Here is a 288,358-nt window from a genome sequence, read left to right as displayed (position 1 = left end):
ATCCTAGCCTTGGCCAAGTTGGCCAACAGATGATCTTTGATGAAGCAACCATCATTTGGGAAAGGCCATTTCAGGTTACATGCTTTCCCTTTGGAACTCCTTTTCCCCATAAAATTTCCCAGGGTCTAGAGAGCTTTGAAGAAATAGATCTTAAAAGGCATGAAGTTGGGGCTTCCCCAAGTCTTCACAAAGGAGTGCTGATGTAGATATCTCCAAGGAGCTAGAAAATTGCATTCACCAGAATCCTGCTTTGGGCCAGGAAGGAGAAATATTCCCTTAATAGGAAGGGGAGCATCGTCATGACTGGGAAAAGGAAAATGGAGGGGCAAGGGAGATAGGAAAAGGGTCAAAGCTTGAGAGAGAAGCGGAGATTGAGAAAGAAGAGACTTTTTTTCATGTGCTTGGACACTAGGGCAAATGAAGAAAAATTTTAATCTATTTTGCTGATGATATAAAGTGTAGACTTGTGGAGTAGCCCTTCTAGAAGAGGTAATCGAGATCCACATTATTTTCTAGTCCTTTAGAGTTATATTTGTAGTGGTGGGGGGAGGGGGAATGGGTGGCGGTGAATTGTACTTACTGAGCTGTTTCATGTCACCTGGCAGAAGCAGGTCTAAGGTGACACATTTAAATTTAAGTCATGTAACGATTTTCCAAGAAGACTGCTCTGAATTGAGTGGGCCTTCACCAAAGCTCAGCTATTTTATATGCTGATTTACTCCTATCAACTTTTACCTCTCTCATTTTATTATTTATTTATTTAGCTGCAAAAAACTTTATTGTTTCATTTGGTCCAATGCATGGGAGAGGGCCCCAAGGTGCTTACAAGAATAGCTCGTGGTTTGGGGAGAGGCTCGCACAGAAGCCAGACCCCAGGAATGCAGAGGGCCCCTCAAAGGCTCCTAGTGTGCTTGCTCATGACCATTTCCTTTTCTTGAGTGAAAATAGTTTTATTATGAAAAAGCTCAGTGCGGCAGGGAGGGGACCCAAGTGGATTGCCTGAGGGTGAGCCTTTCCAAGAGATACTCGCCCAGCCCAGCCTGCGGACGTGAGTCAGGTATTGCCCATCTTCCTGATGAGTTTCACCTGCTCATCTGGGACGTGGTTCTCCAGGAAGCCACAGAGATGAGGGTCTGCACGGGTAGAAACCAGGGCTGGCAGCTCCAAAAGGGCCGGTTCAGGCTCCTCTCCATGACCGGACAGGCTTCCATGGCGTCCTGAGTTTTGTCCACTCATCTGCGGAGGCTTTACGTCCTGGAGAGAATGCAACCACCGTGCTGGTTTTGCATGTTTAAGAGACGCTCGGCCCTCAAGCTTCTTCCAGCCCACTCACGGAGGAAGTGGCCCACCCCCTCCAGAGCCACATTGTTGAGGTCGCAATAGCAGCCCTGAGAGAGGTAGGTGTACGAGGCCCACAGATACAGGTTGGCCAGGTGGTTGATGGCAGCCTCCACCTCAGTGGAATAATTCTGACGAATTTGGGAGCTCGTTCAGCAATAAGGAGATAAGGTCAAACAAACAAACAAACAAACACACAAAACGGCGTTGGCTGGTCTCAGAGGAGGCTGAGGGAGCAAGAGACAGATCCAGGTGGTGGCTGAGGGCACTGCCTACCTCTCTGATTTTAATGCCAACCCCAAGATTATAACTGTCACTCAGGAAATTTAGCATCTTTCTTTTGCTATCCTGATATTGATGTAAGCCCTAACCACTGCTCCAAACTATCACCCCCATTTTTACCCATTCCCCTAGTACAGTGGTCGGCAAACTCATTAGTCAACAGAGCCGAATATCAACAGTACAATGATTGAAATTTCTTTTGAGAGCCAAATTTTTTAAACTATATAGGTCGGTACATTATTATTAACTTAATTAGGGTACTCCTAAGGCTTAGGAAGAGCCACACTCCAGGGGCCAAAGAGCCGCAGTTTGCTGACCACGGCCCTAGTATGAACTTTGCTATCCTATCTCCCCTACACAAACTCCCACAGTATTGCCAGCCCTCCCTGATAGCTAGTATTTAGCTCAGTAGTTTTAGTTTGGCTCAGGCAGCCAGCATATGTCTATGCAGCAGAGATAGCATACCAATCACACAACTAAGGGAAGACAAATTCATGAAAACACTTCTAGTTGCCCTATATAATTTTGACAAATTATAAATCGGAGAAATCTAGAAGTCAGATTGGAACTTCAGTATCATCTTCTTAAGCTATTACATCAATATTCTCCCACCACTCAATAGGAGACAGGTACATCTTATTTGAAGGTTAGTATCCAGTATTAGTTTTAAGTAAAAAATTCAATGTAGTGAAAAAAATTACTTCTAAAATTTCTTCAATTATCCATAAAGTTTCACCTACTACAATTCTTCAACAATTTTCGAAGTCCTCCACCCCTACCAAAAACAATTTTTCCTCTACGATTAGAATGGACCACCAATATTTTAATTGAGCACCAGAGAAAATCATTACCTTATATTTATAGGCCATGAATTTATTTAAAAAAATAAACTCTGTCTTAAACTCTTGACATCGAATCCACATGGCCAGATGCTTGCACTAGAAGATACACACGGCAACTTCAAGAGACATAGGAACACCAGAATCATAGCTTCCAATTCACATTTACCCTGAGGTATAAGCCCATTGAGTGGAAATACGAACAGAAATACCTATGCAGTGTAGTATCTATGACATATCTACTCTAGACCAAAGCGAGGGTGTTTAGAGCATTCACTAATTTATTCTAGAAATACACACCCTATGATTACTCTGTACCAAATATCACATTGGGAACTGCAGCAGGTACAAAGAGGAACAAGACATATTCTCGATTCTCTTGGAGCTCGTTGTCTGCTGAGGAAAAGACAGACACTTGAGCCAATAGTGATAATTCAATCCACCAACAGAAGTGTAGACATGCGTTTGTGGGAACACAGTGGGAGGCCTTATTAACCTTACCTGGAATGGGTTATGGTGGTAATCACAGAATCCCCAGAGAAGAGGTTCACTGCTGATGAATTTACAATTCTCAGTACAAAAAGGAGTCGGGGAGCTCCCACTCTAAAGGGAAGGATGTTTTGGTTTCTCCAAAAGCAAAGCCCCAATCTTCCTAGTACTGTTTGTTTATTCTTTATTCATTCATTCACTTAATTTTTCAAGCTCTCTGCTGTAGAGATGAGTATGATCTCTGGAGTCCCTCAGCCTGAATAGCCTGTGTAACTTTGGTAATTACCCAAGCTCTCTAAATCTCAGTTAACTCCTCTTTAAAATGTGATAGTACTTACATGTGGGGATTTAAAAAAATTAATTGAGATGAAACAGAATAAATTGTTAATAAATATACCTGTTATCAGTCACTGTGCTATTTTTAAAGAAGACTAGGAGCTTTTGTGGGGAAAGAAAGGGGATTGTAAGCAGAGGGAAAAGCTCATGCAGACAGTCAGAATGAAGAAAGCACACCATGTGTTAATGAAACAAGGCAGTTCAGTTTGGTGATTGTGTAGAGTGTGTAGTCGAGGGGAGTGGCAAGTGATGAGGCTGGAAAGATAAGTTAAGTCCAGATTGTGAAAGACTTTATAAACCATATGAACAAATGAGTTTGAACTTTATCTTGCTGGCACGGAGGAGACAGTGAAGGTGTTTAAACAGGAAGGCTACATTATGGCATTTTTATTTTTTAGGAGGAAAATTCTGGCAGCAGAGTATATGAGCGATTGGTGAGAAGAGAATTGGAGGCAGGGACATCAGGGAAATGTTTGCAATGATTCTGGCAAGGGAAATCTAAGGTAGTGAGAATGAGTGGGACATAAAGTGGATGAATTAGATTTGAGGAATATTTCTAAGGCGGCATAATGATTGATCAAATGTGGGGAACAAGAGAGAAGGAAGAGTCTAGAATAATTCTAGCTAGAATTAGAAAGACAAGAAGGCAGTGGCACAATAGATTTTGTTAGTCAGATAAGTAGTGTATGTATGCAAGACATGCTAGTGGAAGTGCTGAACAGGCAGTTGAAAGTTGGGTCTGGAGTTCATTGCAAAGCTCTGAGCTAAAGATATAAATTTGGGAGTCATCAGAGAATAGTGAACAGTGAACAGTGAAAGTTCTGGGAATGATTCCAGAAGAGCAGTTCAACATGCTATCTTCTTAGTCTATTGCATTAGTTTCCCTGGTATTCACTCTTCTGAAATAAAGTGAAGAGCAATCCATGTCACATGGTCTCCAAAAATAGGTCCTCAAGCTATCCTAGAGCTATTCAACTTTCACCACATTTTTATTCTAAGTGCAGCCATGGTTAAGTTACCCCACTTTATAATGGAGAGGAAGTATCCTGTGGCATTGAATTAATCAAAAGAAACATGTTTCTTGGACTTTGGGGCCTTTATTAACTCTAGATGATGGGCAGAAATCATGGCCTCTTATTACACATAATTCGCCTCCACTTTGCTCAGCCACAGAATGTTGGCGAACTAACTTGCTCATTTTTAATAAGGCAAGAATAAATTCATCTTCAGAAAGTAACTGCATACACATTGACCAAGGAGCCCATGTTTTTATTACAGAAATCAAGGTTCAAGGGCCCTTTTACCCTATTACCATTTGTCTTCCTCTCAAGTCTTTGCTGGGACAAAGAATTCTTCTTGACAGATAAGTCTAAACTTTTCATTGTTTCCCAGATCCATAATAACTTTGTATCATTCTTCTAGGACAAGAAATTTTTATTGTAGAAGATGTCTCTACAAGGGCTTGCAATGATCCTAATTCCACCTTAAACATCATCCGTAGGCCAGTTATTTGAAGCAAATGAATGACTAATCACTAACATTTTTTAAAAAAATAGTCTGTACCCACCATTTACTTTGGTTGAATTTATGCACAGGGGTATTATTAGAGAACCCTTATGCTTCATCACTCCCAAGCTGAATGTTGGGCAAAAAAAAAAAAAAAAAAAAAAAAATGGTACAGACTACCAAAGATGCCCACAAGCTGACTAATGAATGGACATGATTAATCAAAATGGCTTGGTGGTTTCTTCATTGCTCAACATCTCATGTCTTATTAACAACAGAAATCAGTTATACTAAATCACCAACAAAAGAACATTAAAATGAACATTTGAAACCCCAGGTTCCCATCCAAGCTCCTACCTTGAGCAAATCAATCAAGTTTTTGAGGAGGGTCAGTGTCTCTAATATGTAAAATACTAAAAATAGTACTACTCTTACAGTTTTTTAAAGCATTAACAGGATATTATATGTGAAAACATTCAGCATGGTGCCAAGTAAATAAAGACACCCCAAATATCAATATTGGATCTGGACAGGAGTTTGAAATCTAAATAAGATCATTGTCTGCTTATACTAGGGGTTGAGTCTTGACTCTAATGAGTTAGTGAGATGAAGCTATTAGGGGTCATAGATCTTGGGTCACATTAGTTGGAGAGTGTAGATAACTCATCTGTATAGTAAGCATCAGTGAACACATTCCTATCCGGGTGACTAGAAAATTCAAGACATTTAAGTAGTTGTTGCTCTTCTGATTGTGATGTTTCAGATACTTCACAAGAGAACATATCTTAACCACAACAGAAAAAAGTTGTAATCAGCTGGCCATACAACTGCTGAAGTGGGAAAAAAATTGGTTTTGCTACATTTGCAGGACTTGAACAGAAAAAGGAGAGTATCCCCCAGATTTAGTAAAGTGTTGTGTAGAAAACTTGCTGACTCTAAAACTCTAAACTAGAGTTGCCTTAATATTGGAACATAGTATGCATGACCAATATCTTGCATAATTTGCAAACCCATTTCTATCCTCTGGGGAATTTGACTATGTATGGTTTCCTCTCCCGTGTAAAATTTTGTAAAGGGGAATTCCAAAGAAGTTCCACCAAATGCAAAAGACTGAAGAGAGCAAACTTAGCAAATAAACCAGCTTGTAAAAGGTCAAAGGATATTTACGGGAGCTTGCCAAAATAAGCAGCATAGGTTCAAAGAAAAAAAACACACCTTCTAATGAATTAATATTTTAGAGCTTGATCTCCTAGCCTAGTATTTGTCACTCTCCTTATATATTATAATGAAATAAGTACATATTTAGCAGATACTCACCAATGGGAAATTGATTTCTGGAGCCCACCTGCCATTCACCTCACAGCTTGCTGCTGATACAAAGAAAGATTAATGTACCTGGTCACACAGAGCCAGTGGAGGAGGTTTGAGGTTGCATCTTATTCATGACCAAATCCTCTCCAGCCAACCATGCGACTTCCTGGAACCATCTGTGAGAAGCTGTGGACTTTGTCATCCTGGGCCATTTATCCAGGCATGATGTTTAATTAGTGCACACAAAGTTGATGTGAAAGGCTTGGCAGCTCATCCCCTCACCCCTGTTGGGTTCATTGCCTCATTAGAAAAGCCCTGGAAGGCTGACCAGCCAGACAAAACTAACAAGCGCATTTTTCTAACCATCCACAATAGCAGTCGCTAACATTTCCATAAAGATTTAAGGTTTACAGAATGCTTTTATGTATGCAATGCTCTCTGTTGCCATGCAGTAGACAGAGCACCAGACTTGAATTGGAAAGTCTCAAGTCTAAAATCCCAATTCTGTCATTATGTGACATTGGAAAAGAAATATTTGGTCCTCATTATGTCGCTGTTTTCTCCTCTGTGAAATGCCTGCCTGGGAGATGTTTAGATAACTGAGATAGTACATGTGAAAATAACTACACCTTTGCAGGTGTTCAAGCAATGATTACTGTTGTGACCCAATCTACTGACCTCCAACTTCTCCATCCATTTGGTTTAAAGAGTAAAGTGATCTGCTATGCATTTGAAGGTATGGTAGCCCTGGACAGACCCTCTGAATAGATTGGATAGCCAGTGACTGGAGAGGCTAACCGAGAAGACCATCACAGGAGATTCAGGTGGGAAGAGTACAGTGGGACATGGTGTCAGATAGGTTTACAGTGGAAGAGAGTGCCCAATAAGATTTCCTTGGCAATCCAGACCTTCTAGCTTAGCATGATTCTTGTTGGTTGCTGAACCAACAAGGGTATGCTGTATCCATGTCCAAAGCAAACACTTTGGACAAAACATGGAAGACTGTTAAAGTTTGACTCTAGAATAAAGATCTCGCCTCTTACATCTTTTCTTTTCCCAAACTCCCCAACTGAGTCCTGAGTCCTCTCAAGGAAAGGGGGGATGGAGTGCAGAGGGGAGCTGTATTTTAAGGAAAGCAGTGATTACCTCTCCTATCTTTCACAGTCAAATAAATATTTACTAAGTAAGGACACACAGCATACATTAAAATTAATGCTCCGCACAGCTTTGGAAATGTCTGTCATATCTGTCAATGTTTCAATAGCTCCACGGCTGTGAATGGCCCTGCTGTCTCACAGTGAGAGCTGCCATTTTCCTGACGGTGCTCAGCAGGAGATGGGGCTGATTACACACTCGGAGTCAGAGGAGGGGCCCAGGAAAGCCCAAGGGAGGGAGAAAGAGCTCATAAAGTTTCTGTTCGGTGAGGGCTGAGGCCTTTCTGCAGTATTTTGGGAGAGCAATTTAATGGTGATTTCAAATAAAGAAATGGAGCTGCACCTAATAGGGACATCCGTGTTTATAGACTATTAACAAAAGGACGCCGGAGAAAACTGACAATCATCTTTCCTTGGTTAAATAGCCTCTGCAGAGCTACGTCTTCTGTATGTCAAGTTGTCACTAGCCCAAGGGTTTAAGAAGGGACAGTTTGCACTTAAAAGATATTGATGCACATGTTTTCCCAAGTGTCATTCACCCAACGCCTGTGCAGTGTGGAAATATTTGGACTTGAGTAATTTTATTTTAGTGCTTTCCCCTCCTTCTAGGAAACAGTGTCAACTCCTGACACTAATCTGGCTGCTGAAATGATGGCTTCCAGTTTCATTAATGGTATATTTATGATCCCTTTAAAATGCCAGTGATCTGCTCTTCTTGGAAAATATACACAACCATAAGAAAGTCACCTTTTGCAGATTACTCTTTCCATTGGCACCTCAGGTCCTACCATGGCTACAGTCACCAGAAGATGAAAGGAAACTTGACCAGCTATTTTTGGATGGTGAGAGAAACAGACCTGGAGAGCTTTAGAGATGGAGAAAGTACGAGGTGAACTGGGAACTAGCAAACAGAGAGGTATGTGTTACTCAGTTGACTACATTTTCCCCAAGCATTCAGAAATGAATTAGTGACATTCCTGAATGTGATGGAATGTCTTGCTCCATTCCAGCTGTGTTTTCTCTGTGACTCATACATTAGGGTCCCATCTCTTCAGCTCTAACCCATGAGTGGTCCGATTGAACATCAGTGCTGGGCTTCCTGGTTTTTTCCTTAGAAACACACACTTTTTTGTGAACAAGAAATGACTTCCTGATAAATATGCTTATCGGTGGCCGTGCTTCCCCATAAAAGGTATGGGATTGGAAAATCATCACAGGAGCTCTACCTCTAATGCTTACGGAAGTTACCTGGTGTTTGAGACATGTTTGTTATCTCAGTATAAATTGCAAAGATTCTTGCATGTACAATTCCAACATTCAGGATCAACCTGGGTTTTAGTTTGGGTTTCCCAGAAGCAAAACCTGAGATGAGGACTCTTGCAGGAGAGATTTATTGAGGAAGTGTTCTCAGGAGACATCGGCAAGGGTGGGGAGGTCATGACAGCAAAGGGGAAGAAGCCAAGGGTGTCAGCTCAGGTGAAGTTCCAGCCTCAGTCTGAACCTGTGGGAGCTCTGCAGGATAAACACTGCGGCAGAGGGCGTCCCACTCTGAGGCACGGGAGCTGGAATTTCTTACTCCTGAACCGGTAAACAACGAGCTCCAGAATGCCCCTGAGGAATGTAAACTACCAAGCACTTTTTGCTCTTGGACTGTCTGGCCAAAGAATGCCCAACGGCCCAAGGGTAGTTCTCTCAAGAAGGTTGACAGTCTGAGCTGTTAAGAGCAAAATGTCCAGGGGCCAGGGGATGGTATTTGAGAGGATCTGTGTAGAACACCAGCCAGAGCAAGAGACAGACATATGAAGAGGTTACAAAATAGAATGGGTTTGGTGCTTAGAAGGATAAAAGTGCTATGAAATCACAATGAATAAATGCATAATAGCCAGAAGTAGATGTCATGCAGAACTTCAGAAAGGACATGATCTTAAACATCAGACACTTTTGCGCATGAACTTGAGATCATTGCGACAGGATGAAGTTCTGCACACTCAGCCGAGCTCTCTGCTCACACCCTGAATTGTTGTTGTTGTTGTTGTTTTCTGAGACATTCATTGAATATTCACCCAGAAAACATTTACTGAGAACCTGATGTGTATCTGGGAACAACAATGGGCACAGGGGAGACAAAGAAAAAACACAGCTCCAACCCCAAGAGGAGCTTACATTCTGAACTCATCATTTCCCATCGTGAAATTCAGATTTGCCTGAAAAATAAAGGTTTATAAATTCTTGATACCTGTTTATATCCAAGAAAAATATGAGCTCAATGGAAGTGTTTCAAATAATTAAGAACTCAGAAGTCCCCAGGGGGCAAAAGAAGCAACAACAAGCAAATTTTCTGTTCTCATCTTTGTGGAAAATGTGAGTGCAGTTAGCCATAGACTTAAACTCGGCTCTTAGAATGAATGACTATTCGCCCCAGTGAAATGTCTAAAATGTCTTAATATGTGGCCAAAAAACTCAGAATCAAATGAAACTTAAGCTCCTTGTGATAGTCACTACCACAGGCAGCTAAGCAAAACCACAAATAAGAAAGTCAGAATAAAAGATGGTGACACCCAGGGCCCAGTTGTGAGCATGACTGTCAGCAGAAAGTGAAGAAGGAGAACAAATAGGGTGGAGGAAAAGTAAGTCCTAAGAGATTCTTGCCTCACTCTGTCAGCCCCAATCCACCAGCTGTGATGGCCTCCCCTGGCCAGTCTAACACTTGCCCAAACTTCCCCAGAAATATCCTAAACACTTCTGTGAATCCTAGTAGGTCTTGTTTCTACAGCATTCATTGAGCTCTTAGCAAATCATCTGGTTTTATTTCTTAACTGTCTCTTCTATTCCCAACAAATATGTAAACTCCTTGGAAGTTAAAAAAAATTTATTCCTGTCAAGCTCTCCAAGGTGAGTGCAAGGTCCATAGAAGAAGTCAATCTCATGCTTGCCAATGGAGGGACAGGCAAAGAGTCCTCAAGCTCCAAGTGCACCCTCAAATGCTAAAGGAAGGACAAGGCAAAATATGGGTTCAGGAAGAGATTAGATCTTGGCAACAATGCAGATGAGTCATCAGGTTTAGCAAGAGTGGCATGGAAATGAAACAGGACAGGCTGAGATCAGGATCTTGCTCCAGTTAAAAAGTTGACAACCCTAATCAGAGGGTTGACAAAAAGCAAAGGCCAGGAATCAATTTGAGGAATAAGTCAAGATCAGTGCTGGCAGGGGCTGAAAGACAAGAAGTTAGAGAAATAAAATTTGAAAGTTAGGTCTGTACCATATTGTACTGACAGTTCTCTGCTGAGATTAGCCTTGAAAAATAATTTTTGACATATAAAAGCTGTATATAATTAATATATACAACTTGGTGAGTTTGTAGATAAGTTTGTTTTGGTAAAACCATCACCACAATCTATGCCATAAACCAGTTCTTCACCTCCAAGTTTCCTTCTGCCCTTTTATTATTATTACTATTATTATCATCATACTCATCATTATTTTGTCATAAGAACACTTAACATAAGATCAATCTTGTTATCAAAATTTTACATGTACAATACGGTATTGTTAATGCCATGCTGTACAATAGATCTCTAGGACTAACTCATCTTATATAACCAACCCATGTACCCTTTAACTAACACCTCTTTGTTTTCCCCAACCTTCCCCCAAGCTCCTGGCAATCATATTCCATTCTCTGCTTCTATAAGTTTGACTACCTTAGATTTATCATATAAGTGGTATTAAGAAGTATTTATTCTTCTGTGTCTGCCTTATTTTACTTAGCATAATATCCTACAGTTTCATCCATGTTATTGCAAATGGCAGGATTTCCTTCTTCTTTAAGACTGAATAATATTCCATTTTGTGTGTGAGTGTCATTTCCTTTATTCATCCATTGAGGGACATTTTAAGTTGCTTCCATGTCTTGGGCATTGTAGTAATACTATCATGAACATGGAAGTGAATATGTCTCTTTGGGATCCTGATTTCATTTCCTTTGGATATATACTCAGAAGTAAGATTGCTGGATCATATGATAGCTCTATTTTTAGTTCTTTTGAGGAACCTCCATACTATTTTCTATAGTGGCTGCACCAGTTTACAGCTACAACAGCAGTGTACAAGGACTCACTTTTCTCCACATGCTTGCCAATATTTGTTACATTTTGTTTTTTATGTGGTTTTTTTTTTTATAAAAGGCATCCTAATAGGTGTGAAGTACGTGCTCAGCCTCTTTTGATGACAAAGTCTCCACTCAATAATCACTGTTGAATTGGGTTGATAATCAACTCAAAGGATGAGGAATTACATGTCTTCGTAGCTTATATGGAATTCCATTTTTGAGAATAAAAATTTTCAAGAACTCTCTGTTCTTCAACTTAATCTGCTGAAAAGATAACAGAAACTATGAAATGGCTATGCCCAAGGAAAAGAACATATGCTCCAAGTTTGTGAACAATTTAAGACACTTCTTTTTGTCTTGTAATGAGTACCTTTGACATTTTTACAGGCATAACAATAAAAATTTAGTAGAAATTAGCTGGAGGAGGTGGGGGAAGCACTTAAAGCAGTAGAAAAATTGAATACCCAAGTCAGCACTATCTATAGGACTTTCTGTGATGATGCAAATCTCTGTCTTCACTATCCAATCCATATGGTGGTCACCAGACACACATAGTTATCAAGCACTTGAAGTGTGGCTAATGCAACTGAAGAGAAATTGAATGTTTTATTTTCTTTAATTCTAATTAGTTTAACTTAAAATAGGCACATGTAACAGCTTTCACACTGGACAGTGCGAAATTAAATCATCATCTTAGAAGAATGAAGAGAAAGAAATAATGAGGTTGAAGGGGGAAAATGGCTAAGATTGAGAAAGTGGTGAGAATGGGGAACGAAGTTGGTCAATAGAAGGAAAGAGTGAACAAGGCCATCTGGGAGATCTGTTTTTATTTAGGAGAAGATGTGTTGCTAGGAGATATATCAGCCTAAGACCAGAGTTAAAATAGCTTAGCTAGGAGAGGTTAGACTGGCAAGAGGCCTTGTCAGGAAATATCAACCAGTTTTGACAATCTGGAAGAATGTTGAGCTAAGAACTCCTTCCATGTTCAACTTCCAGCTCCTAAATAAAGCCATGTGCAGTGTCTGTTTCAGTTTTAGATTAGGCCGAGAAATATCCCTATAAGTCGCTTTATGTGATGCTACTTCCCAAGGAATGGTAGTCATCATTCTTTGAAAGACAATTCTGACTGGTTGAGTCTTGAACCCCAGAAAAGAACACTACAGGAAATGCCACTCACCCTTGAGCGCACTTTATTGATTTACAGAATATGTAGATGTTTGTAGCACTTTGTCCATCATCCCAGAGAAAAGCAGATGACTTCACTTTTCATTGGTGAAATGGGAAGTTCTTCACACAGATGCATATACCGAACAAACCAATCCAATTTGTTCCCGTTTAGCCAGACATTTTCTGAACACTGGGAGACACCACTGAAGTCCCTCGAAATTTCAAGTGTGGGACGTTCCGGCAGAAGAACAAGAAGAAACATGCTTCTTCTGTAAACACAGGAAGTTACTACCAGGCCAAGTCATTTGTTTGTTTTGCACCTTGCCCTTGAACAGGCTATGCCCATCTGACTATCAGGTTTATGTGTTATACCAAAAAGGCTACTCAGTGGAGGAAAAATGACTGTATCTGCATAGAGCTAAACTGTCTAGGAAGCCTTTCTAACCTCTATCTCCTTGATCACCAGAAGAGACAACTGAGACCCACAAGTAGTTTGCACAACTGGCAAGTGGGAGAGAAAGCGTAGCCCAGATTTCCTTCACCAAATCGTGTATGAAAGCACCTAACCCTGGGCCTAACTTGTGGTCCTGGGAATTTCTTTCTTCCTTCCTCAAGACTGCACAGATGACAAAATACTCTTTGGGCCAAAAGAGGTTTTTCACATTACAATACTTAAAAAAGAGGCATCAACGCATTAAGATACTGTTGGGTCCACTGTATGTGAAACACAGATCTGGCAAATCTTGACCAGAATGAGAGGATGGATCTAGGCAAAACACACACACACACACACACACACACTCACACACACACACACACACACACACACCTATTTTTTAAGTAAAAGAAAGAGGAAAGGTGCAATGAATCAGAAATTTAAGGTGGGCATTGTAGGTCTGAATTAACACACACACACACACACACACACACACACACACACCTATTTTTTAAGTAAAAGAAAGAGGAAAGGTGCAATGAATCAGAAATTTAAGGTGGGCATTGTAGGTCTGAATTAGTGACTGATTGATAAAAAGAGCTACCCTATACTTACCATGATCCAAACAATGAGCTAGGCAATGGTTGGTTTGCTAGCATTTCTGCATCCTGAGATGGTTAGTCTGAGCCAGTCATGCTGATTTCATCTTTGTGACCAGTCATTACTTTGGAAACAAGCTGCTCACCCAGTGGTGTTCAGGTAAAATTTTCCTCACTCCTAAGCAAGAAAAAATGGAAAGTGTGGCCTCTATTTTCCCTCTGAAAGTAGTGAACTCTGACGATGAAAATGTTAAAAGATGGAAAGAACATCACTGAGTCATTGAATCTCACAACCATGGAATCTTTGAACTTGTGATGTGAAATAACCAATTTTCTTATTGTCAGAATGTCTGTTACTTGTAGCCAGAATAGCCCCAATTAATATATTTTATTGACCTAATTTAAGGCTTGGAAGCGTTAAGCAACCAAGTTACACAGGTAGTAAGTAGCAAAGTGGGATTTGACACAGATTCATTTGACTTCAGTGCCCAAGATCTGCAGCACAGAATGTACTAAACCCATTTTGTTAAATTTCCAAAAATTTCTGGCCGCTCATAATCTCTTTACCGAAAATCTCTTTACCGTACATTAGAAAAGTGCCAGACCCTTTTGGTAATGGTTACCAAAATTTTTTTAAAAATTACTTGACCAATTATCTTTTTAGATTTGTCAGCCCTAATACATATGCATTACTCTTTTTCATTCAAGTACAGATGCACACCCTCAAGGAACTCAACATCAAATACAGTAGTTCTCTATCCTTTTTGTGTTTGTGATACACTTTTAAATACTAGCGAGTGTGCTTTTGAAGGGATTAAGTTTCCCCCATCAACCATAAAGCACTGTCTCACTGTTGGGTTAGAACTGTAAACTGGCTTGACATAAACTTCTGATACTTATTCATTCCTGAACTGCTGCTGACAATTCTTACCTTTCCTTACAGCAAATAACACCCTGCTTTTACCACATTGTACAACTTGCTCACCTCATCGTACCTCTGACGGAAGTCACTGTAATAAATGTGTGTACTCCGTTGTTGCAAAAATAAACCTTACCCTTGAATCAAATGTTGGTAGTACACTAGGGAAAGGTCCATGATATATCTGTCAACCTTGACACAACAGTCAAGAAACACTGATCGGTTAAAGAGACAGATTTGCAAACAACTAATTACAATATAGTCTAAGGGAATTCTAGAGAGGAAGATTAACACAGAGGATGAAACAATTCTTCTTAAAGGGTTACCAGAGGAGGCTTCACAGTGGTGGGGATTTTTGACCTTGAAAAATGGGTAGAGTTATGACTATCTGAGAAGGCAAATTGTGGGGGGAGAGGGTGCCAGCCAGGAGGAGGGAATAACGTGGATAAAGTCGTGGAAGAGAGGACTGACCAGTGAAGCATGGCATTGCTTGAACTAGGAGAGAGTCTCAGTCAGTCCATGCCCAACAATGAGGAGAAGAGAGCTTTATAAGGATATCTATGAACTTTAAGACAGAAATAATAATTATTATTATCCCCAAACATATAAAACACCCCACACTTTCAAAGAAATAGTAAACTACAATATACTTAAATATATTATCTAAGTTGGCATTTACAACAACTATTATTACTATTTACACTATACTGATGAGGAAACCAAATTTCAGAAAGGTTGATGATAATCACAGGAAATATTTAGCTTAAACTTTAAATAAAATGCTCTTTCCATCAGAGATCCAGCATCTCCCCTTGGGCATCTCATAAACTAAATGTCACAGCGAAATGAATGTGCATATTTACATTGATGCCAATGAACATAGGACAATTACTGAGTAAATCAAGGAATTGGGGATGATCCCACATTTTTTTTTTTTTTTTTTTTTTTTACTTTCTGGCTTATTTTCTCACAAACTGGACTCTTCTAACTTAAAAACAAAAATTAGATACATTGTGAGTGCATTTAAAAAATAAATGATGTATAGAAGCTTTTTATTTTGATGTATCCCATTTGTTTATTTTCTCCTTAGTTTTCACAGTCCTAGGACAGTGATGGCGAACCTTTTGAGCTCGGCGTGTCAGCATTTTGAAAAACCCTAACTTAACTCTGGTGCCGTGTCACATATAGAAATTTATTGATATTTGTAACCGTAGTAAAACAAAGACTTATATTTTTGATATTTATTTTATATATTTAAATGCCATTTAACAAAGAAAAATCAACCAAAAAATGAGTTCGCGTGTCACCTCTGACACGCGTGTCATAGGTTCGCCATCACTGTCCTAGGAGCTGTATCGGTAAAGATATTGCTACGACATATGTCTGATATTTTGCTGCCTATGGATTCTTCTAAGATTTTTATGGTTTCCCGTCTTACATTTAAGTCCTTTATCCATTTTGAGTTTATTTTGTGTATGGTGTAAGTTGGTGGTCTAGTTTCATTTTTTTGCATCTACTTGTCCAATTTTCCCAACACCATTTATTGAAGAGACTATCTTGACTCCATTGTATGCTCTTGTCTCCTTTGTCAAATATTAACTGAGCATAATGGCTTGGGTCGATTTCTGTGTTCTCTGTTCTGCTCCATTGGTCTGTTCTTGTGCCAGTAAGAGGCAGTTTTGAGAACAGTGGCTTTGTAATATAGCTTGATATCTGGTATTGTGATTCCTCCAACTTTGTTCTTTTTTCTCAGGATTGCTGCAGCTATTTGAGGTCTTTTTTTATTCCATATGAATTTTTGGAGAGTTTGTTCTAGGTCTCTGAAATATGCCATTGGTATTTTAATGGGGATTGCATTGAATCTATAGATTGCTTTGGGTAGTATGGACATTTTGATGATGTTGATTCTACCAATCCATGGTCACGGTATATTCTCCCATTTGTTTATGTCTTCCTCTATCTCTTTTTTCAATGTCCTGTAGTTTACCAAGTACAGGTCTTTTACCTCCTTTGTTAAGTTTATTCCTAGGTATCTTAATTTTTTTGTTGCAATGGTAAATGAGATTGGGGTTTTTTTAGTTTCTCTTTCTGTGAGTTCATTATTGGTGTATAAAAAAGCCATACATTTCTGGGTGTTAATTTTGTATCCTGCTAGATTGCCAAATTCATTTATTAAATCTAGTAGCTTTTTGATGGAGTCTTTAGGGTTTCCTATGTACAATATCATGTCATCTGAAACCATCAACAAAACAAGAGAGCCTACTGCATGGGAGAACATATTTGCCAATGTTATATCCAATAAGGCTTTAATCTTCAAAATTTATAGGAAACCCATTCAACTTAACAAAAGGAAGATAAACAACCCAATCAAAAAATGAGCAAAGGACCTAAATAGACACTTTTTGAAAGAGGACATACAGAAGGCTGAGAGACATATGAAAACGTGCTCAAAGTCACTAGTCATCCAAGATATTCAAATCAAAACAACAATGAGATACCATCTCCCACCTGTCAGAATGGCTATCATCTACAAATCAACAAACAAGTGCTAGCGAGGATGTGGAGAAAAAGGAACCCTTGTGTACTGCTGGTGGAATGCAGACTGGTGCAGCTACTGTGGAAAACAGTATGGAGTTTCCTCAAAAAGTTAAAAATGGAATTCCCATTTGACCGAGTAATCCCACTTCTAGGACTATGTCCCAAGATACCAGAAACACCCATCAGAAAGGATATATGCACCCCTATGTTCATAGCAGCACAATTTACCATAGCTAAGGTTTGGAAATAGCCTAAGGGCCCATCAGCAGATGAATGTATTAAAAAACTGTGGTACATCTACACAATGGAATACTACACTGCTGTAAAAAGAAGAAACTTTTACCATTTACAACAGCATGAATGGACCTGGAGATCATTATGCTAAGCAAAATAAGCCAGTCGGAGAAAGATAAATATCACTCATTTGTGGAATATAATGAACAACATAAACTGATGAAGAAAAATAGATCCAGAGACATAGAAGCATCAAACAGACCATTCAATCTCAGAGGGAAGGTGGGGGCAGGGGGCAGGGCGGTCAGAGATCAACCAAAGAACCAAAGGACTTGTATGCATGCATATAAGCATAACCCATGGACACAGACAGTAGAGGGGTGAGGGCATGTGCTGGGGGGTGGGAACTACCGGGAAGAGGTCAATTGGGGGAAAAGGAGACATGCAATACTTTAAACAATAAAGAATTTAAATTTAAAAATATAGTAAGTTATGTAAAACAGAATAAAAATTAAAAGTAAATGATAATATTTCTATACATTTAAAAATTGTTCTTTATATTTAAGAGTATTGCCTTCTTGACTATATAGTGATTTATACTCAAATTTGGAGGCAAATGAAAACCTTACTTTAATTTAATCACCTGTTAATATTTTGATGAATTTTCCTATGCATATAGGAATGTATGTATTTTTTGTATGTATGTTTATATGTATGTACCTCATGGGCCACCAATTCTTTCCCCGATTACTCACCCACAGAGGTGGAAGAGAGATGAGCAAACTATCTGATTTATCTAAATCACTTCATGCTGAAGAAGCCATGTCTCAGTATTGGAGCAAATAAAGTATAGCAAGGAGACCTTGACACAGTGCAACTGAAGATATGTGAACATTGAAGAGCATAGCTAAGTTACTGGTCCTTCTCAAACCTAGGAATCCCAATCAGATATATTAAAGTGAATGGTAAAGAGGTCACTTTGACACATGGTCTAATAGGAAGTCATAGCTTTGTGGTCCCAGTAAGGATGGACTCAAAGACCCAAAGGCATAACTACCACTTGTTGGTCTCTATGATGATAATCTGAATGTCACATCTACATTGCCAAAAGCATATGGTCCTAATGAGTTAAGATACAGTGTGAACATTGAAATCTGGGACCTGAATAAAGGTCTGAATAAAGGTGGGTGTCAATACTAAGATGGTGGTCAGTAGGGAATTCAGAAGCCAGGAGGACATTCTCAAGATCAGAAAAAATTCTAAGGATGGGACCTCCCAAGATTTTTTACTGAAAAGCACATGATCACCACTTAAAATAAAGAAGTTAATTCATGAATCATCTCATCTGCTCCAATTGGAGATACCACACCCTCCATCCCACCTGGATGGAAATAACGGCTACCTCTCTGTGCCACCATGAAGCTTCACCTAACTTTTGCAGTTACTGAAGCTTCCAGCCTCAGGATCTGGCTCCCGCTCATAATGAATAGAGGGTTCAATTCCTATACTTCACAGCTAAAGTTCCCTGGCACCAGAGGTGGCAAAATAAAACTATTTTCATAGAACTTGTCTGTGCTGAGAATGTTCTTTACCTTTTGTAGATGTCAGCTCCGAAAACTCTGAGGTTCTTCATTCCTGCATGGTATTTTCAATTATTTAAGGAATATGCAGAAATGAATTAATCACTTATATGCCAAGCATTGTGTGAAGTTCTGGGAGGAACTAATTAAAAGAAAGTTTACTCTTCCTGCTCTCAACAAGATTGCAGCCTGTTAAAATAAACATAAATAACACAAAGATATAACTAAATACTGCATGAAGAGAATGACACTCCGATGTACTAGAGGAGGATAAGACCTTGTGGGCTATAGGCAGAGCTGTCAGTGGAAAACATCTTAAGTCTGAACCTAAGTTCAAGTCCTGGAAGCACTACTTTCTAGTTGAATGACCTTGAACAACCCCTTTGAGCCTTTGAACTAGATGACTTTGTCCTCTTCCTGCCATAAAACTCTATAACTCTCCATGACTCATCTTGAGGTACAATGAATGTGGAATACACTTTGTATAAGTAGAGAGGAACAAAAAGGCATTCAAGATATGAACAATGTTAATCAGGAGAACAATGAATTGTGTATGGCCAGGAAAACCCTAAGGTGATGACAGCAATGCCTTTTAGATTGAGAACAAAAATAGACCATTTTCAAGGCCAGGGCTCCCAAATGCTCTCTTCTCCCAACGCGGAGCCCTGTCTTAATACTATTGGATCCAGCTATCATAACCCTTACCCAGCCACATCTAGACAGTCATCCAGATGGCCAAAAAAATTAGAGTTCAGAAGGGCTCTGGTCTGAGAACTTCAACTTTGCCAAGAATCATTTTGTAGTTTATAATAGAAACCCATTCAAAGTAGCTTAAGTGGAAGGGTTTATTGAAATAATATAGGAGGATCCTATTAGAACCAATTGTAGATTATAACAATCAGGCCTCACATTATTTGGAAGGTCATCATCTTGCTCTCTAAACCAGATGGTTTCGTATTCTATTATGCATCTACATTTTTCTCCTCTTTTTGCATCCCAGCTTGGTCATTTTTGCCCATCCATAACTTGGTCATTGATGAGTTCTGTCTCTAATTCTTCATGAGTATAGTCTCTCAATGTCCAACATAGATAGGTTACAACTTTTGTGACTCATTTCAATTTCTAGGGAGAGCATTTGATTGACCACTGGTCAACTAATAGACTTATACATTTTCTAAAATTCCTCACATTATCACAGGCAAATAGAACTTGTCATACCTAATTCTGGCTCTTTAGGACTTTTAGTGGAATAGATTAAGCTAGAAGAGAATTTTGCAATGGCAAGCAAATCAACTAATGTCTTTGCTACCAACTTCTAGTATAGAAAAGAATTATATGGGTTTTTTTTAAAAAATAGTATGAACTAACCTAATAATCTATCATCCATAACATAAGTTTAGAATAAAAAAAAGATTCAAGTTCCAAATTGCAACAAACTTTTGGAACAAAATCTATTTTTAAGTTGGGGGCTATCTCCATACAAGGTTTACCAACTAAACATGACATATGAAATAAAGGCATTAGTCAGACTTTGCTTTAACTTGATTCCACAAGGACATTCCTTCCTACCACAAAATCTCTAACACTCTTGAGCACCAACCTGTGCCTTCATGTAGAGAACAAAGGCCAATAGCTTAGAAAAGAATTTGCTTTTGGAACAGTAGATGAGTGGCTGAGGAAAGGGTAAGCTGGCCAACCTTCATCCATGGCATTAGGGAGAGCTTCAAAAGAAGGAAACGAACCTCTGTTGAATGTCAGTTAGTCATATGCCAGAAACTGTAACAAGGGCTAAACATGCATTGTCTTATTTAATTCTCATAAATCCTAGGAGGAGGCTATTGTTAACCTCACTATCCAGACAAGGGAACTGAGACTCAGGGAGGACAACTAACGTGCACAAAGTTATAAAAGTTGTGATAGAACCAATACTCAAAACAGGGTCCATCTTACTCCATCACTCTAATCACTCACTCGAATCAGCATGGTGGTTATGGACATGGGCTCTGATACCAGATTACTGGATTCTTACCTAGCTCCATCCCATGACAGAGGCAAGTGGACCTGTGCCTCAGGAAAATGAGAGTTATTTAGAACCCATTCCCAAAAGCTGTTAGAAGGATTAAGTGAGTTTAAATGTGGGAAGTTCTTAGAAAAATTCCTGACACATCCCAAGCTCCTCACCATTCACTTTGGTATATCCAATTGGGATTCCTGGGCTTGAGAAGTACCAGCAACTTAAATATGTTCTTGAGGTCCAGATATCTTCAGTTGAACTGAACCAAGGTCTCCTTGCATACCCTGTTTGCTCCAATAATGAGATTTAGAGCAATCCTATTTTGTGGCTCATTCAGCATGCACAGTTTTACATAACTCAGATGATCTGCTTGTCTTTTATTCAGCCTCTGTTGATGAGCAAGCTGAGGAAGAAATAGGTGGCCAATGAGGTACATATATTAATATATATATACATATATTCATATATATATACATATATTCATATATACATATATTCATATATATATATATATATATATATATATATATATATATATGGAGAGAGAGAGAGAGGCAAAAATGCATCAAATCTATTGTTATTCCCCCCACATTGCTTTGAGGCTATAATGATATACTCCCTGAGGAGATTATTAATGCTATGGGGCGGGGGGGGGGGGGACATCATTTACCTAGATCTGATTACAAGCACACAACAGTATTTGCAAACTAGAAAATGTATTTAAATGTTGAAGAAATGTAAGGGACTCCAAGAGAACATACTTACCCAAGGAAACAAGATGAAAGCCTGTCAGCACAGACATCTTAGAATGAGGGTGGACCAAATACTGAAGAAGAAGGAATAAAATATGCTATCAGAGTAATCTTCAGTACTGGCCCTAGAGGGATAAACTAAGTAACCTAATAGGTGTTTTCCATCTTTGGGTTCTATGACTAGAATATCAATGAAGGTTTTTAGCTCAGAATTGGGATGCCACAGCCAACTTAGGAGGCCGGGGGAAAGGAGCTTTTATATTACCGACCCGCACTGTGTCTGGCTTAAACTAGTGCTGACTGATTTCTATTTTCCTAAGTGCTCACGCACCATAACAACGTTTCTCCACACTATGTGCAATCATCGTGCACACATGCATGCAATTATGGCTCGAGATACATGAGCATTTGTGTATAGATAGATTTTGAAAGGTAATGTTCATCCCTGATGCATTGGTTCTGTGATTTGCATTCAATACGTGGAGAATGAGAGCATATTTCTTTTAGAAGGGAAAGAAAAAAAGACAGTAGCTGATGTAGTTTGGAATTTATGGGTCAAATATTAATTCTCTGAATATTTCAGTAAATGAGTATTAGACGTGTAACTTGCAGTGTTTATCAAAAATGATAGTGTGTGCTGGGGGAAGGAGCCGGCGGGGAGAGAAAGCTATAACTTCCTTCAGACTTCATTATCAACATCACTTGGCCTACCTATTAAAATTATTATGATTATCTCTTTAAAGGTAAAAATATGCTCAGGCTGATCACATTAATTCCCTTATGGTGGTGATGAGTTTGAATTACAATGTAAAGAAATTGAAACTAAATAACCATGAGCACTCTTGCGAAGGTTATTAAGAACAGAAGATTTCTTCAGATGATCTAGAAATTATGCCAGTAAAGCAATAGTTAAATAATGTATGGATCAAGTTCCATGGCCTTAAATTCAATTAAAGTATATTTTTTGTTATATTACTTTTAATGATATTACATGAGTAGATGAATATAATGTTAAATACACAGATCTGGTTATTAAAATGAAGAGATTATTACATGGGGCACTTTTATCTTTTGCAAACAGGTATTTGTCGAAATGGAATCTGACCCACATAAACAAATTTATCTTTATGGACATGAATCTGACATGGCAGAAACCCTTTCAAATTTCTATGCCACATGTTCTTTCCATTACTAGCCACTTTCAAAGAAATGTTCTAAGTGCATGTAAAAGTTATCTCCATCGAATAAGGCACTAAATTCTCTATGAATCTCAAAATGTAGTAAATTATCTTAATATACTAACTCAGCTATTCCATTTAAAGACACTCATTGTAAAATACATGGGTGCGTGGAAAAATACCTGAACAACTATGTCAACAGTCAATTCCCTCAGAATGGAATCCTTCAGCTGCAGATGATTATTTCATATCCAGCCTCTTCACTTTTCTTCCCCCATTGTAGTCTAGTGACATTAAAAATAACTTCCTTGCTTAGTGTCCCACCTTGGCTATCCTCCCCACAAAGTGCCTGGGTTTATGGGGGGCGGGGAGGGGGGCTAGTCCAAGGGTGCTTATTGCATGGAGACTATCATTGTACCCTTATCACCAGATGGCATCCTCTTCTGTAGGCACCGGCCAGATACTGTGTTTGAAGTCTGTGCAAGCCTCATTCATTCGTCCATTCTTTTTTTCAACTAATAGTTACTCACTGTGCCAGATACTGCTCTGAGTGTTTCATGTGGCTGAAGACAGAATACCAGTCAAGTGAGGAGGAGAGAAGAAATCCTACATTCTTGAAGCAAGGCTCTGATTATACAGTACCTCCTTTGTTAACAATAATTGCTTGTTACCTTACTACACTATCCTTTAATTAGAAATGCCAATACAGGAAAACGTTAACTAGGTCTCGCACCTATTATCAAACGTGAGAGATGTCAAAATTGCAAGCAGTTGTAGAAATGCACACTCATAATAATAATGATAATAGTAATATAATAATAACAGTAACATCTACCACTTTAATATCAGTGTTGAGCATACGCTTGATACGGTGATGAATACTTTGCATCTAACCACCAGACTATCAGTTCTCAGAGCAGGAACCACATATGTCTTATTCATGGCGACATCTCCAGTGCCATGCAAATTGTAAATACTCAAAATCTGCTTTTGTCAAAGGAGGAAATGGATGAACAAGTGAATCTATTATCACATTAAATGCCTAAGAGATCGGTATTATTACCTATCTTTACAGATGAGTAAACTTAGGGGCAGAGAGATGAAGTGTTCATGGCAAAACTAGGATTGAACTTCAGTTCTGATCAACTCCAAGGTCTGTGGTTATAACTACTCTGCAGCAATGTCTCCTGGTATTGTGGGTCCCTCGTCTCACTTCCCCGGTGAATTAAACATATTCCTGAATTAAAATAAGCATATGATTCTCTTTCAGTTGATAGTTTTGATCACCTACTGTTCCCTATTTTTCATGCCATTCCCCTGGCATGACTTTATTTGGAAATTCAGACTTTATTTGGAAAATCTATAATTAACTCTCAACATACATGTATCTTAAAGCAAGTCTTCTCGCTCTGACCCCCAAAATTCAGTGTTTGCAGCACTAAAGGAAGAGACCCTCTCTGGGATGCACATATGGCTTCAGTAACCCCACCGCTCTTCTCAGAGGTGAAACTAACTCCCCCTCAGTAAGCTAAACCTGGGCTCAGGTCCTCATTCCATACCGCACTAGCTGCCCGACATCAATAGTTTAACTATTTTGAGCCTCAATTATTCCAATGTAAAATGGGAACCATTGGAAGAAATAATGATTTAATTTCTGCAAAGTTCCTAAAATAGTTATGCATATAAGAGACTCAATACATACTAGGTTCGTCTGGCCAGCATGGCTCAGTGATTGAGCATCGACCTGTGAACCAGAAGGTCACTGGTTCGTTTCCCAGTCAGGACACACGCCCGGGTTGCAGGCCTGATCCCCAGTAGGGGGTGTGCAGGAGGCAGCTACTCAATAGTTCTCTCTCATCATTGATGTTTCTATCTCTCTCTCCCTCTCCCTTCCTCTCTGAAATCAATAAAAATATTTAAAATAATAATAATAAATACCAGATTCCCTTCAGAAAGTATGTTAGGAAGATGCAAACTGGATCAGCCAGAAGCAGACAGAAAACACAGGTGTGTGGTGGTTATGCCATTACTGGAGAACAAAACCAAGGAGGCAGACAGGAGGGCGAACCTGGAAGTCTGGATTGGCACCTGCTGCTGGCCCAGGTTTACGGAAGAGTCAGAGCCATGCCCTTCCCCAGGAAAGGTGCTCAGAGGGATGGTCCCTCGAGGGGAAGCATGGAAAGGGAGAATTGCCTCCTGACACTAGGCCTGAGTTTTACTTGTTTGGAGAGTTCCATATTATCTCAAGTAGGGAAGTTTCTGGAGCAGATGCTGGTACATGGTCTAAAATCTGGGATTAGTTGATCTCTGAGGTTCAATCCAGCAGTTGCATATTATGATTCTAACTTCTGACCAATCTGCTAAAGTAATTGTAGTAATCTCAGATGGGCCTGTAAGTGCACCAAGCCAGAACACCACAGTGTTGAGGGGAAGGGGGAGAGGGGGGACTTCACATCACTCAGAGTGGAAAACCTCTGTATGCCGGTGAAATTAATTTAAATGGAACTAGGAAGCATAGTCAAGCCGACTTCAGAGAGGGGACTGCTCTCTGCCTCTCCCCAGCACCCCAAGAAGAATTCAGTCTGTGCTCATTGAGTCTTCCTAAACATATATGAGCGCAGCCTCTGATAGAATGTTCTAAAAGCATAGAGGAAAAATAACCTATCACATTTCAAATTGAAAAGAGAAGGCCCTGCTCTCTAGTTTGCCAAAAACGTCAACAATATACTAAATACCTGATCTGTGCCTTTTACTGGGGAGAGGTACAATAACAAATGTGAAAAGATTTCTACTTCCAAATATCATGTAATTAAGTGGAGAAGACATCAGAATAAGCTGATCACTAAATAGAGGCACAAATAACGTGCTGTGGAAAAACAAAGATTCAAACTAACAAACTAAAAGAACGCTCTATGGAGAAAGTGTGTTTTAAATCGATATTTGAAGAATACGCAGAATTTATAATAAAGGGGAGAAAACACAGAAAAAAACCAACCTCCTATAGACAAGCAATTTTCTCCAAAATGTAATATAAATGATGAATAGACATGAAAAAATATTAATCTTACTAATACTCACAAAATGAAAATAATATAATGCAAAATTATTTATTTTTCATCTATCAGAGTGGCAAACATTTTGTGAATGATAATATTTAATATTGACACAAATTGGGATTTTTATATAGTTTTTATGAAAGCTCACAGAATATACACCAAGGCCTTAAAAATGTTAATAGAATGTTATTCAGTAAATCCAAATCTAATGTTCTAGTCAAAGGAGAAAAAAAATCAGAGAGACTCATAAAGACATATATAAAGGCATTATTTATAAAAATTACGTATTAGAAATTAAATGTTCAACAATATCTATATAATAAAACATGAGGCATCATTCATGTATTTTAGAAGAATATTTAATGTCATTAGAAATTTTCATTATACAGTAAGTAAAAAAGGGTTCTAAATCATATATTTATATGTACATATAATATGTATATTAAGTAAAGACTAGAAAATATATAGAAAATATAATACTATTTCTGGATTATGGGATTATGTCATTTTATTTTATAGTTAGTAACCTCTAATTTTTAATTTTTTGAGTCAGGAAAATAATATTGTTTCTTTTTTGTTCAACTTTATTCATAATGTTGTTTCCAAACAATGTTTTAATGAATTGGATTTAAATAAGTGACAAATGGAAAACTGAAAATGACATTTTAGTCCAAAGGACATTATGAGTAAAGAAAAAAAGACAAATGTGAAAGGTATTTTGGAAAAGGTAGAGTAGACCAATAAGAAGGAAGTAGCAGGAAATGCTGCTGGGAAATTATTTGAAACTAGAGGCCCGGTGCACAAAATTCATGCACACAGGGAGGTTCCTCAGCCCGGCCTGCACCCCCTGTGGGGAGTGGGCCTAAACTGGCTGTCAGACATCCTTAGCGCTGCTGTGGAGACGGGAGAGGCTCCCGCCACCACTGCTGTGCTCACCAGCCGTGAGCCCAGCTTCCGGCTGAGCTGTGCTCCCCCTGTGGGAGCGCACTGACCAGCAGGGGGCAGCTCCTGCTTTGAGCGTCTGTCCCCTGGTGGTCAGTGCGCGTCATAGCGACCGGTCGTTGCACCATTCGGTCAATTTGGATATTAGCCTTTTATTATATAAGATAGGATTATTAAAGACATTGAATGTTGTGCTCATGAATTAGTCCTATAAGTAGTGGACATCCTTAATAAGGTGATTATGTGATCACATCGGTTAGTAGGAAAACTATTTAAATGACAATTGGGGGGGCAGATGGAGGATGGATCAAAGGGAGAAAATGAGAAGCAGAGACATTGTCGTCAACACACTACAACCTAGCAGTTTTAGTGTATTGACAACTTTTTAGACCATGCCACACAGTAAAAAATGTTTTATACTGTGACCCAACACACACACACACCTATACACACACACACACACACACACACATATAAACACACACACACCTACATATGACTGAAACGAAGGTTTCATGAAAAAGTCATATCCTTACCTTACGAAATCGACTCTTACACTTTCTACTCTATTGTGTCCTATTCCTTTCCACACTATAACATCAAATTTTATTTTTTTAAATGCTGGTTTCATGAAAAAGTCATATCCTTACCTTATGAAATCGCCTCTTATACTTTCTATTCTATTGTGTCCTATTCCTTTCCACACTATAACATCAAATTTTATTTTTTTAAGTGCTGGTCACAACCCACAAAAATGATTCCATGACTCATAATATGACAACACTATTCTGGGTGAAATCCAAGCCTTCCTCTACTCGCCCCAGCTCCACTCCTGAGAAGCAGGCTGAGCTCCAATAATGGGTTAAGATCAAGAGCCCAGAGCTGGGCCATGACACCAGGAGCTGGAGCTTTGTGGAGAAGGAGCAAAGGGGGAAACGGCTTTTGATTCCATGTAGAGAAATATCTGGGTGTGTGTGTGGGGGGATCTTGCTTCCTTGACCTCTCTTTCTTCTTGGAATGCTTCTCCATCCTGCAAATCACCTCCCATATAGCCAGTGAAATAAGTAGGCTTGGGCCTTGTTCTCACCCTCTGCCAACCCACTCCACCCACAGAAAGCCAACAAAAAACAAGGGTTAGCCCCACAGAAAGGAGCCTGAAGGAGATGAGCATCTACCCAGACATAAGCAATCCTTTCAGCAGGCATGTCATCCAACCTAATTCCTAATATAGGCATTTGGAACAAAAGCCCAAGCCAACAGAAAAATATAGTGAATTGGCAGGCTGCTCTTGATATAACTTTCCTTTGGACACACATTTGTAGACAGAGCCTGTGGATGGAAGCTGTGCTTCCATCAATCCTGACAGCAAAGGATTCAGTAGTCCTAGTAAGAGGTGACCCAGGGGATGGAAGTGGGAGATAGTTTAATAGACATGTCTGTGCTGGAATCAGCTGGATTTGAAACCTCATTGGATTAGGCAGGGAGAAATGATAGAAAGAGAAGAGGAGAGGGCAGTGGTAATAGCTCTAAGATTTTTAATTTGGGAGATTGGGATTGAAACTGAGTGTATTCTGACATTATTAACAAGGATAGAAATATGGAAAGAGGAAGAACAGGTTTTATGGAGGAGAAATTAATGAGCTATAATTTAGTAGAGACCCATATCAGAGAAAATTCAAAGCAAAGGAACAAAGGTATTATATTCTTCTCCAAGTGGTCCTATTTCTCATGGAAGAAGGCAGAATGAGAAGGGCAGTTGAGCCTGAGCCGGTTTGGCTCAGTGGATAGAGCATTGGCCTATGGACTGAAGGGTCTGGGTTCAATTCTAAACAAGGGCACGTACCTTGGTTGCAGGCTCCTCCCCGGCCCAGGCCATGGGGTGCATGCAGGAAGCAACCAATCGATGTGTTTCTCTCATATGGAAATTTATCTCTGTCTTTCCCTCTCTCTTCCTCTCTCTCTAAAATAAATCTGTTATAAAAATTTCTGGATTTAAGTATACTTCTAAGGTATACTTCACATGGCAAATGCCAACTGCAACACGTATACATATGACCATGTTTTCTTGTGGATCTTGTCATTTATCTTCTCAGAACAAACCTCCCAACAACCAGGAGATATAGGGCTCATTGCTTCCAGTTTATAGATGAAAAGCCTGTATACAAAGATTTTAGGAGGCTTGGCTAAAATCATATTTAGCTCTGGCACTTCTCACCACTGCCTGTTCTACCCTGCAGCCCCTCTTATTAAACAGGAAGTCTATAAATTTGATCATAAGAAGAGAGAGGAAAGTGCCAGGTGAAGAGGCCCAAGTGGAAGAGTCATCTCTAAAAGGAATGTGGAATATTCCAGAAGCCATGAGTAAAAGACATGCCTACTCAGCTTGGAAGATAGAATAAAATGATTGAACATAAAGCCCAGGCCATTAGAAAACATTTCCATAATGTGATTCTAGTTATATTATGAAATACAGCCCCAATGAAATCAATCTTATGGCTTTACAACCACCCAGAAAAATCATTTCAGGGAAGGATAGTAAGGGAATTAAAATGTTTTCTGCTTTCACCATTCTGTTATATTTTCTTAAGCAAAAAAACGGGGGTTTCAACCATTTTTAAGTGTGTTAATTGTCATAAATCATATACAGTTTAGCAATTCCAGTAAGGTTAGTATATATGAATTGTGTTTTTATTAAGAATTCTTTCAATCCTTTTGACATAGAACCATTAAGTCAGATTTTCTCTGGTGGACCAGTGCAGTGGGAAAGAACTGTGGATTCAGGGAGGCCAAGATTTCAATCTGGTTCTACCACCTTCCAGTTTGGTGACTACAATTGGACAAGTTGTAGCAAAATTTATCTAAGCCTCAGTTTAATCATCTGGCAAATAAAAATAACAATACCCACCTTATATAATGGATGTAAGGATTAAAGGAGATGAAAATGCAGGTAAAGCTCTGAGTTCAATGCCTGACAGAGCAGAAACTCAATGAAAAGCAGCTATAATGATGAAAAAGAAGGAAGAACAAAAAATAAAGACTATATGCCAGTGTTGGAAAGATGAGGTCACTTTTTTAGATCACTAGGGAAAAGTTCTTTCTGGAGGTTTCAACCTTTAATAAAACACAACACACACACACACACACACACACACACACACACACACACACACTTGCAAAATATATGTTTGGTTCTAACACTCGTTTTTTGAATAACCCTGGGAAAGACACCTTGTGTTCTTTGGCTCAGATTTTGCAAAACACCTCTGACCTTTCCAGATACATAATGAATCTATGCTTTTCAAAGATCGGTCATGGTTAGAAGTTCTCTTCATCAGAAGTCAGTCTGGCTCTTGTCTTCAGATAAACACATAATTGTACTCAATAGTCATGCATGCAAAGCCCAATCATTTCAGGCAGGTAAGAGGCAAGAACCATTATGGTCTAGGTTTTCAGTTAAAAAAAATGTGGCCATCATTCTAGGAAACTCAGCAAGGTATTTAGCAATTTACACTGTTGGAAAATACTTCCTTAAAAATAAACAGACTATCTGTGTTTCAAAGATATTTCCTATGTTCTGGTCTTAGCAGAGTTGAAGTACAATTGGTTGCCACCCTCTGAATAATACCTCTTGAAATATTGAAGGATTTTGGCAGCTTCCTCTCATTCTTCTCTCCTCTAGATCAAATCATCCTAGTGCCTTTCACCCCTGCAGAGCACGCTGGAATACCCTTATTCTATAAAATTGGTTAGCACCCCCTGGACCTTAATAAAATATGTTAATGGGTTGACTTTTGCCATAGATCTTATTTCCCAAACTTCTAAACATGCCTGGAGCTTTCCTGTCCAAGTTCAAATATAGTCTTACACATCACAAGCGTTGAGAAGCAGGAAGTCCATCACTGGATCTGGCACCACAGTCCTGAGTGGAAAATACCATTTGTTTCCTTGATGATTTATCCTTGGTAACGGGACAAAGTGTGGAGCAAAGGGTTAATGCTGCTGTGGAAGAGCCTCTACTACACCCTACCAGTTCTCAGAGGCCAGGGAAGGGTGATAGTGACTGGAAACAGATTAAATTCCTGGTGCCTTTCAACAGGAAGTTGGAGAAAAGGTCTAAAGGTCTAATGGCCTCGTAATTAAGGGCCCCTTCTACTCCACAAGTTTGTAATCAGGAATTGTCTTTCAGGAAGAAAAGCAAAGGGCAGCAAATGGGAAAGGCACTTCGCATTGAGAGTTGGCTAGCATAGAGGATGGAAGGCAGAAGACCTTTCCAGCATGTTAGGAGCCAAAAGAGTACCTTTTAGTGTTTGTTTTGATTATATTTGCCTGTAACCCAGCAACTGGGCCCAGATGCCAGGAGCCCAACGAGAACACTGCTGATGACTGGTGCATGGAAAGAAAAAGAATTCCTTTTCTTTTCTTACTTTTATGGTTCTTCTCAAGGTGAGTGAAAAGGGCTAGTCAGGACCTTTTGGAAACTGTTTAGAACCCTTACTCATTTTTCGAACAACAGTCAGGATGATTTATAACACCACGTGTTCTCATTGGTGGTTTCCTCTTTTTTATTTTTGAAGACAAGACACAAGTGGGAAATGTGAATCTTGAGCCAGAGTTAAGCTGATCTTCTAAAGCAATTGCGTGAATTTTCCAGTCACTGTCCCCCCCACCTTGAGGCTTTCCTTCCTGAATCACTGAGTTCTCCTTACAAGGGCAATCATTCATATGCTCAGTGTCACTCTCAACTTTTGAATTTCAAGAACTCCATGTTGCTCTACATGTTAAGTTGCCTTTGTGTAACACATTCTCCTTCTCTGCAGTGTATGAAATTCATTAGATGTACTATAAAATAACACCAAGATGATGTCAGAGAGAACTATATTATGTCAATAGATATATAGAAGAAAAGAGATTACAAAATTGTCATCCTTAATAATCTTTGCAACCAGGTCAAGTCTTCTTTCTTCAAGCTACATCCCACTTCTTTTAGTGTTTATTTTCTCTTGTTACTAACTCTAAGGAAATAGGGAAGAGAAAAAGAGAGGGAGATGGTGGTGGTGGTGGTGGGGGGGTGGTTTTATTCTAGTTTAACCCTCACTACTCAGGCATTTGAAGATAATTGTTAATACTGACCTTAACCGCTTCTTTTCTGGGTGAATTAATACAAGGTATTGATTCTCTCTCCCCCTGCTGTGCAATGGATTTTCTTAGGTATGTTAGAAAATAATTTTGAATTAAACTATTTTGTTAGGTCCTAGTTAATTCAAAGACTCCTAGACTTTCCCACAATGTATTGATTTATATGGGAAAACTGTAAGTAAATTTCATTTGACTGACAAATTGGGAGAATGGGGTTTTCTTATTAATCATACCTTCTGTATATATTAACATTCAAAAAGTTTGAAATACCTCTAACAATAAAACTGTGTGCTACACAGTTTAACCACACAGACGACTCAGATGGCATTTTAGAATCTTGCATTGCTTCAATACCAGTGTTCAGGAGTCCATTATGCAACTTCACATTGGTAGCTTGAAATTAGCCATGATAGGAATATTTATACAACAGACAGCAGTAAATTCTACAAGGAGACCCAGTTGTTAAACATTTACCAGCACACCACTGGCTTCTAGGTTATTATTACAAATACAATTTTCAATTACCTATTAAATTCTAATTCTGGAATAAATAGAGAAAAATTAAATAACCAAAGTCTGCAAGTTTCACACATACCTAAAGTTGCAAAAATGCAATCCGATTTTAATTATCTTTGGTACTCATTTTCTAAATATTTAGAACAAAAATATTAAGTTAAAAGTGAGCGAAACATTAATACATGCTGAAATGACAGAATGTTTTAAATCTCATTTTAAAAAGTGACAGGAGCTTTACTATGTAAAGAATTGTAAAAAATCAATAAGTGAAAGAGATGTACCTCAATAGAAATTTTGGCAAAGAGAAACAAGTAGCTACTATTTTTTTTAAAAAAAAATACATATTTTATAAAGAAATAAAAATAATAAGAATCTGTTTTACCTACAAGATTGGCAAAACTTAATTTCTTAAGAAAAACATCCAATGTTGTTGCAAGTATGGAGAAACAAGTATTCCTATACTGCTAAGGAGAATGCAAAATTGGTATTACTGACCTTTCCTCTTTTTCTCTTGATTTTTGAAAAGTATAATATGGGTGGACACAAATGTTTAAGAAGAAGGGTCTGTTCATGAGTGGAAGGGAAATTCTGACTTTTTTGGTTCCTAAATCTAAATCCTACTGGGGAATACAGTGTACCTGGGGAAATTTGGAAAGCTTAGAGAAAAAAGGCAGGTAGAAAAGAATGGGGGGGGGGGGGGACAGTATGTTGCCCTAAAGTGCTTTTAGATGTGTATATAAACTTATAACATCAATTTAATGCAAACATTCTAATAGATATTTCACCAATGAAAGAACTGTGAGTTGACAGACAACTTTTGGAGGTTAATGATAATAAAAAGCATGTTTTTTGTCTGAATAAACAAGTTATAACACATCTTTTATACTTTCATAGTCAACTAACATCATGTAGTGGTTGAGTGAAAGGGAGATTAGAGATCTTGTAAGTTAACCTCCCCTGATTTACTGCTGGTTTATTACATCACTCATAATACTTAATGTGTTGAGTGCCTGATTTGTGCCAGAAATATGGCAGGTTCTAGGAATATAGCAGGGAACACGTGGAAATCCTTGATCTCAAATGAACTCAGATTCCAGTTGGGAGAGAAGGATAATATACAAATAAAGAAATGTGTGATGTGTTAGATGGTACTAAGATGAACAGTGTGTGTATGTGTGCCTTTGCATGTGTATGTGTGTATTTGTGAGGTAGGTGCTATAAAGTGGTGAGGGAAAGCAACACAATAAGGTGACATCAGAGTAGAGATTGTGGTGAAGAGAGCAGAGCGTGACCGTGAGGATATCCAATTGCAGAGAATTCCAGGGACAGGGAACAGCAAATGCAAAGAATCAAGTAAGAGAAAGGAGGCCAGTGTGGCTGAAGTGGCCTGACCAAGAAGAAGGAGAGAAGTAAGACAAAGGAAAGTAGGAAGACAAAAATTACAGACCAAAGTGTAGTGGAGACAAAGTCCTATCAGGTCTGAGATAATCCAATATACTTTAGATTTTAGTCTGTTTGAGTTTGGAATACCATAACAATCAGTCACTTGATCTGGTTGCTTTTAAAAGGCCACTAATTTTGAAAAAAAAAAAAATTTACAAACATTAAAGGGTCAAGGGTAGAGGCAAGGAGGTCAAGCAGGAGGCTATTGACATCATCCAGACAAGAGATGATGGTGCCTTGGCCCAAATTAGCAATAGAGGGGATACGGAGTGGCTACTGCAGGATATATTTGGAAGTGGAGAGTAGGATTTGATGCTGGATTGAATATTGAATTTGAGACAGTGATGAGTTAAAAAAAACTTCGAGGTTTTTGGAAAAATTGAGCTGTCATTTGCTGTCAGAGAAGACTGGGGAAAGTGGAAATTAAGGATTCAGTTCTGGATGTGGTAAGTTTGGTACCTATTAGTCATCCAAGCAGAGATGTTGAGTTTGCACTTGGACATAGGGTTCTGGAGTGCAGGGGACAGGTTCAGGCTAAAGATGCAAATTTTGGAGTATAGTTATGGTATTTAAAACACCTAGTTTAGAGTGGTTTAGATAGCCAAGGGAGGGAGTCTGGGGACTGAGTCGATCTCTCCAACAAATAGAGGTAGAAAAATAAAGAGGGTCCAAGAAAGGAGACTGAGGGTATATGGTTTGTGAGATTGGAGGAGAATCAAGAGAACAGTCTCAGAGGTCAACTGAAGAGCATGTTCAAGGAGAAAGCAGTCTACTGAGGCAAAGATCAAGTCTGATGAGGACTGAGATTTCACTAGGGGTCATAAATTAGGTTTTCTGGTTCTAACTTCCATGTTTTTCCCTTAACATAATCTTCCCTCTACTCCATTGTTACCTTGCCTGAGCTACCGATAGAACTCCTCTTCTCATTCTGGGGAGCTGCTAATGTACATTCAATTTCACAGAAATTTCAATAGAAATTGAAAGGAGGACAGCTTAGTTTGTGTTTTCCTAAAAGTAGACCCGGAGACAACCGTGGGCAAACTACAGCCCGCGGGCCGGATCCGGCCCATTTGAAATGAATAAAACTATTGAAAAAAAAGACCATACCCTTTTATGTAATGATGTTTACTTTGAATTTATATTAGTTCACACAAACACTCCATCCATGCTTTTGTTCCGGCCCTCTGGTCCAGTTTAAGAACCCATTGTGGCCCTCGAGTCAAAAAGTTTGCCCACCCTTGCTGAGATAAGGAATTGAGAGAGGCCACTAGAAGATGTATTAATGATCATGTTACCGTGATGGGCAACTGGCCCAGTTTCACGGGTACCCTGTGAGGAAGCATGCAGAAAATATGTTTCAGCATTGTCAGGAGGGTCAAGCTGGGGTAGTTATTCACAGACTCATTGGCTGAGAATTGCCCGTTGGGGGCATTAAATACTTAGCATTTTCCAGGTTGCCTAGACAGATAAACAGAGAAGGATGGGTGCTTAAGGTGGGAAGCTATCTGCATGTTCAAGAAATGTCCCTCCCAGATGACAGGTGAGTCCAGAGGTGGACTTAGTGAATATGGACATCTGTTACTGAAGACAATGCAAACTGACTGTGGTAGCATTGGTTCACACCACCGGGTAGCAGATTGTTTGGACTTCATTTCCTCTTTCGTGAACTAAACCTTTTAGGCAAATGATCAAGTGGTATTTTTTAAGGACTTGCTAGATTGGAGAAAATATATATATTGGGTGAAAGATTATTTTTCAACAACATTTGTCATGTCTTTTAAGTAATAAAGTATGGCTTGATTAATATAAGAAGGTATCCCACTCTGCCCACATTTTTAAATCTAGAAATATCTGGAAAAATCTTTAAGTTCTGCTGTGTAGAGAAAACAGAAAGAAAATTATTGAAATATTATTATGAAGAGCATACTTTGCTTCCTTTTATTTTAAAATTTATTATTTAGATGTACATAGTACCGAAAAGGATTGCACCTGGCTAAAATGAATACTAATACCTTTTTATGTGTTTTAGTGGAGCACATGTCTATGTGAATATCTCATTAAAATGAAATTATTCATAAGTGCAGCCAGTGAACTACTGCCATTATGTCAAGCAGTTATACTTCTCTCCCAATAACCAATGGGTCTTTATTAAGTAGATGATAGATATATGTCTTAATAAGGTTTCTTAACTTTCTATAGGGAAATTGTGCACACAGATATGCCTTTAATTGGCAACACAGACCATCTGAACTCCAGGTTCTCATTAGAGAGCTCAGCTATTCCAAACAAATAAAAAACATGGTTGCAAGCAGTGACATTAATAGGGGATTGCCTGAAGCACAGGCAGTATATCCTTTCCTCGAGGCTCTCTGGGTTGTCCTGGATGAGGTCAGTGAGGGGTGGGCACACTTTTTGACTCGAGGGCCACAATGGGTTCTTAAACTGGACCGGAGGGCCGGAACAAAAGCATGGATGGAGTGTTTGTGTGAACTAATATAAATTCAAAGTAAACATCATTACATAAAAGGGTACGGTCTTTTTTTTTGTTTGTTTTATTCATTTCAAACGGGCCGTATCCGGCCCGCGGGCCGTAGTTTGCCCACAGCTGGGTCAGACCGTGAGAAACATGCTCACAAAGATGGAATTACTTTGGCCTTACTAGAGCTACTCTCAAACAATCAAGATTTTATGTTATCACACTGGCCGACTGAGGGGCTGCAGATGAATCCACAGAAGTAATGGCTCTCTTGAGTGTTTAAAAAATAAAAATGAAAAACCAAATCTTGCGTTGCCTTTATCTTCTGAACGTTATGTCACAAGTAATGTGTCTTACCTGTCTTGACCTACCTCACACATACTAGTACTTGTAGGTATCTATGCCGTGCATTTCTGGATGCTAACCTGAGCACACACAATAACCTGTTCCTCACAATATAGTTGATCAGAAACTAATTTAACTCGGTGAAGTCATCCCTAATTGGACAATGATAACGAAGGAAAATTGATTAATGAACCCATTGCAAATTGGAAGAGGTGATTTGCAACACAATTCAAAACTCCCTCTTTTGCCTGAATCCTTCAAAGAGATCACAAAAATACTAGGTTCTGAGGATTGAGGATTTTGTGAAGCCAGGAGAGATAGCTAATAAAATGGAAAACAGTATCAAGACTGAAAAAGAATTTGACAGTCTGATATGATAGATCAAATTTTTTCTTTTAAAGAAAAAGATTGTATTTGCCCCACCAATGTGGCTCAATTATTCAGCGTTGACCCATGAACCAGGAAGTCACGGTTCTATTCCTATCAAGGGACATGCTCAGCTTGCAGGCTTGATCCCCAGTAGAGGGTGTGCAGGAAGGCAGCTGATCATGATTCTCTCTCATCATTGATGTTTCTATCTCTCTCTCTCTCCCTCTCCCTTCCTCTCTGCAAACAATAAAAATATATTTTTTAAAAAGAACCATGATTGCAAATATTAATTGAAGTTGATATTAAAAATAAAAGTCGATTAAAATTCCTCTGTACTACCATAGCATTACATTGTTTTGGTTCAAAACCCTGTCTTTTAAGAACAGTATCAGGTACACCTCTGGGGATAGAAAATTGAGATTCTGGAACTCTAGATAGTTAAGGTGGAACAACAACCAAAAACTCAGTCAGACGTGGAGTGTTTTTTATTTGGAAGGGTTAGGGATGAATTTGTTTTTAGACCTTTGGGGGGTTCTCCGGTAGAAGAAAGCAGACATTCCACAATCTTCCAAACATCTCAACAGAAAAGGCAAGATTATTAACTGATTGAAGGTAGAAACCATGTCCGAGCATTTTTATATTGCTGCCAAGTCCAGTTATACTCGAGGTATTATCTGATGCTCATGGATAACTGATGTTATAAGAAGACAGATTCCAGCACTAAAAAGAGAAAAACTGTAAAAGAAGTGAAGTAATAGCCTTTCAATATATTGAGTTTCTTATCATTGGAAATATACCAGCTGTGAAGAGAGTAGGATATATTAATATGGTGACAGAAGGAGACTTGACTTTGGGTGGTGAACATGTAAGGCAATTTACAGATGATGAATTGTAGAATTGTACACTTGAATCCTATATAATTTTATTCATCAGTGTCACTCCCAATAAATTTTTAAAGAGTAGGGCTTAGTGATTTAGATTGAGAACATGGTCTCTGGGATGAGGCTGGCCTGGGTTTAAATTTCAGCTGTATGAATAAGCTGTGTGACTTCACAGAAATTACTTAACCTCTCTGGATCTCAGTTACTGTCTGTAAATTATGTGTGATGGTAACTAGCTTAGTGTTTTGTTGTGGAAGAGATTCTTGAATTGGGTGGGAAGTTGAATAACGATCTCTTGGTCTTGCTCAATTCAAAGACTCTCTGAGACTGAGTTCTCAGCACTGTTCTTTTCTATATCCTTAGCAGTATATAAATGTTTCTATAATTGCATTTATCTCACAACATTGAAAGCATTAAGTTAAAGCAACCCTCAGGCTCAACAGAAAAGACTGGTTTTTGTTCATCTTTACACCTCCAAGTGCCTAGCACATTGGCTGACATAATAAATAATACTATATTCACTACTTAATAAATTAATAATCAAATAATTAAATATTTAATCTCAAAATGTAAACCATATCTATCACCTTTCTCATTTTAAATTAATTTTCAATTACAGTTTACATTCAATATTATTCTGTATTAGTTTCAGGTGTTCAGCATAGTGGTTAGATAATCATATATTTTACATAGTGTTCCCCCTGATATTTCCAGTACCCAGCTGGCATCACACATAGTTATTACAATATTATTGACTATATTCTCTGTGCTGCATATCTACCATCTATCAATGAAAATTTCAAGTATAAATCCTTGATCAAATTTGCTTGATCAAACCATACTTCCTCTAAGCTCACATAATAAAAGCAAATGATAAAGATTATAATTTACTTATCTCTCACCTCAATCATATAAGAAACCAACATTTATTAAGCACCTACTATGGGCCAGGAACTTTTCAAATAAAATCTCACTAGAGGCCCGATGCACGAAATTCATGCAAGGGCCTTGGCCCAGCCCCTGCCCACCTCCGCTGTGGCTGGGGGGCCTCTGCATTGGCCCCCTCCTGCTGCGGCTTTGTCTGGAAGGAAGGATCTCTGGTCTAATTAGCATATTATGCTTTTATTATTATAGATTTGATCTATTAATATACCTATGAAGTAAGAACTAGTTTACCTAATTTGTAGATAAAGAAACTGAGAAGTTAAAAATATTCAAGTCACACAGTCAGGTGTAATATATATTATTAAGTGATACTTTCAGGATTTGAGCCTCAGTCTGTTTAATCCAAATACTAAGCTGTCTCTTTTTAAATATTTTAATTGCAAAAGCAACATCATATATATTTGTTTTGAAAAAAATTGAAGAGTTACAAACACACAGACTAAAATATTAAAGCCCCTTATGGCTATGTCCTCCTATCTATAAATCATCTATGAAAACATCTTTTTAGATACTATCTTTTTGCATTTACATACTTATATAACATATAACATTTATAATGTAAATATGTAATGTAATAAAAAGATAACATTTAAAAAATAAATGACTTTTTAAGTTTAATTATATATCTTGAAGATCTTGCCATGCAATGCAAATACATCTATCTTAATTGTAATGAAGTCATAAAAATTTTTAATAGCGTAAATTTATATGCTGTAATTTATCAAATAATTCCACTGTTAGACATTCATGTAGCTTCGGATTTTTTCCTATTAGAAACAATACTAGAATAAACATCTTTGTGCACATATCCAAATATATCTACTAGTATAGGATGGATTCTCAGAAGTATAATTTTTGGGTTAGAAAGCTCTGAATATTTTGTTTTGGTAGATATCACTTCATCATCCACCAAACCACTGTACAGATTAACATTTCTACAAATTCAGTACTTGTATGTCTATATCAACAGTGAATCATGTCAATTTTTAAAAATTATTTGACAATCTGGTGAGTAAAATTATTTTATCATTATTATAAATTTCACTTCCATGATTATTAGAGGTATGATGTCTTTTTAATATATTTTGCCAATTTTGTGTGCATTCTGTGAATTGCTTGATGGTATGTATCCATTTAAAAAATGTGGATTTTCATATTGAATCATTGGAACTCTCTGCAAATAATATTTAGCCCTCTGTTATATATGTTGCAGATATCTTCTCTAGCTCTTTCATTTGTCTTTTAACTTTCTTTACCTATAGAATTTATTATGTATATCAGCTGGTCAATCTATGTCATTTTAGAAAATCTTTTCACACCTAAGCTAGTAAAAAAAATTCTTTTCACACCCGTGACTCCCAGTATGTTAGAGTTTTGTTTTTCCATGTATATAATTTTAACCCACCCAGAATTGATTTTGTACATGGTGTGAGAAAGGAATATGTCCCAAGTGGAGACATTTTTCAAAAATTAAGTCTAAAATCAATTATTTCTAACAGATTTAAAATCTATATTCGTTATACACTAATCCTCACTTGTACATGAACTGTTTTTGGAGTTTGTATTCTTTACTATGATCCACTCTGTATTCTATTTGTATTCTATTTTTGTGCCAATACCACACTTTTAGTCACTGTATCTGGATAATAAATGCTATGATATATATATCTAATATGCAAAATGTCCCGTCGGGAATTTGACCAAGAGACCGGGAGTTCAATTGCTCGCTATGACGTGTGCTGACCACCAGGGGGCAGCACGAAATGAAAGAAGGCCCCGGCTGGCAGCCGAAAGGCCTCAATCGACCTTGATAGCCAGCCAGGCCTAGAGACCCTACCCATGCACGAATTTCGTGCACTGGGCCTCTAGTCTATGATAAGGAGTTAGGCTTCATACTAGTCTTATTTCTGTAAATCATAATTTCCCCTTACAAACTTTAGAATCAGTTATCAGTGTAAAAAAGAAAAGAGAATTTATATTTTATCCTACTGAGGCTTTTCCTAGAAGAACATGATTTGTCTCTCCATTTTTTTATGTCTGATAGATTATTTCAATGAAATTTCTAAATATCAGCCTATAGGTTTTGCACATTTCATTATTTATTCTTAAGGATTTTTAAAAAATGTCACTGAGTGATTGGGTCTTCTATCCCCATCGTATTTTCTGATTGGTATAGTGACTTACACTGTGGGTCATCTGCCACATAACCCTGTGACCACTTCTCCCTTGCTAACAGAATCCTATTATTTAGGGGGCAGCCATGTGCCCATTTCCAGAAGATGAATCATGATAGGTTCCAGCCATTCATGGCAATCCAGATGATTTTGTCTTTTGTTACATGCTCACTTTCCCTGGCTCTCTTGACACCAATGTGTGATAAGGGAAATTGTGATCATTTCTACTCCTTGATACAAGTAAAACCCCTTTGCTCCTGCCCCCATGCTCTCGCCCAGCTTTCAGGATGGGTGAGCAGGCCTGGCGCCCGGATGTGCTAGCTATAGTGGCTACGAGTCCACAGATATGGAGACAAAAGGGTAGCAAACTGAGATAATAGGGCAGAAAGGTGGAAAGTGCCTAGGTCCTTAAAGACATTTTTGAGCCACTGAACATACCAGTGAACTGCCTTCCTCCAGGTTCCCTTCTCAGTGAGCAAGGTTTAAACCTTGATTAATTCGGCATTCTCTAGCTGAAGCCGAATGCTTCCAAACCTATTGAGGTGTTACTGGCATATGAGTATAAAATATTGATTTTTGTGTGTTTCCCTTGTCTTCAGTTCCCTTATTGAACTCTGAGCTCTATTAATTTTTAAGAGGATTGTTAGAGAGTTTCTAATTTGCATTGGCAAATAATGACAGTTTGGTCTGAATTTTTCTAATATTAACTCTTACTATTTCTTGAATTATCTCGAAGACTGAGACCTCAGTGAAATATTGAATTGTATCAGTGGGTTTCAGGTATTTCCTTTTTAATTCCTGACCTTACTTGGAAGGTTCTTATATTTCAGTAGTAAGACTTTGCTATGATTTTCTGGTAATTAAAAAAACATATTCTACTAGTGAATTACTAAAAGTTGAATTTTTTTTTGTTTTAGCCAGAAATGAATATTAAATTACATCGACAATTATTTGTTTAGCAACTGTCGAGATGATCACACGGTAACCCTACTGTGTTTTGTTAAGGCAATGAGCTACAGGAGTAGATTACCTGGTTTTGAGCATCATTGCTTTTCTGTGATAATCTTATTAATTCATGGTGAATCATTTCTTTCATACACTGTTGGATTTTTATACAAAATATCTTATATAGGAGTTTCACATATATATTTATAACAAATATTGATGTAAAGGTTTGTTTATGTATTTGGTTTTCTTTGTTGAATTATGGAATGCCTAGACACAAAGAATGAATATAAAATATTTAAATTACATAAGACTTTTACTTTTATGTCTGAAACTTCCTGTACTCTTTAAATATTTCCATGAATACCTTATTACTTTATAATAAGTTTAACGATAAATACATACATATATTTTATAAAAGGAATTGCCCATTTCTATAAGGTATACTAGAATTTACCTGGTACTTCTGGTGGGGAGGCTAGGGACTTAGCTGTGCTTTCTCTTTTCATAAGTAATTGATTTATCTTCTTCCTCTTGAGTCAATTTTTATTAATATATAGATTTTTGGAAAAGTATCCTTTGCACCTAAGAATTTTTATTTTATTGATATAATATTCTCATAACTTTTTAGTCCCCTGTGTCTTATGTCTCTTTCCTTGCCTTCATGTTACATACAGGAGTCGGAAAAAGTTTTATAGTTGTTCATATGGAAAATAATACAATAATTAATAAATAATGCAAGAATAAACTGTTTCATGTACTCACAACTGTAAGCCTACTTTTGTTCACCCCTGATTTGTGTTTTCTTTTTTAAAATCAGACTTATCTGATTTTTATATTGATAGTTAAATTAATAACACTTATTTGTTAATTTCATAGAATTGTTTTGAACACTTAATAGTTTCTACTTTAAAAAACTTTGAGCTACAGTCAAATAAGACTGCAATAACAACAATCACTATTGCTTTTCTTTTTCTATGTTATATACTTTAGCATTCAGTTCTGATATCCATGGAATTAATTTGATTGCCAAATTGATACTATAATTCCATGTTCATGACATTTTAAAACAGTCCCTACCAATTTCAAATTCAGTGCTCTTGTCATAAGTCAAATGAGAACACCGGCTAATCGCCTCTTTCAGTAATAGGAATAATTCCATGTGAGTGCTGCATGATACAGAGAACCCAAAAGGACCAGAACAATCAACTTTGCATCTGATCCCTTATATGCAGAAGAGTGCTATGTGTCTCTATTTATAGATACAAATGTGAAAGAAAAGCAGAATTGTCATTTTCCAGGTGAAAAGCCTTATATTTCCTTTGTCTTTTTTCCTTTCTTTCTTCTGATCCTGAACCTATAAAAACCATTCTAGATTGAAAAACAAGAAGAAAAAGATGGAGGAAAACCCTAAACATTCCCAAGAAATAGAAAATGTTGATATATGGAGCACATAATTAGCTCCTCTGCTAATCCTCTGAGGTTAGAAAAAAAGATGAACTGAAAGTTATCAAAATAATTCAGAGAAAGCATAAAACTATTTAGTGGCTGACTAAGCTGTTCATTACTGTTGGTCATGTAAATAAAGTACAGGATCTCATTTCTGGGAAACATTAGGCAGGAAGGGGAAGAGGAAGAGAAGGAAGGAGAGAAAGAAAAGAAGATAACTGAGTTTTTGGGTCAATACCAGCTCAAGGAAATCTCTCTTCTGGGACAAGCAAATTGGATGCAGTAGAAATTGCCACACAGAGGGACTGAGTAGGTTCTGGATCTTCAATAACTTGGTATGGAATCCCAGGCAAATCACTTTTCCTTGAGACCATTTTCTCATCTGGACTACATCAGTGGTTTTCCAATTGTGCTTCTGCAGAACACTGCTGCTCCCGGAGCTAGATTAATGAAAAATGGTGGTCTCTCTATAATTCACAGAAAAATAGAGTGAAGCAAAATGTTCCTCCTTTGCTATAGTTTAGTTGTTTATATTTCTTATAACAATTCCTGCACTGGATGGATTTTTCTGAGCATATACGACAGTTTCTTCGCGTTGAGATATCAATAAACAACATTTTCTTGATTTTAAGGTCTTCTCTTCCACTTTTAAAAAACCTTTGGCCCTACTGCCACATTTCAGGTAACAGTTCTAGCCCATGACAAAGGGAACTAACAAGCAGCAAATAAGTAGTAATAGGAGAAATCATGCTTAGATTTGTTTTATTTTTAATAAGTGTTGATGATTTTAAACATTAGTTTAAATAGTACTCGATTGTGTTTTATCTTGGGTACGTATTTTGGTTTTGATTTCCTGACCTAGAAATCTGTCTTGACTCCAAATTTAGAGCTTGTCCTTCCATCTATGCCGACTCTCATGTTTTCTCTCTGCATTTTAAAAAAAATATATATTTTATTGATTTTTTAGAGAGGAAGGGAGAGGGACAGAGAGTTAGAAACATCAATCAGCTGCCTCCTGCACACCCCCTACTGGGGATGTGCCCGCAACCAACATAACATCCCCTCGACCGAAATGAAACCTGGGACTCTTCAGTCTGCAGGCTGAGGCTCTATCCACTGAGCCAAACCGGTTAGGGCTATCTGCATTTTTTAAATCCTCATAACAGCCCAGCCAGCGTGGCTCATGGCTGAGTGTCTACCTATGAACCAGGAGGTCACCGTTCTATTCCTGGTCAGGGCACATGCCCGGGGTTGCAGGATCCATACCCAATGTGGGGCATGCAGGAGGCAGCCAGTCAAGGATTCTCTCATCATTGATGCTTCTATCTCTCTCTCCCTCTCTGAAATCAATAAAAAAATATATAGTTTAAAATCTTCATAACAATCCTATCAGTATTTAATTATCCTTCTTTCATAGACGTGGAAACTGATGCATGATGCCCGTCGTTGTCACTAACAAGATCAGGAGCTGCAAACTAGTAAGTAGATGTTGATTGCTAGATTTGGTTTTGTCTTTATTCTAAACAGTAAATCAATACTCAACACCTGCTGCTTGAAATGGACAGATTTTCAGGATAAACATTAGAAAAATACTAAAGAATAAACTTGTTGTTCATTCCAGGCACTTAAAAAAACATGTAATCAATGAGTAACTTTTGTGAAACACCTGGTTCTTAGCAACTTGGTGGGAAATCAAACCCCAACCTAGAGACAGGAGGGCGTATGTGTAGATTCCACCTTATGGTGAAAGGGCAACCAACATGAAATCTACAAGAGCTCAGTCAGGGGTGATTAGTGGATGCAAAGCCAAGTCCGCTTGGTGCTCACAGTTATTACTCAAAATCCACTGGTTGTGCTGAAATCTTAGCTGAACTCTGAAGCTTCTTTGGGAAATCAAATGAATATATACAAGGATTAAGGTGTATGTGTCTGAAAATAATGATGAATACGTTTGTTTTATAAACTGGGCAAACATTCGGTTTGGTCAGTCAGGCTTTACAATAGGAGAAATTTTGTGTTGGCAAAATTTATTTGTAAAATTTAAAACTTTCTAATTGCAAAAGAGATATATTCATTGTAGAAACGTTTTAAAATCTGAGAACAGTGAAATCTGAGAACATCGCCTAGGAAAAATTAGATCACCTGGAAAAAACTATTAACACTTGATTATGCTTTTCTAATCATTTTTCAATGTCTAAACACAGACACACATATTTACAAATATGAGAATGCTATGTATGCTGTTTTAAAAACTTTTCCATTATCAAGAATCATGCAAGTATTTTCATATGATTTAATATTTTCTATAGAATCTAATAGCTATATAGCTTTTTTATTACATAGATGAACATAAGTTCTTCACTTGTTGTTGTGTGTTAATGTTACAATGAACCTCCTCAAATATTAATTTTTTATAAGTCATGAATATTTCTTTAAGACAATTTCTAAAAGTTAAATTCCTGGGTTAAAGACTTTTAATACATCTAAAATAACTGATGTATTTTCATAGTCCCACCAACTAGATGGTCTATTTTTCCATATCTTCAACGACTGGAATTATATCTTCTTAACAACTAGGAAATATAAACGTATATATGTAATATATGTATATACACACATACAATTTATATTTCTGCCAGCTTTTCCATGTAAAAGAGTATTATAGCTTTCATATTGGCCGTTAGTAATTTTTTTCTTTTTTAAAATCACCTTTTTATTTTTTAAATCCTCACTAGATGATATGTTTTTTTTATTGATTTTAAAGAGAGAGGGAGAGAGGAAGAGAGAAAAAGAGAGAAAGAGAAAGAGAAAAACATCAGTGTGAGAAACATAAATTGGTTGCCTCCCGTAAGCATCCTGACTGGGATCAAACCTGAAACCAGGGTCTGTGTCCCGAACAGGAATCGAACCCCAAACCATTTGGTGTTCGGGATGATGCTCCAATCAACTGAGTCACACAGCCAGAGCAGTCATTTTCTTTTGCTAATATCTGGTAATATTTTTGAGGTCATAGTGGAATTCTAGATTTGAAAATATAAGTGCAATTTAGGAGACCTGTATTTTGGCCTTCATTATAGCATTAGTGCTAGAAGATCTTAGATTAAATCATTCACTCTCTTTGGTCTTAAATTTCCTGTTATATATAAAAGGTACTCAGAATGCCCACTCAAATCTTCCTATGATTCCTGTGAAAAGCAAATTAATTATCTTTGTGTAAAACAGTGACTGTACCACTATTTTATTAGCAGTATTAATAAGCTCTTTGACACACATTTATAATTATCAGACACATAAAAGTAGGTTCTGTCATTTAACTTTAAAAGTCTTTAAGTAATTAAACAGATAATTGACAATTCAGTTCAAATAAAGCAGTAGACTCCATCGTGTATATATGCATGTATATAATATACATATATATGGTATATACGATATAGTTATATAACAAATTATACATAAGTTCCACATTTTCTAAATTTTTTATAGTAAGTCAACTTACTAGTGACACGGGGTATTTCCTTTCAAGGAAATTTTTGTGTGTGCGCATTATAAAATACTATCAGTGTTTATAATTCTGCATCTAGATCTTTTACCTAGCATGAGGCCATTTTTCTATTTAATTACAAAATCTTCATGAGAAATTTTCAACTGCCTAATGTGTCATCATGGGGATATATTATTATTTACTTAACCATTCCTCTTATCTTAATCACATTATTTTCGATTACTTACTTTATCTGTATCATTTTTTGTATAATTCTACATTTCTGTTTCCTTAGAGTTGATTCTAAGAGGAGCAGTGAAGGGAACAAAAAGTGAGAGCATTTCAAGACTTTAAATATGTATTAAGAAATTGTGCTAAAATGGACTGTACTAATCTTTAACTTCTATTAAGAATATATAATGAGAGGGCTTCATCTGAGGGTACACAGAGCCATCACTGGGCCATATATTTTTTTCTAATTATAAAAGTGATTCATGTTTGTACACGGAACAATCACTTAAAAACACTTTTCCCTCAAGCCCCCAACCACCACCTCTCTCATTCCTTACTACTAACAATTTGAGAAGTATACTCTCAAACTGTTTTTTAATTAAAAAAAGGTTTGCATTTCAATTTGAACAATAATATATTTATTTCGATGCATATTGAAAATGGATAGGTAAATAGCCCATCAGACCTGTGCTTTTATGGGTGTTATTGCTTCTGATGAAGCTAAAAAATTTTAAGTTGATTTAAAAATAATACATATTAAGTAAATAAAAGTGCAAGTAGTATGAAAATATGTCTTAAAAGTCTTGAATGTGATATGAGAATAACTTTAGGAAACTGCCACGGAGGGATAGCTTCTAGAGCTGCCTGCCCCCTACCAGCTCTGTGTTCTTGACCAGGTCACATCCCCTGGTTGGGCTTCAATTTGAGTGCAAGTCATAGGCATCTGGAAATACCAATCTTTCTGTGATAAGGGATGTCTCAACAAATGGGCAGTATTTCAGTTGAGTTTTTTTCTTCTGAATTTTGGTTAATCTATCAAAGTTTATTTAAGCTTACTCTCTTTCCTAAAAATAAAAAAGTATCTCCTCTAGGAAGAATTTCATGTTCAATTATGAGTTAAGGGAAGACATTGGCTTTAAAATGAAATCCCAAAATTTTATCTTAAAATATTACGTCTCAATAACTCTATAGGAGAAACAGAAAATTTCAAATTAAGCAGTCTCTTTATTGGCCAAATCCTGTATTGCTTTCGAGTAAGTAAAAAATCTGAAGTTCTATAGCCAAGTGATGAGATTTTTAAAGTTAGTGGTTCATCTTTGTGTTCCTAGTATTCAGTTATGAGTATGTCCCACTGTCGATGCTAGACAAATAGTCAATGGATGAATGATATGCCACATGAATGAATGTTCCATATTATAGTAACTAGTCTAATAACAACTGTAAATTCACCTCCCACCGATGGGAGGTTAAAAGAAATTTTTTTAGAACATTGCTATTGAAACATCTTTGGTACCCAAAGGTACATATACAAAGATTCATACAGTGTAAGTTTAGTATGTTATTGCAACTTCTCTTCTTTTGAGAATTGTTCAGAATTAGGAATCACCCACTTTTGTCTTCTTTAAGTCACTTCTCCCTAAGATGGACACTAGTCCACTAGTTACATGTTTGAAATGGGTTTATAAGAATATACTGATTTTTTGGGGGGATCAGAAGGTGTGCAAATGACTTCACTTTCTTGGTATTTGCAGGGTCCATAATTATGTAATTTGGAGTTTTCAGAAAGAAAAAAACCAAATTCAAAGTCTGAGTAATTTCCAACAAGAGTGAAAAATCTCAAAAATTCAAAATTTGAAAAACATAATAATAGCTTTGGCCGGTGTGGCTCAGTTGGTTAAGCATCATCCTGCGCACCAAGGGTCCTGGGTTCAATTCCCAGTTAGGGCGCATGCCCAGGTTTCGGGTTGCGTCCCTGGTCGGGGTTTGTGTGGAAGGTAACCAACCTATCGATGTTTCCTTCTCTCTCTCTCAAATCAATAAAAACATATTTTAAAAAAACAAAATAACAAACACACCCCAATTGTAAAGACTGTATTAAACTGCAAAAAACCAACAGGAGTTTTATATAGGCAGGAAAATACCAAGTTCAAAAGGTGTGTCACAGTATGGTCCAATGCTTAAGAAGCAAATAATGAAGACTTCTGAAAAAGACAAATTCTCTACTCACCTACTCTTTATTTTCCTAAAATCATCAGCTTGAACAGTTTTCCAGCTGGGATTTAGAAAGTGGGATTATAAACTGGATTTTTTTTGAGGGGGGGGGGGTGTATAATTTTCAGGAAGCAAAGCGTTTCCTTTTTTATATGATAGACTGTAAGAATTGAATCAATAACATCGGGACACCTAAACACTCTTGTTTCAGTTTAAATTCTTTTCAATATAGCCTCAGGATCTACTCTTTCTTCTTCCCATGATTCCTTCCTGCAGGTGATAGAAGCCGCCTTTCTCTCCATAAACACTTCTCTTTAAGAGATTTGGGTGTCTTCCTTTCCTAAACCTCTAAAAATCAAAATGATTTATAGACTGTCTCTATCCTGCTAGAGTTGGGCAAGTAAGTGGATCATATTTGCATGGGTCACTCTGATTATAGGACTTCACTGTTTCTTGAACTAAAATTTCAAGATTTATTATTCTATTAATGCTCATAAAGTCACTCTTTTGATGAGCCATAATTTCCCTTTATGAGGAGTCTGTATGCCACTCACCCATGATAAGGGAGAAGTAAGTCCAGACTTCCAACATATTCATATTTCCTGGGTCATTAATAGAGTCTTGAAATCCCATATGACTCCAGGGGTTAATGGCCTAGGGTACAGTAACCAAGGTAAATGTCACCCCGTCAACTTGTCCCCATGCGACTTCCCTCACCTTGTTGGCTGTGTACAAAAATCTAAGCTTTTCCATTTTAATTTAAACATTTAGAAATTAACCCTCCTGGTAGAGAAGATAACCCACCCAGGAGGCTTGCGTTATCTCTGTGAATATTCTTAGGGAATGAAATAGCAGGAGGTGTGAACTTTCTTCTGTTTATCTTAATGGTCCGCTAATGGCAAAGCATAATTACAGTTACTTAAGTGCCAAGTTTATCAAGATCTTCACTAACATCTCCAGCCACCGCGCTTCCCGGACTGACCTGACCCAGCTTTTATTTACCCAATCGCTTTACCATCATTTGAAAGAAAACTGCCCTCAATAAAAACAAGCAAGCAGACAAAAGCCCACTCCGCAGCCCGGTTTAATTTCTTTCAATTATTTCACTTGGGCAGTTAAGACACTTGTGACCCCAAAAAAAGTCGAAAAAAAAATATATATGGGACCGGTAACTGAAATTTTAGCCTTCCCACCTTCAAAAAGCAGGGCTATGCGGGAGTTTTGTAGTAGTTTGCTTCATGGCTTTGGGAAATCAATTTGCTTCTAAACCAGAAGGTGGTCTTCCCAAGACCATCCTATATTTGGGATGGAAACTTAGGCATTGTACCTCCCCCCCCCCCCCCCCCCCAGTGCACCCACATGAGCAGCCCGAGAGCCACCTATCTCCCCATCGGTCTCCGGATCTCCTCGCTGCCTTTGTCCCTTCTAGACGTGGAGGCTTGGAGAGGAGGTTTGGTTTCCAAGGATTGGAGCGTTTGAAGGGCGGGGCCATCTCCAAGTCCATCTCCCCTTTTTTGTCCTCTCCTCCTGGGACGGGAGGGAGGAGCCAGGTCCCCCCGCGGCCGGGCCGGGTCGGGAGCTCTCTATTTCGGTCGCTCGAGGTGAGTGTGAAAGGGCGGCAGCCCGTTTCATTGCAGCGCAGGTTAATTTCTGGAGTTCACCGCGGTCAGTGCGCCCGCCGCTTCCCGGGGCTTTGCCAAGAGGGTTTATGAGGTCGGAGGCGTGTTGGGGCGCGCTCACGCTTTCGCGAAAGGCTCCTCCCCAGGGTTCATTCCCCGACTGCGGGAAGTCCTCCGGTGCCCCGGGAGCCTCGGGTTTCCTCTGACCTCGTCGCTTCTTCCTCCCTCCCCTACGCTTGGTTCCCTGCCCCCCCCCCCCGCCCCTGGGGAAGGGCGGCCCCCATCTTAGGATTTCCGACCCAAGCCAACCCAGAAGGTACCTCCACGTCGATGAAGATTTTTATCACCACCTCCCAAACCCAGCAGTCCTAGGAGCTTTCAGCCTGAAATACGATTGTTATTTTTTCCCGTGCCGGGCTTTGACAGAAAAAGTCAGCTTTTTATTAAAGACAAAGAAGTAAATTATCAGCCGGGGCCACTGAAAGGGACGGCGGAGACCTGGCGCGTTTCTTCTCGCGGCCACGAGGAATTTATGGGGGAGCGGCGGCCGGCGCTCAGACACCCCTGGGGTCCCGTGGGGGAGGAGCTCGGGACCGAAGGGCTTCCCCAAGTCCCTGCAGGCACCTGGAGGGAGAGCCCTCCCAGGTCTGCACAAAGCCAGGGTCCTTTCAGCCCTGAACAGCCTCGCCGTCCTCCACTCTCTTTTCTCTTCTCTTTCTTTCGACTCCCGTCTCCCTCTCGCCTCGGCGCTTTCTCCTCCCGGTTCCCCTCACCTACTTTTCCCCTGGCCTCTCCTCCCCCTTCCCCCTCCTTTCTTCGCCACCGCACGCGTAGAGTGTCATTTATTTATTTATTTATCACCCCCGCCATCAACACCCTTTTAGGGCTTCCAAGCTTTTCAATGCGAGTGGGAGGAGAAAAGGGCAGGAAGTGTTGACTCGGAGGGGGGTGAAATCGTGCCTCTGGGTGAGAGATTCTGCCCCAGAATAAACGATGGGGGAATGTCTAGGAAAAGGAGGATTCAGATCTGTTTATGAAACCCCGCTTTCCGACAGCGAGCAACTCCGCGCGCGTCTCCTCCTCCTCCCCCCTTATTGTATGGGTTTATGGATACATCTTCCTGGACTGTTGTTTGGAAGGGGGAGGAGTGAGTATTTAAAGAGGGCAATCTCGCCCTGGATCCTCACCACCGCGCCTTCTCCACCGGATGCGCGCTCCCCAATGCGAAGGAATCCAGCAACATCCCCCAATTCAGCCGCGGACAAAAGAAACTTTAATTAAGGTCTCTGCCCCGCGCGCTGCGTGTTTTCTCTCTGTCCCCCAGGCTGTTGATGTCCAACTCGAGGATGCGAGAAATAGAAATGGCACAACCAGCCCATGCCCTTGAACTTCAATTGCTCCTGACTTGCTGTATTGATTTTTATACTGTAGGCACCCTCCCCACCCCACCCCGTGCGCGCTCCCCTCCCCGCCCCCCCCCCCCCATTAAATTGAAGCCGTAGGAGATGCCCCACCTGGTTGGGGGTGGGGACCCACTCCTTTGCAAAAGGGATAGGTCAGAATGATTTGGGGGAAATTACACCACATAAAAAAATCAAGGTGTGAAAGCTTCCTTTTTGGCTCTCTTGTCTTCAACACCACGACACCTTATCATTAGGAGCGCTGATTGTTGCTTTCCGAGCCTTAGATGATCGGCCAGAAAGTGCAAACAACGCGGGGCTGGAGGGTGTAAAGTTATTTAAGTAGGCTTTTTTTTTTTTTTTTTTTTTTTTTCCTTTTGGTGCGCCGTCAAAACATTTCACAAGTTAGGAAAGAAAGTGGTGGTTCCGAGGTTTGGAATGATAGGTTCTCTCCCTTCCCCACCCCCCTTTCCATATCAAAAGAGAAATAAAATGCACAATGAGCCTTTATTTCGGGGGAGAAGTCTTCAAAATACGTGCCAGTAATGGACAATTTGAGCTTTTCACTGGAGATACACCGCAAGCTGGAAAGGGATTAAAAAGCCCCACGTGGTTGATCTGGATTTAGACTTGCAACCTCTAGTTCCCCATGTCTGTTCTGTGCAAAGACTGGCCTCTAGATGGATGCGTGTGAGGGACTCTCTGGGCCCTGGGCTCGGCCTCTGGGGCAGGGCTGATGGTGGGAACCTTGGGAGCCACGGGACAGGGTCCTCACGGGGGGCGTCCTCTGCTGCCCGGGCGGCCGGGCGCCTTCGGGACGCGAGCGCGCACGTCTCAGCCCGGCCGCCGCGCTCCTCGCACCGCCTTCTCCGCAGGTCTTTATTCATCTCATCTCCCTCTTCCCCTTCTCCTCCTCCTCTGCCTCCTTCTCCTCCTCTTCCTCCTCCTCCTCTACCACCACCACCACCTTCTCCGCCGCCGCCGCCACCTCCTCCTCTTGCATCTCACTGGCCTGGCTCTGTGTGGCTCCAAGTGACAAAGACAATGTCCCAGCCTTAACTTTGCAACCACCTTGCCTCCTTCTGGGGTTCAGCAGAGGGGAGGGGGACAGCAGCCGCAGCCTCAGCATCTCCTCCAGCTTCTCCTTCTGCTCTTCTCCAGCTCTTGGATAAAATTCTTCCCTTTTATGCCCCCTGCCCATTTCCTCGTTTCTTTCTTTCTTCTTCTTTTCTTCTCTCCTGCACGGTGTTGTTATTAGAAAGGCTTCGCGCACCCCCTGGTGCCTCGGCGTTTTGTGTGGCAGGAGAAGATTGTCTTCCTTCTCTCTTTCTGTCTTGCTTTCTCTCTCCCTCTGGTTGCTCATTATTCAGAGAGAGACACAGAGGGAGGGAGAGAGAGGGAGCGCGCGCGAGAGGGAGGAGAGGAGAGAGAAGAGGAGAGGGGAGAGAGAGGGAGAGGGAGAGGGAGGGAGGGAGGGAGGGAGAGGGAGAGAGAGACGGATATCTCAGGTCATCTGCAGCTGCAGAGTCTGAGGAGCCGAGGAAGGCAGGGAAGATGGCGATCCTCCATTGCTGAGACCCGGCAGAAGCACATGAGACTCCCAAACAACTTCCACAACAATAACCCGAGCAGGAAGAGGAGAAAGAGAAAGAGGATAAGGAGGCGGTGGGGCCGGAGAACCCGAAACACCTCCCGGCGCCGGGACGCTTCTTCTGTAAGTTATTGCAATTAACCGACACCTCGGGGTGGTCCGAGTGCTCCCGGGAGGAGAGCGCGGGGTGGTGGACGCACAAACGCGCTCATTCATTCGGCCGAGGAGGGTTGGTGGAGCGCGAGGAGAGGAAGTCCCCTGCATGGACTGGCAGTTGGGAGAGAAGAAGCGAGAGAGAAGAGGAGGAGGGGGAGGAGGGAGAGTGAGAGGGGGAGGAGGAAGAGGAGGAGGAGAAGCGAGGGAGGAAGAGGAGGAGGAAGAGGTGGAGAAGGTGGTGGTGGTGGTGGCAGTGGCAGCGAGGTGGCTGTGCTTTTCCTGCTGGCTGCTCTTCTGCTGGGGGCAGCGGAGCGCTGTGGCTTAATTAATTTCGTGTAGTTCTATGGAGAGAAGAGAAAATGAAAGATGAGTGAGAAGAGAGCTGGAGGCTTAGGACCGATGCTCCGAGCGTGGGGACAGGAGTAGGGACAGAGAGGGGGGTGGAGAGCGGGAGGCGACCTCAGCCAAGAGCCAGAGGGAGCTAGCAAGGGGCAGAGGAGGGAGCGCTCCGAGCCGCCCCGACCTGAGCCGGTTGACCTCTTTCTTTCTCTGTCCCTCTCCTTCCTTGCCCCCTCTCTGTCTGCCTGTCCCCAGCCCGATGGCAAACCCGTGCGGATTGGCACCCCCCCTCTTCCTCAGGTATTTGGCTCGCTCTCTCTGTCTCCGAAGTTGGGATGCGGGGTCGGGATGTGTCCGGGGGGGTGGCTGCTGCTGCTGGTGCTGTTGGTGAGGACAGAGGCCAGGAGCGGGGGGCACCGGCCGGGTGGGGGGCGCAGGTCCAGGAGCAGCTGAGGAGCTATCTCCAGGCTGGGGGTTCAGAAGCGTCTGGTGGAAGAGGACAACGGTTTCAGGAGAGGAGAAGCCATTACATACGCTTGGCTCTCCTGGGGAAGGGAGAAAAGAAAGCAGGGGCCTGGGGGTCTTCTCACTCCTGGTGCAGTTCCCAGGGGTCTGCCCTCCTTCCAGGCATGAGGGGAAGCCACAGCCGCCCCCCCATTGGAGCAGCCCCTCTCTTTCCCTTTCTTTATCTCCCTTGTCCTCCATTTGCAAGCTGTCTGCTTTGGTTCCAGTCCAGACTCCAAAACACAAAGCTCCTTCTCACGTTCATTCTCCAGCTTTTCACCATTCCTGAAGGAACCCTCATTTTCTTTTCATTGTAGCTTCTAACCTACAGGGAGGGAGGGAGGCTGCCTGGAGTTCCTTTCATATTCCTCCCCTACCAAAAAAAAAAAAAAAGTTTCATTTTTAAGCACGCGCCTGGGATGGGAAAAGACCAACCAGTTGGGGCTTTCTCCCAGGGTTGGGGGGCGGGGGGAGCCGTGTCTGAGTGTCTGTGTTGGCTGTTTGGTTTGCTTTGGTTTTGTTTCTGGAGGTGGCTTGCAGGTTTTGGAGGAAGTGACTAGTTTGGTTGAGAGCTGGGAACTGAGTCAGGTAAGCCCTGTCATGTTGTAACTCCACCAGAAAATGGAGGAGAGCGAGTTTCCAGGAGACAAAGCTGAGATGAGAAGTGTTTATAGAATTATGGACGTTTCCATTTTGAAGCTCTGTTGGTGATGGCTGGAGGAGGAGGCTTGCCTGCCTACTCCTTCTCCCTTTCCTGGGGGAAGTCTCGTGGTGGTTCCTCACCGTCTATTCATTATACAAGGAAATGAGGGGCTTTTAAGGGCTGCTCAGATTTTTCTCCCACCAAAGGAGTGCTTTCACAAGTTATTGAGATGTTTGTTTCCATTTTAAAGTAAACTTTTGGATTTTTTTTTTTTCACCTTTTGAGTGGACCTGAAGGGTTTTGACCTCCTTCAGGAAAGGCAAGGCAAAATCTTAAACATTTTCCACTGAGGTCCTCACACAACTTTCAGCTGCTGCAGGTCTCCTGAAAGTCGCCAGGAAATGGTGACTTTCCTCATTGTGAAGACGGTGGTGCCCTCCGCTGAGATTCTGGAGTTCTGGGCTTGGCTATCATCATGTTTTGATGCATTGCAAGACTTTATTGTCTGGTTTGGGTTGATCTCTGGGGAAAAACAAAACAAAACAAAATGAAAACCAACAACAAATCCTACAAGATCTCAGAGGAAGTCTTACTGACACCAGTTTCTCCAGGGTCTACATTTCTCTTCAGGTTGTTCCATGTGTGTATTAGGCCTTCTTTTAGTTCCTTTGTTTTCTCCCTTCCCTTCCATCCTGCTGGTTTTTTTCTGTGTTCTCAAGTACTGTGAGTCTCCACAAATATCAAATGTCTTCTTAACAGTGTCACTATGGAAACAATTTTTTTTTTAAAGATTATGTCAGTTGAGAAAACCTATGTCTAGGTCTCTTCACCTTTTTGGTGGGGAGGCATTTATTAGTCTTCTAGGAAGACATTTTGTGAGGATGATGTGAAGAAAGGATCCCCCTCAGTCCACACACATTGATTGGAGTTCTTCACAGATTAGTTCTAGAGAATGTATGTAATTGATCCAAGTAAAGACCTAAATCCTGAAATGCTTGAGGATTTTATAAAAGCCAACCATGAAGATGTTGCTTTTCCATTAGGTAAGGTAGCCATCTTGAGGATGAGGGAAGATGTTGGAAGAATTTTAGATGGACTATTGAAGATAGGTGAGGAGGGCTCCACGGTGGAATGAAGACTTGGAGGAGATTCAGAACCAATTAATGTATTGTAAGGAAGCTGATTAGACCTTGTTTCAACTAAGGAGGAATACAGAAAGGTACCAGCTTCTACACAAACAAGGAGCACATTGGTGAGCGACTTATACCAGCTTTTTTCTTGCTTTGCTTTCTCATTATGTGTCGGATTTGTGTGTGTGTGTGTGTGTGTGTGTGTGTGAAGTTCCCTGTGTCTACAGTATTTTTGTGCATATTGAAGTGGTTTTAGATTCCAGATGCAATTATATTCTGTTGAGTAGCTGGTAGCAGTGTCATTCAGTGAATGCACAGTGCTGTATATGACAACATAACATTTTTCAAACCAAACTGTTGTGTCATTAATTGAGGGTTATTGTTCTTCTAAGGGGTGTGAAAGCAGAGGGGGAAACACATGGTTCTTTAGCTGATAATTGTCCCTGGTCAATGAAGTAAATCCCTGATTTTTGCAGATGAAGATGTATGGTTTTCAATTAATGTGTATGCTCATTTAAAAATATTTCTCTTTAGACCTCTGCTTCTTTATTCCAAACCTAGGCCTCTCCAAGAGCACTTTAAAAATCTTACATGGAATCATACCTTTTATTACTCATTTTTGAATGTTATCTTTTGATGCCCATTGCTTTTGCTCTTAAGTGGAATGTCATCAGTGTTTTATTTAAATTTCGTAGTGCATGTTAAGATCTGCATGCTCAAACTCAGAAGTTCAAATGCAATGGAATAAGGAGTTATTTGGGAAAGTAATTACCAGATAATTTTGCATCTAATTTACCAGATATGTTTATGTAAACATAAATACATTAAACATTGATCTTGAAGCAAACTTCCATAATATCTTTTTTTTGTTGAGGACAACTGCTTAATTATTTATTTCAATGGGAGGAAAAATTTGACAAACTGGTTGCCAGTCCAGCAGTTTGACTTACCACATTTTTTTACTTTGCAACCAAATGTTTTCGTGTCTTTATAGACAGTCTTATAGAGATGAACTTTCTGGAAGGAAAGAATTAAGTGTCTAAGAGGCATTTTGGATTTTGAGAAAATGTTTACCTAACAGACCCATCCTATCTCTGATTCCCTTCATCAGTATGGGAAGTACCATATTATTAAACACATGGTTTCTTGTGTTTGTCTAGACCAGTGGTTCTCAACCTGTGGGTCGCGACTCTTTGGGGGTCGAACGACCCTTTCACAGGGGTCGCTTAAGACCATCGGAAAACACATATATAATTACATATTGTTTTTGTGATTAATCACTGTACTTTAATTATGTTCAATTTGTAACAATGAAAATACATCCTGCATATCAGATATTTACATTACGATTCATAACAGTAGCAAAATGACAGTTATGAAGTAGCAACGAAAATAATTTTATGGTTGGGGGTCACCACAACATGAGGAACTGTATTAAAGGGTCGCGGCATTAGGAAGGTTGAGAACCACTGGTCTAGAATATACACTTGAACTGGGACAAGTATCTTGGATAAACCATAGTGTGAGAATTAAAAAGAGTGTCAAGTTGAACATTCTCATTTGATGTCAAAGCTCAGAGGTCCTTTTTTTTGAGACATCTAGTTGATGAAGCTCATTATGCAAATTTTTGCCAGAACTAATATATCATCAAGAAAAATCATTCTGAAGAAATACATGTGAGCTATGATACACACTGTCATTAAAAAAAGATTCTTGTTGGAACTTTGTAGTCCATAATATCGCTCATATTGGATTTATGTCCATCTGATTCATTGATCACATTCCCTGAGGTTTTGTTTTTTTCCCCCCACTCTTTGGAGTTAGAGACAACTTTTAGATGCAAGATAAATAAAATTTTTATATATAAATATATAAAATCTTTTTTTTCTTTTTTTTAAAATTGTTTTATTGCTTAAAGTATTACAAAGAGTATTATATATGTCTCATTTTTTTTCTCCCCTTGACCTTCCCCTAGCCTCCCATACCCCCCAGTGTCTTGTGTCCATTGGTTATGCTTTATGCATGCATACAAGTCCTTCAGTTGATCTCTTACCCACCAACCCAACCCTCCCCGGCCTATATAAAATCTTGCTAAGGAGTCTTCCAGAAGACAGGAGGGGAAAAGAATCCAACTTTACTAATGGACTTGAGTACTTATGGTCCTGAAAGAAAAGAATGGTAAAGTTGCCTTGGGAAAGAGTTCTGTTCTCTGTGTGATGAAGTTTAATAGAGTCTAGTCTATCTTGAATTCTTTCCTGGTGTTGAGTGGGGTTTCTTTTGTTTTTGTTTTTGGTTAAGGTAACCTTACTTATCTTCTTTGTGATGTGTGCTTTTATCAGACTTATAGTTCACTGCCTTATGGGATAGAGCATTGACAAAGCTGTATTGAATGTTTCAAGTTGATGACTGGAGAACAGAGGTGCTATTTCACAATGCCACACTCCCAAATTAGGAAATATGTAAATAATGAACTCAGATTGCAAAGGATCTGACAGGAGTGTATAAGTGGATGATTGGTACATGGGAACTAAGGAAATTCAAAAGAAGTGGGGGAAAATATTTCCAGGATCTATCACTAAAAATCTAGTGAACTGAAGGGTGGGAGACCACTGTGTGTGTGTGTGTGTGTGTGTGTGTGTGTGTGTGTGTGTGTGTGTGAAAGCAAGTATCTTTGGTGAAGTTCACATACTTATGAAGTTGGTGGCCTTGAGAGAAACATTAGCTGGTGACCTATTAATTGATTATGAGAAAACGGAGAGGAGGAGAGAGAGTGCTAGAACAAAATTCCTCTTCTTGTGTGATATGCCAAGACATCTGGCAGATGTTATGTTGGGCCCTAAGGAATGGACAGTTTAATTTTAGCCCTAGCAAGGAAATGGGAAGTTCTAAGCTCTTTTAATAGCACAAGTCACAATTCTTAGTTTGGGGAAGGTTGCTTAAAAAAAAATAAGAAAGGAAAAGAAAAGAGGAGTTTATTATAATATGAAAGAACTCTAGGGAGCACCCAGATGAAGCTGAGGTTTTGGGGTGATGGACAAAAATATTATTTCCCAAGTAGAAATTAACATTAAAAACTGACAAAGAGATACCATAAGTGATGAGTATTAAGTATTTAATCTTCACCAGTCAGAACTTCTAATTGAGAAGCTAGTTATTTTGTGCCTTAGAGAGATCATCAACTTCAAGTCTTCCCTTCCCCCTCTGCATTTTACTGAAGAGGAAATTGGCACCAAGACTTGAAGTGACTTGCCCAAGGTCAGAAAGTTCAGCTGTAACAAAGCCAGGCCTACAACTCAGGTCGGCTGACTCCCAACCCAGTACCCTTTCTGGTGCCCCAGTGCACGTGATTATAGCGGTTTGTGAAACACCATCTCAAGACACTAATCATACATTAGTGGGGCAGTTGATTTAGTGTTAGTTGAATTTAACATGTTGGGGAACCCTGGCCTGAACATGGTTTGTTTCACTCCAGAGGCCAATTTTATTCGTGTGACTTTCAGTCAAGTTTTAGCTATTGAATTTGTAGCTGTGCTTTTCACTGTCCTCTTCTCCTCTCCAGTTCTGTCACCCAGGGTTTGGGAGTCCTTTTCAAATGCCCTTCTTTGGAAGTTTGTCTGGGTCAATTGCAGCTTACAAAAGTGCCCACAATTGGACTCTGAGAATCTATTTTGCAACATGGTACAGACTTAAATTGGCTTATTTCAGAGATGCCATTTTGTAATACTGATAAAAATCCAAGAGAGTGAAATCCAGTCTAAAACAATTACTGGTGATTTTCCAGTGTCCTGTACTCATCCAGAAATGTGCCCTCCACGCACCTTCTAGGAGCCCAATTCTCTCTTGCAGACCAATGGCTAGCTACTTCCCATGGTAGCTACTTCCCATTCCCCACTCTACACGAAGACACCCTTAAAATGACTTTTGAATGACACGAGCAGTATTTAACCATGAGAGAGAGAGAGAGAGAGAGAGAGAGAGAGAGAGAGAGAGAGAGAGAGAGAGAGGTCAGTACTTTAGGAAGGGTGAAATGGGTTTCCATTTCTGATTCCTCTTGGACAAGTGAAGGCAACTTTGTAAAGATGAGTGATGTTTGGAAGTTTCCACATTTTCTAAGCTTCTTCCAAACCAAAGCATAAATACTCAATCCAGGAGGCAGTCTGGAGAAGGTAGTACTGGATGGGGACTTCTGGCAGGAACACAGTTAACGCTATAAACAGTTGAACCTCAGTGTGGCACTCCTCCAAATGAGTTGACTGTCGAAAATAAAATGTTCCAGAAGAACTGGGAGAACAGGAAAGAAGTTAAAACAGCATGGTTTGCATGCCAGTACTGAAGGGGGAAGAAAGGGGGGTGGGGTTATTAGAGAGAAGATAATCCTACATTGAACTGTCTCCTGGATTTATAAGACCCACGAGAAGAAGTTTCCAAAGGGAAAATGGATTTTTATGACTTTAGATTGTGTTTGCTGTTGACTAGGAAGCTCTTCTGAATCTTTTGTCCCCTTGAACTTTGTATCTTGAGAACTGCACACACTGATATGATAAATAGGAAGTCAATTGGAAGCATTTTGGATTTACATTTTTTGCTTGGAAATACTATCATCAAATTTATCTACTTAAAGGCTCTTGTCCTCAGCAGTTGAAGCTATAGATTTTTAGTCTTTGGATGTATGGTTCCAGCACAGAGTTGGTGTTTTCAGGGTTTGGAAAGACAAGCAGCGTGGGTATGGTACAAGAAGGCACCAGTATGGTCACCTGCAGTTGCATTGTCTTTTAATTCTGATGAGCAGATTACTTGGTGTCTTCAAAGCATTCCTACCTAATTCCTAGCTGGAGACCTTTTTTTCTGGAGTTATTCTTGGATGGAAGGTTTCTCTTTGTGCCAGGTCATGGTTATTTCGGTGTTGATTTTCTTGCTTTCATGGGTTTGCTTGTGCAGCTCATTGCATGTTGCTTCTGGATATTAATAAAATACTTCTGCTGTGCCCGTCCACACCTTAACCCCACACTTAGTTCAAAGAGCAGAGCCTCCTCTTGGGGGTAAAGGGAAGGTTGGTGGGTACTTGTTTGTTCAAGAATAAATTCTTGAGATGAAGATTGCTTAACTCAGAAAGTTATTTGGTAGGTTTCTGAGTAGACTTTTTAACAAAGACCATGCAAGGAAAAATTCTATTAGGAATCAATGGATCCTGATTTAAATGTTTTAAGATCACTTAGTTGGAAATGAAGCATTTAACCAAGATGAGTAAGCAAGGACTTACCGTTGACTTCAGATTGGTTTGAGCACAAAAGAGGCTGGAGGCCCAGGCGAGACAACTGTGTCAGAAGTAATTAAGCCCAGGATTTGTGGAGAGGCTTAGCTGCCACAGAGCCCAGCTGGGGGAGGCCAACCTCACTCCCTAAGCCCTCGTCTGGCCAGTTGAACCAGAACATGAGCTACGGCCTTCAGATTTTGGAATTCTTCTCTTCCCTGTTCAGATTTAAGAGAGTAAAGTCATTATTCTTCAGTTTTGCTCATGTCAGCTGAGTGCTTCTCTCTTGAGCTGGGAAATGCCAGGGGTCGGGGGAGCTGATTCCCTCTAAGGGAACATTTTCCCTTTAACACTACAAATGTGCCTATAACATTGTACTTATTACTCAGAAAATAATTGTGCAGTGGCACAATGCGGGATACTTGAAAGATGTTTGCTGCACAAAGGTTCCAATACTCACCTGCAGACTAAGAAATGGGCTTATAAACCATCTCATTTCTATTGTTAATGAAAAGCTTTGGAAGGCACCTGTGAATTAGAGCTCCAGCTGCTATCATGGTAGGGGAAGTTAGGCCTTGAAAGGATACACGGATTAGCCCGTCAGAAAAGCAAACAGTAGCATCAGCACAAGTAGAAAATAGACAGGGTTGTTAAGCTAACAGAAAAAAGTAGGCTGAAGCATTGCCATAATTACGTGGTGGAAATTTGCTGGGAAGGAGAGACTGCTTGGATGGGAGAAGGAAAAGAAGAAGAGAGGCAGGGGGGAATGATTGACAAGTGAAAATAGAAGAGGCCTGTCCACTGGGAAGAGCCTCCAGGAAGAATAAAAGGCATTGCTTTTAAGAAAACAATAAAGCCAGTGGAAAAAGACCTTGTAATTTGGTACCTATTGCATGTGAAATATGAAGACCAGTGCTCAGACCCACATTCTTAGGTCTGTTCTTATTGTGAAAAATAGAATTGGGCTTGGAAGACAGTTTATGTGACTTTGGGGTTACAAATACAGCTTTTCTGATAAAGGACAGATGGAAACTTGAAGGAGAACTGGGTAAGTAGGCCTAGGTGGAGATTTTCCTGGAAAATGAATGAAGTAGAGACCAGAGCACAGCAGTAAGTAGCTGCATTATTAATGGGCAGAAAATGTGATAGTCCTCTCTAAAGTTATCCATAGAGCTTCTCAACCTACGCTCTGGGTGTTACAAGAAATGAAGAACCAAGACATGCTTATTTCAGAGGGGAAAGGAATAGACCTATTGTCCAGTTTGGGATTAAGCCATTTTCTTCAGCCACGCATCACAGGCTGGTCTGTCAATCCAATCCTGGCATTTTAAAATCCAAAGTAAGGCCACTGTGGTCTAGAATGTTTAGCTGTTCCAATCCCTAATTACATCATCCCTCTGTGTTGTGACCAGTTGGTCAGCAAGCGAGCATCAGTCACTCAGCCCAGATTGGACCTGATCTAGGGGTCCTTCGTGTGGGGTAAAAAAATTTGAACACTGAATTATAGACTAAAGATGGCCCAGAATAGATACCAGGTGTATATTAGGCAAAGATTTCAATTACAAGTAGTTATCAGAAAGAAACTTTTCTTCAATGGTTTCTATCTTAAATGATCTTCTCAGAGACTATTAATTATTATTTAATCATGATAATTGGGGAAGGGATTGGTATGGGAGAGACCATTTTCATTTGAATGTCAGAGTTCATCTGAAAGAACTTCTCTCTTCTGCTGTCAGTTGTTGAATATTGTTTCCTCTAATTTTGGGTAAGATTACTGTCTGTAAGGAGAATAAATATGATTGCTTCCTCAAAAAATGCTGCCAACTCCTATATAGAGTGGAAAGACCCCATGGGCCTTCAACATAATGCTATTTCTCCTCCTGGAGTGACTAATAGTTCATATGAATACTAGGTGATGCTTATTTAGCATTTAATATGAACCAGAGACTGTTCATATGGTAGAGAAAAACTGAGGCTTGGGAGGTAATTTACCCAAGGTCATGGAGCTATGAAATAGGGGAGCCACAAGGTGTGGGGGTGGGGGAATTACCTCTTGGCTCTTGGCTGGTGGGAACTGGCCTTGGTTATTACTTAGTATGCTAATAGCTTATGTTCCTGATGGTTTATCTCTTCCAGTTGCTTATGCCAGGAATATATCCTAGTGTTCTGGAAGGAAATCTGAGCATAATGGAAAATTAATTGTGATATATTAGTTAATATGAGAGGTATAACTTACTGTAATAGCTTGACAAAGTGTGTTTAACTGAAGAGTACCTCTTTGTGTTCTTCTGAGTTACAGAGATTGGGGGTGGGGGGAGCAAGAGACCATGTAGAAAGAAATTTAGAGAATAACTATTTTTAAATTGTACTCTGTCAAGCTTAGTGGTGCAAAGTAGTTATACATGTGGATATTTAAAAAGAGCCCCTGTCTTGTGGCAGGAAGATATACTGTATAACTTTTTTTTAAAATAGAGAAGTGTCTGATTTTTTTCCCCCTTAGGGCCCCTTTTGAAGGTCTCCGTGCCGTGTTGGCTCTGGTGACTATAGACACGAGAAGGGTTTTCAGAAGCCACATAGACATATTTGAAAATTGGTTCCATTAATTTTGGGAAAACAGTGCAGTTACTCTTCAAAGGCTGGGTGCTAGAGTCCCCCACGCCCTTCAGTGATCACCATGTGCTCTATTTAGATCATGGAGACATGATGAATGTTTTGGTTCTATTTGCTTCTCCCTGAAACATCACAGCACAGTGAGGAAGCTGCTGTTCATGGATGACCACAGATGCCCTTAATAGAGTAACAAGATGTACTAAGGGAGATGGAACAGGTCCAGATATCCCGGTGATATTCAGGACAGTAGCTTCTCTGTAAGACAGGGAATTGGGCATTAATTGCTGACTAGACTCTTTCACCTCGAAGCAACTAATAGTAGTTTTATAAAATCTTAATTTTGTTATGGAACTGTTCAGACAGCCTCATACCCAGGACCTTGTAGGAGGATAAGCATGTGTCCTGTATGTAAAGTGTACAAGACGAGGTCACGGTCACCCATTTTTACCCGCCATTCATATCTACTCAACTTACCAAACCATTGCTTTCTTAAGATATGAGGAAAATGCTCAGAAAAAATAACTCCATAGTTGAAGAGAGTAAAATGTAACCTATATGAAGCATGTGGTTGTCCAGATGGGATTTCTAATTTAAGAGCAATAGGGACTCCCCTCAGTCTTAGGTAGCATCAACTGAGGCCCCGGTCAGTGGTGCCTAGCCCTCTGAGCCACTCCCTCACACTAGCCTTTCTCCAAGACCAGCCCCCAGCCTGTGTCTTCAGCCTTCCTCTTCTCTGAGGAGAAATCTACCCAGACTACCCTCAGGGGCTTTGCAAAAAGTGAAGGTAAATGGGGTCTTGTATCCATGTGCCTGCAGTGACACCCAGTTGGGAATAGGACATTGACTTTGAAAATACACTCATGAGAGGTGGGGTAGGAGAGGAAGCCTCAGAGCATGTCCTGGAGGTAAATGTTTAAAGTTTCTGTACTTAGATCCAGGGGAGGAAGCCTCCATTCTACTCAAAAGAAAAGGAAATCACATTTCAAAGACAGATTCCATTGTCATGTGAAAAAGCACATTGTGTAGCTCACATAAAATAGCAGAGTCTTTAATAAAGCAGAATTGTATCCAGAACTTGTGTGGAAGTTCTCATCACTCATTCTTCTCTTGCGGGGTGGAGAAGTGAAGTGATATTGAAGAACCAATATCAGCTGTCCCTGAAATCCATCCCTAACCCCTTGGTGGACTCAAGAATCCGAGTACCTCACCCATTCTTTCTCTGACTTGTGGCTGTAGTGTAGCTTGTTAATATGAATGAACATCACCTATAGATCCTGAAATTAGCAAGTGTTAAATGCTATGTATTTATTAGGGGGAAAACGATAATCTAGTCAGTGGGTTTAATTAGGTTATGATTGCCCCGTTGCTGCTTCATGATAATTATATTCATAACCCTGTTTCTAGACGTCAGCTACAATTACCAAAATTGACCCCAGCACAGGTAAGTGTTAGCAGTGTTTTTTTGAAGTAGCTTCTGAATGGTGGTGAATTTCCAATGTCCCCACTGTCCCCTTTCCCTTCTCCACACCTCCATCATCTTTTCCCCGCTTTAGTGGAAAGGACTGTGGCAATATTACTTTGTCTATGACCATACACATTGCATAGCCTGTTGTCTAAAGAAAAAAAGTTCAGGGAGTCGAATGACTGGAAAGCATCATAAACCAGCAAATAGGAATCTTCAACCATAAAAATCCAAAATTGGCTAGATTGTGTTTTTCAGCACATGAAACCTGCTCCGTAGACTTAATGTGATTCATTTGAATAAATCTTTTACTTTATAAGGCGTAATCTTGAAAGGGAAAAGAGAGTCATCTGTGTTTAAGATACTGCCTTACCACATGATCGCTAAGGTCTAAGGAATAAAGAGCAAGAGCTTGCCACTTTATATTACCCTCTTCCCCCCAAATTCATGACATTTGCTGCCAGGGTATTCTCGCAGAAAAAGAACATGTCATTGCTGAGGAGGCTGTTTGCTGTTTATTTCCCAAATGAAGACAATGATTTCTAGGAAATACAAACAACAACCTATGTCAGAAGTGGGCATGTTGGTGTGACACAGTGAATCACTGGGCCAGATTGTCTCTTGGCAGCCTTCCCTTTCTGACACGCAAGTTATATGGGGAAATAATGCATGTAAAATTTGCATGCCAGGGCTAAACTTCAATGCAATTGAACTGTCTGAAGAACAACTAGGAACTTGGCTACCGTATATGTGAGTGTATATGTGTATAAATAGATAGATAGATATAGATATGTGTATAAATTTGTAAAAATATGTGTATACATATATTTTTCATCCGTGGTTGGAAATCTGTAAGCTGAGGGTTGACTTCAGTGATATGCTCATTTCTGACTGAAGGCAGTTGCTTCCCTCCCCTTTTCAGGGGTCACCTGTATATATATTCTCTCTGGGAGAGGCAATTTATTTGTTTTGTTGAAACATCGGGAGTGCAGAGTTCTCCATATTTCTGGGTGAACATGCAGCTTTTAGTGCAGAGGTCTTCATTAAGGAAGTAATGTGTGGTGGGTGGAGCACACTCTTGGGCCCTGTATAAGCACAGGGTGAAATTGAGCTCTGTCCCTTCCTAGCTGTAGGACCTTGAATAAGTCACTTGACTTCTCTGCTCCCATGATTTCCTACCCAATGAAATGGGGATAATAAGAATCTGTAGAATTGACATAGACTTAAAAACTACTAAGTATATTAGGTCCCGGTTCATAATTGGTACTTGAAAAATGATCATTTCTTCCTTCCTTACTGATGGAGAAGCTGAGGTCAAGATGTTCTCCCAGGGCTTTGCCAGATGTGAATTGTTTCATCCTTGGTCTTAAACTCAGTGTTTTGAATCCTGCCTGATTAATTTTGTACCGTGTCTGCCTGTCTGCCTTAACTACCTGCCCATTCTCAGGTAGACTTTTCCAGATTGCACTCCATAGCTGGTGTGTGTGTGTGTGTGTGTGTGTGTGTTCAGTAGGGATTTGTGAGCAACCTCAGGGTTGATGCCATGTCCTCTTAGACAAGAACATGTACATGGTAACAAAGACTCTCCCAACCTTGCAGAATGATTCCCTTAAGTCTTGTGGAGGAACACATTTTTAATCACTGTGAACTTCTCTGAGCTTTTTGGAAGAAAGATGTTATTATTGTTCCTGTTGTCTGGCATCATTCTGGCAAAATGGCTTGTCTAAGAAAATTTACTTACTGCAGTGAAAATACTGGCTACTCTGTCTTCTAAAAGGGTTGGGGGCCTCTTTGGCTTCCCTCATATAGTTAGGGCTGAGCCTGTTCAGGGGGTGTCCTGTGGTCTTGCTGAGAATTGCTCTGGTCTTCTCTGTGCAAATGTTTATTTTCATAGTCCATGTCCACTTGGTCTTACCAACGTACTGCAATATCAGATGCTTGAGATCTCAGGGTAAGGAGGCTAATTTTAGAATGCCTTCAGGGTAGATGATATTTCAAAATGTGAAGTGGTGTTGATAGGTCTTAACAGGACTTCTCTAACCTGGTTTGCTCCAAGTCAGAAGCACATCGGTGGCCTCCCTGGTGGTAGTGTGTGGTGGTGGTTGGTGGTGCAGTTAGTGGTAGAGAAAGGACGCGCACATGATTCTTTGATAAAACAGTAGAGTGATTTATTTTTCACCTGTGAAAAAAGATTACCCAAGAAGAATTATGTATTTATTTATTTTGAAAATTCCCAGAGACAAAGTTGTTGTTTTTAATTATAAAACTTTACAGTCACCACTTTAAAACGGTGCCCAGAGATATTTGAGGGAGAGAGAGAGAGAGAGAGAGACATGCATTTACTTACTGGGGTTCAGATCTCTAGAATGATTTCAAATGAGAGATTTTTTTGGCCTCAAAGGGTGGACCCTCAACTCAAGGAGTGGAGGAGTAACTTTGGGTGTGGTAGGGGTTACAATAAACTAGAATGCCCTCAGTAGAATAAGAAGTATGGGGAGATACAATAGGATCTGAAACTAGGACTTCCTAGGATGTCTGAAAAGCTCTGGGAGTGGAAAGATTTTTTTCCCCGTTTCCCTGGAACTGAGGGATATATTTGGGAGTGCCACCTTCACAAGTGTTCAGTTCTTTACAAATTGCGGGGGTCCTTCCTTCCTCGTGACTACAAAGTAGTAGAAAGGTGATTGGCTTAATTTGGGTCAGGCTCCTGATTTGCTCCTAGCCTCCAGTTCATCCTTAAAATGGAATTCTCTCTAGTGAAGGCCAAGGGGCATTCATGTATATAAAGCACCCAGCACCCTGCCAGGGACCCAATAAAGGGCCGCCTCTGCAGTTCATTTGCAGTAATCAATTAGTGGCCATCCAGTGCCTCTGGTGCAGATGGCTTGCTCCTTGCCATTCATCTGCCGCCTGGCTTTGCACGCCTAGTTAGCAGTTGTGGGGTGAGGATAGAGTTGGAAAGAACGTGTTTTATAGGATTGCTATATTTAAGAAACATGTGTCCATCTATTTATCAAAACATTTATTGAGCGCCTTTTGCCTACCTAGCTGGCCTGCAATGTGCCTAGGTGGTCGAACCCAGGAGATGTTCCATCTCTGTCAGTTGTGTTAGGCTCTTTGTTTTGGTAATTGGGCGATTACGATGGAGATGGTGTCCCTAGCCACATTTAAATAGCTTGGAGCCTGATGGTGAGCTGTGGCTTGAGGCGGTGGGAAATGGATCCCTCTTTAGATGCATGCATGTCTGTGTCTTTGTTTGTATATATTTACAATATAATTTGCTAAGCATGTAGTCAGTGCTGCTGGGGGACGTAATCTGGCAGATCACTCATTTAAATATTTACTCCGAAATATCTTGTTCTCCGTTGGTGTGAAGTAGTAGAGTTCCCAGTTATTTTTAGGTCATTTTCATCTTAGCAACCCTGTTGGAGATGAACCAGACACACTGCTGTAAACTGTCCCCACATTTTCATAGAATTTAATAAAGTAAAGTTTAATAGTTTGGTCCCAAGAGGCAACCCAGCCATCTGGTTAGCAGACGGTTAGGTCGAGTATTGCTCGGCTGCTGAGAGGGCTACAGACCAGCCCCGGCGCACTGGTAATATGTCCAGTTGCTGAGTGCATTAAGCGTTGAAATGGTGCTCTCAGGTCTGCCAAGCCAGCAGTTCTGTTACCACCGCTGTGACGCAGGAGATAATTCAGCTGGGCAAGCGGCAGCATGGGGGTGGATCTCCAGTACAGGATGTGTAATGTCAACATGAAGGATTGGAGCTGGCAGGAGGAAGGGAAGCACTCATTTCATGCCAGTGCAGGAAGCCTAGAGCGATCTTCCCGCCCCCCCTTGCATCTTGTCCTCTTCTGGAGCTTCCATGTTATGTGTTAAATGATTGCCTGGTGCATGGTCCATGGCAAAACGTCAGCTGATTATCTGCCTCTTTTGGAACCTGTCTGCATAAACAGAATGAACCACACTCTGCACACAAGGAGGGCGGGCAAAGGCAAGAGTTAGCTGCACAGCCTGGGAGGAGGAGGAAGGGCTTCGTGAGGCAGGAGCGTCTTTGTGCTGGAGATGGAATCCCATTGTACACCCCTTTGTGCTCAGATTGGAGACCGGTCATCCGTTCAAAGGCTGCAATCATCTCGGAACACTGTGCTGCAGCTGTAGTCAGGAGAAGGCTGCAGAATGGTTCCAGTGATTCTGCAGAAGCTTAGCAATTACATAATTGCTATGTAACTGGAGAGAGCCATCAGGATTGTCTAGTTCTGGAAAGAAAGCTTCTCCAATTTAAGGGGTAGATTGTTTTCTCTTGTGAAACCTGAAAACTGATGAGCAAGTACATCAAGCCACCAGGCTGGAACTGGGTCCTCTCATTGGCATGAGAGGGAGGAAATTCACAAGTACCCTTGGCCGGACATTGAGTGGACTTCACAGCTATGTTACAGGGAGAGCAAGTCACTGACTCTTGGAAAAGTGGATTCTGGTGTCCATTGAATATGATATTTGACTTGTTGGTAATATCTCAGACTGTGTTCTGTATGCATTCAAGGCATGGAGTATTCCAGAGTTTTCCCAGGAAGGGACCCACGGAGTCACACTTGATCACCAAGAGCTCTCTGGATTCCTGCTGCCTGTTCAGGAGGATTTTCACAGCTTCTCTTGAGTGAGCACTCTCAGATGCGGATCAGCAGAAACACTGCAAGGCCCGGCAAGCATCAGATGTTCCTAAAAGCTGAATTCCTCTCAGCGTCAAGCCACGGATCAGACTGGCCAGTGCGAAGACCTCACGGCGCAGGAATGAATTCCTTCTTTCAGCTGCCTTACCACTTGCTCTCCAGAGTTGAGAAAAAGTTGAGGTGGAGTTGGTTAAACGTAGGCACGAGGGTTGCATTGAGGCAGTGAGAAGTCCAGGCTCCGCTTCATCACATACGAACAGTCATCTAAAATTAGCCTCATCTCCTAACCCAAGTGCGCCTCTATGTTTGTTTATGTTAAGTAGCTTTACATTGCAGCAATCCTGTCTTTCTGGGGCTGGTCTAGAGGAGCTGCTAAGAGTAGAAAGAGTGGTTGTCGGGATACATTTTTATTAATGGCACAAGTTGGGCCTTTCATAAATATGACATTCATCTGTATTCCTCTATTTAAATGTGTTTGTAGTCAGAACTTCAGTAAAAGGGAAAATTTTGTCTCCTTTGTGAACTGAAAATGAAGGGCCAGCCAGAAATATAAGGACTTTGACTTCCAGACGGAGTGGGTCCACAGATTCCTAGACCTTTTACCTTTAGGCCCCGCTTTACTTTGTATCTCTTGGGTTTAAGGTGGAAATTGACAGACGCAAATGGTTTCTTTAAGAAGCTCGATTCCTACAAAACAATGGTGGTGGGTTTTCAAGGAGCCAGCCTGTCTCAGCACCGCGCTTTTATTTCGTAACAGTCTGGAGGGGTATAGGATCACCCATGGTGACCCCTGCCTGCGTCATTCCAGGCAGGCCTTGGCACGCTCCTGCAGATGAGTAAGGACAAGGGCAACTGGCAGGAGGACCCACTGAGTTCATCTTGCTTTGTATCTTAGGAACTGGCCTGACCTTGTTCCACCATCAGTGTTTGGGCACTCAGAGCAACGCAGGACCTGCTCTCCAGGGGCCTGGCGATTGTGTGGGGAGCAGCGCGCTCTCATCCTCGAGGGAACACTTGACTGGCATAGAGACCACCTAGAAAGGAACCCTTTGCTCTCGGTGTGGGGAGGCCCATGAAGACCTTGGCAGTGAGAGCCATGGTATGTAGCCCGAGAGTTGCTGTGTGACTTGGAGTGAATAACTTAATCTCTGATCCTCACTTTCCTTATTTGGAAAAAAAACCACAAAAAAGTCTACTCTGTAAGCTTCTTGTGGGGAATAAATGAGAGTGTGAATGTACATCCCTGGTGCAGAACCTGATATATAGTGGGCACATAAAAATACTAATTCCCTTACCTCCCATCCTTAGGAACACTTACTATAGACAGGACATTATTGAACAGTGACGATCTGATTATAAGTCAGAATACAGTGGAGCCCAAATAAAATCCCTGTGAGGGGCTCCTTGAAGCTTGTAGTGGTGGGATTGACAAATACTTAGCTTCTTGTCCTTAGAGGCTGGGCAGGATCCTATTTATTGTATGGTGACTTTTAAAAGCCAGTGTGCTCCTCTATGAAACATGACTCCAACTCTTGTGAAGGGGAAGAAAAGTACCTTAACCTCTGTTTGTACTATCTTGAACATTCTGTAATAGATTATTTATTAAATTCCTTAGATGACGTTCTGGGTTTTTGTTTTGTTTTGACTATGGTTATACAACCAACTTCTTTAAAAGAAAAGCCTGACAGTTCCCAAGAAGAGCATGGATGGGAGTATTTGGGTGCCCAGAATCCCAAAGACTGCACAATTCGAACGACTCTTACCAGCCTCTTTCATTTGACCCCTGGTGCAGTGTGCCATATGTTGGTGCTCCATGAAGCCTTGTTGACTATTTTCAGGGAAAAAGATCTTAGTTAAAATTTAGCCACATCAACTTGGAAAGCCAACCCACTGGTTTGTCTCATAATTAATTACTGAGTGGGACTGGACTAGAAGCTTACAGAAAGCCCGGCCCTGGGTTTCCCTCGTTCGCCTGTATTGTCAGTGCCTTGCACAGTGCCCGGGCAGCTGTACATAGTCGGTGTGTTCAGTCCGTAACCAGACCCAGCACTTTTTGAAAGGTCATATTGCTCTTAAATATCTTCCTTTAATACACCTGGATTTCTGAAACTGAACATTATCTTTTAGTGTCTTCTAAACAATAATTGCTACTCCAACTATCACTAGACATTCAGCAGTCAGCTCCCATAAGTGGAGATTTGGCACTGACATTTTAATTTAAAAATGAGAGTTAATGTAAGTTCTTCATCAAGGGAAACTGCCCAACTCTAAGTTCCATTTGAAATATATTTTGCAAGTAAGAATGACGGATATGTAATGCGGGTTAAAGAAGCCAAGGTGAGTGTGATTGTTGGTAGTTTACTAGCATGGCCCTGAATGAATGACTCTTCAGGGCATTGTAAAGTTAGATTTTGTAGAACTTGAGTGTGAAACTTTGGAGAGGAAAAATTCAAACTGAGGAATACTCAGCAATTCAAGGCCGATGGGTCTGGAGGAAACTCATTTGTAGTTTTATGTGAAAAAGGGAAGACAGGTCTTTTTTTCCAAGACTTTATTTGACCTATTAAGTCTAAAAGGACTGTGGCATGTATTTCATGGGGTAAATTGGTGGCATGGAAACAAGGAATATGGGGGGGTGGGGAGAGAAAGAAAAGATGAGAATATAGTGTTTCCTATCAATTTAACAGAATTGAAAGAATGAAGCAATGGAACCAGGCTCATTCTTTGAAGATGCTCAGGCAGATTCAGAAAACATGCTCTTCACCTTTGGCTTTAGTTCTTGAACGAATGTTTCAATGGAATGATTTAGACCATTGAAAGTCTAGTATGTGCAGAAGCCTTCTAGGTATGAGATGACCTTGCAGCGTTAAAAAAAACCCATGGGACCTGCTAGTTTCAACCTCACTGAAGGACATATTCTGAAGAGCCAGCTCAATAAGCAAGCTTTTGAAGGGTGTGCGCTGCAGAGCAGTTTCCTGTTATTTGGTTAATGGTTGACCTAGTTCTATTGCCATATGCTTCCTGGAACGCATTCTAATATAAAGTATGTGTTAAAGCAAGACTAGGATAATAGCAGGAAAGTCAAAGCCTTTCTGAAGCCGAGACCATATTAATGCAGGCCCCGTGAAGACGGAATAGTACATGGATGGAAAATGAAAAGACTTTTCTCTTCATGGTCCTGTTTACTAATTCTGATTTTAATCCTCACATTTCATCCCAGTCCAGTCTACAGAGTTGCATTTCCCCCACAGTACCTTGCACATAAGGCCAGCATCGTTAGTTCATTTCTTGTGCATGCCAGGCCAAGTTTGAAGTTGAACTATCCTGAGTAAAATTATTACTGCAAGGAATGATTAGATTAGATTTGACTAATGGCAGGTGATTTTGTTTGTATTATTAATTTTGTATCGCCAACAAGGGATTAGTCAATCTTGGTCTGAGGTTGGATGGAGTCCAGAGTGGAAGACTGAGGCTCCTTAATTGTCATTTTACCTGGAACCAGCAGCCTTGGCTTGCTCATTTAGATGGATAGGGGAGCCCACACAATCATGGGAGCTGCTGAGCAAACTTTGCATCAGACACACAGTGTTTGTTTTAACAGCTTCAGAATGTGAAGAATCTGTGGGTCTAGTCTGCTAATTGCTGGGTATTTGGGTGTAGTGGAGGAAGCTGTTCTGTTCTCTCCATTGCTTATAATGAAAATGTTGAAGCAACCACACATATCGGGGGTGGGTGGGATGGGCTGGACAGTCCTTTAAAAAACTTTTTTTTTTTTAATTCACCATAATTGTGGCATGGGGCAGTGATTCCTAAACCGGGCTGATCTTCAGAATCATTCTGAGAACTTGGAACCAAAAAGGAGGTTATTAAAAATAGATACTTAGGTTCTACCACAGGAGAGGGATTCAGTAGGTCTAGGGTGGGACCCTAGAAGCCAAATTTAGGAACCACAGTTCTTGAGAATTCAGTATCATTAGGCAAGAGAGGAAGAAGCAGCCACTGTGCTCTGATGTCTCACATGCAGGAAGTAGGAACGGGAAAAGAGATGCTGTCAGAACTAGATATTTGTAACTGCTAATAATTTGAGCTATGGAGCAGGCTTTCGTTTTTTCTTCCCAAGGAATTCAGTACCTCCAGGGCACCTTAAGGGTACTGTATACCAAATGATTTAGGTTTGGGAAATGTCATCTTAGTGGCAGGCTACTTACTATACTCTACCATCATCCCCCACTGCCCTGCCGCGCCCCCTTCCAGCACAGAGACAATGTTAGCACAATATCTGTCATTCGTCAATTAAATTGGATGCATATTAATACCTTTGGCAGAAACAAAGGGATGTTATATTATGTTGATTTCTTTTTACAAAGGACTTGCTACTGATCCATCCAATTAGCTTCCGGGTGTGTTTTGTTTTGTTTTGTTTTCCTATGAACAATAAAGAGATGTACTTGTTGACCGAGGACTTTCTCCAAATGGCTGCCTGCCTGACCTGGTTTGAAGCTGTTGTCTCTGATATTGGGGCCACAGCTAAGCTGACCCATTTGTGAATCAGAATGACCTTGACCACAGAATCACCCTGATCCGGGTTCTACTCGTGTTCCTGATAAATAGTTGATCTTCAGGGTGCAGTTAATGGATGAATGAATGGCTGAGCCAGCTAAGTAAACATTCCCGCAAGAGGTAGAAGTAACTGGGAAAGAAGATGCTGCTTCAGAGCATGTGTGCGGTCAGTATAACCTTCTTAAGGCTGCTTTCTGCACTCATCACAACAACAAGGGAAATGACCCTGTTTCAAAATTGGACAGATCGGACAAAGACTTTGGCTTCCTAAGAAAAAGCAGGGATGTTATTTCTTCTCTTTGTGGATTGTCTATCCCCAAAACAACTATCATCACTAGCACCCCAAAAATATCCTGCATGCATTAAAGAGAGTGGCTGCAGAACAGACATTGCTAAGGGTATTTGATGATCTTTCTCTAGGCTTCCTTCGAACTTTAAGTCTCAGGGAATGAGAAGAATGTCGTTTTAGAAGTAGAAGAGAGGAAAACAATTGACTAGAAAAAAGAAAGTTGAGGAAATTTCTCTTCTTGACAGTAATTTGTGAGTAACAAAATAGTGGTCATGGCCTGAGAACTCATGGCTATGTCCTTGGCATGCTCAGAAGCTCCAGGAATGGAAGATAGTCTCTTCAAGTTATTTTGAGGAGTTGGACACTACCTACTAGGCTTCTAATGCTTACCCAAGTTAAGAGGTTGAAGTGCCTCCAAGGCTTTAAGTAGCAGCTGAACATGTGATCTTGTTAACCCCGAGATGTTGCTGAGAAGTGACTCAGATCACTGTGGCAAACGATCCTGTCCTGCCCCGGCTGCCCTTTAGGCATAGAGTACAGAGCTCATGTACCATCAGAACTTTAGAACACAGACAACTTGAACTGGCCATCCTGCACATGGGACTGATGTTGAGGACTGCTTGGTGTGTGGGACCCATCTGCTTTCATAAGCGTTTCCAGTTCCTACCTCCACCCCTTACCCCTACTCGTGCATAAACCACTTGAAGAGAAGGGGAGGATACCAGAGAGAGTCATGAGTTCTCATGATGACTTGCTCTTGGGCTGTTTTCTCATCTGGATAGACGGAGGCTTTTGTTTTCCCCAGGAAAAGGTAAAGTATGCTCAAGGTAGCTTAAAAGATGTGTGATGCCTGTTTTAAACAAAGTAACAGACTCGAATAGTTTCTGATGTACTAAATCATAACCAAGAGGTAACTCATCCCCAAGAAGCTGGTGTGCGGCCTTAGCATGAGAGGAGGGAGCTGCATGATGAGTCGTTGAACATTACTGACTTAGCACAAGAGGAAAATGGGGGTGGGGTGGTAAGAAGGGGGTTGCGATTGTTACCTCCCCAGACCACTCTTTAAGCTTTCTTGACTCCAGTATGTTTATGTAAATCCGAAATGACTTGAAAGCTGGAAATGTCTTTCTGTCCAGCTGAGTGAATGTGCCTGCCTATTTTGAAAGTTGATAATGACTCAAGGGTATCCAGCTCTCAGAATTCAAGCCACTGCATGTTGGCAATAAGGCTGGATCCTGGTTTTATAAATAAAATGCCGGAGTGCTTGCCTTGAGGATCCACACGTAGTCTGTGAGCACATTCTAAATCTTGATGCGTCCGTACACTGCGGTGTCAACTACAAAGAACTCAAGGAGATGGGGTCCAGAAGGGAGGGAATATCGAGTCGCTAGCGATATTCAAAGAAATGAAATCCCAGGCTGGAACGGACCTGTGAAATCATCCTGCCCAACCCCTGCATTTTGCAGCTCTGGAGAGGCTAACGTGGTATGTCCAAAGTCCACACTGTGAGAAGTTACGGAGGCCTGGAATGGAATGTCAGTTCCTGCCTTGGCCATCTCTGCCTATTCCGCTACAACAGTGTTGGCAAATAGGCTTTATTTCTTGTGCCAATTTTGATTGATTGGTGGAGACTGCCTGGAGCTCGGCTTTGAGGATTCTCTGCCCTGTCTAGGCTTGTTGGAAAGGAGCGTGGAGATCAGGCAGAGACTGCTGCAGAGGGCGGGAGGGGGTGGATGATAGGCGGTGGCCCTTCCCCTTAGTTGCCGTCCCTTACAATTATGTGTTTTAAAATCACAGCCTTCCTCCCCACCAGACACTTTCTCAACTGGTGTCCATGAAGACTTCCTATTTCCAAATGTTTTAAACCAAAGAAGAGGATATTTAGTCAGGAGGAAACTCTCAGAACAATTATCCAAGTGACTTACCCAAGGTAAACTAGGTTGTCAAGCAGCCCTTTGAACCAATGATAGGGTTTTCACCATGAGTTTTATCAACTGGCCTGAAGAGCTCTCTGCGTTGTTTGTATAGTCTAACCTTGACACTGGTGAGGGGTCACTCAGCTCCCTGTTTTACCGTCGTCACCTTTTTACTTGTTCTACATGTTGTCCAAAGTTTGCCTTTCAATGCCTATATGATTTGTGGGACCTCATAGACCATCTATCTACTAAATCCATTCCCTTTGTACCTGGTTCAGAAAGGTCCTAACCTTGCCCAGGCTCACCCAGGGTGCTCGCCCGGCACCCTGATCATCACTGCTTCAAGATATTTCATTAAAGGTTTCCTACCTGTTACAACACATGTGACTTTGAAACTACAAGAAACCTGGGAGGTTATTTATTTAATCTCACTTTATGGCCAGAGAAATGGAATCCAAGAACATTTAAAGGACTTGCCCAACTTAACTATATTGTTAAGTAGCACAGAAACCCTCTAGATCTTGAGGAACAAAGCCAAACACACAGTGAACCTTTTTCCCCCTGTGCCTTCTATTTATTTATTTTTTATTTTCATGAGAAAAATGAACAGGGGGCATGATTGCCTTGTAACCTGTTAGGATCGATAGATCCCGTACAGTTTGATGAAACTGATTAGAGAGGACTTTTGGAGTATTCTTTAGTAGTTGCTGTAGTACATTTAGAAGGAAAAACTTTGATTATAAACTTTCCTGTAATATGATCCTCCCAAGGTTTTAAGTATAATTCTGGAACCCTTTCTGGTTCCAAAGAGAAGCTGTTGTGAGGTCTCATGGCGGGTGTAAAGGAGCCTGGCAGTCTGAACAGGACTGTGGATTTGTGATGGTCTAGCTGCTAGACTGTAGCACAGTGCGAGGCACGTGAGAGTTGTCATGTAAATGAGACTTTATCACAGGATATGGGCCGACTACCACTAGAGCTCTGCCATGGTTATCCTACAGATAAACAAAGCATGTATGATCATCCTTTGCCCTATAGGGTCAGTGTTTGGCAGGTAGAGGGAGAGCAACCTGTTAACATCTAATTTGAGATGAATGCCATCGATACCAACATAGAAAAAGGCTCATGTCACTTCCCACATAGGTGCATTCATTTGCCCCTCTTGGCTGGTCTTGAAAACAGAATCGAAGCTCTCCTGTTTTTTAGCATCTGTCAGCAGCAGACAGCTCTGAAGCTGTGCCATTGCCATCTGTTCCCATGGGCCACTCCACATCCATTCCTGTCTCCACCATATTAGCCGATGAGGAGGGAAAGTTGTCTGGATCTCTAAGAGATCTTGGTGCTCAAGAGTGTTGACTCAGGGACCTCTTAGGGCGGAGGCGAGGCGGCTCACCTTGGAGCTGTTGCCCTCTGCCAGACCATTTCCTTTTGAAGTGCCCTCACTTACAGAATGGAATCAATTTCCCTTGTTCTTGGAAACTCAATCTAACCTTGAGCCTTTGTTTTGGAATGTAATGGTGTAATTTCTGCATCAAACTGGGAACAAACCACCCTCAATGCCTTTTTCTCCCAGTCGTTTCAGCAAAATGATCCTCTTTCACTTTAACAAAAAGATTCTCTTTCTCGCTTAAAATATTCCGGATATGCCTTAACTTGCCTTGGGGTCATAGCACATGTCTTCCAGGACTGATGAGTCTTGTCAGTTGCCCCAGGGTGACAACTTTAATAAGCAAATTGCACACACCTGGTTTTGCAAAATATTGGCCTAATGGGGCACCTAGGTGGAAGTTAGTACTTCCACTCCCTGTGAACACACCCTTCCTCCCCACCCCTTTTTAAAGGGAGGCCTCAGAAATTGCTGCCTCTCCATTTATCTTGTAAAACTTTCCTGTCTCTTTCCTCCCCTGTTGTGATCCTTAATGAGCTCAGGTGGTTGCTGTTGCTGCTGTTGCCTTTTGGATTTGAAAGTCATGCCAGCGATGGGCCGTGGTATTTGTAGGTGGGGGAGTGTGGTTAAAAGGGAACAGGGCCTGCGAACTCTCTTTGTCTGACTGTGCGTCCCCTGCCCTTCTCTTTGATTTGCTTTTGCCATTGGTATGTCACAGCCCTTCCCTGCCTAGACTTTCCTTCGTAAGTTGAAAAAAGACTGCCCGTTCCCCAATTTTTGAATGCTGAACACCACCCTTACTTATCTTTCACTTTTGTTCTTTCCTTTGATCATTCATTCAAACATTTATTGAGCATTTGACTACTTGGTAGGCTTTGTGCTAACTGTTGGAGATTTCAGAAATGAGAGACTCAGGCCCTGCCTTATATTTTAATTTTTAAATTATTTCTTTTCTTTTATTTATTTGTTTACTTTTTTAATCTTTCCCAAGGATACTTTTTCCATTGACTTTCAGAGAGAGTGGGAAAGGGAGGAGGTCAGGGGGAGGGAGAGAGAAAAAGAGAGAAGGGGAGGGAAAGAGAAACATTGATGTGAGAGAGTCACATTGATTGGTTGCCTACCACAAGCTCACTGACTGGGGCCTGGGATGGGACCTGGCAACCTAGGTACCTCCCTTGACTGGGAATCTAACCTGTGACCCTTTGGTGTAGGGGCCAATGCTCTAATTATTGAGCCACACTGGCCTTCTAGAAGCTCATAATCTATTGTTCACTTCTCCAGTAGTTAGCAGGTATAACACATTGTCACACTTCAAAGGATGCATTGTAATGCATGTTCTTTAGCTTCTGTACGCTCTAATTACTGAAGACCAACGCCCCCAAATAAAGCTATTTGGATGTCTTCCTTGTCATCCATTCTTTCAGACATTTTGGGCTACCCAAGTGATGAGGATGCAGGATCACTCCCTTAGAAGCTGTAAGTAGCACTGATATATATGTATCTCCAAACCAACTCACGGTGATGATTGATTGTATCTTTGAGTGCTCTGTGTTCTAGACTAGATCCCACACTCACCTGCCATCCTTCCAAAATGCCTACAGGATTCTTAGATTAGGTCTTTTTCTGCACTAGTTGACCTTTGAGCCATTGGATATCATTCTGCTGCAAGCTTACAGAATCTGGTGATCCATTTAGCTCCTTAGGCAATAACAACTATATTCTGTGAGGCTTTTCTGACTTTGACTAGGCTATGGATGCCCTTACTCTTCAAATCTGTTGCCAGCCTATGTTCCACCATCATTTGCATATATGTTCTTCAGAAATTCCAGTTAGGGACTCAGCAACACCTAAAGTTCCTCTTCTTCTTGACTCGTCTCTTGGTTTGGATGTTTCCCAAACATCTTTAAGGAAATCCTTTCCCCCATTTCTAGAGTCCACTTTCAGGCATATATAAAGAACACTGTGTGGTACATTATGCAGTTAGGCTAAATATCATTTGTGACGAGAAATATTCGAGACTTGTCTCCACTCAACAGTATGGTTGAATCTCTCAGGTTAGCCAAATACATCTAGGTCAGAGATATATGCTTTGCTATGGAATTCCAGGTCATTCCCTATCTATGTCCTCTACTCCAGAGCTCATGTCACTTGCATCATGCTGCGACATGAAACAATATTGCATCATCGGCCGTGCATAATGGAGTGTTATCCAATTATCATGAGATTACTGAATATTTTTGCTTGGAAGCTTGCCAGCAATCGTGAACAAAGAGATGCTGCCCCAAGCCACTTTCTCACCTTTATTCATGGAGACTATAAATGGCATTCTTCATATCTGATGGTTTCCTCTGTACCTTCTGGTTGAGTAAAGAATAAGGCAAGCCTTTTTTTTTTTTTTTTTTTTTTTTTTTTTTTTACGAAGAATATGGCTAGTACAGGAAATCAAGGTTTTGAGCTAATTTGATGAGAATTAGTAAAAAGTCAAAGGTAGAACAGAGACTATAGTGGCTGGAAAAGGAGATGATCAATTTCTAGGAAATGGGAGCCGGTTTGATATTTTTACAGTAATGAAGACAAGGTCTTCCTGGAACAAAGGTACTGAAGAAATAACAAAAAGAGGTAAAAAAAAAAACAACGACACATCATTTCCTTAGCACACAGATGAAGCCTATCTCTTTGTTACTGGAAGTTCTGACATTTCTTGAATGTCCAACTTTTTTGATTTTTAAAATCTAACATGTAATTCTAAAATAGTCTTTATTTTCATCTCTGTTTTCATTCTTCCTGAGTTATCTGTGTCCTCCAAAAGTTTAAAAACAAGAGGTTTTTTTTCTCATCTCTGTTGGCGGAGACGCACAATGGGCCGCCCTCCCCCTTCTCGGGGAAAGAATGGAAACATCGTAAGCAGCCAGCTCAGCTCCGTAAGGATCGCCATTCCTGGCTTCTGCTTTTGAAGTTAAGATGGTCACGAGAGAGAAAAATATTTTCGGTTCCAAGCCTAAGAAAAGGACATTCCTTTTAGTCCTGGCACTCCTGTTTTCCTGGTTCTGATTTCTCTCCGAATCATCTTCAGTCCCATTAATAACTCACATCTGAAAATGAAATCACTTTTATAAGTTCTTTTCCTCTCCACACCCTCGATGATACAGAAAGTGATATTCTCTGAGATTTATCTTAAGTAGCTTAGGATATATTTTCCTGGCATATTATGCTCTGGATGAGTTCCCATTGTTGATCAAGCACATTCAAGAGAATTTTCCAGGGCCCTGAGAGACCCATCCATGCATTCTGTTCTGTTCAACAAGGAAAAAAAATTAGCTTTTTACCTTGCTTCAGAGAAGAAAATCTCAGAAGGATTGAGGTTTGTAGGTTAAATTCCACATTAGACAAATTCCCTAATGACAAAGAAGTTACATGATTAACAATCTTTCTTCAAAACATTTCTCTTTGGAAAGAGGAAGGGATTACATTTGAGGCGGTTGATTAAGACATGAAGATGAGGTGTGAAATTGGTGGTGGCCCAAGGTCATTGGTAGAATGGATGGACCATTTGAAAATTATTAGCAGCTGGTTTAATGGAGTTGTATAGCTACAGCTGTGTGAGAAAAATCCAAGCACAAGGTATTTGGAATGTCCCATTCGAGGTCCTTTCCTATTCTAGAATAATCCTGGCACCCATTTAATACATGTGCAACGTAGACAAAAGATTAGGTAGCTCTATACATGAGCATGTAATACAGGCTTCATTTGCTTTAGGGTTTTTTTGACCATCTTTTTAATTATTTTATTTTTTTTATCTTTAAATTCTTCATTAGTTAAGGAATTACAAATGTGTCCTCATTCCTCCCCATTAACCCCCACATCATCCCCCCCCCCCCAACTCATGCTCTCATCCCCCTGTTGTCCATGTCCATTGGTTTGGCTTATATGCATGCATACAAGTCCTTTGGTTGATCTCTTCCCCTTACCCCCGCCCTCCCCTACTTTCCCTCTGGGGATTAATAGTCTGATTGCTGTTTCTCTGTCTTTGGATCTGTCTCTGTTCATCAGTCTATGTTGTTCTCTATAGTCCACAAATGAGTGAGATCATGTGGTATTTTTCCTTCATTGACTGGCTTATTTCACTTAGCATAATGCTCTCCAGTTCCATCCAAGCTGTTGCGAAAGGCAAGAGTTCCTTCTTTTTTACTGCAGCGTAGTATTCCATTGTGTAGATGTACTACAGTTTTTTAATCCACTCATCTGCTGATGGGCACTTAGGCTGTTTCCAAATCTTAGCTATGGTGAATTGTGCTGCTATGAACATAGGGGTGCATATGTCCTTTCTGATTTGTGTTTCTGGCTTCTTGGGATATATTCCTAGAAGTGGGATCACTGGGTCAAATGGGAGTTCCATTTTTAGTTTTTTGAGGAAGCTCCATACTGTTCTCCACAGTGGCTGCACCAGTCTGCATTCCCACCAGCAGTGCAGAAGGGTTCCGTTTTCTTCACATCCTCTCTAACACTTGTTGTTTGTTGATTTGTTGTTGATAGCCATTCTGACAGGTGTGAGGTGATACCGCATAGTCATTTTGATTTGCATCTCTCGTACAATTAGTGACTTTGAGCATGTTTTCATATGTCTCTTGGCTTTCTGTATGTCCTCTTTCGAAAAGTGTCTATCTAGGTCCATTGTCCATTTGTTGATTGGATTGTTTATCTTCCTATTATTAAGTTTCATGAGTTCCTTGTAAATGTTGGAGATTAAACCCTTATCAGTGATATCATTGGCAAATATGTTCTCCCATGCAGTGGGTCTTCTTGTTGTTTTGTTGATGGTTTCCTTTGCTGTGCAAAAGCTTTTTATTCTAATGTAGTCCCATTTGTTTATTTTCTCTTTAGTTTCCATTGCCTAGGAGCATTATCAGAGAAGAAATTCCTTCGACATATGTTTGCTATTTCAATGCCTATGGATGTCTCTAGTATTTTTATGGTTTCCCGTCTTATGTTTAAGTCTTTTATCCATTTTGAGTTTATTTTTGTGTATGGTGTGAGTCGGTGGTCTAGTTTCGTCTTTTTGCATGTATCTGTCCAATTTTCCCAACACCATTTATTGAAGAGACTGTCTTGACTCCATTGTATATTCTTGCCTCCTTTGTCAAATATTAATTGGGCATAGTGCTATGGGTCAGTTTCTGGGTTCCCTATTCTATTCCATTGATCTATATGTCTGTTCTTGTTCCAATACCAAGCTGTTTTAAAAACAGTGGCTTTGTAATACAGTTTGATATCTGGTATTGAGAATCCACCTACTTTGTTCTTCTTTCTCAGGATTGCTGCAGCTATTCAAGGTCTTTTTTTATTCCATATGAATTTTTGGAACATTCGTTCTAGATTTGTGAAATATGCAGTTGGTAATTTAATGGGGATTGCATTGAATCTGTAGATTGCTTTGGGTAGTATGGACATTTTGATGATGTTGATTCTACCAATCCATGAACACGGTATGTTCTTCCATCTGTTTATGTCTTCCTCTATCTCTTTTTTCAGTGTCCTGTAGTTTTTCGCATATAAGTCTTTTACCTCCTTAGTTAAGTTTATTCCTAGGTATCTTCATTTTTTTGGTGTGATGGTAAATGGGATTGCTTTTTTAGTCTCCCTTTCTGTAAGTTCACTATTGGTGTAATAAAATGCCTTAGATTTCTTGGCATTAATTTTGTATCCTGCTACATTGCCAAATTCATTTATTAACTCTAATAATTTTTTGATGGAGTCTTTAGGGTTTTCTATGTACAGTATCATGTCATCTGCAAATAAGGACAGGTTTACTTCTTTTCCAATTTGGATGCCTTTTATTTCTTCTTCTTGTCTGATCGCAATGGCTAGTACTTCCAGTACTATGTTGAACAGGAGTGGTGAGAGGGGGCATCCCTGTCTTGTTCCTATTCTCAGGGGAAATGGTTTTAGTTTTTGCCCATTGATTATGATGTTGGCTGTGAGTTTGTCATATATGGCTTTTATTATATTGAGATATGATCCTTCTATTCCTACCTTGCGGAGAGTTTTTATCAAGAAAGGGTGTTGAATTTTGTCAAAAGCTTTTTCTGCATCAATTGATATGACTATGTGGTTTTTATCTCTCAATTTGTTTATGTGATGAATCACGTTTATTGATTTGCGGATATTGTACCATCCTTGCATTCCTGGGATGAATCCTACTTGGTCATGGTGTATGATCTTTCTGATGTATTGCTGGATCCGATTTGCTAGAATTTTGTTCAGTATTTTGGCGTCTATGTTCATGAGGGATATTGGCCTATAATTCTCTTTCATTGTTTTGTCTCTATCTGGTTTTGGTATTAGGGTGATGCTGGCTTCATAGAATGAACTGGGACATGTTCCTTCTTCTTGAATTTTTTTGGAATAGTCTGAGAAGGATAGGTTTTAGTTCTTCCTTGAGTGTTTGGTAAAACTCCCCTGTGAAGCCATCTGGCCCCGGGCTTTTGTTTGCTGGGAGCTTTTTTGATGACTGCTTCAATTTCTTCCAATATTATTGGCCTGTTGAGATTTTTAGAATCCTCTGGATTGAGTTTTGGAAGATTGTATTTTTCTAGGAATATGTCCATTTCCTCCTGGTTGTCTAGTTTATTAGAGTAGAGTTGTTCATAGTATTTTTTAACAATTCTTTGAATTTCTGAGGGATCTGTTGTTATTTCACCTCTTTCATTTCTGATTTTGTTTATTTGGGTCCTCTCTCTTTGCTTCTTGGGGAGCCTGGCTAGAGGCTCGTCAATCTTGTTTATCCTTTCAAAGAACCAGCTCTTGCTTTCATTGATCTTTTGTATTGTTTTTTTTGGTCTCTATGTCATTTATTTCTGCTCTGATCTTTTATTATCTCCTTTCTTCTGCTCACTCTGGGCTTTTTTTGTTGTTCTCTTTCTAATTCTTTGAGTTGTAGAGTTAAATGATTTACTACCATTTTTTCTTGTTTTTTGAGGTAGGCCTGTAGTGCTATAAACTTCCCTCTCAGGACTGCTTTCATTGTGTCCCATAGATTTTGGGTTGTTGTACTGTTACTGTCATTAGTTTCCAGGGTGTTTTTAATTTCTACTTTGATCTCACTGGTAACCTAATAATTATTTAGTAACATGCTATTCAGCTTCCAAGTGTTTTGAGTTTTTTGGATTGTTTTTATTGTGGTTAATTTCTAATATTATGCCCTTGTGATCTGAGAAGATGCTTGGTATGATTTCAGTCCTCTCGTATTTGGGGAGACTTTGCTTGTGACCCAATATGTGGTCTATTTTTGAAGATGTCCTATGTGCACTTGAGAAGAACGTATATTCCGTGGCTTTGGGGTGAAATGTTCTGAAGATGTCAATTAAGTCCATCTGATCTAGTGAGTCATTTAGGATTGCTGTTTCTTTGCTGATTTTTTTGTCTAGAGGATTTATCCAGTGATGTCAGTGATGTGTTTAAGTCCCCTACTATGATTGTGTTGTTGTTGATCTCTCCCTTGTTATTTTCCAGGAGGTTTTTTATGTATTCGGGTGCTCCTGCTTTGGGTGCATGTATGTTTATAAGGGTTATATCCTCTTGTTGTATTGATCCCTTTAATATTATGAAGTGGCCTTTCTTATCTCTTGTTATGGCCTTCACTTTGAGGTCTGTTTTGTCAGATATAAGTATTGCTACCCCAGCTTTTTTTTCATTTCCATTTGCCTGAAAGATATTTTTCCATCCCTTCACTTTCAGTCTGTGTGAGTCCCTTTTTCTGAGGTGGGTCTCTTGTAGACAGCATGTATATGGGTCATGCCTTTTTATCCATTCAGCCAGTCGATGTCTTTTGATTGGAGCGTTTAGTCCATTTACATTTGAAGTTATTATTGAAAGGTATGTGCTTGGATTCATTTCTATTTTTGTGCCTGTGCTTTTTCTTACCTTTATATTTCTTCTTTTTACAGCATTCCTTTTAGCATTTCTTGTAGTGCTGGCTTGGTGTAGTGATAAACTCCCTTAGCCTTTTTTTGTCTGTAAAGCTCCTGATTTCCCCTTCAATTTTGATTGATAGTCTTGCTGGATATAGTATTCTTGGATTCAGTCTTTTGCTTTGCAACACTTTGTATACCTCCTTCCATTCCCTTCTAGATTGATGTGTTTCTGTTGAGAAATCATTTGATAATCTGATGGGGGATCCTCTGTAGGTAACTCTCTGTCTCTCTCTTGCAGCCTTTAAGATTCTCTCTTTGTCTTGTACATTTGCCATCATTATTATGACGTGTCTTGGTGTAGGTCTTTTGGGGTTCATCTTGCTTGGGACTCTCTGTACTTGTGTAACTTTTTTCTTCCCCATATCTGGGAAGTTTTCTGTCATTATTTCTTCAAATAGATTTTCTAATCCTTGCTGCTCTTCTTGTCCTTCTTGCAGCCCTATTATGTGTATGTTACTTCGTTTCATGTTGTCCCAAAGCTCCCTTAGGCTCTCCTCCTGCTTTTTAATTTTTTCCTCCAGTTACTGTTCAGGTTGAGCTTGTTTCTCTGCCTTATCTTCTAATTCACTAATTCGGTCCTCTGCTTCTTCTAGTCTGCTGTTGAAACTTTCCATGGTGTTTTTGATTGTAGCTATATCACTTTTCATTTCTTCCTGATTCTTGCATAGGTTGTTGATTTTCTCATCCATCTGGTGAATGAATTGTACAACCATTATTCTCAGTTCTTTTTCTGTCATGTTGCATGCTTAAACTTCATTAATTTCCTTTCTTGGTGACTCCTCATTGTCTTTCCTCTGGGTGTTGTGCCGTCTCTTCACTCTGATTATCTCCCGATGGTTCAAACGTAGAGTTGCGTGGGCCTGGGCCGTGTGCAGTGGGAGCCTCACACCACCCTAGTGTCACTGAAGAGCTCTGACACTAAGGTGTGTTGTTGTTGTGGGTTGGTAGGAACCAGGTTTGCTCAGAGTCAGTGTTGCCAGTGCTCAATGTGGCCTTGTGCACGCCCTTAGAATCAGGGACCCTGCCTGCACCGTGCTGAAACAGAGATCCCCCTGTAGCGTGTTGAAAATCAGCGCCCCCTAGCGTGCACCAGGAGTCAGAGTTCCCCAAGAATCCAGTATCAGAGTCTCTGTTGCTTCGCTCGACCTTGCATTGAGAATCAGGGTCCCTGTGTGCCCTTGCACCAAGAATTGGAGTCACTGGCTCTTAGTATGAATGCACAGGGAGTCAGGGACCTCAGGCGCAGGTGATAAGGAACACAGTCAAGTCACTGGTGCTTGGTGCTGCCTCCTGTCCAGAGAATCATGGTCCCTGGGCCCCGCGCTACACGGGACCAGTTCCCAGTGTTCGCGCATTTGCTCCCAGCCCAGGACTCCTGAAGCTGGCACTATGTGGGACCAGTTCCAAGGTGCTCGTGTGCTTCCGGGCTAAAGTTCCTGTGGCAGCACTGAGGCCTGGGCAAAGGGTGGGTCTATCAGTTACTATGGCACTGCCCGTGCGCCTGTAGGGAGGGGGATGGGCTCTGTTACTCACGGATCTGCTGCGGGGATTTCTGAACTTTTGGTGTCCGCAGGTCTGTAGCTGTGGTCACAGGTCTTTGTCCCCAGTGGCTGCAGGGTCCTGGTATGCGTCTGAGATCAGACTGGGTGGTGCTGAGGCCAGGATCCTAGTCTTAAGCAGCTGTTTCCCAAGATGGCGTGGTCGCCGTGCCTGTGCTGGCCGCCCAGGAGTGTCCGTGCAGGGAGCGGGGCTCCGCCGCCTAAGACTGCCCGGTTTAGCAGCCCCTTAGAAGACCTGCAGAATCTAACTGTCCCTAGCTCATACACACACACCACACGCGTCCACACACTCCTCTATCACTTCCTTGCGCTCTCACACTCTCTCCGCCCCTACCTTCCTGCTGGTTGCCATTTTTTCCAACCTATTTTATTATTTTTTAAAATTCTGGAATCATTAAGCTCCTCATACAACCTGCATGTCCCCATGTCCCACCCAATAACAACACAACTTCAGAGTCTTACAGTGTTTGAGAATTTTAATGGCTTATCTAAGGAATTCTCTTGCCCTTCACTTAAATTTTTTAATTAAAATTGCTAATCATATCAAATAATTTATGGGGCTTAATTTGCCAAATTTTGAGCTAGTGGAGAAAAAGACAACTGGAAGAGATGCTGTATTTTCTAAAACACCTTTTTCTCAAAACAGTAAGCTGGTTTCTGGTTTTGTACAACCTAATAGAGCAGCGGTTCTCAACCTGTGGGTCGCAACCCCTTTGGGGGTCGAACGACCCTTTCATAGGGGTCGCCTAAGACCATTGGAAAACACATATATAATTACATATTGTCTTTGTGATTCATCACTATGCTTTAATTATGTTCAATTTGTCAATGAAATTGGGGGTCACCACAACATGAGGAACTGTATTAAAGGGTCGTGCATTAGGAAGGTTGAGAACCACTGTAATAGAGGAATGATTTGCTTAGATCCTTGCATTCATATCTGGAGACAGACACATATATGCAAGTGTGTATGCATATAAAAATATTTGGTCTACAAAGAAATATACCCTTTTCTTCCATCTGTCATGTATGCTTTGCTAACCCAGAGACCTGACATGGGAGAGAAATGCAGAGAGCATTTCACTGGTTAATGAATTCCACAGCCCTGAGTCACCCTGGCCCCGGGCTCCTTGCCTTTGCCCCATTCTATTCCTGCTCTCAAGGTCAGAGGTCTGGATCTCCAGATCTGACTTTGGAACTGGAAAAGAAGGTAGTAGATGTCACAGCTCATATAAAATGAGAGTGCCCTTCTATATTTCAGAGCAAATTCCCCAAATATACCACTGACACACAGAAGTGTGGAAGTCAGGTTTCAATAACTCATCCCTGCCTTACATTGATGTGCAAAGCTCTTCATACATTAGACCAAGTACTCTCAGTGAACATTAGGTAAATTTGTTCTCCACAACAACTTCATGAAGCAGATTTGCCTTCTGCAACTCACAGAGGTCAAGTGACTTCCCCAAAGTCACAGTTGGTTGAAAGCCAGGACAAAGTCCCAAAACTTGTCTTCTGACCAGCCCTTTCCAGTACTCCATGATGACTCACCCATGGATGACAAATGCTTTGTAGCCTTTTAAAGGAAGTTGGGGATATTCAGGAGACATCCTCCAACCTTGTGAGGATGTATCATCATGGAAGGAAAACACCATGCTCTTCATAGACTAGGCCTCCTCAGAGCTGGTGGTCACGCTGACTTGCTATGTAGCATTTATTTTAGTGATGATTAAGGACATGGTAAAGAGAAACTAATGTGTTCAGAGCAACAGGCTCTGATGGAGAAGGGAAGGGGGAGATGCAAATGGTACTCAAGAGAAGGCAGGCACTGTATTTTCCAGGGCCAGATTATCTCCTATGTTATTTAATTTTCACTATGTTATTGTACAGTGGGTGCAATTTTATTGTTATTCCTATTTAGCATATGAAAAAAAACAGGCTCAGACAGGCTAAGTAATTTGCATGTGGGCACATTAGTGTTAGGTGTCAATGAGGTGATGTGAATATAGGTCAGCTGTGTTCATTTCATTGTGCAATACTGCCTGCAAACTTCTCTGAGGTTGTGGAGAAACATGATACTGGTGTTTCTGGAGGACTGGGGAAGTCCATGGAAATCATGGCTAAGAATTATTGGTGACCGATTATGTACCCAAATAATTTTTATGTAACATTTCATTTAATCCTTATTATAATTCTGTGAACTAGTATCACCTTTTTTTTTTTTTTTTTAATCTTCACCCGAGGATATTTTTCCATTGAATTTTAGAGAAAGGAAAAGACAGAGAGAAATATCGATGTGAGAGAAACACATCAATTGGTTGCCTCCTACAATGAGCCCTGACCAGGACCCGCGCTGGGGAATCGAGCCCAGGACCCTTCCATCTCCAGGTCGACACTCCAGCCACTGAGCCAAACTGGCTAGGGCCCACCTTTTCTTTTTAAACCACTTTTTGCAGGTGAGCAAATGGAGGCACAGAGAGGCCATACATTTTACCAAGCTCAGACAATTAATTAGTAACTGGATTCAAACTCAAGCAAGTGGGCTCTGAGCCCATGTTCTTAGCTACCATGCTGGGTGCTGCTAGGCAGGCCAACTGCCAAGTTCAAAAAAGCCCTTGTTGGTCAAAGGTGTTTTTCAGCTGGATCAGCTCTGGGTTTGGTGTGTTATGAAAACAACCAGCTTGACCCTGTAGGTAGAGTGTGCTTTGAGGAAGGTCTTCGTATCTCTATTATTACAGAGATAAGATATCAAGATATTACTTAAGGATCCATAAAAATTAGTGTGACAGACTCTGGTTTTTGAATGGGAGGGATCCCTAAGTGGTTAGTCTTTATCTTAAGGGAAAGGAAAGATAGTGCAGGGCTATAAGCCAGGGAACAGATGTGATTTAGCATTTTATCTCTCACTCCAGATGTTTAGCTGCAGCTGCAGTAGGTGACTACCTCAAGGTGAGTTCCCAATGAAAAACTCTATTGAGTAAGGACTTTGTTCAAAGGGAGACTTGAAGGTTGTCTATCTCTACGTGGTCCAGGATGGTAGCCCTGAGCCATGGGTGGCGATTGGGCATTTGAAATATGCCTGGTCAGAATGGAGATGTTGCTCTAAGACCCAAATATACTGAATTTTGAGACTTAGTAGGAAAAAGAATGTAAACTATCTCATTGGTATGTGTATGTATTGATTACATGTTGAAATAATATTTTGGATATCGTAGGCTAAAATGGACTATTATTGAAATTAATTACACCTGATTCTGGCTGGTAGAAAATTTAAAATTACATCTGTAGCTCACATTATATTTCTTCCTGACAGGGCTGCCTCAAGTTAATTTCCTTGCTATCTAGTTCAACAGAAAATATATAAGAATGCCGTTATCATAGGTTGATGAACTATCTCTGAAGAACCAACTGGTTCAAGTATTTCAACCTAAGGACTGTTGCTTCTTAAAGTTCTTGGGTGATATTCTACACCTTCATTGGCGTTGGTCATATAAAAATGTAGTTCAAAGTATAATTGTTTTAAATCTATCCCTGAATAACTCTTCTTGATATGTTTTTTAAAAAGAGCCCAGACCACATCTCATTAGTTACACTTACTTGATGTGGTGACCTGGTCATTAGGTGGAGTTCACAGAAAGAATTGGCCTCTGTTGTTGCTCCCTTCTCAATATGGTTTAGGTTTGACCACCTCCTCTTTACCCCCAGTGCATCTTCCCGGCCTAGTCCTACTTTATCTCATTTCTGGACCATCTTGGCAGCTGCTTTATTAATTTTTTAAAGATTTTATATATATATGTATGTATATATTTAATTTCTTTTTATAGACAGAGGGAGAGAAACAGACTTGTGAGACATTGATTGGATTAGCTGCCTCCAGCACGCCCCCTACTGGGGATCAGGCCTGAAACTCAGGCATGTGCCCTGACTAGGAATCAAACCGGCAACCTTTGGGTGCACAGGATGACACTCAACCAACTGAGCCACACCAGCCAGCAGCTGCTTTAGCAGCTTTTGTCTCACACTACTCCCCCTTCCCAGCCCCCATAAATTCCTCTCTGTGGTCCCAAAATAATGTGTTTAAAAAAATCTTTATTGTTGAAAGTATTACGTATGTCCCCTTTTTTCCCCACATCGACCCCCTCCAGCCCGTCCCTGCTCCCCCGCCCCCAGACCTTCACCTTGAAAGGACCTAGCTGTCATCTATCTCATTCGTAAGAGTTCCCAATGAAGCCAGGGAGGGAAGAATCTGACATTTGAGACTCCGTAGATATTATCTTATTTAATCCCTGGGAGGCGGATATTTTTAGTCCCATTATACAGGTGAGAAAGCAGTTTTGCATCTTGCCTGAGGTCAGGTAGTAGGCGATAAAGCTCCATTCTAACCCCCCTTAGGATGATGAGGTCCTATTATCTTTCTTTGCTAAAACCTCTGCTAGTTCTACTGACCCAGGCTGGCCTGCCTAGCTTTCAAGAACATTTATTATCAGACCCAGGGACCCACCTCATCCTTTGCCCTCCCAGCTGTCCTAATTATACTGGTATTTGCAAACTGTTCCATAACAATCCACACTTCATTACAGAGTATTTAGACTTCTTCATTCTCTAATTTTTTATGTTAGTCTTGTCCCAACTGTACTTTAACTTCCAAACCTCCCTTTTGTCTCCTTGCGTTACTTGCTTTACTCTTATATCCAGACCCATATCAGCTTCCTAGTAGGCACCCAAATGTTCAATAAATGGATGCTGTTGGCACATGGTAGCTGATCAATAGGTATGTGTTTTGGGCTCAATTGAAAATGATTTTTCTTTTAAATGAAGGCAGAGAGCGCCAGGTCAATGACTCCCTCTTTACCAGTCTAAATGTGAGATGAAGTGGACCTTGGCAATGACGAGACACTTCCAAGCCAGACTTGACCTCATCTAGTCTCAGATTTCCAACCTTATCTCAGTTGTGGGGTGAGGTGGTCATGACTGGCGTCCCATATATCTCCGGGGGGGCGGGGGGAGGTCATGGATTATGTGGCTTCTCATATTTCCTGGAGAGACATTTAAGATGTTTTTACGTGTTTGGGGGTATAAGGTAAAGCGGACAGTCCCTTGAGATCCGAGCTTTGTCCTCCGTAGGGCTTCATGGAACAGAAGTGATCATTGGATCGAATGGTCACTCCGTGGGCTCCATTGATTAACGTTTGTGTTCAAATGTGATCCTGCTAAACTTCCCTTTCTCCAATGGTGTGGGGCGGCGCACCTGCTGTGAAGAGGGCTAGCAAAACACTGACAATTGCTCTGGTTGCTAATAGGCAGCACGTGTTGTGTGGTCATTCTCGGCTGTGCCTCTCTTGTTCACGTGGCCGAAGTGTTGTGTGGATACGTTAAGGATTTAAACACCATAGTTATCACACACACACACACACACACACACGCACACTCGCACATTCCCTTAAATCCGGGCTGACTTGGGCTTGGGGATTTTTTTAAATAGGGAGACTGTTTTGTTTGTTTACATATTTCTCTTAAAAGCACTTCAACTTTAAAAATCATTTCCAGCTTGTAAAACCAACATACTAATAAAAAATATACAAACATGATAGAAGTTGGAATTCAGAGAAAGTGAAAGTCCCTTTTCACTGCGAAGGGTTTAGGGCAGGGGTCCTCAAGCTTTTTAAACGGGGCCAGTTCACTGTCCCTCAGACCGTTGGAGGGCCGGACTATAGTTTAAAAAAAACTATGAACAAATTCCTATGCACACTGCACATATCTTATTTTGAAGTAAAAAAACAAAACGGGAACAAATACAATATTTGTATTTGCATGTGGCCCACGGGCTGTAGTTTGAGGACCCCTGGTTTAGGGAATGTACCTTGTAATTGTCTCCCAGTACCTAAAGTCTATACTAACTTATTCCTATCATCATTATTTAGGCTACAACAGACTATGCCTTCTGTTTTACAGCTTATTTTTTTCACTATCTGTAACTGCTAAGGAATTCTCCTAAGACTTCCTTAAGGAGAAGCACAGGTTTTGAAATGAGGGCTGGATGTCTGGGCTTCTTAGCTTTGGTGACCAGAGCTTTGCCTGTGCTGTGCTGAACCCTGGCCATCGGTGACCTCATTCTGTTTTAGTATCTTTAAAGACTTACTTTTTTGAGTAATTCCATTTGGAGACCAGTTAGTTCTTTTCAATCTTGACATTTCTCATCTCCCAAATAGAACGCAATATTGCTCTTTGAGTGAAAGCAGTATTTTGTAAGGACAATCTTCTTTGCCTGAGATTTCATCGATAGAGGCAGGAGCACAAGGATATGAGAAAAGGGGGATGAAGGTAGAAACATATCAGTAAATTCAGAAATCCCAAATCAGCTAGGAAATCTGAACACAAGGACAGTGTTGAGATTAGGGAAGGAGCGGACTTGTGTGTGAGGAGAACAGTGGGCAAGAGGCCAGTGGAGGGGTCCTGCTGACCTACCTTAGAACAGCCTCCAGCCACAAGCCAGGCCCGGAATTCGTAGCCATATGGGATTGGAGCTAAAGCTTTTCGCTAATTCTGATCCTCAGCTCCTTCACCAACATCCCCCATTCTCCCCACTTCCCCCCAAACTCATACAGCCCATTAGTTTAGCCTGATTCCTTATTTCCTGGGTACAAAGACACACCTTTTTTTTTTTTTTTTTTTTAAGGGATACATGTTACAATCAGTTTACATTTAATGTGCGTGGGTTTTCTTCCCTTGAAAGTCTGTGTTAAGGTATGTCTTAGAGAGGAAGATATTTCCAAGTGGCCGAGGAAGACTGTATAGGTTCCCGGACACTGGCCGGTGCTGGGAATGAACCTCACAGTCCTTGCTTTCAAGGACCTCTCAGGTCAGGGTGGCAAGATGGACAGTTAGGCAGACGGTGTGACAAGTGCTTGGGAGATTCAGGAACACGGAGAAGGGGCCTCAGCACAGCCCTGGGCCGCCAGGCAGGGCCTTCCAGAGGAAGTGGTTCTCCACTGGGGATGATTCCCCACCCCCCACCTTCACTCCCCGGCGTCTTCAGTGAGATCAGTGGAAACACTTTGGTTCCGCTGGGGGCAGTGGGAGTGGGTACAGGCCGGGATGCTGGTAAATGTCCTCCGGCGTCCAGGACAGCTTCCCCCACAACAAACAGTGATCCGGACCCAAGCGTTGGTGATGCTTACAGTTGAGAAACCCTGGTCTAAATTGAGACTGACGGATGGATGCAAATGGGGGGTGATGGGGGAGTGGGTATTCAGGGAGAGTGTGGGCTGTGGTGGAGAAGGGTGTGGAAGAAAGTTAGCCAGTAAAACTAGCCTTTCATTGGTCCTCAGAAGGTCGTTCCTGACCACGGTGAACTGATTTCAGCTGAATGGTCGCTGCAAAGGTCAGGTGTAGAGGATTGAGGAGGGAGCGCGGAAGCAGTTTGTCTGCGAAAGGGAGGATTAATGGTAATAATGGCAATTATAATTGTCTTTCCGTATGCCAGAAACTCTGCCAAACGCTTTATGATCACTATCCAGACTATTCCACACAACATACCTATGAAATGGGACTCTTTAGCATGGAGGAGGAAATAGAGGTTTGGGGAATTTAGTTTGTCAGGGATTCATACAGCTCTTAAATCACGGAGTTGGGATTCAACCCTAGATGGCTTTACCTGTACCTCCACTTTCAGTTTTCCCAGTTCTCTAGGGAAGGAGACAGGCCCAAGGGACAGGGGGCGGGGGCTGTGAGTGGGTATGCTTTTGTGGGGGGGTTGGGGGGGCAGGGAGGAAGGTTCCTCCTGGATGGGTGAGCGTTTAAGGTGGGAAGGACTTAGCTGGTATCAGACAGAGCTGAAAATGCAGATCAGCTGGGCTCCCCGGTGGAGGCGGGAGAGGATTGGATCAAGAGCCCAAGCTGAGGAATCAGCTGTGGGGAGTGGGAGTGGGAGCGGGAGCGTGCCTTCCATGTGGCAAACAAAAGAGGGGGAAAGGACGGGTACGCAGGAGATGAGGAAGGAAAGGCAGGAGAAGATGGGAACCTCTTTCTCTTCTCAACCTGACACAAGAGTGGAAGACAGGTAAACGTCAGCCGACTGGGCAGAAATGAAACGGTGAATCGGCAGGAGCACCTGTCTGAGGGGAGGAAAGAGAAGTCAGGAGGAAAAGCGGATTTAGATCGAACATTGATTTTTTTTTAGATGATTTCTAGGCGTTCATCTATTACAATTAGGTTTGCAAATATGACCTGGAGTTGTACATAGTCATTTTTAAGTTATACTTTATTTTCCTGTACATTGGTGAACATTTTCTACCTCTTTATCCTTAATTTTCTACCTTTTAGCCTTAATTTTCTATATTTGTATTTTCTCCTTATCCCCCCCCCCCCATTCCTTACTAGGCTAGATAATGGTTTTTGTTTAATTTTATGTGGTATTATATTTTTAAAGAAAATATGTGGTCACTTGGTTAATTTTATTGCTTTTTGATTTTTTGACTTCTGATTTTCTACTTTATTTTAATTAAATCCTTCCACTTTTCTTTTCCTTTTTCTTAAGATGTTTAATTCATTTAATAGTGTTCTTTCTTGATTTTAAGAATTATTACTATTATTTCTTGATTTATAATTCTTATAAAGTTATGAAATTTTCTCTAAGTAAAGTTTTTAAAGCTTTTAGCAAATTTCACATTTTATGTACATAACATTTTGAAAGTCACATTCTGCTGTCGAAGTTTTATTTCATTGCCCAATAAATTGTTTAGGAGAAAATTCTTAAAAATTTTCCAAGTGCTTGGAATGTTTTGTTCCCCCCCCCCCCCCAAGTTTTGTTGACTAGTAAGTAGAAATGATGGACTATTTTTTCTATTTGTAATTTATTATCTCTTACTTTTGGCTTTATAGACTCTTGTAAACCTCCGTGGGCATTTGAAAACCTTTGTAAATGTCCCACCGTTGCTTGAAATGAAAATGTGTTTTCTATTTCCAGGAAATGGAATTTGAAATGTGTCTCTTAAGTCAATTCTATTAATTCTATCCTTAGTTGTCTTCTTCTATTGAATCTATTAAGTACTTCTGTCTGTTCCTTCTTGTATCTGTTGCCATTTTTTTTTTCTTTACCTATTTGGTGTTGTGGGGGTGAGGGCATAATAGCATGATAAATCTTCATTGTGGATTACACATTTTTACATTATTAAGCATTTATCTTTGAACTTTTAAAATGATAATTTATTTTCCTTTACATCTGTGGATATTTTCTGCTTATTTTTTTTTAAAGTTAAGGATAAACTTACAAGCATTTTTATCTTGAATTTTTAACCATGAATAATATTAATCATAATTCCTACTTATTTTTTTACATATCTTTGATCATATTATTACTTTTAAACTTTGTGTCATTGGTATGAGTCTTTTGTAGACAAATGCAATTAGAGTTTGTTTTTAATCTACTCTGGGGATATTTTCCACAGTAGCAGTTGTCTAATTCACATTTATTGATAAAATAGATATACTTGTTTCTAATTAATTTTTTGCACTCATGTGCAGCTTTCTGTGCAATTTACCTTTGTCCTCTGTCTTTTACTATATGGTCTTTGTTTTCTTTGATTAAAAAATTAAAAGCTATATAGTCCGTTTTTATTTTCATTACTAATTAAATTTTAAACTTTAATTTATGCGCTCTAATACCTCTATGAAGGGATTTAAATTTTTTTTCTTTACTTCAGAAAGAAATAACGTCAAGTATTTATGTCCTGCTATGAAAGTTGAGACCATTCTCCCGCTTGGATTTATCCTACCTTCCCCTCCCCCCACCTCTTTATTTCTGTTGTTATGCTTGAGGGTTTTTCCCAATTTTATATAATGTATTGTTATTATCACATGAGATACTTTACTGTTCTTGTATTTATTACATTTAAGGAATTATAATTTTGTTCTGCAATTATAAATTATTTGATCTTAGTTCTAAGTGTAAGTGGATTCGGCGCTCACATCCTCTGCTTGCCTCTAAATTTCCTGTTCTTGAGATCTTGATTGATTCTGAATCTTCTCTTGGTTGGATGGTATTACATCACCGAGTAGATTTGGAAGGAGAGTTAATAAGTGCTGCATTCCCTGACTAATGGAAAACGAGTTATTATTACTTTTATGCGTGGCTGTGAATTTAGCTGGGAACTGAATACTCGGATCTCTTGCTCTGTCTCAAGACTTCCCTGCTTTCTGTCACTGACTGTTACTGTGAAAAGGTCAGAGGCTGCGTGACCTTTTTCCCTTTTCCCTTGTCATCGATTAATTTTTAAATATCTTGATTTTATAGAATTCCATGTTTATCATTAATATGTCTCGATTCTGATGATCCTCTAACTTTCTCCTGGAATATCTGATATTCCTGTATTTCAACAAAGTTATTTTCTGTCACACAGATTTGAGCATATTTTGTTTGGCTCTGTTTTGTTTCGCTGTCTGCTTCTGGAATACCTTTTATCTGTATGTTGGATCTCTACTTTCAAACCTTCTCATCTGTCATCTTCTCTACTTGCTTTCATCTACTTGTCCTTCTCCTTTGCATTTTGTCAGTTTTTTGAAGACTGTTTTCCACATCATCAACTTTGTTTCTGGTTTGTGGATTTTACCTCTTATTACGTTAATATATTTATTGGTTCTGCAATATCATTTTTGTCCTTGGTTTCTTTCTTCAACTGCCAGCTCCCCTTTCATCTCATTCTGATGTCTTATCATCTCATCTTTGATCTATTCTTTTCTAGTACCTCTGTTAATTGTTGTGTATACTTTTCTTCTGTGCCCTGTTCTTTCAAAATAGATAATTCACTGGCCTTTTTTGTGCCCTGTTTCTTTCTGTCACCCCCTTTCCCTCCCTTAGTTCATTTTTTCCCCTAACTTATTTATCTTTGATTGGGACATAATTATCAGAACTTTCTCTTGGCCCCTAAACAATGAGGATGATATCTCTTTAAATGTTCTCCTAAAGATCTGCTTAATTTTGCTTTCAGAACCTGATTTGGGGTCTTGATGGTTTGTCTTTCTTCTGTAACCCCTTCAAGCAGTCTACAAAGTCATGGTTAAATTCCCGGGCAGGATACAGTTGAGAAACATTGTCTTAAAGCAGTGGTTCTCAACCTTCCAAATGCCGTGACCCTTTAATACAGTTCCTCATGTTGTGGTGACCCCCCCACCATAAAATTATTTTCGTTGCTACTTCATAACTGTAATTTTGCTACTGTTATGAACCGTAATGTAAATATCTGATATGCAGGATGTATTTTCATTGTTACAAATTGAACATAATTAAAGCATAGTGATTAATCACAAAAACCATATGTAATTATATATATGTTTTCCGATGGTCGTAGGCGACCCCTGTGAAAGGGTCGTTCGACCTCCAAAGGGGTCGCGACCCACAGGTTGAGAACCGCTGTCTTAAAGGAAGGGAATTCCTTGGACCTTCAAAATGTAGGTACAGTATTCTTTCTACATGGAGGAAAAACATGGTCAAACATGCAGATCTCAGCACCTTCTTAAACCATTCTCTTCACTATGATAAAGATTTATTTTATAAGAGAGACCCTTATGGAGAGTATTTCTGATACATTTTGCTTTTTTATATTCAAATAGATATAGATATCTACTGGAAATAGAGATAACTAAAGGATACACACACACACACACACACACACACACGCATACACACATATATTCATAAATGTGGTAAAATACTCCATCTGTGGTTGATTTCAGAACACAGTATATTCGAGGTGAAATCCGGTATCGACAATATTCTGGAATTACTGGTCTGAGCCACTCACTAGCTGTGCCACGAGAAGACTGGCTTCCTTTCCAGGCATTTGAGGGACTGACTGCTCTTCTCCTTTCCGTTGTAAATGAACTGACCCTGTATTTCCAGAGCCCCCTCAGGCTCATTCAGCCCGCCCCGTCAGTGACTCTGTTGGCAGTGCACATTTTCCATAAGAAACAAGGCGATGTTCCTCATGGGGTAGATTTGGCAGACATAAAGCTCCTACATAACCTTGCTCTGATTCCGTGAGGTTGGATTCTGAAGAAAGATAATTCAGTGTTATAGCTCTTGTTCTTCTGTGTATACCTTTGTCAGCAACTTTCAGTCTTCCAAATGTCTTTCCAAAGTATGAGCACACTGCTTGCATGCCTAAGGAGATCTCTGAACAGTCAAGTGGCAGACGATGAGTTTTGCAGGTTTTCAGGGACTGTCGTGAGTGGAGAATTCAGAGCAGAAGAGACACGGGGGCTTATTCTGGAATCTGCCTCCCCAGGGAAGAAAGACTAGTCTCAGTGAGAATATATGGGCATGAGCTTTAAGTGGGAATAGCTACTAATGAACTGAATAACATTTATAGAGTGTCTTTACTGCTACTTTCCATTCTCAAACTGTAGAATTCAAAAGTTGTTTCCCCTCCCCCCCCTTTTTTTTCTGGCTTCATAGAGTTTGTGTTCCAGGAGCCTGGGGCAGGTTATATTTCCTGAGACCTCAGTTTCATGATCTGAAAAACGAATAGATTGGATCAGGTTGGATCACGTGTTCTTTAGTATCTCCTTTCTAATGGACATTGCGAGCCTATAGATAATTAGCTTTTAGAATGAATTCTCTTATTTGATTTAAGGAAAGCACAGTCACATTTGTTTCAGTACTTTTCAAGGAGGCAAAGGAGAGAAACTCCAGTCCTGCCTAATTTCGTTATACTTCCCTCCATGCAAAAGTGTAAAGAATGTGGAGGTGTAAGGGAGAATTGTTCCTCAGCCTTCCCAGAATCCTTGCAGACAAGAATTAAATGGTTTCTGTGCAGGGAAAGCAACCAAATAGTTTCCAGTGTGGCTGCAGATGATATTTCCAAGTGGCACTTCAGTTCAGGGGAGCTTAGCAAAGTTATAAATACGAGAGTGGGATGAGGCAACCAGAGCACCTTCCCCATGGATGATGACCAGGAAAAGGAAGATGGCCACTTACTCAAATATCAAGGACAAGTGGGGACTTAGAATTAGAATTCCTAGTGCCCAATGGTTAGCGCATTTATCATTGTGACGTGGCTTCATGAGCTTCAGTAGGTGCAGTGTGGGCACTGTCACATCGCCCTCAGTTTTGTTTGGTTTTTCTGGTCACAGAGGCTCTCTGGAATTACTTAGCTTCCTGAATGTTTAGTTCGTGTTGGTACCCTGGGTTAATTTTCTCCTGGAAAGCAGGCATATAGACACTCATTCATACCAAGATCTCATCAGGGCCAGACCTGTGCTGGCCCCTGGGGATATAAGAAGCAAAAGTGATTTTGAGTAGCCTGGGGCCCCATCAATGGGCGAGAAGGTAATTCTATACGTTGAACTGGAAAAATTATGCATCGTGTTTTTTACAGAAATTGTAGTTGAAAGCCACATGCCAAGTGTAGAATTTGACCATTTGTAATGACATCAACCCCTTACCCACAAAGCCCACACGATCATTAACAGTGCAAGGGCCTTATCGCTCAAAAAATCTTCTTGGAAAGTTTTCAGTAAAAGACCCAAATCGGAAGAATAAAACTAAAAGCTTGTGATACCATATGACATGAAGGCCACTAAGATAATTTAGAAACATAGAATCCTAAAATCTTTAAATTAGGAAAGAACGTGCTGATCGTCTAGTCCAGAAATGCCCCAGCCAGGACCCCATGAAAGGCTTGTAAGGGCAGGTAGGTTAAATGCAGAGACTGCTTGTGACAGGGTTTCCAGCACTGTGGTGACATTTTGGACCAGATCACTCTTTGTTGTTGGGGCTGACCTGTACATTGTAGAATAGTTAGTAGAATCCCTGGCCTCCACCCAGTAGATGCCAGTAGCACCCTCCATCAATTGTGAGAACCAAAAATGTCTCCAGATACTGCCAGATACTCCCTGGTGTGGGGTGGGGAGATGGAGAGGCAACAAAATTGCCACTGGTTGGGATGACTGCTCAATGATAACATAAGGTTAGTAGAAGAATTTAACTCATCATAAATCTTTTTATGTTCTATTGGACTCCTATAATTCAGAAGCTTTGATTCATTCATTCATTCATTCATTCATTCATTCAACATTTGCTGAGTACCCATTGGTGTGAAGTGTCCCCAGTGCTGAAGATACCAATGTACATAGACAGGCATGGACCTGCTCTCAGAGTGCTGATGTTCTAGGGGAGGGAAACAAAACAAATAGGTATCATGTCAACTGTGAAAAAAGTAAAACAGCATAAGGTGATAAAAAGTGAGTTCAGTCAGGGTTGTGGACAGGGGGCTGGATTCCATGGGGTGGGGAGGGTGGGCTAATGTTAGATGGAGTTGTCAGGAAAAACCCCTTGGATAAAACCTTTCAGCCCAAACCAGAATGATGAGGAGTTAGCCATGTAAAACTGGGCATTTGTCTCTGAATAATCATAATAAGGGAATGAATTAGGGGCAGGGCCGGGGGTGGGGGGGGGGCGGGGAATCTTTTGAAAATCTGAGAAGGAAATCTTCTAAAACACACCTTTTGTACCGAAAGGTGGAACATCATAATCTGATCTCTTCATTTAACAAAATGATCCAAGGAAAGGCTTCACCAGACTTGGCTGCAGGTGAAGATGGCAGGCAGTGTCATCACGCCTGCTGGGAACAAATTCTTTTACTTGCTAGGTAGGCATTGCTGTATCCTTGTCACTTATTTTTAGAGCAGGCCGATAGTGAATAAGCTGAAAAACCTAAGTTTGTGGGGCAAAGGTGAGATTTATCAAGGCTTCATGGAATGTGGGCTTGACCCACGCTCCTGAGCACTGCTGTGTTTTCACACGGTGATAAATTCTACTGTTGTGTTGACAGACACACGTCTTAACCTTCTGTTTAGAAGGTTTTGGGGTGCAGTGATTTTTAGGAGTGAACTTAACTCATGGAAAAGTAGAATGGGAATTGTGAAGGGGGAGAAATCTCTTAGCTACCTTAAAAAAAAAATCCAAATTCTTGGGTATCTGCTGTTCCTGTCCATAAACACATACTGTGTTTGTTTGTTTGTTCATATTGTAAAGTTTTATTAGTGGACCTGAAAGGGCCCAGTGGTTAGTTTAATTAGGCGGGAGGATAGCCTAATGGCTTCTGCTAAAGGTGGAGGCCAAGGGGAGCGGGGAAGAAAATGACCTTCTTTTTGGGGAGGAAGAATTATGAATGTGGTCATGACCTACACCATCCCAGCCATCCCAGTCTGCTTAGGGCTTTATCAGATCAGGAGCCATGGTTTGGAGAGGGACAGACAGACCCAGGTGCCAGGCTCGTGTAATGGTTTTATCAGATATAAAAATTTAGATCGTAAAGGTCATTGCCTTGCTTGGATCAGGGCCCTGTGTGCCACTGATACAGGCAGAATTGGGAGGGACAGTTCTCCTCTCAAGGAAGTGACTTGTCTGAATTTTCTGAGCAAACGAAGAGCCTAGAAGGTGGTGAGCAAGTCTCAGAGGAATGAGATTGGGACAGCTGTGGGCTTTTCCCCAAGTAAAAGAAGTTGTAACAAAACTTCCTTATACTGTCCACATGCCAACCATACATCATTTGGGGGGTCTCCCCCCCCCCGAATGCTAATTGAGATAAGGTATATTGTTTAAATGGTTTCTGGATTCATTCACTGAAAACGTAGAACTCAAACCTTTTGTGCCAGAAAACAGCTATGGCCAAGCCTTGAGGTCAGTCAAGCGTTCAGACCCACAGAAGAGGGACCCTGTGCACCGCTTGGTCCTCTATGGTGTGGAAAATGCCTTGCACCGCAGCTTCTGCTTAGTCTGCGTCTTAATCAGTTCTGTAATGAAGACCCAGCAGCATATCTGCAACTTCCCTTTAATTTTACAATTTTTATAATGAGAGTTCTTGTAGTGTGAAAAGTGTCTGTAGAAACCCAGCCAGCATTCGGAAGAGTCTGTAAAGGAACACCGTGATTTTCTGTCTCTGCCGTTTGGGTGAGGGTTGGCTCAGGAGGAGAGAAATCAGTGTTCTCTGGCCCTAAATGCTAGGGCAAGAATGGGCTCAACGTTTCCAGGGAACTTCCTGATGGGACCAGGCCATTTCAGAGAATTCAGTCAACACCAAGAATGGTTTTCCGTCAATTGAAAGAGTGAGATGAGCTGGGATCTCTTTTGTCATGGTTGTCTTTTGAGAATTGTAGTGTAAGGATTCGTTTTGTTTCTCGAGGAGAATATTGTCAGGACACGTCTCAGAATTAAGAGTTATCTGGTGCACTGAAGGTCTCCCTTTACAGACAATGAAGTCTGAAGCTACTGAGATACCACCCTGCTTCCTCCCTTTCTTTTCCAGTCCCTTCTCTCCTCTTTTATCTCCTCGTTCAAATCACACGCTTCCTTTTCTAAGGACAGGGGAGCTGGCAGGCTGCCTATTGGCTTGTTGGCCTCCATTAGCCTTGTATCATTGCAAAGGAATGCATGAATTCTCCAGAAGGTATGTACTATCTCCTTCTGTATTAGACACTCACTTTCATAACAGGTCACTCAGCCCGAATCACTGCTTATTTACATACCTGGCATTTTTGTAGTCACTTGGATTACATCCCTAGGTGCTCATCTCATTTTAATGATGATCTCAAAGGTATCTGTTAGGAAATATTACCCCAGCATGCTCTGTAATACTTGAAAACTGTATGCAGGAGAACAAAGCTAAAATAGATAACCTGAAGACTAGCTTTCTTGGCCAGAAGGTGACTGGGTTATTAATGCACAAATTGCCTGCTTCAGACTTTGCATTTAATGGACAAGGTTCCACAGATGGACCAGGCCGACCACGTAGCACAGAGGCCACCTGCATTGGCAGGATTCAAGGTCTCATGGTATTTCTCTGCTACTATGTAAATTCAGTCTCATATTGGGGGTTACATATGTGGTTGCAAATTAATTCTTTCTCTTCTGAAAATTTGGTTTTGAAGAGCAGCTGTGTCTCCCTTCTGAATTCCTTAATTATTTATCCTCCCTGATATGTTAAACCTTTCATTAGTGTGGTGATTGCCAAGAGTACACAGAACTGCTTAGATCATGTAGCAAACAGTATCAACATTTGATAGGACATTTGAAGACACCACATGGTGAGCTATGATCTATAGTCGTACCAAATGCTGTGAGATCGATGGAGGTAGCTTGTTTTGGATGTTCTTTGTTGGTTTATTTTGCCAACAGATCTCCTATTAATTTGGAGTGCACATGCTCATGTCTGAGTTCAAATTAAATTTTAAAAATTACATATATATGTATTATATGAAAGAGAGAGACATATTATATTTGCACTTTAAAATATTAGGACTCCCACTTTGACCATGATGATAAGTGATATAGAACAGCAGTCTCCAACCTTTCGGACCTTATGGACCGCCAAGTGGTCACCACTGATATAGAACACCCCTTGTTGCTAAGAGTAGCAACCCAACATTCACAAGTGGATTAATTAGTGATTCACCCCTCCCACATTTTCACCCTAAGCATGAAAATTCCTCCCAAACCATGGTCCTGGGGCTTGCAAATAGAAACATTAACCCTCCCCCCCCAACAACCCACAGCTCTTTGACCTCCTCGTTTCAACAGTTTCTGATATGCAAAAACATTTGTAGGAAGATCTTTAAGCTCCTGATTTTTGTTTTTCTAGCTGAGCTACTCCAAAATGTATGTATTCCACTACCAGTCCTTGGGTAATTGTGTTTTCTCCTGGTAGGACAGGAAAGTAAGAAAGGCACAAGCAACAGGTGCTCAGACTAAAGCCTTTTATTAGAATTGTGATTCAGGAGAACTGGGGAGCTCGCTGTCTTAAGCGAAACTAGGTTTCTGGAGTGGACAAAGGAAAAGCACCTGATGGTGTTTCTGGTTCTGTTTCTCAAAGGCTCTGAAGGTTATAATTAGTTGCTGCTGAGTCCCTGTGGCGGGGGTGCTTCGCAGCTTTATTTCTGGTCTGCAGTCCTACAGTCAGAGGACTGGTCAGATCCAGGCAAGGCCTGCGTGTTTAATCTGGGCCCCTCCTGGAGACAGTTGGGATTTTGACTTGAAGACCAGGTTTCTGCTCCTGGGACATGCAGACTTAAAGAGCAGTGCCCAACCTGGGCAAGCGTGGATGGCGAGAACGCTGTGAACCCTCAAGGCACCTCCCCCATCTCCAGTTACTCCTGTGCAGTGAGTTGGAAGGACTCCCCATGGAGCTGTGGATTGTCTCCTTTCACCTTCCCAGGAAGACAACGGAGGCCTGATGGATCCCAGGAGTTCTGCGCACAGATAGTGTCTGGGCAGACGGTACATATTCACATTGGTGTTCTTAAGGTGGAGAAAGAGCGGCCTGTTCCCCAAACTTCCCTTTCCCCATTCTCATGCGTGTATTCCAAACCTTTAACAAAACCTTTGGGTTTGCTTTAAGTGTGACTTTAAGAGTTTTTCAAATATGGAAAATTGGGTTTGGGGTTTCCCATCAAAACCCCACATTTTGAATTCGCGAAACTGTCAATGTAAATTGAACGAATCAACAGCTGATAGATAATAAGAACTGGAGAGTAATGAGTAGTCAGATGGTCTAGGGCAGCCGTGGGCAAACTACGGCTCGCGGGCCGAATCCGGCCCGTTTGAAATGAATAAAACTAAAAAAAAAAAAAAAAAAGACCGTACCCTTTTATGTAATGATGTTTACTTTGAATTTATATTAATTCAGACAAACACTCCACCCATGCTTTTGTTCCGGCCCTCCGGTCCAGTTTAAGAACCCATTGTGGCCCTCGAGTCAAAAAGTTTGCCCACCCCTGGTCTAGGGCCATGGTCGGCAAACTGCGGCTCGGGAGCCACATGCGGCTCTTTGGCCCCTTGAGTGTGGCTCTTCCTAAGCCTTAGGAGTACCCTAATTAAGTTAATAACAATGTACCTACCTATATAGTTGATAAGTTTAAAAAATTTGGCTCTCAAAAGAAATTTCAATCGTACTGTTGATATTTGTACTGTTGATATTTGGCTCTTTTGACTGATGAGTTTGCTGACCACTGGTCTAGGGCAGCGGTTCTCAACCTGTGGGTCGCGACCCCTCTGGCGGTCGAACGACCCTTTCACAGGGGTCACCTAAGACCAGCCTGCATATCAGATATTTACATTACGATTCATAACAGTAGCAACATTACAGTTATGAAGTAGCAACGAAAATAATTTTATGGTTGGGTCATAACATGAGGAACTATATTTAAAGGCCAGAAGGTTGAGAACCACTGGTCTAGGGCTTCCATGTTAGGGGGACCTAGCACATGAGTGTGAGGTTATTGGAGAATGAATCCATAGTCACCTAGCCAGTGTCATCATGGGTGGTGTTCAGAGTCTAGTCACCCGATAGAACTACTGTATGGGGAATAGGAGACAGAGAGTGGGAAGGGTGCTTGTTTGATTTGTAGATTCATCTCATGATCTTTTGAAATAACATTTCTTTTTAGTTAATTTAGAAGCTGCTTCTGCCTTTGATTTTGCTGATTTGGTCAGTGAGGGGGGAAAAACCATTGCTAATATCATTATGACAGTATTTTTAAATGAAGTAAGTAGATGTGAGATCAAGGCTTTTGATTTTAAACCCCAATTTTGTAGCAGATCAGTCTAGTTTAGCCTTTTAGGGTTGCTGGAGCAGTCAATTTCATAAAACTTATTTCTCATCTTTTCCCTCCTTGTTGTTGGTTTCTCAGAGGATTACCATCTGCTGCAAAAACACCCTCTCTGGTTGATGGATGGGTCGTCCTTGGGTCCAGTTTTCATTGTCTCTCCCTTCCCCTCATCCCTTTTCCTCCTCCTCTGCCTTCTTGCACATGGGTACCTCCTCAGTCTCACAACCACATCAAGTTTCTGTTTTCTTTGATTGTTTGGGCCATGCTGGCAATTTCTGTTTTCTTCTGTCGGCGTCTTCAGGAGAAATGTGTACACAAAGACAAAATGGCTTTCAAAGGAGGCGACATCCTCATTTCTGTACTTGGTGCAGACGTCAAATTGAAGGCCACTCAGCTGTACCCGACGCTGGTTCTCTCAGCAGCCTGGAGATTAACCTCTTCCAAGGCTCTGAGCTATTTTTGAGGTAGAGGCTGCAACAACATTAAAGCTAGAACCCATTAGGAAATCACTTTCATCATCTCTTCTTTTTTCCAAATCAGTGGCTTTTTTTTTTTTTTTTCTGATCTCATAACCCTTTAATCTCCTTTGTAGCTGAACAAGGAGACTGTTGGTTTGTGTTTGCATCCGGTGAAGTTAGAATCCTTAGCAGCTTCGGAAGAGCCCGAGGTGTTTGTGGACTACACAGAGAGAGGAATTTCATCTCTGGGTGGACGACTGAACGCTGAAGGTGCCCTGCTTTCCTTGTGCAGAACCATCGTTTGTGTTGATGTTGCGCAAACCGGGCTCCCAACTTTCCCAAAAGACACAGCAGAAAGGCTTTTGTTGCATTATTTCTAAAGGCTTGAAGTTTCGAAGGGAAGAGATTTTGTTTTCCTCCCGGCTACACAATGGAGCTTTCAGAGAACCTCTTTTAAAAGGAATAGCTACAGCCTTTGTGTGGAAGGGTGTGTCTGTTGGCAGGGTCTGCTGATGCAGACAGACTGGCTGGTGATTAACAAAGGTCATTAGACTTTGGAATCTGGCAAGCAGCGTCGGATGGTATGTCTTCTGCGTGTGTGGAAGGACGACTCCCAAGAAGCCAAGGCATTCTGGAGGTTCCCCCACCCCGCCCCCCAATCCTGCTGGAGCGTAGGGTCTGGTCCAGGGTCGTCCTGTAGTAGCCAGTGCTCTGCTGGGACCAAGGGACCAGCCTATCAATCATGGGATAATAGAACCTTCGGAAATCTTGGTGCATGCCATGTGAGGAGGAGAGAGGTGCAGCTTTTTTGGGAAAGGAATGAAAACAGTTTGTTCTTTGTTGGGAGGAGAAGAGGCTAGGAGGAGGCTGCTCTTGGAGGCTCATTGCCGAGTGTCAGCCCAGCCGAATCCCAGAGAATCCATGTTGTGCCCGGAGCTAAAATGGCTGCGCTGAAGCTCAGGACGAGGGCAGCTCAGCCAGTCTTAGGGCTCCAGTGACGCAGGGCTCCTATCTCTTGGAAGTGTGATAAACACATTCGGCAGAGCTGTGGCTCGTTTGGCTGAGATGAAAGGACTAAGCTTGGGGGATGGGGAGTGCACACTGGATGATCTGCTTTCTTTTTTTTTTCTTTCTTCCCTATGAAGTGTTCTAAATGCAGGAGTCGTCTGCACCATGGAAAAATTTGTTTTCAGGTCTAATGGACTGTGCGAGAGAAGTGGGGTGGGGCCCGGGTGGCTGCTGTAATTCGATCCAGAGCTGATAGCAACCCTCTTCCACACAATTTGGGTTGGTGCTTAGACCTAAAAGCTTGTGTATCTGGAATATTGAGACTTAGTTAGCTGAAAAGGCTCTGGCTCGATGTTTATTGAAAAAGGATAGATTGCCCGGGGAGAGAAGAGGAGGTGCATATCTGCACCTCACTCTGCAGGCCCCTGTCTGCCCAGAGCTGGACTTGCCAGAAGTTATTTTAGTAGGCTATCAGCAGGAGCATGCCTTCATGGAAAATCCTCCCGCATCGGCTGCTTCTACTACATGGACATACTACTAGACTTTGTTCTCCCGCAGGCATAAGGCATCTTCTCCAATGAAAGCAGAGAAAGTTGCTGCACAATAAAAGTGTGGAGAGATTTGTTTGCTCTTGGACATCTGGTTCTAGATTGCAGTGACTCAGTAGAGTTTGCGGTGGGTGAGCTCCATGAACTCACTCGCTCATTAAGATAACAGTTGGTTATCTCCACTCCGAATATATGTTATGGTAGGAAGGCCTGTACCTTCTACATTGTTCTTAATGATGGAACTCTCCATTGAGTTAGTGGGAAGCTGTCTATATGTTTCTATCCCATTTTAAATAGCAGAATGAAGGTAGCTGGGCAAGTTTTAAAAATTATTCTACATCAGGTTCACAGCCTGTGTGTGTGTGTGTGTGTGTGTGTGTGTGTGTGTGTGTTCGAGTATACACGTCACATTTGTAAAGGAGAGAAATGGGAAAAGATTTTTAAAAGTCGTGACTTGGAAGCCCCTCTTCAAGACTGCGAGTTTCTGTCTGTTGCCTTCATGGAAATGGAGGTACGAAGGTGCAAACTTTCAACAAGAAACTGGATTGTCATCTTAAAGTTGGTTGTTTGAGAACCTCATGAGAAATATTTTATGACCTAATTAGATTGGAGAAGCTGTTAAGTTATAATTGGTGGGTAGTAAAAAGCAAATAACCATTTAGCTCATTAAAAAAAAAAAAGCCAACTAAAGTGTTTGGGGAAGGGAGGAAAGAGGTGTATCCCAATATTAGTTAAGATGTTAAATTAAAATAATAAAATTATTTTAAAAATTTTTATTTCTTAAAATTATTAAGATTAAAATAATAAAAGGTCCAATAAAAGCTCTCTTTACCACCACTCTGAGATGCCATACTGTTTCACAGTGTAGTGGTAAAACATCAGTGTTATGATACTAAAACGGCAAATGGAGATTGAAGTTTTTTCTTTTCCTCTGTATGGCCAGCCTCTATTTCAAAAAAGAAAATGGGCCCAAGCCAGAACCACAATCAGAATTAACTTACCAAGAAATTCGAATTTGGTCAAGAAATTCAGAAAGTACTAGAACTCTGGACATTTCCTTGACAAATGGCATTTAAAGATCTATCAAGCCAGTAAAAGTTTATCTGGGTGGTTTTCTTTTTCTTTCCTTCTTTGAAGTTTTGAAGTCAAGGACATCATCCCCGTTATGTCTGATGGCCTTCCTCTAGCCAGTGTTCCAACTGGTAGAGTTTAGTAAGCGAAATCTGCCGATACTAGAATTTTCTCCAGGAATGACTTCAGCCCCATCGACTTGGGCTGTGCATTCCCTACCTTCCTTAAGACGTTTCGTTGTGCCTTCTGCCACAGGTCCCTGATGTGAGAGGGTAGACCCCGATCATGGAGGTGCTTCAGTGTGATGGCTGTGACTTCAGAGCCCCATCCTATGAGGATCTCAAGGCGCACATTCAGGATGTCCACACGGCGTTTCTGCAGCCCACTGATGTTGCCGAAGACAACGCGCATGAGCCACGATCCGGGTCCATGAATGCCAGCAATCAGACCGAGGTGGAGTTTTCGTCTATAAAGGATGAATTTGGGATCGCAGAGGATTTATCAGGTAAATCTAGACTAACCTCAGCCTGTCTGATATAGTTCAGTGCTCTCATGCATTTTGAGCCAGTGGCCTTGGTTCTTGATACATGGGCTTCTGCTCTGCAGAGTTTCTCGCTCTTTTGAGCCCTTTTTGTGGTTTGGGCATCATGTTTCGGTTCTTGAGTTCCTAGGTTATTGTCCTCTCGGCTTCCTTCTGACTCTTAATTTCCTTTCCATTTGGAAAACAAGGTGTAGTCTCTCTGAAAGTTCTCGAATGGAGACTGCAGTTGGTGAAACTTGTGCTTTTGTGGCTATGAAGAATAATTGAAAAGAAAAGTGGATTTGCATGGTTGAATTTCTTAATTCTCTCTTGCTTTGCTTTTCTTGTCCCACTTACCCTATGTTTTCTCTTTAGGTCAAAATGCAACTGCATTGGGGACCGGAGGTTACTATGGCCACAGTCCAGGATATTACGGTCAACATATTGCCCCTAATCCCAAACCAACAAGCAAGTTTTTTCAATGCAAGTTCTGCGTACGCTACTTCAGGTCAAAAAACCTCCTCATTGAACACACTAGGAAGGTCCATGGGGCTCAAGCTGAAGGGAGTTCGGCGGGACCCCCCGTCCCAGGATCCTTAAATTATAATATCATGATGCACGAGGGGTTTGGAAAGGTCTTTTCTTGCCAGTTTTGCACATACAAGTCACCAAGGAGGGCGAGAATAATGAAGCACCAGAAAATGTATCACAAAAACAGTTTGAAGGAGATCGCTGCGCTCCCTCCTGCCCCTGTCCCCATGCCAGACCCCGTGATCCCGCCTGTGTCCTTGCAGGACCCCTGCAAGGAGCTGCCTGCAGAGGTCGTGGAGCGCAGCATCTTGGAATCCATGGTCAAGCCTTTGACCAAGTCTCGAGGCAACTTTTGCTGTGAGTGGTGCAGCTACCAGACCCCGCGCCGAGAACGGTGGTGTGACCACATGATGAAGAAACACCGCAGCATGGTCAAGGTCCTCTCCAACCTCAGACAGCAGGAAGGGACGAGTCTCCCCGACCTGCCGAAGAACGACCCCAGCCCCACTTCCAACTCCACCTACCTGTCCATGAATGCTGTCAGCCGGGAGATGCCCAACGCCAACGTCTCCAACTACAGGGGCTCCATCAGCAACTCCATCATGAGACCCAATTCTTCTTCAGCTTCCAAGTTTTCGCCCCTGTCCTACCCTCCGATGAAGCCGAAGTCACCTCACAATTCTGGCCTTGTTAACCTGGCGGAGAGGTCCCGTTACGGAATGGCTGACATGACAAATTCTCCTGCCGACCTGGAAACGAACAGCATGCTGAATGACTCTAGCTCCGAGGAAGAGCTCAATGAGATAGACAGTGAGAATGGCTTAAACGCTATGGATCACCAGACAGCAGGCATGTCTGCAGAGCAGCTGATGGGCTCCGACGGCCACAAATTGTTGGAGACCAAGGGGATTCCCTTCAGGAGATTTATGAACAGGTTCCAGTGCCCCTTTTGTCCTTTCCTCACCATGCATCGACGTAGCATCTCCCGACACATAGAAAACATTCACTTATCCGGAAAGACAGCTGTGTACAAATGTGACGAATGTCCGTTTACTTGCAAGAGCTCGTTAAAACTGGGGGCTCACAAACAGTGTCACACGGGTACAACGTCAGATTGGGATGCTGTGAATTCCCAGAGCGAAAGCATTGCTTCCTCGATGAATGAAGGGGTCGTGTCTTACGAGAGCCCAAGCATCAATGGCAGGAAGTCAGGAGTCATGTTGGATTCCTTGCAGCAACAGCCGCCGCCGCCGCCACTGCCACCGCCACCACCTCCGTCACAGCCTCAGCCACCGCAGCTGCCGCCACCACATCAGCTGCCACCCCAGCCCCAGCCCCCGCCGACGCAGCCGCCACAGCCCCCCGTGCAAGCCCCACCCCTGCACCCTTACAAATGCACCATGTGTAATTACTCCACCACGACTCTGAAAGGGCTAAGAGTCCATCAGCAGCACAAACACTCGTTCTGCGACAACTTGCCAAAATTCGAGGGGCCGCCCTCCAGCCTCCCATTGGAAAGTGAGACAGACAGCCACCCCTCTTCCAGCAACACTGTGAAGAAAAGCCAGACCTCAATTCTTGGGTTGTCCTCCAAGAACAATTTTGTAGCTAAGGCCTCTCGGAAGCTCGCTAGTGACTTTCCTCTCGACTTATCGCCCGTGAAGAAGAGGACGAGGATCGACGAGATCGCCAGCAACCTGCAGAGCAAGATCAACCAGAGCAAACAGCAGGAGGATGCCGTGATCAACGTCGAGGATGATGAGGAGGAAGAGGAAGACAATGAAGTGGAGATTGAGGTGGAGTTGGACCGGGAAGAAGAGCCAACGGAGCCAGTCCTGGAGGTGCCCCCTCCCTTTGCAACGCAGCAGCTGTGGGTGCCAGATACCAGTGTGCCCCAGAAGGAGCCCAACTTCAGAAACATCAGCCACGATTACAATGCCACCAACGGGGCGGAGATTGAGCTCACGCTTTCGGAAGACGAAGAGGATTATTACGGCTCCTCGACAAACTTGAAAGATCACCAAATTCCCGGTACCGCTCTGCTGAACGCCCAGGTTCCCCTGTATGGGACCGAGCACAATAACGAAAGTACAGACTTTAGTGACTCTGGGAGGCTTTACTATTGCAAACACTGTGACTTTAACAACAAATCTGCCCGGAGTGTCAGCACCCACTATCAGCGAATGCACCCGTACATTAAATTCAGCTTCAGGTACATCTTGGACCCCAACGACCACAGTGCGGTGTACAGGTGCCTGGAGTGCTACATCGATTACACCAACTTCGAAGATCTCCAGCAGCACTACGGTGAGCACCACCCCGAAGCCATGAATGTCCTCAACTTTGACCATTCGGACCTGATCTACCGGTGTCGGTTCTGTTCTTACACGAGCCCCAACGTGAGGAGCCTGATGCCACACTACCAAAGAATGCACCCCACGGTGAAGATCAACAACGCCATGATCTTTTCCAGCTATGTCGTGGAGCAGCAGGAGGGGCTGAGCACCGAGTCCCAGACGCTGCGGGAGATCCTGAACTCGGCGCCCAAGAACCTGGCGACATCCACGCCCGTGGCTCGCGGTGGCGGCATGGCGTTCAATAAAAGCACCCCTCCCAAGACCTTTCCTCCAGAATGTGAAAACCAGAAGGACCCCTCCGTGAACACCGTGGTCGTTTACGACTGTGACGTTTGCTCGTTCGCAAGCCCCAACATGCACTCTGTCTTGGTTCATTATCAGAAGAAACACCCCGAAGAAAAGGCTTCCTACTTTAGGATCCAGAAAACCATGCGAATGGTGTCTGTGGACAGGGGCGCGGCCCTTTCTCAATTATCATTTGAGGTGGGTGCTCCCATGTCTCCCAAAATGTCCACCATGGGTTCCCCACCCCCCCCACAACCCCCGCCACCAGACCTCAGTACTGAGCTTTACTACTGCAAACACTGCTCCTACAGCAATCGGTCAGTTGTGGGAGTGCTTGTCCACTACCAGAAAAGACACCCAGAAATAAAGGTCACTGCCAAATATATCAGACAGGCTCCTCCCACAGCGGCCATGATGAGAGGGGCCGAGGGGCCCCAAGGCTCCCCCCGGCCGCCCGCCCCCATGCAGCCGCTGAGCCGGAGCAGCTCCGAGAGAGATGGCCCCCCTGTGGAGAACGAGATGTTTTTTTGCCAGCACTGTGATTACGGGAACCGGACGGTCAAAGGGGTACTCATTCATTATCAGAAGAAGCACCGAGACTTCAAGGCCAACGCAGACGTGATCCGGCAGCACACGGCCACCATCCGAAGCCTCTGTGACCGGAACCAGAGGAAGTCCGCCAGTTGCATGCTGGTTGCCCCCTCCGGCGCGGAGCGGGACAAAACGAAACTGCGAGCCCTCAAGTGTAGGCAGTGCTCGTACACCTCCCCCTACTTCTATGCACTGAGGAAGCATACCAAGAAAGACCACCCCGCCCTCAAGGCCACGGTCACGTCCATCATGCGCTGGGCGTTCCTCGATGGCTCCATAGAAGCTGGCTACCACTGCGAGTGGTGCATCTATTCCCACACGGAGCCCAACGGCCTGCTCCTGCATTACCAAAGGAGGCACCCCGAGCATTATGTGGACTACACCTACATGGCTACCAAACTCTGGGCCGGGCCAGACCCATCCCCTCCCTCCCTCATGATGCCAGCCGAAGCCAAAACCTACCGATGCCGAGACTGTGTCTTCGAAGCCATCTCCATCTGGGACATCACCAATCACTACCAAGCGTTCCACCCCTGGGCCATGAATGGTGACGAGTCGGTGCTGCTGGACATCATCAAGGAGAAGGATGCTGTGGAGAACCCCATCCCTTCGGCCGAAGAGTTGGTGGGCCCCGTGAATTGTGAAAGCGGTTTGCCCGCTCCCCTCCCCGAGCAGGACATGGAATGCCCCGAGGATGCCCGGCTTTCCCCAGAGAAGAGCCTCCAGCTCTCCTCGGCCAACCCCGCCATCAACTCCACCCCGTACCAGTGCACCGTGTGCCAGTCCGAGTATAACAACCTGCACGGCCTTCTGACCCATTACGGGAAGAAGCACCCCGGCATGAAGGTGAAGGCCGCTGACTTTGCCCAGGACATCGACATCAACCCAGGCGCCGTCTACAAGTGCCGGCACTGCCCCTACATCAACACCCGCATCCACGGCGTCCTGACCCACTACCAGAAGCGACACCCGGCCATCAAGGTGACCGCCGAGGACTTTGTGCACGATGTGGAGCAGTCCGCCGACATCGCCCAGAACGACGTGGAGGAGACGAGCCGGATCTTCAAGCAAGGGTTCGGCGCCTACCGCTGCAAGCTGTGCCCCTACACGCACGGCACTTTGGAGAAGCTCAAAATCCACTACGAGAAGTACCACAACCAGCCTGAATTCGATGTCTTCTCCCCGTCGCCCCCGAAGCTGCCGGTGTCCCTCGAGCCCGAGATAACCACTGAAGTGAGCCCCTCCCAAGTCTCCATCACCGAGGAGGAGGTGGGGGAGGAGCCCGTGCCCGCTGCTCACTTCTCTACCTCGCACCTGGCCTCGCACACGGTGTTCCGGTGCCAGCTCTGCAAGTACTTCTGCTCCACGAGGAAGGGCATCGCCAGGCACTACCGCATCAAGCACAATAACGTCCGCGCCCAGCCCGAGGGCAAGAACAACCTCTTCAAGTGCGCCCTGTGCTCCTACACCAACCCCATCCGCAAAGGGCTGGCGGCCCACTACCAGAAGCGCCACGACATCGATGCCTATTACACCCACTGCCTGGCGGCCTCCAGGACCATCAGCGACAAGCCCAACAAGGTCATCATCCCGTCCCCGCCCAAGGACGACTCGCCGCAGCTCAGCGAGGAACTGCGGCGGGCGGTGGAGAAGAAGAAGTGCTCCCTGTGCTCCTTCCAGTCCTTCAGCAAGAAGGGCATCGTGTCCCACTACATGAAGCGCCACCCGGGGGTGTTCCCCAAGAAGCAGCACGCCAGCAAGCTGGGGGGCTACTTCACGGCCGTCTACGCCGACGAGCCCGAGAAGCCGGTGCTGCCGGAGGAGGAGGAGAGAGGCAGCTTGGAGAAAGCCGAGGTGGAGGGAGGCGAGGCGCAGGAGATGGAGTGGCTCCCGTTCCGCTGCATCAAGTGCTTCAAGCTCTCCTTCAGCACGGCCGAGCTGCTGTGCATGCATTACACCGACCACCACAGCCGGGACCTCAAGAGGGACTTCGTCATCCTGGGCAGCGGCCCCCGCCCGCAGGGCCCCGCCTACCAGTGTAAGCACTGCGATAGCAAACTGCAGAGCACCGCGGAGCTGACCTCACACTTGAACGTTCACAATGAGGAATTCCAGAAGCGTGCCAAACGTCAGGAGAGGAGGAAACAGCTTTTGAGCAAGCAGAAATATGCAGATGGTGCTTTTGCAGATTTCAAACAAGAGAGGGTAAGGATATGTTTTGATTTCCCTTCCCCCAGGAGGCCTCTCAGCACTGGTGCCCACACGCACGTCTTCGTTGCCAGCCAAGCTGCCACGGGCTTCCTAGTGACTTAGCTTGCCAGAGAGCTCAATAAGTCAATTAAACATTTCGAGCTTGATTATCCCCATTCTGTGCTCACTCTTCTCCACGGTCCTGTGCCCCTCCCTCTCACTCCTCCGGAGGCTCCCCAGGGGAGGGTTGGGGTGGTTTCTCTGTGTCTCTCTCTGCCAAGCAGCCTCGTCGGAGGCCTAGGTCCACGGCGACGCTCGCTCTCTTTCCTGAGGCCGCCGTGGGCTGTCTCTTGGTCTCACGAGCGCTTCTCAGGCGTGTCTCGGTCTGCAGTGTGGCTACATGAACCTAACATCTCCCGGAGTAGAATGGTGTGTGTGTGTCAAGAAGCTCACTAACGGCGTAGCTATGCAACGTTCTCACCTGCGTAGTTGACATGGGTTTGCAGACCAGATCCCGTGGTGGCCGTGACGATGAGGCTTCTGCACAGAAATCTTCTCACAAGTCGTAATGCACGCGGGTTCCAGAGACTTTGCGTAGTAGGCAGTGTGCCACGACTCTTGACGAATTCCTTATGTAAAAAAAAAAAAAAAAAAAATACTCATTCTCTCCCTTGGTTTTTAACCTGCTAATCTGCTTTAAAATAAAATCTGCTAGTAAGCTACAAGAATAAATGCCGGCCGTTGCGGGAGGGGCTCGGAGTACTGACAGCTACCACTGTATTTTACCAGCCTTTTGGCCACTTAGAAGAGGTGCCAAAGATCAAGGAGCGGAAGGTGGTGGGCTACAAGTGTAAATTCTGTGTGGAGGTGCACCCGACGCTCCGAGCCATCTGCAATCACCTGCGGAAGCACGTCCAGTACGGCAGCGTCCCCGCCGTGTCCGCCGTGAAGGTGAGCGCTGGGAAGGCCTGGATGCGCGTTCTGTGTGTGAGCCGCGCGCGTTACTCATTCACCCCGTTGCTCAAAGCAGCTCCGGAGCGGGCGGCCCGGAGTGCGCGCATTCCTGAGTGTTGCCGGCGTCGGTCTGGCTTGTTTTGATTTCTTTGCAGGTTGGACGTCCCTCCTCTTGCTGTCTCGACCCGGTCGAGCTCCGATCTGGTTCCCTGCCACGTGGGTAGTTTGGCGGAAACCGAAGATCCGGGCCTCTCGGCGCGGGAGGCTTCGGGTCGCCCTTCTCTTCTGCGTGTAGCACCGCTAGGTGTTTGCTCTTCCGAGCCCTTGAGAAGAAGTGTGTTCTGTCCTGTCCTCTTCGGCTCCTCCCACTGCCTGACTTCTCACTGTCCTTTCTCATCGGGCTGGCGGGCGCAGAGAGCCCGGGAGAGTCCGTCTTTTGCTGCTTACCCTGGGTCCTCGAAGGAGTGGCAGAGACATGACACCTAAAACTAAAAGCCTTAAGTCACAGTTGACCCTGAGAGCCTTTGACCTGATTTGTCCTCCCACCCACCCTCCCCCTGTTACTGACACATGCCCCCAAGCCCACCTCCCCCCCCCACACACACACACCTTTCATAGGCTGCCTGTTGCGAACTTCATAACCAGAACAGCAGCCGCCGTTTGGATAGCCACACCGCCATCCCGGCCTCCCAGGAAGGGCTGGCCTGCTGAGGTAGAGGAGTTGGCTCAGGGCTCTGCTCTTCCTCCCTGGATATGTGACTGCGTATTTGTCACCGGCCCCGTTTGACCTTGTCCTGTTCTGCCTGTGTGGCGTGGAGGCGGACCTTCTGCTTTTCTCCTCCGAAGACTGAAACTGCCTGGCTGTGGGCAGCACAGGGGCCGCGGTGGCCGGCGCCTTCCCTGCCTCTGCGGGGTGTCCCAGCCTTGGACTCACTCAGGGGAGACAGAGCGGCTCTCCCCGTAATCAGTAATCCAAGGGGCCACCTGGAAACATGAGTGACTTCAAACCAGGCAGCTTCTTAACTTTTTGAATTGATTATTCATCAACCTTCAGGCAAGGGCTGAAGTCACCGTCTGCGGGGCGGGGTGAGCATGGGGGGCACAGGGCAGGCTCTTTCACGTTCCTTGATTTCCCAAGGATGATGCCCACACTACTCGGCGTGGTTTCCTTCCTTTCCTGTTGTTGTTTTTTCTCTGAGCCGTAACTCTAACCCTGCTTTATGTCAGTTTAGGTGAGATCACAATTAAAATTTTCTTTTTTTAAGATGGGCGATAAGTGAGCGAACCGTCTTCAGTGTGGGAGATCCCCTCTCTCAACATTTGCCAGGCAGTAGCACCCTGTGCCTGGACACATTGCCCTAAAACCACCACCACTGCATGAGGAATGCCGGCGGGTTTGCCGTCTCCTCTAGGGGGAGCCGGAGAGGCCGGGAGGAGACTGTCAGGAACCGCCCCGCGGCTTGTGGGAGAATGCAGGAGAGGAGGAAGGCCGGGGCGAATGACCATAGATATTTATTTTGTTGGTGGGGTATGTGTGTGTGTGTGGTTCTCTTAGCAGGAGGCTGAGGACCCTTCCCACTTGTTCCTGGATGGACTGGAAGCAGCCAAAGATGCAAGTGGCGCCCTGGTGGACCGGGTGGATGGTGGACACTGCTTGCTTGATGGAATGTTGGAGGATGAGACCCGGCCGGGGGGATACCATTGTAGTCAATGTGACCGAGTCCTGATGTCCATGCAGGGGCTGCGTTCTCATGAGAGGAGCCACCTGGCCCTGGCCATGTTCACCCGCGAGGACAAGTACAGCTGCCAGTATTGCTCCTTTGTTTCCGCTTTCAGGCACAAGTAAGTGCTGAGGAGCGGCTGGTCGCGTGTACCTGGGCGGAGGTGGCCTAGCGGAGGGCAGCTGCGTGAGGGCGGGAGAAGCTTGGAGGAGTCAGCAGTTGCCCCTCGTGGTTCACACCTGCTGTCCAGTTGGCAGTGACCTTGAACTTTATCTGTCAAATGGGGCTAAGAACACGAGCTTGCTTGGTTGACAGAAGATTTGCAGGCTTTTTAAAAAATAAATGACAGTTTTGTAGATATGGCTCTGACGTACACAAAGATCTGAGAGTCGATAAGTTTATTGGTACCTAATCATCATTTGAGGACTAAGTTCCATTTGGGAAATGGAGTGACTAGGAGATAAAATTAGGACTGTTAACCCATGTGACCAAAGGCTCATTGCTTGATTTTTTTTTAAAAAAAATATTTTTTTATTCATTTCAGAGAGGAAGGGAGCGGGAAAGAGAGAGAGAAACATCACTGATGAGAGAGAATCATTGAAGGGCTGCCTCCTGCATGTCCTCCCCTGGGGATGGAACCTGCAACCCGGGTATGTGCCCTGATCTCCTGGTTCATAGGTCATTGCTCAACCACTGAGCCATGCCGACTGGGCATCATTGCTTGATGTTTTTTGTTTGTTTGTTTTTTAAAAAATATATTTTACTGATTTTTTACAGAGAGGAAGGGAGAGGGACAGAGAGTTAGAAACATCAATGAGAGAGAAACATCGATCAGCTGCCTCTTGCACACCCCCTACTGTGGATGTGCCCGCAACCAAGGTACATGCCCTTGACCGGAATCGAACCTGGGACCCTTGAGTCCGCAGGCTGACACTCTATCCACTGAGCAAAACCAGTTAGGGCTGCTTGATGTTTTTAAAAAGACCTTGAAAGGTAGATAAGTTGATGGAATCCAGAGGGATGCTTGAAGTTCAGGGTGGTTGAAGAGGGAGAGCTTCCCATTGCTCATCACGGCTTAGAAATTGTAAATTCGGAGTTTTTATGAAGGCTTTTCTGGGTGATGAGAAGAGGGAGGGTTCTGAGACACAACAACATTTTGTTGCCTTTCTCTGTTGACTGTGTGCCAGAGAGAAATGTTCTGTAATGTGTTCTGCGGTCTTGGATGAAGGTGACTAATTGTAAGACTATGACATGCTGTTTATTTTTATGATAATTGGAAATAACTGATGGGCTGTTTGCTTCTTTAAACAGACAAAGTGCTAGTTAGTGGAGGTGGAAAGGCGGGAGGAGGCAGTGCTTCTGCAGAGTTTGGGATGCTTAAAACTATTATTTTTAAAAAAATATATTTTATTGATTTTTTACAGAGAGGAAGGGAGAGGGACAGAGAGTTAGAAACATCGATGAGAAACATCGATCAGCTGCCTCCTGCACACCCCATACTGGGGATGTGCCCACAACCAAGGTACAGGCCCTTGACTGGAATCGAACTTGGGACCCTTCAGTCCGCAGGCTGACGCTCTCTCCACTGAGCCAAACCGGTCAGGGCTAAAACTATTATTATTCTATTATTATTATTATTCAAAGTTGAATATCTAATCTTTGCCATCGGATCCAGGCACTAGCATCAAATTTGTGTAGTTCTCATCAGTTCCAAAACTGGTTTTTTTGTTGTTAATCCTCACCCGAGGATATGTTTCCATTGATTTTTTAGGGAGAGTGGAAGGGAGGGGGAGAGACAGAAACATCGATGTGAGAGAGACATTTATTGGTTGCCTCCTGCACTCCCACCCTGACCAGGGCTTGGAATTGAGCCTGCAACCAAAGTAGGTGCCCTTGACCTAAATCAAACCCGGGACCCTTCAGTCCATGGGCTGACACTCTATCCACTGAGCCGAACCGGCAAGGGTCCGAAGTACTTTATAACAGCACCTATCACATAGCAGAACCTCAGGACATCGCTGTGAATAAGTGGGTATGCCCTTGTACTTGGTGGTGTCCTGGAGGCTTCTGGGGCATGTGAAGATGAATGGACCATGGTCAGTGTTCTACAGGAGTTTAGGGTCTAGCAGATGATAAATAAAGCCAGCACACCAGTGACTTGCCATAAGAAGGCCCACATCTTTAAAAATGTGTGTCAATAAAACGCTATGAAGTTTCAAAGAGGGGAGATGTGAACATCACTCTGGAAGAATCAGGAAGGTTTTATGGAGTCGGGAGCACTTGAAATAGGAAGATAATACTTGAGTGGTTTGGAAAGGAGGTGTGATGTGGGGTAGTGACACAAATTAGGACTTTTCCCACACCTGGTTTGGTGGATTTATTTTTTTTCTTTAGACTAGTAATTATGTAATACTGGGAATGCCTATAATTAAATGACATCCTTGTAAGTTGCTTCTGGAAGACGGATGTACGGCAAACATTGTTGTGTTTATCAGAGGGGTGACTAGCCTCTGGATCACGTGACTTCCCATAATCACACCTGCCTATTTACAAAGGCTTTGGGAACAAACCACTCATTCCAAGTAGTTCAACACTTTGAAACCCTTCCCTGCTCAAGAGTTATCTCCTCCTTCCTTGAGCTTCCCCTCCTTTTAGAGTAGGTGCCACTCTTGCCCTTTTTTTTTTTTTTTTGTAAGCACCATTATTGGAAAGTAGCAAAATGACTTTGAACAGCTTAGAAATGGGATTTCTGGAAGAGGGCAATGAGACAATGTTACGCGCAGCTTTTAACCCCATCTTTTTGTTTGTTCGTTTTTCTCCTACATAAAGTTTGGATCGCCATATGCAAACCCACCACGGACACCATAAACCATTCCGATGCAAACTCTGCTCCTTCAAGTCCTCCTACAACAGTCGGCTAAAAACACACCTGCTCAAAGCTCATGCTGGTGAGTTGACATTGGTGGTGCCCCCAAGTCTGCCGAGTTTGAAATCCTGTGGTCTTCACTGAGTAAAACTTTCAAAGTCTCTTGTCCCACACATGAGAATAAGTTATTCTTGAGATGGTTGCACATTTAGTTATTTTTTAATCGAATAAAGAAAATCTAAGGAATCGCCCAAAGCCAAAATAATACCCAGCCGGCGTCACCCACGTCACAGTTGATGCATGCTAACAGCGTTTGTTGGCGAAGAGAAAGTTCTAAATTCCCGAGCCTTTCTAATGGAAATGCAAGAATTGTTACATCCACTAAAGATAGCCCCCAAATAAAGTAATGTTGTAGGCTTGAGGAAGTTCAGAGGAACTTAAGAGAACTCAGGACAAGTAGTGAGATTCTTGGGAGATGCCTTACATACATTTTCAGATACAAGATAAGAAGTGGCTTAGTATCATGCATGTCCCGGAGCTACGCGGGTCTCTATCACTGTATCGGCCCATCTCACTGTGCTTGCTTCATTGAACACCCTTTACCTACAGGGCTCTTTACTAAACATGTTACATTCATCATCGTTTTTAATCCTCATGGCAGTCCTAAAGGGCAGGTTGTCACCCTCAGTTTCAGATGACCTGCTCAAAGCCATGTGGTCCATTCACTGAGAACTTAACTCCAGAACAAGCACATCCCTGTCACCGATGGGCTGCTGCCTCTCTCTCTTCTGCTCTTCTCTACTTTGCATATGATGGGGGATGCCCACAGGTAGATAATCGGAACTCAGCCCCGAGAGAAAAGAGGCGTGAGGTAGGAAAGGCAGTAGATGTGGGTGGGGGGGCCTGGGGATGTCTCCATGACCTTCTCAGTCACTCTCAGAACCCCAACGCAGCAGCAGCCTGCGTGTGACCCTCTCAGAGGTTTTGACAACCTCAGAGGAACTCACATCAAACCCAAAGGGAAATTGGGGAAATGAGGCCTCAGGATACCCAGCTATACTATCAGATTCTCTCCGAAGTCCAGTCTCCTCCCTGAGTTTCCTGGGCTGAGGTATTTAGATCCTAGTTTGAAAATTTGCAGACAGCTGGAATTCTTCTCATTTTTTGGTTCCCCTTGTGTGGTTACAAAACCCACCGAGACCCCGAGACCCCGAGTCCTGCCTTCCTTTTGCCATCTCCCCATTGCCCATGGAAATACATTCTTGTCTCTCTGCTGTCTCCTCCTGAGCGTTGGGTCCCGTTGACCTGGCTCAATGCAGTAAAGCTACTGAAGGCTTCCAGATGCCCTGGGCCCCACGGGAGGCAGAGGGTGGGGGCGAGGGGGTGGGGCCTGGGACGGGGGATTAGCCAAATGGGCTTGTCTCTATCTGTTAGTATTTTTCTATCCCCAGGAAAATTCCACTGAAGTTCATGGAGTGACAGGCCCCAGGGTTCAAGCCATTCTTTTCTAACTGTACATTGTAAATGATTCAGCTGGGACCTTTTCTGGTGTGTTTCCCATAGGCCTCCGACTGGTCAGAAGCACTTGCGCGGTGGGAGTGGGTAAAGGATTCTGCCTGTAGGAAGGGCTTTGAAGGGGTGCCAGAGGCTGCACACACTGGCTCCAGGGCACTGAGCGGAAGTATATGTTCCTGGAGCTGGCGAGCAGACTGGCCTCTGTGCTCACTGGTTGGAGAGAAGGAAGCATCCAGAGGGAGAGAGAGTGGGAGCGGTGTAATTAAGCTCTCTGTGCACCTGGGAGCCCTGGTGTCCACAAATGGCCCTTAGCCACTGACAGTGGCCCGGCTAAGGGAGAGCCAGTACACTTTGCAAAGGACTGTTGACTCATCTCGTCTGTTGTAGATGGATTATTTTAAAGGATAAAGAGTCGTGTAGATGAACCAAGTAACCTGGATTTGAATTCTCTCTTCAGTTGGACTATTTACAACCACTAAACAAAGTTCATCAACCAAAGAACTTGTATGCATATATGTATAACCCATGGACACAGACAATAGGGTGGGGAAGGCCTGGGGCGGGGATGGAGGCAGGCTAGAAGAGGTCAGTGGGGGGGGTGGGGGGTAGAGGGGGTTATATGTAATGCTCTCAACAATAAAGATTTTTTTAAAAGTTGAAAAATGGAATCAGGAGAGCAGTGGTATTATATATAATGTAATATAATAATTATTGTAATAATGCAATAATTAATAAGACAAGAATAAACTCCATGTTTTGAGTACTCACAACTATAAACCTACCTTTGCCCCACCCTATATATATAATATATACATATAATGTGTATATATTATATATATATGTATTACTTATATAGGTAATAGTAGTAAAGCCCATTGCTCATGGCCCAGCATTACCCTGTAACTCCTAGGTAACTATGGGGGGACAACTGATGGATGTTCTGTTTGTTTGGATCCTCTGGCCTCTTTGAATGTCTGTTCTGCCTTGGGCTGTAGCATGTTGTATAAATCAAGGCTAGTTCCAAGACTTTCTTGGAAATGCAAGCTCTGGGGTCATCAGTGGTGAAAAGGAGACTTAACGCAGAACTTGGGATGCAGGGTCACCTCATATGTGAAACCATCGGGTGGCAGGCGGCAGCCCTTTGCTGGGTGAAGCAAGGGCAGAGTTTTACCTTCCAGTTCCTGCTTCACTTACTAAACTGGAGACATCAGCTCCGCCCTCAGCTGTTCCCACTGGCCCAGAGAACCTTCAATAAAGCCATTCTTCTCTCATTCCTTTACTTCCTCCTCTTTCATCTCCTCTGGCTTTTAAATTTCACTTAAAAATAAATTTTAAAAATACATGTTTACAGAAAATTTGAAAATGAATGAAATATAGTCAGTCGTCCATAATCTTATCTCAAGACCACTGTAATTAACGTGTATTTTTTAAAAATGTTTCATTGATTTTAGGAAGAGAGAGAGAAAGAAGCATCAATGATGAAAGAGAATCACAGATTGGTTGCCTCCCGCACGCCCTCTACTGGGGATCGCCCACAACCCCAGCATGTGCCCTGAGTAGAAATTGAACCGTGATCTCCTAGTTCAGCAGGTCCGTGAGGTCCGAAAGGTTGGCAACCGCTATCCTAGTTCATGGGTCAACACTCAACCGCTGAGCCACACCAGCCAGGCAGCTGTTGTTAACATTTGATTGTTTTTCCTTTCAACCATTCCTCTATAATTATTTTTAACAATTGTGGTTATAATTTAATCTAAAAGATATTATGCCTTCCTATCTATTTTTCAAGTACTTTATTTTCCTATGTTGTTATAGACTCTTTAAGAAAATGATAATTCATCAAGAAGATAGGGCCACATTTACTTAATCATTTCTCTATGGTTGGAAATTTAGGTTGTTTCATCTTTTTTAAGCATAAATGCTTGTTTATTTCTAAATAAAGCTTTCTATGTACTAAAGGATATTTCCTTAATGTAAACTCTCAGAAGTGGAATTACTGCATTATAGGCATGAACATCCAAAGCCTATTGTTCTAAAAAGCAAAATTGCTTTCTGAGGTGATTGTACCAGGGTAACATAACATAAGCTTGCCCATTTCACACCCTCGCTTCTGAAAATGCAGTTAATTGGAAAACTGACTTAGGGCAAAGGTAAGTCATACTCTAATTTAATTTAGTCCTAGTGATTTGTCCTGCATTTCAGTGGTATAAAAATAATTTAAAGGAAAATTCTTATTTTAACTGAAATATCCTGTTTATTGAAGAAGATGGAGCTATATACACACAGAGACATATTCATATGTAGACCCATATCTCTTTCAGTTTTAAAAAAAATGACTTGTTTTTACCCATTTCTGTGTTATTGATTACAGAGGGAAATGGGGTTTTATGCTGAGGCTTGTGAATTGGCCCAGAAAAAAAAACAAAGCCCACTGTAGGATGAGTGGAGTCGGGAGGTGTGGAGTCAGCGAGGAAGTGGTGAATGGAACCAGCACAGTGGACTCGCACGGAGGGACGGGTGATGGAAAGCCACCCACAGGCCCTGGAAGGAGAATTGGGCGTGTTCTTTCCTGATGACGACAGAAGGGCAGCCTAGACTGGGAAGCGTTTCTGGTGGGGGCATCGTAGACGTTCGGTTTGGCTCCCTGTGGAGGAACAGCCCATAGGCCCCTCCACGCAATTAGAGTGTGAAATGGAAAGGAGCCAGGTCGCATGAATACGGAGCTCCTCGAGGGGTTCAGTCCGGAGGAGAGCAGTGGCTGGGGGTTGGGCGGGGGTTGGTCTGTGCAGGTCTTAGACCCTGAAGCTCGGGACGCTCCTCCATCGAGTGATTAACAGTGTTCTGGTCTCCACCCCACCTGTGCCCTCCTTGCCCCTTTGTCCCTTGCCCCATCTCCCAGGTGAACATGCCTACAAGTGTTCTTGGTGCTCATTCTCCACCATGACAATCAGCCAGTTAAAGGAACACTCCCTCAAGGTCCACGGGAAAGCCCTGACGCTGCCCAGGCCGCGGATCGTCAGCCTGCTCTCCTCACACAACCACCACTCCGCCCAGAAAGCCACCTCGGCTGAAGAAGTGGAAGACTCCAATGGTAACGTGGGCTGCCCAGCCAGAGCTAACCCCGCGGGTGGCGGTGGGCTGGGGGTCATTGCCAATCCTTCTTTCTAGAAGGAAATCTTAGGCAAAAACATGGAGGTTCAAGTGAAGGAAGAAACGTGAAAGGGTTGAAACTAGAAATTGGAGTTGGGCCCTGGCCAATTCTTTGGTGGTTAGAACATCTGGCCTGCTGACCGAAGGTTCCTGGGTTCGATTCTGATCAAGGGCACGTACCTGCGTTACAGGCTCAATCCCCGGCCCTGGTCAAGTTGCATGCGTGAGGCAACCAGTCTATGTGTCTCTCTCACATTGATGTTTCTCTCTTTCTCCCTCCCTCTCCTTTACTCTCTAAGACTCAATGGAAAAAATATCCTCAATATTAACCAAAAAAAAAAAATGAGATTGGAGTTGGAAGGTGTTGGCAAGTCGGGAGTGTGTGTTGGTGCTGACATGTGTGAGCTTTGCTTGCGGAAAGAGCACCATGTGAGGGATGGGTTAGTGTTGGTTCTTTCACTGTTTGGGAGCAAGAAAGAGGATGGGATACCAGACAGATGTATTTCTTTGTTTACTTGTTTATAGTCTGTCTTGTTCGAAAGCAATACACGTGTATTTTGAAGTGTTTGGGGTATGAGATATGTAAGCTAACGACACAGAATTCAGGGTAGGAATGGAAAGGGTGAATGGGTGGGGCGAATATGTCTGATTGGATCACAAGCTGCTTTAGAGGTAAGGCAGGGATTTCATGTAGCTGAAGGGTGTTGAGAAAGCATCATTTGTGAGGAGGGTTTAAACTGCACAGTTTTGGAGGCTCAGAAGAAATACAGGAGGCCATGGAGGGGGTCTCCTCACTGGCAATGTAACCAAAGCTGTAGGGGAGGCAGGGAGGGAAGAAGGGAGGGAGCAAAGGGATCGATTGTTGTTTTGGTCACAGCAGGAAACAGAAGTGTCTTGATGACTCAGCTCCCCTCCGGTGAGTGAGAATCAGGTACTTAGGAGAGGAGGACGTCTGAGAAGGACAGGAGACCTTAGAGCTGCTCTCTTCCAGGTCCCTCTAAAGCCCAGATTCCTTCCACAGCATCTCTGGTACCCAGTTATCTCCCACCCGCTTGAGTGCCAGGTCGGGGAACAGGCTGTTGCCCAGGGTCTGCTGTGACATTCTTGGGAGGAGCTTGGTGGACTAGAAAGTTCATGGGGTCTTGGGAACAAAGGCTTGGCTTTGAATCTTACGTCTCTCAATGCCAGTTGTGTTTTCCTGGGCCACCTTAGCGTTCTGTACTCCCATATGAAATTGGGTGGAGAGAACTATTGACCTTGAGAGATTAATGAGAAAAGGTACACTAATGAGAATGAGGTGAGATGCCTGATACAACATCTGACGCGTGGTTTGTATTTAATAAGTGGCCGTTTTGTTCCTGTGTGTCTCATCCTTTGATTGAAATTCTGGCTTTTGGGACCTTTTGTCAGAAGCATGAATTTGGGGTTATTTTTAACGTAAGGGTTTAAAAATGTTGACTCTTCGGGTAACCTGAAGATCTGACCGCCCAACATGTCCACATGGTCTCATTACTAGATCATCGAGGGGGTCAGTGAGTGGTCTTTATTCCTGAGGTCTACAAGAAGACCGCTGTAGGAGGGGGAGGAGAGGTAACAGCTGCCTTTCATGAATTGTAGAACCTGAGAGCCTTTCCTTTGCAGACCATTAAACCCTGTGTCCCGCCCAGTAGCTTCTTCCTGGCATTCCTGTCTTAGAGGACTTCTCTTTAACCAAGCAGGCTTGTTATGATGATTGTGGCTTGCAATGGAGTGAGCATGCTCTCTCCTCCACTCTTGTGTAGTAGTTTAAAATGCAGGAGGAAACCCGTGTTGTTGTTTTCCAGGGAAAACGTACAGTCTCAACACCGGGGGCAGGGGCGAGGGCATGTGAAAGGGCACAGAAAATGCCCCCTTTGCACCTTGAGGTTCTGTGCGTTGGAAAAGACTGGTATGTTGCAACAAAGGGCAAAATACAGTTTCATGTACTAACATTTTTAGTGCGTTGTTTTCATCTGAAATGGAAACTACACCTGTGGAGCCTTTAGGGTGAAACTGATCCATTCAAACACCATTTCCCGCAAAGGCTTTACCTGGGACACTTCTCTCAATGTCAGATCTTCCTTTGTCTTCCTCACTTGCAGGGTGGGTCTCCTCACAGGACACGGGAGTCCCACAGACCACTCACGGCATGGGGTGGACTAAGAAGAGTTAAGTTCAGGCAACTTCCTGAGTCTGTACTCTATATGCTGATAGCTGCACTGTGCACAGAAGAATCAGAAATGAATAGAAGGCTGGGCTGGTGTGGCTCAGTGGTTGAGCATCGACCTATGAACCAGGAGGTCACAGTTCAATTCCCGGTCAGGCCACGTGCCCAGGTTGCAGGCTCGATCCCCAGTGTGGGGGTGTGCAGGGGGCAGCCAATCAATGATTCTCCCTCATCATTGATGTTTTTATCGCTCTCCCTTCCTCTCTCTGAAGTCAATAAAAAAATCAGGTATTTAGAAGGTAGTATCAGTCCCTACATCTGAACTAAACGCTAAGCCAGAGACTTGTCCTTTTTGTGGGTGATTTCAGGTTCTTGGAAGCTAGACTAGGTTGGGGAGGGTGGTCACAGAGTCATGATGGTACGTTATTGAGTAACTCTGTGCAGCACAGAGAGTCTGTCTTGACTCAGCCACAGGCGGGTAATTTACAATAAATAGAAGTGGTGGGGTCCTTTTTCCTTTAAAAGAAAGAACAGTGAGTGTGAAAGCCCTGGGTGGCATCTATGTAGTGAGGCCTGTGCTGGTTTTAACATGTAAATAGCCAATACCAATGGGTCAGAAGTGATTTATGTAATTTGATGAAAAAAAAAAAAAAAAACCACACACAAAAAACACCTTGATTAGAGGGTGGGGAAAACAGAAAGAAGGCATCGCGCGAGTCGGCTCTTCTCGCCAATGAGTAATTCCGTGGAAAGAGAACTTTATAGTTTATTCAGTAAATGTTTTCTCGAATGCTTGCTATCAGTCTCGCACAGTTCTGGATGCTTAGGAGTGATGGAGGAGGTCGAAGGTGAGAAGGCTCTGTACTGGGGAGCCAGTGGTGGATCCCTGTCAGCGGCTAAGTCTGGGGGTGAGAAAACAGCTGTGGGGCTAGCTAGACAGAAGCCTGTAAATCACGCCTCGAATGGTGTTTGCAACACGCATGTGAGATCCAACTGCACATTTTAATGGGGTGAAGCTGTGGGGCTATTGGCTCTCAGTGAAGGTTTCCCACACTGTGGATGCCAGGACACTGGCGAGCTGCAGGCCTGGGGGGAGCGGAGACCCATAAAACCAGGGAACTCACCACTGTGTCCTTGGCTTTCTGATTCCCCAGTGAGGGCTGTGAATCAAACGAGTTGACATGCTCGCTGCTATTTGCAGTTGTCAAATGCTTGCAGTCTTGAGCGCGAGCCAGTCTTCCCTGGCAGAAGGAAGCCGCCTGAGAAAGGTTCTCCCAAGGCCGCTCTCCCTCCCCACCCAGAGGGAGGCCTGCAGGGGCGGGAAGCTGAGAAGGGCCGGGAAGCTGGAGGGGAGGTTTCGCCCCAGCCGCCTGGCCACACACCTGTTCTGTGCAGAAACAGGGCTCTTGGGCTCTGGGCTGTCCGTCTTGACAGGTTTCAGCAGCACGTGAGGGTCTTGTATGTTCTTCCTGATGGGTTGTTGGAAAGGAAAGCCACGGCCGTGTGGTGTTGGTCTTGTGTAGAGGATAATGGGAAATGACACGCCATCGCGATTCTGAACAGCGCATTAAGGGGAAATCATAAGGTTGTCAGCCAGAGGAAGCGCTCTGCTCTGTTTGTGTTTACGGGGTCCCTCCTCCTGCCGTACAAAGCACAGGGCTGGGTTCTGTCAGGGTTTTCCCACAGGCCTCTGCTAGCAGTACAGAGGAACACACACACACACCCCTACAAAATAACCAAGAAACCAGAATGTGTAGTTCAGTTGGGAGGTTTGTTTAGGTCTGAGAGGCAACGCAGTGCATGGACAGCGGATCATTAACTTAACAGCCAGGTCATTTATAAGAAGTCAGGCCAGTGGTGACGTTCCACCTCCTTACTCCCTCGACTGTCCCCCCTTCCCCCGCCCCGAAGAATAGGTTATTTTATTTCTCTTACCCACTTATGCTGTATGGAATGGTCTGCTCTAGGAAATAGCTACCGTGATGTGTTTAAAACAAAAAATGAGACCCTAAGACCAGCTGCAGATTGAATAAGGTGAATGAGTTTTTTCATTCACGTCCTGGGGAGCAGCCCAGGGAAGCAAGAACCCTGTTGTGACGCTGTCCCCTCTTTATTGTCTGTCTCAATACTATCCACCCAGCGGGGGTGTCTTTGCTGTTATGATTAACAGGAGAATGTTCTAAGGTGCTTTGATATTGTGTGTGTGTGTGTGTGTGTGTGTGTGTGTGTGTGTGTGTTTGTATGTGTGTGTGAGAAAAGTTTTCTGTTATTCTCAGTTGGTTTTTTCTATTCTAAACTCTAGCATAATATTTGCTACCAAACACTATTTTTATCAAGACACCTCTCATCAAGGGACCACAGGCACTCCTTGTCATCCTATCAGAGTCGAAGCCCTCTTCAGGCACTCAGTTTGCCATACAGGCACCCACCCCCCCCCCCCCCCCCGTTCCAGAGTGGCCACTCTGTCCCGGTACTTGCTGCCGCCAGAGTCCTCCTCCCGGTTTCTCCGCCTGGACTTGCAAAGGAGCTCTGCTGGGCGTGTGGGAGAATTCCCTCCCCGTCGGCTTCTCTCTCCGAGACTCGACTTGCGCTTTCGCCGAAGAACAGCTTTTACTGCCTCTACGCGATTACCCTTTTACCTCTGGTCTCAGCTCCCTCTTTGTGCTTGTGGATATGCTATGGTTCCTGTCCCCTAATTTTCCGTTGGGGGCAGTTAGGTAGGGACTGACCGGGGACTTCTTGGAGACATCACAGTTTTTCATACAGTTCATGGCAGGGAGTGCTGGCATTTCTAAATCCACAGAACCCAGTTGCACCGGAGTAAGCTTATTGCATTGCCATTTAAGCAGCACGTTCCAGGATAATCAGTCCAAAGACGGGACCTGGGGGACTGTTCTAACAGAAACCTTCTGACACATGGTCTGCCAAGAGGAAAAGGTCTTTCTTGACAAAGAACATTTTGGACGTTGTCGTTGTTCCCTGCATCGCGAGGCCTTGTGAGGAGCTGGGAAACTGAGGGCCGAGGCGGGTGGAAGTCTTCCCCGCTCAGAGGAGATAGCAGGTGCCGTGGGGCTTGACAGTGGGCACTGCCAGTGTGGTCACCTGGGAGCAGAGCCCCTTCTTGGAGCAAATGCACATGGTCATTGGCCCTGGAACAGGCTCTCTTGTTGTCTATCTCTGTCCAAAAACCTACAGTGTTTGGTTGCAGTTCAGTCCACATTCATAGAAGCTCTTGCGTGAAACTGAACAACAAAACGGATAGATTAATGAAATTTCCGATTCTGCCTGACAATTTTACCCACTGGGATTTTAACTTAATATATTGGTTAGAAGGAGAGCTGTTTTATGAGATTTATCCTGGTCAATTTCTGCAAATCCTAAGTCAAGGATTGGAAAATTTTTTCTGTACAGGGTCAGATAGAAAATATTTTCAACTCTGAGCCGCACGGTCCGTGTTACAGCAACTCAGCTGGGACTGTAATGTGAAAGCTGCCGTAAACACGGCGTGGTGGCATTCCAGTAAAACTTCATGCACAGAGTCAGGGAGGCCACATTCAGCCCTGGGCAGTATATCACTGACCTTTGCCAAAGATGATTGGAGGGGAAAAAGTACAGTGATACCCACGAAACTAGTCCCATCTTTAATAAATGCCATTATAGACCTTTATATTTAACATGGGCACTACTCCCTTTTTATAATAAACTAGTGACCCGGTGCACGGATTCGTGCACATTGAAAGGAAATTAATTAGAAGGTAACCAGCAGGGCGGGACTGGGCCAGACGGCAGAACACGCCCTGGAGCCAACCTCCCATGGTCTCTCCCAGTCTGGCCGTACCTGGGGTGGTGCTGTGGCACGAAGGGCATCTGCAGAGTGAGCAGGGTCCCTCGGGCAGGTGGGGTCCCTCGGCCTGGCCTGCGGGGATCAGGCCAAAACTGGCTCTCCAACATCCCCCGAGGGGTCCCGGAGTGCAAGAGGGCACTCTGCAAAGTTGCTGTTGTACAGGGTGTGGAATGCAAATGCAGGTGTGCAGTAAACCAGATTTGGGGCCCACAGTGCCCCAGCAACAACATAACACACGGCCGAAGGTGGAATCTTGTGGCCCCGCAAGGAATTGGGCTCCCTCCTCTCTGGTTTCAGAGTGCATCACCCGAGAACCACCGCTGCCAAGTCACTGTCTCTCGGCAGCTCCTGTGTTGAGCATCTCCTGGTGGTCACATCATAGTGACCAGTTGGATGGGCGGAGGGACACTTAGCATATTAGCCTTTTATGTATATAGATTTTCTTATTGATTTCAGAGAAGGGGGGAGAGGAAGAGAGACTTAGAAACATCAGTGATGAGAGAGAATCATTTATCAGCTGCCTCCTGCACGCCCCCTACTGAGGATTGAGCCTGCAACCCAGGCATGTGCCCCGACCGGAATTGAACTGTGACCTCCTGGTTCATAGGTTGACTCTCAACCACTGAGGTACACTGGCTGGGCACATGTGGACCACTCTTAGGTGTCACTCAACATGTAACTCGACCTGAATATGTTCTTTATTTTATATATGTAGGGAAGCGTTAGCATGTAAATTACATTTAAGCTTAAGAGAAACTGTTTTCTAAGAAATTATGTTGCGTCGAGCGCCAAACTACAAACTCATTTAACCTTGACTCTAGCAAAACTAGACACTTAAAAATCAAGATCTGAAGTGCCTGTTTTTCAAAGAGAAGCTTTTCCGATTTCTAAATAGGTCAGACCGAAAACTCAGCCTTTACAAGGAGCCAATTAGTTGCAAGGGCATCAGACCTTCCACACAGGTGCCCACTGCAACCAGATTTCTCTTGGGGTGAGAGAAAGAAGAGGTGGTTTCTCTAAAAATGACCATAATGAAATGGAAAGTCTCGAGTGAATAGTTGTGTAAAGTACAAAGATGTACATCGTTCAGAGCACATAGGCTCCAAGGCATCATTTTAATGGCCGGACCAAGACATTTAATGGGTTCTGCTGATCTCCAAATTATCTGACCGGAGAATGCTAACCTCCCCTTTTCGATACCCGAATTTCTACATTAAAATGTGATCTGGAGTTTATTTTCATGCTTATTATGAAGATGGCATTTCTGCTCTAAAGACTTCGAGTTGGTAACTGCAGTGGTGCAACGTGGCACAGGTGATTCTGCATCCTCTGTTGGACGCCCAGACGTCTTCAGAGGTTGCCTTATTGGAATTTGTCTTCAACAGCAAATAGGAAGCCTCCACAGTGGCCACCACCCTGACATTGAATATCACGTTATCTCTCCTTCCCAAGAAACCCACCTGCCTGAGATTTCTGGGGTTTTTTGAATTAGCCACAGTTTCATGTGCCAAGGATTAAAAAACATTGCAAGTGTAAGCTTTCCATGTCCTGGGAACTTAGTCAACTAACCATCTCCCTCTTCCCATGCCAAGAAAAACATTTGTTCATCAGAAATATAAGCATAGCCTTAGCCGGTGGATAGGCATCGGCCTGCGGACTGAAGGGTTCCAGGTTCGATTCCGGTGAAGGGCATCGTTGATGTTTCTGTCTCTCCCTCTACTTAAAAGAAATATAAGCCTATACTACCCAAGTCATTCAGAGCTAGTTTCTAGCAACACTGGCGTTTGCTTCATAATTCCACGTCTGATAGTTTGCATCTCCTGCTTGAAGGTTACCTTTAAGTGTTCTGGAACCCCAGTTATGGGAAGTGGCTAAAAGGGAGAAGAAACCTATTCTTTAGCGGAAAATATATTCAGTTGTTAGTCAGCTCATCTAAATGACTAATCTCGGTTCTTTTTGAAAGAATGTCCGCTTGTCTTCCCATTGCCCCCCTCGAATTTTCTTTCCCTGGAGCTGGAGCTAGATCATTGAGCTCAGTTATATTTGTATGAAATTCCTCCGTTTTCTTGAGACTTCTTATGACTTCCTGGTCCTCTTCTCACTTTCAAACACTGTTCTGCATTGGAGGGTTTTACACGAGCAGAAAGGAGGTTTGGATTCGGGAGAGCTAGCGTGCAGGAGCTGTCACTGACAGGCATAGACCCTGGCATGGCCTTGCTGCAGGAGAGGCTGTGTCCTGGGCAAGATGACTGACTGTGTGCAAAAGAGGTTTTTTCAAAATGCTTTTATTGATTTTTAGAGAGAGAGGGATAGAGAGATAGAAACATTGATGAGAGAGAAACAGCAAAAGAATTTAAGTGCTGAGGTGAAAAGAAGATGCCAGAAATTACCTTTTAGAAATAACTATCATTTATTTTTTAAAATAAGTCACCTGAGGTTTTATGGTATCACCCAGAAAAGCATGTCCAAATCATGTACACATTTCGTTGTTAACGCATTCATAATCCTGAATAATACCCTATGGAAAAACCCCATTGGTGGCGGTTAAATAAAAGCAGCGAGGGGAAAGAATGGCCACTGTTCAGGTAGGAGGATCTGCTTGCCTTTTGCTGGGTTCAGTCCCTCACTGTTTACGCCCAGAAAGAGAGAGGCTCCTGCCATACAGGCTTTTCTCCTTTGCAAGCAGTTTCAGAGTCGTCAGGCTCAACCCAGAGGGCATGTTTGGCCCAGAGTGCAGGGCGGGCTAAGGTTTTAGTTACCAGGACATTGCTGTCCGAGAAGTCATCCTGGGGCTAGGTTCTTGAGCTTCCTGGGAGCACAGCATATTCTTAGATGACTTGTGCAAGCCACGCTCCTTATGTCATCTTTATTTTCATGCGCCGTGAGCCCTGCAAAGCTGCAGGGACAGCCACATGAAGCAGAGCGGGACCTTCTCAACCCTTCATCTAGGCCTTGATATTTTTGGCATTGCTAGTTATTTTTTCCTCCTCGCCCAGAGTGAAACTCATCCATTCTGGTTTATTATAGGAATGCTGCGTCTGTTGAATCCCTGGGTGATAAAACGAAGCATTTTGTTTTGTTTTTTAATTCTGCTGATTGCCTTCAATTTATCATCTGGATCAGTATGTCTTATAAATCGGAGGTACAAATTATCAGTCACATTTAAGAGAGAAGGAGACTGCGCCCCTGAGGAATGAAATGATGAGTCCAAAGATCACGAAACATGTATGTGGTGGAGCCGGTCTAAATCCCAAGCCGTGTTGGGAGTGTCTGTGCCATCTCATGGAAGACTCTCGGCAGAAGTACACACCCATAAGTGATCCACAGCCACTAGGGCACAGCCTCGTCTTTATGTTTGGGGATCCTGGAATTTTCCTTGGGAAACGAAAGCCAAGTTTTTATTGTGGGGTGATAGACCTACAGATGGTGTTAAGTTGTAAGAGCAGAGTAGACTGACGTGAGAAATTGTGTATTTGGATTTTAATAATTGTAACCTTGGAGAAGAAAAGGGATTGATGAGTCCCGGAGGGCTCCTTGGAAGAGGTGGAGCTCAGGCTGGGCCTTGGCGGGTGAGTAGGATTTTTACAGGGGCAAAAGAAGTCCATAACAGGTGGAAGGAGTATCAGAAGTGAGCGAATTTATAGAAGAAGGGATCTTGAAACAGCAAGGAGGCCAGTCTGACTAGAGGGGTGGGTGTGTAGGGAAATTAGTGGGAGGACAGTGGGGGGTGAGGAGAGGTAGAGCCAGATGACAGGGTACTTAGTACCAGGAAGAAGCCTTTAGATTTGTTAAGCTGGCTGAACAAGGAAGACCAGCAGCAAGGTGCCTATTGCTTTAAGTGGTCGTGGGGTACTTTTGAGCTGGTATCCATAGGTCTTCAAGAATGAATTCATCTATATGACATTCTGGAAAAGGCAAAACTATAGACAGTAAATAAAAAAGTAGTGGTTGCCAGGAGGTTTGGGGGAGGAATCAAAAGGAGGAGCATTTGGGGAGCATAGATTTCCTTGTATGACATTATAATGACGAATATATGTCATTACACATTTGTTCAAACCCATAGAATGTACAACATCAAGAACTCTGATGTAAACTGTGGACTTTGGGTGATGATGTGTCCATGTAGGTTCATCAGTTGTAACAAATATACCACTTTGGTGTGGATGCTGATAACGGGGAAGGCTGTGCATGTGGGGGGCACGGGGTCTATGCAAAATTTCTGCACCTTCTGCTCAATATTATTGTGAACCTAAAGTTGCTCTAAAAAATGAAGTCTATTAAAAGTAAACAAAAGAGACAAAAAAATAGTCATGGGTGGTAGTTACCCCTTTTAAGATGCTTGCATAGATTTTCCTTCTGATTAGAAAAGTAATACCCGTTCGTGATTAAAGAACAGCTCTATGGCACTGCCTAATAAAATGTAAGGGCCACCCATAGTGCCTGCCTCTCTCTGAGCATCCAGAATAATCCGTAGTAACAGTGTGCCCTGGAGTCACCTAGATGTCTTTTATGCATACACACACTGGGTCTGTCTTATTTTTTTAAAAACTGGGACTGTAATACACAGCCTAATTTGTTCATGTTTTTGCTCTCACTTGAAAAGTTCTCTCACTATTGGACTCACTGTAGTTTTAAAACATGGGGGTCCATATCGCAAAACAAAACCAAAACAAATGATTCCTCTTCAGATAATAGATATTGAGTCCTTAAAGGCTTCTATGTTTGTGGATGTGATGCCTGTGTTTAAGGTGAGAATTCACTAATTTATTTCATTTTAAGGCTCATTCATCTCCTTAAAAATTACTTAAGTAAAATGTCTTTTCTTACTGCTTCAGACTTAATACACTTGAAAATATTGGCAAATGTTCTATAAGTTACATGACAAAATCAGGATTACAGACTGTCTAGACTGTTCAGAGTAATGAGCTGAAAATGAGATTTTGCGAAGGGATAAATGAAATAGGGTGGGTGGCTTCTGGCCTTTGCATTTACTTCCATGGCTAGTCGTGCCAAGCAGTCTTATAATTGGCAGTTCTCCTATCTGTCTCCCCACCTAAACTGTGTGCTCTCTGAGGTCCAGGGCTGTTTCAGAGCCCTAGCACTTGGCAGGCCGTTCAACAAATATTCCTGGACTTGAATTGGGGCAGCAAAATGAACCACACCCACAGAGAACCAACAGAACAGTAGTTTAAGTGTGACAAAGCCTGGGAATTTCAGCGCCTGGGGGCTCAGGTGTGTCATCAGTGTCTGGGGAAAGCCAGTGGATTGGGGCTGCCTGGATACCGTGACGTGCAGTCCATCACTGTTGCATAAGTCCTTGATCACACCTCCTTCCTCTAGGTAACTTTGACCACACACCTCCGGCCCCACCCCACCCCACCCCCAATGGCAACACCATATCCCTTTCAGCTTTTTGCAACCAAAGTGACTAATGCTCCCCTTCTTCCATGCAGCCAAGAGGAGGGGGCGCATTCCTTACTTTCTGCCACCGCTTGAGAATATTTCCACTTCCCTTTTCAGACACTTGCTCTCTGCTTATTTCCTCCTCCTTACCTTCTGGAACGTTCTTTTACCTTTCTCAGTGAATGCAGTGCCAGTCTCACAGTCGGCCCTTTCACTCCAGCCGTGACCATCGTGCTCTGGAATTCCAATACTAGACTCAGTGGTAATGACCCAGCAAATGGAGTTAACCCTTGAACAATACGGCTTTGGACTGCTTGGCTCCCTTTACACGTGGATTTTCTTTTTCTTTTTTTTTCTTTTTTTCAGTAAATGTACAGTTGGCCTTCTGTATTTCCAGGTTTCCCATCCACGGATTCAACCAACTGTAGGTGGAAAACCGTATTTTCTATCCGTGGTTGGGAATCCGTGGATGCATTGTTCTGTGCCATTGTATACAAGGGACTAGAGCATCCGCAGATTTTGGCATCTGCCACCGTCCGGAACAACTGCCCACAGATACTGAGGGATGACTGTACTCGGTCTCTTCAGCTAGACATTTACCTCCTTCCTAACTCTACACCGACTGCCATTCACCGGTGGCTAAATTGCCTATAATCGCTCCACCTCCTGCATCTCCAACTCCTCAGTTCCCTCTGACCTCTACCCCACCCGCCTCTCCCACCTAGACGCTGGAGGCAGCTGCGTCAGAGGGGTTTTCCCCAGCATCCTTGTGACCCTAACGTCCTTGTCCTCTCCTTTACAACTTGCCAGGCCCCAGCCCTGATCGGCCCTCGCTCTGCACTTCTGGTTTTAGCCGTCTTCCTGGCTCAGTGTCAGCCTTTTCCGATCCGTTTTCAGGATTATCCTTGTTAACCACAGATCTGGTTTGCTTTTAAAAATAAATTTGAGCTGATTCAGATTGATCCCTCTCAAAAGTCAGTTTGATAAGTATTCCAAGGAACCTTCTAGAGCAGTGGTTCTCAACCTTCCTAATGCCGCGACCCTTTAGTACAGTTCCTCATGTGGTGGTGACCCCCAATTTCATTGTTACAAATTGAACATAATTAAAGCATAGTGATGAATCACAAAAACAATATGTAATTATATATGTGTTTTCCGATGGTCTTAGGCGACCCCTGTGAAAGGGTTGTTCGATCCCCAAAGGGGTCGCGACCCACAGGTTGAGAACCACTGTTCTAGAGTGAAAGAGAGAGAAATGGAGCCACGTCGGATGTGCTAGAATTTTCAGATTGTTGCTGATAGCAAAGAAATGGAGTGAGGAGCTAGATGGTAATAGCTGTAGCGATCACAAATGATTGTACTTGTGAGTTGCTATTTCAGTTACTCCAGTTTTACAGTATTTTAAAATTTTGCCCATGGGTAAGTTTTTAATTAAGAATATGGAGAAGGAAAGATGAAGAAAGCCACATCTTCCTTGCATGCAAGCAGGGAAAAAGCCACCAACATGTCTTTCAGAAAAAAACAATAATCGCGATAACTAAATCAGAAGCGGACAGTAAAGTGTAAATAAAATTCCCAACTAATGCATTTAAATCAGCAAATCTGTATATTGTTATGTTAGCAGTAAAATAAAACCATTTCTGCTAATACATCCACAGCATACTGTTGCATCTTGGTTATGTTACCTACAGAATGGAAGACTAACTCTTTAAAAAATAAAATCCGGTACTTAAATAAAAGATAGATTTATTTTTTCTCTTTATTTTTTCCCCAATGGCTTCATTAGTATGCCTCTATCCTGTAGCTTTTTAAAAAATCTGCATTAGAGGATATGTTTATTGGTTTTTCTTTTCTTTTTTTTTTTTTTAGAGAGAGAAAGAGAGAGAAACAGAGAAACATCGCTGTCAGAGAGAAACATCAGTCGGTTGCCTTCTGTACGTGCCTCTACCAGGGATCGAACCTGCAACCTAGGTATGTGCCCTGACTGGGAATTGAACCTGCAACCTTTTGGTGTACAGGACGATGCTACAACCAACTGAGCCACCTGGCTAGGGCTATCCCTCTAGCTTTTTTAAAATAAAAATGTTTACAGTACTTTTCACTATATTTCCCTCCTAATTTTCTGAGCTAGTATCTAAATCACAGCTTGCCGATGGAAGAGTGCTGAGTACATAGATGACCACCCGTTGTGTGTTGCCAGAGCAGGAAGGAGTGTGAGAACTGCAGGGTGGAGGGACGGTGGTCCTCTGTAAGTCCAGGGCAGGCTTACGGTTTGTTTGTTGATTTGCTTCCTATTTATTTATTTATATGTTACCAAAATTGGGGGATGACAAAAACAGTACCTCAGAACTTTTAAAACTGTAATGCCTGGAGCAAATTGGAGGTGGTTTTATACTGATCGTCATCATCCCAGTGAAAGGAGGGGGCTACTGGAGCTGGCCGTCTAAGGCCAGAGGGAGTTAGGAAGTGCCCAGACCCGCCAGGCCCGCAGCACCAGCTCCCACTCAGGTGGAGCAGCACCCACTCAGGTGGAGCAGCACCCACTCAGGTGGAGCAGCACCCACTCAGGTGGAGCAGCACCCACTCAGGTGGAGCAGCACCTGTGCCCCTGGCTTCCTGCGTTGGAAGGGGAGTGGGGGGAATTGACAGCAGCAACAGGGCTGCCACATTGGACGACACAGCAAGCCCTTCCGAGCTCCGGTGGCGGTGGCTTCCCTGGGACACTCTCACTGGGGAAGCATCCAAGTGTTCCATGGAACCACTTCCTCCACTCGTAACCCTTTCCCCCCTGTGGAATCCTGAAGTCCTGCTGCAGGACTGGCCTCGAGCGCGACTTCCTGTGTATCATTGGGTTCGTTTTGGTTGAGCAGATGCCAGGAGAAACCGTTTCTCCCAAGCGAGCTAGTGAAAATTAGGGGCAAGTGATCTTTTCAAAACTGGTCTCTGTATGGATCATCTTTCCTCAATAGTCTGCACAGGAGATGTTGGACCCCTGAGGTTGAGGTTTGGCTTGAGAGCGGCTGCAGGCCCCAGTCCAGGAAACACTACCCACGTGGCAGGCCACGAACCGCCCGGCCTGGGCAGCCTTAGGCGGAGGTCCCGGCAGCACCAGCGCTGCCCGTGAGTGAGGGCTGAGACAAGCCCTTCCCCTTCTCTGAGCCTCAATTTCTAATGTGTAAAAAAGCGATGCCTACTTTATGGGGTTATTTCCAGGATCAAATGAAAAGACATACAGGAATGCTTTCATATTCTCAATTACTGCAGAAATAGTCGATATTATTAAAGTAGTATAGTAGGAGCAGATTTCTTGTTAGTTTATGAAAATTTGTCATCAACCAGAGGTTGATGGGGATTTTATTTTTTAATGAAAAAGGAAGAAAATTTCAATCTTGTGTGGGAAGCTGAATGAAATCTCTTTACATCGGGAGCTGTTTCTTAGGAGTCTAAAGTAATTCAGTGTTTGGGAAGTGATGCTTTTCTGGAGATCTGATCATCTAGATGTGTTTTACCTTTGGGGCTAATTTGAAACCAACCGCATAGGAAACTCCGCAGCACTTGACGTCCTAATGGGTACAAGGCATCGATAGCCCCAGTGTCAGACGCCCTTCGTGTTATTGTTATTGACATTAATTAATGTGCGTTTTACACTATCCATTATTGCTTATCTTCCAACTGACTTACATTGTTTCATTTCATTGACTACAACAGTCGCATGAAGCCGGTCAGCAACCTGTGTAAAACCCAGCAGCTGGCAGAATAACCGAATGAGTATTTTATAATCTTGCAAAGTCACTTTTCACTTCAAAAGCCACCTAATTATTTCCCAATCTAAGAATCAGGGATCCGGTTTTTTTTGTGTTTTTTTTTTGTACGAACGCTCTGCTTTTTACCCAGGGCGTTCTGGGAACTCTCGTAATGAAATGCAGTAACGTAAAGCACGCCCCGTTTTCCCTTTGGAACGATGTTGTAATTTTTAAGAGATTACATTCCTGACCAAATACTGGGCTCTAGATCAGAGCTAAGGATTGACCACATGTATTAGGAGACATCAGACTGTAACAACAAATGAGTGAAGTCGTTGGAAACAGCAAAGGTATGTTCTTAATCTTACTGGATGGATTCAAAATACGCTGCAGAGATTCCTGTTTTCATAAAGTGCGTGGTCATTTTGTCTACTTCATTAGAACTTAAGAAACTTGTCTGAAGATGACTGGAAATGGTCCAGCGAAGCACATTTAAAACGTTTCGGTTGATTCCTTTTATTCCCCATATCATGTCATCTGAAGTAAGCAGATGCATTCAGAACGATTCCACTGATTTTATGGCCGCGCCAGGCTTTGTAAAGGGTTTCAGTCTGTGAATCTGCTACTGTTGAAGCTGCTGGTGATGATGATGATGGTGGCGATGATCAAGTGTGTGTGTGTGTGTGTGTTGTTTTGTTTTTTTTCACTGAAAACTCAAGGGTAACTGTTCCCTCCCTACCACTCTCCTTACCTGCCCTGTTCCTACAAAACCTTCGCCTTTGGGCTGCTCAAGGGCAAGGTGTGCTCCTGGTCTGTTGTTGGCACCTCCCATGGCTTTGAAATGCCTGACACCCGTGATGGCGAACCTTTTGAGCTCGGCGTGTCAGCATTTTGAAAAACCCTAACTTAACTCTGGTGCCGTGTCACATATAGAAATTTTTTGATATTTGCAACCATAGTAAAACAAAGACTTATATTTTTTGATATTTATTTTATGTATTTAAATGCCTTTTAACAAAGAAAAGTCAACCAAAAAAATGAGTTCGCATGTCACCTCTGACACAGGTGTCATAGGTTCGCCATCACTACTTTACACACAACTACGGGGCCATTCACAGACCGTCTCTCAGTGAAGCTTCGAAAACTCTTTGGAAATTGCCAGCACCCTGCAGGCCGCTTGCTATTGCTGTTTGATTACTCCAGACCAATCGCCTTCCCTAAGTGAGGGCATTCATAGCTCTGAATTGGTGGACCCGAGCATTCTTAGGGGAAAACGACTGGCGGTAGGAGAGAGAGAAGGCACCTTCCATAGCTCCGTAACCAACATTTTAAGTGCCTCCTTCAGACGTGAAAGAAACGCTCCACTTTTCCCATCCCAGTCTGTCCTGTAAACCCGTAGAAAGCACTTAGTATTGATCTAGTAACTAATTCGTTATTGGCTTAACCTACTTCTTAACTCTGTTATAAAACAAAATTCAACTGAGCAAATTTTAAAGCTCTTACTGGCTTTATTCGACGGTAGATGAATTAGTCTGTGTCCAGCCTATCCGAGAGGAGCTCTGAGGAGCTATACACAACGGAGGATTTGCAGGCCGGAGGGAGCAGGAACGGGATGTTACTTACCCGGGGCAGAAGAGGGGGTTAGTCATTGCAGGGTTACTTCTTTGCGGGGTGACGGTTCTGTCAGGCAGATTTCCCACTGGTGCTGCTCAGGACATTGCTGATTGACAGGTGGAAGATTCCATTTCTGGGAGAGCTGGAACTAATGAAATTAAATCTCAGTTTGGTGATGTGGGACTTAGCAGAAGTGGCTCCATTTTTCTGACTGTTGTCTTATTTTTTTAATAGCTCTGTTAAGAAAAATTATAAAGAAAACAAAAAACTTTAAAATGGACATACATCTGTATTTGTGGGTGTCTTGATTAGTTCACCCACCTTTCATTCTCGTCGAGCTATTTGACAGCCCTTTAAGCTGTAGAAAAGTGACGTTAATGCAAATGGCTCTTCCCATATTATAAATTTGTTGTGCCTGTTAAGAGTGCAATTGATCATTGCCTGTGGAGAGATAAGTTTTTGCATATGTGCATAAACTCATTTAAGCTTCCTTTACTTCCTATAAACACATGTTTAAAAAAAAAAAACCTTCTCTGACCAGTTGTGACATCTTACTGGCTCCCTCGTTAATGAATGAATTAAATAAAAATCTTGGATGATTAAGCATAAACATCCCATGAGACAGGACCTTCTATGCATGCTTAGAAAACATCTCTGGGTTCAAATAGCCCATCACGTTTATGCCTACTTTTGGTTTATAGGGTTAATAAATAAAAAGCGCGATTAGGTTTTATGGGCCCAATAATTGTACTGTGGACGTATGCCAAGAACTCTTCTTGCCTCAGGAGCCTCGCTGGCCATGGCCTGTGGGGTTGGGTGGGTGAGTCCGGGTTCGAATCTTGCAGAAGACCAGGGTTTACGCGTCAAGGACATTTTGACATGGACCAAATGTGTCCCTGGGCATTTTGGACAGGTCCAAATATCAAGGACCTCTGGGTGTGGACCAAGTGTCTCAGTGGACATTTTGGGCAGGACCAAATGTTCTGCAAGGAGCGAGGGGAAACGGGCTTAAGAAAGGCCACAGTCGCCCTCTGTCAGAGTTGCAGTTAAGGTGCACATCGCCTGGCTCCAGAGTGCTGTGTCCTACGTCACACTGCTCCCCCAAACCTCAGTTCTTAGAGGTGTTATTTTCCCCTGAAGAGTCTAAAAAAAGAAGCTATAGGAGCCCCAGGGAAGTGTTTTGTGTTTTAACAATTACAATCGTTCTTGAATAGGACCTTTGGTCATCCTGTTCCTGCAATTGCAGTTTTTGTCTCCAAATCTCTTAAAGGGACCTTTACTTGCCACCCATTCTTGCCTTGAACTGCTGGCATCTGTCTTGTGCCTTCAGCATTGGCACTTGATGCAGTGGCCTCCCATCGGCGGCCTCCAGGGGCGTTCTCCCTGGGAAGGAGGCATCCTTTGCCTGTTGGCATCCGCCGCCGCCTCCCCTTGCCCCCTCTCCTTCTCTGGAGTCCCTCGCCATGGGACTCTGGCCCCACCGCTTAATGAAGTGGCTTCCCTCAGGATTGACCGTGACTTCAGACAAACAAGTCCATGGCCTTTGCTCCTGCCTCATCTTTTTTGTCCGTGGCATTTAAAACTGCTGACCTTCCTCCCAGGGAAATACTCCTCCCTTGGTTTGGGGCCTGCGTGTGATCCGGGCCGTCCTCTGGCAGTACCATCTCTTTACCTTGTTCTCAGCGCTCTTCCTCCAGCTGCTGTCACGCGACTGGTCAGGACTCCCGTCCTCTCCTCTGCTCCCCCCTCACATGCACATGGATCCATGCTTGTCTGATGATGCCAGAGTCTCGACCTCCGGCCCTCACCTCTCAGCCTAAGCCCCAGATCCTTTATTGCATGTGCTCCTCCCTTTCTCCACCTGCAGGCCTCACTCAGCCTTTATGTCAAAGGTTCTAAACTGGAACTCAGTGACTTCCTCCCGAACTTCCTGTGCCCACCTGGGATCCTCTGGGTCTTCAGGTCTCCTTGGACCTGCCTTCCATCAGCCAGTCGATTGCCTGGTCAGCCCAGTTGTTCCCATCTCCTCACTTCCTCGCAAATATACCCCCTCCTTCCCGTCCCCGTCTTTTGCCTGAGCCATTACCATATTCACCCCATCTGCAAATGCCTCCCTTCAGTCTCTAGGCAAGGTTAAGAGTCATACCATTCTCCTATTCAAGAGTCTTTTTTTTCTTTAGTTTTTATTGGGGTGACATTAGTCAACATGAACATATAGGTTTCATGTCCGGATTACTAATTTACAAAATCTGTATAGGACCATGTGCCCACCACTCAAAGTCACATCTCCTCCTGTCGCCTCATATTAGGACCCCTTTCTTCCCCCACCGCCCTCCCTCTGGCAACCACCACACTCCTGTTTGTGTTCATGCATTTTAGTTTTATATCCACACGTGAGTGAAATCGTGTAGTTCTTAGCTTTTTCTGTTTGACTTATTTCACTTCGCATAATGTTCTCAAGGTCCGTCCATGTTGTTGTAAATGACGCTATTTCATCCTTTCTTATGGCCATGTGGTGCTCCATTGTGTATTTGTACCACATCTTCTTTATCCCGTCCTCTATCGAGGGGCACTTTGGCTGCTTCCAACTCTTGGCCACCATGAATAATGCTGCAGTGAACATAGGGGTGCATATATCTTTGTGTATAAATGATTTCTAGTTTTTTGGGTATCTACCCAGGAGTGGGGTTGTTGGATCATACGGTAGCTCTGTTTTTAATTTTTTGAGGAATTGGCAGACTGCTTTCCATAGTGGTTGCACCAGTCTACATTCCCACCCGCAGTGAATGAGGGGTCCCTTTTCTCCACAACCTCTCCAACACTTGTTGTTGCCTGTCTTGTTGATAGTGGCCAGAGTCTTTACCAGCTCTACGTGCCTGTCAAATAACTCCAACCCGTCGTTCCCCATGCCCCTTCTGGGCTCCATTTCCACATGTCCAGGCCCTATTTGTCCTTCAAAGCCACGTGCTGTTGCCTTCGCTCCCATGATGCTTCTCAAAACGTCCCTGCCCCGCTGCGCTGTGCCCTGCCTCCCCTGGGGACATGGGATCCATTCTGCCAGAAAGGAAGCTCATTAGGTTTAGGGTTTTGTCCTGTTCATGTTCTATTCTAACCGTCTGGCCAAGGGCCGCTTCCTTCTTAGAGCAGACGTTCCTACAAATGTAAAATGAAAGTAAGTTATGTCCTGTAAGTAGTCATTACAACAGTGTAAAGCAGTAAATGAAGATTTGAATTTTTTTCCTGACTCCAGAGCCCCATTGTCTTCTGGCCACTCTGCTAACAACAGATAGAGATGCCCGTGGGCATTCGCTCCTTTCTTTGAGCGCTCATGTTAGTGTGTGTTGTTGTTCTCTCCCCTGATGCCCTAGGAGCTCATAAAATACACGATCTGGTGACCTTTGTGTCTGTCAGCTTCCTAACACGCAACCGATAAAACATTGGTGATGATCAAACCAACCACTCATAAAAAGCTAATGAATCCAGAGGGATATTGAATCTCTTTACAAGGTAAAATTTGGACCATTAAGTTGAATCTAAATGAGCCCACAAAATGTGTTGTCAAGTGTCCTTGGGTTGGCACATGGGTGTGAAAGCTCGGGAGTAAAATTCAGATCTAGAGACATTTGGGAAGTTGCTGAGGCCCTGTGTTTGGAAAACAGACCCTGGGATCTTGGCTGACGCCTGCATGTTTTTGGTGTTTGCCAGCACATGGACATACCACTTGGTTTCCTGTGCTTCCTTGTCATTTTTTTTTGCACATGAAGGGTTGGTGGGGAGCAGACAAGGTAGCCGACCGAGCTTCCATCTTCCCTTCCCCTGGTTGGGGCCTTAATCTATTCCAGCTGTAAGAATAGTGCGTTCAGTAGACACAGTAAAAACTGAATTTCTTTCTTTTTATTTTAGAGAGTGGAAGGGATGGGGAGGGACACAGAGAGAGAAACATCGTGAGAGAAACATGTGAGAGAGACACATCAATTGGTTGCCCCAACCAGGGCCATGGTGGAACCTGCAACGGAGGTACATGCCCTTGACTGGAATCGATCCTGGGATCCTTCAGTCCAAATGCATATATATATTTCTTTATTGACTTCAGAGAGGAAAGGAGAGGGAGAGAGAGATAGAAACATCAATGATGAGAGAGAATCATTGACCGGCTGCCTCCTGCATGCCCCCTACTGGGGATCTAGCCCACAACCCAGGCATGTGCCCTTGGCTGGAATCGAACCCAGGACCCTTTAGTCCGTAGGCTGACGCTCTATCCACCAAGCCAAACCAACTAGGGCAGGCACTGGATTTCAAAGGGACAGGTCCAACCTCCTCATAAAACCCAGAGGAGAAAAGGTCCTACACTGGTGTTTTCCACTTTACAAAACAAGGTGTGGAATCGTGGTCTGCTGACATTTGTTGTCAGCGGGTCGTGCTGCTGGTTGCTTTCTTCACCGTGGAAATTCCCTTACGCTAAGCTGCTTTCCCCTCCGAGAGGGAGCTGGTCGAGGCTATGGGTGCAGTTTATGGGCACAGAAAAGGTAAAAACGTGCGGCCTCTGTGTCGCCTCCAGTGGCTGGCTCTTTGCCATCAGAATAAATTCCACGCTCAGCATGGAAGGCTGGTATTTGGGCCCCACGCTTCTCTGGGACCGCTCTCACCCTCCTTCCCTCCAGTGGACTGCGCTGCAGCCACGCCGATGCCCTGTCCCTACAGTCCTGCCGTCTCCCACTCCAGGCCTGCTCTTCCTTCTTCCTGGATCACGCTTCTCCACGGCGCCCTCCTCACTACTCCATGCACTTGACTGGTTCCTACTTGTCCTTGGAAACTGGAATCCCGTCTCCTCCAGAGGCCTTCCCAGTCTTCCTGTCTGACCAGGGGGCCGCCTTTTGGCTCCTGCAGATCTTTGAGCTCCTATTGGGATCATAGCACTGATCACACTCTGTTGTAACTGTCTTTCCACCTCCCCCCCCCCCGCCCCCCCGCCCCCCAGACCACCAGTCTTGAAGGCAGAGGCCATCGTTTAAGTTTTGGGTTTCCTTGCACGCCACAGGCAGTCAGACGGGTTCTTTGAGGGACTGAATCTAGTCTTGAGTGCTGGTGTTTGTGGTGCCACCCTGGCCACGGCAGTCACATAGACTTACCAGGCAGGTGTAAGGCATAGACCCTGAGGTTTCTCATACTGAGCATTGGGGAAATGCTTCATGCTCAGCTGAGTCTAACCAGTTCACTGCCACGCTCCCAAACGGAAACCATCCTTGCGTCTGTAGACGCTTATGGCGTACAAAAGGTTAAATGCCCTCATCCGTCGTGAACTAAAATCCAAAAATCGGTGCAAATCGCTCATAGATAGTGTGCAAAACCAGACAGACAGCCAGTACATATCACATCAGGTGGTAAGATGTGCTATCAAGAGAAGGAGAACAAGGGGAAGGGGAGGAAAGGACAGGGCTGCAGGGTCAGGTGGGGTGGGAGAGGGTCATTGAGATGGGGTGATTGACACAACTGCTAGTCCCATATCCAGTTACCTTGCTCGAAAGGTGGAGGTGATCTTGAAAGAAATTTAAAGGGAAATACGGTAGACCTCAGAATGGTTGCCCAAAAAAGCCTGTAAAGTTTGAGAATTGAATGTGCTCTCACCAGCCCTTTTGTAGCAGGTTGGCTTGGGGCCATTCTGTGCTCATTGTTACCCAACAAAATGGAGGTGACTCATTGAATCCTGGGTGTCATTCGGGTTGAGCCTGCCTTTGAGCTGAATCCTGGTCTCACAGCCAGTCCCCTCCCCTTTGCAGCCACCTCCACTTGCAGGATAAGCTGGCGAGTTGTTGCCAGAAGTAGTGCAGTTGGCTTTGCCCAGAATCAATCAGTCAAACACTAGCTGCCGTGCACCTGCCGCGAGCCCGCCGCCGGGAGGAACGCTCGCTGCATCTGTTCAGAGCAGCGTAAGAGATGCTGCGCCTCTCCATCCTGCTGTCCAGCAAAGGGACCAAGTTCTTTCATCTGTAGGAAACGCCAACGCCAAAAGGCAATTTATAATTCGGTGCAGAATTGTACGGCGTAGGCTTTAACACCTGTGGCACTGAGACCCTTAAAGCCTGTGTGCCAGGCACTGTGCTTCACACCTGGTCTCCTAGACTCCCCGCAGCACCTGGGGAGTCGCCAGTGTTATCGTCTCCATTCTGCAGGTGAGGAACCGGAGGTCTGCATAGCTGAGAGTCTCCACAGGGATAGGAGGAGAGCTGAGAAATGCCTGTGTCCCTGTCTGTATAGCGGGACACCATATTTCCATTTCTTAAGGTCCTGGTGAAGGTCAGCGAGTGACCTTGTAAAAAGCACCTGACAGTCGCTAGACATAGACCCGGCTGCGACAGCAGAAGGTGAACCTGGGCCTCACTTCCCCACCCCTCTGGCTTCCTGGAGGCTTTTGCCCTACACCTGAGCCCAGTGCCACTGAGCAGTATTCCTGTGGGTGCGTTTGGAGTAAGAACTGCCCTAAAGGAAGAACCTGGTGCAGTGATTCTCACCGGTGTGCCGCAAGCCTTTGTAAAACATGCAATATCTGACTATTTAGTCAGGGCACTGCCCTCTTTGCCCTGAGATTGTCAAATAAAAAAAAAGACAATAGCCGTCTGGTGTTAATGAATCAAAATTATACTTTTTTTTGGTCAGATTGGCAAAATATATAATACTAGAGGCCTGATGCACGAAATTCATGCAAGAGTAGGCCTCTCCCCCCACCCCCCCCCACCACCACCACCCACTGCCAGCATCGACTTCCCTCCAGCCACCAGCAGGCACCCAGGACCCGGGCTTCCCTTGCAGCCCTGGCTTCATCCAGAAGGACATCCGATCTAATTAGCATATTACACTTTTATTATTATTGATATTTTTAGGTGTGCCACAGCATTTTAGTAATTAATTTGTATGTGCCGTGAGATGAAAAAGGTTGAAATCACTGATGTAGTGTTTAATGGTGATTAAATATATAGCTTAACCCATTGCCAGGAGTTTCTTACCCTGCATGGGAATGGGTGAAAGGAAAAGAAAAACGGGCCCGCAACTCACTGGGTCTGTTGGTTCAGAGACGCCCGCTGCAGGGGGACAGTTGTAGAGAAACTCAGCTTTGAAGCGTGGCTGTTTGTTCCTGTTCCTGACCGACCATTGCCTTCCCCGTCTGCTTTCCATGTCATCACTTAGAGCTGTCCATGTATCTAAACATACATGCGTGCACTCATATGTGTTCTTTCCTCCTGATTGTCTGATCTTTAAGAACTCGCTACCGTGACTCCCTATCTGGGCCCTCACTGCACTTCTGCAGTGCACCATGCACTGTCACCATCTCCTTGCAGTCCGTAGGCATCTCCCTTCCGGTTGGGTCTTGAGGAGGAAGCACTGTGGCCTTGGCCATGGCTTCTGAACTCCAACTATCACCCTGAAGTGGCTGGCAGGCTCTCTTTGGTTGAGGCCAAGTCACTGATATAAAGAGGCCTTTGTACTCAACTGTTTTCCCTGGATTGTCAGTGCGTTAAAGACATCTCTACGATCCAAACAAACAGTAGGAAACCTTACTTCCTCATCACTCAATTCAAAAGAGTCACTGGTGAATTAAGCACTTGGTATTGTAAGAGCGTCTGAACTAACAATGGCAGATGCCACCGAGCTTCCTCCCAAAAACGTTAGAAAAAGGCACCGCACATTCGTTTGTGTCCCTACAAATCCCCAGCCTGTGTCAAGGAGGATATTTAAGAACAGGCACTTTGGGGTCCAATACTGTTTAGTGCAGAGGGATAGACCTATGATGCTCGCTAGTGCCTGTGGCAGGACAGGACCGTGTTTGGAAAGCCGGGCCTGCAGGCGCCCCGGGCGTGTTCTGTTTCTCCATTGACGGGCTGGGCGACGTGAAGCCATCGCTGCTTTCGCGCTGCCACAGGTTGTTCTGCAGAATGGTGGTCTGAACACTACAGATCCGGGATGAGTGCTTTCCCGACGGAGGAAAACGGGTGAAACGTTGTGTACAGTGAGAGTGCGGTGCTGAACACCTGAAAGGAATCCGTGAGGACCTCCTCCTAGGGCCCCCAGGGCTCTATGTTCATGGCCTTAGAAGGTGACTAAAGGAAGTCACGGTGCATTCAGGTACCTGGCACCTGTTACACCTGTGCATTGCACAGGCATCTGTGCCTACCAGTGGGTACAAGGAGGGAGAGACAGTTGTACATAGACATTTCTAACATAGCTACCAGATGCCTAGTATCCGTTTCAGAGTTGATTCAGGGTCAAAACCAGAAATTACGTTTTTGGCTTTTTTGGATGGCCAGGGGTTACGAATTTTGTTCCATTTGGATTCTCAAATGTTCTAGAAGCCATTCTCCAGGCAATTTAAAAAGTGGGTCAGTGTTTCAGTGGGAAGGCTCTCTTAACCTCAGCATCCAAAGAGAGAGAGGGACGCTTGGTTAGTTAGGGTTTTCTTTTAAATCTGGGTTTTCCAGAGCACTTTTTTTTTTTTTTCTGTTTGAACTTTTTGGATCTGTGGAATATGTTTATTGACCACATGTTTTGGGCTAGGCCCTGAGCTAAGTTCTGGGGGATATGAACTTCTAAAGTTACGTATGTTCTAGTGTAATTCTCAGTGGGTTGAGTGTCGTCCCATGCACTAGGAGGTAACCAGTTCAGTTCCAGGTCAGGGCACATGCCCAGGGTGCAGACTCACTCTCCAGTGGGGGGCATGCAGGAGGCAGCTGATCAGTGTTTCTCTCTCATCCATGTTTCTGTCTCTCCCTTCCCCTCTCTCTAAAATCAGTTTTAAAAATTAAATAAGTGAAATGAAAAGTTACATGTGGTTGAATAGATGGGTGTCCTGCTTGCAAGAAATCCTAGTCTGGTGGAGGTAAAATAAATGGGCCCCACAGCAACTTGATGAGAACGCATGGGGAGCTCAGAGAGGGATTGAATGCACATGTAGAAAGATCAGAGAAGATCTCCTCCGTGGTGGTGGTAAATGTGAACTGACTGCAGTTTTGAAAGATGGTAAGGGTTTGCCAGGCTGAAAAGAATGTGCAAAGAAGCCGTGAACGGAAGCACCTGGAGTGCCATTGAGAGCTTTCCCTGTGGCCGTGGTCAGCGCCGTGGGTGGAGTGGGTGTGGAGTGGGGCTGGGGCTGGGCAGATGGAGAGCCACCAGGTCTCAGCTTGGACTTCCTCCTGTAAGAGTGGGCAGGTCCCACACTCACGTTTGCTTTTAGAAAAGAAAGGAATCTTAAGGGAAAAGAAACTTGGAACTAGAAAGCCAGTTAGAAAGGCTGTGCCCTGGGGTCTACGCCGGCAACCGCAGGGGCCTGGCCAAGAGCAGTGCAGCGAACGGTGTGTGGTTTGCACTAAGCTTTTCAGGTGGTTGGACCAACGGGACTTCCTCCACTGACTGTAGGACGAGAAATGAGTCAAGGATTTGATCTGATTTCATTGGTTGGTGGATGGTGATGCTACTGGGGAAAAAGTATAGAGAGACAAATGGGCTTGTCCCCACATATAGGACCTAATGAATCGCAGGTCCAGGAATCCTCTTTGTCTTAGGGCAGACTTGCCTGGATTCCCCCCAAATACAGGGAGAATGAGAACACGAAGCTTCATAAAACAGGCCTTTGTGAGACCCTTTCAATGAACTTAATCTACGATGGGACACTCATCTCAACAAGAGAGCCTGCCGTGCTGTGCATTTGTCATTTTGAAAACTAACATTTTGTTTGGTTTGGGTTTTTCCTCATCTATTCCCTGATCATATGGCAAGGTTTTGTTTTCACTCATCAGAATGACAGGAAGTTTTTGGTGTGTGTTTCCTTCAAGCTTGGCCTCGGCCTTATTTTCAGGATTAGGCGTTTGTTTTCCCATTTGCTTCCATGACAACCAAGCCCAGAATTCCTATATATAGTCGCCCGGTGCCCATTGTCCCCCTGGCCATTGTATCATAATCTCGTGCATCCAGGCCAGAGAACTCCACTGATGACACGAGACAAGGAGGTGCCAGAGTCCTTGGCCTGGAGAATTTCAAGGCATAATCAAAAGAAGGAAATAAAATAACGTGGCTGCCTCTAGAGATTTATGTTCCCTTCAGACACTGTCCAGAAGGAGCTGGAATGGCTTGTGGCCCACAGCTTCGCTTCTAATATAAACTTTCTTCTGGAATGTCCCATGGAGAGAAGAGGACATGTTGAGACTCTCTGAAGGAAATCCGTGGAAAGTTGCATTGGTGATTTGTTCTTGGTGGTTTTCTTCTGCGTGCCAGACTTGGCTCTGTGTTAATAGCACATGGAACCACAGGTATCTTGAGAAAGAATTCAATCGTGTTTCAGAGGAATTCAGATAGAACTTAAGAAATCTTTTTATTTAAAAACTGTTCGAGTGTCAATTACCTTGACAGCAGTATGCTACATACTATTTTCATAACCTAAGGTAGGTAGATAGGTAGGTAGGTAGGTAGATAGATAGATAGATGGGACTGGAGGTTAAAAAAAAAAAAAAAAACAGTTCTCCACAACCTGGCAAATCTATTCTTTAGTAACCTGATGAAAGAACCATGAGTCTGTGAGGCTACGTAAGCACAGAAGGTACTGTTCCTGTCCATCTAAAATGTAAGCTCCGTTTTTGTTGTTTGTTTTCACTGATATATCCAAAGCGCTCAGAAGTGCCTGGCATACAGAAGGCTGCAGTAAATATTTTCTGAATTAGTAAAAAATGGGGGACAAACATGCAGGTAGGTACAGTAGAAACTCTTATTTGAAGAGGCCTAGAGTTTCTCCGTTACGTTTGAAAGTCTCTCAATCCAGGGAATCCTTTTTAAAATGCCTTAAGCATGTTATTTTCATTGAAAATATAAATATGTTTATTCGCCTGTACTGGGTGGTGTAGGTTCATGTGTGTGTGTTGGAGTCTGGGTTCTTGGGCTGGATTTTCTCTTTAGCCTCTCGCATAAACCGCTGTCACCTACATTGCTTCACATGCTGCTTCCAGGTTTCGCATTATTTAAGTGGAACGATAATTTAGACATTCATGGAACAATCTGAGAGAAGAGTCCTCCTAGACTTTCATGTTCTCCTCCGTCTCTCACAGTTGGTCTTGCCAAAACATCATCTGACAGTAATTTTTTTAGCAACTTGACTTTTCAAAGCATTCAGTGTAGCTTTCATAGAAATGACACCTTTTATACCTACATTTCATCATTGTAGATGATCTTAATTAAGTTGAAGAAGCTCAGTAGCAAATATAAGTAGTACAAGGAAGTTTGGGAAGAAGTAAAACTGATTCCTTTTTCGTTGTTGTTAATCTACAACTGAGGTTATTTTTTCCATTGATTCTCAGATAGAGAGGAAAAGAGGAGACAGCGGGGTGGGGGGAGAGGGAGGGACAGAGGGAGAGAGAGAAACATCTATGCGAGAGAGACACATCGATTGGTTGGCTCCCGCATATGCACTGACCAGCCCGGGGATGGAACCTGCAACCCAGGTATATGCCCTTGACTGTGACCTTTCAGTGCTTGGGCTGATGCTTTAACCATGTAGCAACACCAGCCAGGGCAAAACTGATTCTTGATATTATTAACTCAACTGCTGGAAGCAGCAGTGGATGGACCTGCTCAGAGACCCACACGCCAGCAGGGACACTGACACCATGGTCTTTTGTGGTCAGGATGTTTGAAGGTCGAAGGCATAGATCTGGCCATGGTGGTGGAGGTTGCTTAAGAGACGGTGTCAGCGTCATGTGAGGTTCAAGGAGATGAGGGTGAGCGTCACGAGGCGCGTGTGCTGGCCAGCACGGAGGACAGCAGAGCTCTTCCTGGGTTGTTGGGGAACATCGTCACAGGATGGGTGGCATTTCAGCTGAGTTTTGAAAGGCGGCTAGGAATCTGCCAGACAGAAAGCAGAGGAAGAGCACCGGGCAGCCCTGATCAAGGCCTCCGGCGATGGCACGTGAAGAAGGTGCAGGGAATCGGGAGCTGGCTGGACATGTGAGGCTGGACAGGTGGCCTAGGACCGGGCTGAAGGGCTGGATATGCAGAGAGCAGGAAAGGAGACTGTAATCCTTGAGCACCGAGGCATAATCATATCCTAATCGTAAAGGTGTGTGTTAGATGTGTCTGATGTGTGTGTGGGCCACACTAGAAGAGACCTCAGAGGAAGGAGGACCAGCTAGGAGGCTGTTAGAGTCGCCCATCTGGGATCTGAGGCTCTGAAGGAGCCATGGGAAGGGAAGGCCGGGGACCGGAGAGGAAATGATGGGAGGGGGTCATGGCGTGTGTCTCCAGAACGAGATAGCTGGTTAAGTGTGCTGCTGCGGGAGGCGTGTGACACTCCGAAGGGAGAACCTCAGCTTGAGCCTAAATGAAGTGAAGAGCCATTCGCAGACGTTCAGCACGCAGAAGGTGATGTGTGGGCAAAGACGGTGACAGCGTTCAGCGCGTGGAGTGTAAGGAGCCCATCAGCCATAAAGCTCGAAAGGGTTTCCGCTTCGGATGCCGGCGCGGACCATCTCTCTGGGTTTCCCACGGCCGCGGGATCCTCTGACTTGTCACTGCAGACACGTGGGTGGGTCCCTGTCACAGGCACGAAAATGCTTAGACCATTTCTGTCCTCTGCCCAAGTTCTTTAGCAGCTGTGTGGTAGAAGTTACGTGGCATTCCAGAATTCTCCTGGCGAATGGCTGCTCTCCTGTCATTGTCGGTGTGCTTTTCTCAGATTGTAATTTCTCCACTAGAAACAGTGGGCTGCAATCCCAGCTTATTCGGGTCTTCCTCCCTGCCCCACCCCCATGCTGTGGCCGTATACAGCGTTTGTGGTTAACTTATCCACAGGTACTATTCTATTTCGGGTTCCTTACACCACCAGCCTTTAGCTGCCTCACCGCCTGCTTTTCTGAAGAGAACTACCATCTATGCCAGTGATGGCGAACCTATGACACGTGAACTCATTTTTTTGGTTGATTTTTCTTTGTTAAATGGCATTTAAATATATAAAATAAATATCAAAAATATAAGTCTTTGTTTTACTAAGGTTGCAAATATCAAAAAATTTCTTTATGTGACATGGCACCAGAGTTATTAAGTTAGGGTTTTTCAAAATGCTGACACGCCGAGCTCAAAAGGTTCGCCATCACTGGTCTATGCATCCTTCTGAACTTCCGATGCTGTTTTAGAACTTGAAGATTTAAAATTCTCCCTTCTGCAGCCTACGGCACCCTCTGATGTACACAACGTTTTGTTCATGCTCGTCCTCGGGTCTTCATTTCTTTTCCCTGTAGGAATTGAGTTACTTTCTAGTCATTGTGATGAGAATGTCGTTGGTTTAATACCTGTTTATGACTTAAGGTGGAGGTCTGGTGAATTGAATGTTTAGGTATCTTCATGTCTAGTGTTGATTCGTTAGCTAACACGCTGACTAATAGTTAATTTACTGATGGACACTCAGGTGCTCTTGACCTCGTCCCTCCATCCCCCGCATGCCCACATTCCGTCATGTCCCAGGTGCCGCTGCTTTTTCTTTCTCCTCCACCAGCTCTTTACAGACGTCTCAAGACATTTTTTTTTTTTTTTTTTTTTTTTTGCACTGTATCACAACCAGTTATTTACACATCTGTCTGAGACAGGGAGTTGCTTGAAGTCAGGGGCCAGGTCTGACTGCCCCAGAACAGTTGACTTTGATGCTCGGTAAAAATTTGCTGAGTGAATGGGTGTAATTTAAATCATTTGCCCCCTGGCCACCTCTAAAATGGGCTTGCCTAAAATCCCTTTTGTCTTTTTTTTTTTTCCTCCTGGTACTTGATTCACACTGACCAGAGAGCCTGTCTCCCAAGTCTGCACAGAAATCTAGCCCAAAGAGAACTAAATGTGGTTGCCGGCCCCCAGGCGCCTCTGCTACCTCTCCACCTTCACACGCGGCCGCAGACGATGGAGAACGGGGCCTCCCGTGTGGCTTCCTTTCTGGACCACTCGGTGCACAGGGCGCCGTCCTCTGTGGCTCCCACAACATACTGCCCAGTTCATCCTGACTCTTGCGTGTGTCTTCCTCGGTCTTGCCGTAGTTAGACTCTCCTGTTACTTCGGCTCATTTGTTCTCTGTGCCTCTCTTATTCCTTCAGTCGGTGGAGTGGGTTTGCTAGATATGGAGCAGGCCTGTATTTTCATAGCAGCCGGCCGCTCTGTGCTCTCCCTGGGTTCCTAGAAGGCACCCCTCACGTCTTCTCTGACTTGGAACTCATAGAGCCAGCACGTGGCCTGGCGCCAAAGGGTGTTGACGAGATGTTCACAGAATCAGAATATCGAAGAAAGCTTCCCTCTGCCACGCTCCCATCCCTCCAGGGTTCACTCTGTGTCACTTGCCTTTGTAAAGTCAGATTCCCTTTATTAGTCAGTCTTTGTGCTGGCTAATTTCTGGAGAAAAAAATAAATAAAACCTTCAAATTGGTTTTGGCTGGTGTTCTGGGGAGCTGGGATTAGAGCAAGAAATTTCCCATTTCTCAGGGAAGATGCCTCAGTGAGAGGGACGGGGGTGGGGGGGGGGGGCTCATCTGGACTCGGCCCTCCCCTGGTTGGAAGTCCTGGGCTGTCCAAGACCAGCCTGAAGCACCCCTCTCCCGTCTGCATTCCTGTACCTTTCCTTTTCCAGCCAAATCCCAGGCGATGATTTTTAGAGCATTATTTTTCTAGGGGAATTTATCAAGCATCTCACTGCTACATGCCGATGGGCAGGTGGACATCCTGTTCTGGGTACTCTCCGGGCTTACCTGTGCCTCGGGCTTGCAGAAATGTCTCCTGTGTGATACCCCACCCCACACACCTTTTTAAAAAATACATAAATCATTTTGAAATTTTGAACGGTTTTCTTTCCCACAAATCTACTGTGTTTTTCCCCATGTGCTGTAAAGTGCTTGTTTTAGTATTTTCTTTCGTATTCAGTTTAATGTTATTTTTTATCTATTTGGTTATCATTTCTATCTATTCGAATGTTATTTTCTCGCCTATTTCAGCCTTTCTGCACCTTCCCTCTCTGCCCCCTCTCCTGTGTGTTTATTGATGGTGGGGCACTCAGATAGTCTTCCTCATTCTTCCTGACCTCCATCACAGGACTCACCGTTGGGTACAGATGCCTAATAGACATGACTCAGACTTTAGAGGCGGACAGATCTTTGTACAAATTCTGTCTCTGGCCTTAGCTGATTTGACTCAGTGGATAGAGCGTTGGCCTGCAGACTAGAAGGGTCCCGGGTTCGATTCCGGTCAAGGGCACACATGCATGCCTGGGTTGCGAGCTCAATCCCCAGTAGGGACTGTTCAGGAGGCAGCCAATCAATGATTCTCTCTCATCATTGATGTTTTTCTCTTCCTCTCAGAAATCAATTTAAAAAAATTTTTTTAAAAAAGAGTTCCTCTTAAAAACTGCAAATTTGTATTCCTAGAAAGAGAACGTTTAAAAAATAAATATTTAAAACAAATTCTACCTCTGCCTCTTAGTAGCTGTGTGCCCAGTCACTCTCAGCCTCGGGGTGGAATTGGGATGAGAAGCACGCTGCACTCGGGAGCTGTGCGACTTCATTGCTGGCGGCGCAGTAAACGCCGAAGCCACGCCTACAGGCACGGGACCATCCGTGCTAAAGTTCTTGCTTGTTCCTCATTTTTCAAAATGAACTCTTTTCTATTATAGACAATTATTCAAAATAGCCAGCTACATATAATGGCTTAATTAAATAACTAATTATAATTTAATTCCTCCGACTGAAATAAAGCCGCAAGTCAGAGTGAACGTCTCTCCCGAGACTGCCTGTGGCGGGCGGGGCTGGGAATGTCCCACCAGCGTCGCCTTTGCTGTTGGTGCCTTTGTGCATGGGACCTGCCGTAAAGGTGACAGAGGTGGAACTTGTGTGGCCTGCGGTTGGGGACAGTCTCCCAGGGGGTGCACACTCCTGCGCTTCCTGCTTCCCCCTGACCACAGGGGCTCCAAGCTCAAACTGTCCTCCCTTTCCTTATCTCAAGCGCAGAACTAAAGAAGGTAGTTTTAATGATGATGATTTTTAACTTCGGTGCCGTGCCCGTCACTCCTGTCGACCTGCTTGTCTGCTCGCTGGGCACAAAACCCGTTCCTGCCCTTCAGCCTGTGCTTGATGATGAAACTGGGATTTTTTTGTAGCTTAGCAAGTGGGCTTTTTTAAGATCGTGGAATCATACATGCTCACATCTTCATCACGTTAGTGCCAAAGTTGTACATTACTCACAAACTCCAAGCGGGGAGGGGCAGAGAGAGAGAGAGAGAGAGAGAGACTGTGTGTGTGTGTGTGTGTCTTGGCACCAGAGAGGAAAGTAAAGCGCTAAAAAGACCCCAAAAGCTATAACCTGGGCGTTACAATGTATCATTAAGGGGTGGGAATTGCTTGTTGCTGTAAATAAACCTGTGCATGTGACTGACCCAGGAAAAGGGGAGTTTATAACATGGATACACACGTCTGTCTTGGTCCGACCTGTTGCCTTGCCACTTGGGGAGGGTGAGGAGCCTCCCTTTCTTGGGGTGCTTTCCCCACCACTCCGTGCATGTCTGTTTCTTCTGGTTTCCTATCACATGTAAACACGAGTTCAGATGTCGAATCCATTGCTTTGAGATCATGGACTATGCAATGGACCCGAGAGAGAATGACGGGTTAAGTCTAAGGAGACGTGTATGGATAGTGGGTCACAGACTTCCCTTCTGAGGAGCTAAGAGGGAAGCAGGACAAGCACTGCTGGGAGGGACGGGCTTGGGGTGCTGGTGGGACCGTGCGGAGCCCGCAGCTCACGCCGCGTTAACGAGAGAGGCGGGGAGCGTTGTGTGCTTCATTATACGCGTTTTAAGCAGAAACTGGTCTTGAGGGTTTAAATAGGAAACCTCTCGAACAATCCCTGAAATGGTAAACAAGCCTGCTATTGAAAGGAAGAATGAGAAGTTGACAATCGCATTGTTGTGGTCCTGAGTGGGTTCATCAGCGAGGTCGAGGACTAGAGAAGAGGGAGACGAAAGAAGGGGGCAGAATGAATTGAGTGTGTCCTGCCTTCCCTCTCCCTTTGTCTTCCCTTCACACCTGGTAAGGAACCCAGGGAGGCTCCGGTATTGTTCACGTTTCCTTTTGTTTCATTTCTGTGCGTCTGGCAGGTTCGTGTACAATTTCCGAAGGGGTTTTTCTCAGTCGTGAGGAACACAGATTGGGGGCGGGGAGGAGGGCGAGAACGGAAGAGGGTGGCTTCGTATGCTGAAGGCAGGAGATGCCTTCCCCGTAAGCGAGGCTGCTCTGGGTTTGTTTTTGGAAACGAAGAGGCCAGCGGGGATGGACCGAATACTTTTGTCACATACGGGTTTTGCCGAAACCCCCTCGTCTGCCGGGGGTCGTGCCCAGCAACATGAAGTGTCCGTCAAGTGGGGAGGAGGCGGGTGCAGCCTTGTCCCCTCTCGCTGCTGCCTGAAAGGCTGTCGGAGAAGAGCCGTGTGTGTGCTTTTTGAGGACAGTTCCACTGAAGTTCACCGGCGTGGTCGCGCCTCCCGCGGCCGCTGTAGGTGGCCCTGGACAGTGCTGTCGAACTCCCGGCACCAGCAGGCAACGCTGCGTGTTGGAAAAAGTTCAAGGCCTTTCTTTTACGTTCTTCTTTTTTTTCCAAAGACATTATTTACTTAATATATATTTTTTTTAATTTAAAGAAGAAACTCCAATTTTCCCAGCCATCGAGGCCGCATCTCTCCGCCCCGGGCCTTGGAAGCTCCTGGGGTTGAGATTGGTGCCCGTCGTTTCCGACATTCTCGTCCGAATGGCAAACTTCAAAACACCTTTCAGGGAAACTTGTTTGCATTTCATTTTAATGGGATTTGTGAGTAAATCTCCATTTCCATGCTGACTCAGCTCTAAACATCCATTCCAGGGGAGCACTGGTGGATTTTGATATTCTAAAATTTAAATCGCTCGGCTGTGAAGGCATAAAACATTTTTATATTGGCGAGTGCTGTGAGCCAGAGCACTTCTGTTAAAGGGGTTTTTGAGGGGAGGGGGAGGTTTGAATAATTCTGGGCTGCAGAGGGGGGCATAGTGCATCACCTCCTTACCTGCCTCTCTCCCCTGGGGTCCTGGGCTCATTGTGCGGATTATTGATCTCACCCACAAGGACGGGCGTCCTGCAGCAGCCGGTGGCCACGCCTCGGTCTCCTTTACGGGACACAGTTCCCTTTCTTCCTTCACTTTGAAACCTTTAACCTCAGAGTTTTCTTTCCAAATGGCATGGGCCCTCCAAGTCAGAGGAAAGGGGGTGACGCGTCCTCCCTCCCCGCCTTTCCCCAGAGAAGTGCTGTCCAGTGTAAATGAAGATGAAAGAGGGGCTCGTTGCCCCCCCCCCCTTAAAAAGCATCCACGAAACAAACGTCAGGGGTTTCCGAGCGTCACCCCACTGTGTTCTCTGTGTCCGCGTCATGTCCCCCGTCTGTCCACAGACTCGTCCTACTCGGAGCCCCCGGATGTGCAGCAGCAGCTGAACCACTACCAGTCGGCCGCGCTGGCGAGGAACAACAGCCGCGTCAGCCCCGGGCCGCTCTCCGGAGCTGCGGGGGAGCAGAAAGCCGAGGCGGTGCTCCACTGCGAATTCTGTGAATTCTCCTCCGGCTACATCCAGAGCATCAGGCGCCACTACAGGGACAAGCACGGCGGGAAGAAGCTCTTCAAGTGCAAGGACTGCTCTTTTTACACAGGCTTTAAGTAAGTGGCGTGAAGGACAGCCTCGCAGCACAAGGTGGCTGCACCCGCTCAGCCCTCACCACACGCTCCTTACACTCTCCGACCTGGAGCTCCAGGGAGGCCCAGCCTGGCGGGGGATGCAGGGGTTGGGCCCTATCTGTACCACAAAAGGCCGGTTCCAGGAGACTGCTTTGGGCGTGTGAGAGGGATGAAGAGCTGTGTCAGAACGAAGGAGTTTAAAAGTCAAAGCATCCCATCGTGGACACCCCCGGGAGGTCACTCTCCCCGGGGCTCTGTCCAGGGGGGCGCAGGGGAGCACAGGGCTCTGCCCCGTGATGTACGGTCCCTTTCCACAACGTTGGAGAGAAAGCCGGGCCTTGAGCCTGCGCCTGCATATTCCTACAACTTCTCAGAGCCCTGTGGACAGTGACTGAGGAGACAAACCAGGCAGGAAACATCTAGGAAAAAAAAATGTCAAAGCAAGTAGGTGCCCCCAGGCGTGAGATCAGGAAAGGGTTTCCCCGGCCCCGGGCATGAAGCAGTGAGTGCTTCCCGTTGGCACTCTGTCACTGTCGCCCTTTCCTTTTATTTGTCTTTGGGGAAAAAATGTTCTTGACAGTCCAAGTCCAAGGGGAGAACATTGGGCAATAGTGACTTCCCTGCTGCCCTGGTAGGAAAGTCTTACTTCTCAAGATCACGTTATTTAGAAACCCCAGAGAATCAAGACCCCGGCACTGTGAAGCCTAAACTTGAGCAACCGTAGAGAGAGAGTTCCAGTCTAGAAAAAGACCATCCAAAGGCAGCTTTGCTCCTGTGAGGGACAGCACCCATGCGCTCAAAGAATGGGGTGCTGCCTGTCATTTAAAATAAACTCCTGTGAGGTCATGTCCTCCCAGGAGATACCGTGTGGGTGAGTGTAGAATGCGGAGCCGTGACTGCCTGGGTTTGAATCCCAGCTTTGCTCTTTTTTGGCTGTGTGACTTTGGACAAATCACTCAGCCTCTCTGTGTCTCTGGCTCCTTATCTGTAAAATAAAGATAATAATAGTACCTCCCGCACCGCGCTCTTAGGAGTAAATGAACCCATACATCCGAAGTGCCTGGCACAAAGTAAACATGAATTTAAAAAGCTGAAAGTAATCATGTTGCAGATGTAAGGCTGTTACTATCTGCCCCTGGTGCAGTCGGGACCTGAGCCTCAGGCCGCCGCAGTCCTGACTACAGACCCCACACGGAGGGGCTGGCGAGAGGGCTTCCTGCGAGAACAGCCGGTCTCTCCTGCAGCAGCCCCCGGTTGCCCGGTCTTGATGGGAAAGTGCTGTATCTCTGACTCTTCACTCGGTTTGGTGTGTTCCAGAGAAATATGCGTGTGACCTCAGAACTGAGAGGAGGCCACAGGGCCCAGGTGACACGGGCCCACCCACAGGTGTGCACCTTTCCCCAGGGGAAGCACTCGGCTTAATTAGAAGAGGACCACCCATTCAGCTCTTGGTTTCATCCATTCTTATGAGATTAAATGTCTTATTAAGGCTTTGTAAATTGTGAACTTTCTCCCAGTGGTTGATCATTGACCTATGAACCAAGAGGTCACTGTTCAATTCCCTGTCAGGGCACATGCCTGGGTTGCCGGCTCGATTCCCAGTAGGAGGTGTGCAGGAGGCAGGCGATCAATGATTCTCTCTTATCACTGATGTTTCTGTCTCCCTCTCCCTTCCTCTCTGAAATCAATTAAAAAATGTATTTTTAAAAAATTGTGAGCTTTTGAGAAGGCTGAAGGGGAGGCAGCAGTACTCTCCCATCTCAGGCTGAACCCCGGCTCTGAGTGTAATTTACCAATTGGTGAGGTCTTGCTTCCCCACCGACTTGCCCGCCCCCTCACCTGTGAAGAGTCATGAGGCAGGTGATCAATCACCCATCTTTAAAGTAGTCCCTCTCTTTCCAAGCGTGATGAGAAATGCGTTCTCGTAGGGATTTTGTTGTAATGATTTCAATAATTTCTCACTTTCCAGAATAAAGTGTTAGGTAGACTCATAGAAACAGAAACCAGAGGGGTGGGGGGGATGGGTGAAAGGGGGAGGGGGATCTAGTCAACAATACTGTAAGTTTGCGTAGTGACAGATAATTACTAGAATTAGTGGGGCGGTCATATTATAAGGTATAAAAAAATGTTGAATCACTATATGGTACACCTAAAACTAGTATAACTAATATCTATCAACTATACTTTAAAAAAAAAAAGTATTTAGGGGAATCCATTTCCTTTTATACTAAGCTTGAATCCAGCCAAGTGGCAAAATTCCCAGGAAGGAGACGACTGTGCGACCGTGGTCCGTTGTTGGGTGGGCGACCCAGGAGCTCCTGGTGAGCAACCATGACCGACGGCAGTGGTTTGGGCCCCCAAGCAAGGGCATCGCACGGGAAGCCTGTGGCCAGCTCGCCAGCAGGGGGTGCGCACGCGAGTGAACCGGTCCCTTGTCACACTGATCGCCTGCCTGTCTCCCGCCTCTCCCCCAGATCTGCTTTTACCATGCACGTGGAAGCCGGGCACTCGGCTGTTCCGGAGGAGGGCCCCAAAGACCTGCGCTGTCCCCTCTGCCTCTATCACACCAAATACAAGCGCAACATGATCGACCACATCGTGCTGCACCGAGGTAACCTCCCAACTCGGCTTTCTCGGGGCGGGGGAGGGGGCACGGGCGGCAGAGGGAGCCCTCTCACGGTGGCAGGGGCACGGGCGGCAGAGGGAGCCCTCTCACGGTGGCAGGGGCACGGGTGGCATTCTAGGGATTTTAATAAGAAATTTCTCCTTTTCCAGGATAAAGTGTTAGGTTTCTGTTCAGGGATGGGGGAATGGGGGGAAAGGGGAGGGGAATGTGGTCAATATTGTGATAAGTTTGCATGATGACAGATGATTGATTACTGGAGTTAGTGGGGTGATCAGAGTGCAAGGTATAAAAATGGTGAATCACTATATCGTACACCTAAAACTAGTGTAACTAATATGGGTCAACTATACTTAAAAAAAATGGAGTATTTGGGGGAATCCGTTTCTTTTCCTACTAAGTTTGAATCAGACAAGTGGCGCCCTGCAAGCTGGGAGAAGCAGCGCGGGAACATTTAGGCAGGAAGTCCGAGGGGTCCCGCCTGGGGTTCCGCCTCGGTCACCTGGCCTCTGGTCCCTGGGCCCATGTGTGGCGGAGGCTCTGTGCCCCCTCAGAGCTTGGGAGGGGCCCTGGGTAGGGCTGCTGCCGAGCAAACAGGAACGGGGAGACCTCACCTCTGCGGCTGACTCCCTCCTTCCCTGCTGCCGCCGGGCAGGGTCAGAGCTACGATCCTGATGAGCTCCGTGACCTTCCCTCCCTGCGCTGAGAACGCAAGGAAGGGGGACACGGAGCCAGATAAGGGAGGGAGCGCAGAGCGAAATGAAATGCCAGAGATTAAATGCTAATGGGGGACGCGGTTGGCCATCCCAACTCAGAATGCAGCTCAGTGGGAGGCTGGTCTTGACAAGTCGAGAGATGGTTGGGTGTCTGCCTTGCCGAGTGAGGCTGAGAGTGGGGCTGATCTCGGCACAAGATGGGGCGCGCTCTGCACCATTCCCCCCCTGGCTCCCTGGATGAGTAAACATCTTTGGTCTCTGGGGCCTGTGTTAAGACTAAGACGTCTTTCTGAGGCCTCAGTGAATTAAAACACTTGCGATGAAAGGCAAGAAAAACAACTGCTGAACTGGTCCTGAGACAGAACAACTGCTCCCAGAATCGAACTTCCCGTAGCTTTTCGCCCAGACAAATGGGTGTGTTTAAATAGGGAGGAAAGGAAAAGAGAATCTGTTTCGCTCCCGGGAAACCTGAATGAGAAATGCTCCCGGTTTGTGTTGGCTGTGGCAGGAGAGAGCGTACTGCTCACTCGTGCATCCGGCAGGCGTTCGTTATTTGCTGGTTACAGGCCCCGCTGAGCCGGGCTCTTTGGGTGCGATGGCGTCTGTAAGACCCAGCGCCTGCCTTCCTCGAGGAGGTGAGGTGTGCGTGGGTAAGGATAAGGTAGGGAGCGACAGGTGTCTTGGGAGATTCACAGTGGCCGATGGGCTTCTGTTCAGGGTCCCGAAAGGTGGAGCAGGTGGCTTTCAAACAGCCATGATAACACTTCAGGAGGTAGGGCAGACTTCAGGCGAGGTCTGTTCCTTTCCGGGGCGACTTAAAGCAACAACAAGTTTCTCTCACCATTCTGGAGCCTGGAAGTCTGAAATGGAGGTTTCCCAGGGCCCTGCTCTCCCTGCAGGCTAAAGCAGCGGTCGCCAGCTGGTGGTCAGCGGATCACTGGTGATCCATGAGGTCCGAAAGGTTGGTGACCGCTGCTCTAAAGGATCCCTTCATTGGCTCTGGCTTCTGGTGGCTCCTGGCATCCCCTGCCTCTAGCTGCATCATGCCAGTCTCCGCCTCCGTCTGCACAGGCCTTCTTCCCTGTGTGGGTCCCTCTGTGCCGTTTACTGAACGCTCACAAGGTGCTAGTCTTGTGTTAAGTTCTTGGGCTACAGCCATGGCGAGTCAGGCAAAGGCCTGTGCACTGAGGGAACTTGAACTTTCATGGGAGGAGCGACAATGAACAAAGGTTCATGAGTCTATGTCCATTGAATTTATGGTCATTGGAAGCAGGATATCTCATGCGTAGCTCTGCCTATATGTACCTTGGGCACCTGCAGTGGACAGATTGAATTATGGGATGAAACACAGGGGTGTGTGGGGTTTTTTGCCAAATATTTGCATTATAATTATGGAGCTGTGTAATTTGCCGACACTGCTCTCCAGTTGGCATGTGAGCATAAAGTTTTTGTTTCCCAGCCTGTAACCCCAGTACCCCCTAGACAGATAATGAATTTAACCAAAACTTGTAGGTGGCTGTCTCTTTGGACCAGAACTGATCTCCCCTAATTTTTCTGATCAGTGTCATTTTTCTTGAGGGAAAAAAAAATGTACAGTGAGATGGCCAATCTTTCATCTTATTCAGCGAAATTACATGTTCCCTTCCATCCCCATCAAATGTGTTTGCCTGTTCAAATTAGAGGTGCGGTCTCCAGCTCTCTCTGGCTTGAGGGTGGTGACCTGGCTCACATCGAAACTTAATAATGTCTCACCAGTAGTTATTGTGCTTATGTTTATGTGTCTTGATATGGTTATGTTAGGGGATGATGTTGTTGTTGTTAATCCTCACCTGATATTTTTCTCTTGCTTTCTTAGAGAGAGATTGTTAGGGAAGGGGAAGGGGAGGGAAGGAAGGGGAGGGAAGGAAGGGGGAGAGAGAGAGAGAGAGCCATCAATGTGAGAGAGACACATGCATTGGTTGCCTCCTGAACACACCCTGACCAGGGCGGGGAGCAAACCTGCCACCCAGGTACGTGCCCTTGACCGGGAATCAAACTCGAAACCCTTTGGTCTATGGACCTAGACCTGTGCTCTAACTACTGAGCCACGCTGGCCAGTGCAGGGGGTGGTCTTTTAAAGAGACTTTTGTTATATTCCTAACAGCTTTCTAGGACTCACCCTTGTTGCTTTTTGGTGGCGAGGGCGTGATGGGTGGGTCTTTGGTCTGAGCACTGCATGTGATGGTTTGCGCCTGGAGTTTGTTGGGGCGGATGACTTCCAAGCCTCTCCCTGCTTCCCTTGGGCTTGGCATGTGTGGGAGGAAACCCAGGCGCATGTGGTCTGCCTTTCAGGAAGGGTTTTTACTCGGGGATGCTGGCTCCGCAGGGAGGTGGTGTTCGCCGTTTGGAGCAGAAGTGACCGCACTTTGCAGCGGCAGCTCCGCAGGCTTGTCCACGGAGCACCTCCCGGTCCCGCGGCCCCCGGCGCCCACGCGCCTCCACGTGCGTGTCTCTCGGGTCAGCCTCTCGGGGCCTGTCCAGCTGCAGCACCAGACGCGAGTAGGAGATGCGAGACGCCATCTATCTTGTAGTTGGACCGCTGAAGTCATAATATTTTCGCAGCCAGCGCTGGAAGCTGAGTCACAATGAGTGTGATTCAGGCCCTGATTTCTTACCCAGGGTAATTTGGAGAGGTGTGAAGTCAAGCAAGGCCCACAGTTGTCGCTGCCCCCACAGAAAAAAAGCCCCGAGCACCGAGCTTCTGCAGCCAAGACGGGCTCCGTCCACACCTAGAAACGGTCCCGCCTCTCACTCTGTCCTCCACTCGCCTCAGGAATGAATAACCTCATTCAGAAAACGCCGTCGCTCGTGGCCCGCCTTTCAGAATCTCTCCTGTTTGTGCTTTTTAATCTTGGTCATGTTAGCTATGTTTTTTCGAAAGAAAAAGCTAACAGTTTTCTAAAAGTAGCGCTAGTGGAAGTCCATATAACGGAGAGCCTTGGGCGGACGTGGTTGGTCACGTCACAGTTTGGAAGTGGGAAGCCCCACCTTTCCCAGGATAAGTAAGCGGGGAACTTACCTTCTGGCAAATCCAGAGGATGTTTGAAGGAAATTCAGGTAGAAGTGGCTGCCTTAGACGTCGACGGCGTTTGCCTTTTTACACGATTAGGGATGAGAGGCTTATGAGTTGGCTGCATGCGGATGGGATGTTCCCTGTGCTTGGGGCTGAAGGAGGAGGGCCCTGGCCAAGGTCAGGAGGAGGCCTGGGCTCCCGGGTCACAACTGGGACTGAACCAGGGGAGGGACTTGGAGGGGGGAGCGAACAGGTCGGTTCTCAGGTTCCCCGTCCACACACCGAAGATAATAAAACGGACTCCGCAGAGTGGTAAGAGAATGAGCAGTCGCTGTGGGGTAGAGTGCCTACCGCACTCGGAACGCGGGAGCACTTCATAAATCGTAGCGGTCGTTCTCCTGAATCACCGTTATTTAAACTCCACGGCGTTGTTCCGGGTGCTCAGGACTGTGTAAAATCCACTTAGGCACACAGAGCGAGACGACGCTGCGAAGAAACGAACCGGAGTGGTCGAGGACTTCAAACGGAGACCCATAAAAAAGCGCTGGAAAGGACCGATGCTTTACGGGGGAGAAGTGGAGCCTGGATGGGGCCTGGGCGACATCTTCAAGGTGTTGGACATGGTTCTGTGGAAAACTTAACCATCCACTGAGGCCGACAGACCAGGGTCACGGCACAGGCCAGAGCCCAAAGATGAAGTGGAAGAAATGACAGAATATAAGTCAGGAACAAACGCAAAGAGAGCAAGGGGGATGCAGTCTCGAGGAAGGTGCCAGAAAAGCCCGCATCAGCACTGCCTGTGACCCCAAGTGGAAGCATGCCCTCCGTGTGCTGGTGCCCCTGGTTCAGCTGCACCCCGTCTCCTGCTGTGGGCACCAGCTTGCTCATGGTACATGGCCACTCACGTCGAACCCAGAGCAGCTGGCGCTAGTGCTTGGCCTGGTGCCTAGAGCAGTGTTCTCAACCAGGGTCCACCCTGCCTCCTTGGGGAGCACTCTGGGTTGTCACACGTGGGGAGGAGGGGGTGCTGCTGGCGTCCTGTGGGTCAGGGCCAGGCATGCCAATCACCATCCTGCGATGCACAGGACAGCCCCTACGACGAGGAATTACTGGCCCCCAACATGTCAGGCCTGTTACTCGTGAGAAGCTTGTTAGAGGAGCCACGCATGGTCGGATGGGCTCTCGTAAGGCTCCTGGTTTACGCCAAAGCGTTTCCTCCTTCCTTTACACCAAACCGTGGAGCTGAATGGTTGGAAGGCTGGTAAACATTTGCCCTTCTAGGAAAATGTGTGGATTGCATGGTGATCATGTGTTTCTTAGCTGTCTGCCGCCCTTCGGTTTATAAACACTTACATTTCTAAATGAGCGGCTGACTCTTTGCTTCGGGAAAACGACACGTGCATAGAGCTCCAGGGAGTCGCAGGCCCCCCTCCCAGCTCCCCCTGCCCAGCTCCTTTGCTGGCCAATTAGTCGCTGCACTCACGGCTCCCAAGGCAGTGCTTGCCCTGCAGTGAGGATGTGATGGTTGAGACTCAGGCATAGCACAGGGTGGGGGGACTCTCCCCGGGCGCCCAACACACCCCAACAGCAAAGGGAGGGCTCCCCCGTGCGTCCCGCCGGCGCACCAGATACTGACGCTCGCTCGGGGAACCGCGCTGCTCAGTGGCTCTGAGGATAAATCGCGCTTTCTTGACTTAATAATACATCGCTGTTTCTAAATAATGTAAGTATATGTTGTGTGCGTCCATTTGTAAACCTACAGCCAGCCTTCTGAAATCCAGACAGCGTGAAACGCGAGCTATATTTGATCCTTGCATAAATAGCACAGATTTTAATTTTATCCCAGGCATGGGTTTCTGGCGCGTGTGCCGATGCTCTGGGCAGACTGGTGTGAAATTTAATTTGAGCAGTTAAACACGAGGGCGAGGGAGTGCAACGTAAACAGGCACGCACGCGTTCCCAGCCCTGCAACGTTTGGATGTTCCCGGGGAAAGCACCCAAATCCTCTTCTTTTATTTTATCCACCCCCTCCCCACCCCCCGTGACAGTCAGATCAGGGATTGAAAAGGCACAAATCCTCTGCGTCTCCCACGCCGCCACCCCCTCCGCCCGCAGGTTGCCCGCAGCCTTGCCATTTGCGAGCGCTTCACAGCGGGAGTTGGAGTTTCAGTGAATGAAAGTGCACGGGCTTGTTTTCAGATTTGATGTTAGACTAGACATTCCCTCGGTTTCTGGGAAAGGAGAACTGCCCCCTGGAGAACATGTAGGAAGGGGAACAGGAATGGGATTGGAGACGATGCCGTCATGGGTTCGCAGGTCGGCAGCGTGGCCGATGTCAGTGTCTGTGGGTTTTGAAGTTCCCTGAGGGCTCTGTCCCTCACCTTACTCATTTGTGGGAAATGGGAGTAACTTGAGTCTGGATGAGTTGCTAGGAAGGCGCACGGTGGGGGCACAGAGGTGCTCGGGGAATGTCGGTGCCCTGCCCCCTTAAAGACGTCGGCAAGTCCACCCACATCACACGGGAGAAGTAGGAATTGGTGGCTGTTGATCGTCAGTAATGTTGGTAGAAACGGCCGCCACTTCCCATCCCTCGCCCCTCCTTCCCTCACCTCCATTCCGAACCTGCCAGGCACCATCGAGCCTGCCCACCCCTGCCTGTAGATCATTCTGGATAGTAATACACAGAGAGCTTTCGGTCTCAGAAACACCGATTTGTGTCAAGGAACACGTTTGTTCGGACGATGGCGGGGAGGGGGCAGTTTGTGCGTGTGGTTCACGGACTGAAAGTCGTCAGAGGTAGCTAATTGAAGGGGTGAGTTCCCGCTCATGTTCCGAAGGAAGAAGGTCTGCTTGCCGCCAGTAACGATCCCCATCTTCCCATTCACCCTGTCCCCACAGAAGAGCGCGTGGTCCCCATCGAGGTGTGCCGGTCCAAGCTGTCCAAGTACCTGCAGGGAGTGGTCTTCCGCTGCGACAAGTGCACCTTCACCTGCTCCAGTGACGAGAGCCTCCAGCAGCACATAGAAAAGCACAATGAACTGAAACCCTACAAGTGCCAGCTCTGCTACTACGAGGCCAAGCACACGGAGGAACTGGACGGCCACCTTCGGGACGAGCATAAGGTACTTGCCGGGACTGCCGCCTCCCACCCTCAGCGCACCGTGCGTGGCCCAGCCGGGCGGGGCTGCTGAAAGTAGTCACACCCGCTGCGTGCGAGGCAGACGCGAGCTGAAACCGTGTTTGCATTGAGGTTCGGTTTTTCCTATCATAGCAGACGTGTAAGGTCATTATAGATGGAGTAAGAAAAATCACCCGTAAGGCTACCACCCAAATCCAACTGCTTAACACTTTGGTCTCTCTTAGGCCCACTTTCCTTTGATTTTCATCAGCTATTTTCAGCCTTTTTCATCTTGTGGCACCCATAAACTAATTACTAAAATTCTGCGGAACACCAAAAAATATATTTTTTGCCAATCTGACAAAAAAAGGTATAACTTTGATTCATTCACACCAGTTGGCTCTTACGTTGGCTGCTGTCATTTTTTATTTGACAATCTAAGGGAAAAGAGGTCAGTGCCCTGACTGAGTAGTCGGGTATTGCATGTTTTAAAAATTCTTGCAGCACACTGGTTGAAACCGCTGATTTACCTTTTTTTATTTATTTATTTAACATTTTAACATGGGTATTTTTCCATATTATTTTAAACATATTATCTCAAAGGCTGACCAACATTTCCTGCAAAGGGCCACATAGTACTTATTTTAGACTTTGTGGGCCAGACCATCTCTGTGGCAACTCTGCCCTTGTAACAAGAAAGCCACCTTAGAAGAAGACCTCCAGGAATGGGCATGGGCATGTTCTAATAAAACTTTATTTACAAATGGGTGACAGGCTGTGAACCCATAGTTGCAGGCCCCTCCTCTGCCCGTGTCCCTCGGTTGTGTAGGCTGTTTCTAATATTGTGCTAACTACGAAGCTTTTCCCAGGGCATCCCACTTCACGTGTAAACACTAGACGGGCTGTAAGATGCGTGTGCTATTTGGGGAGTGGGATCGATGACCAGGTTCACGCAGGAAGTAAAATAAAAGGTGTGAAGGGGGATCTCTTTCAAAAGGGCTGCTACTCAGGGGGCACCGTGATGTAGCACAGCCTCCTCACTTCTCACGGGGCTTAGCTTTTCACCTCAGGGATGGAGACGATTGTTTCTGGCTTCGTGTGTTGCCGAGTGCAGGGGGCACTGTGATTTGTATTTGTTTCTGGAAAGAGCCTGTTGAAAGGCTTTCTAATTAACCAAGAAATCCACAACCTCTAGCGAGTGTGTTCTTAGGGCACCAGGAGAAGCGCTTGCGCTATTGCTTCCTTCTCTCCTGCTCCGTGTCCTCTCTGTGGAAATACAGCCCGAGCCTCTCTCCTGGCCTTGCACAACCACCCTACAGTAAAGACTTCGGTCTGAGTCACCTGCATCCAAGGGTTAGAATTTTCCTGGGGGGTGGGGGGTGGTGGTGTTGAGAGAGAAGGCTGAACTTTATCGCCCAGCCACAGTTTAATGATTGTTATGGTAACTTTTCTGCATTCATTTTCTAATGCGTCTGCCCAAACATGAAAGCAGAGAAAGCCTGAGTTACCCCACTTAAAAACTTTAATATCCTTTCTTAGTCCAACTTCCTGGGCATCTCTGCCCCCAAACTCAACAGAAAATCCCTCACTGATTTCAAACCCAGCTCTCATATGTATGTCCATGTATCTTATTTATGTAACCACCTCACATCTTTTTATTTCTTATTAACTAGTGGCCCGGTGCACAAAATTTGTGCACAGGAGGGGGGTTGTCCCTCAGCCCGACCTACATCCTCTCCAATCTGGGACCCCTTGGGGGATGTCCGACTGCAGGATTGGGCCTAAACCGGCAGTCAGACATCCCTCTCACAATCCGGGACTGCTGGCTCCTAACTGCTCACCTGCCTGCCTGCCATATCACCCCTAACTGCTTCTGCCTGTCTGCAGACTGATTGCCCCTAACCACCTCTGCCTCTGCCCCCGCCACCGTGGCTTTGTCTGGAAGGACGTCCAGAAGACGTCTGGTCTATCTGGTCTAATTAGCATATTACCCTTTTATTAGTATAGATTGTGTTCAAACTTCAGGCTGGTAGTTTTAGGTTAGAGCAAGTCAGGATGATCATTCTTCCCTAGTTGTTGCAGGGTAGCCTGTGAGTCACTGGGGGGTCCCGGGGTTAGAAGCCATGCAGATGTGCAACCAGAAGCTTCCTGCGCAAGCAAGCAAGGCCGGGCTCGGGCATCTGCACCAGGGAACTGGGTTGCTCAGGAAAACAGGCCTCGTTTAGAGCATTTGGAGCCAAACAGACCTGGGTTTGAGTCTTGTCTCCACGATTGACTATAACTTCAGCAAGTGACTTCATTTCTGTGTCTGGTTTGTGATTTCTCAATGGGAATCGTGACACCCTTCTCGGCAGGTTTTGTAAGATTAAAGGAAGTCCTGGTATTTCCCACATTTTGAGATCCACTGTGTTCTTCAGTGTATCTGTGAACTGATTTGTGTTCAAGTAGAACAATGGTTGTATGTGTCACAAAAGCAGTTACGTTCCCGAAGACCTAACGTGTATAAAATCACTGATTAGACCTTGCATTTCAGACACGACTTTGATGTTACATGTTCAGTTGCCAAGTTATGTTCTTTAGTTTTATTCTTTCTTGTGGTTGACCAGCTTATTAAGTCCGCCGAACACCTAATTGATGCCACAGAATTGCTGCTTTCACACGGCTAATGATTTTCATCTTTGTCTCAATTGCCATTAAGTTTATGAGACTCCTGCTTATTACTGATGGCAGCACTATCTTTTTCCCATTTCTGTTCCTTCTTTTCTAAATGATAAGTGCAAAATGCAGTTCACATGTTTTAAATAATTATCCAAACACTATTTTATAAACAAAGATAGCACTGCTGCTGAAATAGAATTTTTGACTGGCAGGCATTTATGCACTATTAAAAACAGTCATTTGTTAGGGTGAAGGATATACAAAAATCTGATTTCAGCATTCATGAAATGAGTGTAGGAGCGTACAGTGTACTGAAGAGACGTTTGCTAATAATTAGGTACAGAAGTCAAGGACCATAAGACAAGAACAAGAAATTAAAGGCATAAGAATTGGAAAGAAAAATAAAATGTTTTTGTTCACAGACAATGTGATCTTTGTAGGTAGAAAATCCTAAGTAATCCACTTAAAAGTTACTAGAATATTAATGAGTTTAGCAAAGTTGCAAGATATAAGGTCAATCAATAAAAATAGATGATATTTCTATATGCTGATGATGGAAAATCTGAAAATGAAATTTTAAACAGGTCATTTTCATTGCTAATACATCAAAAAGAATAAAATTCTTAATAAATTTTAACACAAGACCTGTGAAAGCTGTACAATGAAAACTACAAAATATCAGTGAGAGAAATAAAAGAACTAAGTTAATGCAATATATACCATATTCATGGACTAGATTCAATATTGGCAATTCTTCCCAAATTGATCTGCATATTCAATGTACTCTCTGTCAAAATCTCAGTAGGCTTTGTCCTTTGGTAGAAATTGATAAACTGAGAATAAAATGTATATGGAAATGCAAAGGACCTAGAATAGCCTCAACAGCGTGGAGGAAGAACAAAGTTGGAGAACTCGTTCTTCTTAATGCCAAAACTTACTGTAAAGCTACAGTAACCAAGAGCATGTGGTTTTGGCATAAGGATAGATGTCGAGATCAGTGGTGCCGAAGAAATAAATCCTCAGATATGCAGTCAATTGATTTGCATCCCAGTGCTAAGGCAATAAGGAAGAGAGAGTTTTTCAACAAAAAGTGCTGGAACAGTTGGACTTGCATATGCAAAATAATGAGCATTGACCCTTAACGTCACTTCCAACACAAAAATTAAAGCAAAATGTATTGTGAACCTCAACGAAGGGGCTAAAAGTATAAAACTTATAGAAAAAGAGTAGAAAATTTCCCTTTGGTTAGGGAACATTTTCTTAGATACAATACAAAAGTTCTGGACAGCAAAAGAAAAAAATCAATAAATTAGATGTCATCAAAATTAAATTTTTGTTCTTCAGAAGACACCATTAAGAAAATGAAAAAGCAAGCAACAGATGGGAAGCAAATATTTGCAAAGTAGTTACGGAACAAAGGACTTTAACTAAAAAATATAAAGAACCTTTACAACTCAGTAGTAAGAAGATAACTGATTTAAAATGACAAAGATAATCTCACCCAGGGCTGTTTGGAGTATAAAATGGCACATCCACTTGTGGGAGCATTTGGAGCATTTGTTGAAAAGCTAAACATACACTTATCACCTGATCCTGCAAGTCTCCCACATAAAGCTGACTGATAAAATGTGACACATACATATATCCACACAGTAGAATTATACTGATTATCAATAAAAATAAATGAGTGATGGACACATGCAACAGTGTCGATAATTCTTGAAAATACCATGTTAAGTGTACAAAAGCCAGACACAAAAGACTTCAGATTGTATGACACCACTTATATGAAATTTCCAGTAAAGGCAAAACTAGAGATGAAACAGATCAGAGGTTGGCTGGGGCTGGAGTTAGGGTGCAGGGATTCCTTGCAGAGGGTGTGAGGGAACTTCTTAGAGTGATAGGAGGGGTCTTAAACAGATTGTGTTGAAGGATGCACAAGTGCATGAACACTGAAACCCGTTGAACTGTTCATTTAAAATAGGTGATTTTAAAAAATATATAATAGATGAATTTTATAGTAAGGAAAGCAGAACTCAACACCTAAAAGATACACGTTTCCCAGGACCTAGCACATAACAGGCTCTCAATAAATGTTAATTTCCTGCCGCTTTCATAAAGTCGATCCTGGACAGATAAGTCTGCAAGATGCCCGAGATCCAGGTTAATGTGTAAACTGCCCAAAATAGAAATGTGCAGGAGACTTTGCAATAGGTTCTAAGCTAAGGTTTGCTTCTTTTTCCTCAGCTTTAAGACTCCGTGTTCCACGAGTAGCTTTAGCTGATGTCATGTGATGGACAGAATCCACAGAGGAAACTAAAAGACACTGTAGGATGTATTTTCAGCCACAGGGTTTGATGACATAGAACTGGACATGGAAAACTGGAGTTGTCCGTTCTGCCTGGAATGTCTGTAAAGACTGTATGGTTCATGGGACCAAACACTGGTTACAGCAGGACGGAGAGGCATTAAATGCAGCCTGCCTTTTAAGAACCAATTCTAAAGTGGCCAGACTGACACTGTCATGTTTGTCCCCGGAAGCCAAGGGGGACAGCCAGCACTCATTTTCCAGGTGGCCTAGAACCTGGTCTCCCAGACCTTTCTCTCTGTGCTGGCGGACAGGGAAGCACTTGGACTATCTTGGAGTCTAAAGTAAGCAGTGCAGTATCTTTACTTTTTTTTTTTCATCCTCCACTTCCTGTCATTTTTTGATCTCACTAGATTTCCTAAAAGATTATTCTATTATTTCAACCCCTCCATTCTCCCTCCCTCCATCCCCCCCCCCCCGCCAACACACACACACACACACACACACACACACACACACTCACACTCAATGAAGTCCTATATCTACAGTGCCATTTATTAGCAATGCTGGTGAAAGTTAAAACGTAACGTCTCCAGGAAACTTGAAGTCATGAAAAAACAAAACAAAACAAAAACCAACCCACAATCCTTGCGCTCTCATTTAAAAAAAAAAAACCACAAAACACATTTTTTAAAGAAAGTTTAACTCTATTCAATACCTTGTTAGTGTTCTTTATGGTTCTGAAGTCTCTTTGCTACTTTAAGGAACATAAAAATATATTATCTCTAACTTAGTTTGCTCATAAAATTGTCATGTTCGGTATATTAAATTTAGAAGGATAGTCTATTCAGGCAATACACAGTCACTAATTTAATTTACTTTGAAATGTTTTTAATTTTTTTATACAAATGGAGCCTCAGGCGGCTGAACTCTAAGGAACTCGTATCTCTTCCTTTTCGCCAGTTTGGCAAAAGCAGCAGAACACTAAGCTCAGGAGGAATCACCAGCAGTTTAGTGATTCCAATAAAACTGTTCAGCTTTCTGGACCAGTGAAATCCACAGTGGCAAAAAAAAAAAAGTCATATAGAGCATTTGTTTGTTTCCAGCAAAGGAAATGAGAGAAGAAACAAAACAAAAGAAGCACCTTGCCCAATGCCAGATCATAAACACACATTTGGCCACTTCTTTATTTTATTTTATTACTAAAGGCCCGGTGCACAAAAATTTGTGCACTCGTGGCGAGGGGACGTCCTTCAGCCCGGCCTGTGCCCTCTTGCAGTCTGGGACCCCTCAGGGGATGTCCACCTGCTGGCTTAGGCCCACTCCCCGGGGGGGGGGGGTGATGGGGGCGGGATTGGGCCTAAGCTGGCAGTCAGACATCCCTCTGGCAGCCTGGGAGCCCTCAGGGGATGTCCACTTGCCAGCGGGAAGCAGGCCTAAGCTGCAGTCGCGCATCCTTAGCGCTGCTGAGGGGGTGGGAGAGGTTCCCACCACCACCACTGTACTGGCAGCTGGCAGCCTGGCTTGTGGCTGAGCAGAGCTCCCCCTGTGGGAGTGCACTGACCACCAGGGGGCAGCTCCTGCATTGAGTGTCTGCCCCCTGGTGGTCAGTGTGTGTCATAGTGACCAGTCATTCCCAGTTGTTCTGCTGTTAGGGTCAATTTGCATATTACCCTTTTATTATATAGGACTAGCAACTTTAGTTTTACAAGCCCCAAGGATTTCTGCAACCTAAAGTTTCCTCTAGAAGATTAGGTCATTCCAGCTCTGTTTTCCCTCATGTTAGTCTTGCTTCTTGATTTATCAGTTCTAGACCCGTTTCTTCATATACTTTGGAAGAGGGAATTCAGTAGATGAAAAGGAGGCGAGGCCATTTTTCAGAGAGACTTGCCAGGCAGAACCTGAGATGAAATTTCCCAAGCAGATGTTCCACGTTCTCTATCTCCTTCGAAACTATCCACTAACCTCTCCCATCAGAAGTAATTGCTCCTGCTTCCAGGCGTCCATAGGACTTTCCTTCTTCCTCTATAAAGGCCTTTAGTTCATGCTGCTTGACCTTGCCCTTGACTCTCAGCAAGTCCCTGTCTTGCCATTGGATGCACTGTTCTTAAGTCGGAAACCCCGTTACTTACCTCTCTTTCCTTCCCAAGTCTGATCTAGTGCCCTGCATGCTGTAAAGGCTCCAGTAGCCGTTTGCTCAATCAATCAATGAAATCACTCTTCAAGTAGGAAATGTTAAGTGTTCCGTTTGTTCCAAGAAGCAGAACGTGGCGGCAGCATCAGCATCTTTGCCTCTGAGTTCCAGCCCGGGAGACTGGCCAGGGCTCCACTGGCCAACAGCAGAGCGGTCTGACGTTCTTAATGATCCTTGCACTCGGCTCTCTGGAGAACTTGGGACCGGAGTTATGCCGAGATTCTCAACACAAGTTGATGCTGTCTGCTTTGCTAAGATGGGTCTGGCAGGAAAGCATGTTTTCTGATTCTGACCCAGTGATTGCAAAAGCAAGCAGTTGCCTTCTTGACTTCTGTGCTCCATACCCTTACTGGAAATTGACCATCTTTATCCTTATTGTTCTTAGAAAGCATTTTCTTCTGAAGAAAAAGTCCCAAAAGATTCTACTCCTCTGTCCCCTCTAGTTTTGCAACAGAGCATTGTCGGCACAGTACTTTCTCTTCCTTGTATTCCGCCTGTTGGGTCACGTTGACTATTTGGTAAATAATTTTACATGTCTCCAGAGGATTGGCACTATAATGGGGAAGTGGGCGCTTTATCACCTGACGATGTGAGCGCTAACCCTGGCTTTAGCACGCACTTGTCTTGTGTTCTGTTTTCCTCATCTACAAACACGGAAGGTAACGCATATCTTGCAGAGTGGTTATAGGCGTTAAATGATACATAGAAAATTACTGGATTAATTTTTAGCGCGTAATAGCTGTTTGGTTGGAATTGAATCAAAATCTTTTAGAAAACGTCCAATTTTATTCTCTCATTAGCAAACGTATTTATATCGTGGGGACGCACATCTTAAGGCAATATTATGAACTTCTCTATGCTTTACGGTCTACCATGAGTGTTTATGTTACTGGCAAATTGAAATAACATTTACTGAGTGTCAACCACACGGCTGACCTTGTACTCCGCACTGAGCATAGAAAGCTAAATAAAGAACGCAGCCCAGTATGTTAAGTGCTTGATAAAGTTACCCATAAAACAGGGGGCAGATGTGCTGGCCCAGCGCGCCTCCCAAGGAACCTGAGAACGTCCTTCTAGAAGCTTTACGAGCGCTCTGATGGAAATGCTCTTACCTGGGAATGTAAGATTTTGACCCGCACCCCTGGCCATCTTCCTGTGAGGAACTGGGGGGACGCTGCCCTGCTGAAGCTTTCTCCCACTGCTTTCTCTCCCTCCTCCCCATTCTGACGTCTCAGGTGGCGCCGTGGTCTGCTGCTAAACCCCTGGCTCTTGTAATCAGGGTGGCAGACTCTGGCCCTGGACCAGATCCGGCCGCCACCTGGTTTTATGTGGCCTGCCAGCTAACAGGGGTTTTGACATTTTAAACGGCTGGAAAAAAATCAAGAGTAGTATTTCGTGACATGTGAAATGACATAAAATTTGGATTTCGGTGTTGAGCACAGCAGTCGCGTGGTTGCGACAGAGACTGTGGGGCCCTGAAAGCCTAAGACACGTGCCCACCTGGCCCTCCCCGAAGACGGCCAGCCTGCCCGCGAGTCCTTGGAAATCTGCGCGCGCGACACGTCCTCGGCTTGTGATGGGGGAGGCAGTTTTCCCGTGTTCTCCGGTGTCACGTTCTCTGGAAATAAAACGTTCCCTTTGGCCTTCCTTCTTAGCACGGACATGGAGTGTTCGGTGACGCGAACACCCTGGCTGGGTGTCCCTTTCTGAAGGTACAGATGTTGCGTCAGCGGGAGGAAACTCTGGGAACGTTAGGCGGATTTTTCCTCGCCACCGGCTGCCCCACTTCGCGTCTGCTAAGCGATCTGCAGACGGGTGTCCAGTTGCGCTTTTCCGTTAACAGGTGTCTCTCAGTTTTCCCTGTAAGACTGGGTTTGCCCACCTAGCACCCTATGAAAATGCATGCTCACCTTGGTAATAGTTGTACATCACGGGGTGCTCTCCTGGAGAAGTAAGCCTCAGTACGGAATTCCTTTCCTATGCTGGGGGCGGACCTAAGCCGTCGGCCGAGAGGCTAAGGACCAACAAGCAGGGACAAATGTGGTTGTGACGCTTGGACGCTCAGCGCGAGCGTGGAAGGGTTGGCAGGGTCATCGGTGCAAGGTTAACTTTCAGGGGAAAGCATTTGCTGGTCGGTGCCCCTTATCTCACATTCCTGTTGGATGGCAGACTTCACCACGACTCTGGGTTAGTGGCCTTCACAGGGGACTTTGGGGTTTGGGGCATTCACAAATAACTTTCACAGGATATAAGGATCTGCGTGTAGTTTTGTTTAACCCTCACCTGAGGATATGCCTTTCATTGATGAGAGAGAGGCGGGGGGGGGGGGGGGGGAGAGAAACATCTATTGGTTGCCGCCAGTACACGCCCCAACCAGAATTGAACCTGCAGCGTGCGTATGTGCCCTGACCGGGAATTGAACCCTCCACGCTTTGGTGTACGGGACGATGCTCCAACCAACTGAGCCACACTGGCCAAGGCTGCATATAGTTTTATAGTCTGAGTGATTATGTATTTGAACAATCCACCCTTCAAAGCCATGTGTGGCTTTTGCCTTCAAAAGGCTCCTAAATGTTAAACTCTTATGCTTCTTTTTCTCCCTCCGTTGTGGGCCTTTTGGAAAACAGGTAATAAATTACCATCATCTCCAGAGAAAAAGGTGGCTTTCCCTCATTGTCCTCCGTACCGTTAGAAAGGTGGTCAGATACCCTCCAGTCTCTGGTCCAGACGTGACAGGGATGCTCATTCCAGAAACCAACTTACACATATATTGGAATTTCAATAAAGTCCAAACTCTTTGATTTTTGACCCTGTGATTTCGCCTCAGCAAATTTAGCCTATAAAATTAAAGCTAAACAGGAAAGAAAGGATTACATACCATAAGGTCTATTACTGCACTTTTAATAGTGACAAGCCAGAAAAGCCAAAGGTAAACTCACATGGGAACAGTAAACTCTAACATATCCCCTAATGAAACGTTATATAGTGAGTAAGAATGCCACTGATACAGAGGATATGTATGCCAGGCCTGGCCGGTGAGATCCCGCTGGGAGTCGGAGGCAGAGGTTCCCCAGGAGTTAGCAGTTTGGGTGGGAGGCGGAGGGGGGCAGTGTGAAGGCCATAAACAATTAATTACTGAGGGGATGAGTTACCTAAGGCGAGGGTAGGGTGCTGTGGGAGTGCAGAGCCGAGGGTATTTAACCAAGGAGGAGTTCGACACTGAAGCGAGGCTGGAAGACAGAAGTCGCCGCGTGAAGGGGACAGGCTGGAATTCCAAACGGGAAATGGCACGGGCAAAGGGGGGGTGGGGCGGGCGACAGGGCCAAGAGCGTGGCAGATCCCAGGAAGCTCAGCGAGTTCAGGGCCATGGGAGCAAAGGGGAGGCAGAGCCGGGAGAGGGCAGGCCGGGGTACGCTGATCGCCCGCCACACAAGTCTCAGTAAGAAATGAGGATTGTATCCTCAGGGCAAGCGGAGACTGACATGAACAGATTTAAATTTTTTAAAAATCACTCAGAAGGCACCAGAGATTAGATGCAAGAGGAGTGAGAATGGATGACAGGAGGGAGGACGTGGCATTAATCCAGGTGAGAGATGGGCTCAGAAATGCAGCGAGGAGTCTTGTGCAGTAAGATGAATATTGGCTGGCTGACCGGGGGACTTAGAGTTAGAACCCCAACACGATCAAGAGTGTTTGTTTTTTTAAAAAATCTTGTAATTACATAACAAAAATGTTTTTCCTTTTAAATCTTTTAATTGCCTAGGAGAGATTTTAGAAATCTTCAGGACAGCTGAATCCTGGGGCAGCCTCAGATGAATATCAGACCAGGAAAATGTCTTGCACTCTTTCAAAATCGTGCAGAATCCAAAATGTTAACAGTTTCCCAGTGAAGGGAAAAGAAAGAGGGAGGCGGGAAAGCAAAAAGGGACATTCGGTTTGGTGACAGGTCTGTCACCGGAGCCCTTGGGAAGCAGGGCTCTGGTACCTGGTGCAGGGCCTGACACACAGTAGGCCCTCAGGAAGTCCTTGTCCAGTGAATGAAGGAATCAATGAAGACTTCCTGGATTAAACAATACGGGATTTCCTTTTGGCCAGTCTCGGTTTCACTATTTTTGTTTCTTGGCATCTTGCCACCCCTCATGTCCCTTACACACACAGGTGGCTTGCCTGAAGGTGGCCAGAAAAGGCTGCCTTTTAAGTACTAGTCATTTAAAAGATGTTTCTTTACACATAGTTCAAAATTAGGCAGATTGGAACCTTGCCTCCTTTTCCTTAAAAACTGGCAACCTAGCAAACTTCTATTCAGATATTTGTCATAAATGCTATTGGGTTAAAATACAGACTTTGTGGCTAAACATAACTTCATGAATATGCATTTACAATGCTTACCATACGCCTTTTCCAAAAGCCAAAATTGGAAAAGACCACATTCCCTGCAAGGGGCAGGAAGCGGCATTTGGGGGAACGGTGTGCTTCGGGTAGTGTGCCGACCCCCCGTTTATACAGGAGGACGTGTATGGTGAATAACTTGCCCAGCGTCTGAGTGACGGCAAACCCTGGACTTGAATTTAGGTCTGGCTGACTTCAGAGCTCTTGCTCCTGTGCCCTCCCCCCTCCCCCTTCATGTTGTAAAAATGAATTTGTGAAGCTTCCCATAGGCCTGTGGGAGTGAGGCCTGGTGGATAAACCCCTGGTTAGGAAGGTGCCACAAGCAAAAGTGCCTTTGAGACTGTTGCTGTGAACTCTTATTAGACGGGTGGCAGGAGACATCAAGATTCTGAGTCCAGCTTCCTCCTCCTCCTCCTCACTTTTGTCTGTTAATCTTTACAACTTTCTTAGTGAGAAGAAGAGCCTGCGTCCTCGAGTGTTGAGCATTGAGACGGACGCAGACCGCTCTTCCGCCCTCGTGTCTCGTTGTTTTCAAAGTGACTGCCTTCCCGGGTTCCTCGTGGTGTTAGGTCCATGTATTGTTCCTCTGGTTTCAAAAGAGCTTTTATCCCGAGGGCTCTTCCTCCTCTTAAATGCTCCCTCCTACAGAACGTGGTCGGGACGATGTCGAGCCTGTCGGAGGACCGCGCGTTGGCCCTGACGCTGCGAGTCTCTCTCGCATTTGGCACAGTTGACGGTGATGTTCCCATCTGCCCGGCATCTGGTGCTCAGGGGATCTGTGTTCCGGTCTGGTCCAGGGGACACATTTGGGATTGTCTTGTAAATCCTCCCTCTCCTCGTCCTCCTTACCCTCTCTGTGTAGCAGCTGTGGGCGTCTGCCTTGGAATCTAGCGAATGATGTCTGTCTGCCCTCCCCAACTACCTGGTACACTGTGAGCCTCTGGGGGCCAGACTGGGTCTCCTTCTCGCTGGATCCCGCCCCCGTCCCTCCCTCCAACGGGGGAGCCCAGCGCCTGCCACAGGGGTAGCCCATGGCTGTGTGTTGACCTGAGTCCTGTGCTAACCTGTGGCTCCTGGTCAGCGTGTGAGTTAGGAATCAAATCACTGTCGCCGGGCCTGCACTGGGACAGCCTGCAGCCCTGCAGGTGGCAGGACCGTGGGGAAGAGGCTGCGACTGTCACCGCCGGTTCTCTAGATACTTAGAGCCTCTTCGCCTCCAGGAGAACTGGGTGGTTTACAAAAGTCACCGCTTTGAATTCAACTAAAAAGGGTTTCCCAGCCCTGGCCGGGGACTCAGTGGTTAGAGCGCCAGCCCGAGGACAGAAGAGTCGTGGATTTGATCCCTGGCAGGGCGGGAGGCAACTAATCCTAATCAATATGTGTCTCTCTCTCCCTTCGATGTCCCCCCCCCCCCCACCTCTTCCCTCCCTTACACTCTGTCTGAAAATCACTGGAAAAAATGTCCTCCGGTGAGGATTGACAAAGAAAAAACTGTTGGCTGGCCACCACCTCCACTCGCCAAGCTTCATGATACTTGTGCTTTCTGGCCGACGGTAGCTCACTTCTCTTACCAAGTTCAGTAAGGGGGGCCGGATGTCGACAGTCCCATTAAACACGTGGGATGTGGGACCAAACACTGGTGTCGTTTGGTCCTGGTTCCAAAGACAGGCGGGGCAAGGGTGCTGGAGAGATGGCCCCCGCCCTCCCGCGGCCTCTCCCATTGTGCGCTTGGCCTCTTTCAGGTGAGCCGGAACTTCGAGCTGGTCGGACGGGTCAACCTGGACCAGCTGGAGCAGATGAAGGGCAAGCTGGAGAGCTCCAGCAGCGAGGACGAGGACAAGGAGGAGGACATGGGCAAGGCCGAGGACAGAGGTGAGTCCCGCCCGCCCTGCGGGCCCGGTGGCAGCCAGCGCGTCCGTGGGGAGACGGGAAGGCAGGGGGTGCTGTGGGAATAGCAGAAGGAACGATGCCTTAGTTCAGGAGCAGAACAGACGGACCCGAGAACCCTGTCGGGGGCCGTGTCTGTAAACTGTCCCCAGCTGTAGAAACTCCACGGGAAACAGGCATTTTCTGTCTCGCTGCGGTTGATGTGTTTATTAACAATGTAGAGTGGTGATTTGTTTTTAACAAGGAGAAGGGGTGTCTTGGGGTCTTAGTATAAGGACCAGCCAATGGCAAGACGGATGACACCAGAGCTCTCAGGGAACGTCAGTGAACTCCCAATGGGACGCTGATTTGCCATTGCTGCGGCGGGCTCATCTGCCGAGGCTGTGAGTGGGGGAGGCTTCGAGACGAATCCTGGGGCCCCCTCTCTCTCAGTCCTCAGCATGGCCTCCCCTTAACCTCCTTGCCGTTGGCTTTGACAAAACCAGTAGTTTTCATTTAGTCATGTGTTTACAGGGGACACGGGGGAAGGTCTCATGGAATTTTTGTACTATTTTTCCAACTTCTTCTTAGTCTATAATTATCTTCAAAATGAAGCTTGTTGAAAGTATATGTAATTACAGACAGACATGTATGTGATTTAGAGTTGTTCTCGACATCGATCAACACAGAATAGTGTGGAAATCCCAAGACGGTGCCTGTGAGCAGATAGGTTGAAATCTGTTACTTTAGTTCCTGCAGACTTATCAGAGTCACATGGGTACCAAGCCTGAGAGCTAGACCATAGATGTCACCACAGTGCTGAGAGGGGTGGTGCTAGTTGCCACTGCAGAGCATCATCATGTGCCAGGCCCAGTGCGGGTGGTTTATAGATGCCTTGGAGAGGGGTCTGCGGTTGGCCTGCCTGGGTCTGGCTTTAGTTCCGCTAGTAGCTGTTTGGGTAATACAGCTATATGACTGGGGAGCTCCTGTGCATTCTTCATCAGTAATAATAATATCACCTACCTCCTAGGGTTGTGTAAAGCTTCCGTGAGATAACACCAAGACACAGTGAGATCACACCCAAACCAGTCCTTGAAACGTAGTAACCACCTAATAAGTGATAACCCTCATGTAGGTGTATTATTGTCATTTTACAAACAGGGAAATAAAGGCCTAGGAAATGCAAGAGTTCATGCAAAGTTTATAAAACACAACACTAGAGGTCGAATTTCATCTTTTGGCTCCAAAGGCAAGAAGATCCCTTTTACACGACCTCCTGTTCCCCATCCCTGTGGACAGTGGCCTGTTTACTGAAGGGAACTGGACCCTGAATTCTGTCAATTCTGTGGCCATTAAGGTCTCACTCTAAAGGTACACTTTTACAAAAATAGCTTTGTTTTTTCCTCCTTGGTCAGTCTGCGAGCCTGAGGAAGAGTATTTGGTGACAATTTCCCTCCGAGGTTCTCCCGGTTTTTTTCCTGACCTGCTCCCACTCCCACCCCCACCCCACCCGCCCCACCATGCCGCTGTGGCAGGAGGCCACCTTAGTCCCCTGTGGCTAGGAAGGCAGCAGGGACTGTGAGCTAGGGTGTGCCAGCATGCCCATGGTGGCCTGAAGAATAAATGGCAGAGGAAGCATCCGCACCGGGTAGGTTGATTGCCCTTGTGACGGTACAGCGTCTGTTAGTAGGGGCCAGACTCCTCCGCCTCTTGCTTGGACAAGGGCTGTGATCTGAGAAGCTCAACATTCCATGTGTATGTTCTTGGTGACGGATTCCTTGGGACCAGTGCACTGCCACCCGAGTTCCCTGGAAAGGGGTTCTCTGACAGAGGGCAGAGGGGCTCCTGTGCCTCCTCATGTCCTGGACCCCGCCCTCCCTCCCCCAGGTCCTACAACTTCTGAGTCTTTAAAGCGAGCACATGAATTTAGAGGTGATAAGCATGACAGAGGCAAGAGCCCCTGTGTGGCCTCCCCGGTGACTCCTCCACAGTAAAAGCACAGACAAGTAGAAGGGGAAAGGGGGCAGTTGGGTGTGTGGGCACCAAGCAGGTTCCCGCTCGCGCTGTGTGGCCGCCCCTCACGGGAGCTTCAGACCCGCTCGGTTGGACTGGAAAGAGCTTGGTCGTGTCCGGTCACGTCTCACTGGCGGGTAGCTTCCCATTCATGAGCCTTAACCACATGGGGAAAGTCTCGGGGTGGAGAAGCTTGTCTGTCTCTCCCCCTGGGTGGCAGATTTACAGGAGCGACTTCCAGTACTGTTCATGGAAATCATCAGCCTAAACCTTCCTGTCCCTCCCGAGTTTGTCTCGTCTCCTAATCGATTTCCCACCGTGGAGGTGGGTTCTTGCCAGCGAGAAGAAAGGACACACAATAGCCCGGGGGTGTTTGCCAGCCGGCCTGTCTCCTAGGAGCGGAGAGTGGGTGGTGGCTCTAGCGCGGCAGCTCCAGCGGGTGGAGAGCTCTTTGCCGTGTGACAGGTAATGATTGGCCTCCTCGGAGGCTGAGCCAGAGGAGCCTTGGAAAGAATAGATGAGTGGTTTCATGTTCCTCGGGGTAAAAGGCACGTGAGCCAGGAGCTTGCCCCTCGTTGGCAGGGCGGACTTGCATCAGGCCCTTGTTCAGGGGGGCCCTCGTCCTTGTAGGTACCCCATTCCCGGCGTCCTTTTCCAACACCAAAACTGAAGAGAGGACTGGCTGGCCACCCTGCAGGTGCCGCCTAGAAAGCTCGGAGGGAAATTGAAAGAGAAGAAACCAGGCAGGAAGAAACCAAAATTAACCCAGGCAGGCTCCGCCCCACCCCCTCTCATTATGCAGTTGGGAGGAGTCAGGAAGGCATTCTGTTGATTTCTTGCCCAAGATAATCCCTGCTAAGAAATTAATGCGCCGAGCAGATGGTGCTGTCTCATTTCCAGCGAAAAGAATCAAGGGAGATAGTCTGTGCAATTATTTTTAATGGCTGGTGTGGTGATCTTCTTAATTTGTGAGAAAAATGTTTCATCTTTTGTTCAAACTGGCCCTATTCACTAGCCTTGTGTGCTGAGGATTAAGGCAGCACAGAGATACCTACCCTGTGAGTATCATCCTACGGTTTGATGAGCTGGGAGCTTTCAACCAGGAGACGGCTCCCTGTAACGCAATGGTTCTCAACCTGTGGGTCGCGACCCCTTTGGGGGTCGAATGACCCTTTCTCAGGGGTCGCCTAAGACCATCGGAAAACACATATATAATTACATATGTTTTTTGTGATTAATCACTATGCTTTAAATTATGTTCAATTTGTAACAATGAAAATACATCCTGCATATCAGATATTTACATGACGATTCATCACAGTAGCAAAATTACAGTTATGAAGTAGCAACGAAAATAATTTTATGGTTGGGGGTCACCACACCATGAGGAACTGTATTAAAGGGTCGCAGCATTAGGATGGTTGAGAACCACTGCTGTAACATCTTGTACGGACAGGCACCGAGAGATCAGATCTGGGGAGATGGTTGGTGCTAGCCCCCGGGAGAATTTGGCCCGCTGTGTTGTCATGAAGGACACATGGGCTGGGACTCCGATCCCACAAAGGTCACAAAAGTTCCTGTCGTGGAGGCTGCCAGGAGGAGTGGCCTGTAAACAATTAGCCGCCCAACCCACGCTTATCAGACCCTACCATGTGCCCAGTGCCACAGAGGAGAAAAAAACAATGACAGTCCACGTTTGATGTCTACAACAGACCTGTCCAAATGTCTGCATGTCCCCGCCTTCCGTATTTCACCGCTTGAGTAGTAAGGGCCGGGCAGCTGGCCAGGCTCCCTCGTTAGCCGAGGTCACGCCTGCTTTCACACGCCGGCCTCCCGTGGTCCAGCACACACCTTCAGGCATTCGGTGCTCGGAGCCCGTGAGGTGTTGATGGTGACATCCGTGACAGGTGACCGCCATCGAGAGTCAGGACGGCGTTCCCACTGGAAGGCACTGAAACCCCCGGGTCTGCGCGTAACCTGGTCCATGCTTTCGGGAGCCTGTATTCTTTTTAGTGAACAAACTCATGTCAAGTAGAAAATGAATAGTGCTAAACGGTGAGGCACTGCTAGACCATCACGGGCGGGGGAGATTTAATAGACAAGCTGCTCAGGCGCCGTGGGAATGACCCCGGTTGTTTGTGACAGAAGCAGCTGGAGAGGTGGGGACGGGCACGCGTGGGTCCTGGGAGCCAGGTACAGTTCTTGAGAGCCGTTCCAGAAGTGCCCTCGGGTGAAAAGCCGGTGGGAGGAAGGACAGGGGATCTGGAACTCGCTCTCACAAATGGTGTGACGAGGGAGGGACGGAGGTCTCCTAAACGCTGGCTTACCTCTTCCGCCGCCTCCCGCAGCACTCGGGTAACGCTTGCTCCGCTTTCTCCTTACAGATCTGATGAGGTTTGCTGACCACGGGGCTGCCATGAACCCTCAGAAGCGCTTTCCGTGTGAATTTTGCGGGCGGGCGTTTTCCCAGGGCTCCGAGTGGGAGCGGCACGTGCTGAGACACGGCATGTAAGTTGAGCCATCCCCAGACGCCTTGGCCCAGAGGGATGTGGTAGGGCGGTCAGGTTCTTCCTGGTGGTGGTGGTGTTCCCCTGCCGACACCCGGACCCCTCTGTGTCACATATCCGGGCCTGGGAGGAGAGACAGATGTCAGGAACTAGTGTCTCCTTTTCGGTTGGTGTTGTAAATGGTCACCCAGACACAAGTCAAATGAAAAAATCACCTTCGCTACAAATGACAAATCCCACTCAAGCCCTCGCGTACAAGTGTCGCGCTTTCTCCAGCCAGTGTCCCTTCAGCTCTCATTAGCGTGGCGTTCTCTGATAGAGCGTGGACCGGGGTCAAAAGATCTGGCTTCTGTTCCTGCCTCTGATGACTCATTCCCTGAGTGGCCTGGAACATTCCCACGCACCTCTTGGTGCCTTCAGTGCTCTGCCTCGGGGACAGAGCCAGCTTCTGCCTGCCTCCCAGGTAGGTGGGAGCACACCTGTAAAACACCTGTAAGATCCTTGAATATAAAATTATCCTCTTAGTCCACCAGATACAGGGCCTACGAGTTGGTGCTTTTAGCAGAAAGTACCCCTGAGACCTGAAGCACGTAAACTTCAGAGACTGTAACTCGGCTTCCCAAGACATGGGTTCGGCCTTTGGGTTTTTGCTTTTTGTTTATCTCTATGATTTGTTTCTGGACCTGTCCATTAACTCTTTAACACCGGGGCTGCTCTTTCAGTCTTAACAAACACAGCCAATCTCCTAGCTTCTGGGTTCCGCTGAGGAGTTTGAGCATAAGACAATACTTGCTCTGACCACTTACAGCTTCTCTCTGTTCCCAGTAGAGGCGGGAAACTTAAAACCATTATATTCATCTGGAAACAAGGCATGATGTAATCAAACCATAGCATGATAATGGGCCTTTTTGTAGGTTTAAGTACCAGCAATACTTGACCTAAGCACAACAGGTAGCAAGGATAAGTCCCTTGCAATTTAGTCATCCTTTCACGCAGCATTTGTTCCAAGGAAACCCCCAAGGCCTTTTGTTAAGGATGTGAGTCTTTTTTCATTTAACTAGGAAACAGTAAACACTCACCTGTCTCTGCCTTCCATGTCCTCCCAGGGCGTTGAATGACACCCAGCAGGTGAGCAGAGAAGAAATCCACCTACAAGAGAGCGTGCAGGACAGTATTAAGATGCCCTCGATAGAGGAGAAGGAAGATGACGAGGCACTCGGGATAGACTTTTCCCTAAAGAACGAGACAGTAGCCATCTGCGTCGTCGCTGCCGACAGATCTCTCCTGGAGAATGCAGAGGCCGAAAAGGAATAAGCGTGGGGTGGAATTCTGGATCACAACCTTACTTGAACCGTGACGCAAAGTGGGAGGGCCAGCTCGGGCTGAGACGTGGGGGACAGAAAAGAGAAGACAGAACAAAGCTGCTTTTTCGGACTGAACAATCTATTTTCAAAGCACTGGTACCTGTGTGAGTGAGTATGTAAATTAAAGTTATTTAAATGGTTGGAATATGTGGCTCCTTTTCCATCACTACACCTTCCCTCCCGGATCTTCAGCGTGGAAGTTTCGCTCGTGGCGGGATGCGCAGCGCCTCCCGGGCACAGCATGGCCTGTGGTGGTCTTGGACAGTGTGTGGAAACAAACTCCATGACAGTAGAAGACTTCTTAGGGGAACAACATTTTCTGACGCACAACTTTCTGTGCGTTTTTCTAGTTTTCATACGTTAAGCTTTTTTCAAGACCTAACTGCAGCCGCTTTGGGAAAAAAAAACAAAAACAGAAAACAAAAAAACTGCTTTGCATAAAACAGTCACCTGTTTCCTAGTACCTCAAACTTAACCAAGGGAATTCTCTGCATTTGTCAGTACTACCTGTCGTCGTCGTGGTTAAATGTAGAGAGAACTGCTGGGCAAGATGGTGAATGGAGAAAAAAAAAAGAGTTTTAAAGAAAGGAACACAAATTGTGCTTAAAATCCCCACGTGGGTTTTATTTCTTAAAATACTGTGATTTTTTTAATTATTTTAGTAAAAAACAAAACAAAAAAAAGAAACAGACTTTAATTACTAGATAACTGTTTGTGAATTGTCATCCTTTATTCCAGGTAAGCTGTTTATTAGTGTTCAACTATGATTTAGACTTTGGTAGACTCATACAAGCTAATTTTACGGTGACTGTGGAGTTCCGTTTGCCACATGTTCATTTTCTATCAGCTTGAGTGTTACAAACACAGCACAATTCAGTTTTTCATATAAATTGTTTTTCTTTGTGTGTGTGTGTGTTGATATTGTTTTAATTTGGGGCAAGGGAGATTTAGGGTTTTTTTGTGAATAGGAATGTTTTTATTTTAAACATGGAAATAACAAAGAAGTTAACTTTTTTTTTTTAATTTAACTAAAGAACCAAACTTTTTGGCACAGCTATGCAGCTTGTGGGCCAGACGAGGAAGTCCTCTTCACCCTTTTGTTGCTTGTCAAATTATCACACTATCCGTCTCACACAAATACGTTCTGTTAGGATGGGCTGGCTTTTGTGTGTGATTTCCAATCTGTGTTTTGCTTTTGTTTGCAATGTGTGTGTTTTTTGGGGGGGCGGTTTCTCATTTAACTTGGGGGGAGAAGGGAATCCCATCCCTTTGGTGAGAATGGACAAGAAATACTTCCATCCTACAAGGAGCCTGGAGAACTACTTTTTTGTTGTTTGTTTAAATCTAGCTGCCAGCTGCTCCGTTTCCCCATCTTAGCTTTTTCAGGAGGGAGCGGCTTAGACTAAATCTAAGTCTACATTTATAATATGTTCTGATGGTGAACAGAGAGTTTTCGTTACAAAGAGTAGAAAAGAACTTTCCTTGAAGCCTAGGTTTTAGAAGCCTATGAGCTTGCGTGCTTGGATGTGTGTGTTCTCGTGTGTGTGTGTGTGTGTGTGTGTGTGTGTGTGTGTGTGTCCTTTGGTTTTCATGTTTTTGTTTTTGTTTTGTTTTTTTTTTACTTGGAAGGGTTGAGGGAGGGGGAGGGAAGAGAGGGAAGGGAATTGCAGAGATGACAGTGTCCCACATAGCTTCAAATAAAATCCATGGAAAGATACTGCATTTGTGAAATAAGTGCTTACTTGAAAAGCATGTTCTTCCTTTATTTTCTTGCTGTTAAGACTTTTTTTTTTGTAGGGCTTTTATCTTAATTTTTTTTTTTTAGGGATGAGGGCCATCATGTGGAAACCAGAAAATGGGGAAAGTGTGAACTATCTAAACAGAGATTTCATTTCGTGTCCATATTTGTTTTTAATTGGCCTCATTTCAAATGTATTAAACAGTTCCATACCTGGATTGGGTGTTTGTAATGGTTACCAAAAAACAAACAAAAAAGAAAAAAAAGGAAAAGAGAGAAAAAGGAAAAAAAAAGAAAGAAAATAATTGTGACATGCTTTTATCACTACTTTATTTTTCAAATAACATGTAAATATTGTAATCCATTGGATTTTGTTTTGCTAACCTGTTAATAAAAATATGGGACCATTATCCTTGTAACAAGGCTAGAATGTCATTTTTTTTTCTTTTTTTCAAACATATACCTGATATTTTGTGGCCGCACATTTTGGATGCATTATTATAATTCTGTTGACTGTAATGACATAGAATTTACAACATTTTTGTGTTTAATTTATACAGAGGACATTTTTTTCAGAGCTTGAGAGAAGAAAGTAAATAGCAAAATGAGAACCTATTGACTCCAATAATCAGTGTTTCCCAATACTTGATGAAAGATAGGGAGATCCTGAGTTCTTGAAGCCAAGGGTTTAAAAAAACAACAAAAAACACACAGTAGGTTATTCAAGTTGTTTGCAACATACATTTTGTAATAAAATGTGAGAAATTAATAAAGAATTTTTTTCACATGTGTCTATGTGCATCTGTTGGAGATCATTGATAGATATGATGGCAGATAAATGTAGAAAGGATGTTACATTGCCCCTGAATCTACACAGGTCTGGAAAACAAAGGTAAAACTAAGGTGAGGTGTGAGCTGGGATTTTAAAATGTTCCTTTTTTTGCATCAGGTAATGTATCATCAACTGGGGAATTTTATGGAGGGAATGCTTTCCATCAAAATTGTGAATCAGTGTGTATGACAGTTCAGAAGGAGGAAGTGCCCGTGATTAATGTCATCTGGGGACCCTGAATCCATGAGCACAGCTATTTTAAACTAACTGCAAGTTACACCCACTGCCACAAACTATCTTCCTGTGCATCCCGCACCAGCAATTATCATCATTAACTTTGTGAGCTATGCTGTTATAAAGCAAAGGAAAAATTAATAGTCATGAAACCTAGAAGAAGAGTAAGTCAACATCAACAACACCGATTGTTCGACTCAAACTGACTTACCCTGTCGGCCTTCAGTGTTAGGAGAGAATGGCTCGTGGATCATTTGTTCTGAGTTCATCCAAAAGTTTGGTTCTAATCCTTCCTCATCTCCTTTTTTCCCCTTCACAAAAGAAAGTTTTACTTATTAGCGTATATAAAGCACAACACGAGAGAGCAGATAATATCAGGACCCCAGGGAAATGAGAACTGAGTAGCTAAGTGATTGATAATAGGGAACTGGCAAAACGCATTCCATGAGGTTATATTTGGCTCTGAGCTTCCTGGTTAGCAAGGCAAAAAGCGATCAACCAAGAATCAATCTTAGTAACTTATCAAATGGTCAAGGGATACTCCACCTTTTCTGGAACTGCAGGTGGAGAAGTTTCTTCTGTATATTTCTCTAAAGAAGTGAAGGTGACAATGGACTTGTCTGTTGTAAAGCATACCTATTCTCATTACTTCCATCAAATAGTTAGCAATGTTTTCATTGAGTTCATGTGTAATCCATGCTCCCTCTCTGTCTTACGGAGAGGAAGTGGGATGTACATATTAGTCATGGTAGGGCTGCAGCAAAGCAAAACCTTAGCATAATAAGGTCCACTTAATTCTTACATATTCCCAGTGAGGGTCAGTGGGGGGCTCCCTTTCATCTGGCAATTCAGGGATCCAAGCTCCTCCATCTATATCCCAAGATGCTACCATCTCAACTAGTGAATCCCAGGGTCATTGCTGAGAGCTTGCAGGTGGTCTACCCACTCAAATACCTCACCCAGGGAGCAGCACCCATCATTTCGTGTCTTGCTTCATGGGCTAGACCTGGTCCCACAGCCCACCTACCCATGAAAGTGTGGTCTTCTCTACCTAAGTGCCCAGGAAGAACATGAACTGACAAGCTCCACCATGATCAGGAACTTACACCGTGGAAACAGGAGGGGGGATAGAAACCCCCCGTTCTTTAGAAAGCACAGGATGCTGGTCCCATTACCCGAGTACTTAACCAGCATTTTTGAGCAACTATTTGCTGCTCTCCACTGTGTAACGAATGAGACTCGACACCTGTCTTCCCGTAGCTAGTGAGGGCAGAGATGCACCGTGGGAGAAATGACTCCCATGAAGACCCTGGAGCTTGCTGGGCTCTTAGCTTCCTGTAGTGAGGCTTTGCCCCCACCTCAAAGTGATGCTGACAACCCTGGGGGAAGATGACCTTGACTGTGAATGCCTTTCCTCTGTCCGTGGAAAAGCACACATTTGATTTCGGGAGGCATGTGAGAAATCGGTTCCTCATACACACGGTGAGCCCTTAGCTTAACGAAAATTACGCTAAGATACACTCCTTTCCTTGCAGCTATCTGTATTTCAGGGCCAGGGGAGTGATGGGGACAGCACTGGATCCCAGGAGACCATAAGATGCTTCAAACTATCATGCTCATCTCCTGAAAATGTCTGTTCTTTTCCAAATGCCCTGCCCTGCAAATGCCGTTCCCTCTGCCTCGGTGTGAAACTCCTTTTCTTCACCGGAAGTTATCTGCCCTTTAAGACTCAGCCTCAATATAACTTTTTAAATCCTCACCTGAGGATATTTTTTTTTTCCCATTGATTTCTAGAGAGTGGAAGGGAGGGAGGAGGGGGAGAGAGAGACATCAACAGGAGACACATTGATTGGTTGCCTCCCCTACGAGGTCCCACCAGGGCTGGGGAGCCTGCCACCCAAGTATGTGCTCTTGACTGGGAATCGAACCCATGACCCTTCAGTCCACAGGCTGACGCTCTAACCACTGAGCCACTGGCCAGGAACGAAATACAAGTTTTGATGTGAAGCCTTCCGTGACTGCCTACATGACACATGATGGGAACGGTCACCCCACTTATCACCTGTGCCCTGTCTTCATAAAGGTTCACTGAGGACTCCTCTCCCCACCCCCGCTCCCGCTCCTGCTCCAACTTGCCTGCAGCTGAGACTGCTGTCAGATGCAGCTAGCCTTTTAAATTCAAATATATTCCTGTTGATACCGAGTGTTAGTGATCTGCTTTGGCATCGATGCCACATTTTCTTTCGGAACTTGAGATTGCTTTTTTAAATATCTAAGTAAAAATATGCAGTTTGGTAGATGAAAAATGTCTTTGAAACTCTAGGCTCTCTCTCTCTGAAGAAATGTCAGAGAACTGAACACCCTCACCACCACCCTCCTCTCTTGGCCACCCTCCTCCTCTCTGCCCCGTGAATAAGAAAGGGATAGGGAGGGCCACTAGATCTTAAGATTGGACGTCAGTGGTGACCAGCTGTAGAGTGGAAGGAGGGGAAGGGAGCAGAAGCCAGAATTGGCCCTGATGGCGGTGGAGACATGTGGCTGTGACAAGTGGGGTGAGATGACTGTCAAGATGTGGAAAGAAGCAGGCAAGGGTGGGGGATGGTTGCCTGAGAGGCAGGCGGAGGGAAGACTTCGGCAGAATGCCAGTGATGGGGACACGTTTGTTACACTGGAGGGAAGGAGCATGGCAGCGCCAGGGCAACTGACAGGCAAAGTCACAGTGTGTCCAGAGCAATGGCTGTGCAGGTGAAGAGGTCCCTCTCCACCCTCCCACCCCCACCCCCACCCGCAGGGGAGGAGGAGAGGGGAGTGCTCTCCAGGCGCATTTGCAGGTGGAAGATGACTGGGGTGGATGGAGTTCATGCCGATGAGCCCTCCCCTTGAGGTGAAATCCGAAGTGACAGGTGGGGGTGAGTCCGCAGGGGGTGAGATCTGGAGTTGCTGAGGGCCCTGCAGAAGGGAACTGAGTGGAGGGTTTGGAGAAGCTGCGCACAACTGGAAACAATTAGTTATTATTATGGTCTCCATGTGACACAGATCGCTCATTCAAAGGGTTCGGGGCAATAATCTTTTGTTAGGACTTCCCTCACAACACTCCCCCTCCCACACGCACACTCCACCACCACCTAATAAAGGAAAATCTGGAAAGAGAGAGACAGCTCTTGGAATCAGAAGGGACACTTCCTTTCTCCGCCTACTTAATTATCTGGCTTTTTGAATTAGGGGTGGAAAGCAAACTTGCCTTGTTTTTATTCAGTTTCTCTCTTGAGCTTGCTCCCATTAATAAAGCAGCGTGGTTCCGTTTAGCTAACTGCATGCATGATTTCCAGAAGCCACCTCATAACGTGGCGGGAACACAGCCGCTGGCTAAGCGGCAGCAGCTTAGCCGCACTGTGTAGAGAGGGGCAGGACAGCCAGTGCCTCCAAAATCCACTTAAGAGTGAAATCGCGGGGCTGCAATCCTGACCTTTCCCTGAGGCTGAAAGAGCCTGCTCCGGAGGCTGATTGGCAGACTGCAGCTCCAGGCCCCGCCCATCCACACTTCCCGTCAAGTGGGAAGCCTGCCTCTGTGTGTCCTTCTGTCCTTGATGGGCCACCAGCCTGAAGGCTGCTGGGCATTTTGGAAGGAGAGATAGATGCCGCTTAAGGGAATGGTCATCGAGACCAAAAAAAGGAGGAGGGGGCATCCAAGGGCAAAGAGAGGAAAACCTTATGGAAATCACGTGGGTCTGGTCTACAGTCACCCACTGCCTTCTCAGATTTGGGTCAGGGAAGAGACTACCCCAATGGGCTTTCTGATGTCAACCCAGATGCCAGACTGTTTGAGGCACCGTGGGCAGGAGGAAGGTCAAGGAACAGGAATAGCATGACAGCTTTCATTCCATTTCGTGAGTGTAGATGGCGTGTGGGTATAGCACAGCTGGTGAAGGGCAGAGGCTGCACCCAGGCTGCCTCGGTTCAAATCCTGACTCCTCCACTCACCTTTGGCTTTGGGCGAGTAACGTAACCTCCCTGCATCTCACTTTCCTCATCTGTGTAACTGAGGATAAAAGTTACCTAGTCCTGCACATTACAAAGATTAAACATGTAAAGCAGTCAGCATAGTGCCTCTCCCATGGTCTGTGCCCAACTGATCTGGTCCATCATGATGCTCTCGCTGCAGTTAACTCTTTAAGGACCTGGAACCTTTGTTTCCCTATCTGCAGAGAAGGGACAATGGGGTCTTCAGTTAAAAATAGATTAGAGAGAATTCGACATCCCTGGCCCGTGGTAGGCACTTGATTTGTGGCCACTGAATCTATACTTACTGATTTTTCTCTTGCTGGGCCTACAAAAATGTAAAGGGCTTGGTTTCTCTAAACAAAACGTGTAGCAACAGAAGATATTCAGCTCCCAGTATGGGCTCTGGGCTCAAAGAGAACTCGGTTTGAATGACCAGTCTTCTTCTGTTCGCTTCAAACCCTTGGACAGGCTACTTACTCTTTCTCTGCCACAGTTTCTTCATTAAACGGAGAACAGTAGTATCTACTGTGCAAATGCACTGAGATAAGGCAGAATCTGGACCAGAGCGGGGCTGCAGTGTAGAATGCATGCTTCTTGAGGACAGGGCTTCCCGTGATATGCTACACCTATGAGCACACCTGGCCCAGAGGAGGACTGACTGGGAGGTGAGGCAGGAGCACACCTGTGTCAATTTCTGAAATGAGGCGTGGCCCAAGGGGAACTCATGATTTCATCTCTAGCTCAGCGGGTCAAGCTGGTGCTCACATCTTCAAAGCCTTCAGTATCAGATGAGCAGGTATCACTGGTAGCTGAGTCTTAATTTTGTCAGTACAGTTATCTGCCAGTCTTCCAGAAACGTAACTATTGCTCTGCAAAAAGCTTCTCTGCAGGGGTTCAGGGAGCACTTTTACTAGTAAAGTCCTAAGTGACTGCCAGGGAAGAGGCTTCCCCACACCATGGATGGCCATGCTTTGGTGGAAACAACACGAGTAGATGCCTGGTTTCCATGATCTAATCTATTAATTTAAGTCTGGCCAGAAACAGAAATATAGTCACTGCCCTGGTTTAAACATAAGTACTACAGGACTCTTGCTTATGATTAGCGAAGATGCTGGAAGATCCTAATTGGCTTCTGCATCACACTTTGAGAAACTTTAAACCAGGCTCCCAAGTCATTGAAGAAACAAACTGCAACGATAACTTAAAGAATTAAAAAAAAAAAAAAAACTGCAACGATGATGAGACCAGTTACTATCGGTTGAGCACAGGCTATGGGAGAGGCACTGGTTACATGCTCTACGTGTTCTAGTGCCTCGGCGCTGCAGGCTTTATTGTTCACATCTAGAAGAGAAGCAGAACTTCTCCCCTAGACATACAGTGGGGCCTTGACTTACGAGTGTCCCGACTAACAAGTTTTTTGAGATACCAGCTGTCTCTCCGCCGATTTTTTGCATTGAGTTGATAGAGTAATTTGAGTTAACGAGTTCCTTAACGAGCTCGGTCTCGGAAGGAATTCAACTCGTAAGTCAAGGCCCCACTGTAGTCTGTAAAACCTTCCTTGTAACCTGATTGGTTCAACTTAGGTTGGCCCACACATATAGCCCTGGATCTCTGCCAGGTGATCACTATCATCTGATTGTTTTAGGCTAATCGTGATTCCCATCTGGTATAGGAATGGGTTGTGGGAAATCTGGGTTCCATTAGGAAGGAGGAAATGGAGGCTAGATGTCAGCTCCACAATCAGCAGTCCCCCCTTACGTAGGTGCTGAACACTTACTTGGTGAAATGATGAATAAAAATGAGTGTGTGGCCTGGTGCTCCTAGGAGCTGTTCCACTGGGGAAGTCCACCCGTAAAGTAGGAGGGCTGTGCTCTCACTGATCTAGGCACAACTTCTCACTGATCTGGGCACAGCTGGGTCCTTTCCAATCTGGTGCTTCTACTCCTCAGTAGTCCTCTTGCTCAGAGAGGTTAACGTAAACTTCTCCAGCCATGTGCAAGCGTGTCAAGGCTTCGCAGGTGGTGTCTGTGTCTCTCCATCTCAGACCACTTCCTTGACTCTAGAGCGGTGCTACTTCTCTTATCTGCCTTATGACCCAATCAGCCCTCATTCATTTTCAAGAACCAGAGTCTCTCCTTGGAGACAGTCAAGGAATGACAGTCCTTCTCCCCAAGCCTGTGACCCCTCATGAACCCAACTCACTTCTCAGGGAGGTGGTGAGAGCAGGTGGTAATCTGGGCCTGTAGACTCTGATGAGTCTATCTTACAACACCAGCTCTACGACTTTCCTCTCATGGGAAAATCACGTTACCTCTCTGAGTCTTCTTCATCCACAGAACAATGTGTTCATAAGTAAAGCAATGCCTTCCCCACCTCAAAGAATGGGCTTTGCCAGGGTAAACTGCCAGGGTAGTAGGAGACTTTGGATTTGGGGAAATTCAGATCTTACAGAGACTTGGGGGGAAGAAGGGGAAAACATCAGTAGTAAACCCATGAAAGGTCTCATGAATATATATGTTCAATTTTTCCTAAAATAGAGTAAAAAAAGACATAAAATGTCAGTGCCATTTAAGATATATTAAAATGCTAATAACAAGTGCTATCCAACTAATTTCTATTTGCCATCCCTGGCTTGTAAGAATATTGCAACATCTCTCTCCCCTTAATTTTAAAGGAAGATACTGAACATTCAGACTGTTGGTAAGAGGGAGATTAAGAGTTTGTGGGTTGGCTTGTTTGCTCTCGGGTTCAGGTCTCCATCCATATTGTCATTGCCTTTCTGCTGGTTTGCTTGGGCATTGTTTTCTCCTGTTCTCCAGAGACCCAGCTCAAGCACCTCAGAGAGCAAATCCCATGCACCATCTGTCTACAGGGGCCTGCTCCGCCCCTGGGGCTCCCAGTCTCTGGGAGACACTACACTTCCCCAGTCAGCCAAGGAGAAACCTGGGCACTGGCCTTGATGCCTTCCCCACACCAGCCCCTCACCTGCAACAGGTCCCCAGATCCAGTCATCCACCTTGAAACACCCCATGAATCCACCTCACTCAGGGCTGTAGCTTAGCTTTCATTATTTATCAAAACCCCTACAACCATTTCCTGTCCAACCAGACTACACGAGGCAGCCGGAATAGAGACAAATATGATTCTGCAGCTCCCTTTCTGAAAACCTTTCAGCGCTTCTAGTTCCATCCTCCTAGGCCCCTGCCCCAAACCTCCTCCACCATAAAGTATACCCTGTGGCCCTCCAACTATTCAAGCTCTATCGACTCCCCCTGCCTTTCCAAAAAGCTGCTCTAATTGCTTGAACATTTTCCCCCACCCCCAGCCTGGCTAGGTCCTCTTTGCCCTTAAATACTCAGCTCAGATTTCACCACTTTGTGCCTCGGTTTTTTCACCCCATAAAATGAGCACAATCTTGGTACTTACCTCATAGGTTGTTGGAAGGAAGAAATGAGTTAATCCCTGTAAAGCATGAAGAACTGTGCCTGGCAGTTTGATCAATGTTCGCTATTATTGTCCTGTCCAGGGATCGTTGACGCTGAACCATATTCCCCACACTGCCCCGCACCTCCCTCACCACGCCCCTTGACAATCTGAACGCAGGTGGAATCACTAGACTTCGAATTCCTTGAGAGCCTACACAGGGTCCTGTTTAGCTGTCTCTGCTCAGAGTAGGGCCAGGGGCACCGGAGGGACGGAGTGAATGTTAGTTGAATGAATAAATGTTTGGGCCACATGGCCCTTTGCCACTCTCTGAAAGTCGTTCCAAATGACTTGTGGCAACTCTCTCTCACTAGGACTTCTGACAGCACAGCCCGAGATGTCTGGATTTCTGCCCCGTCTCTCACTAACCAGAGGCACACAACCCCATCAACACGCTTGTTAGTGGCATGACAGGCGGAGTGACTCTCTCCTTCACTTTAAAAAGGAAAAAAAAAAAAAAAGAGGAAAATGACTTAGTCCTCACTGTCAACTGTGGCAAATAAACGTCGCTATTACACACTCCAGAACTCAAGAAGCAACACGTAATTAGGCACAGGTTCAATCAGGAGTGAGAGGCAGGCTGGGTGAGAGCTCCGAGTACGAGTGGCTCATTTGCACTGCAGAAGAGGGATGTTGATGTTCATGCAAATGCTGTCTCTAAGATTCCCAATTAAATAAACACATTAATATTTTTAAGGCCCAACCTAGGCGAAATGCTCTTCCTGAGAAAAGGTGCAGGGTGTAGGTGTGTTTCTGAGTGGCAGCAGCGCATTTATTATGCGTTGACTTGTTTTCTGATTATAAAACTAATCCAATCTATGACTCAAGTGAACCAAAGGTATAACTTTTTTTTTTAATATATATTTTTTTAAAAATATATTTTATTGATTTTTTTACAGAGGAAGGGAGAGAGATAGAGAGTTAGAAACATCGATGAGAGAGAATCATCGATCAGCTGCCTCCTGCACATCTCCTACTGGGGATATGCCCACAACCCAGGTACATGCCCTTGACCGGAATCGAACCTGGGACCTCTCAGTCCGCAGGCCGACGCTCTATCCACTGAGCCAAACCGGTTTCGGCCAAAGGTATAACTTTAAAAATATTTTTTCTCATAATTAAACTTTGTATTTGTCTGGAACCACCATGTTGTCTGGTGACAGAAAATTCAATCTATTTAATTCTGGATACACTCAATCACTTCAGGTTTGTTTTCTGTCTCCTCAAGTTTAAACTCAACCAATGTGGATTTTCTCTATGCCTTCCTTCTGCTCACCACCTGAGATTTATCTAAACTGATGGAGGTAGTGGGGGTGGGGAAGGCCTTTACAGGAGCTGGTTTACAGCTGTCATCTGTCCTTGCTAAAATCTAAGAACTTTGTTTTTTTGTGGTCTTTGGTTAACTCCACTTTTACCAGGTAAGATGGACCCCACCCCACCATCAATTCCAAGTGTCAATTGATCCAAATAATCCATGCCTGACCCTCTATCAACCATTGCTGGACACAGGAAGGTTCCAGACACTCTTCCATGACAGTCTGGGGCGACGCACAACAGAACGATTTATCATGGACTCTCCATGGACCCTGCTGCCATTTCCTCTCTAGTCCACCGTGCTGCCTCCCTTGGGTCGCACTTGGAAAGTTCTGTACAGGTCCTTTCTGAAAGCTTTCCAAACCTATCCACGTGCTCTGTCATCTCCTGGCCCAGGATTAAGCTTACCGGTGCGGAGAGGATTAGTGTGGTAGACACGGAGCCACAGAGCCACCCAGATCCCTTTTCACAGAAGGCCTTGTGCCCAGCTGCCGGGAGCAAGTGCAGTCGGCAGATGGTCTCCAGCTGTCAGCTCCTCCCAGATGCAGAAAGTCACCTTGCCCTTCCCAGAGCTGCGTGTATCTGATAACTGAGTTAGGTAAATGTCTAGCCATTCCAACCAACACAGGACAACTCTGGTGGTAATATTTACTCCAGTGTCCTACTGGCCCAGGCTCTGTCAGGCTTGCATCCCGATCCATCTCCTCCCTCAGCCAACCCTGCTTTCTTTCCCTTCCTTTCTTAGGTGTTAATTCTTCATCAGCATTTTGCACCCAAACTTCATCTCACCGTTTACTCACGGAGCACCCAACCTGCAACATTTGTGAAGCTGAGTCACGTTCAGGGTCCCTTCTGAGGAACACTCACTGCAACTCTTGCTTCCCTGGGACCCTCTCCCATCAGCCCCCCAGCTCAGCCCCTGGAGTCTCCTCAGGATCAGCAGAACTAGACCAACCGTTTAAAACTCTTTTAATATATTTTTAAACTTTGTATATTTCTTTATATTTCAAGTATTTTTAATATATTTTCCTGCAATCTCCCCAAGCCTACTGTAAACAGCATGGCACCTGGCTTCTGGCACAGGAAAAGCCATGCTTTTGAAACAAAAACTTTTTTCTATCAACCTGGGTTTTTGTGTGTTTTTGTTTGTTTGTTTGTTTGTTTTTTGCCAGGACTTTAAGAGGCTCTTTTGAAACTCAAGATTGAGAATTCATGCCTTTGTTCTCTTTTGTTTGGCTGTAGCCTGCCTTCCTTGAGGCAAAGAGCTTAGACTGCCCTAACTGTGGCCGGAAAGACAGAAGGTTCCCAGGGTCTAGTAGAGGGGTGGGCAAACTTTTTGACTTGAGGGCCACAATGGGTTCTTAAACTGGACTGGAGGGCCGGAACAAAAGCATGGATGGAGTGTTTGTGTGAACTAATATAAATTCAAAGTAAACATCATTACATAAAAGGGTATGGTCTTTTTTTTTTTTTTTTTTTAGTTTTATTCATTTCAAATGGGCCGGATCCGGCCCGCAGGCCATAGTTTGCCCACGGCTGGTCTAGTATAAAGGTGGAGGCATGTGTGTGTGGGATATGGAAAAGGCCTGGGTTAACACAAAATCTTATGCTTGTTTGCCAGATACCTGTAGCCTTCTAAATACCACTGAAAACAGGTAGAGCTCAAATCTGTTCTGGTTATGAAACCCAGGCATGGGAGGCTAAGCCACAGGAAGGGCGAGAACTCTAAAAAAATATGCAAAGTCACCTGAAAGAGAGAGCAGCACCAACAAGAGTAGGGCTCTGTTACATCTCAACAGATATATGACCCACAAGATGGAGTTAGAAATGTTAAGGGTTATCAAGAGAAAGTCTCAGAAGCTGATGTGGACAGTTCTATCGGCAAGTCCCTCCCCCCTGTGTTGATTGATAGATGCCAAACACCTGTAGTATTCTGTGACCGCCGTAGCCTTCAAGGAACCACACTCTGTTGAGTCCCTGTGACATGCTTTAACCAACAGACTACAGAGGAGTAAGCCTAAAAGGGCATAAGCCTTAAGAAGACCTGTTTGCTTCAACTTTTGTGCTTTTAAGAGTTCTGAGCCCCATGTTAGGAGTCTGGCACCATTGTGGGGGAAAACCTACAGACAAGCCATGTTGAAAGAGAGATCTTGAGATTACTATATGGAAAGAGAGGAGGCATGGCCATCCCAGAATCCCAACTGAGCCCAGCCCCCACTGGCCCACCAACACAAGCAGCCACATGAGTGGCCTCCAGTCAAACCAGTGGAATGAATTGCCCAGTTGAGTGCAGCCCATTACGAAGAATTATATGAATCTATATGTTTTCTGTTTTAATCCCACTAAGTTTGGTGGTGCTTTGCTATACAACTGTAGTCAACTAAAAGGAAGTTGTAGCTTACAGACTTCAAGTCTTCAGGGCAGGCCCTCCAAATTATAAAATGAATTCATCAGACATCTTAATTAATGCCATTAAATATTCAACTCACCTTACTCCCTCTGTGCCAATTCCAGGCTCATGCATCAACCTTCCAACCCAGCCCGACCCCCCAGCCTCTGCCCTGCAATGCAGTTCTGACTTAAGGGAAAGAAGGCACTAGTAGAAGACTGTAGAGAGCTTTCTTCCTGGCTGGCAGAGGCTCACTTCTCACTGTGTCCTCACATGGCCTTTCCTCAGTGTGTCCGGGCCCAGAGAAAGACCAGACACAAATCCCGATGCATCAGTGCCCTACCCTATGACCTCATTTAACTTCAATCACTTCCTTGTATGCCCTATCTCTAAATACAACCATGCTGGGGTTCAACCTGTGAATGCTGGGGAGACACATTCAGTCTGTATCAATGGTAAAGATTTAGACCAGTTAGGTTGTAGAGTCAGGGAGTTGAGGAAGTTCCGGTTTAGTGGCCATTATTTTCTGTGACCTAGGATACAAGATCATCTGTTGATGATGAGTGGGATCTGGAGAAGGAGGAGGCCAGAGGAAAGGAACAATGTGTGGGAACAGAGTAAGGGAAGGAGGAGGCCTTGGCAGGAAGGCTTAAGAGCCCTGCTTGCAGGTGAATGCATAGATCTGAAATGAAGCTTCTTCAGAGCATGGTTAAGCACTTTCATTTGGGAGCCATCACAGTTCAGGAGCAATCAATAGTCAGGAGCAGTGAATTTATCCTGGGTAAGAGAGGAGAGAGAGGAGGAGAAGAAGAGGGAGAGAAGAGGGGTGGGGGGCTGAATGTAGTTGAAGAACAGTCCTTAGATCCAGGTGAGATTAGTAAAAGAGCAAAAATGAGATGGGATTGGGTGGGAGGGGAAATTTAGCTGGGATCAGAAATACTGGGATAAAAGTAAAGAGAGGAGTTAGGAGTATCTTAAAAATAGCCTCTCATTTCACAAGAACCCATGAAGGTTAATGGTTCCATTTGTGTCTAAACCTGAGAGGCTGGTTTGGTAGCTGCTTGAGGGACCCCCTGGCCATGCTCTGTGCCTTCTCGCTTGGGTGGACCACTTAGCTCACACACTCATCTGTCCTGTCGTCTTTGTTACACAGCCATGGAGCTTTTGGGAGATGTGTGTGAAACTGTATAAAGAGAGGCTCCTTAAGGAAGAACCATTCCTGAGAATTTCCACAAGTCAAAGAGACCCATTTCTTTAGCAGAGAGAGGTGATCAGCTGAGGTGTTTGTAATACAATAATTATGGGTCAATGGTGGGAGAAGTCCTCCTAGATTGTCCCCAGTTATGCCCATATACCTGGCATAGTCCTGAGGCCACTAGCTCTGCCACTCCTAGACATGTGATCTGGGGCTGTGAATGAACTTTCCTGAGTCTTTTTCCTCATCTTGAAAACAACTTCCTTCCCAGGGCTACAGTGTGGGCAGAATGAGATCACGGATCTGAAGTAGTGCAAGGGTTAGTCATAATTACTGTTGAAGTACCCACCTATCATAAGCTTCTTTGAAGCTTATCTTTTTAAGAGCAGACTTACCTAAAAGGATGATCTGGGATAGGCCTACTGCTTCGAATGAAGTTCCTCCAGTTCCCAGTCAGATCCTCGGAGGAAAACAGACAGATGCTGGAGTCCACAAAGGAACAAAAGCTTGGTACCCACGTCAGAAGCTGCTCCCGGGTCTAAAGCAGTGGTCCCCAGCTTTAGCATGCTTCCGAGTCACCTGGAAGGCTTGTTTACACATCGGTGCTGCCGTCCAACACCAGCGTTTCTGATTCAGCAGTTCTGGGCGGTGGCCCAAGTATTTCCCCCTCTAACAAGTTTCAGGGTGTTGCTGCTGTCCAGGAGCCCACCCTTTGAGAGTCACTGACCAGAGTCCTCACGCAAACCCTCGTCACAGCCGAGTCAGCTCCACTTCCTGTGGGCAGAGGGAGACATTTCTCATTTCACCGACGAGTGAGGACCCTGTTCCTCCCCCAGGCAGTGGTCAGAAGTGACAGTCACTTCCCTGGCCCCAGTGGTCCAGGCAAGAGGGCTGAACCACACACCTAAATGGATGGGTTGGCTCAATCATTAAGCAGCTTTTTCTGGAATGACTGTGATGAGGAAGCCATGGTTATGCCACACGATGTGGAAGGAGCTTAGGGGCTGTTCTGATGTCCAGGCTGGGTTCCACGGGGCTTTGGGAGCTAGAAATGGAGCCAATCAGGATAAATGTTATTTTTACTAGAGACAGCCAATCAGAATAAACGTTATTTTTAAAGCAGGGACAGCTGCGCGACTGACAGGTAAGGGTAAAGGGAATGTAAAGTGTTGCCACCTGGCTTCCAAACCGCCGTCTCATGCTTGGTAATCACCAAGTTTGTCAATTTGAGTCCAACTTCCTCCAAAGAAACTAAAAACAGCAGGCACTTGCCTCTCCCGGCCTTCCCTGGATTTAGGGGACCCAATGGAGACTCTGCCAATCAGTGCAGTGGCTTCAGACTTCACCAGAAGTTAAGGATCTGAGAATCGTGAAAATCGACCCACCACTGGGTGGGGCAATTCCATGGAGCTTCTAGAAGCCTCCAGGGCAGCCGTCCAAGAGACATCAGAGGCCTGTTGGTGGTTTCAGGTGTGTAAGCTCTGGTACGTGACGCCCAGAGAAGGCTGCTCAGTGCCTTCACCAGGGGTATTTTTTGTTTTTGCTATTTTATCAAGTTTTGCTCGCAGGTAAGAACCCTGGTCCGTGGAGAATAAGTTCAAAATAAACTCTGGAATCCAAAAACCTCGTTTGGAGTTCTGCTCTTCCATTTCTGGGTCACTTTGAGCAAATCTCTTAACCTAACTGAGCCTTAATCCCTTAAATTGTAAAAGAGGAGTAATTTCTACATAACGGCAGTGGGGGGATAAAATCAGATAACTGTGAAAATGCTTTGAAAACCGTATCACCCTATAAAATTGTGAGTTTCTATTTTTATGTAAATGTGGACTGACACACCCAGCTTCTTCTCAAAAATTAGTGGCTCAGTGCCTCAGTGTCTTCACTTCCAGCCCTTTCACAATGAACCGTAATTAGCTGTTTACTCATCTATCTGCCCCACTAGACTGAGTTCCTCCAGGGTAGAGCCTGAAGGGACCTAATAGGTTCACAGCAACTGTCAATGTATGAAAAAATAAGAATATTTGCTGGGGCCATGGCCAGTGTGCTTAGTAGTTAGAGCAGTGGTTCTCAACCTTCCTAATGCCGCGGCCCTTTAATACAGTTCCTCATGTTGTGGTGACCCCCAATTTCATTGTTACAAATTGAACATAATTAAAGCATAGTGATTAATCACAAAAACAATATGTAATTATATATGTGTTTTCTGATGGTCTTAGGCGACCCCTGTGAAAGGGTCGTTCGACCCCCAAAGGGGTCACGACCCAGAGGTTGAGAACCGCTGAGTTAGAGCATCACTGAAGGTTTGCAGGTTCAATTCCTGGGCCCCTATTGGGGCGAGTGCAAGAGGCAACTGATAGATGTGTTTTTCTCCCATCGATGTCTCTCTCTCTCTCTTCCTCTCTCCCTCTCTCCTTTCCACTCTCTCTCTCTCTCAAAAAAATAAATAAATAAATAAAAAAGAGCCCTAACCGGTTTGGTTCAGTGGATAGAGCGTCGGCCTGCGGACTCAAGGGTCCCAGGTTCGATTCCGGTCAAGGGCATGTACCTTGGTTGTGGGCACATTACCAGGAGAGGGTGTGCAGGAGGCAGCTGATCGATGTTTCTCTCTCATTGATGTTTCTAACTCTCTATACCTCTCCCTTCCTCTCTGTAGAAAATCAATAAAATATATTTAAAAAAAGAAAGAAAGAAAGATCCTTGAGTGAGGATTAACAACAAAAGTGTCCCAAAATATGTATACACACTGTAACAGCTGACAGCTCAATTTTGCAAATGAAATGTATTTTAATAAACACTGCCTTTATAATTATTCAGAGTGTGCATATACATTTGGGGGGGGGCACCCTGTATTTGTGGGGATCTCCATGAGCGTCGCAGGAAGTTTCCAGCTCAGGTGCAACTCCCACGTTCTTCCTCTGAAACCTTGTTGAACTGTAGTGAGATGCCCCCATGGACCAGGGAGCAATCAGATGGAAGGCGCTCCTGGTGAGGCTCCTGTTTGTCCTGCAGGTGGGAGTGACGGACACGGTGGAGGAAACGCGTCTTAATTGGAAGCGTGTGAAACACTTCCCAGGTGCTAGGTTGGGTTGTAAGTGCCATCTGTCCTGCCACAGAGGACTAAAGGGAGGGATGCCTCTCTCTGGGTTCCAGGGGCAGGTTCAGCACCAAGATGAGCTGTTGCTATTAACTTGTCTGTGCTCCACCTGGATAACTGCAGGCGAGGGACTCGGACTGGGGTTTCCACTCTGACATCAAACGGATGATACAGTGGCAGGTATCCAGTTCCCAGGTGTTTGGTTGCATTTGTTGAAGGGAATTCTGGGTAAAATGAGAAGTAAACTTTTTTTTTCTCTATCCTGGAAGGTTTTATGTAAATATACTCCACACTATTTGATGTTGGATCTCCAAGTGGCAGAAGAAATGAAATTTACTTCTTTATTCTGGCCTTTTCTTGTCTTAAGCATCTTCTTGTTATTCACTCCACAATGACTGAATTCCCATACACAGGCCGAGCCCTGTGTTGTTGGGTCCTGGGGACACCAAGGAAGATATGGTATTGCTTCTGAACGCAGGAAGTCCACGATCTTTGATGAGGGGTGGGGGAGGGGAACATGGAAGCAAAGTCCAGCATATGTAGTGGAAATATAACAGAGGTATATACAAGGAGTTCTGGAGAAATGGGGGGCGGGGGGAGGAGAGAACCCCCAGCTATGTCCAGGGGTTGCAGTCCCTGTCTGCTGTTTTCTGTCCCTCCTCCTTCACTCTGTATGAAAGCTGTCTCCTCCACCGTTAAGGTCCAGCAATTCCCTTTGGTCTAAGCTAGTTTTACTTTTGGTTTCAGGCATATGTATGACTCAGTGAGTCCCTCCAGGAGTCACACAAGCTCATTCAGATGGAGCCACATCTGAGTTTCGGTCTCTCACCTAAAGGAGGGTTGGGGGCTGCTGACGAGAATGGCACATGCAACACCGTGAGAGAACAGGCCTGCCTTAGGTGTGTTAAGATGTTTGATACAACTGCCTGCTTATTACACCGTCCAGATGGTTCCAAACATGCCCAAGTGTGAGACCCTTTGCTTTGATAAATACTCAGCTTGTCAGGTGGGTGCCAGACTTCCTGGGGATCACTTCATAAGGCATATCGATGTCTAACCACTATGTTGTACACCTGAAAGGAATATTGTATGTTGACTGTCATTGAAAAATAAATTTAAAAAAATTTAAATACCCAACCAGTCACATCTCAAGAGCCTTCCAACTTTGTTCCTTCATTAAAGCCATTATTCCAACCTGTTAACCATCACGCTGACCCTGTGAAATTTAAAAGTTTCACCCTATGTCTTTTGCAGTGGCTGTAAGCTTCTTGAAAGGACTAAACAATTAATGTATCTAATCATTGTTACCAAGGGAAGGGGCTTCCTTTCCTGAGAAATGCTGGCCCCTGTGGTTGGGGTGATGTTCTGCCCTGACCCCAGCAACTGAAGTCAGTGAATAATGACTGCACACACAGGAGGACTGCTTGCTTGTTGCTGTTTTTAGGGTGGCATTCTATACTTTCATGATGATGATGTTAATGCCCCTTTGCCTAAACCATGCATGAACCTCACACCTTAAAACGAAATAAAACTCAGTGAGTAGCAGCCCCATTTCAGTAATAGTAATAAAAATAATAACATCCATGTATTATGTAACTTCTCTGTGTCCAGCTCTACACTGGGTGCTTACATGCTTGATCCAATTTCTTTTCAAAACACACCTGTGATAAGTGTGGTCAACCACGTTTTAGAGAAGAAACTGAGGCCTTGGAGAGTTTAAATAATTCACCTGCAGGGAGTGGAGGCCACAGCTGGGTTCCTAGGTACCACACAGACATCTCCGCCTCCCCCATCCCCTCATCCCCCGGCTCCCAAATTCCGTCTCAGTGTTCCCTTCTGGGGGAGTGAGTTTCTGATCTTTTTAGCTTCCACACTGGGAAGTGCGCTCCAGCAAAGAGGTCGGGGAAGGGAGGGGTGGCTGTGAGGAAGGTGGTCAGCAGCGGGTCCCCCTCTGTGTCACGTGGGACAAGGTTGCAGAATCTGGAAGGGAGACTAATGAAGAGGGCTGAACAGAGGGCCAACATCCTACGTCTCTCACATGGGTGGCTTTAGAAAGTCAGCCTTGGACGGTGGTGGAGATTTCAATAAGAACCGCCTAACATCACACTCAAAAGAATGGCTGAACAGAGGCCTCCCGGTGTTCAGACCCGATGGGAGGTGCTGGCCTGGGAAGTGGCGGCTGGTCTCAGACAGACCCGGATGGACCCAGCTGCGCCACCTCAGAGCACTGAGACACAGGACAGATGATTTCAGCTTCGAGCCTCTCTTTCCTCATTACAAATTAAGCCTAATAAACCCTATTCCACAGACTGATTATAAGAATTAGAGGTAATCCATGTTCAGAACCGCCACGGAGCAATGGGAAAAAATAATACTATAATCATAGCCATAGCAATGATGTCTCCCTCAGCACGGCTGTTGCAGATTCACGAATCAAATGGGGAATGCATTACCTGGGGAGATGAAGGTCTTTATTAACCACAACTTTCCAAAATGGGAACGATTTTCTTGGTGATCCCAGGACACTTTCGAGAGCAGCACAGATTGGTGGGTGGAGGGAGTCTTTTTACGGGAATGCTTTCCTTCCTGTGTGTTGTGGGAGGGGCAGAGGCGCCCGCGTTATCTCCAGTAAGTTCCTCTTGGATGCAACCACCATGAGCCTGTAAATCCTCACCACCGAGTTTACAGCTGATTGATTGTTCGTTCCACATGCTATAATTGCTTCATTAGAGGCTTCAGATGGTTCATTGTGTTGGCAACTTCCTGTGAAACTGTCTGCACAATCAGGGCCAGACACATGCCACTTGAGTCATCAGGAACTGAAGCGTTTGTTTGTTTGTGTTTGTGTGTTTGTTTGTTTTCAAAAGGCAGCATATTACCCGGGGCTTAATCTGAGGCTGGGTGAGTTTCCGCCAGATGGGGGCACCATGCAGACTGACAGATCTCCCCCCAGTGATCTCAGCGCGGCGGGGCATCAGTTACCATCCATTCATTAATGACTTCCCGATTTCTCGATCCAGCCCTGTCTCTCTCATGAACTTCAGAGTGAGATAAGCAAATGCCTCAGGATACCTGGATTACCCCCCCTCTCTTCACCCATCTTCAAGTCAATGTCTGCAACACTGAATTTCCAATCCCACTGCACCTTCGCTCCCCTGAGCCCTGTATCTTCTCCTGTCCCCATTTCAACAAGCAGCATCCCCATCTCTGTCACTCCTCTCCCCTTCATGCTGCCTGTCTTTCTCCTTCACACGCCTCACCAAATAACCATGCACCTCTTTCCCCCAATTTATCTTGTTGATCGTCTTACCCACCCTGGAATGTTAGCTACATGCAGCAGGGACTTTTGCTTTGCTCACTGCTGTAAACCCAGAACCTAGAAGGGTATGTAGCACATAGCTAGAGCCAAACAAATAGTGAACCCAGCCTAAGCCAAGCATGTCAAACTCTCAACCCATGAACTGAATACCTCATTTATTTGGCCTGTGTTAGCCTTTGAGTTTGACATGCTTGCTCTAAGCCATTCACAAATACCCAGCACAGAGATCTTCAGAAATAAAGAGCGTAGGTGAGCAGAGGTGAGGGATGTATCGAGTCCCTCCCCAGGTCTCACTCAGGGGCTGGTAGGCAACCTCCCTCACTTCCATGGACTTGGTACGGGGCAGACAGGCCTTGCTTTTCTCCCGGCCACCCCTGTCAAGCAGGGATCTGTGCTGAGGTTCCTCCGGGGGTGGACTCCTGACCCGGCTCCTGGGGAAGGGGAAGCTGAGCTGCAGGCTCTGGGGAGGAGGCAGGGTGGGGCTGCGACACAGGCTCCAGCTCAGTCGGAGCAGCAGATGGGGCTGGGGACAGCGTGGCGGGGGAGCCGGAATTCTGGCAGAAGAGGGACGGGGTGTGTGCCAGGGCTCCCGGGCGGGCTGGTGAGAGGACGGGCTTCTTGTTAAGTTAATTGAGGTAATTTCTGCTGCCACCTTTTGGATAGTAACAATATTCTCCTTCTACCAGCCACTGCTCATATCTCTACCTCCCACCACATCGCACGGTAAAGAGGCAGTGCTCTAAATTTAGCTGCATTTATTTAGCTATTCCGTAAAACTTTGTCACTTAAAACATAATTATAGGATTTCTCAGGCAGACCGTAGTACATGGAGTGCACCAAATTACAGGTATGACTTGGAGATCCAACTGGGGCCATCAAATAAAATTGACAGCAGCAGCCTAATTCTAGAATAATCCACATGGCAGCTGAAGATACCATGTTCCTTAGGCCCCTCTCCTTCATCTGCATATTGAGCAAAAAGGTCAAAGGAACCAAAAGGAACTAAAGAAAGTGATCTCAGGTCAAGGTGCAAACCCTGGGGAGCCCAGCCTCCTGCTCCGCAGAGCTGGGAATACAGCCAGGCCCCCAAAGTCAGGCATGTTCCCCCGAGTTTAGTGTTCACCGGAGCCTCCCTCTGTCCTTCCACCCAGCCAAGAGCCTGACATACATGGGTGACCTCTAGGACAGGACCATTCTTTTTGTTTGTTTTTTTAAAATATATTTTTATTGATTTCAGAGAGGAAGGGGGGGGGGAGAGAGAGAGAAATGGAAACATCAATGATGAGAGAGCATCCTTGATCGGCTGCCTCCTGCACGCCCCACGCTGGGTGTCAAGCCCAAAACCCGGGCATGTGCCCTGGCTGGGAATGGAACCATGACCTCCTGGGAGTCTCATGGGCCAATGCTCAACCACTGAGCCATGCCGGCTGGGCTTTTTTTTTCTTTTCTTTTCTTTTCTTTTCTTAAAAAAAAAAGTTCTTTTGAGTCTTCTGTGATTACAAAATGCAGAAAACAAAGTTCGCTTTCCAAGGGAAAAATGATGCCTGGGAGGAGGAGAACGGGTCCCTCTGAGAAGTGATGACCCCACTCAGCAGAGCCTGGTGGACATAAAAGCCACGAAGAGATGAATAATTCTGTTTCTGATTCATGCCACACACACAGCCGCGCTCCTGCCTGCCGAGTGCCCACTTTGGTACACTCAGTCCCTGGACACACAGCAAACCAGAGGGAGAAGGGAGATCTGTTCATTCTAAAATCTTCTGTAGATACCACAGAAGAAGGGCCCAGGTGTAGAGCCTAGGAGGACAATTGGGCCCAGGGGCAGGGAACTGCTGGGAGGTGGCGCCGCCCTGCTGGTGACCAGTGATGTCTGTGGATTTCCCCCTCTCCAAATCAGACTCTTTTCTTCCCAGATGGGTCATCGTGGCTTCCAGGCAAGAGTAAAGGGCTCTCTGGCCAGGTGTATTTCCCTGGCGCTCTGGGTGGAGTCGAGGGTCCGGGGCTGTAACTAAGCCTCCGGAGTTAACGCTGGCACGTCTGGTGGCCTAGAGTTCCCCCAGCATGAAGACAGCCAGTTGGTCCGGTCAAAAGGATCTTCCAGGTTTTCTAGGCCAACCTCTGTGTTTGTCAGAGCGGCTGACTCAAGCCCAGAGCAGTTAAGTGACTTGTCTCACACTACAGGGCAAGGTGGTAGCCTGCATCTTGGACCAGGGCTACCGTTTTCCAAGCAACTCTGGGCCCGTGGCAGGAGCGCTGGCCCTAGAGCCAGCTGTTCTTAGATTTGAGTCCAGACGCAGCCACACAGGCTTGGCACATGTCTCCTGGCCGCTGTTTCCTCTATAAAGGGGAGGATCATGCCTGCCGGGCCCCCTGCACTGTGTGGTTTTAAGGATCAAAAGATCTAGCCAGAGGGAAAGTGCTTTGTAAACTGTGCAGTGCTGAGCAGATACTGCTTTCTGTCCTATTTTCTCATCCAAGGCTCAGATCCCAAACGGGCCCAACCTTCTGACTTCAGCTCTGAACAGAATAGCATGCAATGGTCGCCAGGTCACTGTGTGTGGCCAGAGCAGCAGGAGGCAGCAAGCAGGCCCTGCACCCCGCACTGTCCACACCTCCCTCTGTGCCCTTCAGCTCCCCCAGACTGGGCCTGGGTGTAGTGAGCTGCAGAGCTGTCTGTCCACTCTCTCCAGTGGCTCTGAGGCCCTGGCTGGAGGCAGATCCTGGGCATCTGACCAGCTCTTTCTGGCCCCTGTGAGCATCTCAACTTGCAGCCTTTCCTAGGAGGTTAGGACAACAGAGGACCCTGTCCCAGGGCTATCTGTCTCCCATGAAACCAGAAGTTACCTGTCTGCCGGAAGGGGTAACAGCCACCCTGGCCATCTTGAAGGGCCCCAGACTGGGATGGCTGCAGAGTGCCTTTCTAACCAGTGACCAGCACTAAGCACGAAATTAATATTCATTGAGCGTCTATATGTCAGGGACTTTTCCCCACACAATGAGACTGGTCCTCCAATACCTGCTGAGTGAGAAACAATTACTCGTGTTTTACAAATGAGGAAACCAGAGTCCAGAAGTTTTGTGAAATTTGCCCAAGATCATGTAGCCAATGGCAGCATTAATAAACTCAACAATGAACGCTTTTCATAAGCCGGGCGTATTATGTGCATGCTCACCAGGGCCTCACAGTAACCCTGAGGTTACGCCCCTCCTGCAGATGAGAAGGCTGGCATGGCAGCAGTAAATGGCCTGGGCAGTGCCCGAGACAGCGCGTGGTGGATCCAGAGTCAAGCCCAGAGCCCATTCCTGGTCTCTGCTCACACGGGCTGCCAGGCTGCCCCTGATGCAGGCTCCTGGGGCTAATCCCAGTGTCCTGCCGGGGAATCTCACTGCAGCATCGCCCAAAGGTTTTTTCCAGCGAGGTTCTCAGTCTCCACCCCGAAGACTCTGCTTCAACAGGTCTAGGAAGGGCCTGCTGGCTCTTTTCATAACACACCTGGGTGCTTCCCTCTGCTGCCTCCGTAATTGGCACAGTCTCTAAACAGCCGGACCTTGTTTGGTCCCCATCTTTCATTCTCAACTTCTGCCCTCACCACCATTGGCGCTGTCCTTGCCTCCATCGCCACCAACCTCCCTTCGTTGTAAATTCAGGGGCTACTTTTAGGCGCCCCCCGATTGTCCTCAGCGGCGACCACGTCTTCACAAAACTCTCCTCCATGACATCCCTTTCCTCATGGTTTTCCTCCCACCACTCTGACCCCTCCTTTCTGACTTCCAATCACTTCTATCCCTTTAATCTTGCTGTTCTCTAAATTCCACTCAGTCACCTGCTCTGGCTGTGCTCCTTGCCCTGGGAGAGCTCATCCACCCATGGCCTCAGCTACCACCTCAATGTCGGTGACTCAGATCACCTGCCCAGAGCTCCCTTAGAGCCCTGGGTGGTGCTACCTCTTGGTCATGTCCACCTGCGGGCCCTCAAACAGGGTGGCACGGCCTTCATGGGACACCACACCTCCAGCTGCTCCCCAGCACCTCATCTCTGCAAAGGACCATCCATGGTCACAGAACCCAGTGGCGTGTGGGGCAGGGGCATGTCCCCAACTCCTCCTATGTGCTGTTATTACCAAGTTGCAGGGATTCTGGCTTGGAACCCTCGCAGAAGCACCAGCTTTCCGTCTCCGCGGCCACTTCCCAGGGCTTCCTCCCTCTGTGCCCTGGCGCATTAGTCCTGTGTCTTCCAGGCCAGGCTTTCATCCACCCAAGCCCCTCTCCACCCAGAAGCCAATCAACCAGGCCCCGCTACTTCCTTACAGAAAACCATTAGGCATTTCCCTACTCCCTTCCAGCGTGAAATCCCAGCCTTTCATCTCCTGCCCAAGGCGCTCCCCGAGGGACAGAGTTTCCTTTCCAGCTCAACTCCTCATCTCCTCACCAAACAGCCCCATCTGGGCTCAGGCATCGGCCTGAGCATGGTTCTGGGAAACTAAGGGGCTTTTGATATCTCTGCACACGCCGTCCCCTCTGGCAGGAAGACTGGTTTTTCATGTTCATCCTTCAAGTCTCCCTAGGCAGGCACCCCCTCCAGAAGCCCTCTCACCACTGGCCTTGGGTAGATGTCCCTCCCTTGCCGGCCATGGCACCCAATGGTCCCCTTTCCCAGCCCTTACCGCCAACCCCGCACTATTGTAGCCTGGTCTGCCTTTCCCATCAGACCACAAAGAACCCCCAGTCTCCACCTTCCTTTCTTCAGGGCCCAGGACAGTACAAGCGGCATTTAATAAGTATCTGTGGACTAATGATGATTAAAATAACAACATGCACCAAACATTTATTGAGGTCTTAAGGCAGACAGGCACCACGAAAAGTACATGCATTGTATCAGTTAACCCATCCAACCATCCTAGAAGGGAACTAATTCTTATTCCCGTTTTACAGATGAGGAAACTGAGTCATTCAGTAACTTGTCCAAGGTCAGCTGTTTAGTCAGTGACAAAGTGAAGAGACCAGGGCCCACAGCCCAATCGAATGAATGAGGACATTGGCATGACTAGGGCTCCATTCAGAATTTAGCTGGGGCTGCGTGCAGGCAGTAATGTCAACCTGAGGAACCATCCCTGGGAAATGAACTCTGAATTCTCCCTGGAAAGAGAAGACCATTCGCTCTGTAGAACTAGCCAGCCACCCCACCACTCGGAGGCCCTGAAGTCACCATATTCCTGAGAAAAACCAGGAAAGAAAGGTTTCCCTCATCATTCTCCCGGTCCCCAGACCACCCTCCGGCCTCGCCACTGTGCTGCCCACTGAGCAGTTCCCAGCTCCTCGCCGCTTCCCTGGCTGCAGTAGGGCTGCGGGTGAAGAACCACAAACCCCACCGCTGCCTCCAGTGACCCCCACAAGCTGCTCCAGGAACCCGAGAGGGCAGAAAGCCGCCTGCAATCTGCGCGGAGTGGCTGGGAAGGCTGAAGAGAGCAATTTCTGTTTCACATCATCCCTTTGTACAATGTTGTACCCTCATGACAAGTCCGCATAATACAGCCTCGCTTCCCCAATTGCCGCCTTAAGAGAAAACAGTGAAGACCTATCTTTAATGTCAAGTGAACAATGGGCATCCTTCCAGAGGAGGAAAACGACTTGCTTTGAAAGAGTTGGAGGAGAAAAGTGCAAAATGTTCCAGCTTAACGTGAGGGGGGAAGAAAGCCGGCAGCTGTGTGTGGGCACGTTGGCTCCCTGGCTGCAAGACGAGGGCAGCCCCGCCAGCCTCATCTGTCTGTGGGGCCCAGGGGCCAAGGAGGAGGCCTCTCTGAGCAGGGAGGGGCACAGATAGCGGTGGTTATTCCTAGGGAGTCGGCCAGCACCCCTCAGCCCAGGTGTGTCTGTGGGCACACAGGTGTGGATATAGAATTTTCCCTTCAAAGGCAATGGATGCCTACAAGCATCTGTGGGGACCCCTGGGAACTTCAGCATCTTCCGCCAGAGCATTTTGTTCGCCCCCGATCCTCCCCACACATAGCCACTCTCCATTACGCCTGGACGTGGGCCTAGATGCTGACCAACCTCTGCACGAAGGTCTGGCAGACTAAACACTGTTTAAACTCATTCCACTTTTCCAGAGCATCTTGGGCTGCCTTTCCAGATCCTGATTCCATGCCTGCTGCCTCAACCATATCAAGCTTCTTGCCGCTTCCTGACCGTATAATTCTAGGTGGTCCTGTCCTATGCCCCCGTGCCTTTGTACATGCTGTTCCGTTTGTCTGACATGCCCCTGGGAAGACTCATCATCCTTTAAGACTCAGCTCAAATATTTCCTCCTTCTGGGGCCCTGTCTGACCTCCCCAGTAAGTTTACCACCCTCCTGCATTGGGGCCAGGCTACCTCTGTTACAGCAAACATGATCCTGTATGAAATGTATCCATTTACGTGACTTCTCCCTTATTAGGTGGTGACTTGTTCAAGAGCAGGGGCTTTGTCTTATTCATATATACATGTACATATACATATGTATGTATGGATTCACATATACATTCCTATCCCTGCCCTAGACCTATCTCAGGATCTGCCACATAATATGTGCCCAATAAATACTTGTTAGATTTGAGGGTGTAAAATGAGGTTCTTAATCCTAGTTGCCAATTAGATCAAGGAAAGGGCAATGAACTCATCCTGCAGAAGTCCAAGAAGGTCTTATAGAAGAGATGAGATTGGAGCTGGTTCATAGAGTGAGCGGGAGATCACAAACTTGAGGGGCTAAGGGGGTGCCTTCTGCAGAGGAAATGGTGTATTCAGAGCTTTGAAAGCCTGAAGGAAACCGGTACATTGAAAGAACAGCACATATTTCCAGATGCCTGGTGTACTGGTGGGCTGGTGATAGGAGTGGAAAGGTAGGAAATGTCAACATTCGAGGAAAGAATAAGGATTCTGGGACTTCTTTGTCCAAGGGAATAAAAGGCACCTGGGAATAACCATAAATCATTGGCATCCAGGTGAGTGGTGTCAGAACAGCCATTATCTCTCTTGTACACACATTACGATGGTGCCTTTCAGATGGACAGAGAAGTTGACAGTCCATTTACTGCTCCTTCCAAATGACCCGCAATAAATCACAATATTCATTATTTAGAATCTGGTTCGAATGCAGCAGGGATGACGAGTTGGCAGAAGGGGGTGGCTTGACTCCCAGAGGAAAGGTTGAGGGCTTTAATGAGATGCTATCCATACAGCACTTTGATTTCCCTGAGGGAATGAGATCTGGGGAGATAATGTTTCTAAGTACAAATGCCAGCCTACAAGAAAGCTGGACAGTATGGAGAGGGGAAGCCTTGGTCCTTAGTAACTTCCCTCATCAGCATCATGGATAGAACTATCCATGACAGTAAGCACAAGGAAAGGCCAGTCTGCCAGTGACGGGGCTTGGGTCCAGACACTCAGACCCACGTGGCACCTTTTACCAGGAACGAACCCACCCTTTCCACGCTGAGCCCCATACCAGTCCACATCTGAGAGTGCCCAGGCTCCAGAGTCTGCCTCACAATTAGGTGGGTCCTGAACCTTTCTCTCTAACTCCTCTTTGTCCCACCTCCCAACCTCATTCAGATTGCCAGTTGTGAGAGGAAAAGAGAACCAGGAACCAGAATTCTAAATCCCCAGCTAGCTGCCTACTGAAGCTACAGGCCCCTCACACCTGCAGCACACCTGGGGAGAACATGCACACTTTGTCCACCACCAGGATGGGGGCAGAGGGGCTGGGCTGCACTGTGAGGTGAGGTCATAATCACTCCTCTCACCCTGCTCAGTGCCTCCTTTACTCTGGATCATTCTCTCATTCCTACCTGGCATTGTGCATAGACATAGGCGGAGACCCAGTCTCACGAATGAAGTACGCCTGAGAGAAAGCCAAGAGGGTGAAACTAGAGAAAAGTACCCACAAAGGAGAGAGAACTTGCATTCCCTTTATTCCCCTCACCTTCACTGTGACCATTCTAGGTCCCTCGTGACTGTACTTGAACATGATCCATTTTAGAATTCCTTCTTCTTACACATTTGAATTAAGATGAAAGTAACTGCTGTGACAAATGAACTTCAAAATTTCAAAGGCTCAATTTTGTAGAAAGCTTGGTTTTATTCAGGGACAAGGTACATGTTTATCTTCAGTCAGGGATGGGGAGAGAGGGTGCTATGGACTCAGTGTTTGTATCCCCTCAAATTCATGTGCTGAAGCTCTAATCCCGTGTGATGGTGTTAAAAGAGGCACAAGAGAGAGGATGTCTCTCTCCAACATGTGAGGACATAGTAAGAAGGCAGCCATCTGCAAGCCAGGAAGTGAGCCCTCACCAGGAACCAAATCCACTGACACCTTGACCTTGCTTATTTAGCCTTCAGCAATGTAAGAAATAAATTTATGTTGATTAAGCCACTGGGTCTATGGATTTTTTTTATATTTAGGCAGCCTAAACTGACTAAGACAGAGGGGCTCATGTTTCATTCAGGAATTCAAGGTGACTGGCTCTGCCATCTCCATCTGGTGACTTTCGAGGTCATCCTGGGCATCAGCATTCACTTTGTAAAGGGGGAGGAGCATGAAGGCTTAGGTGTGAGAGACTGTTGTGGGCCAGGCCTTGAAGGGGCATGCCTCACCCCACTCACATTCCAGGGACTAGAATGCAGTAGAATGCAGTCATGCAGCGCCCCCTAACTGTGAGGAAGGCCAGAAATGTAGACTTGCTACAGGAGCAGGAGCAAGAATCAATTGGTTTGACAAACAGCTAGCCAGTTGCCATGACTTGGGTCTACAAGGTCCAAGTTATGAAATCCTGTGTGAGAAATTTGGCGTTAAGAGTACAGAGTTGAGGTTTTGGAAGAAAAGCAGCAGCATTTTCAGGTCTGTGTTAAATCAATGGAAATCCCTGAAGACATGGTGAGGAGGATTCAATGTTAGCTGTGGCTCTGGAAATGCTGCTGGAAGGAGCCTTAGGAGCGGGGCTGAGGTCTTGGAGATCGAGGGCCATGGGGAAACACCACATGCTGATCGTTTTGGATAGAAATGGCCATTGAGAAGTCACACAGACAGTGGGACAAGCTTAGGGGTAAATAAAAAAATTAGTTGAAGAGCTCATCTTTGCATATTCTAAGTCTTTGAGAAAGATGACGGACATATGGGAGGAGAGGAGGTCTGTGAGTAGGTCAGAAATCCTCTATGAGGGAAGGGGAGTGGCACAGAGGCTGGGGTTTGGAAAAGAACAGTGGCATTGCCTTAAAGAAGGAGACCTCGGGGCAAAACGGTAGACCTCGGGGTACCCCTGGCTTTCCTGCACGCCATGGCCGACAAGGAAGCAGCCTTTGATGACGCAGTAGAAGAACGCGTGATCAACGAAGAGTACAAAATATGGAAAAAGAACACCCCTTTTCTTTACGATTTGGTGATGACCCATGCTCTGGAGTGGCCCAGCTTAACTGCACAGTGGCTTCCCGATGTAACCAGACCAGAAGGGAAAGATTTCAGCATTCATCGACTTGTCCTGGGGACACACACATCGGATGAACAAAACCACCTTGTGATAGCCAGTGTGCAACTCCCTAATGATGATGCTCAGTTTGATGCTTCACACTACGACAGTGAGAAAGGAGAATTTGGAGGTTTTGGCTCTGTTAGTGGAAAAATTGAAATAGAAATTAAGATCAACCATGAAGGAGAAGTAAACCGGGCACGTTATATGCCGCAGAACCCATGCATCATTGCAACAAAGACTCCATCTAGTGATGTTCTTGTTTTTGACTATACAAAACATCCTTCTAAACCAGATCCTTCTGGAGAGTGCAACCCAGACTTGCGTCTCCGTGGACATCAGAAGGAAGGCTATGGGCTTTCTTGGAACCCAAATCTGAGTGGGCATTTACTTAGTGCTTCAGATGACCATACCATCTGCCTATGGGACATCAGTGCTGTTCCAAAGGAAGGAAAAGTTGTGGATGCGAAGACCATCTTTACAGGGCATACAGCAGTAGTAGAAGATGTTTCCTGGCATCTGCTCCATGAGTCTCTGTTTGGGTCTGTTGCTGATGATCAGAAACTTATGATCTGGGATACTCGTTCAAACAATACTTCCAAACCAAGCCACTCAGTTGATGCTCACACTGCTGAAGTGAACTGCCTTTCTTTTAATCCTTATAGTGAATTCATTCTTGCCACAGGATCAGCTGATAAGACTGTTGCCTTGTGGGATCTGAGAAATCTGAAACTTAAGTTGCATTCCTTTGAATCACATAAGGATGAAATATTCCAGGTTCAGTGGTCACCTCACAATGAGACTATTTTGGCTTCCAGTGGTACTGATCGCAGACTGAATGTCTGGGATTTAAGTAAAATTGGAGAGGAGCAATCCCCCGAAGATGCAGAAGATGGGCCACCAGAGTTGTTGTTTATTCATGGTGGTCACACTGCCAAGATATCTGATTTCTCTTGGAATCCCAATGAACCTTGGGTGATCTGTTCTGTGTCAGAAGACAATATCATGCAAGTGTGGCAGATGGCAGAGAATATTTATAATGATGAAGACCCTGAAGGAAGTGTGGATCCAGAAGGACAGGGGTCCTAGATTCATCTGCACTTCTGTTCCTGCATAAGAGGGCCAAGAACATACCTGATGAGCCGAACAATAAAAATCTTACATTGTCAAAAAAAAAAAAAAAAAAAAATCAAAAAAAAACAAAAAAAAAAAAAAAAAAAAAGAAGGAGACCTCGGAAGAAAGAGACCATAGACTGGACAGGTGAGTGGGAAAGGAGGAGGCTCCCAGCCCCATTGAGGTGGGAAGTGTGGAAGGGAGAGCAGCCTTCTCTTGAGAGGGTTGTGCAGGATGCAGTGGGTCAGGTACAGCCAGGTCTCAGGTCAGAGGAAGCAGGGGAGGGCGCATACCAGGAAACCCTGGAGGACAGGCCAGAGTCTTAAAGGGCCCAGTGCAGAGGCGGTCCAAGGGAAGAATGGCTTGCAACTGAACCAGAGCTGATCTGAGTGGGACTTCGAGAAGATGGGAAAGGACAGCTGACCCTGAGCTGGAGGAGACAGTGAGCCCTGTTTTATGATCGGTGCATTTCACTGTGTGTAAATTATACCCCGGTTTATTAAAAAATGGAATGAAAGCCATTAAGGCAATTTTTTAAATGATGTGAATCACATACAAAAGTATCACCCATTTCTCTCCAATGAGCTCTGTGTGATATACACTTTTTAAAAGGCATAAAGTATGAAGATAAAATTCCTCTTAAAAATGTATATAAATGGCTAATGAGCAAGGATGACTATTTAAGAAAGACGCCAAAGTCAAAGAAAAAAATCCTCCTGCTGCTTTTTTACTCACGTACATCAGGCTTCCCTGAGCTGGCAAATGCTTCCACTCAGGTTGGCAATGCCTGCGGAGATGTGGAAAGTTCGTTTTGTTGGGCAAAGGAGAAGGATGAATTCTACTTTAAAGGTTAAATTTTCGATCTGGGAGCTGTAACAGCCCTGTCAAATAGTATTATTGTTATTTTTACAAATCTATTTCACTTTAAAACTAGTTGGGGCATTTCTGACTTGGTGTAAATGAGACCTCAATTCTCCCAGGCCCGGGTGGGCCACCTGGAGGCAGGGTCTCCTGCTGGAAAAGCTGAGTGGCTCCCACTGAGAGAAATAACAGAGCCAGACCCTCACACAGAGCTGCTGAACAGCAGGGGGAGGGAGGAGCTAGGAGGGAAGTTCATGACTCCAGACAGATCCGAACACTTCTTTCTAATCGGCACTGTTCGTCAGTATTTACCTCGCTATTCAAAGAGTTATAACGAGTCCTTTATCTCTTTTGCCTTTTTGTTGTATTTCTCTGCCTCTGAACTTGGGCAACAGAAGGAAGTCCTAGCCTCTTCATTGCAGACCTTAAGAGGTCAGACGTAAAACTTGACCCGGTTGTGAATCTCAGACCATTGGCCTAAGACCTATGAAAAATAAGGCGCTTTCTTCTGGGGATGGATTTATTGAGCTCTGCGCTTCATAAAGTATGGTTTCTTTTCCTGGAGGCTTTTTGTTTTTATTTTTGCCATGGTGCCATTTTGGGTGGTTACTGACCTAGTCCTTCTCTGACATACTATGTTCCCTGACTTTGGACATTATAATTATTATAATAGTTTTCCTCAGAAAAGAAACCTTGTTCACCACACAGTGGGACACACAGCAGATGGCACCTTTAGAGTAAAAGGCCCCAACTTGCTCTTCTGTAATTGTAGTGAGAGCAGGGAGGAGCCGGGGCCTTCCCCCAGGCCTCTGGAGGAGGGACACTGAAGTGTCTGGTCCCAGTCCCTGGAGGACAAGAAGCCAGGGGACGAGAAGTCACAGTGCTCCTGAAACGGTGGTTTGTGTGCAGGCGTATTCTTGGGGAGGAAGTATGGGAGGCAGGATTGGGCAGAGTTGAAGGGGAAGCTGACCTGGATGCGGTTCCAAAGGACCCCAGGGAGTTTGGAAGCTGAGGTGACTTTTCAGAGATGTCCAAAGCTGAGATGACAGGGCTGGGCCTTTCTACCCCACCCTGACCAGTGACAGGATGGAGGCTGTCCCCAGAAGGAGCCACCTTGGAGAGGCAGTGCCCTTGAGCTAAGGACAATCCCGCAGACAGCAGGCAACACCCCCAGCAGCTGGGGAGCAAGTGCCTGGGCTCCGCAGGGGGATCTGAGTGGCACATCACAGCATCCCCTATGGGGTCACCCCCTAAGTACACAGGTTTACTGCTGAGGCCTTTTTTGGACTCTAAGAAGTGACTCTACTTTATCAGATGTGTTTGAATTTATGTTTTTGCACAGCCCTTTCACATCTATTGTTTGGATTCTTAAAACATAAAAAATGCTAGATGGGAAAGGAATATGATCTAATCCAACCTCATTTTATAAATGGAGAAACTGAGGCCAAGAGAGTAGGAATAATTTACTCGAGGTCGTGTTGTCATTACAGAGTTAGGAAGGGAACCCTGGTCTTCCGGCTTCCGAACTCCCAAGCCCTTCCCACTCCCCGTGCATGCTGTCTCCACTTGATCCTGACAGCGCCCCTGGAGAAGAGGCCGGAAGCGTATTTTATACAGATATGTCTTGAAAGGTAAAGAGACAGCAAAGCTCTCAAAGCTAGAAAGTGGAAAGGTTCCAACTCAAGTCTGTCTGAGGACACAATTGTGCTCCGTCAACCACACCGCACTGGGCCTCTCCCACGGAGCCCCACCTCTACTTCAGCTCAGGCCCTGGGGATACAAGCATTAATTCGACACCACATGAACTTTCCACTTAAGTGGGGGGGAAAAAATGGAAAAGTACAGATCAGTTCAGTGTCACTCAGCAAACATTCTAAGAGAACGAAGCAATGCCATCAGGCTACAAAGGAGGACCCCAACTCCACTGACAGCTTCCTGGAGGGGGCAGGGCCTAAAGCTGTTCACATTGAACAAGAGACCCAGTGCCTCATTCTCCCCCATCCCTCCCTGATCTTCCCTCACTCAGGTGGTGGCTCCAGCATCCACTCAGTGACAGCAGCGGACACCTGTAAGAGGAGCCGGAGCAAGGCTTTCCTCCTCCTTCACCCTACCCACACCACCCATCTGTCACTGAGGATTCATCAAGCTCTCTCACCCCATCCCCATCCCATCTTTGCCTTCATTTATATATCACGACTTGTTCACTGGATGAGTAAAACCATCTCCTTTCTGGTTCTTTGCTCCCAATGTTGTCCCGCCCTTTCCTTTCTGCCAGTACCATCTTTATCCAGGGCAAATAGGACTCTGCCATTCCCTGTTGAAAAGCCTCTGTGACCCCACACAAAGGTCTTGACACTTCTATGGCTTCAGGTACTGCTCATCTGCCCGGAAGGCCCTTAATTGAATCCCCAGCTCCCCACCCCCCTTTTTTTTTAACATTGAAAACTCCTGCTTTTTCTTCAAAACTCAGCTGGACATCACCTCTTCCAGGAAGCCTTCCCTGATGTCCCAGTCTGATGGAGATATCCCCACTGCACACTGTTTAACCCAACTGAGCCCTTACCACACAGTTCTATACTCATTGGAAAGTTGCATATCTTTCTCACTAACTTGTGTGTGAATTTATGGAAGGTAGGAGGTTGTGATGGATCTGGCTTATTTGCTTTGTATTCCAAGTACCTGGCACATGGAAGCTAGTTAGTAATTGTGGAAGCGAGGCATTTCAGGAAGCAAGAATAGTTTGAGCAAAGGCATGATGGAGTGCAACCATGGGGTGTTTGGGGATACTGTATGGCCAAAAGTATCACGATAATGTAAAGCAGGGGACTGTAAACTTTTCCTGTAAACAGGGGGCCAGATAGTAAGTATTTTAGGCTTTGTATCCCAAGAGGCAAAACTGAAAACATTGGTACTTGGATAACAATTTAATATGTAACCGTTCACAAATAGAAAAGCCATTCTTAGCTGGTGGTCTGATCTGTGCAGGCCAGATTTGGCCCTCCCATTGCAGCTTGCCAACTCTTGTTACAAAGGGTGAGTTGATGACATCCACGGTGAGGGAACAGGCTGGAGAGGTAAGCCGTTGCCTGAGCATGGAGTGCTAAAATGGCAGGTGGGAGATCTAGGACTTGATTCCATAATCAATGGCAAGCCATCAGAGGGTTTTAAGCATGGGAGTGAGCTGAGCTGATCTGTGTTTCACAAAGACTCAGCTGGCTGTAGTGGAGAAGGGACTATTCATCTGGGTAAGCAAAACTACACCCACCCAGTTACCACCTACTGATTTCAACATGCAAGCATCCCAGATGGATCCTGACACACCATCTATTTTTCCAAGTGAGGGATTCCTGGATGAGAGCCTCCAAGACTAATCTTTTATACCTTCCTGCATGAACGAGGGGCTTTAGGTTTGGGAGAACATTCCTAGGGAACAACTTTCCTCATCCTTTTCAAGGACAATGAATCAGGTCATTTAGAACCAATGGAACAGGACCCACAAAGAACATTCCCAGTGGATCTACAGACCCATTTCTGCCTGGGTTTCCTCATGACAATGGCTATTTATCTGACCTTGACTTTCACATCAGTCCAACTCCCACACTTAGTTCCAAAACAGGTCTTAAATCACTCAGAAGCCAAGCCAAGCGAGGCTAAAAGAGGAAGTAACTGTGGCCAGGTCTGTGTTCCAGCACACTCTACAGGCAGCAAAACAAAGACAGGGTAAAATCTAATGAAAACACCTCAAACAATAAAAGCAAGATGTTGACATCTTCTTCAGGGCCTGGCCCAAATTAAGATTGCAATTGTCCATGGATAAGACAGGCAACTGAATCATAAGGCTTTCCAGGGGGAGGTCTTAGTAGCTAAATCAGATGATGACAATTACTGGATATTATAAATTGGCGCATGAGTTAAATGGGCACCTGCTTTTGGATGCCTGTTTTGACTCAGTGAGGCCACCTCCAGAATGATTCACTTAACACACGCCTCTAGAGCAGCCACACCCACTTTTCCTGCCTATATTAACTTTCCTCTACTTCCCCTCCATGAAAGCAACCTTTAACCAGATTCTACTGATCAGCTGAAGGGTGGTAAGCAAGCTTGCTATTGTCTTTCTGGTTTGACATCCTTACTCAATTTCCTTGGAGAGGAAATGTGTTTAGTGCTGGCATGAGATCCAATCTGTTCCCTCCAGGCTACAATAAGACCAAATTAGTCATTTAAATGCTGAGTCTTCGCTGCATCAACTCTGCCCCTCCCGTCTTTATTCAGGTGAGTGGCTTCCTTAGGTTCTGATAAATCCTCTGCAGATTAGGTCCCCCAGGAAGGACAAATGTCAGACTTGACCGAGGTCACCTCAAGAGCTTTTGGTTTTATTAGTTCCATTTGGAATTGAGCTGATATGGATCAAATAACTTGACATTGGCCAACTTTAAAAGTTTTAAAATTATCTTAGAAAGCCATCAGGAGACATACATACAATTCCCCCAGATTAACCTGCCTAATATGCTTATGGCCAAATGTTTTAGATGAAATCTCACAAGAAGTTGTGCTAGGTCCCTAAGAATCTTATAGTCCAAACCTTCATATTTTAACGTCTATTATCAAACTTTATTAGATGGGCATCCTGGTGTGGGGAATGTGATTGGGTTTCAATAAAATGGAACCTGTGTAAAATACTGAGACTATAGCACATTCACCCACCAAACCCTTGGCAACTTTGACTTGCAGGGGATTTATTTTCTGATGCAGCCACCACGTTTAGTTAGGGAGTCTTTCTCTTAACCACTGGGCTCTGGGAGGCAAAGGTATTATAGAACCTTTGTAAAGGATTATTTCTGGCTTACTAAACCACTTAGTGACCTATTTTGAGGTTATCCAGTTAAGATGAGGGCACTATCTAAGAGGAAGAGAGAGATCCAGGAGTAACAATAACCCAGACATCCCCCCACCACTGCAGTCAGCCTCACAAACCTTTTGAAAACTGGTGAGGGGAGGCCTGTACTAGGTATCAGAGTTCTGCCTTCACAGGCTTCCACTATGTCAGTGATGGCGAACCTATGACACGCGTGTCAAAGGTGACACGCGAACTCATTTTTTTGGTTGATTTTTCTTTGTTAAATGGCATTTAAATATATAAAATAAATATCAAAAATATAAGTCTTTGTTTTACTATGGTTGCAAATATCAAAAAATTTCTATATGTGACACGGCACCAGAGTTAAGTTAGGGTTTTTCAAAATGCTGACATGCCAAGCTCAAAAGGTTCGCCATCACTGCACTATGTCCTTATTTTATACAGAGAGGTCATCTTTGAGGGCCTGGACTTATATTAGAGCAAAGATGAAGAGGAAAGCCTACAACACTCACTATCAAAGGTCTAAGTGTATGAGAGACCAGGGACTTAACTCACAAATCAGAATTCCTGGCCTTAAAATAAGTAATCATTTGCAAATTTGGGGAATATGTGCAGAGGGTCACTGGACACAGAGATTAAAGTGGGACCTGTGTTGTTTTACATGTCAAAGGGAGAACTGACAACTCCTGCTTACACATCCATTGGCCGGTAGAAGCAAGGAGCCTAGGAGATATATGGGTGGCAATTGGTTCATCCACTATGCCAGGTTATCATCACCGTTTAAAATCACCCAGATCATAGGAGAGAGGTTGTTTTTAGTGTGGGTTCTCCACTAGAATTTACCAACTGGAGAGGAAATTCTGAAACTAATTCACTATGAGAAGGCCCTAAACTAGCAGGAGTGCAGAAATCCAATAGGCCACAAAGTGGAGACTGTGCGTGACTCTCTCCCACCCCCTAAATGAGGCAGGAGTCGAATGTCTCAGATCCCTTTCTGGCGGCTCCTGGCTTCTGCCTGGCAGACTCAACTGTGTTGAGCTATCTGAGGCACTTCTCTTAACCAGATCCCTGGACAACCAATCATTTCACAGAGTCCCCATGCCTCTCGCTGGGCTATTCATTTGCTGTACTTTGCAGGGGCCTGAGTCTCTCTGGCCTCAGTAAAGAAATTGTTCTCGGTGGACAGCTCTTTGGTGCTTTCTGTGTCACCCCAACCTCTGAGCAGCATTAGGTCCCCTTCAGGTGTCCCTTGGTGTCTTAGCTTGGGATCATAACATGAATGAGGGTCATAATCAAGGACTCTGCTGGACTGAGGCAATGACCACAGCCCCACACACTGACCAGGGTAGACTGGCCCATTGTCTGAGTGTGGTCATCACTTAGCTTTGCAACTCTCCATTCCCACTGAATGATCGCCATCGATACCCAACCTGTGCTTCAAGACCTTGCAAGACAAAAATCTAGTCACTGTCAGAGGGTACCTCCCAGCTACACCACCACACAAGCATCAACTCCAAGGCCACTGCATAATCTCTTGGTGTAGGAAAGAAGCGTTGGAGCTGGACAGGTTCATTAAACTGCCCCCGAGCTTGGGGTGGAGGGAGTGGACACACCTCTGACACATCGTTAACACGACAAGGTAGGGGGAGAGCAGGGAAGTTCTGCCCATTTGCAATAATGGCAAGAATTTGTCAAGTATTTACTATGCAGTAGGCATGGTCTAAGCCAGTGATGGCGAACCTTTTGAGCTCGGCGTGTCAGCATTTTGAAAAACCCTAACTTAACTCTGGTGCCGTGTCACATATAGAAATTTTTTGATATTTGCAACCATAGTAAAACAAAGACTTATATTTTTGATATTTATTTTATATATTTAAATGCCATTTAACAAAGAAAAATCAACCAAAAAAATGAGTTCGCGTGTCACCTCTGACACACGTGTCATAGGTTCGCCATCACTGGTCTAAGCACTTTGCATGTATGATGAAATCACTTAAGCCTTCCAACACTCAGACAAGGTAAGTACTAGTACTGTTTTCATTCCTATTTTATACATGAGAAAAATTGAGTTTCAGAAAGGTTAAGCCATCTTTCCATAAATCCTTGCTTAGTATCCAAGCAAGGATTTCAACCCCTCCCCCCAAGGTCCACACTTTACCCCAAATAACACTCAATAGATTCATTTTCCAGAAGTTTTGAAACCTATGAGGATGAGAGATTGAAAGGGAGGAGATGAGAGAGCAATTCAGAAGGGAGAAAAAAAATGGCTATTTAGGGAACAATTAAGTTAATGAAATATTTAATTTTTACATTTGGTATGGATCTAAAGTTACATCATGTGAGGTTTGGAACTTAAAAATATGTGCCACTTGGTTTGCAAATTAAATGTTAATGCTTTGCTCATTTAATGACATGTAAGCTAGAAGAGGATTAAAACAAACCAGGGCAACTAAAAAATAGACAAAAAATAAACAGGACCCTTAGGGGATTAAAAAAAAACACCCAAAAAACGTGTTTTCTGCTAATTTTAAACAATTGTCACAGTTTCTCTTCTTTGGTTATTACAGGGCTCCACAGCAGTCACACACAATTTGCAGTTGACCATTTGGGAGAAAGTCTTTTGGCTCAACTGTGCAGTCTCCTTGCCTCACCCACAAGGGTGGCACACTCCAGAGAACGGCTGCCATTCATCGAATGGGCCGGGCTTTTAGACTCCGCTTTTACAGCCACCCCACGGGGAAGGGCAATTGTTCCTCATGGTCCCAAGGGAAGACATCAGCTTGGCTGTGACAGTCCCCGAATGGCAGGCATAATTGTTCTGGGGGAAGTATTATAGGACCAACAGAAAGAAATCTGGGCTGTATTATTTTGTAGGTTCCAACTGGTTGAGTGTAAAACAAAACAAAAAAGAAATTACAGACTCGATGCGAAATTAGAGCATTTAACGTTTCTATTTCTTTCAGACGTTTTAATCTATTCCTCCGTGAGGATGGCTAATGGTTGTCTGAAAAGCTTTTGCCACTTTTCTGCCACATTTCCGGATGCCTATTTTCTTCAGCGGGTCTTTCCAACAAAACCATGTTCATTTTGTTCTTGGGATTTATTGCCAAGGATACAGTTCTTAGAGTCATTTAGGAATTATGCAAAGAATTATTAAAGGATTTAAGAGTCTTAATATGGCAGTATTCATCGACAAAGGGATCCTTCAGGAAATTTTTTTTTAGATGTCTGGTGGTGAAGAAAAAATCGTAGAAAAAATACTGAAGATGGGTTTCAAAATGATGACTAAGAGATGGAGAAAGTAGTGAATTGTTATCAAAGAAGTCTGTTCATATATAAATGTATGTGTATGTGTGTTACATTTACATCAGGCAAATTTCCTGGATAGTGTTGTGCTAATATTTCCCCCACATTCATTCCATTTCTCCACCATCATGAAGAGAGGCACAGTGCGTCTGCTGATCTGCAAGGAAGGATAACGTGCTTGCTCACGAATGCCTTTCCTATTCACAGTTCTAGTCCTACAGCGAATTAAGTTCACCTTTGATCTAGGCTTAATAAGATTGATTTGGGCTTTAAAAGTCCTATTTAATATCAGAAAGCCAGTGCTTTCTGTCCTTGTGGGAGCTACTGCTGAATGAACCAGATGGCCTTAACTAAACAATCAACCTTGACCATGGACGAGAACACAAAAGCACAATTGGTGATTTCACCAACTCTTCCTTCCCTTGTGCACATTAACTGTATGTTTTCATCCATCACCCAGGAGGTGCATCGTCATCTTTACTCCCTTATCAGCCCAATAACCAGGAGGGACTAAACATTCTCTCCCATAGAGCATTTCTACAATTTGTGGGGAAATGTTGTGAAAGCTCCGTAGGTGGGAGCAAGAGTCCAAGAGGCAAAATCAAGTGCAGAAAGGGGTTCCTCACTTGCCTTCTACGGTGGGGGGTCTGTTACCAAGCCAGTCCTGTATTTCACTTAGCACCAGCAGGTGTTGGGGGGGGGGGGGGATGGTATCTGGGGTGGAGCTGAGCTGTGGGAAAGGGAAAGGGAAAGGGAAAGGAGAGTGACCTTTCTGTTGGTGCAAAAGGAGAGAAAAGAAGGACCCCTTGTGGTTGGGTAACCGAAAAAGAACTGAGGGAGAGGAATGTCTGAACTTGGGGTTCTGAGCCCAGCCCTGTTTAATGTATGGTGAAGGCGACTAAGGCTATGGAAACAGACTTACAGGTGCTACGTGCCAGTAAATCTCAATTAGTCTATAGCAAGTCTGTATTAGCACTAGAAATCAGGGGCTCATAACAAAATCCCTTGGAATAATTGTGTTTCTTGCATTTTGTTAGCTGTAAGGTAATGGCAAAACAAATGAACCGGCAGTTTCCCTGACATTTATTGATTATTATTTAGGATGATAGGAAGAGAGGTAATGGAGGCAATTGGCAGGGACTTGCTTCTTTGTTCTAATCCCATTTTTGAAGACTTTTTTTTTGGGTCTGTGAGCTTTCTTTATGGATCCTGAACTTCATGTGTAATTAAATTTTCAAGAAATTGAATTACAATCAGCAAACTGCCACTCTAGAAAATATAATTGATTGAACAACACATTTCCAATTGCTCTCCCTGCTTCCACACGTTTTCTCTTCCAAGTTAAACTAAATACAACTACCAAAGCCTAGTTCCTTTTTTTAAAACTGAGCTACAATTTTAAAATTATTAGTTTGAATTGTGGTAAAAACAGACATAACATAAAAGTTACCAGCTTAGCCGAAACTGGTTTGGCTCAGTGGATAGAGCGTTGGCCTGCGGACTGAAGGGTCCTGGGTTCGATTCCGGTCAGGGGCATGTGCCTGGGTTGCGGGCACATCTCCAGTGGGAGATGTGCAGGAGGCAGCTGGTCGATGTTTCTCTCTCATCGATGTTTCTGACTCTCTATCTCTCTCCCTTCCTCTCTGTAAAAAATCAATAAAATATATTTAAAAAAAAAAAAGTTACCAGCTTAGCTACTTTTAAAAAAATCTATTTATTTATTTATTGATTTCAGAGAGGAAGGGAGAAGGAGAGATTGATAGAAACATCAATGATGAGAATCATTGACTGGCTGCCTCCTGCACGCCCCCTACTGGGGATCGAGCCCGAAACCTGGGACTCTTCAATCTGCAGGCTGAGACACTCTATCCACTGACCCAAATAGGGCCCATTTTAACTACTTTTAAGTGTACAGTCCAGTGGCATTAAGTACATTCACATTTTAGGCAACCATCACCACCATCTACTTTCAGAACTTTTTCATATCGCAAAACGAATTGTACCTAATTCTCCATTACCCTACCCCATAATGACTCTTTTAAATATGGATCTTATCACGACTGGCTGATAATTGAATTGCATTGCTCTAACAAGCTTTTGATTTTATTTTATACACATGCATTAATTAGAAGTGAAAACAATAGGTATAATAAGCTAGTCTGGTGTAATTGAGAAGAGTTTTACACTGCATATCCCAGAATGTGACCCAATTCCCTCATTTGACTGATGAAATTATTGCCTAAGCAAAAATGACTAGGGCCCCTTGGAGATGTTTGTGACACACTCTCATGGGAAGGTGCTACCTTCCCCGTTTAAATGTGCCTTCAAATGAACACTACAAACATTTGTTCATAACTCTTGTCCATGCCAGACACTACTCTTAAGTACTGGGCTACAAATCAATATATCCCCGGCTCTGAAGAGTGCAAATCATAGCATGTATGGATATTTAATACCAGGAAATACCTGGTATTTTCTTTGTTTTTAAAATACAGGTTTCCTAGTCTTAAATATTTTTTAAAGGATGCTATAATCTTCCATTGAACAACTCCTTCCGCTTCTTTACTTCTCCATTGAGTCCATCCCTGATTCCTGATATTCTACCTTTTAAATATTTTTCAATGGGGATCAGCTTTGCCAGCAAGTCAGGGTGCTTGTAGGCATCAATGAGACACTAGGAGATGAAGATCTACAGTTCAGGAGAGCTCTGTGTTGGCTGGAAGTGGCCGAGGACACAGGGTGGACATTGCCTCCCCAAGAGACATCGGTGCTTCTGCAGCTTTCCCCAGCTTGAGGAGTAACTGTACTCCTTCGGGAAAGTATATTGCCCAAAACAAAACAGCACATCTGTATACAGGAGGCTTTTAGACACACTGAATCTTCTGTTTCTCTGCCTATTCTTAAGGTTGATAGTCTCCCTTTTACCGTCACTTAATACTATCTCCCTAAACCATCCCATTTAATCCCATGGCTTTGATGATCATATATCATCTGATGACTCAAACGTTTAAATTATCAACACAGACTTCATTCGTCAACCTTAAAATCACTGATCCAATTTCCCCCAGACATTTTCACTTACATGTTCTACTGGCATATTCCTTGAGTACATGTAAAAGTTACCTATCTCCCACTTCAGATCTTCTCTTCATCCCATGCAATGGTGTGCATGCATGAGTGCCTGTGTGTGTGTTGTTTTATCTTGGTGAATTGCACTAGCACCCACCCATGTGTTTCTCTCTCCATCAATGAGACACGATAGGGAGAGCAGCATAAATCAGAGCTGCAAGATTCTCGATGCTTTTAGAATTAGGTTGTCTAAAATTCAGGGGTATGTAAGGACACATTAAAGATGAATGGCACAATCTCTGACCCCCATGCTCTGCACGATGTGTTCCCCCCTGTAGTGCTGCATCAGAAATTAGGCAACATGGAGATGTGTACAGACTACCATTCCAAGAATAGGCGCACACACAAAAACCCCAGATCAATATCCCATATTCCAAAGCCTGGATTATCATAGCTGTTTCCTAGTGAGTAATTTTTGGTCCTTTATTTGACTTTGGGTTTTAGCAACTATCTATGGCTAATAGAAAGAGAGAAAAAGAAGTCTTTATGTAGCCTGTGGAATTTTATCAGCTTGACTCCCCATTACTTGTCAATGTTGAAAGAAAAAAAGCCAGCAGGATATGAATTCCCTGGGAGAGCTGATTAATTTGGATGATGCGCTTGTTTCTGGGAAGATCTTGGTGAGATGCATTACTGGAGGTGATGGATTTTGAAGGAAAGTATACCTAACATTGCTCTTTGATAATTATCAGTTCCCTTTGAACTCAGTAAATGATGTTGAGTATTTTGTCAAAAGTAATACATCAGCCAATTGACCCTACCCCTCCAATTATAGAAATGTAAAGATCCTCTTGAAGTTCAATGGCAGTGAAGGAGATTTTGAGAAATGATCCCAGAATTATGCAACCAGAAATGAGTTTATTCAGAGCTATCAGGTCAATAACCCAGAAGCAATGAGGTCAGAGCCCCGGCCTGCACATCATTAGAAGGGAGGACTATGATCAGGCCTTCACCCTGATTTGATTTTGGTGGGTACATTCCTTTGGGATGATCAACATATTTTGGAACTAGACAAAAGTGCTGGTTCCCAGTGAATTGCCATTGCATTGCTTACTTAAAATGGTTAATTTTATATTGTGTGAGTTTCACCTCAATTACAATTTTAGAAAAATCTGGCAGTTAATAGTCGTCAAACTCTCCTCTTCCAACAACTTCCTATTTCTTTTGCAATGAATTTCAAATTCAATACCATGTGTTGCAAGACTCTTTCGATCTGGACCTGCCTACTTCTCACCTCTGTTTGTATTCTCACTATTGCTTTACTGTACACTAGTCACATAGCCTTTGGCTTCTTAAACACACCAAGTTTGTTTTCACAGCAGGACCTTGGCACTTGCTGTTCCCTCTTCCCAGAATGCCCTTCCATTGGCTTTGAGCAAGACCATCATTTTTTTTTTTTTTATCACTCAGGTCTCTGCACAAAGCCACTTCCTCAGAGAAATCTTCCCTAATAATTGGATCTAAACTAGTTTCCCCTCAGGTCCCAACACTCTGCCTGGATTTGTTTCCCTTAGAGCAAATACCATAGAAAATTATTTTTATATTCATTTTTAAATTTAATATCTGTCCCTCTTCTCTAGAAAGTATATTTCATGAGAAGAGAAATTTTATAGATTTTGTTCATCACTCCATCCCCACTAATAGTGGTTCTTAACCTCTTGGGTCGCAACCCCTGAAAATACATCCTGCATATCAGATATTCACATTACGATTCATAACAGTAGCAAAATTACAGTTATGAAGTAGCAACGAAAATAATTTTATGGTTGGGGGTCACCACAACATGAGGAACTGTATTAAAGGGTTGCGGCATTAGGAAGTTTGGGGACCACTCTAGCACATGAGGGCACTCAGATTATAAAAGATGCATAAAAGATGTGGGAAAAGGAAGGAAGGAAGGAAGGAAGGAAGGAGGGAGGGAGGGAGGAAGGGAGGAAGGAGGAAGGGAGGGAGGGAAGAAGAAAGGAGGAAGGAAAGGAGACTATTAAGTCATATCTAGGCTGGGTTGGACCAGAATTCTGTGATTGATTAGCAATGTCGGACACGAGTGTAAAACACCATACAGGTATCATAAAGGGAGGGGTGTGCTAGTAAATATTTAATAACTAGTCCTCAGAGTTGGGTCTGGGGGTGGAGTCCTGATTTGCCACATTTACCAGTTTGCGTGGTTAAGCATTCCCATTATGGCAGATTTCAAGCAATGAATAAGTCGTGAACTAGTTCACAGAATTCCTGACAATTTAATAATCAGCTCTCATGAGCTGGTAAGAGCCAATTTCAGCACACCACTGGAATAAATGACACGTACTTGCTGTCCCTGGGATAGTCCTATACTTTCCTTTTACAGAGAGGAAACCTAAAATCCAGAGAAGAAAAAACAGCTGGATGAAGATTACACAGCAAGTACGCAGCAGAGCCGGTTCCTTGTTTAAAGGCCGTTTTTCTGTGCAAAGACCTTCAGAGGCTGTCGAAGGGAAGCACCCAGAGGCACACCGTGAGTTGCTGCCTTGAAAGGGGTTATTAAGAGCTGTGAGCTGTGAGCAGTGTAGCGAAAGCTTCTGGCAAGGACCCAAGCAGGTCGACAAACTCTTTGCTTGCCAGAAGTTTGGCTGGCCAGAGGGATTTTCTCAGCACTTGCATTTTGCTGGAGGAATGCTTTGCTGTAAACTGTCAGCTTCCCTCCACCCCACAACCTGAACTCAAGTTGCTTCATCAGACTCCATGGACCTCAACCAAAGGGCTAAGGAGCTTATTGGCTGTAAATGCAACTTTCTTTTTTTTAAATATATTTTTATTGACTTCAGAGAGGAAGCGAGAGGGAAAGAGAGCTAGAAACATCAATGATGAGAGAGAATCGTTGATCAGCTGCCTCCTGCATGTCCCCTCACTGGGGATCAAGCCCACAACTGGGCATGTGCCCTGACTGGGAATCGAACCAGGGACCCTTCCGTCCACAGGCCAATGCTCTATCCATTGAGCCAAACCGGAGAGGTCTGTAAATGCAACTTTCATACCTCAAGGAGTAAAATTTAGGGACATTATTAACATTTGGTTTTTGCCGGGAGCCAGTCCATGCTTGCTGTTTCAAGGGACCTGGCATATATGGCATACTGTTCTTAATATGTTTGCTCACCTTCTTGGCACTATGTGTTTTAACCAAGGTCTCTGAGAAAGGTTGTTTCCCCAGGTAGGGATTTTCCCCTGAAGTTAGGGAGGGAATAAAACCTCTTAACTAAGTGCCAGGCGGGTAATTAATCACTTTAACTACGAACAATCATGCATAAGCTACATAATCTTTACTCCCTGGAATGGAGATAAGAAACGCCCTAACCTTTGAAATAGAGATTGATAGGATTGGAATCAACTGGTATAAATACAGATGTAAGAAGACAGAACCATGAGAGACAGAACCTAGGCACAGAACCTACACAGAACGTTCTCTAGAGACAGAAGAACTTCGCGGGAGAGAACATGGCAAAAGATCCTGGACAGAAACTGGCCTCAGAACCTAGAGACAGAACCTAGCGAGAGAACATGGCAAAAGATCCTGGACTGAACCTGACTACAGAAACTGGCAAGAGAACCTGACTAGAACCTAGTGACTGAACCTGGCTGGAGAACCTGGACAGAACCTGGCTGGAGAACCTAGCGAGGGAACATGGCTACAGAACCTGGCTGGAGAACCTGGAGAACCTAGCAAGAGAACATGGACACAGACCCTGGCAGGAGATCCTAAGCAGAACTTCGCTGGAGATCCAGACCAGAACTTGGCTGGAGATCCTGGCTAGCCTGCTGATCAACTGAACGCTGTCTCCATGTCATTCCTTCTTTGCCGACTCCGTCTACGCCTTTGGGGACCCCTGGACCTGCTGGGGCTGGACCCCGGCAGGTTTTGTTATTCAAAACAGAATTTAAAAGAACACCTAGGAAAGACACACACACACACACACACACACACACACACACACACACACACACGGGATTAGCAAACATTTGGTCCTGTTTAAAACATCCACTAAGACATTTGGTCCATGACAAAAGGTTTATGAAATTTGGTCTTGTCTCAAATGTGCATAGTTTCTATAAATCCCACTCTTCTGCAAGATTCGAAGCCTGACTCATCTACCCAACCCCCTGAGCCATGACCAGCTGGGCTACCAAGGCAAGAAGGGTCCTTGGCAATGCAGCCACAACACAATTATTGGGCCAATAAAACATGATAGTATTTTTAATGTATTGATCCTTTAAATCAAAAGTAGAAATGAACATTATGAAGTATTTGAACCCAGAGATATTTTCTAAGCATGGATTGCTTTAGACAGGACAAAATATCAAGAACCATAGGCATGGACCAAATATCTATGGCTGTTTTGGGCATGACCAAATATTAAGTATCTTTGGCATGAACCAAATGTTGCCATGAACATTTGTTCCTTATCCAGCTATGTGTCCTTCTCTTACAACACTGAACATGCTCTGTCCACATCCTAGGATGCTCCTGCAGTACACTGATGGCTCTTTGAGAGCAGGAAACTTTCTGTACTCATCTTTGACTCTTTCCCCAGTTTGAGCTCTCACAACCTCCCAGGCATTTCACAAAGTGCCTGGTTGATGTACTGAACTGAGAAACATGGAACCCTGTGACCAAGCAGAAGGAAACAAAAGATGGAAGACTGGGTTCTAGCCCCAAGTCGCTCATGATTGCTAGGGACTTAGACAAACCATTTCCTCTTTTAGAGCCTCAGTGTTCTTGTATGTAAAATGAAAGAGTTGGATTACAGACTCATCAAGGTCTCTCCTATCTCTAAAAACCTCTGAGTATGGAACAGTTTTCAGATTGCATATTTCACTCCTTGAGATGCATACTTTAATTCTCTATAAAGTTGGGTCTTTTAGATAAGGTTGTTAATTACTTAATATTAATTTTGGTTTGTGTTTGAGACTTAAGGCCATTAACTGAATTTTTTTTTTACCTAACTTTTCCTAAAAGAAAAATTAGTAAGCTATTTCAGAATGCAGCTCTGTTGACATTTGTAACTGAAAACACATGTCTTTGAAGACCCATAAACTTGTACTTTTGTTCCTGCTTCTCTCTATATTGTGTACACTGAGCAAATTACTGCACCTCTCTGAGCTGTGCATGCCTCATTTGTAAAGATGGATGATTAACCTCTTTATAGGGTTGTTATGAGGGGGAAATGAGGAAAGACAGGTGAAGTGCTCAGCATCTAGTGAGCATGCTCCAAATATTAATTTCTTTGCTTTCCTCCACATCCAATTTGGAAATATATATATAAGCAAAAGACGTAATATCACTGAGATACTTTTAGTAATTACATCTAACACTTAGGTTGGATCTGCAGATGATTAAAGATGATAGAAATTCCCCCCTCCCACACACACACAATATGGCCTGGAAGCTTGTTCTAAGGACAAACCACGTTCTTCTCTTGGTTGCTGAAATAGATTTATCCATGACAACTTTGTTAGTGCCGTTCCCACCAAGGGAGGCTTGTCTATAAAATGGAAAGGTTTGTAGACTATAAAGAAGATGAAGGAAGAGGAGGCAGCAGGGGAAGGAGGAGGAGGAGAAGAAAGAGGAGGAGGTGGAGCAGAAAGAGGAGGAGGAGACAAGTGGAAAAACGGCTGCATCTGCCCTCTTTGAGTGGGGTTGAACACATACAGAGCAGAAAGGGCTTCTGGGTCATCCAGTGCCATTAGTTAAGTGGAATCTGGTCACTTGAGCAATTGGCTTCAAAATCAACAGCTAGAGACTTCATCTAGAACCAGTCTTTTTAAGGTTCTGTTGCATGCAATTTTAAAATTATTGCACAATTTACCAACGTGCTATACTTGCTTCCATGTTATATTTGCTTATAATTTTTACTATGCATTATACAGCATTACATTTACATTAATGGGATTAAACTAGACATCATGCTTAAAAGCTTGCCTTTCCTCACTTATTTATAAACAACAGCAATTTCCCCATCTCCATCATCATTTTTGAGCTGGTTATCATTTTGGTGTGTGGTAAAATAGTTATTTTACCAACCCCAATTTGGGGTCATTTTGTTGTTTTCCGTACTGTGCAAACCTGCAGAACCACTTTGAAAGAAATTAGCCTGATTTGAAAAGACAGCCCTTAAATAAGTTGAAAGAACACACTACAATTGAAGTCAACTTTGGGATTCCATTCTTCCAGGCTCGTGGCACTCTTTCTAATCATAGTACATGTGAGAGAAGGGATAGGGGAATTCCCACAGCTGCCAAAAATTTGGCAAAATTTTCCTTCTTTTTAGAAAAAAGAAAAAACCAGGGGTCAGCCAAGTCCAGCCCACCATCTATTTTTATATGACCTGGGAGCTGAGAATAATTTTTACACTTTTAAATGGTTGAAAAAAGATCAAAAGAAGAATAATGTTTTGTGAAGCATGTACATTATCTGAAATTCAAATTTCAATGCCTATAAGTAACTATTTTTTTTCTTCACCTCATAGTTTCCAAAGTTATATTAGAACACAGGCATGCTCATTTATGTACATGTTGCCTATGGCTGTTTTTGTGCTCTGATGTTAGAGTTGAGTAGATGTGACAAATACTGTATGGTCAATAGTGCCTAAAATATAGTCCTTTATAGAGAAAGCTTGCTCATGCCTTCCAGGGGCTATTTGCCACTCATAATTAGAATTTCTTGTGTTCACAATCATACCTACCTAATCATTCAAGTCTGGGGCTTTATACTAATTTCTAGTCTTGGAGAAATCATGGACCTGTAGACCTGCTCTTCACTGATAAACTTATGTGACTTACTTTTCTTCTCCAAGCCTCAGTTTCCCAATCTATAAAACAGGCAAATTGAACTGGATCTCTAAGGCATTCATTGATTTATTCATTTGACAAATAGGTCCTTAGTGCCTCCTACATGCCAGGCTCTATGCAAACTCGGGAGCTTACTCATTATGTTTGTGATGTGGGACAATATTCTATGCTTTTCCCTGAAATGTAAACTACTGCGAGCAAGAAAAGGAACATAAAGTCTACCAGTAAGACACTTAGAAGGGTCCCTAGCAATAATGCAGGCTAATAATTTCTCCCCTAAAATGAAATCTAGAGTCTTGAGGCATCCCGAATTTAGGAGAGTTTAAAGCGAAAAGTTGTGTCTTGTGCCAGCACCCTTTCCTCTCTTAACCTTACACCCACACCAATCTACCAGAAGAGTCTTTCCTGAAAGATATATCCATGAGATGTCACAACTCAACTGATGGAGAGGAGCACATTTCTTTTTCATCCAAGTTTCCGATGTATGTGACTCACTGATTCAATAATCACTAGTGGAGCTCCTGCTATTGCGCACATCTGTGGCTGGGGATATCCTGTGTCTGGGGGAAATTTCTGATATTACTTCAAAGCCTAAAGTTTCTAAAGCTTCTTTAGCTAACGGTCTAGCTCTCAGAACCCCAACAGGGCTCTTCAGTGAATACCAGCTCAGGTTCACTTTCTCTTTCAGCCTACCATGCTGGCTTTTTCTAGACTTCTCAGGCATTGTAAACCATGGACCTTTTGAGGCTATAAATATAATCATTAATAATAATATGAAAGCTAATATTTATTTATTTATTTATTTATTTATTTATTTATTTATTTATTTATTTATTGTTAATCCTCACCTGAGGATATTTTTCCACTGATTTTTAGCGAGAGTGAAAGAGAGAGGAAAAGACAGAGAGAAACATCAATGTGAGTCCCAGGGAGGAGCCTGCAACCAAGATACGTGCCCTTGACCGGTATCAAACCCGGAACCCTTTGGTCCGCAGGCCAATGCTCTATCCACTGAGCCAAACTGCCTAGGGTGAAAGCTAATATTTATTGATGTCTATGTTCTAAGCGCTGTGTTATGTTATATACACTATTGCATTTAATTCTTATAATAACCCCAAATATTATTAGTTCATTTTCTGATGAAGAAATCAAGGCTCAAGGAACCTAAGTAATTTGTTCAAAGTCACTGAATTAGCTTGAGATAGACTGAACCAGAATTCAAATCTGTCTGACTCTGAACTCCTTGTTCTTTATACACCAGTTTCATTACCCTTCCCTTTGAATGCATACCTTCCCAGTTCCTTTGAATGGCCTCTACTTTCTGCAATTAGATACAATTTAATTCAACTAATATTTAAGTTTCTACCGAGGTTCCAATAAACAGCCCACCTCTAATTATTTTGAACAATTTTCTGCTAAGCCTTTTTATGTTCATGTCTTTATTAAAAACAGCTGGTTTGCAATAGTCACACAAACATCATCTTATCTTAAATTCTGATCTAGTGTCCCACATCCACTAGACTCTAGACTCCCTAACATCAGGGGGTCTTCAATCTCCATCTTTAGGGTTGAACAGGTGTACTAGACAAGAAAATCATGGTAGCAGTCACATCCTTAGCCCCTCCTAATGGCACCTGGACCTACCACAAACCCTGCTAAGGACTCAGCCTTAGGCAACCATGTTTATGACACTGGCGGACTCTCTCTCTCTCAAACAAGAGAAATGTATTCCTCATTGATTGAAGGCTGGCTGAGTCAGTTCCTGGAGCAAACCCTCTTCCTGGTTTTCAGACGGTTGTCTTACTGCTCTAGCCTCACGGCAGAGAAAGATCATCTTCCTCATGTCTCTATGATCCTCTCTTTCTTAGCACTTGACCCAAGAGAAGCCAATCCATGCTAATAATTTATGAGTTAATCTAGTTGCTAAGAGAACTACCAAAATAGGGACGAATTTGCTAATCAGAGTCTAAAAATCTCAAACCAGGAAATGCAGACAGAGTCACCCAATTGGCAATGGGAGTCAAAGCTAAAAAGTTACAAAGAAGGGAAGCCCTGGGTGTTGTGAATATGGCAAAGGTATGAGTAGAACAAATAAATGAGGTAGAGGGAGACATGCAGAGCAGGGGGTAACAGAGTTGGTAAGGAGACTCAGTTGCCCTTAATGTATCTGGCCAGGTATAGAATAACAGCAATGATCCTTGCAGCCTTGAATTCTCAATGAACTTCCAGACAGTTTGCATGGTTTTCCATGAGCTTCACATCTCTCTTGTCATGTACATCTTTTCATTGAACTTATATTTCTGGAAGTAGCTTATGTGAGTTGCAATACTTTGCAACACCAGAAGCCTAGGTAACACAGGAAACATAAAAAACCATTGGGTGATTGGCTGACTGAAACACTGGATGTTGAGTTGTCTGCAGCCCCTTGCTTGGCCTTTGTCAGGAGGTGGATTTTTTTCTAGCTGGACGCATAATTGGCACTAGAACCCTTGGGCATCAGGCAACCTAAAAAGCCTGCATGTTAGCTGTGGGCCTTCCAGCATGAACCATCTGCAGTTCTGCCACAAGATCACCACAGGCCTTTCACGCCAGGCTAAGGAGCATAGAGTCCATCCTGTTACCTTAGGAGTTGCCAAGAAGAAAACAAAGATTTGCTAGAAAATGGAGCCATAATACAAGCAACTTCTTTATTAACAAATACTGTCCTGAGGCCTCTTCCCAGGTCTGCCATGTCAAACTTGGGTCCTTATTGTTGTCATCTCCTGGTATGACAGAAAGGCAAGGCTGATGTTACTTTAGCAAAACATTAATTTCAAAATAAGGATGAATCTCTATTGGCCACAGTTGTCCTCAGGGGGTTGATATCCTTTGCAGCTGGACATTGTCTCATTTCCTTGTTTGTATTCCTGTTATTAAAAGCCAGTAAGCCTGGCCAGCGTGGTTCAGTGGGTGAGTGTCGTGTCAACCTATGAACCTGGAGGTCATGGTTTGATTCCCATTCAGGGCACATGCTCGGGTTATAGGCTCAATCACGAGTGCGAGGGGATATGCAGGAGGCAGCCGATCAATGAACAGCTCTACTCTAAGAATTGGCTACTTCATACCATCCTCTCAGAGTCTCCAGCAGGGTAGCTAACCAAGTTTATCTGTTATGCTGACTCTCCTGGAAACAGTTTGCCATCACTTCCTGAAATGTTGTGTAGAGAATTGTTAACTTTTGAGCATGCTCAGGGGAGAGAGTGCTATTGTCAATGAATAATGTCTGACAGGCACACAGAAGGGGAAAAGGCAGCATGAGTGCCATGGGCTAGAGTTGAGCACAGGTTCCTCCATATTTATAATCAGTCCTTGCTTCTGAGTCATCTGGAGATGAAATAATTGAGTCTTTCAAGGATCGTTTGCTACTTTTTTCAAGTTTGAGAAAAAGTGAAAGAGATTGTTGTTATTGAATAGATAAATAACAAGTAAAGAAGTTGAATCAATAATAAAAAATCTCCTAACAAAGAAAAGCCTAGGACTAAATGGTTTCCTTAGTGAATTCCACCAAACATTTAAAGAATAATGAATGTCAATTTTTCTCAAACTTTTACAAAAACTTTAAGAAGAAGGAACACTCCCTCATAAACACTTTACAAGGACAGCATTACCTGGATACCAAAGTCAGACAAGGACATTACATGGAAAGAAAACTGCAGACCAATATCCCTGATAAACACAGATGCAAAAATTCTCAACAATATATTAGAAAACCAAATTCAATACCACATTAAAGATTTATTCATGATGATCAAGTGGGATTTATCTCTGGGATGCAAGGATGGTTCAACATAAGCAAATCAATAAATGTGATACACCATGTTAATAGAATGAAAGATAAAAAGCACATGATCATATCAATAGATTCAGAAAAAGCATTTGACAAAATACAACATCCTTCCATATAAAAACTCTCAACAGATTTGGTATGGGAGGAATACCCTTCAACATAATAAAGTCTATGTATGACAAACCCACACCTAACATCATACTCAAAAGTGGAAGCTTTAACGATTTTCTTCTAAGATCAGGAATAAGACAAGAAGGCTTCTTGCACCACTCCTATTCAACACAGTACTGAAAGTCCCAGCCAGAACAATTAAATGAAAATAAAGTAAAATAAAATTCATTTGCATAGAAAAGTAAAATTTGTTTGCACATGATATGATCGTATAATATAGAAAATCCTAAAGACTCCACCAAAAAGCTGTTATGATTATTGAATGACTTCAGTAAAGTTACAGGATACAAAATCAGCATACAGAAATCAGTTATGTTTCTATACCTGAACAATGAAATATCTGAAAAGGAAATAAAGAAAACAATCCCAAACACAAAGCATCAAAAACAATAAAATATTTAGGAATACATTTTACCAAGGAGATGAAAGATCTATACACTGAAAACTATAAGACTCTGATAAAAGAAATTGAAAAAAACACACAAATAAATACTAAGATATCCTGTGTTCATGAGTTAGAATTAATATTGTAGAAATGTTCATACTACCCAAAGCCATCTATAGATTCAATGTAATCCCTATCAAAATGTCAATAACTAGTTTTCACAGAAAAAAAATCCTATATTTTATATGTAATAAAAAAAGCACCAAATAGCCAAAGCAACCTGAAAAGAACAAAACCAGAGGCATCACACTTCCTGATTTCAAACTATACTACAAAGCAATAGTAATTAAAACAGTATAGTACTGGCATAAATATAGACACATAGACCAATGGAATATATTTAAGAGCCCAGAAATAAACCTTCACATATATGATCAACTCATAGCGGGTGGGGCAAAAGGAAGTTTACAGTTGTGAGTACATGAAACGCAAAGTTTATTCTTCTATTATTATTTATTAATTACTGTATTATTTTTCATGTGAACAACTGTAAACCTACATTTGCTCCATCATGTACTAGTATATGACAAGGGACCCAAGGATACTCAGTGGAGGGAAAGGACAGTCTCTTCAATAAACGGTGTTGGGAAAACTGGATAATCACATGCAAAAGAATGAAATTGGACTCTTATCTTACATCAGTCACAAAAAGTAACTTGAAATGAATTAATTATTTAAATGTAAGACCCAAAAATGTAAAACTTAAGAAAAAACTCCTAGACATAGGCTTGACATGACTTTTTGGATATGACACCAAAATCAAAAATAAATCTAATCTAATCTAATAAAAGAGAAACATGCAAATTGACCGCACCTCTGCTATGCCCAAGCCACGCCCACCAGCCAATCAGAATGACTATATGCAAATTAACCCAACCAAGATGGCGGCCAGCAGCCACGGAGCTGGAGCAAGCAGGAGGCTTGGTTGCCCTGGCGATGGAGGAAGCCAAGCTTTCTGGCTGCCCTGCCCAGCTGTGGCCTCCACTCAAGGCAACAAAGTTTCAATTATAGAAGATAAATAAATCCCAGATACCTGCTTCCAGCCAGCCTCCACTGGGAGCTTGGGTGGCTGGGGGATGCGGCCAGGCTGCAAACAGCCCTCAGCCCCTCACCCAGGCTGGCCACACCCCCATGGGGTGAGGGTCCCCGCTGGGGGGCTTGGCCAGCCTGCAAGCAGCCATCAGCCCTTCACCAAGGCTAGCCAGGCACCCCAGTGGGGACCCCCACCCCAAAGGGGGTGTGGCCAGCCTGAAAATGGCCCTCAGCCCCTCACCCAGGCTGGCCAGGCACTCCAGCAGGGACCCCCACCCTGAAGGGGGTGTGGCCAGTCTGAAAACGGCCCTCAGCCCCTCATCCAGGCTGGCCAGGTACCCCAGCGGGGCCCCCACTCTGATCTGGGACACACTTCAGGGAAAACCAGCCAGCCCCCACCCATTCACCAGGCCTCTATCCTATATAATAAAAGGGCAATATGCAAATTGACCCTAACAGCAGAACGACTGGGAATGACTGGTCACTATGACACACACTGACCACCAGGGGGCAGACACTCAATGCAGGAGCTGCCCCCTGATGGTCAGTGCGCTCCCACAGGGGGAGCTCTGCTCAGCAACAAGCCAGGCTGATGGCTGCCAGCACAGCAGTGGTGGTGGGAGCCTCTCACGCCTCCTCAGCAGTGCTAAGGATGTCTGACTACGGCTTAGGCCTGCTCCCCACTGGCAAGTGGACATCCCCAGAGGGCTCCCGGGCTGCCAGGGGGATGTCTGACTGCCAGCTTAGGCCCAATCCCCCGGGGAGCAGGCCTAAGCCAGCAGGTGGACATCCCCCGAGGGGTCCCAGACTACGAGAGGGCACAGGTCAGGCTGAGGGATCTTGAAATAACAAATTTTTGTGCACCGGGCCTCTAGTAAAGTTATAAAAGGTAGAAAAACAATAGGAGGTCATCTTCATGATCTAGGGCTATTCAAAGTTCTTAGACATGACACCAAAAGCACACTCTATAAAAGGGAAAATAGAGAAGTTAAACTTTATTAAAATTTAAAACTCGCTCTGTGAAAGATCCTGTTAGGATAAAAAGACAAACTATGGAGTGGGAGAAAATATTTGCAAACCATGTATTTGACAAAAGGTTAGTACCTAGAAGAGTACTCGAAACTTAACAGTAGAAGAATAAACAATCCTGTTAGAAAATTTGCAAGACACATGAGACTTTTCACTGAAAAGGACAGACAGCAGGGAAAAATAAGCACATGAAAAGATGTTCAGCATCATTAGCCATTAGGGAAATACAAACAAAAACCACAGTGAAATATGACTGCATACCTAAACGGCTAAAATAAAAAACAGTGACAACACCAAATGCTGGCAAGGATGTGGAGAAACATACATTACTGCTGGGAATGTAAAGTGGCACAGCCACAGTGGATAACTTGGCAGTTTCTTCAAACAATGAAACCTGCAACTAGCACATGACCCAACAATCATGCTCTTGGGCATTTATCCCAGAGAATGAAGACTTACACTGACACAAAAACTGAACATAAATGTTTATAGCAGCTTTATTCACAAACGCCAATTATATAGAAACAACCCAGATGTCCTTCAATGGGTGAATGGTTAAATAAATTGTGATATGTTCCTACCATGGATTAGTGCTCAGAAATTTTCTTGAAGAGACAAACTACTGAAACATGCTACAAACTGGATGAATCCCCAGACAATTATGCTAAGTGAAGGTTACATATGGTATGGTTCCACCTATATAATGTTCTTGAAATAAAAAAATTACAGAGATGGAGAATAGATTAGTGGTTTCTGGGGGTCAGGGATGATGGAGGAAGGTGTGTTGTGTCTATAAAAGACAGCATGGGAGATGCATGTGGTGGTGGAAATCTCCCACATCATGACTATATTAATGTCAACATCCTACTATAATTTTGCAGATGAGCAGATCCCTAGGATGGAAGGTCCTGTGCCCACCCTGCACCTTTTACCAGATCCCCACACTGGCTTCCCCTTGCACTAAGGCTCTCAAAGATGGGGATGGAGGGAAAGAATCATGGGGGACTAGGAGGTATGTCTTGAAACCAGACTCTCTGAAACAAAGGAATAAGGCAATCAAGACCAAAGATAGCTGAGAAGGAACATAGCTCCAAAGAGGTACATCTGAATACAAAGGAAAAAACAGAGGGGAAAACAGGGACTCTTCAGAGGCATTTCTGCACGGCTGAAAGGTGTAGAGAGCAGTACTTGAATAGTGGGAGGAGGGTAATTCCAGTTCCATTCCAGGTTCTTTGATGCAAAAAAGAAATCCTGGTGTCCGTGGAAACCAAGGACTTCTTAGTCAGACACTGATGTCTCAAAGCAAGGAAAACATTTTGACTTCTTTCTTTTTAAGGCAAATAGAGTCCATGTGCCCTGGTGGGTTTGGCTCAGTGGATACAGTGTCGGCCTGCAGACCGAAGGGTTCAATTCCAGCCAAGGATACATAGCTTGGTTGCAGGCTTCTCCCCGGCCTGTGCCCTGGTCAGGGAGCGTGCAGAAGGCAACCAATCAGTGTGTTTCTCACACATCGTGTTTCTCTTTGTCTTTCCCTCTCTCTTCTACTTTCTCTAAATCCATGGAAAAATATCTTTGGGTGAGGATTAAAAAAAAAAAAAAAGGGGGTTCATGGGAACCCGCCCAAATCAGCGACTACAAAACACCAAGGGAACTGGGTGTGTATGTGTAAGAGAGAACATGCTCGCTCACCGGTCTTAGTAACCTGGTAAATGAGAATTTATAGTAGATACTGTCATCCATCTACACCTCCACCTAAAAAACAAAGACTGGTGCCACCCAAGAGAGTGAATAACAGTCTGAAAGCACAGAAGTAACAACATCTAATAAAAATGGATGGCAAACTGGCTCGAGTCCAGGAAGCAGGTGGTAACTTTTAAGTAAAGACTAGTCAGGAATAAGATGGTGCTCACCTTATGGACAAGCCTCATGGACACTTCGTTCTACCTATTTAAATAACCCATAATGGGGGTGTAATTTCAAAAATGGATGCCTATGCTGACAGCATAATTGGAACAGAGAGGGTGCATGCAAGCAGATGGAGCTCTCTGGGTGTGAGGGTGTCCTTGGGTGTCCTTCACATCAGACTGGGGCTCAGCTCCCCCTGGGCAAACGCTGTCCCAGGGCAAAATGTCAGCTTCAGTTTAAAGAGGAAAGAAACATCTCTAAAACGGAGCCCCTTAAATTGTTTATGGAACATGAAAGAGTATAAATGAAAATAAATATAATTAATAGAAAGGAAGAGAGAGAAAGAGAAAACCCCTTCTAAAAGTCGAGAGCCTGGTGGAGTAGGGCTTCCAGAATCAGCCTGGGGTCCAACCAAGAGCAGCAGCAAAGCAGCTCAGACACCTTGCCTGTCCACCCCCCCCCCCCGGGATGAACCCAGGTTTGTGGGGGTGGGTTCCTTTACCCTGCAGTGTTTGGATATGAAGCTTACAATGTTGGGGTGTGATCAGAAGATGGGGAGGTGGAAGAGAAAGACTGAGAGGAATACCTTGGAGATAAGAGCCGACGCTGGAATGACAGGGAAGGAGAAAACCACCTTTTTACAGGGCCCTGGCAGAGGCCAGCATGGTACAGTCTGGCTCGTCTGTGGGGGACAGAGAAGTACATACAGAAGGAAAGAGGGACTTGTCCCCAAGAGACAGACCCCCATCCCAGGTCTGCTACCTGCTGGATCTGCAGCACTGGATCATTCTGAGCCTCAGTTTCCCTCTCTGTGAAAGTGATTCTAGTAACACCTGTTTTGGGGAGGGGGGGTTGTTGTAACAATCAAATGAAAGGGAAAGGGCTTGCACACTGTGTACACTGGTGTCTTGCCCTTTTTTTAAGGGGACATTTGTGAGACCAATTCTGACTGGGGTGAGGAACACCCAGTCTCCTTAATGCTTTGATTGTGAGAATGCTTTTGCCTTTGATCCAACTGCATGTAATTCCAACAATGTTTCCATTCAGTAATTGGTTTCAGAGTGTCTGCCACCCACATGATAATGACAGTGATGTTCATGGTCTTTGACTGTCATTCTTCCATAAAGTCCAGCAAAATGTGCAGGTTGGTGCTTTTGAAGAACCTTCATTCAGACTTCCCATATAACTGATACTAATATTAAACAGGAACTGTGACAACCATGAAAAATGGGTAAGCTATCCATGCAGTTTGGTATGGTTATTGTAGGTGGACTTCACAATGGACTCTGAGTTTCCTGGCAGCCAAAGCAAACAGGTAAGTATGTGGGATTACTTAATTCTCACTAACTGGGAGGGGAAACCATACCAATACTTAAAATATAGTCTAAAACAAATTTATTATAGTGAACACTGTGACACCTTCCAAAATAGTTCTACAGCAAATGCAGCAATGTTTTTAAGAGAGCTGTTTCTCATGTATGTCCTTAATAAAGACCAAGGACAAGACAGAACAGCATAATTCCAAGCCTTTTGGTCATTAGGAAGCTAATGCCATTATCAGGGGAAATATGGTCCAGTAGCTTCTTAGTGGTCCAGTTGCATTCAAGGACAGAACTCAGAACAAGTTACGGATACGGAACCAATGGAGGGTATTCTCATCATTAGCCGTATCCAACCCCGATGCACACCAGGAACAGCTATGAATCAGAGTTTGGGGGTGGGGCCTGGAAAGATCACTTTCTCTGAAGTTTCTCCCAGAAATGCTTATGAGAGGCCACATGTAACAACCACTGATAAACTTTCTTTTTGTTGTTGTTGTTAATCCTCACCCGAAGATATTTTTCCATCAATTTTTAGACGGGAAGGAAGGGGGAGAGACAGAGTGAGAAACATTGATGTGAGAGAGGCACACCAATTGGTTGCCTCCCATGTGCACGCCGATTGGGCCGGGGATCGAGCCTGCAACTGAGATATGTGCCCTTGACCAGAATTGAACTCTGGACCCTTCAGTCCGCAGGCCACTGCTCTATTCACTGAGCCAAACCAGCTAGCGCTGATAAACTATCTTAGCACAGGTTAAGCAACTAGAGGTCAGAGCCTCCCAAAAGAACCACAGAGCAGTTACTGTGGATAGCTAATCTTTTAAAAATGGAAACCAACCCTTGGTTACCCCAGATAATTTGAAAATCCCCCTCCCTTTAATTTGATGAGTCCTGGCACCCCCTCTTTCCATGATCTTCCTTCCTGTCATATTGGCCCCCTGAGTAATCATCAGTCCCTAAGGCCTCACCTATCTCATTCACCACAGTACTCCCCTCTACTTAGAACAGTACTCGCTCACCACTTATTACAAATTGTTTGAATTAATGAATCAACACCCATTTTTGAGATGAGAAACTGAGGGTCATAGAAATCAAGTGAGCTGTCCATGATCACACATTTATGAAATGCCAGAACTGGAATTCTACTACATGTAGCCTCTCTCCAGAAACTTCACTCAACCCTAAAATCCAGGCTTCCTAGCTCCCAGCCCAGAGTCCCATTCTCCCCACCATTCTGATTCATGGAAGGGAAAGCCTGCGTGGATTTCCCTCTAAGATAGCTGAGATACCCAGCAAAACTGTACTTTGAGAAACCATCCTTCTCACCATGGACTTTGGGAGACATGGCGACAGAGTTCCATCAGTCACCCCTTGGTGCCCAGCTCCTAGGTGAAGAGATTTTGTGCCGGAGTCCAACCCCAGCAGGTCCAGGGGTCCCCAAAGGTGTGGATGGAGTCGGCGAAGAAGGAAGGACACGGAGACAGTGTTCAGTTGATCAGCAGCCTAGCCAGGATCTCCAGCCAGGATCTCCAGCCAAGTTCTGGTCTGGATCTCCAGCGAAGTTCTGCTTCAGATCTCCAGCCAGGTTCTGTGTCCATGTTCTCTTGCTAGGTTCTCCAGCCAGGTTCAGTCCAGGTTCTCCAGCCAGGTTCAGTCACCAGGTTCTAGTCAGGTTCTCTTGCCAATTTCTGTAGTCAGGTTCAGTCCAGGATCTTTTGCCATGTTCTCTCCAGCGAAGTTCTTCTGTCTCTAGTTCTGTGTAGGTTCTGTGCCTAGGTTCTGTCTCTCTTGGTTCCGTATACTAAGTTCTGTCTCTTGCTGTCTTACTACATCTGTATTTATACCAGTTGATTCAATCCTACCAATCTCTATTACAAAGGTTAGGGCGTTTCTTATCTCCATTCCAGGGAGTAAAGATTATGTAGCTTAAGCATGATTGTTCGTAGTTAAAGTGATTAATTACCCACCTGGCACTAGTTAAGAGGTTTTATTCCCTCCCTAACTTCAGGGGAAAATCCCTACCTGGGGAAACAACCTTTCTCAGAGACCTTGGTTAAAACACATAGTGCCAAGAAGGTGAGCAAACATATTAAGAACAGTATGCCATATATGCCAGGTCCCTTGAAAGAGCAAGGATGGACCGGCTCCCGGCAATTTTGGTAGTCCCCACTGTGCCATTCTGGGAAACGGCCCTCAGATAACCCTATTTTGGGGCCTTAGATGGTAAAAATATTCTGCTCTCCCTGCATAGAGCCACTGGGGAGACAATGAGTGTATAAATGAGATGTGACTATATTTGAGGTGTGCACGGGACTCTCTCTAGAACATCCAGGGTGAGTGAGGGGTCACCTGGGAGATGAACTCTGTGCTCTGGAGTCCAGGCTTCATCAACTGCTGTCCTGGGGTCACATCAGGAGACAGAGAGAATCCTGGTTCTGCCTAATGCTGGTCAAGTCAATTCCCTGAGCCTCAGTTTACACATCTATCTATTCATAGTGACAGTAATCCCACTGCATGGCCCCCAGATGCCGGTTCTCATCCTATTCACCCAGGAGATAAAGCTGGGTAGGAAAAAGACAGGAAGGAAAGTCACTGCTGAGGATAAACCTGAAGAAGAGAAGATGAGATGGCAGGAATTTGATTAATATTAAACACTGCATTCCCTTGCGTGGCACTGTTGCTCTGCAATCTGCTCTCACATCTATTGTCCCTGTGACTCCTCATAGGCCTCTGATGTGCGAATTACTATGATCATAATCACCCCTACCTCATGCTGACAGTATCCTCCCAGCGGAGAGACCCAGTCTCAGACATACATAGTCCTGTAAGCGGGGAGGGGAGAGGTGTGATTGTGAAAAGCAGGTATTTGTAATGAGAAGCCCTCTATTTGAATGTGCCTTCTACCATTACAGTGCAGAGACTTGTTAAAGTCTATGGATATCAGTTCCCTTGTCTGTAAAATGGGAATAACAGTTTCTCCCAGAACTGTGATCTTGCAGGTGAAATGCTGTATAATGAACGCCACAGCGCGATAAAGTAATGTTGTAACATGTCCCATGAGGGGACGCCACTGGCTCCCCATCTCACCTTTTTGGAAGTAGGCTGATTCCTTTGGAAAGTGGTACCTCCTGCCTGCCTTTCAGAATCTGTGAGATGGTTCTAGCATCACGTGCTATAAAGGCCACTAGTCTTGGAGCAGCTGGTAGAAGTGTGGCCTGGAAGACATGAATCAGATGTCAGGAGCCTCTCAGCTGCACACAGAGGGCCCTGGGTCTCTGTTGGGTCACCACCCATGGGTCAGCCTTGTCCAGTTTGGGGAGGTCCCACAAGGTCCAGGGTCACAGTCCAGAAAGTATCCAGAGAGGAACGGCTTTGCCACAAAGCCGAAGGAGCTGTGCTGAGACTGTTAGAGAGACGGAGGTGGCCTATGTGAGCCGATTCTGCTCATTCTCAGGCGGAAATGGCCAGAATTATTTCTTGTCCACCCACCCCATCTGCCCCAGAGGCTGAAGGTGCCACCGATGAGCCCCATAGCGAGTGCCCTGAGGATGACCCCAGGCCCAGGACATACTGGTAGTTGCCCTGACCTCCTCACGCTGGCAACCACTTTTTGTGCTGTTGAACTGCAGTGAGAGGAGCCATGGCCTGCCCTGGGGAGAGTCTCCAGCGAGAGCCAGCACTGAATTGATTTTCAAGATTAGCTGTCATCCCCAGCTGGGAAGCAGCATGCACTGAAACTGAGCAATCTTCCTGGGTTTTCTCCTGCTTCAGAAATCACTTTCTCTGCCAGGTACATAGTAAGGCTGGACTGGGGAGAACTAGGTCTTTTTCTCCTAGGAAAAGATAAAGCCCTCCAATGCATGAGCGTGAGGAGGCACCAAGAGAAACTCAGTAAGGAGGGCTCACCTGTCCTGGCCTTGTGGCTCAGTTGATTAGAGTGATGTCCCAGTCACCAAAAGGTTGCAGGTTCGATTCTCAGGGCACATACCTAGGTTGTGGGTTCGATCCCAGACCTGGGCATGTATGGAAGGTAACCAATGGATGTTTCTCATGTTGATGTTTCTCTCTCTCTCTCTCTCTCTCTCTCTCTCTCTCTCTCTCTCTCTCTCTCTCTCCCCTTCCTCTCTCTCTGAAAATCAATAAAAGCATATCCTTGGGTAAGGGTTAAAAAAAAGGGGTGGGGGGGCCTCACCCTGGTCATTCATCCTCTTTGCCTTGTGGTCCTAGGCAAATTACTTAACTTCGCTGAAAATTCCAATCCTCATCCAAAAAACAAAGACTTTTAACGCCTACTTTATCATGTGCTTCTGGAAATTAGAGATAATGTATAAAGTACCTGGTCCATAAATGCACTCAATAAAATGAATGGTTGCCATTATTCAATTCCCACCTCTCCAGAAACTGACATCACTCAGCACCGTTCCTCCAAACTGAGTGGGAATTTTCAACAGGAACTATACAAAATATTAAGGGAGGTCAAAAAGGAAATGAACCAATAAATGTTTATTTGAAATAGAAAATGGTCAAGTTTCTATAGCCCAAGTTCCTGATGGTTCCAGACCTTGGTGGGTGAGATGACCTTTTCCTCATCAAGCTCACCTGCCCATCTCCCTTCTAGGTAGTTCCCAGGCCATTCTGATCTCCAGAACAGATCCAGAGATTTAGCTTATCCTGTTCCTTGGACCAATGCCAAAGGTCTTTCGTATTAACTTCAACCCATTCCCCTTGAATCTTCCATGCCCCAGGAATGTTCCTTTTGGCATAAGATCCCTAGTATGCATGTTACTTGCAGGACTCTGGAGTCCATTTGCTGAGATCCAATGACTATTCTGAGCTATTAGCCATACCAGCTTGGATATCACAGGATGCTCACTCCTGTAAAAACCAGCTTCCCTGCACTGTTCCTAACCCAGCACTCGGGGTTTCTCACCTAAATCAGGATCAGACTGGATGCTAGTTAAAGATGCAGAGTCCTAGGCCACACCTATACCTACCCAAACAGAATCTCTCAGGGTGAGGAATCTTTCCATATTGAAAGCCCCCAACTCATCATTATTCCCATGAAAGTTTGAGAATCACTCAAGTACAGTAACAGGAAAGACTCTTCAAATGTCAGAGTCCCCTCTGGTTTTGTCTGTTGGGAATGGGTGCAGACGCTTGAGTGAGGCAATCCACCGTGCAGAAGCATCTCCTCTCTGTGAGTGCCCCACATGTTCCAGGAATTGTGGTGAGGAATCTGAGTTCCATATCCAGTTGATCTGTTTCTCATTTCATGTAGCACAGAGCTGGCCAACAGATGGTGCGCACTGAATGTGGAGTTTCTGTCAACCTCCATGGGATGCAAAGGGGACAGAAGCATTTTATTTTTTATTGAATGTTGCCAAAATGAACATAGTTTTATAGTATTACAGATTACTTGATATCCATAGGAAAAGGATTTGTGTAGACACACACACACACACACACACACACGAATATGACTAGCAGAAACATGTCTACTCTCTTAGACTTACGGTGACAAGGAAGGAAAGAAGTAATATTCCAGGCATACTATGTGCCTGGAATTTTTATATAATTATAAAAATCCTCCCATTATTAGTTCCATCCTCAGATAAAAAATTGTGGCCAGGCCTGTGTGGTTCAGTGGTTTGATTCCTGGTCAAGGCACATGCCCAGGTTGTGGGCTTGATCCCCAGTAGGGGACATGCAGGAGACGACCGATCTTTGATGTTTCTATCTCTCTATCCCTCTCCCTTCCTCTCTGAAATAAATAAAAAACTTCTTTTTTTAATGGTGGCATGGAATTTTATCATGTCTCCCCATTTCCCTTAGCTAGTAAGAGGCAAAGCCATCTTCAAACTCAAGTCTGGCTGATTTAAAACCTGCACCCTCGGTCTTTATACTTTGCTTCTTTCTTAATTTATTTCTGTGGGGCTCTTCATATTAACAAAGTATGTCTCAGGGTCGTAACTAGACGACAAAAAGAAGTGGACAGACATCTATATTAGGAGAGTGACCTGGATTTGAAGAGAGAGATGGTGTTCTAATAGGAATTCTGAAAAGGTGGCATTTTTGCATCTCACTGTGGGAATTTGGGCTTGGCCTGGAAGGATGAGAAAGAATGCTTTAGGGGAGAGAGAGAGGGCATACCAGCTGGCAGGAAGAGCATGAGTAATTGTGTGGAGGTGGAAATAGCAAAGACTTTAGATTGACTGGAGCAGCAGCTAAGACTCAGGAAGAAAGAAAGCATGGACTCATAATATGGCCACTAGGCATAATTTTATACTTCTTCAGCAATATTTTGAGGCTCCGGAGATGGGGGCGGGGAGGAGGGGTGAAGGAACAATACTAGGATTGAAAGGGTCATATGTCAATGCATAAGGGTTGGCAGGAAGTGTCCTACTACTAGAGTAGCTAGCTCTGGAGCCCCAATGGGCTATAAAGCAAGGGAAATAGCAGGAGGAATTTGGGATGGACCACGAGAACATGAAGGATTGATGAGTTAAGAGTAGGTGCCCATAAAGAGACGTTTGGCAATTTGGATATCTTCAGCTGAAAGGAACAGAAAACCCTAAATCAAAAACCTATTTAAGTAACAAGGAAATATGTGAGTTTACCCACATAAAAAAAAAAAAGTTCATAGGTAGGGCATCACCAAACGAGGTCTGGGAGGGCTCTGACCTTCTCTGTATATTGGATTCATCTCTGGCCAGTAGCAAAACGCTAAAGGAATTAGAGGTCACCTTCAGAGAGCACACGATCCAGAGGAAAACAGGGACTATCTCTACCTTGTGCCTTGAATTAGAAGGAAGAAAAGAGCCCCTCAGCAGACTTCTTGTCATGTCTTATCAACCAGAATTAGATCACATGCCTATGCCCATGCCTAAAGCTAACACAGCAGAAGGTAGGAATTCTCCTGATTGACTTCTCTGGGATGAAACAGGGGTGGGGACTCACCTAAGTGGCCAATACAAGAGGAAAGAAAGGAGCCCCCATGTTCTTTCTAAGACCTAGGGTATTTCTCAGACATCCCTTCTTTTAATCCTCTCATCCACTGTCCAGGCGTCTGCTGTTACCTTCTCTTGGCCACTGCCCAGGGCCCCACATCTCTACTTTACTCAAAGCCCCTGCTCTTTTCATCACTCTACACTACAGACTCAGAGTACAGTGGAAAGACAGAAGCTGTGCTCAGAGAGGGGATTTACAGTGTTAGATACCTTACATGTGGCAACGTTTCTTTTGAAGTGTTACACGCTTGGTTGGCTTCAATGAAGACCTCTAGGACTGAGAACTGTGACAGCAACAGTTGAAAACATCATCAAAGACAGAGACTCCACAAACATGCAGCCTTCCCTGGGGAAAAATCCTGGAAACAGCCAGTGGAGTTGAGGAGGGTGGGTCAGGTACCAGGTGCTGAGGGTCCCATGACAAACCACACCAATGGAACAGCAGGTGAGGGAGGCTGGGTGTGGAGCCAGCCTGCCTGAATGGGTTGGCTCAGATAGCATTATTTTCACTCCTCCTCTTACATTATACCCCATACAGAAACAGACACCTGCATGCCATCTGTCCCTGAAGAGCTGCAGCTCCACAATTCATCCTATAGAAGGCGGCAGCCAGATGGGGTGATGTTTTCATTTTTCCTGGGCATTCACAGAATGGGAAATGTATGTGCTGGAAGCAACGTGCATGATCTAGGAAATGGAGAAAAATCCCAACAAGCCAAGTTAATCATCCTGGGATGGTAGCAGAGCTAGAGTGGGGCCAAGTCTCTCATCTCCCTGACCAATGCCCTTTCCACTGCACTGTGCTACTTTCCATCATCCAGTCGACAATCAAACCTGAGAGCAGACATCTTCTCCCTTCCTAAGAGAGTCCCAACCCCACTGCATTTGAAGTCCTAGTATGGTCAGCATTCTCCCAGAGTCCCCACTGAATTGGCCATTGACTGTTCTCAGGGTTGGTAACAGCAGAACATTCTCCATCTCTCTGCCTCAGCCTTTATAGAGTGGGGTCTGCATGGACTATGCTTCACAAATACAACAAGGTTATTTCCTTGTTGTACCAACAGTGTCACCTCACCTCTAGGAACTAAATGTAATTTTGCTCCCCCTCTATATATTAATTTTAAAAGGTCAAAGCATTAGGAGTTATTGGAGTTGAAGTTATGAAGGTAGAAGTAGCCTGGAATGTCAACTGCTCTTTATTTAGGGGAAAGGTGGTTGTAATTCCTAAAGAGCAACAAACTAGATTTTGGATTCACAGAGTCCAAAGAATGGGAAGATCTGAAGGATCTCTGATCTTGGATTCCAAAACTTAGAAAAATCTAGGAGTTTCTCTGCACCCTACTCCCATCTCAAGCAATTGAGCTCTTATCTAGTTTGACTTTGAATCCTAATGGATCTTGGTGACTAAAGATGGATCCATCTATGTTGTAGGAATTTCTACAGCCAGCCTCCAAGGTTGGTACCTTGTCAACAGGAACAAGCAAACGGAATTAGTTTTCTTCCTACTAGGACATGGACATAGTTAGGTTCTCATCTTCTCCTACAGGAACATTGATAATGTAGAATATTCCTAGAGTCACTCCTTCATTCAGTGCCCTGCATTAGTGGTTAATTGTAACTCTATCTACTCTTCTCTTCCCCGGAGTTCATCCTGCTAAAAGGGTGGAGATCCAAGTTGTATTCATCTTTCACTCCCCCACAACACCCTCCAGGGCCTACACAAGGGTGAAGCAAGCCAGGCAGCTAGGGTACAAAACCTGAGGAAGCACTTACTCAGAGAGTCCTTAAATTCTAAACACCTGACTTGCCTCACCCTATTCCCTACACCTTTACCCTCTTGGATATCTGACATGAAGGAGAAGGGCAGTGAATATATGTTTGTATAATGTTCACTCATTACTTGAAATCTTCAAATGTCTCCCCATCACCTGTGGATAAAGTACACACTCCTGAATTTGGCCAGCACAACCCTTTGTAAGCTAACTCCTGTCCCTATGAGTAGCACCAGAGACCTCTACTCTGTGCCTTATTTTACTCTCCAACAATCCCACACTCCTCAAGGTCCCCTCCCATAGGATTTAGAACAGATTTGGTACTCAGTGAAAGATTGCCTAATGAACCAAAATGTGAGATCTGAAACACTATGAATACATTCATGCCAAATGATAGAAGACCTCAGGAAGAGGTGAGGTGGTGGCTAAAAGGGCAGGCTCTGGGTGTGATCCTGTCTCCATCAGGAGCTGTGTCCATTGGACAGCTGATTTTCCCTAAGCCTCAGTTACCTCTTTTAAAAAGAACAAAGAAAAGTAAAACAGAAAAACAGCACCTATTCCATTGGTTGCTGTGCAGATAAAAAAAAAAAAAAGTTCATGTAAATCCTTAGTACAGAAGCTAACACATATAAGTACTCAATAAGTGGTCATCAATGTTCTTACAAATTGGAAACAAATCCACTCTTAGAAAAGTATTTATGAATCTACTGACTGCAGCTGAATTTCAGGAGGTGGCAGTGACATAGAGAGAGCACTTAGATGCAGCCAGTCTTCCAGAGTCCAAGTTCTCTCTTTAAAAGGTGCCTTCCAAGACTAGGATAGACACCTTTCTAGACTACAGATGTGTGCTGGCAGAAACCACAGAAGAACAGAGGTACAGAGTCTGGGTTTCCATGTATCAGTAGCGAGACCCTGCACTAGAATTTGTTACCCCCTTACTTAGAGTCTGAGCCTTGAAGAAAACATGTAAATTATGCAGAAAGGCACCATATTGTTGGAGGCAAATGAGACCTTCATTATCCCTATGTGAGTAGGGCTTAGCCAACAGAGCAGAGAGAAACAGTAAACTCACGAAGGTCTGGTGGCACAGATGGGTGCTCCAAAAGGTTCCAGGGACCCTCAGAATGGGGCCAAATGCTGTCATTATTCAGGCAGTTAACACATGGCTAGGCACGTGGTGAGTCCCTAATGATTCTGCTTCTCTGCACCCTTCTCCAGGGGAGACTTCTTATCTGCCCACAATCCTCAGCACCATGCCCTTAAAACACATGCCCCACAACCAGCAGTCTCCCACTGGTGTTTATAAAAATTCCTATTCCTGTGTGATTCAAAGACTTTCCTATCTCAGTGAATCATAGTATCAGGCTATACCATTGTCTCCTACCCCCACACCTCTTACACATTGACTATATGCAAATTCATCCCCTGTGTTTACCAGAGACCATGGCATCCAGTGCCTGGCATTAAGTAAATACTCAACATTTGCTGAATGTTGGCATTGGTTCACAGCCTTACTCTTCACCCCCAACCCCTGCTGCCATCTCATATGCCCTTAAGATCTGTTGAAGGATTCTTCCAGGATCTAAACTTCCACAGTCTTGCTTAACCTATTTCCACAGCCTCTTCCATTCCAGGAACTCAAATTTATGCCCTCCAACATCTACCTCTAAAATCTTGACCTAAAAAAAAAAAATCATCAATTTGACCTCAATCTTTCATTCCTTTCACATCTCCCAAACTTGATCCAAACCATCAGCCCTGTTCTCCTGTACTCCATCTGTCCTCCCATTGCCCCAGTCATCTCTTTCTTCACATGGTAAAGGTCACTACATGTAAATATCCCCAGAAACCTTCACATTCTCCTCCAAAATTGAATATAATTGGTGTCCCCAAAAATGTACTCATACTTTAACAGCTGATAGTTCAATTTTAAAAATGAATTGTGTTTTAATAAAGACTGCCTTTACTAGGTGTGCGGTTAATAATGCAGATTTTTCTCAATAGATGGAGTTACACATACCAGTAAAATTATTCAAGTGTGTGTATGCATTTTTGGGGACACCCTATATTTTTATCTATTATTATTTCCTCTCTTGGGCCCCTTAGGAAGGAAGGTTTCTTTTAGAGGTAATCCCTCTGCTCTTAACATTCTAACATTATCTTCTTGAAACAGTGAACATTTCAACAACCTGTCTCTTCTATCACTCCACCTCTAAAGTTACTTCCTCTTTGTCAAACCCAGTGAACTTTCAGCACTTTCCCTTAGCTGATGTATGTGAAGCATTTGACAAGGTTGGCCACATCCTTCCTGTTAGAACACTCTTCTTTTTCTTCAGAACTAGCACTCGCCCTGGTCTTTCTCTTCATTCTACATTCACCATTGCTGGTGGCTTTCCCTAGATCCTTCACCTTTGTTCACTCTTTAAATTCTGATGTTCCAGGGGACTTTGTTCTGGATCCCCTTTTCTTCCCATTTTGTATCCTCTTCTTGGGTCATGGTACCCACTCACTTGGCTTCTAGTGAATCTGTGCCCGTATCATGATTCCCAAAATCAGTTTCTCCAGACAAGATATCTCCCTTTAGCTTCAGAGCATAATACAACTAACTATACATGGAAACCTCCACCTGCATGTCTATCTGGACCCCAATACACTCAGGACTCTGTGCAGTCTCTTCCCCAGCAGATTCACTCTGCTCCTGTATTTTCTATATCATTTAGTCTCCCCACCACCCATCGAGCGGAGGTTCAGACATGTGATGACTAGGCCATGATCTAGTCTAGTGTTTTTTTCTTCTCTCACTGAGATTGGGTGAGGAAGGGCTAGGCCAACCACAGGACTGACTGCAACAGTTAGCTGTAAAGTAGATGACTCAGGTGTGAAAGAGCTTTTGCCTGAACAAGGAGGTACTTTCAGCAAGGATAGAAGGGAGATTGTTACTAAGAAACTGACTAGAAGGCAGGGACCTTTGGGGTCTTGAAGAGAGAAAGAAATAGAAATTGAGAAGTGATTTGCCCAGCAGGAGGCCCAGGTAATTGACCAACACCATCAAAGGCTATGTATTTAAAAGAAGGTCTATCCAGTTTGAAAAAATACTTTGAGTGACTGTATATTGAGCTCTGGGATGGGTTAGGAAAAAGCAAATCCTGGGCCACTTCTCAACACCCTCCCTCCAATCCTGCCCACTTACCAGATATGACTTTTGAAAAGCAAAGAGAACTTTTATGTTTATAAATGAAGCTCAAAAATAACCAGAGTCAAGAAGATCTACAGAAAATTCATATCCTAGTAAGATCAGCCCTAAAGTCTTCACTTCTATGTCCTTGAACAGCTGATTGGACTGTTCTGCGTTAGTCCTATTGCAGATATTTCTATAAGGATATAGCATTCTTGACATAACATTATTATTTTCGTAATGGCTAAACAGAAAATAGCCATTAGTCACAGGTAATTCACTTCTTCAAGTGGCCAACATTGCATATAAAGTGGCACATCAACTCCCAAGGTGGCCAGGCTGAGAACTCTGAGCCTCTATGCGGTGACTGAACTCGGTAAGTTCTGATTGAACTTCCCCATGGTCTGAGCGGCCCGAATGGCAGGCAGTGATGTGCATTTACCAGAGTGCAGGTTGCAGTGACTACATATGCTGTGATGTCCTGGTAGGAGAGTTATACGTGGAACAGATCACAGACTTTTTACTGTGCTTTAAGCAAATAGCCAGTGGAACAGATTATGCAAATGAAATGTCCCCAAACACATCTCTGAATAAATGTGCGGCATGAATGCATTATAACTGAGGAGGTACGACTCTCATTTCACACATGCAAGGGTGCACACAATATCACATTTAAAATTTCCTTTAATCAACAGTCTTAAAACCAAGTCCCCACTCCTCCAGCTGTGAAGAATGCGACCTCAGTCTTCCTGGGGCTTTCTCCATCGGGCAAGGTACTGGGATTTTATGCAGTGCTACTAAATGTGGGAGCCTCTCTCGCCTGAAATCATTAGTTACCAGATTATTCTGTTAGCTGGAGACACCCATTGTCCAACGGCACATGGTCCCTTCAGGTCCATGGCTTCTGCTGCCTTGGGGCAAAGGAATCTTTTTCAAGTCTGGAGACCATGCAGGCATTCTCTCAAGGCCTCCCAGGATCAGGGTGCTGCTGCCCATTCTCATGGAGCCCACTGGCCACCCTCTCTCCCTGACTTCCAAAGATCCCTGTTCTGGTCTCTCTGTCAGAGTGTCCCTTGATAATAGGATGTCTCTGTTCCCTCCCTCAAGCACACCAGGAAGGGAAGTCTCTTGGAGGCCACTCCTTGCTTTCTATTCAATCACAAACTCCTTTGAGGCAAGAATGCACAGAGCTTTCTCCTGGCCTAAATGAAGGGAAAGAAGAGAACACAGAGGAGAAAAATATCAATTTGCATCTCCAAAGCTGACTTAACCATTTAGTTTCCATCGGGGGTGTTCTCTGTGTCACTGGTCAGTTGTCCACAGGAAAAGTAAGATGAGATCCTTCAGGGGCCAGCTCTTTGACAGCAGCACAGTGGGCTGTTACCACTAGTCCTGTAAAACTGTAGGCTGGCAATAAAAGTGATGTCCTGGCTTCCAATGCAAGAGCTGTCTTATGGGAGGATTTTTTTCATATATATTACTTCACCTGAGCTCCCATAACTCGCCTGTGAGAAAGGCTGGATTATCCCCATATTACTGATGGAAAGACAAAGGCTCCAAGAAGTAAAGCCATCCAGCTAGTGTGAGGTGGAGCTGGGATGTGAACCTCTGTCTATCTGACTCCTGCATTCTCTGTTCTTTACATTCCCTGCCCCCTTACTCCCTTCTGTCTCTGTCTCAATAGGGCTGTCACAGCAAGGCTCAGAGCTCAGGCAACCAGGTGGTTTTCCTTCTACCATGTGAGGCCAAGTAGCATATCTCCTCTGAACTTCGTGAGTCTTTTAGCTGTGCTGGTAACTCCCTTGGCACCTCCCTTCACTACCCACCCTATCTCAATGTCCCTCCCTCATGACTCCCCTTCTAGACAGCTGTGAGCTCTGCCCCTCTGTTTCTTCAACTTAACCATCCTTCTAGAGCAGCCGTGGGCAAACTATGGCCCGCGGGCCAGATCCGGCCAGTTTGAAATGAATAAAACTAAAAAAAAAAAAAAGACCGTACCCTTTTATGTAATGATGTTTACTTTGAATTTATATTAGTTCACACAAACACTCCATCCATGCTTTTGTTCCGGCCCTCCGGTCCAGTTTAAGAACCCATTGTGGCCCTCGAGTCAAAAAGTTTGCCCACCCGTTCTAGAGTGACCTCTATACACGTGTCATCTCCTTCAATACACTGTAGATTCTGGGGTGACTGATTCATTGCTATACCCCCAATAAATAAGGCCTGATACCAAGGAAATACACAAGAATGTTTACAGGAAATAAGGATAATCAAATACATGGGGGAAGTGAATAAATGTATGAGAAAGGGATGAGTCAACAAACTAATGGATTGGTTTGAAAATTAAAACCCACAGATTATGGCAGCCATAATGGAGAGTGTTGAGACAGAGATGGGAGTCACCGCAAAGCATGATGGAGAGGAGAAACACTCTTCAGGCCCAATAACCCGTATTTCACACTAGATTCCTTTTATGAGTACTGGTGAGTACTGGTTTTCTTGGAACTGTTCACTTTTACAAGGCTCTAATTCTTCTTCCTGTTCATTAATAAACAGTCATGATACAACAACTAGATGATGGACAATAATTCCAGTGCACTCACAATGTGCCAGGTATTCGAGTATTTCATTTAATTCTTACAACCACAAAAGGAGACATGTACAGTTATTTATAGCATTTTATAGATGATGAGACTAAGGCTTAGTAAATGTAAATAATTTTCTAAAGGTCATTCATCTAATAAATGGCCGAGTCAGAATTTAAACCCATGTCATCTGACTTCAGAGCCATCCATCCTAGTCACTCTCCTGTCAACTCTCTGGCAACACATTCCTGTGGCTAAGTTTCCATTCATTGAGCATTTGCTTCGTGAGGCACCAAATACTCTGTGGATATTGAATCCACAATAACCTTAAGGCTGAGGCACCATTTTGCTTCCCATTTTATAAACAAGAATGCTAAGGCTCAGGTGACACCACTAGAAAATGATTACACTGGAACTTGAACTTAAGTTGCCTTATTCCAAATCCATGCATTGACCACAAAAAAACTAACTAAATCCCAGAAGAAGCACTCAGTTTTCTCCCTGGTTTAACCGATGGTTACGGGGTCGTGGAAAGTTCCCTGTATTTGAAACTGAAGTGTGTTCTAGTCTTGGTTCTTCCACATAAGCTTGTCCCTTGGGCAAGCCATTTAACATTTCTGGGCCTCAGTTTCCCCATCCATGAAATGGAGCCATCATGCCCCTTGTAGAATTATAGTGAGGTTTAAGTGAGAAGTCAGTGTTGATGAAAGCACTGTGCCAACCTTTATTTCTGTGAGGTAGAAAGGGGTTTGTAGATACGATTATACTTGTCCTGGGAGTGGATAAAATGAGTCTCACGGAGATGAAGTGTCTGATCTAACAACCTCACAGAGAGTCCATTCATTAGACCAGGAATAAAGCCCAGATGTCCCTAGGCAGAAGTCCATGTGCCTTTTGCGTGGTGGCCAAGGATCATTATTTGCAATAGTGAGATCCTGCCAGCCCCGCAGTGCGTCTTCAGTTTCAGCGTGCATCATCGTTTTCCCCTCCCACACCACCCAGCTCTTTCGGGGCCCCTTGACATTCAGGGTAAAAGTCTTTTTCCATCTTTCCTTGGCTTAACTGTTAAATTAAGTGGCTTTTTTCTGTTAAAGAGTTCCACCCAGAATGAGCAGTTTTGAGAGAGGGCAGCGTGAGTCTGGTCAGGCACGCTTGCCAAGGCCTACGATCCTCCGCTAATGAACATCATTTGGAGCTGCTTGGGATTAAGCCATTATCTGTATGATCTTCACCTGACCCTTTATGGACCAAAATTCATTCATTCTAATTCTGTGCTTAACTAGGAAGGCTTTACAACTCCTTTCTCCCCCGGTATCATTTCTCTTCAATCTCCGGGACCCAATATGCAGCAATTTTGCTCTCTCCAATTTCATTTTCACTTTCAAAGTGAATGTCATTTGTCAGGCAAACCACATATTCTTTGGATCCCTATCTGTTAAATTATTTCTGAACTTGACTTTTTGGGGAGCTCCATTCTGGCTGACCTAAATTCTTCTCTGTCTTCTACAATTTCCCCCTTCTCTTTGAAGGCAGCCCTTTGTGGCTTCATTGCCCAAAGAAGCTGTTTCTGGAAGCACTTATCTGTTACCCCAGTTGGAAAGTTATCATTCCTATCTAAATTAGGTGGTGTGACCTTTTATCTGAACTCCAGACAAAACTGATCGTGTATATGAGAACTCCCCATCGGGTTTCAGGCACATCGGCAGCATCCTTCTCAGATGATTCTCTTTGGAGCTAAGATTCTAGTCCTTGGTGTTTTCAATGCAAAGATTGTCTCTGTAGCCACTTTTCAAAGGAACATGCCAGTCTTGCAGAGATGATGCCTGGAATCCCAATTAGGCCATCTCTTATCACAATACCATCTCAGAGATGTCGTCTCTTCTATTCTGGTGTTGCCAGTGGTAGAGAGAATGTATGACAGGGATGAGGGGGGAGTAGCTCCAGAGTAGCAAAAAATAATTCCATACAGTTCACCTTCAGGGTGGAGTAAGTAGATTCCGCAGTGAAACCATGGCTGCTAACATATGTCAAAAATGATCTCACAAGAGGACTGGCGACCCTATTCCTACCCCAGGTTGGGCAGACCATGGAGAGAGTGTGTTAGGCTGGGTCTGCAAAGTACCCCAGTTCCAGAGGACCTGACCACACATAAATTCCACAGAGAATAACGAAGCTTGTGAAGAGACCACTGTGTGAAGGACGGTTAAAAGACCTGGAATGTTTAACCTGGAAAAGAGAGTCTTTTGCGGGGATAGCAGGATGGAAAATTCTATCTCAGACTCCTGTTTTACAAATTAGAAAACTGAGACTTAGAGAACACAGACTCACAGAATAACCAGAAGGAACTTTTTAAAGAATAAATGAGATCATTTTGCTTTGCTGCTTGAAATCTGCTAATGACTCTCCTACTGCTGTTAAAATAACAGGCCACCCCAAACCATGGCCTCCAAGACCCCGTGTACTAGGTGAGGACCAGCAAAGCTGGTACAATCAAGAGACCCCTCCACAGTACCATGGCTTAGACAAGGAAGAAGTTTATTTCTTTACCCTTTTATAAACAACACTGCAAGCTGCAGGCCAGATCAGGCTTCAATAGGGGCTAGTTAGTAGAAACTGTCAGCTGTGAGTGACAAAGAGATCCTTGCCTTTATCCACATGCTAAAGAGTAACAAGAGTAGACTGGACTCAAAATTTTGCATAACCTTCTAGAGAGTGTCCGTGGAGGAGTGAGGAAGCCCATGTATAAAGGGTCAGGGTAAGAGGAGTCATACAAACTCGTCAGGAATATCAAGGCCTGGGAGTGAGAGCAAGAGGGCAAGAGGTTCTTTAGTAGTTTATTTGTATGGAATGCAAATATTGGGTTTCATTCTTCCTTTCTTTCTTTCTTTCTCTCTTTCTCTCTTTCTTTCTTTCTTTCTTTCTTTCTTTCTTTCTTTCTTTCTTTCTTTATTCTTCTTCAGAGGCTGTGTGCGTGTGTGTGTGTGTGTGCATGTGCGTGTGTGTGTGTGTGTGTGTGTGTGTAAGTTAGCTGCTTCTGGTGTCCAACTGGGAATTTGATTCACTTAACTTGTTCAGTCAGTTGCAATAAACCAGGTGGTTTTGCATTGCTCATGCAAATCACTTTCTCCTCACACATGGCTGTAGTCCCAGCTGCCAAAATGTTGTCATGTTCTTGTCTCCAGAGCCTTAATAAAAAGAAAAAATACAGTCTGTAGCGTGTATGTGCTCAACACTCTCCCTGGTTATCACTGAGCCTGTGTGGTCAATGAGCCAGTCAAGCCAAGAGAAGAGATGCATAGATGCCGATGGGGCTGAAGAGCCTGGGCTCTGGTCCTCAGGTCACAGATTCTGCTGACCTACTCAGTGTCCCTCATTAGAGCCAACACAGCCTTGGGTAGGAAGACTAAAATCCCAAATTCCAGTCTTGCCTTTGTTTTTTTTTTTGTTTTTTTAATATTTATTGTTGAAAGTATTACATAGGTCTTCCTCCCCCTCCTCTCCCTCCCCATTAACCTCTCAGTTCTGCCTTTGTATTATTGACTGGGCTTGAATTAGTAGTGCCTAGTGCCCTAATTCTTGTGAGAATTGAGACAAAGTCAAGATTCCCAGCTGTTTTATTTCATGGTACAGAAAAAGTCAGTATTTGTACAGCACACTGGAGTAAATATGAAAGGTTACTTGTGCCAAAGAGGACCTCTAGAGGGTTCTGACCTCCCAGCCTCCGCCCATCCACCCTGTGGCTAAGGACTCAATATTGCATGGTAAACTGATTGATGGCTCAGCCAAATCAGTGGCCCTCCCAGTGAGAAGATTATACTTCCTCACCCTGTGGACTCACACATGGCCATGTGTCTTGTTTTGGCCAATGAGATGCAAGCAGAAGTGACATACTACTTTCAGGCAGAATCTTTTTCTTTTTTCTTTTTTTTTTTTAACTCTGTATGATAATTTACTGATCTAAGGAAACAAAACCCTTCCAGTGTATTAAGAGATCAATCCAGTTACAATGCACTAAGAAGTCTATGTGAAGAGGTTCTGGTATAGTAATTGAAAACAGACAGCTATTTACAAGATACACAAGCAGGTGGGGTGTACCTAGTCCAACACTGGCCGGCCCTCACAAGCAAAATGTATTCTCTCTACAGTAGGCCACATGCAAGAATCCATCTTCACCTTTTTTCTTCTCGTAAAGTTGTCCCATAGTTAGGCTGGACTATGGGACTATCTTATCCACAATAGGAAGACTGGCTTTTCAGAAGGAAGCTGGATCCTTTTCCTGATGATCCACATGAACCAAGCCACAGTGATGTCAGATGGAACAAGATACTTCCGTTTGTCAGTGTTGACAATCTGAGAGCCTGAGACTTTTTCCATGGAACCCGGTCTGGATAGTTCGCTCAGATCTTCGTGGATTCCATGCATCTGTGTTCCAGCAAGTGGTCCTCCTTAAACATCCACTTCATGGTGGTGGTGGGGAAAGGATGCAGGGAAGGGATGCAGGTGGGGAAGAGATGTAGCCAGCTCTCAGAGCCATGTTGCTCAGAGCACCATCCACAACAACTCAGGCAGAATCTTTAAGAGCCAGTAGGTACTCTGTCTTGCTCTTTCCCTCTAGTACAGAGACCAGCAATATTCCAAATCACCCTGTATCCCAGAGTGAAGACTGTATGGAGCAGAGCCACTGACAACTCACAAGGGCCATCTAGCATTAGCAAGGAATAAAATTATTTAGTCTTAAGAGATCTGGGAGTCATTTGTTACTGCAGCAAAGCCTCTCCCATCCTGACCGTGCCTGGAAAACCTAATGGGATCCCCTGATCACAGAGCAAGAAAGAGTACTGAAGAATATCAGACAAATGTTAGTCATTTACATACATAAGCACAAATGGAGTATAAATATATATATATATAGTTTCTCAGCTCTGTCTTCTGAGGGTTCCAGCTTTATCCCCAGGCTTATAAAGAGATAGCTGAAAATTACAGTTATCAGAGCCATACAAAAAGAGGTCATTTCTTTCTGTGTCTCTTCCATAGAGAACTAAACTCTCCCAGAAACTCTGTTGAAGCTTCTGTAGCATATAATTATTATAATAATAAAAAGCGTGGGCTATTCAGTCACACAGTCTGAGTCCAGATCTTGACTGGGTGATCTTAGTATGCTGTACAGTGTGAGCAAGGGGCTCAATCTCAGTTTCTCAATCTCAGCAACTGTATAATAACAATAGGACCTAATTCAGGGGATCATTGTCAGGAATAAATAAGTTAGTACATATTAGGGTTTTGGACCAGTGCCTGGCATATGGTACACACTTTGTACATGTTAGTAGTGAACATCTACTTTGTCTCCCATCTTATAGGTTTTTATTAGAAATCTTCTAATATTATGAGTCCCACCTTAATCTTCCTTGTAGCAAATTTATCTGTGGCCAACCCAGAATTAAACAAGGAAGGGAATTCTGGGAAGTAGAGTTCCAGTTTAGTTAGATTAAAACAGAGCACAGCTATCACTGGCTGCAAGGTAGGTCTCAGCAGACTGTACTGCCAAGCTAAGGATTTGGGGTGGGAGGATCAGAGCAAAGTCACAGAAATGTTTGCTTTCTCTTTAAGTAGATGTGGCTTGGTCAGCTTTGCATTTAAAAAAGACCTTTTAGCCCTGACCGGTTTGGCTCAGTGGTTAGAGCGTCGGCCTGCGGACTGAAAGGTTCCAGGTTCGATTCCAGTCAAGGGCATGTGCCTTGGTTGCAGGCACATTCCCAGTGGCGGGGCAGGGGGGAATGCGGGAGGCAGCTGATTGATGTTTCTCTCTCATTGATGTTTCTGACTCTCTATCCATCTCTCTTTCTCTCTGTAAAAATCAATAAAATATATTAAAAAAAAAAAAAGACCTTTTAGCCCAATTGGCATGGCTCAGTGGTTGAGTGTTGGCCTATGAACTGGGAGGTCACAGTTTGATTCTAGTCAGGGCATATGCCTGGGTTGTGGGCTTGATCCGGAGTGTGTGTGTGTGTCGGGGGGTTGGGGGATGTGCAGGAGGCAGCCGATCAGTGATTCTCTCTCATCATTGATGTTTTTATCTCTCTCTCCCTCTCCCTTCCTCTCTGAAATAAATAATATATATATCTATAATATATACATATATTAGAAAAAAATCTTTAGGTGCCAGGGTGGAGAATGATTGGTGGTGGGAGACAGGAAGCACGAAGAACAGACTGTTGCAGTATGCTGTAATTTCTAAGGTGTTGCTTCCAATCCCTCTGGAACCAGGTAAGATAAGAATGCACAAGCAAACAATAGCTAAGGTAATTTTAGTTCTAATTATCTGTGATACAATAAAAAATAAAATCTATGCAGACACACCAGATTAAGATACTTTTCCTCCCAAGAGACATTTGGTACCTCTTAATTAGTCTCTCAAAATATGGTGTGTTATTGATTTAATTCCAAATATTTTTCTCATGACATTGTGCATCAAATGATGAGAATAATTCACTTATATTTCCTCCTCATGTACAATTTAAGAAAAAAGAGATGAAAGGTACTGAATCTACATACCTAAAACCAGAGCTTACTAATAGCCCTAGACTCGTGCGTGAATTTCAGTTCTGAAAAATACCTTTGGAAGTAGAAGCGAAGACATGCTCACCACAGGGGACAACCCTCTACACTGAATATACAAGTGCTCCCCCCTCTCTCCCAGCCGTCCTTGTGACTGCTTGGGCTTGTGTGTCTAGTTCTGGTCAATGAACTATAAACAGAAGTGACAGGTCCCATTCTGGGCCAAGGCAGCTTGGAGCTGGGTTGCAACTTGGAATGACAGATGACAGAGCCACAAGATGAAGAGGGTTGCCTGACCAGGATGGGACTTCAGGTGAGTGAGGAATGGGTTTTAATTATGAAAAATAATGAGGGGTTTGCTCGCTCAGATCTAGCATAGCCTGACTAATGTATCTGCCAAAGCCTGTGTCAGGCACCTTCACACTCATTTTCCTCATTGATCCATCTGACTGAGCCAATGATACATGCAGGGCTTGGGAAAGTCACGTAGCTTACAAAAGCCCACACAGTTTGTAGGTGGCACTGATAGAATTTGAACCAATCAGTATGGATCCCAAACCTGTGATTTTTCTAGCCTGCCATACCATAGCACATCCCATTACCTTCCCACTAAGGACTCTAAAAGATCTGGCCATGGATGGACAAGAAGCATAGACAAGAAGTATTGGGAGGGACACAAAGTTCTAGCTGGTTCAAGGCCCTCACCAAGTCTCCAAGTGTTCAGGTTTTCTCGTTGACCTCTCCTTCAACTTCTTTTTCCTTCTTTTTTATTTTTTGAAACATATTTTTATTTATTTATTTATGTATTTATTTATTTATACATATATTTTTATTTATTTCAAAGAGAGGAAATGAGGGAGAGAGAGAGATAGAAACATCGATGATGAGAGAATCATTGATTGGCTGCCTCTTACACGCCCCACAGCGGGGATCGAGCTAGCAACCGGGGCATGTGCCCTGACCGGGAATCGAACAGTGACCTCCGAGTTCATAGGCTGACGCTCAACCACTGAGCCGTGCCACCCGGGCTCTTTTTCCTTTTTATTCTGGAGTCAAAGTAGCCCTGGATTAAGAGCCTAGATTTTTGGCACTCCGCTGCTCACAAGCTGTGTGACCTTGACCAAGACACTCCACCTCTTCAAGCTTCAATTTCTTTGTTAGCAAAAATGAGGATAAAGAAACTACCTCAGCGGGGTGGTGGTGATGAGGATTACACGAGACGGTGTCTGCACAGTACTCAGTGTGGGGTCTGGCACACTGCACCCGGTGAAGAGTAGCTAATAAATGTGATTGCCCAAAGCAGCCATCGATTTCAAGGTGAAATAGATATGTTTTTTCCAGGAGCTAACTCCATAAATGGCCTTGGACCACAAAGGGACCATAGTCCCAACTTCAGAGGCAAGCGGACATTTTGTCAACTTGCTCTCCTCTCCCATGCTTCAATTTAGGCTGACACTTTATTCCCATTTCTAGGTGCTGGCCTCCTAGAGAGCTCTGGACCTGGCATCAGCAGGCTGTTCTTCTAACAGAGCAGAACCTGTTTGGGAAGAGAGGTTCCGTCGTGCATCTCAGGACCCTCAACGTCACTTCCTCAACCGGCCAATGGGAATACTAATTTCTGCCTCACAGGGTTTATAGGAGGAGTAAAGGAAATCCCTGAGGGAAAACCTACAGCATGCTATCAGCATTTGGTAACTGAGCAAGCAGCATGAATCTCCTGGCCAAGGAGGGGAAGCAGGAGCCAGCACCCTGTAGATAATGGTGGAGGCTCAGCTGTGGGAAATTGCCCTGTGAGCCACACAGGGCCTTTATTTTATTCTAGAGGCCTGGTGCACGAATTTCGTGCACAGATAGGGTCCTTAGGCCTGGCCAGTGATCAGGGCCGATTGGGGCCTTCCTTCCCCTGCTGCTGGCTGCCGGCTGGGGCCTTCCTTCGTTCCGTGCCACCCCCTGGTGGTCAGCGCACGTCATAGTGAGCAATCAAACTCTGGGTCTCCCATTTGAACTCCCGAGGGGACAATTTGCATATTAGGCTTTTATGTATATAGATTGTTATTATTTTTAAATTGTGGTAAGAACACCTAGCATGAGATCTACCCTCTTATCAATTCCTAGGTGCACAATACAGTAATGGGAACTATAGGCACAATGTTGCTCAGCAGATCTCTAGAACTTGATCACCTTGCTTACGGGAAACTTTATGTTCATTGAGTAGCAACTCCCCATTTCTACCACCCCCCCTCCCGCCTCCTCCTGGCGCCTGACAATCACCATTTGACTTTCTGCTTCTACATGTTTGAATCTTCCATGTACCTCATATAAGTGGTATCATGCAGGATTCAGCTTTCTGTGACTGGCTCATTTCCCTTAGCAAATGTCCTTAAGGTTCATCTGTTTCAAATAGAAGGTAGGATTTCCTTCTTTGTTGATGCTGAATTACATACAGCCTTTTAATAGTGGTGAGAGAAAAATTAGCATTTTCTTCTCTCTGATATACTTAATAATTATTAATTTAAAACTGTACATATACTTTACATTTATTAGGAAACAGAAAATTTAAATAAATCCAAAAAGGGGGAAATGAAAAACACCCATAAGTTTTACAGTAAAGATACTTAGATACCTTTCCAGACATTTGTATAGGTGTACATTTTAAAAAATATATGTTTTGATTGATTTCAGAGAGGGAGAGAGATAGAAACATCAATGATGAGAGAGAATCATTGATTGGCTGCCTCCTGCACACACACTGGGGATTGAGCCTGCAACCCGGGCATATGCCCTGACCAGGAATTGAACCGTGACCTCCTGGTTCATAAGTCCATGCTCAACCACTGAGCCACACAGGCCAGGGTAGGTGTGCATTTTTTAAATACAATAATGTATTTTGCTTTATAACCTGGTTAACTATGTTTTGAATCTATCTTATGACATCAGTAAGTATCTATAACCAGTTACTATAGTGACTAAATAGTATTACATTGTATGGATGGAACTTGGACTATATATGGTTTCCAATTTTTTGCTATGGCAAGCAACTCAGTGATCCTCAATGTTGGAATAAACACAAGGCAAAGATTTATTAGCTCTATTGTCTAATGCCTGTCCCCACTCTTGAATCCCTTCCTTTTCCCTATTGTAAAAAATTAAGGTGTTTTCCAGTTAAACCTACCTAACAATATATTAATAACTCTTAAGTCAAAAGATCATTGCTGAGAATAATTGCAAAAGAGTCACTTGTTCATAAAAACCCAATTCTTATTTCATATCAGAAACAGCAAAATCTACAGATCATTCACAGACCAGAATGATCTTTTACAACAAACAGATGTCAGGCAGGGTCTCCTTCGGTAAGGCAGAAATTACATCACTGCTTAATAATTCAGACAGGGGGAAGATAGTTCCAAAATAAGGGAATGTGGTTGTGAAGGCAGTTTCTAAATTGTAAGCAAGGTTGCAAAGTGGACAGGGCATGCAATGGAGTCAGACAAAATGAGGTTAACGTTGGCACTGATTCTTATGTGCTGTGTGCTCTTGAGCACATCACTTTACTTCTCTGAACCCCAACTTCTTTCTCTGTAAAATGCATAATATCTATTGCAGAGTTGTTATAAAGATTAAAATGGTAATAGATAACACCAACTTTTTGCCACAAATTAATAGAGAGAGTAAATTCCCATCTCGCCATACAGAAAGCAACAGAAGAGCACCAGGAGTGAAATTTCTCCTTCCTCACTATTAAGACATGGAGAATAGCTAGAATCAAGGCTCTCTCCAGCTTAAAAGAAACTGTCTCTTAGCCCAGCTCTACCTGTGATATGTCAGGCCAACAGAGTTCTCCACTGATAGGGTGGCCAAAAATTACATGCCCATTGGGATACTTCTGAGACTTAACTGGGGCACTATAAATAGCAGGGTCAACAGGTGTAAACCTGAGCTCTCCCAGGCAGATTGGCCACCCTAGTGTTAACTGAGAATGACTACTCTAAAGTGGGAAAATAAGGTCATTTCATTTCAAAGTACTCATCTAAATTGTCTCAGTTGTTCCCCGTGTGACTGAGAAAAATAATTGAGTTGCAGACTGAAGGTTTATTTGACCTGTCCAGAGTGACCCTTTGGCATCATCTCTGAATTGTCAATTCTGTCATGAGTCCTCTCGGAGCTAAGCAACCTTTATTCTTTCCCCCATAACTCTTGGTGTGCAAGTTTATAAGAGTTGTGGTATAGTTTTCCATTCACTCGACAGTTTTTATACATCCATTATATGCCAAGGCTTAGCTGAAAATTACAGGAACTACAAAGATGGCTGAGCCATAGCCTGCTTTGAAGGAGCTCACAGTGAAGCCAGGGAGATGAACACAGAAGCCACTCCCACAAATTCCAACACGGAGACACGGGCAAAGCACTATGGGACACAGTGGTGAGGGTGATTAACTTTTCTCCAGAAGGCTTCAGAGACGTGACTTTTGAGGCATCTCAAACAGTATTTTCTAAGTGCGGAAGTGTGGGAAGTGTTTAAGGAAGTCTAAGAGAGTGGAATGTGTAGCTCAAGGAACAGAGTGGCTGGACCTGCTGTGAAAGAGGGAGAGGACTTGACCTCCCAGCCCTGTCGGTTCTCTACCGGCCTCTGCTTGTAGTGGCCATCTGAACTGCGATGTCTTGGCTCCTGCCATTTCTTCAACCAAACTCCTAGTGGCTCCACAACTCGGAAGTTTAACACATTTTCTTTGAATTTCTCTAATAGCATTGCTACTGTCTTTTTCAATTTCTTTAAGTGTCTGTGTGTGTGTGTGTGTGTGTGTGTGTGTGTGTGTGTGTGTTTATACCCAGTAAGCTCTACCAGATCATTGCCACAATTTTGTACTAATGAAAACTTTGTGAATAGATGCCACAGCCTGACTTTTAAAATACATATAAGTAATTGATTTTTAGAAGAATGTTTCCTTATAGAATTCAAAACTAGTCTATTCATACAGGGAACCAATATGAGACCCAGACGCACCCTATACTGAGTTTATGGACCTTTAAAAGTGTTTTTTTGCTATAATTTCTGTGGTCTATAAAAATGCCAGTGTGAGTCTAAATAATTCTGACTTCTTTAGAAGGCAACAAATACTGCATTTGATTGAAACAATCCCTGTGTTAAGAAATGAGCAGTCCAGCCACATGGAGGTGGGAGGACGCAAAGGCAGCCTGTCTCAGAGGACCACCAACAGAAGGCGCTCTCATGGACAACAGAGCCTACGCTCATGTCATTGGTATCTGAGGATGGGAGAGGGCTGAGAGGGTGTCCCAGAGTTTTGCAAATGGGCTTCTCTTAGAAATTCTAGCTTTTAAAGGACAGAAACTCAATATAAACTGGGTTCAAGAATAACATGTCTGAATATAGAATGCAGACATTCAAAGGATACCATTGAAAAGGATCTCCTATCTCTGAGCTCTGCTTTCTGATTTGTTGGCTTCATCCTCCAGCAGGCTCTCCTCTCATGCTGACAAATGGTTGCCTTGGTTCATATCTTTACACCTCAGCAACCCTAGTGGAAAAGGAGGTTCTCTTTGCCAAAAGTTCCAACAAAATCCTAGGATTGAGTTTCATGAAATCAATGTGGGTTAATTATGTATCAATATCCAAAACAATCACCATGTGCAGGAAGTGGAATAAGCTGATTTCTCCAATATTATTATCCAGGCTGAATCATCCTGGATCTTAGATGAGGAGGCTGGAGGGTAGGAAGCAGAGAACTCCATCTGGGCCTGATGGATGGAGAGATTGGGAGCCATGGTTCACCACTGCTACGGTGGTGACTGTCTCACTCTTTCTCCTTCTCTTCAGTTTTTTCTTCTTCCTAGATACACATTCTAATTATTGTTTTCAACCGCCTTAGCAGTTGGGTGTGTCCATGTTACTGAGTTCTAGCTAATGGAAGGTGAGGAGAAGTAGTAGGTATTGCTTCTAGGCCCATCAAAGCCTCCTAGCCAACTTTGGAGGCCATGAGTAGAAGATGGTAGAAGCACACAATGGAAAGAGCCTGGTCCCTAAATCTTTACCAATTGGAGGAAAGCTGCCCACCAGACAGGAACATCTACTGTGAACATTCTATCATGTTTGAAACATCATGCATTGGGGGATTTGTTTGTTACAGCAGCTCACATTATCTTAATAGAGATGCAAATGTCAAAAAGGGGGATCTGTAAACTGTACAGGCAAAAACAACTTGTGTCTACTAAAAAGCTTCTTTGTGTTTGGTGTTGGAAACTTCAGACATCTGGTGAGTTTAATCAGTCAGTAAGCATGGCCTGATGGAAACGTTGGCTGAGGAGTCAAAAGACATGGGTTCAAGGCCTGACTCTGCCACTGATAGCTGTCTGTCCCCGGACATGTTGCTTTGCTCTTACCCTGTTTCTTCATCTGCAAAACAGCTACTTGACTGCCTCAATGTGAGAACCAAATACAATTATGTTAGCCTCCCTCCTTTCTCCCTTACTTCCTTCCCACTATCAATTCCAATCCACTACTCAGAAGATTGTTTATGTTTGCCAGAGTGGCCACTCCTCATGGATTGTTCCATACCCCATCTTCTCTCTGTGACTAGTAAAATCCAGTCCAGTCCACCTTCCACAAGGTTGTTTAATAATCCTTTCAAAATACAATGATGTCATTTCTCTTGGCCCTATTTTCAATCCTGAATCCAAGATGCATGAAGCCCTTATAGTATGACTCCTCACAACCTGGTCTCAACCACCTTTCTCATCTTATTATCTCTAATTCAGGTCAAACAGACCTTCTCTCCATCTCCTGATGTTTCAGCTGCTTTTAAGACTGTTATCTCTACCTGGGAGACGGACCTGGAGATGCAGACTGGGAAGATCTCTGTAGAAGCTATAACGGAAAACCTGGAGCTGGGGGATCAGTAGATAATGTAGGTGGAGAAGAGGCGTGGAGGGAGAAAAGTCAGGGAGAAGTTCAGGAAGACCAATGTTCAAGTGGGACTGTGCCCTAAAGGAAGAACTCCAACTCAGAAGACAAATAAAAAGATGATGGTATGAAGGAAGATGCAGAATAGAGAAACAACACAGACCAGAAGGAAAGAGAAAGTGACAAGAAGGAGGGAAAGGTCCCCAGCATTAAATGCTGCAGGGAGTTCAGACGGGCAAGGAGAGAGAAGAAAGAGGTCACTGGGTTTGACCTGAAGAGAGTCAGAGAATGTTTTCTCAGTGGAACAGCCAGGGGTGGGAACCAGCCTGCAGCGGGTTCAGGAATGAAGAGAAGGTGAGGGAAAGGAGGCAGTGGGAGGAGCCGATGGTTTAGAGAAGAATAACTTGAGGTAGAGCCAGTTCCCTAAAAAGTAGCCCATTGTCCCTGGCCGCTGTTGGTGGGGAGTGGCTCTCGGCCTCACCTGGTGGAGATTTCAGCAGCCATCACCTGTTTCCGGTGGCCCAGCCAGGCTGCTGTAGCATGAGCCTTTTCCCACCACCGTTTGAAAGGAACCGAAAACCAGATGCTGACATCCCATCTACTTCAAAGCTTCCCCCTTCACTCACCTGCTTCCCAAATACCTTCCATCAGGAGCTCCTGGAGACCATGCCCCACATCTTGCTAACAAAAAAGCTATATCCAGTGCTGACCATCAACAGGATATGTATTGAGCACAAGATTTAAGGGAAGCAAACCACGGCGCCTCTACAGCAGCTCTGTGACCTTTGGCAAGGCCTGTCTGAGCCTCAGTTTCTTCACCTGTCAAATGACAACGGTTCTTACTCTAGAGGGCAGATGTGAGGATCAAGTCAGAAAACGGATGCTAAGCCTCAGTGTGAAGCTTTCCACGAGGGTTCACTGTTAATGGTGTTCTGACTGTGAGGATGCACATTTGCCTAGAGCTGTGTTTATACCCAGTCAGCTCTATCATATTTTTACCACAATTTTGTACTAATGAAAACTTTGTGAATAGATGCCATAAAGTCGGACTTTTAAGATACCTATAAGTAATTGATTTTTAGAAGAATTTTTCCTTATAGAAGTAAAAACTGGTCTATTCATATAGGGAACCAATATGAGACTCAGCCACACCCTATACTGAGTTTATGGCTCTTTAAAAGTGTTTTGTCTGCTATGTCATCTTCAATTCCCTTCCCTTGCAACCCACCTTCAAAGCATCAAAAATCCTATCAGCTCTACCTTCTAAATATACCATGAATCTGACCATTTCTCACCACCCTCATCACTGTCACCGTGGTGCAAATTGGCATCCTTGCTCTCTTGGGAAACTGCAAGAGCCATGCACTTGGCCTGGGCCTGCCAGTCCTGCCTTCCTACAGTCTCTCTTTTCTCAAAGCAGCCAGAATGGCCTTTTCCAACATGCAGCCGGATCATGTCATCCTCCCCTCAAACCCACTGATGGCTCCTCATTGTGTGTATAAACCCCCCTAGGCCCCTGCACGCCCTACGAGGCTCCCTATGACCTGCCTCCCACTGTCCAGCAGCCCTGGCTGCTCCCAGACCACACCATGCTTGTTCCCGCTCCAAGGCTTCTACTCTCATGTGGGACTCACTCCCTTGCCTGAGTCAGGTCTTTGTTCAAACAGCATCTCCCCAGAGAGGCCTCCCAGGCTATTCTAGTTCAAAGAGCCCCCTTCCAGTACCCCAGCCTGTCCCTAGCTCAGCTCTTTTACTCATTCCTAATCTACTGTTGTCTCACCTACAACCAGCCTCCTGCTTTATTCCTCATCATGAAACCAAGAGGACCATGTGGAGGATGTGTGCCCTCAAGGAAAATCCCCTCCACATCCTTTCCCAGGAGGGAGGAGAGACGGCCCTTTGGTGAGGCTGTCTGCCACGTCGTAGGTAAGCCATTCACAACTGTCCCAGGTTGGAGGGCTGCCTGGGCTTCTCTGAGCTCTGCTCTGTCTTGGAGGGGCAGTGAAGGGGAAACGGATCCTTCAGAACCTGTGCGCACAGCTAGAGGAAGCAAAACTGTTCTTGGTAACAAAGGAGACCCCCAAGATGTCTTGATAGCTTTGCTCTCAAATGGCTGAAAGAAAAACAGAAAAGGCAGGGGGGCCAAACATGCACCCTGAAGACAGCCACAGCTGGGAGTGTGGGGACAAGGGGCGTTTAAAGGAAAAAGCTCAGAAGTGGCCAAATACACAGCAGCAGGGGCCATGGAGTGAGGAGGTCCCAGCATGGCATGGCTGGAAGCAGCCTGAAAGGTCTGCCAGTCCAACTTCACAGCCAAGCCCGCAGGTCTTCTGCAGCTTCCCTGCCAAGAGTCAGGCCCCGCTCCTGCCCTGCTCACCTTCCTGGGGCGCATCCCTGCCCCAACACCACGGCCGGCTCTGCACATCTCTGTGTGTTAGAGAGTTCTCCCTCTGGTATTTGGAAACCTGCCTCCCCTCTGCTTCCACCCACTAATCCTAGGTCCACGCCCTCGAGACCTCACAGAACAAGTCCAGTCCTGCTTCCCGGAGGCAGCCCTGACAAATGCCCCAATTCCACGGCGTCTGTGAACCCTCCACAGCAGGTCTGAGTGGGCTGCCGGAGAGAAGCCTTCTCTTAACAAACAGGACTAGCCTTTCTGGTTAGGAGAGCTGTCTGGACCAAGAAAACCAATCCTGCTTGTCTTTTGAATCTGCAGCCTGATAGGAAGGGAACAATAGCCCTGGGAGAGGTGCGGGGAGGACCTGACTCTTCACATCTTAATGAAGGTGTGAACTTTGAAGCTTTATTATGAACACTTGAAAGCTTACCCCTGGTTAAGCTCCTTTCAGCGGCTCACAGTCACCTGGATAATGAGGCCACAGCTGTGTGGGAAGCTGCTGGGGCTGGGGAAGGAGAGGACCAGGGTTATCTGGGCAAGAGCCTGGCTGGTGCTGGCAGAAAAGCCACTCTTGGCTGCAGGTTCTGCCCCGTGACCAGGCCCTGGTGGCTTTCAGGGACAAGGAACTCTCTGTTCCAGGGGAAGGAGAGAAATTACCCCATGAAGGATAGGAGAAAGGCCGGGAGAATCCCTTTTAAAACAAAAACCAAAAAAAACCTGTAGGTAAAAAAATAATGACTCACACTTGATGGCACCTTCCACCACCACGTCATTTCGATTCACACTAAAGGTTCTGTGAGGCAGAACGTACAGTGGCTCACAGAAGTCAGTGCCCCTGTGTGAGGTCACTTAGCCAGCAAATGGCAGGTCCATTTTTTCCAACCCAGGTCCCATTGCCCATAGGGTCAAGTCCAAATTCCACAGGGCAGCACAGAAATTAGGCAGCACCTGGCCCCTGTTGTCCTTCACACTCATCTCTTTCTGTTCACCACGGAACCCTCTGTCCAACCACCAGCACTTCCTGCCACCCCTCAAACACACCAGCTGCCTCCCCTCCCTTGGCCTCTGCATGAATTCTCCCCAAGGTGTGGTGAGCCTTCTCCTTCAACAGCCAGCTCAGTTATTACTTCCTCTCCAATGGACTTTGGCATTTCTCTACTTTTGTACATAGACATTCGTGCTGTTTCCTGGATGTTTCTGTCTTCCCCGAAGTCCCTTCTGAGTCCATGGTAGGATTACACTGCCTGGTTCCCAAGTGCTTAGATAGGGCCTTGTAACGCCTTCCAGTTCTGGACAATGAGTTCTACAAAGAAGTGAGAGGTTGCACTTCCAGGCCAGAGAATTTAATCACCAGTGAAAGACCATCAGATCTCTCTTTCCCTCTGGCACCGCAATGGGAAATATCTGAGCTAGCCCTGCTCCCATCTGCCTGAGCAACCTAGCAGTTCTGATGAGTGGAGAGCTCCCATCATTGCCAACACCCCCCAATCTCCGTGCCAACTCGGGATGTACCTCTGTTGTATCCTCTGAGATTTGATGATAAAGCCTAAACTGAGGTGGTGACCAGAAATGGCCAAACCATACGTCCACTGTGACTCTGAGTCTTAAACAAGGCTGAGCCAGTCAGTATCCAATCAAGATGGGTTTCAAGACACTCTGTCCTCCACGTCCACCTGTCATCTAGTTATCCCGGTCCCTTTCTGTCAAAAGCAGAAGTCACATCAAAAGAGGAGGAGCAAATAACAGCACAATGGTTGGGAGAAAGCCCGATTGGGGATTTAAATGCTAACTCTGATGTGTCCTAGTTATGTAACCTTGGGCTGCTTGTTGCTTAACCTTTCTGGGCCTCATTTTCATCATCTGTAAAATTTGACAGTAATGCTCATTTGCAAAGTTGTTGTAAAGATTAGGCCAGATAATGTATGAAATGTTCCTAATAGAGTACCTGGCACATAGTAGGCGCACAACCTATAGCATCATATAGGAGTGGAGCACAAATGAACAAAGGATGTGAATTTCCTGTTGATCACATATTAACCACTAGGGAGTGCTCAAGACCCCTCCTTTACTCCATCCCCAGAAGAAGAAACTAATCTGTGATACTGAGAACACAGTAGGACGTCAAGCTACGGGATGAAGTCTTCAAAAGCAAGAATGGAAGAGGTTAATGCTTCTATGACAAGAGCTACTTCTTAGATCTCACATTGTGAGTGGCTTTTCTCTCTTTCCTTCCACGTGGCTGGCATAGTCAGATGGACCAGGGGTAGTGGTGTGCTAGAGCCAAGCCAAGTGATAAATTTTCAGAAATTCTGCAAGCTGGTGTCAAACAGCTATTATTTAATATTAAATTATATAAATTTACAAGTAAACAAATCAAACAAATTAAAAACAAAAGTAATAACTACTCAAATATCATCAGTTCCTAATTATTTCACAGCAGTTTACTTGAGATTATTTATATCTTTTGTATCTTGATGGTAAAAATACTATCTAATGGTGTACTACTACACATCTCTTCCCATCCCAACATTCAGTGATATCATATTGGTAACTTGAAATTGGCCATGGTGGGAGAATTTGCACCACAGAAATAGGCAAACACTAGAAACCAGAGCCTGATTTACTGTTTTGTTGATTGTCTAGAGCAGAGGCCAGTAAACTACAGTTCATGGGCCAAATCCAGCCCCTGCCTGTAATATCTTTCAGATTTTGTACAGCCTACTGTGAGCTCATAGACCAACACTGTGAACTGCAAAAACCAAGCTGGGCATCCCCCTCTGTCTTGTATCACCCTCTGCTACCCGCACCTGCTTCCCTGGCTGGTGGCCACGCCTCACCACTGCCCAGAATCCATGCTGGTTGCCACCTACGCACTGGAAACTCTGCTGTTGGCAACTGCTGAGAACTGAGCAGTAGAATCTCAGTCCAGGAGTTGGAGATTTGGCAAGTCCCTCGGCCTCTGGTCAGCTTCCCAAGTTAAGAAGGCTAGGCTCTTTAGAAGAGAAAGGTGTACCAGGGTGTGAGTGTCACCTGGACAGACAGTAAAACTGACCTTGGCCGTCAACATGAGCTGCTTGCTCTTCTTGTGGGCAAAGTCCTTGTGAAAAAGCATAGCTCCTTGTTGGGGGATGGCCTCTGGCTGGGAGAAATGTGGGGCTGGCAGTGGTAACAGTTGGTTTCTCACGCTCTGGGAGCAGCTCAGCCTAGCAAATAAACAATTATAATCCAGTTAGTGACTACCATAGGACTGAGGCATGTAGGTAGCTGGCTGGATCCAAAAGTAGAGCATGAGGGCTGGGCTGGCAAAAAGAAAAATCCGTAAGAGAGAGTAAACAGACAGTTCTCCATTGAGTTCTGTTCTACCTTAGTTGGGCTAGGCCCAAACATTCAAAGATGAGCACCATCTCAGAAGGAATGTTCTTTTTCCTCTTTGGAGGATAGCACATTATACTGGAATTTGGCCAAATCCTGGCTTGCCTCATCTCCCAGGATTAATTTTAATGGCCTCCCAGAAAGATTTCATACTACACTTCTTGGACAGAAATGTGTGAAGGTTCCCAGCAGAGAAGTAGAAACAGATGCCTTCCTTCCATCAGATGGTTTGTTGGCCAGGAGAAAGAAACTGGGCGGGTCCACATTCCTTTTGAGTCTAAAAAGCCCAGGGTGAACCCCAGAAGACTCAAGAGGTAGAATCTATGCTATCACATCTCAGATAAGAGAGTAATTTATTTCAGGTTTGTAATATCTTTCAGATTATACTGACTTGCCCATGTATGGCCCTGTTTACACAACTTGGCTTTGAGGAAGGAACATAGACTCTAAAATTAGATCAACCTGGGTTCAAATCCTGCTTCTGCCATTTACCATGAGGCCCTATACAAACCACTTCAGACCTTAGAGCCTCATGTTCTTCATTTGGAAACTGGAGTTAATTATAACTATCTGAGAAGTAGCTGTGAAGATGAAATGACTATATGTGAAGTCTGATACATACTTAATGAATGGTACTTATGGTGCTAGAGGCTTATAAGAGCCAATTGGTAAATATTCAGGAATGTTGAGTGGTTAAACCATTGGTAGCCTGAAATGATGGATTTACACCATAGAAACTGGCAAATGCCACCCAACAGGACTTTTTCCTGGAGATCCGTTTTACCAAAACAACACTGTTGTTCTTATGATCTCCCTTCCTCTTCCTATATCCTGGAAAAGCCCCTGTGAGGTAGTATTGTTACCCCCATTTCACAGATATGAAAATGAGATTTAGGTTAAATCACTTGCCCAAAGTCAACAAGTTATAAACATCCAAACTTTTTTGCCTACAAATCTACTACAATCTCCTCTCTAACATGGCAGCGTAATTTTGATCACAAATAGATCCTCTTGTGGCTTCTGGTACCTCTACCCCAGCCATTTCAGAGGAGATGTGACCTTTCAGGGCCCCGGTTCCCCCCCAGGAACTTGGTTTTATCTTCACACCAGAAAGCCACAGCTCTGTGCCAGCTATAGGAAGCTCCAACCACATCTCCAAGGGTTCACACTTGTTAATTTCACTGTGTACTTATCACAGCATTTCTACAGACACTTCACCGTCTGCAGAGCATCCTTATGCTAAGTGGCTTCAAGGGCTCCAGAAACATTCTCTCTGTCCTTCTACACCCCAGTGGGGAGGGTTGGAGACCAGGACCCTTAGTTTACAACTGAGAAAAGTGACTTGGCCACGTTGCCTGAGGAAGTGGAGGCAGCTGCAGTGACTCTCTTTTCTGTTCGGCCCAGGCTGCTCCACCCACGAGCAAAGAGCAGAGCAGCAGCTGCAGCCTCCCTCCTGAAGGAAGAGGAAATGTCAAGGGCGATCAAGACTCTAGCTGCAGGGCACAAACTCATTACCAGGTAGGGTTAAGGATTAAAAAAAAAATCCCCTGTATGATATACTACCATTCAATTATGAGCTTCACCCAGGCTTGACGTGGTTGACATGGTCCACAATCAAGATTCTAAACCCAGTCTGGGTGAGGACATAGCGTGCATTCTCTGGCTGTGGGGTGAACCAGAAGTAGGGCTGGGAAAAAATAAATAACATGGAGAGAGGTTCACGCCACTAGATTATTCGAGCT

The 288,358-nt window shown here is 44.4% G+C and overlaps 2 protein-coding genes, 1 long non-coding RNA gene, 1 other non-coding gene and 1 pseudogene across 9 annotated transcripts; 3 read left to right on the top strand and 2 right to left on the bottom strand.

Moving 5' to 3' along the window:
• Positions 1-53,670: 53,670 nt before the first annotated feature.
• ZNF462 (zinc finger protein 462) lies at positions 53,671-194,450 on the top strand. Of its 5 annotated transcripts, XM_036330114.1 has the most exons (14): positions 53,671-53,894; positions 71,436-71,639; positions 111,158-111,407; positions 111,798-117,391; positions 118,166-118,327; positions 119,886-120,172; positions 122,881-122,999; positions 127,329-127,520; positions 162,832-163,093; positions 165,586-165,722; positions 172,401-172,624; positions 185,912-186,041; positions 190,433-190,556; positions 191,662-194,450. In XM_036330114.1, exons 3-14 carry the CDS (start codon positions 111,188-111,190, stop codon positions 191,867-191,869), a joined length of 7,659 nt encoding a protein of 2,552 aa, XP_036186007.1. In that variant the 5' UTR covers positions 53,671-53,894; positions 71,436-71,639; positions 111,158-111,187; the 3' UTR covers positions 191,870-194,450. The 5 variants fall into 5 exon arrangements, with proteins under 5 accessions (XP_036186007.1, XP_036186010.1, XP_036186009.1 ...); XM_036330117.1 differs by lacking the exon at positions 71,436-71,639 and having other exon boundaries at positions 111,798-114,793; positions 120,069-120,172; XM_036330116.1 differs by lacking the exon at positions 71,436-71,639 and having other exon boundaries at positions 120,069-120,172.
• LOC118667772 lies at positions 163,326-163,532 on the top strand. The gene has a single exon (XR_004971366.1). It is a non-coding gene; the product is annotated as a small nucleolar RNA SNORA73 family (small nucleolar RNA).
• LOC118667221 lies at positions 189,397-208,221 on the bottom strand. 2 transcript variants are annotated; one of them, XR_004971190.1, is made up of 6 exons: positions 208,011-208,221; positions 207,502-207,880; positions 194,935-195,034; positions 191,635-191,704; positions 190,771-191,045; positions 189,397-190,678 (listed from the first exon to the last, which is right to left on the bottom strand). It is a non-coding gene; the product is annotated as an uncharacterized LOC118667221 (long non-coding RNA). The 2 variants fall into 2 exon arrangements; XR_004971189.1 differs by lacking the exon at positions 190,771-191,045.
• Positions 208,222-222,773: 14,552 nt separating this feature from the next.
• Positions 222,774-224,184, top strand: LOC118667219 (histone-binding protein RBBP4). The gene has a single exon (XM_036330112.1). The coding sequence runs from the start codon at positions 222,828-222,830 to the stop codon at positions 224,103-224,105; it is 1,278 nt and encodes a 425-aa protein (XP_036186005.1). The 5' UTR covers positions 222,774-222,827; the 3' UTR covers positions 224,106-224,184.
• A 47,151-nt stretch (positions 224,185-271,335) lies between these two features.
• On the bottom strand, positions 271,336-272,152 carry LOC118666762 (annotated as a pseudogene).
• Positions 272,153-288,358: the final 16,206 nt, after the last annotated feature.

Source organism: Myotis myotis, unplaced genomic scaffold (genome assembly GCF_014108235.1).
Source record: "Myotis myotis isolate mMyoMyo1 unplaced genomic scaffold, mMyoMyo1.p scaffold_m19_p_12, whole genome shotgun sequence".
Lineage (NCBI taxonomy): Eukaryota > Metazoa > Chordata > Mammalia > Chiroptera > Vespertilionidae > Myotis > Myotis myotis.
Note: the sequence above shows the minus strand (reverse complement) of the source record. Positions and strands in the feature narration are given on the sequence as shown.

Bases quoted from the DNA above. Each gene is read 5' to 3' on its own strand.
- LOC118667219 (XM_036330112.1), top strand. From the start codon at position 222,828: ATGGCCGACAAGGAAGCAGCCTTTGATGACGCAGTAGAAGAACGCGTG.
- ZNF462 (XM_036330113.1), top strand. From the start codon at position 111,188: ATGGAGGTGCTTCAGTGTGATGGCTGTGACTTCAGAGCCCCATCCTAT. The intron at 117,392-118,165 runs GTAAGGATATGT...GTATTTTACCAG, and splicing joins CAGATTTCAAACAAGAGAGG to CCTTTTGGCCACTTAGAAGA. The intron at 163,094-165,585 runs GTAAGTGGCGTG...CCTCTCCCCCAG, and splicing joins TCTTTTTACACAGGCTTTAA to ATCTGCTTTTACCATGCACG.